Source organism: Peromyscus californicus, unplaced genomic scaffold (genome assembly GCF_007827085.1).
Source record: "Peromyscus californicus insignis strain IS unplaced genomic scaffold, ASM782708v3 Scaffold_24__1_contigs__length_46423439, whole genome shotgun sequence".
NCBI lineage: Eukaryota > Metazoa > Chordata > Mammalia > Rodentia > Cricetidae > Peromyscus > Peromyscus californicus.
Window position 1 is genome coordinate 29,501,353 of NW_026294535.1, and position 288,358 is coordinate 29,789,710.

The 288,358-nt window shown below is 37.9% G+C and overlaps 1 protein-coding gene across 11 annotated transcripts; it reads left to right on the top strand.

Annotated features, from left to right (window-relative positions):
* The first annotated feature begins 13,397 nt into the window (after positions 1 to 13,397).
* Positions 13,398 to 209,285, top strand: Kcnc2 (potassium voltage-gated channel subfamily C member 2). 11 transcript variants are annotated; one of them, XM_052753377.1, is made up of 6 exons: positions 13,398 to 13,824; positions 15,011 to 15,737; positions 198,706 to 199,633; positions 200,022 to 200,125; positions 201,621 to 201,785; positions 207,014 to 209,285. In XM_052753377.1, the coding sequence occupies exons 2-5, from the start codon at positions 15,030 to 15,032 to the stop codon at positions 201,738 to 201,740; spliced, it is 1,860 nt and encodes a 619-aa protein (XP_052609337.1). In that variant the 5' UTR covers positions 13,398 to 13,824; positions 15,011 to 15,029; the 3' UTR covers positions 201,741 to 201,785; positions 207,014 to 209,285. The 11 variants fall into 11 exon arrangements, with proteins under 11 accessions (XP_052609337.1, XP_052609340.1, XP_052609338.1 ...); XM_052753380.1 differs by having other exon boundaries at positions 208,158 to 208,269; XM_052753378.1 differs by lacking the exon at positions 207,014 to 209,285 and adding an exon at positions 206,159 to 206,268.
* Positions 209,286 to 288,358: the final 79,073 nt, after the last annotated feature.

Here is a 288,358-nt window from a genome sequence, read left to right on the forward strand (position 1 = left end):
AGGTCATAATTGGCCTTGAAGTCAACATTGTTCTTCTTCATCCTCCTATGTGCCAGATTACAGCCATACGACATCAAGACTAATTACTATACTTACATTTTTAAGGAGTCACTGTAGTAGCTTTCATAATGACTCTACCAATGTATATTTCATGAAATAATTCTTTCAACACATGATTCAGTAATCAGTGAAGCAACAAAAACACGTAATTTCAGGCAATTTTTGTGCACAGCTTAAAACACATGTTTTCAGCCGGGCGGTGGTGGCGCACGCCTTTAATCCCAGCACTCGGGAGGCAGAGCCAGGCAGATCTCTGTGAGTTTGAGGACAGCCTGGGCTACCAAGTGAGTCCCAGGAAAGGCACAAAGCTGCACAGAGAAACCCTGTCTCGAAAAACCAAACCAAAACAAAACAAAACAAAAACAAAAAACAAAAAAAACCCCCACGTGTTTTCTTGATATGGTTAGGAGGAATGCACATTCCTATAACCACCATGGAAGACAGTGTCTCAATCTTACTTCCAGGTATATATCCAAAGGAAATGAAATCAGCATGTTGAAGACAAATGCACACTTTCATGATTTCTTTCAGCATCATTCGCAATAGCCAACAAATAGAGACAACCAATATAAAGAATATAAGCTTAGGCATTTTAGCTCAGTGGCAATGTACATGCCTCATATCTACAGGTTCATGGGACTGATTCCTAGTAGTTCAGAAACTGAAGAAAAAAGAAAACCGTGATGCATAGATGCCTTGGAAGATATTTGAACCCCGAAATCACAAAATCCTGCCACTTGAAAGATCATGGAATAACTTGTAGATCATTATGTCAAGTGAAATAAGTTGGGTACACACAGAAGGAGCCTTGTGATCTTGGTCATATGTCCATTTTTTTCTGTATTAGTTAAAATGGTGTTAATATTATTTAATAAACAAATCCTTAGAGTTTTCTATATGTGTTTGTACTTATTTAAGTATAATAAAATCACTAACTTTACCATATGTCAGACAATTAAAATACACAAGCACATGTAAAATTCTGTGTTTCCTTATTGTTTTATAGGATTTTTGCTTTATTTCTACATACATGTTAGGTAGTATATATTCATTAAAAAGCCAACTTTTAAATTTTGGATTTAGCTTCTTATATTTACTTTTTATCATGACATTAGCTTTTCTTCATCTGTGATCAATTTTACTTTTGTTTAAAATTTTTCCTTCCTTTCTTCCTTCCTTCCTTTCTTCCTTCCTTCCTTCCTTCCTTCCTTCCTTCCTTCCTTCCTTCCTTCCTTCCTTCCTTCCTTCCTTCCTTTCTCTCTCTCTCTCCCTCTCTCTCTCTCTCTCTCTCTCTCTCTCTCTCTCTCTCTCTCTTTCTTTCTTTCTTTGTTTCAGGTGGATCTCCCATTTACAGGTTTTCTTACATGAGTGTGTGTGTGTGTGTGTGTGTGTGTGTGTGTGTGTGTGTGTGTGTGTGTGTGTAAGCACCTGTGTGGAAATCTTTGCTTCTGAATGATATTTTTTGTTGCATAAGGCCTTTTAGGTTTGCATTTATTTTCTTCTAATACTTTGAAGATGTCATTTTTATTTCCACAGCATCTACTGTTTCTGTTTATAACCCAGCTGCTGGTCTTACCATGACTCACTTGAAAGGAGTGTGTGGGCTTTTGCTACATTTGAATATTTTATCTGCTCATTTTTAGCAGTTTCTCTCTGATGTGCTTAGGTATAGTTATTATTTTATTAATCCTGCTTTGGCTACAGGACTACTTTCTGAATCTGTGACTTGATGTTCTTTTCAATGTCTACCTATTTAAATTATGCTTCCCTCTAATGGTCCTGGTCTTTTCGGTTGGGGGTCTTAGCATTATGTCATTCCATGTGCCATGTTGCATACATCTCATATATTGTTCTATTCATTTTATTCCTTTTCTCTGTGTGTGTTTCAGACTCCATACTTTCTACAGCCTGACAGATCCTCCACTTCATTGATAATTTTATCACCTGTATCTGATGTCCAGTTAAACTGTTGTAATAATTTATTCGACTGTCAGCTGAGACTGATGTGACCAGGAAAGTACAAAGTGAATTTTGGTAACTATTTTTCATTTATAGGATGTCTCATGCTGCCACAGCAGCTATAATAATCAATTCCTGTTGGCTTATCAGTGGATGCTAAACAAATGGAAGATTGGGGGAGAGAATTGTCATGATCTTAAAGAGTAACATTACAACTATACTCCAGTAGATGGTCTTACTCCCAGGTGCATATGAGCTGCACAAATTGAACTCAGTGGATCATTGAAAAGAAAGAAATAGAAGAAAAGAGAAGAGGACATGAAGTTGGGGGTGGGGTGGGGAGGTGAACGTAGATCAACAAGGAGTTAAAGGAATAGGATCAAACACATTGTGTGAAATTCTCACAATATTAATAAAGCATTATAATTAGAAAACTGATGTCATGGATTAACCACAATGATTAAAGTGCAACTTAAAACAGTTTGGTGGACACATAATATTGCCAATAGTAGTTGGCATATGGTTATAGATCTGATGAATCACAAAAGATTGTATCAGTTGTGTAGTATTCCTTTTAAAAATGTTTGATTGATTTTAAAAATGTGGGAATAACAGGGGAAATTTGTAACTTGGGATATACAGTGCAACGGACATTATGAGAAATAAAAGGAGGTTAAGAAATTCCATCTGGAAAGATATCAAGGAGACAAAATGAACATAATTAGTATTGATTAGCTACTCAATTGGAAATAATCATAGTTATCAAAGATATATGTGGCAAACTTCAGAATTCAATGTGCAGCTTTTATCAGACATTACTGAGTTGTTACTTTTGGTAGTTATTATGGCTGTATAGGAGTACGTCTTCATCCATAAGACATACATAGTGAAATACTGATAATTGAATATTTCAAGTCATCTACAACTTATTTTCAACAGATTTGACAGATGTATGCATATGTATATATAAGTGTATATCTAAATATAAATGTAATTATATATGTAAATCACACATACTTAAAATATGCATGGTGATTTATCATCAGTGGTCAAATGAATATAACATAATGAAACAGTAGTATGACATTCTTCTCCTATCATCTCAGTGGAGAAAATAATTATGCTTCTTATAGATGTGTTTTATTTCTTACAGTAAGGCAGAAAATGTGAAAAACATTCTGGGCATAATTCTTTAAAATAACGAAAAATGAATATTTGAAAATAAAAGGATAGTTTTTACATATCTTGAAATTATGAACATTCAGAAAATTATAACTTTTATCATGACTTAATCTAGAATGACTAGACTTGTTGACAGTGTGGGTTTTTATCTTTTTCACAACCAGGCAGCCCAGCCATCATGGACATGTTATTGTATCAGTCAACAAACTATAGGTGTGTTGCCCTTTATGACCAGAATCCTTTCATTTTGCTTTCATCTGAAGTATTTTTGCTCCAGTAAAGTAATTTTTTTCTCCACAGGAAGTGACTGAAGATGTTTATTTTACCAGACTGAGAATAGGGTTTCTGGGTTCTCTCTCTCTCTCTCCCCCTCTCTCTCTTTTTTAATGGGTAGTACAAGTTAGCTTCCTTCCTCTGCTTTTTTAGTCCAGTAATGGCACAGAGATATTTCTGTATCATTTTTTTCACTGTGTAATAGATTCTAGTATGATTCCCATGAGTTAGATTCTATGGAAACATTTCCCTTACTAAGAAAAAAAGTGCATGTAAAATTAAAATGCCTTTTCTAACTCTGGATGGAAGTGATGAGCCTTGATGTTTAATGATATTCTCTTGGAGCACACATTTCTAAGACTGGGGAAAATTACAACTAAGTTTTTTCTTTCCTTTCTCTCTTGAAAGAAGAGGTCATTCTAAGATGATCTAATATTGCTTTCTAATAACTTTTCAGCATCCTTGATTACATCATAATGCACTTAACTTTCATGTAGAACCTTCTACCCAAGTCCAATACAAATTCCTCAACTTCCCTTTGCATTTTGTATTCTGTTGTCTAGGGAGAAACCGTGAGAGTTTAAGAGCTATTTTAAAATGTCTATTCATGTATAAGCATCGGTTTTGTGCTAGACCTTTTCCCACTCTATATTGTTGCTATTTCTCAAGAAATGGGTGTGAAGCATAGTGGGGAAGCAGTTTAGAGGTGATTGACACCCTTGATGAGAGGAGAGTTGGCTTTTAGGACTGGTTATTGTTCATAAGAAGATAAAAAAAAGCATAAGATTAGATTGCAAGCAACTGCCCCTCATAAGACCCCCATTATTCAGGAATGGAAAGAATATACTGGAATGAAATTACACTTACAGTATTTATAGCTGAACACTACCTCCCCAAGAGGGTTCTTGTCTTCCTTCTGACTTCACTGCACACCCTCTGTCTCATTAAGCAGAGTGACATCCCTCCAAGGATTCTGGGTGACTAGTGCAGATATGAGCTGTATGTCAGGACAGTCACTGCATGACATTAAGTCTGAGGAGACTTGAATGATAATCCAGAAAAAGAAACAATGGGAAATGGATCCTAAGGTAGGAACTCATTCATCACATTTAGAACCAGAAATAATGTCACTGGGTCTGAAGCATAAGGCTAGGTTTTAAAGTAACAGGAGGCCAGGATGAACTCTTTGTGCAGTACTGTCCCCAGGTCTCCACTTCATAAATCCACCAGCAACGATGACTCCATGGCTCTTGTTTTAAGCCACAGAGCCTTGGAGCGATTTGTTATGCAACTGTTACCAGAACAGAATTTGAATCTGAAAGTGTGAAGCTACTGTAAGAAAATAAGGCATTTGCTGTTGGCCTTGGGGTCAAGCGGTAGCTAAAGCTGAGAGAACATACTAGAAATGGTTCATAAGAGTTGCAAAGACATTGAGGAAGCATTGCAGAGGTCTTGAGTGAAAGTGAAGAAGATGCTATTGAAGACTGATAAACTAGCACGGCGTTTCACAGTCCTGCAGCCCACAGTGATGTGGGAAACAGGCAAGGACTCTAGTAAACTCATGGATCAGTAGCGGAAAAGGCAGTAAGTGACAAGTGGCTTCTCTTTGGTAGCTGTGATAAAAAATAAGAGAAGAAAAGTAACACCAGAGAAGAGACCACAAAGGCTGTAACAGAATTTCGAGAAATTACATGAGACAGAACCTTCTGAACTGGAAATTGAAACTGTTTCGTTGGTCTCTTCCAGGAAAATGATACTAAAGGAATGAAATCCAAATAGGGCTGTGAGAGCTTCTGTTGGAAGCTAGGAAAGACAGACATTGGTGTCTCAGACCCTTTCAGTCAGACAGAAGCCATCTAAAGAATATAAAGGTATGCTCCATAGACCTTCCCTGCTGAAACACAGTCACAGTTGAGCCTGTGGGGAGGGCAGTCTTAGTGGAGCTTCAAGGTCTATCCACTCTTTAAAGGAGAGATGCATGATATGACTTTTGTTTAATGGAGTAGATTATGACTAGGTAAACCAAGATTTGAAGAGAATTGTATTAGTTTGAACTTCCAGTGACAGGGAAATAAAATAAAATAAAATAAAAAAAAAAACCTTAGAAGGCTTTTGGACTCTAACCTACCTCAGGTAGAAAAGAGATTTCTTGCATGTAGCGAGTGGCTACATGTGCATCTTGCTCCTAGATGCATCTGACTAACGTCACAGTAGACTATTAACTGAAAAAAATGGATGCTGTGATTCCTAGTAGTGTCAGAAGCCACACGACGAAGGCTCTGAAGCATGACTGCATAAATATGAGTTGAACAAGGATAAAGAAAAGAGCAAGAGTCGTGCCACAATAAACAGAGAGAAGCCCACGAGACCTCAGCCCTGGACAAAGAAGAATAGGAAGAAAGGAATGTAGAGAGTGGGGGAGATTGTCTTTCCCAAGGAAGAGCATGCCAACTGGTTATTCAGTACCAGGTAGTCAACATATATGAGTAACATTATCCAGACTGAGCTGTTGTATTTAGGTATATATATATGTGTATATATATATGTTACATACATATATGAATGTAACAATAAGTTAAAAAAGAGGGATGAATTTGAAAGGGAGCAATGAAGGGTGTTTGGGAGGGTTTTGGAGGAGGAAAGAGAAGGGAGAAATGATGTAATTATATTACAATCTCAAAAAGAAAAGAAAAATAATGAAGAAAAAAACAAACCACAACAATAACAGCTAAAAACTTAGCATAAAAGTTAGGAGGACGTTGATATAGAAATACCTAAATGTTTATTGAAAACTATGAGTTTCATACATTTATGGCATATTGAAGGATGTCTAATTTTTGAAGAAGAATTACATTTAGAATTGTGAAGGAACTGAAGTTCAGTTAAAAGCAGGATTGTGTTATGAATGAGCAAGAGTGCAATGTTACAAACATAACAGAGACAGAGTCTGATATGAAAATTCTATTACAGAGACTCAGACTTTTAACAAACCATTCCCTTCACTTGTGAACATTCAGTGGAAATAAATATTGCTAGGAAACACAACAATTTTAAGCAAAACATCTGCATTCAAGTGTTATTTCTTCAAATTACTATGGCTTTGACTTAAGGCAATTTAAATAATCTTTTTATATAAACATGTCTTTACCTACATTATATACGTAATTATCGTCTCTATACCCTCACTCAGACTATTGAGACAGTTAAGTGGAAGAACACAAGTAAATCCTTTATCTCAGTACCTGGAAAATGGTATGTGCACAATAATGGCACCTGTGGTCACATTACGTTATAACCATAGCAGCTCTTTCATCATTTGTACTTTATTTATTTATTTGTTTGTTTTTTTATGGTGTTTTTTTTTTTTTTTTCCAAGACAGGGTTTCTCAGTGTAGTATTGGTGCCTGTCCTGGATCTCACTCTGTAGACCAGGCTGGCCTCGAACTCACAGAGATCCACCTGGCTCTTCCTCCGTGGTGCTGGGATTAAAGGCGTGTACCACCACCGCCTGGTTGTCAATGTGACAATATATTATAATCCAGATGCTAACTTGGATGTTGGGTATATCATTGTGGTTGAGATGTACTTAATTCCAGTACTTACAGTCTAGCATAAGAGACAAGCAATTAAGCAAGTGATTGCAATTTTGACTTCTAACCGTCCTGAGGAAATAAAAGCTGCTATGCGCATATGCATATGCTGAGTACAGAGTGTGCAGCTTGTCTCAGAGCCTTGAGGAAGCCTTGGAGGAGGTGGAGTAGGAGGCCAGCCATTCTTCAAAACCTTTTACAATGGCCCAGATCCAACCTAGGAGGCTTTTCTACTCTCTACCTCCATCATGACTTAAATTGTTTCTTAAATACCCATCTCATAATACTATCACATTAGAAATAAGCTTACAGATCTGAACTTAGCAGGGACAAACTTAGATTGCAATAGCAATGAAAGATATTCTTAAATCTAAGTGGATGTCCACAGTAAAATGATTCAGGTCATTGAGAGAATACTGCACTCTTGTTGGTTATACATCTAAATAAGACATTGAAATCGGTGGTGGTGGTGGTGGTGATGGTGGTGGTGGTGGTGGTGTGTGTGTGAGAGACAGAAATTTGAGAAGTGCATTGTATCTCTTGGAAATAACCCACTGTCTGTCTCCCTGCGTGGCTTAGTGTTTTCTTTGAGGAGTTATTTTGCCATGTTAATTTTTATTGTAGTCTTACATTATTTTCCACTTCCCTTTCCCAAATTGCATAATCATCTGTGCTATCCATAGTCCAATTTGAGAAATAATTGAATAAAATAAAACAGAGAAGCATATTCCCATGGCCTAGCTAAAGGAAAAAGAATTTCAATAATGTTTTCTTAGTCCAGAATCACTTCTTTGCCCTGATGTTATTTTTACTTCCCGCAATTCCACTTGAAAGCTGCAGAAAGTGCCTTTTCCGAAGCCTGACTATCCATCTAGATGTCTTTCTAAATATTGAAACTGCGCTGGTGTGCTATGCTTCGACAAGCTCTCATCTTCTTGTAAGTCTCTTCTAGCTCCTCATCCTGGATCCTTTATTTTTATTTCCCCAGGAAACCAATCTGATTACTCCCAACCTTTGCAGAACAGTATGTGTGACTCATGATTTCTATTCTTCTCCTTGAGTACAAACCAAATCTAAGCAGACTTCTTTTTTTTCCCCCTACGCTCACTTTACTTGCTTATTTTGATGACTGCTTTTATCATATGCTGTTTATGAAACATAAGGAAGAGACAGAATTCCGATTTATTTTGATAATGGTTTTTCAATTCACAAAACAACTGTGTCATATCAAGTAAGATTTGTGGGTTTTTTTTTGTCATATCTATTATCTTCTACTAATTCCTATACATTTCGTGGTTATACATCTAGTCAAACTGTGACTGTATCATTTATTCTCTGACCAGGATATGGACAATGGTGGGCTTGAATGATATCAGTTTTTACTGTGTGAACTTGAGCAAGGTATCTGAAAAATTCAGTCTCAACTTTTCATCCCTAACATGCTAGTAAAATGATTGGTTAATGGTTGAGTTTAACCAAAAGCTTTTGAGATTTTATTTTTCACTGAAATACTTAGGATTAGTTTTGACTGCTATAATTATTAATAATACTTTTCCCTTCATTACCCTGACAATCATTTGTCAAGTAGGAAAATGACTATTTAAGAGGTTAGCTGGTAGACTTACCATAATGCATAATAAAATTATATGTGCACATATGCATATGCACACACACGTAGTACATGTATACAGACAGATTGGTTGGTCAAAGATAGATGATAATATTTGGTATAATTGGTATGCCCTTAATAAAAGTTACTTCTTTTCTTGTCACACTCCTTCCTATTATATACTGCAGACAGAATGTTCAGTTATTGTATTGCCATATTTTCTTTTCTTTTTCTTTTTTCTTTATTTTGGTTTTTCAAGACAGGGTTTCTCTGTGTAGCTTTGCACCTTTCCTGGAACTCACTCTGTAGCCCAGGCTTGTCTCGAACTCACAGAGATCCTCCTGCCTAACTCCCGAGTGCTGGAATTAAAGGCATGCACCACCACTGCCCAGCTCATATTGCCATATTTTCATAAACTTTAGACTCAATCCAACTTCCTCTAGAGAGCATTTCATAAGAATGTAGGATGCTCAGGCCACGGATTTACAAGGTTTTACAGTAAACCAGCCTCAGAAGAATCTCATGGTATAAACTTTTGTATTAAAAATGATTTTCAAAGGATGTAACTAGATCTTTTCCAATAGACTTTAAGGTGTGGTAATGTCCCATGGCTGGGAGATTTTAAAGAAAATGTAGAAAGGGAATCGGTAACAATGCATAGTTGAATAAAGTAAACATATATATGTGAAATGAGAGTAGAAGCCAAGAAAATACTAAAAATAGTTGAATCACAACTTGCCTAACATCCATGACTTAGTCAGGAACAAAATTAATGAGAATCTACTTTACTGATATCTGCCGATAATTTAATCCTTATATAGAGGGCAATCACCTTTAGCATCATGATTTATTGTACCTACATTGTGTGTGTGTGTGTGTGTGTGTGTGTGTGTGTGTGTGTGTGTGTGTGTGTGTGTGTGTGTATAGGACACTAACTGATACCGGGTATCTTCTTCAATGACTTCTTCCCCTTATTTTCTGAGACAGACTCTTTCACTGAACCTGGAGCTCACTGCGTGGCTGTACTGGCTGATGTATGTGTCACAGGGTTGTTCTGTCTCTGCCTGTTTAGCACTGAGATTCCAAGGCATGCCCTGTGGTGTCAGACTTTTTATGTTAGTTATGAGGATTCAATTCAGGTTCTCATGCTTGTGTGGCAAGGCTTTAAGGACTGAGAGTTCTCCACAGTCCACTTTCATCTATTTTAAGTGAATTGCTGGTGTAGAATACAGTGATACAGAATTTTCTATCAAAAGAAGCTACTTTCAACTCTTTTTAAATGCTTATCAGTGAACATCATCCTATGTACATGGACATATTTTCTCTTCCTTCAATCTAAAATGCCTTTCCTCAGAACACTTGCACATTAATTTTTTAAGTAAGCAGTAAGTTAAAATTGACTGAATATCTTTGCTGTGATGGATATTTATGCAGATCCCCGGTCCCCAAGAAAAGCTGTGGCATGTATTACATACAAATGAAACTGCCACATCCTAAAATCATGAATTTATCTTACTGAAGTCTATCTCACCATAATCCACATAAATGACTAGTTTGGGTAGGAATGGAAATGCATTGCATAAATGTTAATGGCCTGATTCTGTGTTCCCAAAGTATATTGAAAAATTTGATCCCACAGTGTTGGAAGGTGAGGTCTTTTTGGATGTGTTTAGGTAATAAGCATGGAATCATGCTGCTATAAAAGGACTGATGGAAAGCGAGTTCTCTCTCCATTCTGCTCTACTTCTGTGTGGGAGCAGAGTAAAAAGGTCCACAAGACAGTCTAGGAACCTCCTTCTGGACTTCTTAGACTCCTGACCTGCAAAAAGACAAAACAAAGCAAAACAAAAACCAGTTTCTATGCATTACAAATTACTCTGTGATTCCCTGTTAAGGTAGCATAGAATGGACTACGTTAACAAAACAGGCCATTAAAAGATGACTAAAAACAAGTGTTTTAACAGAATTTTTTTTTTTTTTTTCGAGACAGGGTTTCTCTGTGTAGCTTTGCGCCTTTTCCTGGAACTCACTTGGTAGCCCAGGCTGGCCTCGAACTCACAGAGATCCGCCTGGCTCTGCCTCCCGAGTGCTGGGATTAAAGGCGTGCGCCACCACCGCCCGGCTCAGAAAATTATTTTTTAAAGTGCACATCTATTATCAGGCTTTGAGAGCTTTACTTTCTCTGTATTCATGCAGACTGCAGTAGCTGAGTAGTTCGGGGGCCCTGCGCAAGAGGCATCTGATGGGAAATGTGGTTATTTTTCATCCACTGGAGTGGAACTCTTTATGAATATGTTACATTGCAAAGATGAGCATTTAAAAAATTGTTGGACTTTAAAAGGTTTTTTTTTTGCTTAAATATTAAACTTTTACAAGTATGTCATTCTGAGTCATAGTGTTTTCATTTCTTTTTGGACAGGATCTCATTCTCTAGCCCAGATCAATATAGTTCTCACTGCGGAGTCAGGCTGGAGCCTTGAACATGAAATTGTCACTGTTCTCTGTCTCTTGGGTGCTGGCATCAGAGGCATGAACCAGTATACCAGGCTCAGCACATATTTTCCTGAGATCCAGAGTTCTGGCGATGATGATGTAATGCTTACTTTCTGTAGCTTTTTCTGATGCTGAGTCCAGAACACAAAGGGAGCCCCATTTCCGTTGCTTCCCTGTGAGCAGTGCTGTCCATACAGCCTTTCAAACCTTTGCTCCACATCAGTCAGAAAGAAAACTAGAGCTGCTGGGTTTTTTTTTTTTATTTTTTTTTCTCCTCAGTTTTGCTCATCATCTTTTAATGCTTTGCTGTCTTTTCACTTTTATCTGAAATTTACAGCAAGATCAGTGGAGAGAGCTGGCTGGAGGGGTTTTCTGTTCTCCTTTCTCTTATATAACGAACCCAGGATGTTTGTATTGGGATGCTCTTCTACTGAGAAGGTAACAAATGCAGCCTTTCCTCCATTGCTTGAGTTCCAGTTCTTTCTCGACACATGCCTCCCATCCTTCGTGTCCCCACAGTTTGTTGTCAGATTTCTCTGCCACATTCTCTAACTTTACATGTATGAATCCTAAGAAAATTCTGACTTCTTCCTCTCGTCACTGTGACCACTCCTGGAGAGCTCATACAAACTTAGACCCGGTCGATGTGCTGGAGTTTACATCTCCATTTCCCTCCCTGCAAATTCTTTTCCTCGCTCTCCCTTTGTTTTTGGTTCTCTCAAATATTTCCCTAGAATACAACTAACATTTTGAAACTGAAGTCTTTCATCAGTGATTCCTGTCACCAATATATAACTTGTCTTTCTATAGTCATACTAATTAGTATAGAATATCAATACTTCTTTTATTAAAAGTAAAAGATGGAATTTATGCAAAAAATTTTGCAGTTATTATGCTCTCAGTAAATATGTCTTACTAGAAATGCTTGGGTTACTATTATTACTATTGTTAATTTACATTTAAGATTACATCTTTTTCTATATTGAATGTATGATGTTAAAGAGACAGGAAGAGACTTATGACAACCCAGGCATGTCAAGTTGACAACTGAAGTTAATTTTGTCACAAAATAATAGCATTGATAGCAATGTTTGTTCTTCAAAGATGCCTTCTTTCACTTACATCCTGGTACTTCCTTGTCGGATATTCATCCTATGTTAAATGAATTGTAGAATGGTACTCTTCTTAAATTCAGGCTCCTCCTCCATCCCACCTACCTCTTCTGCATCATGTACACACAAATACACACAGAGAACATTTTGGTGATGTGACTAGTTTGAGTTGCATCATGCTGTCCTCCAAGATGGTCTATTAGAGTCCTAATGTCCACTACTTAGAGTGTGATGTTATTTGGAGACTGCGTCTTTCTAGAGGTGATCAAGTCAAAATGAGGCCATTAGCATAAGGGTGATGTCTTCAGGAAAAAGGGAGAATTTGGATAGAGAGATAACATGCCCACAGGAAGAGAGTGATGTGAGGAGAGGAAGGGAGAAGACAAGCACCTTCAAGCTGCTGAGAGCTGTACACACTCTATCCTCAGGGCCTACAGAAGGACCCATCCTGAATTCTGGGACTGTGGGGCGTTACTTTTCTTCTGGTTAAGCCCTGCAGTTTATAATGCTTAGTTGCATCAGCACTCGCAATGTAAACAAGGCCCAACAGATAGTTGAGTTTAGCAGGAAGTGGCTGATGAGAGCCTCGGATTTGTTGCTTGGGTATTTCAGACAAAGGCAGCTTGAAGTTGTACTTTTTGGAGCATTATGTTCCTGGGATCAACTTTTAAAACTTGTTTCGGTTTATATAACCGTGATGTGGTGCCTGGAGACCTACATTTGACTGAAGAGAGAAAGTGGAGCCTTGTAGAAGACCCAGGAAACAAGATCCCCTGTCACCTGTAAGCAATCCCCTCCTGCCAGCTGTCATTAAGGAAAAGATGCAATTGGGTTTAGATTCTCTCACTTGTTGGGAGGGGTGGGGCAGTGGAGTGACGGAGCATGAAGACAGGTGCCTAAAGAGTACCAGCAGAAGCTCCAGAGAGGGCGAGGATGGAGCTCTTCCTCCTCGATTTCCCCAGACCACCCACCCACTCTGTAGCTCTGTGCTCAGGCGAGCGGTGCTGAAGGAACAGCTCTAACAGAGGCTGTTTTCGGGCGGGGGTTGGGGGGGGGGGAGGACCAAATCTGTGGCTCCACATCTAAGCTGGGCGCCTTCACTTTCAACTGGGTGAGCCCCTCTTCTCCCCCCCCCGCCGTCGCCCCCGTCCTCCGGGGTCAGCCTCCTCTCCAGGGCAACAGCCAGCCGGGCTGAAGGTCTGCGCGCGGCGGGGTCGGGCTGCGCCCGCTGGACCCGCCCCGAGCTCCATGGTTCGCCCAGCCCCGCGCCATGGGGACTCTGGGCGCGGAGGGTGGCTATGGGAGAGCCCGCAGATCTCAGCAGCGTGAAGGCGGGGAGCGCCGCGGGCGGCGGGCGGGGACTTTCTCCCCGACCTCAGCCCCCAGAGAAAGCGGCTCAACCACCTGAACCCCGAAAACGCCAACAAGTAGTTTCTCCTTTGAGAAGGGCGGCTCAGCTGGCCGCAGAGACTCCGTCGGGCTTCAGGGGAAAACCTCGTCTACTCGGAGACCCAAGCAGATCCACTTTTCTCCCTGTCTCCTTAAGGTATCCGGGGACGAGGAGGGGGAGAAAGGAAGGGCGGTGCAGGCGGGCATCCCCCTGCCTGGCTGTAAGAATGTGGATGCGAAGCCCTAGGGAGAGACTGGATACAGCTGGTCTTCCAGCGCAGGGACCCAGGGGGGTGTGCCTCCTGAGGCTTCTCCTGGGCCTCACCCCTCCTCGAAAGCAACCCCCCCCGGACTCGACTCTCCACCTCCAGATGTTTGTTTTTCTTGGGAATGGGGGGGGGGGAGGGGTGGGATAGATTGCTCACTTTCGTCCTCAAAGATGGATCCTAGTTACTCCGTTTCCTTTCCCAAGTAATAATAACATTAGCAACAACGATAACAGTAAATGGGAAGAGGAAATTGGAGGAGGAAATTAGTCAGAAGTCTCCTTGGTGAAAGGCAGCGAGGCAGCAGGGACGTGTGGTGTTGTGGCTGTTCTGATTTCCGTCTTCAGTTTTCTGCTTGGTAGGTGAGGGAGGGCAGTGAACCGAGACCAGAGAGGGGGCCGGGGGGGGGGGGCAAAGGGTACGTCCCCTAGTGTTGGAGATCAGAGAGCTGTCTAGGCTTGGCCAAGGGTACGCAGACAGCTGGGGCCCCCCGAGGGCCCCCCTGCCCCCCGCTCAACACTGCTAAGTTGCCTTAGCCAACATAAAACTCCCTGATGGGGAATCACACTAAAACCAGGGGAGGGGTTGAAAGAGATGTGGGAGAGTGGGGAAGGGGGTCCGTCTAAAGAGAGGAAGGTCCTGGGGCAAAGGGGGGGTGGTGGAAACAATGGGCTGGGAGAGTGAGCAGTGGAGGGTTAGGGGCAGGAAAGAGGGGCGCTTGGGGACTTAAAGCAGGTTGGATTTGTCAGGGACAGAGGAGAAACACGGTGGAGGGTAAAAGGAAGGGGAGGTCAGAGCCAAGGGTGGACTGTGTGCCGCAAGAGAACAGGTTTCCTGGAAGGTCAAGGAAAACTCAACTGTTCTTGATTCTGTGGGAACCTGGGCCAGGCATGATGCAAGAGGCGGGGACAGGACTGGACACCAAGCTCCTCCTGGGAGGGTCCTTCCCACTTGCCAGCTAGTCATCTTGGCACTCTGGGGTTGAGGTGAGGGTAAGCGGGGGTGGGGTGGGGGTGGGTCATGGTGAGTCTACGACCCACGAGAGGGCTTTAACTCGGTGCCGTGTTCGCCTCCTAGTCATGTCTGAGCCACAGCGATGGGCAAGATCCAGAACAACGAGAGGGTGATCCTCAATGTCGGGGGCACCCGGCACGAAACCTACCGCAGCACTCTCAAGACCCTTCCCGGAACTCGCCTGGCCCTCCTCGCCTCCTCTGAACCTCAGGGCGACTGCCTGACCTCGGCGGGTGACAAGCTGCAGCCGCTGCCCCCTCCGCTCTCACCACCGCCGCGACCGCCTCCCTTGTCCCCCGTCCCCAGCAGCTGCTTCGAGGGCGGCGCGGGCAACTGCAGTTCCCACGGTGGCAACGGCGGCGGCGGCGGCGGCGGCGGCGACCACCACCCTGGGGGAGGCCGCGAATTCTTCTTCGATCGCCACCCCGGGGTCTTCGCCTATGTGCTCAACTACTACCGCACGGGCAAGCTGCACTGCCCCGCCGACGTGTGCGGGCCGCTCTTCGAGGAGGAGCTGGCCTTCTGGGGCATCGACGAGACCGACGTGGAGCCCTGCTGCTGGATGACCTACAGGCAGCACCGTGACGCGGAGGAGGCACTGGACATCTTCGAGACGCCCGACCTCATCGGGGGCGACCCTGGGGACGACGAGGACCTAGCGGCCAAGCGGCTGGGCATTGAGGATGCTGCAGGACTTGGAGGACCCGATGGCAAGTCCGGCCGCTGGAGGAGGCTGCAGCCCCGCATGTGGGCCCTCTTTGAGGACCCCTACTCATCCAGAGCCGCCAGGGTAAGACCCGAATCTTCCACCATTCCCTGTGGCCGCCGCAACTCTTCCAACTCTCCTTCAAACTTTGGTTCTCTCCTCCAACAGCCCCTGAGATGAAGAGGAAGAGGGGAGCTCACTAGAGATGGTTTTCGAGGGTCTTCATGTAGGGTAGGGAAAGCCCAGAGACCCTTGCCTCATCTTTCCACCCTCCCTGACCTCCCAATCAAACAGATTTACTTTAGCAGGTGCGACCCATGTAAGAGTCCCGGGCTGTGTCCTAATGCCTTTGCTATATTCACCTTAGTTTTTGCCTTAACTTTTTTTTTTGTTCCAACTTTTTCCTTTAGCTAGGATGTGTTTCAGAGCCTGCTGTCCATCCTGATGTGACATTTTCAACGGGGCCTGACTCTCAGATCTGACTCACCAGGGCAGTAGCTACAAGAACGGTCTAATGTGAAGACGGAGAAAGGGGAAATGGAACCTGCATCTATGGGACTGGGTGGAGGTAGGGTGTGTAGGGAGGATCATTTTGTGAGGAGGATACTTCTGTCCCTGTCTCTTCCCAAGGGAGAAGACTATATGTTGTTGCAGTTGCTGTTCCTAACGTTCCTGCCTGCACTCTGGATCCTCAGGCTGGGTGTCTTTCTTTTTAGGTGTATCAGCCATTTTTTCAGGTTGATTGTGAATCAGTCACCTCGTTGACCTGTCTTCTGTTCTCTATAACCCAGTGACTCTGACTGTTGAAAACTTTCCCTGACTTTTTAACATTATAATCTTAGCCTCAATGTTTCTTTTTGGTTTCTAATTTAAGTGAGTGATTACATTTACTCCATGCCTTTCCTAGCTAGCTTCCCAGAATCCCATGAAGGGACTAGAGATATTACTAATGATGGTGTCTCCAGTTTAAAGGAAATAGGAGAAATAAAAAAAATAATAATACAGTATCCGAATTGGTCTTAATTATATACGAGGACAGACGCTGAATTTAGTAAGTCTTTGCAACTGCATATGTCTTGTTTTTGCTACCCAGAAAAGACCCTCACCCCTGCAGGATGGTAATTATCCCTCCCTAAGTTTGGCTCCATCCTCTTGACCAGTTTTTTTTTGAAGAAATCTTTGCATCTTAGCTATTGTACTGCTATCTGCCCACTAACTTCCAGGGAGACATGCTTCTGACGCCATCTCAGAAGTGTGCACATCTGTTTGGTTTTCAGGCAGAAGTAGAACACAAAGAGACAAAGTGAAGTAGTGATGATCTCTAGGGCCTGGCCTTTGGAGCCATGCATAAATTTTAGCATGACCCTACATTCCTATATTCAAACATGGAATTACTAATGATAATCCTAAAATTTTGCTTTTAGTATTCCATAGTTGCAAAAAGAGTTTGCATTTTAGAGGTGATTATTGATAGATGGACAAGGTGCTGTATGTCTTCAATCCCAGTACTTGGAAGGCAGAGGCAGGCGGATCCATGAGTTCGAGGCCAGCCTGGTCTACAAGAGCTAGTTCCAGGACAGTCAGACTACATAGAGAATCCCTTTCTTGGAAAAAAAAAAGTACTTATTGATATCAATAAAATCACAGGCTCATGAACGCTACTTTGTATTTTTTTGGTTTTCAGCTGAGTGCCACTGTGCTCTTCCCCCTGGGTAGAGAAAGAGATAACTTGATTTTGTTTTCAGGCTCATCAGATGACCATTTTCTTCAGTCTGTATACAATAAAATGAACAGATGTTTTATTATTTTTCTTCCTGATAACTTAGCATGATATCTTTAGTTTTGTGTTTTATCTTTTTTGTTTTGTATTTCATTGTAAGCCAGGTCCTATAACTAAAATTTTTATGAGGTGACCGACTTTTATCCTTACTATGAAATTTGATTCTATTGCTTATTAGCCAAAGGGTAGTTCATTGACTTGGCAGTCACCGTGAATCATACTTAGATTTTGTTGTAATTATATGGAAGATTTAACTTGTATCTGTTTGAGATGAAGAAAGAATCAAGCGGTTAGTACAAGGTCAAGAGCAGGTGAAAACGAAATCAGCTGACAGTCACCAGCCTGGCCCGAGATCTGTTTTAGAAGTCACCTAGCAAGGACCTTCTCCTTTCTAAATGAGATGAGGAAAATAAAGACTCAGATGTTAAGAAATGGCCAAGGTCATACGTCAAATTGTTAGCTGAACCACAGTCATTCTAGTGGTGTCATGACATCCTCCCAGCCCCTTTCCACAAAAACCCTTGATCATAACTGACTAGACGGTGGCGTCTCTGTATATCCGATTGCTCTTGTGATCCAGTGCTGCCTAAGATATTAATTATGGTTGCCACTTGGAAAGGTCATTTATGACATGTCAAAATACCTACATTCTAGGACTTTGGCTGGCAGAAATTTTACATGGCACCCATCAACAAAGGGATAAAAACATGTGATGATCTTCACTTCTTTCATGAACCCTGTTGGAACTTTCTGTTTGTCATTATCCAGTCAGTGTCCCGTATGTTGCTTCTTTTTGCAGACTTTGAGTTCAGGGAAGCACCTTTTCAAATCACTAAGGGTTGTCTAGATCAGAAGGTAGAGATGAATTAGTAAGTGAGTTAATATTTGAGTTCCAAGGATGGCCTGAAATAATGATATCAGACTATTTCTTCATGTAGAATATTACTGAGGAGGCACCAGGGTAAAACTGTGCTCAAGTGGTGTGATTCTAGGAAACATAAATCAATTATTAAGTGATTTCCATCAGCTCTGCTCTGATCATCACAACTCTCCTTCCTAATACAGTCTTTTTATAAACTTTCTACCTTTCCATTAGCTCATATTTTTTATTGAAATATGTAGAAGAACAATTTTAACTGAACTTCTTTTTCAATTTTCATACTCATTCCTTTATTTGCTTTATGGTTTTCTAATATCAAGGAGATTGCTACAATTTTAAAATAGGTGTGATTTATTTTTACTTTTATGACCTACACTGTCACACTAAAACACTAGTTATAGGAAATGGTAATTGACTTATGACACTGCAATTTTGCCTCCTGTTGGCTGGCATGTCCTTTTTTATCTAGAATTTTAATTTATGATATAAATAGATATTTGAGAGATTTTGGTCAATAAGTTTTTCTGCCATACATATGAGTTCTTTTACTTGATAGGAAATTTATAAAAAATTCCAATTTAAGTTGTCATGGAACTCTCTTGTGGAAAACTGTTCAGGAAAGAGAGAGATGACTCTATTGGCAATATTTACACATAGTGATGAGCAGGGAGGGATGCATTTGTGAAAGTGTTTTGTAGTCTATACTTCCAACTCAACTTCTATGGTTTAGAGCATGAGTTTTTGTTCAAGATCCAGTGCAATAAGAGGATACAGTAGTCAGAAATTTCTTGGTAGAGCTTCTAGATTGTTTTTTGAGTTACTATTATTCTAAGTATAAATTTCCAGGCTTAGAAAACATATCAAAGAATGTGTTTCGATTCTAAAGTGCTGAGGCGGGGATTATGTTGACCTGTGTTCTTTCCATTTTTACTTTGTGGGTGCAGTGACTTCACTTCTGTTTGAGAGTGTGACCCCTTTTTGATGACTTATGCCTGTCTTTAATTACTATGTAGATTTTTCACTTTTCATAGCTATGTTCAAAGAGCATTTTTTTTTCTAATGGTCATATATAGCTCGCTCACAAATGATGGTAGCCAGATGTGAATTTCTTTTAGAAATCTTGTTTCTCCAGGTTGTATTTATTATTTAATTACTCTACACAAAAATCTACATAAAATAAAGGGAAGGCATGTGGAAGATATTGTTCTTTGTTCTCAAAAAGCTAATTATTGTGTTTTGCAAAAAAGGTAGCTTTTCTCCAATTGTTTGATTGTAAAAACTATATTCTAGCTGTTTTATAATACCAATAATGTTACATATTTTTCACCCCAGAGACCATTTGACTTTAGAGCCTCTTCTATCTATCATTTAAATTACTATGACAACTCATGTCTCCAGACTTTAGCCTGTGCCACGGTCTTCATCTTCAACTCATCTTGCGTGTATTTTTGTCACAATGATTTCCCATTGTTAAAAATCTTTAGCTGGTACCATGAATTTCAGAATAAAATTTACACCACTTAATATGATAATTAAGATTTTTATCATCTAGTTGCTACTTCTACGTCTTTTTTAAAGCTTCAACATCTTTCTCTTTGTCTTTAAAAATCTTTATTAGTTAATGGTCAATGGACCAAAAATGGCATACTTGGATAGGTCAGTTAGTATGGTCTTGAAGTTTTAATATGAGGGTTCTTTCAATCTTGGTTTTTTGATTTCAGAATAACCTATAGCCTTTTCCCAGTATAATGAAGGCTGTACTTGTACCAAAAAAGTGAACTATTAGAATGTGGCTAAGTTTCTTCATTTTTTTCTCTATTAATTTTGAATCATGGACAAGTGTAGAACAAAGCAAATCCAAGTTCATGTCCTTGAGAAGATTTTGCTATGATGTCTGATTGTCTTCATTTTCAATCTAAGGACCTTTTGACCTTTTCTAGAACACTAATTATATAATTCATTAATAAATTCAGTTCTAGTTAAGTTGATGCACTGTGATGATTAAACAGGACCAGAGAGTACATAAGTCTCAATATATCAGCAAAGGAACCAAGCCACTTATTGGTTACATTGCATTTTTGGTAGCATATATGATCACACACTAAGAGAGCTGTTTCATTGTTGGGTACCAGGTGTACCAAAGATGAATGCAGTTGGACAGATTAAGTATGATTTTCATGTATACTTTTAACAGCTCGTTTGTAGACTCAAGTTTAAAAATTGAATGAGAGACAAGAAAGTGTTTCTTCCTTGTCAAGAGGTCATTTGCGAAGCAAATAAAAATAAGGAAATGTTCAAGTTTATGTGAAGATGCAGATCAAATTTTCCCATTTGGATATTTAAATCACCACAATATATTTTTACCACCACAAATAAAGTAAATGTATTTTTCAAGTTTTATGTGTTTTGAACTTTTGAGTCATACATCCTTTTTATTATGGCAACCTTTAAGATATGTCTAAATGAAACAGCAAAGGCACTAAAGATAAATACAGCTCTCCAGAAGGAAATATAGAGTGACAAATATTCTAAACAATAACCATGAATATATTACAGAACCATAATTCAATTCTGCTTGAAGTTTTAAGGGCTTTTCTTTTAGAACAGTTCAGACAGTCTTTTGTGATATAATAGCATGGTTTGATGCTTGTTGCACAGGCTGAAGGGTGGCAATTTTAATTCTGTGCAGTCAATATTTTCACAGGGAGTGAGTAAAATGTGGGCTTGGAGGGGAAAAGAAAGCTGAGGTAGAGAATATATATGGAAACAACTGGGGGAAAAATCTGCATTAGGAGCTGTAAGAACCTTGCTCTTAAATTGTTGTCAAAACGGGTTGAGCTCAGTTCATCTTCTTCTGCCTTACTCCAGTAAGCAAATAATAAATAAAAACTGGGGATGACGCATTGGACTAAGATAGTACCGAAACATCTTTTCATCTCTAAGGTTTTGATGTTTGTAGGGTAATTATTGTTAAAGATCCTGGGTAGGAACGGCATGTCTGTACCCATTTTGATTGCACTCTGAGAACTGTCACACCAATAAGGTAAACTAGAATTGATTTTTTTTCATTTGTAACTTTCTACCCTTTTTTTTCTCCCCTCTTACAGCTGTTGGGTAGCTGCTGCTCTGGTTACCATAGAAACAGTTAGCTCCTAGCTTCCTGTTTCCATTGAAAACAGCTTTCTCTTAACCACATATTGATCTCAGGAAATCATTTTGCTGTGGCTTTGTCATAAAAACCATAAAGATGATCTGCTCCATCATTTCCTAGGTCTCAGATTCAGTGCAGGTGTAGATCCATCCACCCACAAGGGTAACTGATTAGATAATCTCAATTTTATTTCCATTTGAAAAGTGCCTTGGCAAAGACACCATCCTTTTCTCTTTCCCATATTTTATACAACAGGGAGAGTCTTATTCATGTGAGGCTTTCAAGATGTGTCTAACACATTTAAATGTTTATAAAACTGTTGAAAACCTTCCAATTTTCATCTCCTTCATAACCTAGACTATCAGAGTGAATGTGGAGAATAGTTTGCTGTCTGGCACACTTGAAAGCTAAGATTTAATGTGTTCATTTATCAGGACTTTCAAAGTGATATATATGTTTATTATATAGGGCTCTGCATTTCTCTTTTGAGAACATAGTCTATTGCAGTATATATGTGTTTACATATAGAAAAAGATGAGAAATACATTGTCAAGGAACAAGTTTATGTAATTTTATATGGAAAGGAGATGGAGATTTGTAGGAATGTGGTTTTCAGTTTCAAGAATACTTTACGTGTTTGGTATATATATTCCAAATACCCAATATATGTATGTATATATCCCAAATAGTTTATACATATATATATATATATCCCAAATAAATATATATGTTGATACACACACATCTCCCATACATAAACTGTTTCCACAGGATTTATGACTGAGAAATGCAATAGACTTTCAGTGTTCATGAGGATTAGATTTGGAAGAAAATTCAGTCGTCTGCCCCAACTTCCTCCTTTTGAAGAGACAAACTGACATGTTCTGGCCATGACTAGTTAATGATAATTGAGGGGCTAGAATTAAGATCATGTGACTTCTGGGTCAGTGTTCTTTCTATTCAAACAAGGTTGCTTAGTCTAGCCCGTGCTTCCCATTGAATGCACACACTTAGTCACCGAGAAGCAGCAAGTATCCTAGGAAGAGTAAGTCCATCTCTGCCTAAAATGATCAATCTCTGTTTATTGAGCAAATATCAGGGAATTGCCACTTCTGTAGGGACCATCAGACTTCGATGTATCTTTCCAGGCTGCCTTCTTCAGTTCCACATTCTATCTTTGTACTGCCTTTAAAGCTACAGAATTAACCTTCTGACACACCAACCTCCTTTTTATCCTCACAGTCTGAAAGCTTGACTCCTTGGTGTCTAAAGATCTTCCCTTGTTCAACTCTTGTAAGATTTATTGTTTTTGATTTTTTAATGCAATCCTGGTTCAACCTATGGGTGACGGATAACATATTTTGTAGAGGGTAGTCTTTTCAAATGTAGTTAACCAAGATTATGTGTTTATGCTGGGATAACTGGTGATGAGGGAAGGTAAAAGGTATTTAAGGCTGGTGGAAATCCACTTGTGAAGTTGGACATTATTGTGAGATCAGTAAATAAAATGCATTTTTCCCTGTACCATTTTATAATGGTCAGTTAGTTGAAGGCATATAGTGTGATTGTAAAGCAATGCTATAATTTTGGCAGTGTCTGAGAGAATGCATTTTATAGGAATCAAAACAGAAAGACTCTGGGCAGAATGATACTTATCATAGGAAGCTAAAACTACTTCAGGACTGCTACTGTAGTTAACAGGGCTCTCCTGAAACTTGACCATGATAAGGACAGTCTTCCAATATAGTCTTTAGAACTCAATGTGTTCAGAAAATCCTCAGGGGTATCTCAATTATTCTTTATGTTCTTGTGTGTGAAGATCTACATTTGTGTGCTATCAAAAAGTACTGACATTCTTCATGCATCTAACTAAATGTTTAGATTTTGTTTATACAGACAAGGCTCAGTTAAGGTGATTTTCTGCTTGTTTACCCACGACATTGTACTGTTGACATCTTTAAAAACTGAAACAAAAGCTGGAGCAGTCTATTGCTGGTGGGGTGGGGTTCTTTGATTTTTTTTTTTTTCGAGACAGCTCATGCTGGTCTTGAATTCATTATGTGGTTGCAGATGACCTTGAACTCCTAATCATCCTGTCTCTACATCCCAAGTACCAGGATTTGAGGGACATGCCACCATACCTGGCCCAAGACAATCTTTTTCAATAGCTACCTAGTGATTTAGTCTCAGGAGTAGCAAGTGCTCCCCATTAAGTTACCTCTCTAGAAAAAGACTTAGGGACAAAAAGCCAACAACACTGGCCACACATATTCTTTTATTTTATATAAATATTTTGTCTAGATTGAAAAATACTTAGGGAATCAAGGGAGAGGAAAATGAAGTAATTACATTTCAATTGAAACATGTTCAGATATTCAGTAAATATAAAATACTTTTTCAATAAGATAAAACCATTTTAAAGATTATCAACACACTCAAACAATATGTTTAATTTTAAGACTACATGGTAATGAATTATGTTCATGCAAAAGGCCTTTGGTCAAATAATTGAGTAGTTGAGTGCTTTGCAGGACGTATATAAAATTCATATCTGAGTTCTTAAGTATACAATGGAAATTGAGACATGAATTGTTTACTTTAGTAGTTTTGAATTTATGGATTTATTATATAATACTGTTTACTTAAAGAGAATATTGTATAGTAATTATATTGGTGGCATAGTAGTGATCATAGGATGAATAAACTGTGTGTTTTTACTGATGTTGTTATATTAATTTTGGATAAGATTAGTAAAATTAGCATTTAAGGAAAAATAACAACACAGTTACTATGGTTTAACTTATTCTTAACTTGTCCATCATTCAGGCATCTTGCAGAGAGAAATGACAGAGCAATTACAAAAGCTGTGAGAATAACTGCAATACAACCACTGTTTTGGGCAGATTAAGTAGAAAATGGGCAGAATATAGCTGTGACCTTTTCTTGTCTATAAAATTGAGTCTGAAATAACAGTAGGCTTTGGTTTGTCCTATACCTATTAGAATTGTATGATGAGATCAGAGTGAATCCATCACAGTCCTGTCATGTGACCAACAGATGCAGCAAAGTTGAACTATTGTATTTATAGTATGAATGATAAATATTGGTGAGCTTATGATTTATCTCTAGTCTCGTAATTGTATATATTGTACCTTGCTATGTAAAGACACAGAATTCAAACAAATTAATGACATAATATTTAATATATTTACTTCAAAGACATTAGAATGATTAGTCTTGATGTAAAAGCAGGCTTAGGTTTGATTAATTTTCTAATTTTTTTAATATATTGCTCACATTTTAGCTGCAATGTACATATTATCAGATTTTCATAGTTTTTAAATTTAGTGTTTTTTTTCAACTTGCTCCTTTAAATTTTTTTGGATATCATTGATTTAATGAATCTTTGATTCATCTGTCTTGTATTGATTTGTAGAACTAAGCATAGTTGACAAGGATCTTCATATATTCCTTCAGCATGGGTTTCTTTGTTGATAGCATTTTGTGTTTTCTCTACCTTGGTCTGAATTTACTGACTGATGAAATAGCATATTGTAAAACATGACGATATTCTCATTTAACTAAGAACCAAGTGAAAAGCAAGAATCAATGATCTTAATGCTTTTAACTTTATGTCTCTCAACTGACCACTGCTTCAACAGTTGGCCAGGACTACGCTGCACAATAATAAGAATTCAAAACAAATTGAGACTTGGCATTTGGCCTTGGGATACATATTTGCAGGAAGAAAAGATCTATACATTAATAGTTATAATATCATGAATTACATACCACACACTTTATTGAAGATAGGGATATAAGGCAAATACGTAGAGTAGGGAGGGAGGTATGCTGTTGTGTAAGGAAGACATTATCTTAATTAACTCCCAGAAGATACACAGACATTTGCAAATGACCAAAGGGAAGGGCAGCAGAGCAGTGAAAAAACATGGATGCTTCATAGCGAGTATTGTATCAAGTAACACTGGATAACAGGGAGGTCAGAGGGCATGGGATATAGAAAGACAGGACAGCACAAGGTCAGAGGACATGGGATATAGAAGACAGGATAGCACAAGGTCAGAGGACATGGGATATAGAAAGACAGGACAGCACAAGGTCAGAGGACATGGGATACAGAGAGACAGGACAGCACAAGGTCAGAGGACACGGGATATAGTAAAGATGGGATATCTTAGCTGGAAGCACTCACTTTGAAACTGCTTATCTTCTTTCAGTTAAAGAGACAGAAACTCCTTTGGCTGCTTCCCACTTGGTTTTGAGGTGAGTGTTTAGGGTTGGACCCAGTCTGCTACATTTTCTTTCTCACAACACGTTAGATTCAGGAGTGATCTTTAGAATTTATTTCTCTTAGTTGCCTTTGGTTCACTGGGCTAGAGAGAAAGTAACAATACCTTATTGAATGGTTGCTGTAAAGATAAACTACAGGCGGTGGTGGCGCACGCCTTTAATCCCACCACTTGGGAGGCAGAGGCAGGTGGATCTCTGTGAGTTCAAGGCCAGCCTGGGCTACAGCGTGAGATCCAGGACAGGCACCAAAACTACACAGAGAAACTCTGTCCTGAAAAAAAAAAAATGAATAAATAAATAAATAAATAAAATAAAGATGAACTAAAGGTATTTGTGTTAAAAATCCCGATCCCATTCTAAAAACATCATTTGTCTTGCTATAATTATTATTAGTGCTTTTGAGGCATTTTGGGAGGTAATGTGGTAGCAACTGTCAATCTTATGGAAATTTCCTTACATTTGGAATGGTTTTGAAGAGGTTATCTCTCCTTGAGAATTTTCTTCTGGATACTTGAATGACTATTGGACTGGAAAATGACCGTTGGTCATTCATGCTTAAATAGAGATTAATTAGAACAACATCCTATACATTTTTGTTATGTATCAGGCATTTTTTCAAGTGGCATAGTGAAGACATATCCTTAGCCCTTAACATGCTAGTAGAGTACTGAAAGAGAACAGAAGGATGGTGGCTTTGCCACATCATGGCATCTTCAGTAGATGTAAGCTGGAGTACTTTGGAGACCAACACAGTCATGTTGGGAATGTCATATCTTTCTGAAGGAGAATGAGGTAGAAGGGAAAGAGAATATGTCCAGATTTTTTTTTTTCAGATACTGGGAAGAGCCTAAATAAAGTTTCAGAAGGAGAGGAGGGTGGGACCTGTTCAAAGTACTGTGGGTAAACGAATACAACTATATTTCTAAGGGAGAGAAGATTCAGCCAGTGGCAGAGCTGAGATTGATTGGCTCAAAAATCCTGGAAAATTTTATTGCAAAAGTATGGTCTCTGTTGGTAATGAGGCTTCTTTCTACCTGATTCCTCTAGTCTCTCTGTATAAGCTTTGGCTGGCCTGACCTTGAACTTGGTATCTTCCTGTCAAAAATCTCTTTCCTACTGTTCTTTTGCACAATAAGGGAGGCTTCATATGTCTTTCCAACTCTGGATTGAATGGTTATGGTTTGGATATTGGCTCATAGTAATGATTCTTTCCTGGGCTTTAGTACTATCATATTTAGAACTATTTCTTATGATTCTTTGCATTTCATATTTCTGTATCAACAACCTAATTTCAAAAAAACATTTTATAGATATTATGACTATTATGTTGTGCACCTCTTAAAATTTTTGATAGGTTTAATTCACACTAAAATAAGACAGGAAGGGATGAGCACTCTTCTCTCCAGGAAATACAGGATTTATGTTGCTACTACTTTGAATTAAGTCCATAATAGAATATCAAAATTTGCGTTTCTATGCCACATAACTGGCTACCCAGTGTAGTCATCCATGTGGAATCCAAAGTCACAAACTTGAAACAGAATTGTATATAGACTCGTAGGTTCGAATATTCCTCAAGACATTGCTTCAAACAAAAGTTTTCTTTAAAAAGGTTCAGAAAGGAGCAAAGATGTCAAGGAAGAAAATAAAACAAAAAAAAAAATCGTAGAGTTAAAGCTAGAAGAAGATGGTGATGTCAGATCCAAGGCCAAGGAATTTTCCTAATGTATATGCACACACTTCCTTGTCCTGGAAACCTTTATTCCTTGTCTTTGGCTACAAACTAAAATCACTGAATTCTATAGCTCTTCAAATGCTGTGACTTCTCAAACTCATCGCCATTGTTTCCAACTTTGCCATAAAAATAGAGCTTAATTCAAGCGATAGTTTCTCTCTTCAGTGAATACAAGAAATGCGTTCTCATCTTTTACTTAGGCACACCATTATTCCCATATCCTGGAATGGCCTGCCTCCCCACCTTGGTTTAATAGAGTGATGCAATCATCTTTTAGCATCCTGCAAGCTTTACTCCTTTTCATCTCCCAAATATTCTTCACAACGTTTGTCCAAGCTTCCATTCCTCTTCATAGACTTGTATTCTAGTACTAGACTGACTGCAGCGATTTCCTAGAACTGCCATAAGAAACCACCACACGCCGGGCATGGTGGTGCATGCCTTTAAACCCAGCACTCGGGAGGGCAGAGCCAGGCGGATCCCTGTGAGTTCGAGGCCAGCCTGGTCTACAGAGTGAGATCCAGGACAGGCACCAAACTACACAGAGAAACCCTGTCTCAAAAAACCAAAAAGAAAACAACAACAGCAAAAAGAAACCACCACACAACTAATGACTTGAAACAGCAGGAACATACCCTCTTGCAGTTGTGGGGTCTGCAATCTGGGAATCAGAAGTCTTAGCTTCTTCTGGAGAGTCTGAAGGGCAGTCTGCTCACTGCTGGCATCTGATGGTTGCTCAGCGGGCCTGGGCTGCCTCTGACCATGGATGCATCCCTCCAGGTGCCTTCTTAATCTCTGCTCACAAGCTCTCTGGGCTGGTTTTATTTCTCTTCTGGTAAAGATCACAAGCAGCGGATTAGAACCTACCCCAATCCAGTGTGTCTCTGTTTTAATTTTACCAGTTATATAGGTAAATATGCTTTTCTTTCAGATAAGGGCATGCTATGATCTTTGTGGTACACATGAATTTGAGCATCATTATTCAACTGTTCTCTCGTTTCCTGTTTTTGTTATACATTTATAGCACTCAAGAAATCTTCTTTTTTCAAAAATTTTCTTTCTTTCCTTTTTTTTTTTTAAATTGAGATAGAGCTCTCACTCTGTAGCACTGGCTAGTCTGGATCTCATTATGTAGTCCAGGCTGACCCTGAACTTGCAACAATCCTCTCGACTCATTCTCCCTAGTGCTGGGGTTACAAAAATGAGCCCTCACATTGAGTGTTTTTCTTATTTTCTTTTGCCCATTTTCCATACTGTAATAGATAAAACGCCTTTGTGATTCTTCTGAAGGTATTAATTTTAGGGAATTTAAAAACTTGTTTTTTATTTCTGGCATTAACACTAGTCTCTTTCTGAACATTCTTTTTCTGTTAACCTTCTTGTATCTTAAGTGATTGATTCTCTCCAAATGTCATTTCCTCTGAAGGGCTGAGGGTGACTGTGGTACAGTGGCTGTGAGTAAACAGACGGTCATGTATATGCATACCTGTAAGGTGGGTGAAGAAGAGCAGATGCATGAACCCGAGGTTCCTGCAACAGTCTAAGAAAGTAATGAGCTTTTGACATGCAAGCATGGAGACCTGAGTTCTGCTTCCATCACTCACGTGAAAAAAATGAAAGTGACTGTGTGGGTGTGCACAACTCAAGCGCTGTGGACTTGCTGTCATCAAGTTCATTGAGAGACACTGACTAAAGAGAATTAGGTGGAGAGAGACAGAGCTGGACGCTCAATGTCCTCTTCTGACTTCTTCTCATACAGGCATGTACACTCTCACACACAGGCACACACACACATGTATACACACACACATACACACACAGAGGCACTCAGACACAGACACATGCACACAGAGACATACAGAAACACACATACGCAGACACACACACAGACATAGATACACATAGAGACACAGATACAGACACATGGACACAGACATGCACACAGACACACACAGACACAGACACAGGAACCCAGATACAGACACAGACACACACACAGACACATACACAGACACACACACACACACACACAGACACAGATACACACAGAGACACAGATACAGACACACTGATACAGACACAGACACAGGAACCCAGATACAGACACATACACATAGACACACACAGTCACACAGACATAGACACACACACACAGAGACACACACACACACATACACACACACACACACACACACACACACACACACACACACACACAGACATATGCAACACTCTCTCCTGTATCTAATATTGAATTGCATTACTCTATTCAAACTGCATCTCCACTCGTTAAATCCTATCTGCTTCATATCTAAATATTTTTATTTAGAACAGAAATTTTTCTAATTGTGATCCTTGTGCTGTTTTTTTGGTCAACAATTTAAATGAGATTTGGATAAGGAGTGAGGCTATTGTACTAGAATTAGATTGTAGTTGTGTCTGTGTCACCTAATGAAGGGAAGAACTGAGGAGTACAGAGTTAAGGGAGTTTATCTTTGTGAGAGTGTTGTAGCGTCAGTTCCACAAATTGGATGGATGGCCTACTAAGCGTCTTAGCAATGGCTGTATCTTTTTTCCCCGGGGTTGTAGATCTGTATAACATTATATGTTGAGCACCATCTCCAACATACTATTAAGCATTAAGTGTTCGTTAAAATGCAATGTAACAGATAAAAATGGTATACTGCAGGGCACTATCTATGTAACTCATGTGTGAATCAGTAGTCACTAAATGTTAGGCCTGGGGCATTACTGTACACTGCTGTAGATTTTATACACTATACTTAGCCTAAACTATATTCATAAAAAGTTCTTTCCATCAGTAATAAACTTACTTTAGTTCACTTTACCTTATTTACTTTATAAATGCTTTAATTTTTTTTAAGCTTTTAACTTTGTAATGAACATGTAGCTTAATGATGCAGATACACTATGGAGCTGTAGAACATCTTTTCTTTTAAACTGACTCTATAAGCCTGTTTCTCTTTTTTAAATTATTTCTTGGTCATTTTTACTTTGTACATGTTTTTGTTAGTGACTAAGACACAAAGGTGTTAATGAGCTTAGGTCCACACAGGGTCTGCATCATAAGTATCTCCATCCTCCTCCTGTGCCTTTGTTCCGCAGGGAAGCCTTACCAGGCAGCCACACACACACATGGAGCTGTCATGTCTGAGGACAAGGTCCTCTGGAATGGAGCTGTTCTACAGTTAACTATGTTTTCATCATAGACGATGTGCATCCTATAAAAATGATAAAAAGTCTAGTATAGCACACACATGACCCAGGAGCATAGCTGTTTGTTATTGTTATCGGGGTTGTGTGAAAACATTATTGTGATTTTTCTACCACTGGTATCACAGTAGACTTTTTTACACCAGTGTTACCACAAATGCATAATGTGTTATGTTGCCACTTTATGATGGCTACCACGTGATGTTATCACTAGGTGACAGGAAGTTTTCAGCCCCTTTCTAATCAGATGGGCACAATATATCTGGTTCTTGTTTGCCCAAACCACATTACTCGCCACGTGATTGTACATGCTCAGAGACTCCCTCTCTTCATTGGTTATGGAGTTATATAGCAGATACTCTTGTATCCTTTGTGTTCCCCATATTTATGAATAGTAGGTGGCAATTTTCCTCATAGGTTTTTTGAAAATAGCAATTATATATGTTTATGGGACATAATGTAATGTTTTGATATATATTTGTAATGTGGAATGATTAAATCAGGCTAATTAACAAACTCAGCATATCATGTACTTATTTTTTGTAGTGAAAGCATTTAAAATCCACTCATTTAGCAATTTTGAAATATAATATGAATTATTTATTGTAACCACCATACTGTGCAGTGGATCACTGAAGCTTATTGCCCTCAGCAGGGTTTCATCACTGTCTGAATAACTTTGTGATTTCCTTTCCTACAAGGCTATATTCCCCTCTGATTCTTTCCCACAAAGGCAGTATATTTCTTCTCTCTTTTGAGCCCACATTTTCCCCCACTTTTTATCTACTCTAGTCTTCGAAAACTCAGTCCAAAATGAGAAGTTTCAAAGCCCACGTACAATGAGTAATTTTAATTCCTGTTAGACTAACATGGAAACATTTTTCTGAAAATTATCCTTTGGACAACAGTAACACTTTATTTTGTCACCTACCTACTGAGAATACATTTGTAAGAGCCATGAACTTTGATCACTCAGCAGATGTTTCTGAGTCTCCGCAGGAATCATGCCCTTAAGTTGAAAGGATGTTTGCATAGTAGTGTGCTTTAATTTTACCAGAGGGGTAATGCCAGTGGGAGCGTATGTCAAGTCCTCATTAGGCAGCCATGTCTCTGCCTAGCAGTGACAGATGACTCTGGTTGTCCTGCTAAGTACATAAATTAAGACCTTCGCTGAAGGATACTGTGTCCTCAGGAAAGGTGTGGGAAGAATAGACATTGAAGCAGCGATGCAATCAGACAAGGAGATCAGAGAAAAAGGAGTCTTATTTAGCACTCTTGTGATTTTGCTTCATTAGCAAATTAGAACGATCCAAAGGTGAATTTTTTCCCCCATATAATCTGGAATAAATTGTATCAGATGAAGGAGGCAAAGACAATTTATATTTAAAACACAATTATGTCCGGATAGCCCAACTGAGCTGGAAACAATATCAGGATTTTTAAAAGGCACTTAAGGAGACACACATTCATCATTGTGGGAATGAGAAAAGTATCTGTATATAAGATCTTACTAAACATAATAGAGATTAAGGATAATGTAATTTTCCCAAGTTCCAGCCCTGAGACAATTCCTCCCAGAGTCCTGGGAAAGACACTACCTAAGGCATAAGGTGTGGGTTATCTGAGGGAAAGGAATCGATGTACACTATGCTCTTTTATCCATTAACTTTATTCCTCTATGACAAAACTCTAGCTATACAGCTCAGTCCCCTCCTGAGTCTTTGCACCTCCATTTTCTGTCCCCTCACAGCCCTGGTAATAACTAAGCCCTTATGCCTTTGGTCTCATCTTCATCCTCTGTTCCTTCATCCTCCCTCTATCCTTCCTGGCTCCTTACCCCTGTCCCTGACAGACTCTACAAGAGATCTGCTTTACCCTCTACAGAATCTCTGTCTTCCTCTCCTCTCTCTGGCCATGAAGCTCTGGGTCTGCCTGTGGAATTCCACTCCAGTCCTTACAGCACCTGGTTATGCAAAAAGCCCTATTGTCCTCAGTCAATTGCTCTGGAATGACACTAGATTTGAAGGCAAGGGATGGTATGAGCTTCATTTGCTTAAGAAGCAAAGCTGTGCATCTACAGCCTGCTTGTGTCCTAGGCTCAGTGGGTGAGTTAGTTCAGCATCTGATAAGCTTAGCTGTTTGCCAAATGGTCTATAGTATTTGAGCATGCAAGAATTTCATAGCAGAAGACAGCTGAAATATTAAGGCTATATAACACCAAATATTCCATGATAAATGGCTTCCCATTTGACGGACCCTTAGCTGGTCAAAGTATAGCTTTAATACACAGCTGAATCTCTATAATATATACTTGTGGCCTGCAAGAAGAGACCAAGGAAAGTCATGGTTTAAAAGAAGTGTGAGATGGCACGGGAAATATAAATGATAACACAATACTCAAGGCAGAATGTTAGAATGATCATGCTGTTTTAAAACTAAAGATATTTGTAGTTTATATTCTTAAACAAAAGTACTATCAAGTCATAAAAGTAAAACTCTCACAAAAAGACATTGAAAAAATATTGGCTAGATGAAGGGGACACATTGATTGCTTTCCTTTCAAAGGCTATTAGAAGCTTATCATATTATTTTCTAAGCTACATAGCCATAAAGTTATACAGAAGATGTCTAGTTTGTGTGTGTGTGTGTGTGTGTGTGTGTGTGTGTGTGTGTGTGTGTGTGTGCGTGCATGTGTTTGTGGGTGCTCATGTATGGGTTCATTGTGATTGCATGTGTATGCACACACATGTAGAGGTCAGGGGTTGACTTTAAGAGTCAATTTTTGGGGGAACATCTGCCTTGTTTGAGAAAGGTATCTCACTAGGATCTTGGGCTCACCAAGTCAGGTAAGTTGGCTGGCCAGAGAGTCCCAGCCATTCCATTGTATCCACACTCTCTCTCCTGAAATTACAATGTGTGCCAACCACTAGCTCTTCATGTGTGTGCTGGCAACCGAACACGGGTCTTCTTGCACTTTACTGACTGAGATATCTATCCAGCACTGTACATTTTGTATCTAACAGTTTTTTGTAGCCAGAAATACTACATCTTTGAATTTTTATCTGGTACGGTTTTTAGATCTCAAAAGGGATTTCATACTTGACTTCATAGGGATTCTCCATGTTTATCATAAACATACTTAAACAATTGTGTTCAATTGTTACTGTGAATAGTATGTTGTTGACTATGATGTTTTATCTAGTAGTGGGGTTATTATAAGTAAGCTATTAATTTTGGTATACTAACCATGTCTATAATATCTTTACTGTGTTCTTTTTTAAAGATTTATTTTTATTATTTTTCAAGTGTGTGTGTGTGTGTGTGTGTGTGTGTGTGTGTGTGCGCCCATGAATGCAGGTGCCCACAGGTCTAGAAGGGAGTATCAGATCCCCAGGCAGTTGTCAGATGCTGTGTGGGTGCTAGGAGCTGAGTCTGGGTTCTCTGTCAAAAGCAGCAACTTCTCTTAACTGTTGCGCCATATATCCATTCCCCATACTGCATTCTTATTGATTCAAATACTTAAGCATATTGTCATAGTTTTTGTGTGCATATCATATACTTTATCCTATATGTTGTCTCCTTTTATTATTGTTATATAAATATAATTTGTCCATTTTGTAGTCATAATATTTGACATATTTTGGTTATGTAATTAACTACCATAATTGTGTTCCTAACATGATTTCTTCGTTTTTGAGTCCATTATAGATCTTTAAATTTATTTTTCAGTTTTAGTGAGTATATTTTTGTGCATCCTTTTAGAGATGAGGGTGTTCTGATTGCATTCAGATATGAGCATTAATTTTCCTTAGTGTAGAAGTCTAGGGCACACAGTTTTGCTTCCTAAAGCCTGACTTTTCTGGATGATACTCTTAAATAAAGAAAAAAAAGATACTAAAATTCCCATGTGTTGTGAAGAAGATGGGAACCCCTATACAAATTCTGGGCCCGGAAATGATGAACAAAGCTTTATACTCACACTAAGATGTAAAAGAAGATGAGACTTCAGCCAGAGGAGGTAAAGAGGCATTTAAGAAACAAGAATTTGTGGGATGGAGGGGAGACAGTGGAAGAGGGAGGAAGAGGGGGAGAGACAGAGGGAGAGAAGGTTAGGGAGGGGGGGAGGGAGGGAGGGAGAGAGAGAGAGAGAGAGAGAGAGAGAGAGAGAGAGAGAGAGAGAGAGAGAGAGAATAGATTTGAAGAACTGACTGTAGCCACAGGTCAAGGGAGCTAAAGGAAGTGCCTATATGCTACTTAGCAGTGAGTCCTGGGAGCTCACATAAAGCTGCTTCTGTTGATAAATTTTTAAAAATATTCTACATATTATTATTGGTCTACTCTACTCCATTGGTCGTCTTTCATCAAATTTGTATCATTACTTCTCATTTTATATTCTTGCAAAAACTCTGGTGTAGTGTTCTACATTTCCGATTTCCTCAAAGCTGTTTTGCATTTTCAAACCTGTTTTTCCCTCTGACAGGTATTTACATTTTCCACCATAGCTTTATGGTTTTTGTATGCTTGATAGTTATGTTGCTTGGTTATTTAGATAAATCTTAGTATTTTCTGAGGGCTTTTCGTAAGGAATTTTAATGTTTCTGGTTCGTTTTTTGTTTTGTTGACTCAAAACTCACGTTTGCCAAAAAGTTAAGGCAAGTCGTCTTAAAGCAAGGCCTTTGTTCTGGACCTTTGTGGAACATTTTGTCTATCTCTTGCTACAGAGCTGCATTTTATTTTCACCTTCACCCTGTATGCTTCTTGCTAAGCAAGACAGAGCATTGTGATGGCTATGAACACAGTTGTTGGCTTGCTGGCATGAGATAGACATGGCATTATACTCACACTGACATATCAACCCTTATGGTATATTGTATGGCCTTGGCTGGCATCCTTCCACTTCATTTTTGTGGTAAAAAGGACTTGAGATGGTGGATATCATGAGTCTTGAATGATGAGAATTAAGTAGCACAATGTATTTAATTTGTATAGCAGGATGCTTTATGGAAGGGAAGCGTTCCATAAACCTGTGTTTTTATTATATGGATCTCAAGTGAACACTGATGCTCTGAATCTTTTGTGTAATAATTGGTGCAATCAACCACAGACTCATTGTGTGTCTAGGACAAGGGAAAGGAGGATTGCTTTTCATTGTTTCGCAGGTGACATCAGATCCAGAAGGTTGTGGAAGGGGTTTTGAAAAGTATTCACATATTTTTTGTCAATAGCTTTTGGCACATAGCAGGTAGCTCTCTATCAATGCCTTGACCACAAATCAATTAGGTATGGTTCCTGTGTAGGAATGAGATGTGACAACAATCTTGATGTCATTGCCACTTCTCTGAATGACCTATAGGGGATGAAGGATCACATGTTAGGAAACATGGAGATAACTTTTGTTTAATGAGTTACTTCCTGGGTTCTGGCCTGTTGTTATTGGCCGAAGTATCTAGGGTTAGTATGGTGTGTTATATATGTTTTTGTGAATGCAAATTGCCTGATAGAATATGATTCCTAGCAAATTTTCAGTTGGAGCTACACAGCAAGTATTTTTCTTGTAAGTATCTATACTAAATTGTGGATTGTAGCACACTAAAACAGCTGGTTATCAGAAATCCACAAATCACTAGAATTTGTTCTCCTGTCTACCGTGTGTGTGTGTGTGTGTGTGTGTGTGTGTGTGTGTGTATGTGGTGTTTGTGTGTATGCATGTATGTGTATAGGGAATTGGAGGTCTTCCTCATTCATGTGTGTGTCTCCTTTTATCACTCTTTACCTTATATTTTTATGGTTTGAGAATTTCATTACATTCATATAATGAGTTTTATTAAAATTCACCCCCCCCATTTCTCTAATTTCTCCACTATCCCTCTCATCATTTTTTCCTGATTTCATGTGTTTTAAAACAACAAAACAAAGCAACAACAAAACCCATGGACACTGCTTAGTGCCAATTGTATGCAATTGTATGTGTATGGGTATAGGACCATTTGGTGGAGCATGTTTAATCTCTCACTAGCCTCATCCTCATCCTGAAGAAAATAGCAGCTATCCATTGCCAATAGTTTCCCAACCATCCTAGGATTATGGCTGGTTTGCTCTTGTGCCAGCCTGGTGCAAGCACTCACGGGTACTGTGAGCTCATGTGTGCAAGGGAGCTGTCCTATCTGGTAAACATTATTTTGTTGCTCTGGCTCTGCCTCTGCCTCTTACAGTCTTTCTGCCCTCTCTTCCTCAATGCCTTAGTGGAAGGGTTGTGGTAGAGATGCTCCATTTTGAGCTGGGAATTCCACAGTGTGTTATTCTCTGCACCTTAACCACTGTTATATTAATTACCATTTACAGTGAAGAAGTTTCTCTGGTTAGGCTTAAGAAATGAACTAAACTATGTGTATAAATATAAATACTGAGGAGATAGTTTATTATTATGTATACTTAGCAGAATAATAATATTAAGCTATTGGGGCCTATGACCTAGGTAGCCATATTTTATTTTCCTGGTTAATGCCACTGGGCATGAGTTCCGTTTTGTGATGCCAGCTTTAAGTTTAATCTTAAAAATTGTTGGTTACTCCCATATATTTGTGCCATTGTTGCACCAGTGGGTGTCTCTTGCTAGGCTAGTCATTTTCGTAGAGTACAGAGTTCATACAACTGAGTAAGACTATCGATAGTACGTTCTAGTATTGTAAAGGCTAGCCAGTAGGGATGAAGCTTTCAGCTTGGTACCATAATGAGTTTTCCATAGTCTATGATTCGGGTATGTGGTGTCTTCAGAGACAGAGGCTTATCATCAAGTTCTGGAGGGTAAGTACTACAGTGAGTAGAGTCTATGAGACCCCACTGGCTAAAACCTAAAAGGAAATAATCCATGCCTGGCACTGAGTTTTGCATTTGACAATCAGTGTCCAGAGGAAGCACTGTCCTTTCACTACAGGGTAAATCCTTCTATGTTACGTATATGTTTTAGGATGCTTCCACAGTAGTAGGTTTCCATATAACATTGCAAAGGTATTTAGTGATGATTATTCTTCCTCATACTCCTTCCTCCACCCTGTCTTACCATACCTCACTCCAGTTCACCCTTCTTGTTCCATTATTTCTTGATTTATTCTTCACAACATCTGATTGCTACCCCTTTTCCCTTGGATCCACTCTCCTCATGGTCTTTTGCTAGCACTCCAATTTAAACACAAGTATGTAAAGATTCAAACCTAGCACACACACATGAGAGTGAACATGTGGCATTTGTAGTTCTGTGTCTGAGTTAACTTCTTCAGAATGATTTTTTTTTCTAGTTCCATCCTTTCCCCTACCAATTTCATTTTTTATTTACAGCTAAGTAATATTCCACTGAGTATAAGTACCACATTGTCATTACCTAACCAATGGATGTCTAGGCTGTTTCCATTTCCTAGCTGTTATGAATAGAACAGCAACAAACATGGATGAGCAAGTATCTTTGTTGGAGGATACAGAGGTGTGAGATAGCTGAATCATATCGCAGGTCTATTTGTAGTTTGAATGGCTAAGATGCAAAGGACACAGGACAATAAAAGCTGGCATGAATGTGGCGAAAGGAGAACACTTATTCATTATTAGAGGGAGGACAAACTGATGAAGCCACTGTGAAAATGGTTGCTCATCTTCTTTTTTGAGACAGGATCTCAAACTGAACCTGGAACCGACTAGTTCAGGGAGGCTAGCTTGCCAGCGAGCCCCAGTGATCCTTTTCTCTCTAAGGTACCAGTGTTGGGATTCCCATCATGCACTCAGCCTTCTGTGGGTGACGGGATCTGAGCTCATGTGTCCCAGCTTTCACAGCACTTCACCAACTAAGTCATTCCTCTCGGCTCCTGTATCTTTATTTTATAGACCTGCTATTTCTAGATTATATATTGTAAAGAGAATTCAGAAGGAAACTTTTTCTGCTCTTGTATTAAAGTGTTCTTTCTTTAAGCACAGTCCATGCACACAAGATTCAGATTTAAGCATATGCACAGTGCAATGCTGTGTCAGCTGGAGCTCAAGATCTAATTTCGGAAGCTCGGTTAGAAATAGGTAACTCCTTTAGCCAATTATTATCATCACTGTAAGAACAAAAACAGGCACGGTTGGGTCCTTGGCAGAGTTGATTGCTGTGGTCCTAGAGCTAGAGACAGGAAGGTTTAATAACATTCTCATGAAAACATTATCGGACCAGAATACTTCAAATAACCCTGTACCATTTTCTGCATTGACTTACTGTTCTGCATCTTCTATTATTCCCAACTGAATAATCTATAAAGCATTGCTGCTGAGAAAAGGGGAGATAATAATAATTTATTATTACTAAATAATTATGTACAAAGGTGATAGTATTTGAATTTGAAGTATTTACTTTTGAGCCACACAGAAATCTATGTCTTTAGGACATGCACATTTAAAAATGTCTAAGTGAATGCATTTTTTTTTTTTTTTGCTTAAGTTCTCATTCTTTTATTCACAGTCTTCAGGTTGCCATGTTGGTGACTATTATTGAGGTGATTTCAGATGGCCCAGAGTCAGATAGCAGTTAGATGTGAATTAAGCAGGTCTCTTTCCTCACGCACTTTGGGTAAGGTAGCCTCTTTCTTTACTTGGATCCTCAGTCACTCCCTCTGGGTTTCAGTGTGCTAGCTGCAAGGTACTGTCCTCTGTAGCAGTGGTGGCTTCTGTCATTATAAGTTCCTCTTGATTCAGTGAGGAGCAAAAAGGTGAAGCAATGCATCCGAGAAAGATTAAGAGAAAGGCGGTGCCAAAGGACACTTTCGAAACCACAAATCGGGTTAGTTTGCTAACTTAGCCTTTGAACTCCCAGATGTTTGAAGCACCAGTGATATCCAGCTGAAGGCATGAGCTCTCCTGGAAGTGTTCTTCACAACACACCCCACTTCGAGGTGTTGCTACCTCCACTTCCGGATTCACAATGCACCTTGTGTGTTAAAGTCATCTTTAACACACAGACATCTTCAAAACACGAAAAGGAAAGTGCTTGTCTTTCTTCTGAACACTCAGAGTCAAGAGAAATCCTTTGCACCTTTCTTTTTTCCTTTTTATCCCCTAGACTGTATTTCCCTATGTATGCAAAGAAGGATGAGTTCATGATCCTTCTGTCTCAGCTTCTTGCAGGGATTGCAAGCATCAGTCACCCCATTTGACTTGTCCTTATGGCGTATTTTAAAGGAGAAATCAATTATTTACCTAGGGTTTGGTTTGATTTGGTGTGTGTGTGTGTGTGTGTGTGTGTGTGTGTGTGTGTGTATGCACATGTCTGTGTAGGCTATAGATTGACATTGGTTGTCTTCCTCAGTCACTCCCCAGTGAATGTTTTGAGATGAAGTTTCTCTCTGAACCTGTAGCTCACGCATTCAGCCAGACTGTTCACCAGTGAGTTCCAGAGACCATCCTATCTCCCTCTATGCAGCACCATGCTATTGTGCCTTACTGTGTTTAGATGGATCCTGAGGATCCGTACTCAGATCCTTGTGCTCGATGATGGACATTCCCGACGGATCCATCTCCCTGGCCCTGATTTTTAAAGGCCCTGGCCCTACAGCCGTATATTGTTCTAAATGTCTTAAGATGTCTAAGATAAACAAAGTGGTGCCCGGGGTTTCCCTTCTCCCAGCTGTAGAACTGGAATAGAGAGATACCAGTTTTATGACTTAGCTCACTGTATTCTTTGAGTTTGGTGAGTCAAGACAACATCTGAAAGTTTTGATTATAGAACTATCACATACTCAGGGATGAACAACTGAAACACAAACCATGAGTATAATATGTCCTCCTCTGAACTAATACCAGCCCTTCTTTCATTAGAGAGCTCAAGTGATGAAGTGTTGTTAGCTGTGTGATTGGCCGAATTACATTTCAATCTGGCATTCTCACTTTTAGGAATTAATGATAAGAAAATATGTCAGATATGAGAAAAAACAATTTCGCATTTAGTGTTCCTTGGAAAGTATATAACAGTAGCAAAGATCTTGAAATAATCACTTTAATTTCAAAACAGAAAGAGGCAATTGTTGCATGTGAATTACAACAGTCCAGCTGTTTGCATCATGTGGTCTCCATCAAGGGAAGATTGGAAATGTTCAGAAAAATAATTGCATCTGTAGCCGAATATCGGAGGACAGCATTTTCCTTTCATTCATCCCCACACAATACAACATTAAAGACATTTACATTTCTCGTATATTGTAGTTGTTATTATGAGTAACGTACAGATGATTTAAAATGTGCAAGAAGGTGTGTGTAGGTTACATGCAAATACAGCTCTGTTCACACAAAACTTGAATATCCATGACTTTTGATGTCCTAGAACAAATCTCTCATGGTTAAGGAGGGAGATTATTCTATTGAGTAAATATAGTAATACAGAAATATATATTCCAAGAATTTTATTATACAAAGTTTATTTTTTTCTCCTGTGACACATCACTAGAGAAGCATATGATAAATACATACTAAGTGCTAGTTTTGTGAGTTATGGTTTATAAAGTTGAATCAAAGACACCAGATGTCACTTCCTTTTGTCCTACAAATTATGTTTTTCTGAATATTTACTAACTTTATAAAGTGCACATAATTTAATAGTTTTGTATTTTTATTTTTATGTACATTGGTGTTTGGTCTGTATGTATGTCTGTGCACTCTATGCATGCCTGGTCCCTGCAGAGGCCAGAAGGGGGCATTGAATTCCCTGAGACTGGAGTTAGAGACAGTTGTGAGTTGCCATGTAGGTGTTGGGAATTGAATCAGAGTCCTCTGGTAGAACAGCCAGTGCTCTTTAATTTTTAAAATTAATTAAATTTATTTATTTTACATCCCGGCTGCAGTTTCCCCTCCCTCCTCTTCTCCCATCCTCTCCTGTCACCATCCTTCTGCTCCACCCCCTGGAATCCACTCTTCCTCTGTTTTCTGTGCAGAAAGGGGCAGGACTCCCATTGGGGTCAACAAAGCATGGCATATCAAGTTGAGATGGGACTAAGTTCCTCTCCTCATATTAAGGCTTGGTAACAACCAGTTCTCTTAACTGCTGAACTGAATCACCCCTCCAGCCCCCGACCCCATGCAGTAATTTTCAAAGACAAAGATACAGACTCATTTGCAAAAGAAGCTCATGGGCCTGAGGATACAACTACTCAGGGAATCCATTGGCTCTCTTCTGATTTAAAGGAGCAGTGGATTTCTGCAGACTCTGACCTCTAATATCCAAGCTCTCATGTTCACCACTGAGAGAAAGCATCCGTGAGAAAAATTAAGCAGCTAAATTGATTTCACTTTTTCAGGAACTTGACATTTATTGAGTTCTGTGTCCATTAAGTGTTATTGTTGCTAGAGATTATTGATGCTGGGTATGAAGAAATAAAAAATCCAGTCGGGTGCGGGGGTAGATGTGAGTGGCTGTAGCAGTCAGGTGAGCAAACTAATATGAATTTCAACTGCATAGGATATTTTAAGGACTCATGGAATAAACATCTATCCCCTACCTAAAAACAATCAAGAGATTTCCTTGAGAAAGTGACCTGAATAGGGTCTTACAAGTTGAATTCCATGTAGGTAGGAGCAGAGTAACAAGAAAGATGACCTCAAGAAAGGGGTCTCATCGGATGTGCCTCGTGTCTAAGCATTCCCCACCAGTCAATACTTTGGGTGGCAGTGTGCAGAGGCATAGGATGTGTGATGGGGGAAGAGCTTATTGCTTTTCTTGAAATGCTGTAGATACTAGAGAGTTCAAGAACTCCAGAAAGAGTTCTCAAAGAAGCCCAAGGGAAACCTCCCAAGGTGTAGGTTTGTAGACTCTTGTGTTTCATAACTCCACTGAAGGCACACCTCAGTTCATTCTTACTTGAATTTGAAGGGCTTGAACAACCAATGTGACACAAGAAGAGAGATAGGGCACTCATTTAGTAGAAGTAATAAGTTATCGGTCTATGGCTGTTTGGCCTGTTTATAACAGAATACTAGAAACTGTGTGACTTGTAAAGAACAACAGCTTTTTAGCCCGTGATTCTTGGTGTTAGGAAGTACAAGATCAAAGTGCCAGCCTCTAGCGAAAGCTTTCTTGCTATGTTTCTCCTAAGAGAAAAGAGAAGAAAGGAGGGAGAGAATAAAGAAGACAGAGAAAGAGGGTTGTTTCTAAAAACTCACTCCTACCGTGATTGATAGGTCCTTAAGAAAAGGCCATTAATCCATTTATCAGAGTGGTTGTCCCCATGACCCACAGGCTTCCTAGGTGTCTCTCCCTCTCAACACCTCAGCATTAGAGATCAAGTTTACAAAACATAAATATTGAGAAAAATATTCAAGGCATAACATTGCAGTAATGTTTATTTTAACACATAGAAATGGAGTAACTATGCAAAGCAGTAATCATAGAACAGCAGCACATTACTATTATTGACACAGTTTGAAGATGTCTTATAATTCCATTGACTGCTACTGTATTAAATATACCTTCTGTTATTGTCCCTACAAAGCGTTGCAACTTAAATCCTTATTAAACCCCTGTGCTGGCTGGGTTTGTGTCAACTTGACACAAGCTAGAGTCATCAGAGAGGAAGGAGCCTCAGTTGAGGAAATGCTTCCAGGAGATCAAGCTGGAAGGCATTTTCTCAATTAGTGATCAATGGGGAAGTGCCCAGCCCATGGTGAGTGGTCCTTGGCTCTACAAGAAAGCAGGCTAAGAAAGCCACGAGGAGCAAGCCAGTCAGCAGCACTCTTCCATTGCTGCTCTGGTCACTCCTGCCTCTAGATTCCTGCCTGGCTTTCTTCAATAATGAATAGCAATAGGGAAGTGTAAGCCAAATAAACCCTTTCCTCTTCAACTTGCTTTTTGGTCATGGTGTTTCATTGCAGCAATAGAAACACTAAGACAACTCCTTTTTCTTCTATGAGATGATATACGATCTTAAATTATTCACAGAGAATTTATTCCTTCCGTTCTTTTTCCCTCTCCCATTCTTGATGTATCCTTCTACTCTAGACTTTAATTCATTTCATATAGAATCTGCATTCGCAGGTCCCTTAAGGATTACTTACATACTAAAAATCTCTCATGAAGTCATTACCTGATACAGTCGTGCTCAACCCTGATTTTGAGCAGAAAGGTCAGATTTGTGAGCATAGTTACTTAGTCTCTATTGTTCTGGTGTCACATATTACTTTATAGATATTATGGAGACATGCCAATGCCCCTTCAACCAATGCATCGTTATAGAACTGAATGAATATTTTGCATATAATAATGTCAGGTACTGTGAGATAACTAAGAGAGATTGTTGTACTTGGTAGCCCCTACCTTTACTTCATTCAGGAGATAAATACTGCATGAGGGTATATTTTGTCAAGCAATGGAATATAGTGAGAAGAGCCTGGGGAAAACTAGACCTGGTTCTTATAGCAGCTTTATCAGTTATGTTTGTGATTTCCAAGAAGCTTCCACTTTCATTGCTGAAAGTGAGGAGCTGTAGTGAGGGTTAAGTATAATAATAATAGTACTAATAGTAACTTACATACATCGCTTTCCTAATGAAACCAGACATCTAGTGGTTGATAATATTGAGGTTAAAGCAGTGTGATTAGCCTAGGATTTTTTTCTAGAGATATTTTTAATATGGTTCCGTGTGGTGCTTAGGGTAGTGGTGCAGCTGCACAGGGAAAACACACACACACACACACACACACACACACAGAGCATGGGTGTGGGCTTCCATAGGAGAGCCTGCAGAAAGCAAGACAACTTAGGAAGTGGACTAGCAATGAAAAGTCACAATTAAATTTTAGCATTAACCATTATGGTAATGCTCATGCTATGTTTTGAAAGACTGCTAATAAACTATTTTCCCATTTCTCTCTTTAAAAAAATTATTTACTCATTTATTTCACATCCTGACTGCATTTTCCCCTCTTTCCTCTCCTCCCTCCCACCCCCACTTTAATCCACTCCTCTGTTTCTCTTCAGAAAGGGTCAGGCCTGACATGGACATCAACAAACATGGCATATCAAGTTTCGGTAAGACTAAGCACCTTCCCGTGTATTAAGGCGAGACAAGGCATCCAGTATGAGGAGTAGGGTCCTAAGAGCCAGCCAAGCACTAGGGACAGCCACTGCTCCCATTGTTAGGAGTCCCACAAGTAGACCAAGCTACACAACTGTCACATATATGTAGAGGGCCTAGATCTGTTCCATACAGGCTCCTTGGTTGTTGGTTCAGACTCTGAGTTCCTATGGGCCAGGTTAGTTGTTTTGTGAGATTTCTTTGTGATGTCCTTGACCCCTCTGGTTCTTACAATCCTTTCTCCCTCTCTTCAGCAGGATTCCCACAAGCTTGGGCTAATGTTTGGCTGTGGATCTCTGCATCTGTTTCCATTAGTTACTGGACGAAGGCTCTCTGACCACAGTTGGGGTAGTCAACAATCTGATCCCAGGAGAGGGCCTAGCCTCGGATTCTTTTTTTTCTCATTTTTCTTTATTAAGAAATTTTCTACTCACTCCACATGCTATCCACAGATCCCCTGTCCTCCCTCCTCCCACCCCCAGCCCTCTTTCCCAAGCTACCCCACATCCCCGCATCCCCCAAATCAAGGTCTCCCATGGGGAGTCAGCAGAGCCCAGCACACTGAGCCTAGGCAGGTCCAAGCCCCTTCCCACTGCACCAAGGCTGTGCGAGGTGTCACACCACACTAGCCTAGGATTCTTTATCTAGCCAACCTATACCTGTGGATTCACTTGTCAACAATATGTATCTGTTCTAGAACAATGCAGAGAAAAATCCAGATCCTACCAAAAAAAAAAAAAAAACCAAAACAAAAAAACAAAAAACAAGACTGTGGTTGCTAAAATTAATTCATTCTTTATGCTTGCAGAAAATGAAACAGTCTGTGTTAGTCAGTAGGGCTATATAAATGAATTAATGATGAGAATGCCATAGAGAACTTTACCTAGAAAAGCTGAATCCATCGTCATGATCAAATATGTGTTATACGAGGATATTTATGGGAGGAACGGAAATAAGTCATGATGATCAGAGAAAATCCACAGCAAGTGAAGTTTGCAGAGATTCTCGAATGGGAAAAGCGTGGCTTAGACTGAAAAAGTGGATGATGGTGGAGATTGTGTGAACCGCAAGATGAAAAGTGTGAGGCAAGTCAGCTGTGATCCTTCGAGTCTCCAGGAAGCCCCCAATGCCGAATAAACACAGAGCTCTGAGACTCCGAGGCATAGGCTGTAAAGAGGGAGAGATGAGACAGTACAGAGATAGGTTGTGGAGGGCTTGGTAAGCCAAGTCAAGAGTTTGAGCGAAGAGAAGTTTGTGACAGGTGATGAGTGGCAGATGTTCAGGTTTAGAAGTACCATTGATTTGACTTTCCTCGAGAGATAGGAGAGAAAGAAGAAGAAGTGGAGCAGTGAGTTAAACAGGCACCATAGGAACTTAAATCCTGCCATTTGAACATGGTCGTACACCTCCCTTGTAGACCTAATTGCCATACAGATTTGACTTCTACAGAACCGTGCACCAAACTTAGCCAATTTGAACAAGTACACGTTACTTCAGAACAAATTTTACTATTGTCCTGGCTGGTTTTGTGTGTCAACTTGACACAAGCTAGAGTCATCAGAGAAAGGAGCCTCTAATGAGATCCAGCTGTAAGGCATTTTCTCATTTAATGGTGGGTGGGTGCCATCCCTGGGCTGGTGGTCCTGGGTTCTGTAAGAAAGCAGGCTGAACAATCCCCAAGGAGCAAGCCAGTAAGCAGCACCCCTCCATGGCCTCTGCATCAGCTCCTGCCTCCAGGATCCTGCCCTGCCTGAGCTCCTGTCCTGACTTCCTTCAGTGATGAACAGCAATGTGGAAGTGAAAGCCAAATAAACCCTTTCTTCCCCAACTTGCTTTTTGGTCATAGTGTTTTGTAGCAGCAGTAGAAAACCCAACTAAGATTAATTGGTAGCAGCCTAGTGGGGTATTGCTGTGACAGACTTGACCATTTTTTTGGGAAGGATTGTAGAAGGACCTTGAAATTTGTGGATAGAAGAACAATGGATTGTTAAGAGCTCATGGGATGTTCTTTAGGAGCTTGGAAGATAAGGATGCTAAGAGTAGTATAGAAGATGGATGCCTGGTTTGTGAATTTTCGTAGGGAAACTGAAAGACTCTGTCAGGGCCATTTGTTATTTTGAATTAAGATCCTGTGGTTCTGGTTAGCTGAGGTTGAAGAATTAACCTGTGATCAACAAGATACCAAAACTACTAAAGCAAAATTTTACTTTTGATGCTGGTTGGCTGAAGCTAAGAAATTAGCAGCGATGAGGAGACCAGCATTACTAAGGTGAAATCTGGGAAATGTTTTCTGAGAGCACAGAGAAGCTGTGTTCTAGAGGTGGCCAAGGTTGTATCTTGTGCTGACAGCTGGACTTGGTAATATGTAAGAGTCACTCAGGTGGTACTGGTTTTGAAGGTATTAAGGGGTCATGGAGAGTAGCTGAGGCTTGTCATTGTGAGAGGCCAGGAAAGGCTATTGGTGAAGGTTCAGCCTCAGTGGCAATTGAAGGCCCAGGATTGAATGGGTCATGTGAAAAGTTGGTGCTTGGCACCACAGAGAGAACCTATGAGAAGCTACTGGTGAAAGTGCAGCCCAGTTGCAGTAGAAGACTCCGGCATTTTGGAGATGCTAGGACCATGGGATGACCACCAAGAACAGCATCAGTGGAGTGGAGCCAAGCCGGAGCCTAGAAGACGAGCTATGTGTGCCTCAGAGAGCAGAGCCAGAGAAGTGACCCAAGTCCTTTGGAGGAATCCAGAAGATTGTGAGTGAATCCCAGATGATTGGACATTGAGTTATTTATACTGTTGGAGTTTGGTTTTGCTTGGTTCAGACTGTGATCGTGCCTGGTTCTTCCCTCTTGAAGAAGATTTTCAATTTTGATTTTTAAAGGGGCCTACAGATGAAAGATTCGAACTTCTAAGAAATTGGATATTTTGAAGAGACTGAAATTTAATATGTTTGAATTTGTAAAGACTGTGGGACTTTTAAAATGATTTATGATTTTAATATGAGACCTTGGGGATGAATAAGGAAGGGTTGTGGCTTAATAGTGATGTGTTTGTGTGTCAAGTTGACAACGGGTCAGTTGTATTGACTGGTTTTATGTGTCAGCTCAACACAAGCTACAGCCATCAGAGGATGGAGCCTTAGTTGAGGAAATGCCTTGATGAGATCCAGCTGTAAGGCATTTTCTCATTTAGTGATCAACAGCGAAGGGCCCAACTGATGATGGGTGGTGCCATCCCTGGACTGGTGGTCCTGCGTTCTATAAGAAGATGGATTGAGCAACCCATAGGAAACAAGGCAGTAAGCAGCACTCCTCCATGGCCTCTACGTCAGCTCCTGCCTCCAGGATCCTTCCCTGTTTGAGTTCCTGTCCTGACTTCCTTCAGTGATGAACAGGAATGTGGAAGGGTAAGCTGAGTAAACCCTTTCCTCCCCGGCTTGCATTTTGATCATGGTGTTTTGATGCAGCAATAGAAACCCTAAGACACTGGACAATTTAGATTTCACTTTTATTTATTAATTTAAAGAAAAATTAACCAAGCTTTCAATTTTCTTTGATCAAGGAAATATTCTGAAGTGAAAAGATTATTCACTTTGATTTTTTGCTCTACGAAAAAGAGATTTCTATTGTTATCATATAAATCATAATCATAGAGAATAGATATTTGAATCATTATTGTGGGAACAAGGAGGAGATAGCACTGAGGTGGATTTGAAAAGAGTCACAGCTGTAGCAGTAAGATTCCTAAAGGATGCTGGCAGTATTTCAAAGGTCAGGAAAACCTTGTGAACGTTCCAAAGGTAATACTGTTTTGTCTCTGGGATTTTGTAATTGCAAAGTCTGTTCATAAATTGTCCAGTTCACACCTGAACATAACATTCTGTGTATGAAGAACAGTGTTGTTTTTTAAAAGTTATTTTCACTTTAGATATTGAAACTGAAACAACTTTTTTTTTATTATGGTAGTTGTCTTCTATGATAGACTATTCACTTTTTTTTTTTAATGAAATTAGTCTGGCTGTGAGGTTGCATATTTGTTTATCAAAAAAGAAAAAGAAATTGTCAAATTTTATTTCAAAGTCTCTGCATGCTTAGTCTGTTTGAAAACATACGTGTTAAGGAGCACTGATGAATCTTCACCATATTACTCTGCTATGATGCCAGAAAATTCTAGTACTGGAACCCGTCCTTTCAGTTAGTATACTGTGGTTTCCAAATGTCTGTTATCATACAAATGTTTCCTGAGAGGGGTCACTGCTCAGTTCTTCTCAGCTATAAATAGGATGACAAAGTAGTAATTGGATTGCTGGCTGCTCCATTAATGAGGGGCTGGGTCAAGTAAGAAGTAGAGACACCTGTCTGTTTAGGGACAGAAGGTTGGGATGATGATGTAGTCATTGTTTTCCCTTGCTGTGAGGTCCAGCTCACGTTTCTTCATTCATTCCCTGTTCCCAGCACCCACTATGATTTAAAAAAAAACAGAAAAGCATTCGATCTCTTCAAATTGCACTCCAAAATCCAAAAAAGTCTGGAAATAGCACTTAAAAAAAAAAAACTGGTTTGCAGCCACTCTTGTCCTGAAATGCGGTGAGGCTATTTATAGTCTTCTTTATTTATCCCACTTAGTGTGAATGTTTTGATTGCTGCAGAAATATTAATGTGCTTGATTATGGGGTACTGCCCCCAACCCTGCTGGAGGCATTACGTAACACATATTAAACATACCACGTTGCTTTTCTGAAATCTAAAATGTTGAAAATTTGGAAATACATCTTGGTCCTACAGGTTTTGAACAAGACACCAAAGACCCTAGAAAATCCATGTGCTCAGTACTTTCCAAGAGCCAGGTGGCTTTCTCATCTAAAAAAGGACAATATAATAGCAGTAGTAATTAAATGATTCAGGATGTGTACTCTGATTCATTCAGTACTATGCTTTCCATGCCAGCCATTCTGGTGATTCTGTAATGTCTTTAAAGGGACCCTGCCTTTAAGGCATGAGAAACTTGAGGATTAGTGAAGTTAAATAATGTACCTGCACTGGTATATCTGGAACTCGTGGAGAAAGACTTGAATCTCTATCTGTGGGAGTCACTATTTTGCCCTTATACTTTACTAGTCTCCTCACAGAAAAAGGTTACCCAAATTATACTAAGAACCAAACCTATTTAGGTTTACACTGAGTTACGATCGGCATGAGCTAACCGCTCTTGCACACGAACCCTACATAAGAGAGGCTTCACTCAGAGATTAATGGCAGCCTCTCACTAAACATTTTGAGGTTCTAGTGCGTTGTAAGAATCTTATTTATACAGAGTTAAAACCGATGTGGTCTTCCCCTGGAACTTATGTGTTAGAGTCAGAAAATGAAGGTGATACTAATGATACAATTAATTGTTTAAAAAGATAAGGTACATGTTCACAAAAATTAGCACACAAACTTTTGAGTAGTTAATATATATTTATTAAGTGCCAGAAGTGAAGAAAACAGCCTTTGGAAGTCTGACTTTAGCTCTGTCTTGAAATGACAAACAACACTGTTGCTTGTGACACTACTGAGTCCCCACACCAATCAACTAAGAGGAACCAGCCATGTCATCTTGCTACTTTCTCTGAAGGAGGGGTCCTTGACACAAATGGGGAAGAGCTTTAATGATGTCAGCTCTAGAATTACATTCTGGAGAGACCAACCTTACATCCCCTAATGCTATTTATCTTATGCTACCTTAGAATTTAAACCATTTTCTATTAGTCTAACCTATAATGAGTCTTTCTCTGTCCTGCCAGCCAGCTCCCAAATAATGACATGGAGACTTCTGATTATGAAAGCTTGGCCTTTAGCTTAGGCTTGTCTCAACTAGCTCTTATAATTTAAATTAACCCAATTAGATTAATCTATATTGTGTCACGGGGCATTATCTCTCTTTCATCTTGCATCTCCTGTTTCCTCTCCATCTGTCTGGTGACTCTACCCTTCTTCCCAGAGTCCTCTCTGTCTCCAGAAGTCCCTCCTAACCTCTTTCTAGCCATTTGATATTCAGCTTTTATTATACCAATCATAGCAATATGTTTTTGCACAGTGTACAAATATCCCACAACACTAACCCTTTGATGTAATAATTTGCAGGTATTATAATTATATATATGAGTAGACCCTACACAAATGGATGAGCCACTGATCTTATATATTTGTGCAGGAGACCCAAGTTTACCTCACCTAATTCCAACCCTAGCTCTATGACTATGCAACACCATCTTACAGTTTGCTTGCTATTGAGATGTCTATTATGGACATGTATTATTTGAAAATTGATGTTACACATCTGCACCCCCTTCATACACTTAGACACATTAATATTCAAGAAGGATGATCAGGTATAATTAATGGCCTAGGATATTCAAGTTTGCTATTGTTTCTATTCCTTGTTTTAATTATAAAGCCAGTTTGAAAAAATGTTGTATTAAACTTAACCATAGTCAAAATTCATGTGAAAGAAATTAAAGTGCTCTTAAATGATTTTTTATTTGGAAGGACAAAAGCCTATCCTAAATATAACACAAGAAACTCAGAAGATAAGGAAATGAAATGTTCTGAAACAGATTGCCATCGTCCCCCTAAATTGTTCCTTCATGCTTAGTGACAAGAAAGTACCAATACAATTTGGCTGCTTAAGAAATTTATATATGAGGATAATATTATGGAACTAAAAGGACATATTTTTAAACACATCTGAGTTTCAGAGCTTTAGAAATAATTAAATATTCAAACAACATGATGAATAGAGCAATAACGGCTTTATGTGAATTTTTGCATGCTCAATTCAAATCTATTTTTACATCTTATGAAACTCTTTCATTGTGATGAACTCTCTTTTGAAAATTCCTTCTAACTCCGTCCCCCAAGTCCTACTTGAAAATGTTTGTGTTTACAAAAGAGTATATAATTATGTAGTATATTTATTAATGAAGAAGACAATGACAGTCTTGGGACCACTATGGGAAGAGAAGTTGGGTCTGTGATAATATGAAAAGCAGACAGTGTGCAAGTGAGGAATGTGATCTACTCTACATTCGTCTTTTCTCTGTCTGCCCGTAAAAGAGGGTGTATCGGGAAGTGGAAAGTATGACTGACAGGTTCAAATATGAAGTAAAAGTGATTCATTTGTAGTTCTCATTATTTTCCATGGAAGTCATAAAATCAATGTATCTGTAAAGTCGCCTTCAGAGGCAGTGAACTGGATATAATTCTTTCATGTCAGACAGAGGCCTGTGGAGTTAAAGAAGGAAGTAGAGTCAAGAATTTCAGAGCTGGAATGGACTTGAAGTTAACAAGATACAGGATGAAAAGATGCTTGACTTTTGTTTGGTGAGGGTACAAATGTAGGTTGCATAGGTAAGTGCAAAAACTTTATGCAAATGTTAAAAGAGATGGTAGCTAATAGAGAATGTGTGATTGGTATACAATGGTATTTAATAGAATTAGGTAGTGTATTATATAAAATATTGAACCTGATTATTAAGTGATCTGTTAGGTCTGGCATCTCAAAGGGTTTATAATGACCAGCTTCACTTTCCCCAGCTATCTCTGAATATGTGACTATAATAATTGTACCATGTCTAAGTCAGCTCCCATCGGGGGGGGGGTAGGAATCCCCAGACTGACAGTTTGGAGACTTGAAAGGAAACAGCAGGCTCACAGGGAGTGGGCTGACATGTGATATTGTAGGAGTGTGTCCTCACAATTGCAGCCTGTCAGAAACGAAGGTTGGACTTGGCTGGGGAATATTGCCTTAACTTATAACCAAAGAGTGTAAAACTCCAGTACATTCTACGTTCCCGGTTCCCAACACCCAGCAGGAAATGTTTTGAGTATTTTAAATTCAAAAGGTTTCCATGTCTATGATGCGATGATATACCAGTAATTTCATAGGGAAGAAGGCGATTTACAAATAGCTTGATGTTCCTTCTCAGTAGCTGGGAGGTAAAGGTGGTTTTCTGTTTTAGCTTTTCTTGGCTACAGAAAACTGAATATCCATAAATTATTTGAATTGAAACCTTGAACAGGTTTAATTCTCCTCACTCACGTATAATATTCATCTCTGTTTTGTGTGAGTGTGAGTGTGAGTGTGTGTGTGTGTGTGTGTGTGTGTGTGTGTGTGTGTGTGTCTGTGCCACAGCACATACACTTGGGGCTACAGGCCAACCTGTGGGAGCATGTTCTCTCCTTCTATCATGTGGGGTGTGGGACATTGACTTCAGGCCGTCAGGCTTGGGGGCAACCCACTGAACCACCTCAACAGCCTGAGACCTAGCATCATTTACAAAAGAATAAATAAAAGGCAATACAGGTATTTCTGTTGCTTATTATTTGTAAGTCTGATTTATAAAATCAAGGCAACATATTTGATAGTGATAAGTACACTATAAAACGAGGGTCCATTCCCAGTAATTGTGTCCACAGAAGCCTGCATGGTCTCTTCCCTGTTAGACTAGCTGAGGTGGGTTAATAGGAATTAATGACAGTTCTGTGACTGGGAAATATTATGTGGCAAAAGTGAAAGGATTTTACAGATGCAATTAAGGCTCCTAATCAGTGGAGCTTATATTAATCAAAAGGGAGTCTATGGAGGGTGGCTGGGAATTAATTAGATGGATCCTCTAAGACAGTCCAGAGGTCAGGCACAGACAAGACCAGGAAATTCTGAATACAGAGAGAGTCTCCTGCTGGTGTTGAAGTAATAAGCTTCATGTAGTGAGAAGGCTGGATGGGTACTATGGAAGAGTGGCCTTTAGGAGTTGAAATGTCCCTAAGCTGACAGCTGGGCAGAAAATGAGTCACATAGTTCTGAATTCTTGAGCAACAGAAACCTCATAAGAGTAAATGAACTTGGGAGAATATTCCATAGCCCAAACAACAGCCTGATATACATGGCCCTGTGAGGTCTAGAGCAACTATGTTGTGCCAAGACTTCTAATTTCAGGAAGTCTGGGATAATGGATAGATGGGGTCCTAAAACATTGCAAAGTCATATATGACTGCTATTGACAAAGGTCACCATAAAAAAAAAAAAAAACTAAAAAAAAAATAGTTCCATCACAGCATACAACTCTCATTGATCTCTACACACATTAGGTAATATCAATACTTCTGGAAGAAAGCCATTTAATAGAATACATCATAGAACATCTTTTTTCTAAGAAATTAAATTCCGACTATTGAGTTTGTTGAAGACATTATAGATTTTCATCCTTCAATACAGTAGTGTGAACCCTGTGACCTACCTGCATCTGCTTCAGAGTCTAATGACTCTTCACACAGAGGAGGGAGCCTGAGCTCTGACGTTTAGAACTGGATGCTCACAGTTCAGGCTGCCTTGTTGCTCTGTATCCACCTGAGAGCATCAGGAGAATGGGGTTTCTGTCTGGGCTGCTGTGCTCTTTCCTGTATGACCTTTTGCACAAGTCACCCAGCCCTTCATTTACACGTGCTTCATTCTGGAGAACGAAGGTACCCATGCTTGCTCAGGCTCCCTCACAAGGCTGCCTAGATCACATATGACACTGGATGGGAAAGAACTCTGTGAAGTCACAGGGCGCAGGTTACTTGGAAGTCACTCTCTGCTTCTTTGCCTTACCCTGTGCTTAGAATTCTAGAGATGTCCGGGAAAGAAGAAAGCCTTTGCAGTTTTAAAACACAATCATCCAAAGCTTGTTTTTCTTTGACTGTAACACAAAAGATGAAAACAGCATTTGAAAAGCGTTCTCTCTCCTCCTGCCTTTCATTCTTAACACTCAGCCTGTCACTCACAGGCACAGAGGACTGCCAGTGATCACAAGAGACCAGACACTTTTATGAAAATTATACTATGAGGTAGATTTTTTTTTAAAAAATGTATCCTTTCTTAGTCTTAAAAGTAAGGAAGGTAACATTTTATATTACATAAAATAAATATATAGAGAGCACTAATTCTGACTTCCACAAGATCTAAATGAAAGTTTCTCTGGAGATCTTTTTTTGTTATCTAATGGTACTTTTGTGTCTCTTTTGATTGAACGGATTTTTTAAACAAGTTGCTTTTATGTATAGAACTGCCCTTCTAACTCATACAGACCATCACTGATATCTTATGAATGTTAATAATTTGGGCTGCCTCACTGACCATTAATTCAACTAGTCACCGAGCTGTTTCAGTCTAACTTTTTGTGATGGTCAATGAGTGACTCATTCATTCATTCATTAATATTTTCTTTGTTGTTTATTGTGAGCCAGCCTCTGGCCTTTGTGTGATCATGAATTTTATCCTAGACAAGAAAGGAAGGAACTCAGACAAAGTCAATCCTAATTAGTTTTAGGTTTAAAAGGACAATTTAGCTATCTCAGTTTACTTATATTTACATTATACACACACACACACACACACACACACACACACATATATATATATATATAGGTTTCAGAAAAAGGCCATGTGTAGTAAATGAGTTGTTTGTTAGAGAGATGCTTTTGACCAATACACACACACACACACATTCTTTCCTTTTCCAGGCCTGTCTCTGGTGAATTTTCATGACTAACACATTGTCTACCTAAGCTTCACAAAGGAAGATATTTTTCTTAATTACCATTTGGATCCTTTTTAAAAAAAATTATTTTCGCCGGGCGGTGGTGGCGCACGCCTTTAATCCCAGCACTCGGGAGGCAGAGCCAGGCGGATCTCTGTGAGTTCGAGGCCAGCCTGGTCTCCAAAGTGAGTTCCAGGAAAGGCTCAAAGCTACACAGAGAAACCCTGTCTCTAAAAACCAAAAAAACAAAAAAACAAAAAACAAAAAACAAAAAAAAAATTATTTTCTTATACATTATATCCCAACTACAGTCTCCCCTCCCTCCACTTTGCCCAGTCCCTTCCATCTCTCCCACCTCCCCTCTCTCCCAGATTCACTCCTCCTCTATTTCCCTTCAGAAAAGAGCAGGTCTTCCAGGGATATCAACTGAACACGGCATAGCAAGTTACAATAAGACTAGGTACAAACCATCATATCAAGACTGGACGAGGCAACACAGGAGGAAAAGAGTCCCAAGAGCAGACAAAAGAGTCAGAGACACCCCTCACTCACACTGTTAGGAGTCTCACAAGAACACCAAGCTGCACAATCATAACATAATATGTAGAGTACTGAGCCCAGATCCCTAGAGGTTCTGTGGTTGTTCCTTCAGTCTCTGAGAGCCTATATGAGTCCTGCTTAGTGGATTCTGTAGGCTGTGTTCTCATGGTGTCCTGGACCCCTCTGGCTTCTACAATCTTTCCTCTCCCTCTTTCTCAGGGTTCCTCCAAGCTCTGCCTAATGTTTGGGTGTGAGTCTCTGCATCTTCTTGCAGGCAGATCTGCACAAGCAGTGACAGCCATGCCCTGATTTGGCAGAGTGAATCTTTTGGTGAAGGGCAGTATAAATTGTGAGACAGAATGTGAATATTCATCTTGGCCAAACTAAATCGCTTGCAATGTGTTCGAATGTCTAGTTGAATTTCACAGACTGACTTATTACTTATTATCACAACTGATCACAAAGGCGATTTGATGCTAAATTCCATGAAGAAATGATTCTCACCTTTGAGTAATTTCCATTGTCCAGTGATGGTTGAAATAGAGACTGTAGTTGTCAAAGTAAAAGAAAATGCATTTTGATTGACTGTGGTTTTCTGTAACAGAAACAGGGAGAAGCAGTTTTCTTCATGGAAGAACACACCGATTAGTTATTCAATACCAAATGGTCAGCCCCAAGAAACATACATATGAATAGCATTATACAGACTGAGCAGGCTGTATTTAGTAATATGCATGTATGTGCATGTACATATATGCATGTAACAACAGTAATTAGTGAAAAAATAGGCCATAAATTTGAAGAAAAAGAGCAAGGAGAGGTATATGGGAGTGTTGGGAAAGGGAGGAAAGGGGAGGGAGAAATTGTATAATATAGTCACAAAGATAAAAGAAAAAGCTGTAAAAAAGATCAAGTAAAACATAAAAGGAAAGGATGATATTTATCATTGTCATTCTCCAAACAACTGAAAATTATCTAATTTTCACTTAAGTGTGTGGAATTTAATTTAATTAATAAATTTATTTGTTTAATTTTTGCTTGGTGTGTGGACACTTGGTGGAGAATAATTGCAGCTTTGTAGTTAAGAGTTCAGCCTAGGGATGGACTTGGACTGCAGCCTGACACTAGCACTTCCCAGCTCCCCTTGAACCATCATTGGTCAGCTTCTGTGACTCAGTTCTCTGTTGTACAAAACAAGTCCGGCACGTATGTTTCATAAAGGACTAAACCTACCTGACAATTACTCCTTCTAGTAGTTTATGGAGTACTATGTGCACCACTATGCTGAATAACTGGGCAATCTAGAAATATTTTCCTCTGTTTCCTGATTGCTCCGCTCAACATAGCCGTGGCTTTCAGTTTTTCTCAAATCACTCATTAAAAAAATATATCAGTTTTCATTTCATCAGTTACGGAAGGATGAATGATGACATTTGGAAGAAATTGGATTTGTAGATAGCAATTCTAAATTGCTTGAGTGTTCAGTTCATTTTGGTTTCCAGAAATCTCATGCCATACATTTATAACAAAAAAATGTCATTCAAATATGGAAGATCAAATGCAGAGATTAAAGAAAACTTGGAAAAGGTTTAGGATAATCCTTCCACCCCAAGACAGGATTCCTTTATGCAGCCCTGGATGTCCAAGAACTTATTCTGTAGATTAGGCTGTCCTTGAACTCACAGAGATGCGCTTTCTTCTGCCTCCAGAGTGCCGGAATTAAGGGCATGAGCCCACCACCGCTTGGCTAAGATAACTTTTTAAGGGTAGCAAGAGGCCAAAAATGTTGACAACACTATAAAGTAGAGGTCATATGAAAACGAAAAGGATTGTTAAATGAAAATAATAAAAGATTTATTGGGCAGAATATACAATTTCATAACTCAATCGTTCTCAGCTAAAGGCATCCGCTATTAAACTACAATGTGTGGATCACAACTCAGACTCGTGGAAGAAAGATTTCCCCATGAAGGCAGCTCTAGCCTTTAGTCAGCTAGTTGTTCTTGAGTCATGGATCTATATATATATTAACTTCTGAGTAACTTCGCTAAGGTTTCTTATCTGTTTCTCTTGTGTTTGCCTTTTTCTTTTCCCTGTGGTCCTAGCATCCTAGGAAGATGCTCTACCACTGAGCTTCATCCTTAGCCCCAATTATAATCATTTCTGAAGAGGAAAACATGTGGTCTGTTTTTGATGTCTCAGAAAAATGGCAGATTTTTAACATTCACTTACTTCTTCTGTGTTGTATTTATCAATAGCATTTTTGTAAAAAAAAATATCTTGAAACCTACTTCCTTTCATATCTGGAGGAGTTGAGGAGATGTATAGCCATAATTAGAATATATTGTATGAAAAAATCCATTTTCAATTAAAAAATAGAAAAAAATGTGAAACATTACAAAAATATTTCTTTTACTTTTTGAGATTATAAAATAATTATATCATTCTGCTTCCCTTTCTTTTCCTTCAAACTCTCCAATACACTCCTCCTTGCTTTCTTTCAAATTCATGGCCTCTTTCTTTCACTAATTACCAGTAGTATTTTTATTTTACAGATAAAAATATTGCACATATACGTATGCTTTTTTTATTAAATATAAGCAAAAGAAGAACACAAAAATACAGGAAACAGGAAAGAATCATTCATAACTCCTTGCATGTAGATACCCAGCATCCTTGACTGATGTACACTGATTTGCACTTTTAAAGGAAAGCTCGCACTGGAGTTTACATGTCATTATTTTCTGAAAATTAAGTCACACTAGAACACAGTCATTTCAGTTTTATTTAAGAAGAGATGGAAAATGACAGTCATGCGCGAAGATAGGCTTACATTGCAATTTTAATAGTTACAGTATTTCATAAGAGATAGTGTTATTGAATCAGTGCCCGCTTTTGAGCGTGAGATGTCTGTGAGTGATGGCAGTGGGCGAACAACTGTTGTGAACATGGCTGCCACAGCGGGATTCCTTGGCTCACGTGTCAGGTCTACTGGTAAGGGATGAGCATTCTTGGGAAAGTTTCTTAATCATTCTGATGTTTGTTTTCCTTGTTGGTAAAAAGAGAAGTTGGAATGGTAATCTCTGCATAGTGTGAGAGTTTGAAGAGTGAATGCAAAGTGTCATAACATTTGTATGATTAGTTTGGGGCTGAAAAGGCAGAATGAAATCTCTAACATTGTTTTACTGCGAAAGTAACAAAGTTCCATTGGCAAGGCCTGAAACAAGCATGCTGGGGGTCTTATTTTTAGATATTAAAATGCAGAGATGCATGGAATTACATAAAACAGAGAGCATCTTTTTTTTTTAAAGCCTAGTTCCCCATTTATCAGCTACTCCCTACTTCAACTTTTGTGCTTTCTTATTGACAGGCAACTTCTTATTGAGATGCAATAATTGTGGCAAGGGGTAGGAGACAGAATGGCAATTATAAAACCAGAGAAGCTTTATACTATACAAAAATATAGGTTATTCATCTAGCTCATGTTTTTTAATTTTCATATCACACAAGAGTATGTGTTTGTTTAGTGTTCAGTTTGCTACTTAGCACTTGTTAACTATAAGTGATTAGTATTAAAACAAGTCATTAATGTGCACAAACTCAAATTCATTTGCTCCATTTGAGAAATGTTCTTTTTCACCATCTGGTCGACTTTCCATTTAGGAATCCTATTTAAATAACAGGTTTCTATCAACTTCTCTGTTTATTCTCCATAAATTTTTTTTTATCTAGGGTAAACCTAATTAATCCATTTTCCTCAAGAATCCCTGATCAAGGGGATATATATATATATATATATATATATATATATATAGGAGATGACAGATAAACAGGAAATAAAATAGCCTAAGTAACAGAAAAGCTGTTCTCTCTACCATCTTCTCACATAGGGCTTCTCTGGGAAGCTGTAGTGCTGGCCTTGGACTCTAGGACAAATAGAGATTGAGGCCAAACTCTCCCATGCTGCATGGCTGCCAAAGAGTCAGGTCTGGCCTTGCAGATGCACTTGTATGGTTGTCAGCCAAGAATATCTTCCTGGTGAGGACAGCTTCTAAGAGGAAAGATCCTCTCACATTTAAGTATGGGAAATCAGAGGAAGTAGGTCATGCCTTTGGACTTTCAAAACTGGTAAAATACATCAACCGTGAAAATGTCCCAAATAGACGCTGCCCAAAGGAGCTGAAAATATTCCCTTTCACTAACCTGAAAGTACATCGGGAGGAGGAGGAACCCAGTAAAAATATGAGGCCAAGAAATTTGAGAGGTTTTCAGAGGATGAGCACAGACATCATTAAGTCTGATTTTTCTTCTTTAAAATCTAAGGCTTCACAGTGTAAACCTCTTGTATATGGTTGTTGCAGACTTGGCTGAAGAATTTGAAATCTGCATATGATTTAAAATACTGTATCACCTTCAAAGGCTTGTCTGATGTTCAAATTCTTGAGACTTGACCTCTGATAGTATGCTAGCAAGACAGAAGAGGAAAAGAATATTTGAAGTAACCCATTTAGTCCAGAGACACACCTTATCAGGTGTCATTTGTGTGGTGGAAACTGGTCTCACTAAAGTGAGTAGATCCTGAACTGATACTCTTAGCATGCCGAAGAGCTCAGTCTTCATTTAGTTTGAAGCCTACCACCCTGGCTATTTAGAACATCAAGGAACAGGTTGTAGAACTCATATAGCCCAAATCTTACAAATAAAGAGACCAATAGGAACTATCTGTCAAAGAAGCTGAGTTGAATTTTATGTGCATTTCAGCAAATTATTCATTCTATGTTTAAAATTTTTAAACAAATATTTTGATTTTGGGAGAGAAAACAGTGTAAAACTCAACGATGTTGAAAGATTCACTGGGGTTGAGAAAGATGGACATGAGAGCAAGAAGAGAAGAGGCAGGGGTAAGGACAGAGGAAGGGAAGAAGGGAGGGTGGGAGAGAGGGAGGGTGGAAGGAAAAAGAAAAGGGAAGGAGGGAGAGGCAGGAATATCTGAAATACAACTTTGCCTATGATCTCTAATGGAAGGTATCCTGGCACTGGAGTGAAGAGCATGTACTGCTCTTGCTGAGAACTCAGGCTCATTTTTAGCACTCACAGGGTAGGTCACAACCATCTATAACCCCAAGTCCAGGGGATTTGATGCCCTCTTCTGACCTGCATGGGCACCGGATGTGCTTCCATACTGACTTAACATTTATACATATAAAAAGTAAAACTAAATAAATATTAAAAAAATAGAAATTCAGTCAATACTATGTCCTAGGGGTAACAAAATTATTTTTAGTTGATTGGTTGGGTGGGATATATGCTTTCTGGGACTATAACAATAGAATTCAGTCTTGATGGAATTTTTGTTTCATTAATAATACTAGCTCCTCTTTTCTGTGTATTTCAGCATACATATTGACTTTTGTATGTTGGTGTCTTTTCTTCCCACTTTGAACCCATAGGTGACCACGGATAAGAGAAAGGCTTTATTTTGCCTTCATAGGAAAATTTAAATTGAAACATATTCCCTAGTTACAAGCAGTGTTGTATGGGCCCAGAGGGTTCAATTCCTGTTCCAGTTGGTGTGAATGTCACTTTCAAGAGCTGGGCAGTTGCTAAGCAGCATGACTGTGTGTGACAACTCTAGTTGTGAAACCTTCTGATGCAGAAAATTTACCAACATGACTTCAGCAATCTTTTCTCTTCCTTTACATTGCTGGGGGAGAAATGAGGGTAAAAGTCTCTACCAAGCAGAAGTTTGCGGTGTTCCAGTTTTGTGTTTATAATACTTGATAGAATGGTATTCTTCAAAGGATCCTGAAATTGGGGTCTTTCCTCATCCAAAAGATTTCTTAGCTCTTTGTGGGACAGAGGGTGTTCATTTGTCCTCCAAATCTGTTTTTGAGTCAGAACTTGAAATAGCTTTCCATGTGGGTTTTGGGGAAAAGTCAGTTCTCACTTGGATAAATGTCATTGCATGTTAAAAGTGTTCCTATAGAAATAAATCTAGAATATTTACAATGTAATTTTAACATTCATAATTATTTTACATCCTACAATGTAAAGTTTGATAATATTTATCATTGATGATTTTATGATTCCTAAAAGAAATTATACTCATAAATGGATACTTTAGGACCTCTAAATTCCATTACTTTTTTACCACATGAGATCTAATGTATATGTGTACCTGCATATAGGTTTGCCACATCACATATCATAGTAATGAGTGGGAATAAAATGTTCTATTTTATTTTTATAAGTTTATTTTATTTTTACCTATGTGTGTCTGTGCATGTGCATGCAAAAGTGCAGGTAACTTTGGAGTCCAGAAGAGGGTTTCAGACCTGGAGTTTGAGATGTTTGTGAGCCACTGAATGTGGATGCTGGAACCATATTTAGATTCTTGCCAAGAACATTATGCTCTCTTAACCACTGAACTACCTCTGTAGTCTCTTATTTTTATTTTTTAAATAGTTTCTGCTTAAGAATCTATTCTGATTGATATGTTTTTGTTTCTTTTTTTTAAAAGAGAGATGTGGAATTTTCAAATCAATAATGTAATTGAAAATTCTATTATCTGTATTTAGAACTATTTCTGTGGTTACTATAGCCCATTGAGTTCAAATACTTATGTTTCTCTTGGCTCTTAATGGAACTCTGAGTATACCTAGGGTTTAGAAAGGTAAGACCCAGCTTAGAAGACATCAATGAACTTATCAAAGGGTATATTGCTTTTAAAAACCATCACCCTTACTATTTTATAGGTTATATCACATCTTAAAGGACAGTTGTAATTATGGATCTATGATTAGAAGGAACACATTCCAGCACTGTGTGGTAGTCATTAAATTTTTTTGAATTGTGGTTGCATATCCTGGTAAACCCATGTTCCAACCTTGGCCTTGGGATGTATAATCTTGGGCAAAGTATTAGTGTCTTGGGTTCATGTTTTTGGTGATTGCTGTAGTTAAGAAATGTAAGTGACTTTTCCCATTTTATAATACAATTTATACCTGTTTTGAGGTTTTTTATATTTTTTTCTAATGTCATTGATTTGCTAAGCTGCTATAACAAAATGGTCCAGGTAGATAAAACAGTGAGATTTAAAGTTATACAATTAGACCCATATAAAGGGGCTGGCTATGTTGGCTTCTCCTGAGGTTCCTTTCTCTGACCACTTTCTTGCTGTAGGCTCACATGTTTTGTTTCTGTGTTAGCCACGGTGGCTCTATTAGGACCTCGCTAATAACTCCATACAGTTTATTTCTTCAAAGCCCCTCTCCACGAACACAGTCATATTCTGAGATACTAGTGAATAGGGCTTAAAGATAGTAAGCTTGGAGAGCACACTTACCCCGTCGTCTTTATATTAACTAATAAGTTTTCCAGCTAGCATCTACTCACATAGAGCTTACTCTGTGATAAGCACTTACTAGGTACAGAAGACTCAAAGATGCTAAACACTCTCTCTGACCTTAATTATGTCATGGTAAAGTCATACTGTTTTCTGAGTTTGGCTGAGCTACAGAATGACTGACTTCAACATCTATAGACTCCGGAGTATAAACAACTCCTCTGGGGTAGGCTTGGGATATGTAGTTATAAAAATGTGCCAGTTTGTCCATTGAATAGAAAATAGATGTTATTTTTCAGATATTTGAGTCATTTTACGTTCACTAACTCGTCTATGTTGGAGATGTCAGTCTGTAAACTCAGAATCTCAAGTGCATTGTCCAAGATTGACGGAGCTGAATTGTGTAATGGAACTGTGCTCTCTGAATGCATTTCTTGCACACTGATAAATTTGCAGTCGTATAGCTAGACATCCTCGCATCCTTTAACCAGGGTGCATAAGGGCTCTGGATACAGCAAGTCAAACCACTGTGTTTTTCTTAACGTTCACCTGAACCAAAGGACCCTGTTTAAAAGTTTGGCTGCCAATATAGTGTTGAGAAGAGTGGGAAGTGCCCGGATGATGGGAGCTCTGACCTACCATTTGATGGTATTGCTGGGAGGGGCTGAATCTAGTTGGAGCAAGTAGAGGGAGGGGCTACATGCCATTGGAGGGTCTGTCTTATCTCTGGCCAATAGATCTCTCTGGTTTGTGGCTTCTAGAAGATGAGCAGCTTTTCCCATTCTGCCTTTTTCTACTCCAGTGTCCTGTCTCACTAAGACCCCAGAAAAAATGGTGCCATCCCACCATGAAACCTCAGAAGCCATGAGCCCAATTAAATCTGTTGACTTTCTGAGGCTGTTTATCCCAGCAACAGAACACTGAAAAATATGGAGCTTTTATTGAATGATAAATCAAAGTCCACGATCTGACCCAGGTTTCTTGCAGCTAGGCTCTTGTGTTGCACAAATCTTGAGTTCTCTCTCCCTTTCTCCTACCTAGGGTGTATTTTCACCATGTCTGGAAGCCTTTTACACAGGAGTGTGTCTTTTCTACTGCCCACTCAGTGTCTGATTAGGACAAGGTCCAAATAAATATTGTAGAGTGTTGTTGACTCTATAACCTGATTATATTCAAAGTTTGGAAGGAATAAAATAAAATCTATGGAAGAATATATATATATATATATATATACATACATACATTATTACATATATTATTATTATTATATTGCATGTATCTGAGGAGGCCTTGGTCTTTTGGTCTTTGAAGTAAAACTATCTAGATCCATTTTCAGACAAGGCTTTTCAGAGAAAAGAAAATGAAAGTAACTTTGCTGGCTGGAGTCTTGCTACCGTCTCTTAAGTTCACAAGCCCCTGTTGCTCGTGCTTTAAAAGCCAGATTGATTTTTTTTTTTTGAGTAAATGTCGTGGGAAATGTCATAACCGTGAAAAGTCCCTGCTTTGGATTTCAAAGTTCCAGCTCCTCTCCAGAGGAGAGGAGGTGGCCTGCTCCTCTGCCTTTTCCTACTCACCAAAATACGTGGCTGCTTCCTCTCTTCTTGAAGCCTATCTAAAAATAGAACTGTCAGTCATCTGTTGAAAGGCTTTAAAATATGTTTGGTTTTACTTTTGTTAAAGTGGTGTGTAGCTAGAGTTTTCCTACCTGTCCCATAGTCAGGACAAATCACTCTTACCCGCCAGTCCCACAGCTGCTCAGACCCAACCAAGTAAACACACAGAGACTTATATTGCTTATAAACTGTATGGCTGTGGCAGTCTTCTTGCTAACTGTTCTTATATCTTAAATTAACCCATTTCTATCAATCTATAAGTTGCCACGTGGCTTGTGGCTTACCAGGATCTTAACATGTTGCTTGTTATGGCGGCAGCTGGCAGCTTCTCTCTGCCTCAGCCTTCCACTTCCCAGAATTCTCCTCTCTCCTTGTCCCACCTATACTTCCTGCCTGGCTACTGGCCAATCAGTGTTTTATTTATTAACCAATCAGAGCAACACATTTGACATACAGAACTTCCCACAGCAGTGGTCAGCAAAATGATGATTACTGCCCCCCCCCCTTCAATTAAAGTCAGAAGTTAGAGTTCATTGTCCTTAACAATTACAACTTCTTTAAAAATTTTGCTAGCTGGGCAGTGGTGGCGCACGCCTTTAATCCCAGGACTCAGGAGGCAGAGCTAGGTGGATCTCTGTGAATTCAAGCCCAGCCTGGTTTACAGAGTGAGATCCAGGACAGGCACCAAACTTACACAGAGAAACCCTGTCTCAAAAAACCAAAAAAAAATTTTTTTTTGCGTAGTAATAGTGTTGACTTTATTTCTGGTTTATTTCATACATAGCCTGTCTTGGTTGGGTAGCAGACATACTCAGATAAATTAGTAAACCAAAAGACTGATAAAATTTATGCACCTATCAAAAAAAAAAACATTGTGGGAAGTGTAAATGTCTACTACTGACCTCTATTGACTTAAATGTCAATTGCATCAATAACGTGACATGAAGATAGTGACAGATATTTGTCGAACACAAAATGCAACTTGAATCCATGGCCTACTTGAGTGAGTCCAATTGAAATGTAGTTGACATCATTGAAACCAAGTGGTGTTCGAGGAATTCTAGGAGAAAATGCTTGTTGGAGACTGTTAAGAGCCAAAGGCTCACTAAGTTTTAATTTTCCACTTAAAATGTCTTTCAGCGATAATTTAATTGCACTTCATACTTGGAGCACACAGCTTACACTTTTGAACCAGAGTTGTTGTCAAGGAAGTGCATCATAGCCGGGTTCTGCAGAGCAGAAAGCCACATTTAAAGCCTGGCATCTCGAACTCTTTTTTTTTTTTCCCCTAAGGAAAATCAATTTATTTCTTCACCTTTTCATATCATCATGGGTGCTATATATGGCTTTATCTCACATGAAAACCTGTTGGTTTTGAATGTTGTAATTGCCCACCTCCAATAGTCCTGCTGCTGTGATGCATGGGGCTGTGGAAATAAGAGTCAGAAAATACATTAAGGGCAGATGTATGAGTTGGAGATTTGGCTGGAAGGCATGAAGAAATTAAGAGACAAGGTATGGGATCTATGTTTAGAATTTATCAGGGCATGTTGGAATAGATAGTTCCCGGTTCAGTATTTTAAGAATGTCAAAGGCTAGGTTTCTGTGATTTTTTTTTTTTATCCTATCTCTCAAATGCACAAAATGATTGCTTTTTCAGCCATTATGTGCATGGTTCAGGGAGAAGGATGGCAGAGACTAAGGATAACAGGGTGATGGGATAATCCAGCCAAACTCCCAAATCTCTCCTACTGATGCTACTTCTTGGTTGGTAATAATTTATTATTGCCCTTTGCTTTCAGACAAAAAGAGAAATGTGGTATTTTTAAAAAATATATTATCTAAGCGCATTGTTGCTCCCAACAAATTTGAAGCTTCAAGAGTGACAAAGAAGAAAAAAATGACTCTCAGTAAGTAGCCATCAGGCTAAGTTTGGGAGAATTAGGGCACTGAGGAATATCTGTAGCTAATGTCATATGGCCTCACTGACACTGTATAGTTAGTGTTAGTTATAACAGCGTCCTGTTCACTAACATTATATAGAAACATTTTAACAAGATGAACTTACTCAGGTGTTGAGATTGAAAATTCTAAGTGAATTTAGAGATTTGAAAACATATCAATGGTTAGCTGTGAAGTCAAATAGGTAGCTTGAGCTATGTCAGTGGAACATTTAGCTACAACTTATTTTTCATGATGTGCAAAGCTAGTCTATCACTTTGTACCAAGTCTTCAGAGAAAACACCATTTGAATATGCAAATTCATCATATGGGTATTTCTTAAAGTCACAGATCTAAGAAAATATCAGGATTTGAATTATAATAGGGTTAACAAACTGTTTCTATAATGTTCTGGTTAGTTAATATTTTAGGCTGCAAGAGTCATATTAAGTTTTGATGTTTATTTTAAAAACAATCATACTTTAAGCTATAGTAGTGTTTCTTTTATGAACTTAGATGCCCTTGTGTTTGGTGCATAGATGTTAATATTTGCAATCTCCTCTTGGTGGATTTTTCCTTTGATGAGTACATAATGTCTTTTCTTATCTCTTCTAGTTAGTTTTGGTTTGAAGTCTATTTTGTCAGTTATTAAAATGGCTTCAACACCTTACTTTGACACTCACACATTGATACTGGGAGACTCAATACTTCATTCTCCCATTAGACAGGTCATCCAGACAAAAACTGAACAGAGAAATGCTAAGTAACATTGTAAACCAAATGTACTTATCAGATATTTACAGAATATTTCACTCAAACATGAAAGAATATACCTTCTTCTCAGCATCTCATGGAACATTTTCCAAAATTGACCACATACTTGAACATAAAGCAAGTCTCAATGGATACAAGAAAATTGAAATAGCACTCTGTATCCTATCTGACCACCATGAACTAAATCTGGATATCAACAACAGAAAAAACAGAAAAATTACCAACTCATGGAAGCTGAACAACTTTCTACTGAATGGAAAACGGGTCAAGACAGAAATTAAGAAAGAATTTAAAGACTTTCTAGAATTGAATGAAAATTAATACACAACATACTTACAGGACACAATGAAGAGGCAAAATCATAGCACTAAATGCTTACATAAACATATTGGGAGATTTCATACCAGTAACTTAATAGCACACCTGATAGCTTTATAACAAAAAGAAGGAATCATAGCCAAAAGGAGTAGATGACAAGAAATAAACAAACTCAGGACTGAAATCAATGAAATAAATAAATAAAAATAACAAAAAATTAAAAATATCAATAAAACAAAGAATTGATTCTTTGACAAAAAGCAGTAAGATTGACAAACCCTCATGCAAATTAATTAAAGGGTAGAGAGATAAGATCCAAATTAACAAAATTAGAAATGAAATAGGGATACAACAACAGATACTGAAGAAATCCAGAGAATCATAAGGACATATTTTAAAAACCTGTGCTCCAACAAATTGGAAAATCTAAATGAAATGGATAATTTTTTCCCTAGATATCACTTACAAAAGTTAAATAAAGACCAGATAAGCAATTTAAACTAACCTATAACCCTTAGTGAAATAGAAGTAGTCATTAAAAGTCTCCCAACCAAAAGAAGCCCAGGGACAGATGGCTTTAGTGCAGAATTCTACGAGACTTTCAAAGAAGAGTTTATACCAATACTCCTCAAATTATTATATAAAGTAGAAACAGACAAAACATTACCTAATTTGTTTGTGAGGCTAGAGTTACCCTGATACCCAAACCACATAAATACAAACAAATGATGAAATTTACAGATCAATTTCCCTTATAATCATTAGTGTAAAAATTCAATAAAATACTTGCAAACTAAATCCAAGAACACACACAAAAAGATCATCTACCATGATCAAGTAGGCTTCATCCCCGAGATGCAGGTATGGTTCAATATATAAAAAATGATAAATGTAATCTAATACAAAGAAACTGAAAGACAAAAAACATGTGTTAATCTCATGAGATTCATAAAAAGTCTTTGAAAAATCCAATATCTCTTCATGATAAAAGTCCTGTAGAGATTAGGAATATAAGGGGCATACTTCAACATAATAAAGATAGTTTACAGTTAGCTCATAGCCAACATCCACTTAAATGGAGAGAAACTCTAGGCATTTCCACTAAAATTAGGAATGAGAGAATGTTTTCTACACCTATTCAATATAGTACTTGAAATCTTAGCTAGATCAATAAGACAACTGAAGGAGATCAAGGGTTTACAAATTGGAAAGGAAGAAGTCAAAGTATCATTATTTTCAGATGATATGGTCGTGTATATAGGTGGACTATAAATATTCTTCCTGGAAACTCCTACAACTGATAAGTACTTTCAGCTAAGTAGCTGGATATAAAATTAACTAAAAAAATTAGTATTTCTTTTATATACAAATGACAAGCAGATGATCAAAGAAATCAGAGAAACAACACCTTTCACAATAGCCCTCAAATAATAGAAAATGTTTTGGGAGTAACTGTAACCAAGCAAGTGAAAGTCATGCATGATAAAACTTTAAGACATTGAAGAAAAATTGAAGAAGATATGAGAATATAGAAAGATCTTCCATGTTCATTAATCAGTAGGATTAGCATGGTAGAAATGGACATACTACTCAAAGGGATGTACAGATTCAATGAAATCCTTATCAAAATCTCAGCATACTTGTTTACAGATCTTGAAAGGATAACTTTCAGCTTTCATATGAAAAAAATAAAAAAACCCAGGATAGCTAAAACAATTCTGAACACTAAACGAACTGTGAGAGATATAACTATCCCCAATTTCAAATTGTGCTGCAGTTGTATAGTAATAAAAACAAGAATATTGACACAAAAATGGACACATTGATCAATGGAATTGATTTGAAGACCCAGACATAAATCCACATACTTATGAAATCTAATCTGATTTTGATGAAGAGGCCAGAAATACACACTGAGGAAAAGACAGAATCTTTAAAATAATGATGTTGACCACACTGAATGTCAGCATGTAAGCATGAAAGCAAATAGATCCATGCTATCACCCTGTGCAGAACTCAAGTCCAAGTGGACCAAAAATCTCAACATAAACTCAGACACACTGAACCTGATAGAACACAAAGTAAGCAATAGCCTTGAACTCATTGGCACGGGGAAAAACTTTCTGAACAGAATACTGCTGGCACAGGCACAAACCTCAACAATTAATAAATGGGAACTCATGAAACTGAGAGGCTTCTGCATAGCAAAGGCAATGTCCTTCAGACACAGTGGCAGCCTATAGAATGGGAAAATATTTTCACCAACTCTACATTCTATAGAGGGATTATATCCAAAATATATAAAGAACTGCAAAAATGAAATAACAAGTAAACAACCCAATTAAAGATAGGGTACAGATCTAAACAGAGAATTCTCAATAGAGAAAACTCAAATAGCTTAGAAACACTTAAAGAAGTATTCAATATCCTTAGCCATTGGGGAAATGCAAATCAAAACTACTTTGAAATTTCATCTTACACCAATCAGAATTGCTAAGGTCAATAAAGAAATGACAGCCCATGCTGGCTCAGATGTGGAATAAGGGGAACACTCATTCATTGCTGATTGGAGTGCAAAGTGTACAGCCACTAAGGAAATCAGGTGGCAGTTAGTCAGGAAGTTGTACCTATCTACCCAAACACCTCAAGATCCAGCTATATAACACTTGGGCCTATACCCTAAGGATGTCCATCCTGTACCACAGAAACACTTGCTCAACCATATTCTTGGCTAGTGTATTCATAAAAGCCAGGAATTGGAAATAACCTAGATTTCCTTTAACAGAAGAATAAAGAAAATGTGGTGAATTTACACAATGGAATGTCACTCAGCCACTATAAAAATAAAATCATGAAATCTAGTGGATGGAACTAGAAAAAAAACATCTCTGGTAAGGTAATTCAGACCCAGAAAAACAAATATAGTATTCATTTCCTCATATGTTGCTATTAGTTAAGTCAATGATAACCAAGCTACAATCCATAGAACCAAAGAAGTTAGCTACTGGCTAATGGGTAAGGGTAGGTAGCTAGATCTTCCTAGGGAAGAGAAATAGATAGTTATGGAAGAATGAGGTGTGGGGGGGCTGGAACAGGAGGATCAAGTGGGAAGGGTGAGGGAGAGGTGGATGAGTGAGAGAATATGGAAGGAGACAGCTAAAATTAAGGGTCATTTGAAGGGCAGTATGGAAACCTAATGCAGTAGAAGCTTCCTAAAATATATACATGTATGAAAATGATGTAAATGAAATTGCTAAATATTGGGGGAGATAGAGCCCTAAATGGCCATCTCTTGTCACCAAATGAAGCTTCCAGTACAGAGACTGAATTACATTGAATTGAGTTGTTGTCCAAAAGAGTCTCATGAAAATCCCTAAACAACTTAAGCCTTTGTCTCTGCCTAGGTGAAGGGAGGAGGGGACTGGACCTGCCTGGACTGAATCTACCAGGCTGAGCTGAATCCCCAGGGGAGTCCTTGCCCTGGAGGAGAAGGGAATGGGGAATGGACTAGAGGGAGGGCAGGGCAGGGGTCGGAAGGAGGAGGACAGAGGAATCCGTGGCTGATATGTAAAATTAAATTAATTATAAAATTAAAAAATAAAAAGATAATAATCAAATGATAGATTACAAAAAAAATGACTGTCGGTTGCTCTCCACCAAATGATGGCAAGGCCCCATTGTAGAAGGCAGCACCCATACAACTCATTGAACATGAAGAAGTGAAGCTGGTGCCTACATAGAGCCTTTACCCCAATGTGCTAGGGTCTTTGGTTCAGGAAGAGACTCTGCATGCTACCAGAAGAGAAATGTAAACATCAACCCAGCCACAAATCCTTTTCTCTACAATGGTGTCTTGCCTGCAAACTATGCTAGTTCAAAGTTGGCACAAATCTTGTGGGAGTAACCAAGGAATATCTGATTTTACTCTAGGCACACTCTGCTAGATGGAACCCATACTTCACATTGTATTGGTGACCACGAACCTGAGACTAGATAGCCTAGGGACTTAGGGTATAACCAAACATTACTGTTCTGTTTAGAACAGCAACAACAACAACAACAATGTAGTAATACAATGACTCCTAATGACGTTGTGCTATCCTAATAGATCAGTGCCTTGCTCTGTCATTATTAGAGAAGTTTCCTCCTGCAGCAGATGGGAACAGATACAGAGACTCTCAACCAGAAATTATCCAGAGTGTCAGATCTTGGGGTACTCTGCTCTACTTGATATATCTCTTTCAAAAAATCCCTCCCCTTAGGGCTCAGGGAACCCTGTGGAAGGGAAGGCAGAAAGAGTATAAGAGCTAGAGGGGGTGGAGGACACCAGGAAATCAAGGTTCTCTAAATTATCATGTTCAAAGCTCCTGTTAACATACAGAAACTGCAGCAGAATGTACAGGGCCTGAGCTGGTCTGCACCCATTTGAGTATATTATCGCTTCCAGTTTAGTGTATTCTATGGGATTCCTGAGTGTGCAGATGAGTGGGTCTCCATTTCTAAAGCCTTTCTTTGGGCTCTTTTCCTTCTGTTTGTTTATTTTTTCAATCTAAATGAGTTAGTTTTTGTTTTATATATTATTATCCCTTAGAAGCCTGTTTGTTTTCTAATGAGAAACAGAAAAATGGTGAATCCAGATGGGTGGGGAGATGGGGCAAATCTGGGAGGAGTAGAGGGAGGGGAAACTGTAATCAGGATATATTAAGTGAGAAAAAGATCCATTTTCAATAGAAGGAAGAAAAACAGTCATAAACACAATGTAAAAGAAGAAACATAGCTGTGTTGTAAAAGAGTATTTATTTGTGAGCTCTGAAATTTTGCTTTCTTATTGTCATGCATTAAAGAGTAATATTTTATATTGATATTTTTCAGCTCTTTAAAATTCTTGTGCACTGTCCCAAAGAAAGGACAAAATGAAAGTTGGCCCACAGGATATTATTTCTGAATTTTGTTCTAATTACTGCTCATCTGGCTTTGGTGCTGTAATCAGTCCCCACAGCTCCATTGTCCAGATGTATGTCTGTGCTCTTTGGGCTGGAACATCTGCACCCTCCGCAGTTCTGAAACACACAACCCTTCCTTCCGTTGACTAGAAATCACACTGATCAAAGACCTCTCTAAACACTGAAATGCTACTTCTCTCTTTATCTTGGGACCACTTGAAGTTTCTTCTTCATGCTTTGTGGTAACATTTCTCTTTTTCTGTTCTGTTTCTTTGTGGGCCGTGTCCTCACCTGTAGGCAACAGCTACCTTGAAGATTTGTGAAGATAAAATAATAAATGCATCTACAGTGTGTTCCAAATCAGAGTTCTTAGTCCAGTGCCTTATATTTTCCTCATCCATTCCCTCCTCATTATTGATCTCTGTTCTGACTCTCTTCAACTTCTTGGACAATGACTGTCATTAATTTTGTCCTCTTCATTAAAAAATAATTTATCTGCAGATGCAGCAAGCTTTCCCATTTTGTGTTATCAGTGGAGAAATATAGCCCATGATCGTATAGATAGAGAGGTATAAGGCTTTGCTTATAGAAAGTCAAATTATCTTCATTTCCTTCTAATCTCTCTGGCACCAACTCTGACTTTAAAGAAAACCCACTTTTATTGGTTGAGATCCCATCTTAGTACAATCATGCTAAGACTGACTTCATTCTCTTGAGTGATTTTGTGTCACTTCTTTGTCATATTTACTTAAAACTTGGATCATTTTTATTTTTAAGTTTGTTTTCCAATGCCTCCAAATGAGCTGTTCAATAATGTGAATGTGAATGAATACATTGAGTTTCTTATACATACAGTAGGAGAGACTTACCTCAGTTTACAAATGAAAAGCTAATGATGCATTCATGGCTGCTATTCCAATATTAAACCAGAAATTTGTGAAGGTATCATAAAGAAGGGAATTTTTATTGTGAGAAAGGGTTGAATCTAGCAATTCTCATTTCCCCTGGATTTGTGTGAGCACCAAACTGTTTAGAGATAGTTATGGAACTCTTTTTGTATGTAGTTGATAACACATATCTAAGGGATGAAGTGTGGGGCTACTTGAAAGACACTATTTAATAGAATCTATTATTAAAGACAGAGGCATTAACAGAAACCAATTTCAGTTTTTCAAAATGCTTAAAATGTGAAGGAAATCCTATGTGGCAAGATTACCACGTTGGAAAAAAAATCAGAAGATTTTTCTATGATTATTTATAATCTATATATTTAGTTTTTATAGCTTAAGTGTCATATGATATTATGAAATGATATAAAATGAAAATAGAATTATGAAGACTTCATGTGATTTTCCTCTTTTACTTGTTTGGGTGAGCGGCTCCCACATTCAATGACTCAAGACACACCTTTGCCAGTCAGGTTTCTTTTTTTAAAACGTGATGGCTTCTATCTAGGCCTCCAGGCACACCAGATGGTATTGGGGGATTTAGTCAGCCTGATTTATTGTAGCTGGGTTTCCACGTGTCACAAATGCCAGCGATGAGGAGTCCTAGGTGCCAAGATGTAAGGGCTGTATGAGATGGGATGTAGTTAACTTCTATGAGGGCATCATGCAGAGAGGCTCAAATTAGACACTGTTGAGCCAGGTGTGCTGGGTTTTGGAAAGAACCCAAGCAAAGAGTCCCAGATCTCAGCTCTCCATTCTATAAAAAGCCAGTTTTACAAATTTGCTTGTTTTAGATGCACTATCACAAGTTTTCACCATCATTTCTCCTGGATCAATACATGTAAAAGGTACTTATCACAACAAATCCTTAAACATTAATGACAAGAAGGATCGCAGAGGAGTCTTCTATTCCCATGTATTCACCCATGTTTGGGCATGTTAGATTTAATCCCAGACCTTAGGGCATGATGGATAAGTACTGTACCTCTGAGTTACAACCATAGCCCTAGCAGATCATCTAAATACATTTCTAAATAATACATAGGCAAATGACATTTTATGGACTTAAAATACATGATAGTATTTTGCTGGATTTGTGTTATGTTGAAATTTGTGTTTATTTAATGTTTTTCCACTTTTTCCTGTACCACTTTGGATAAACTGAGTCTTCAAATTCATCTCTTTTAATTGAAAATTATTTTTTATGTGCATAGGGTTTTGCTGCATGTATGTCTGTGCACCCTGCATATGTCTGATATCCTCAGAGGCTGACATATTCCTTGGAATTGGAGTTACAGATGGTTATGAAATGCCTGGTGGGTGCTGGGAATCAAACTCTGGTCCTCTTGAAGAGTAACTAGTGCTCTTAACCCCTGTGCCATCTCTTTAGTCCCTCTCTTCTAATTTGGAAAGTTATACAGCCCATAACTATTTTTCTAGATGTCCCTTTAGCAGATATATGCCCTGTTCACTTCAGACTTCATAATAACTCTCATGGCTTGGGTCGTGGAACCATAACTAGGGGTAGTGAGGGAATTAAGGAAGAACAGGCATACATATAGTACATCTGGGGTATGTGGGGGATGAGTGCTCAGATGGGGCACCTACTACTGTTGGCCACCCAGAACCTCATCATGTTTATTTGATAGAGCACAGGGGGGAGGGGTTATCTTGTCTCTAGAGAAGGTCTCTGTACATGATCTGTCTCAGCCTATAAACATCCAGGGGGAGGAGGATGGGGGGGGGCAGAGGGGAGGAGGAGGAAGAGGAGGAGTTGCTAGTCTTTGTACACACTGGTCTTTCACTGATGCTTGGACTCCAGAGGGAAGCCTTGTCTGGGTAAGGCTTTGCCATTCCCGTGAGACGGAGGCATTAGAGCCCTGGGCATGGACGTGCTCTTGTCAACAATACACATTCACTCAGGGCTTCACACAATCAGGGTTTCCTCCCCTCCTTACAATGCTTTGGGTTATTTCTCTAGCCATCTGGCTGTGGACCTATCCATATCACCTTTAGATGAGATTTTCTATACAGAGACTCTGAGATTCTATACACTGTATAAATTACCCTTGAGAACCTGTGTGAACACTCACTCTATTGCTGTTTTTCTTTAACAACAGTATGGGTCTAGAGTCATGCTTGTGTGATATACTTTTTCAGACTAGAAGAGTTCATTTCTCTTGTACTTAATCTTTTGTGCAAATTTTTTTATAAGGGTTCAGTAGTTATAGTGGAAGCACCAAGTCTTTTTGCTTTATGCAAAAATTGTCAAGGTAAAAAATATTTTGTGTGCTCATAGAGTTTATGTAGGACATGTAAACTACCATGGCATTTAAAGTAGATATTTTAAGTCTTAACTTAAGAACTATAATATATACTATATTTATATATGTATCTATCTCTCTGTCTCTCTATCTATCTATCATCTATTTACCTATCTATCATCTATCTATAATCTACCTTTCTGTCTATTAAAATTGCATCTGTTCTTTAAATTTGCTGTTGAATTTTGAAGCTTATGTTTCATATACCATCTCCTTATGACAATATGCATTTTAATTTTTGCAACCAAATAACGACAAATAATTAATGAAGTATTATTGACACCTAGAAGGTTATTTACCAAAATGTAAAAGGTATTTTATTCTATATCCAGATTTAAAACTGTTTACAAGGTAGGATCCACATTTGAGGAAGAATATGAGAATTTTTTTTCTTTCTGAGTTTGGGTGACTTTAATATTATACACTCTAAGCTCATTCATTTTTCTGATTTCATATTTCCTTACAGATGAATTAAATTGCATTTTGTATGTGCACCATATTTTATTATCTATTCATATTTTGATATTGAAATTGCTTCTGTTTCTTTACTGCTTAATACAAAGAAACAATACACACAGATGTGCAAAAATCTCTATAGTAGAATATGGGGTTCTCTGAATGTATGCCTGGGAATAGAATAGCTGGGTAGGGTGTGGATATAATATAACATTGAGAAAACTGACAAAGAAAGGGTACTATTAGGTGATGAGGAAGAGCTGTATCATATGAGATGTGAAGGTGTAATGCTAATCTGTCATAGTTGTGGTGAGTGTGTGTGTGTATGTGTGTGTGTGTGTGTGTGTGTGTGTGTGTGTGTGTGTGTGTGTGTGTGTGAATAAGCCTGTAAAAAAGTGTGAAAGCATAAAACTCTAAAGGCAGCTCCATGGCTTCAGCATGGTCATTCTACTGTATGAGTTCACTGAGATGCATAGTTTTGGTCTGTGCAAGTGTGTGTTTGGGTGTTTACCTTAATCTAGTTGTGTGATGAGTTCATTATAATTAAGTTATTTTCAAAAGTAAAATATTAACATTTTATTTATATTAAATATGGCTATATTTATGCTGTCTTTTATTTATAAGGCTATTATAGCATGTGCAGCTATGTATTTAGATGTTCTTAGATGAGAGCTTGCAGTCTAGTAAAGGGAAATCTGCATAACTGAATACCTATGACATAACCTCAAAGAACTATCGAGGAAGATCAGTTCCATCTGCCAATTATATCAAAGACCTCATAGGTGTGATCTTAATGTTGAATGAGTGTGTTCCAAGTGAATAAATTTGGGGTGGTGGAGATAATGTTTCTAACTTGGGGAGTAGAAACTGTAAGGGCTTGGCAGCATATTATATTTTACAGACGTTAAGTATGCTAGTATCGACAGTGGGTGGTACAGTGCAAAGTGGAGTGTAAACTTTTAAGCAAAGGTCAGTAATTCCTTCAGTATTTCTAGGTCACTTTCAGTTCTCAGGATCTAAGATGGATTTTTAGTGATAAATGTCACTGTTTTGTGCTTTCTGAGTAAAGGTTATTTGGGAGTGAATCCTAGTTGTCCCTGGATGGAGATGCATATAATATTAGCATGTTAGAGGTTGTGCAAAGAGGTGGCATGAAGGCCCGAGAAGAAAGGGGACAAAAATCATGGTGAGACATGGGGATGTTTTGAGAACTTTGGGAAATTAAAAACTCTATTATAAAACTAAGAATTTTTTTTTTAAAAACCCAGTCGTTTAAAAGCACTGACTCTATTGTTGCTCAAACTGAAATTCTTCCTGAATTTGCCTCACTAATCTTCTATTGCAAAGCTGAGGAAAAGTGACTTGAGAAAAAAGTGACTGAGAAGGAAGGTGTTGAACATTTCATATCTAAATTTAATAACCATCTCTGTTTAATTTGATTTATTATCCTCCCTTTCACATTACCAGATAATTATATGAGTAATTTTCCTAAGCGGGTAATTAAAGTGCTTTTCAGTTATACTTTAAATTCTGGGATGCTATTCAAAATATAAGTGAAATAAACACTGGCCATTTAGTTTATAAATGTGGAACATTAATGAAGATTGAATATGCCTAATATGAGAATTGAACTAGAATATGCATGGGAAGATACACTACACTTACCGATTGTTGTTTAATTAGAAACCTGGCAAGGAGAACTATGTTCCACAGATAAAATTTCCAGTGAAGGCTGGAATTGTCCAGTTAGAACCGTATATATTTTCTTGACTTGTATCATGCTGCCGGAGGTGCTTTAGAGAGATGGTTAATAAACAATGTTCAGAACACCAAGATACTTTAAATGATGACTAATGAGCAGCGTTGATTTGTGAATACAAGCTGTCGACACTGGATTCTGACTATTGCATTTCAGGACTTCTAATACAAGAAGCAGAGTGAGTTTGGAAACTACAAAACAAATGGTCCACTTGCAGCACACACCTATACACAGGAGAATTCTTCACATTTACTAGACACTACCTGTATGAGTGAGTGGATATGGGCTTTCTTGAAATGCAGGTTAGATTCACTGAGTCACTGGGAAGTGGCTATTTTGTAATTTGTTTTCACATTTTAATTTTCTGGTAGATAGTGGTAAGATGATAATAACCTTCAGTTTTTACCAGGATTTTTTTTTTCACTTTTGTATATTAGTCATCAAAATGTTCATCCTTCTCTGTATTATCAATTTCAGTGTGACATAGACAAATAAGAAATGATGTCATTTTTTAAAAAAGTTTTATTTATTTTTATTTCATGTGCATGGTATTTAGCTTGCATACATGTCTGTGTGAAGGTGCCAGATCCCCTGGAACTGGAGTTACAGACAGTTATAATCTGCCATGTGGGTGCTGGGAATTGAACCTTGGTCTCTGAAAGAACAGCTAATGCTTTTAACCACTGATCCATCTCTCCAGCCTCCACAATGATGCCATCATAAAAATATTTACATTGTGAGAAGACATAATCTTAAACATTTGCGTCAGAAGTTAGTTTAAAATGGAGGAAGGGAGAGCGAAAGACAGACACTGGGAAACTGACCTAGATACGTGTTATCATGCTAGGAAGTATTAATGCAGAAAGAAAATTCAGAAACTTCGAAGCTCTTTGAAGAAACTGGGCTAAATCTTCAGGAGACACTCTAATGCCAGCAATGACTGTCAGTCAACATCATCTTTGTATTAAAAAAAAAGAAAAGAAAAGCACAAAAAACCCAAAAGTGACTTCCCAAATGCAGTATATAACACACATATATCTTTTTCCTTTAACCTCCCATAAGGACATATTGGTGCAACACTCACCAAGTTATATCTTTATTCAAATGACTAAAGCAAAACAAAATAATAAGACACAATATAGCCAAATACTAGCCATCTAGCCCCTTCCAACTAGTCACAGGTTGCCTCTGAACATTTTTAACTTAAAAGCAAATTTAAAAACAAACTAGAGGAAAGTATCTCCTGAGAACTCCACTTTCCACTTAAGTCCTTGGTGTGGAATGTAGATCCTTTAGCATGCCAGGCAAGTGCAGGAGCTCTACACTGACTTTCTGCTGAAGGAGATGTTACTGCAGATACAAAGTTAACTGGAGAAGGTTCTCAACTTTTGCAAATTTGCAGATGTTACTTTGTCAAGGGTAAAACTGAGAATTTGTTAAAGGCACATATGACAGTAAACATTTATGTACTCAATATTCTGTGGGAGGAGAGTATGTGTAGAAGAATGAGCTGCTCTGTGGTCCTTTAGTTGATATTAAGATGCTATAGAGCAGAGGTTCTCAACCTGTGGGTCGTGACCTCTCTAGGGGTAGCATTTCACATACCCTGGATGTCAGCTATTTGCCTTACAGTTCACAACAGTAGCAACATTGCAGTTATGAAGTAGGAACAAAATAACTTTATAGTTGGGGGTCACCACAGCTTGAGGAACTGTGTTAAAGGGTCACAGCATTAGGAATGTAGAGAATCACTGCTATAGAGTCTTTCCCCATTATTTAACACTTAATATTTGTATGTATTTATTGAATATGTTACAGTAATCTGCTACATGTGCCAAATGCTTAAATAAGAGTAATTTGAATTCCTATCTCAAACTTTTGATATTTCTATATGTTATGGTAGAATCTTTGCACTTTTTTACTTATGTTGAAGACATGACAGATTTCTAGTTGGTACTATATTTTTTCACCAAAATTTTACACAAAAATATTTTATTAATTTTTTTATTTTATAACAAAGTTAAAATTCTTAACTCTTTTAACTTTGTTATTAAGTGGAAAAGGCTGTGAGCTTAATGTGTCAGGCTTGTCCCTACTGTTTAAAGAATCAGTAGCTAGTACAAAAATCTATGAAGTCAGGCATTCTTTTCATAATGTTAAAAATCATTGGGTATAGGCATTTCAGATTGCAAATGATAGATGTGCTGAAAACAATATGGAGAAATTTTAAGAAACTCACTCCTCAAATTGTTTCCATAGGTGGGTTCAGGTATGCATTCTATGGAAAGAGTTTGGAGAAATTCCTAAGTTCAGACACAGACGAGGTCTGCAATTTGAAGATAAGTAGGTAGGCACAGAATTGCCTTTGCATATATAACTTGCACGTTAATTTCAGAGCCTTAGCTTTCTGGTTCAGTATTTTTTTTAAAATTCCACTTTAACACCCCAATCTGACAAACGTAAAGCTTTTGTGTTGTGTACAAGCATTTTGTAGCTGACTTCCTTGGAGATGCCCTTTCCCTGACTTTCCCATTAATACCAGTATAAGTAAATACCAGGTTAAGTGGACTGACTTGGTGATGAGCTCTTAGGGCCATTTAGATGATGGACACAGTATCTGTGTCAAAAGGAGGAGACCATTTACTAGAGCCAATTCACAATTTGTGTAACAGATGGAATTCTGCTGGCCCAGACATGTCTACAGTGTATTTGCAAGATAAAAAAAAATTTATAAAGTTGTGTGTATGTGTGTGTGTGTGTGTGTGTGTGTGTGTGTGTGTGTGTGTGTGTGTGTGTTCTATAAGTGTTAAAATGGTAAGGAATTGTGGAATATATTTTTGGTAGGTTATGAAACCTACCAAAAGTTTAGTAGGTCTAATCTAATTGTGTATTCAATTGTTGAATAAATTAGTAAGACATTAATAATCTGGTGGGCAGTGTTCTGCCAGTTCACATATTCTTTTTGATGGCTCATATGATACTAACACATCATGATGCCTCTGCACTACATTTTAAAGATATTTCTGTGTAATATCCGTTTCTTTTACTAACTTGTACTTCAGAACGTTTAATTCCCTGTGGATGCTTTTGACATAATAATTTTAAAAAGAAGATGAAAACTTAGAACATAATTGTTAGAAGTATCAGGCAATATATTCAATGCATTTATCTTTGTACCCTAAAAATTGTATTCTGCTTTTATCTGCTTTCAATGACAAGTGAAACCATTATAATTGCTAGTACAATATCAGCAATACAAAAATGGGTTTTCACTGTGCATTCCAATGTTTTCTTAGGCAATCTTTACTTCCATGTGATAATTCTTTGCCATCTGTATGTCATTTTTATTATCAATTGAAGAGTATTTCCGCACATGTATAAAAATACTGCTGACACTTAAATTAGTTTTAAATGTCTAATTAAAACTTCCATCAAAACATATCATACATGCGAGGAATTTTCAGGCTGGCTTGCAGAAGGTTTTGCTAATATTTTGCCGAGAAAGCAAAAGAAATCAAAGTGAAAACTGTGAGTAGTTAGTGGTTGCTTTTGTAAGGAGTGGCTATGAGAAAGAAAGGTGTGGAGATTTGACATGGAAGCAAAGAAGCAGAAGACAGTGGGGACCTTGTGGCCAGAACTTCACAGATTTCTATTAGACTCATGAGTATGTGCACATGTGTGTATGGCCATGCATGTGTGCCTGTGAACATACGTAGAGTCTGAATGTCAACCTCAGGTATCATTCCTCAGGAGGGTCACTCATTGTGCTGCAGTTTGCTGATTAGACTAGGTTGCATGGCCAACAAGTCTTAGGGATCTGCCTGTTTCTGCCTCCCTGTTGATACCATACCTGGTTTAAAAAAAAATAGATGCTGGGGATCTGAACTCAGATCCCAATGCCTGTATTACAAGTACTTTACCGACAGAGGTTTCTCATTGGCTGGTCTATTGGAATCTATCTGGTCAGGTGAAAAAGAATCAGGAGAGCTGAGGATCAAGAAGAGGTGAACTGTTACTCTAGCAAGAGAGCAACTGAGGATGGGTCTGAGTGATGATGTCAGCCTTCACAAGGGCGAGCAGCTAGGATCATAGCCAGATCAGTTACCAACTCAACACTCACATTTCTAGTCAGCTGCTGCAGTAGAAGGAAGAGACAGAGTTGGTGACAATCTAAGAAGGCAGACTGTCTTCCAAGAGGACAGCAACTGGTACACATGCTTGTTGAGAGACTGGGAAGGGGCACTTGGCTGTGAGGAATGACATATAAGTTTAGGAGAAGAGTTGAGACCTTGAACATTGCCTAGACCCATTCATTCACTTTACAAATGAGGGAACTGAATCTCCCAAAGCCTTAATTGCATAAAAAGTTGGTTAAATCTCTTGGAATCAGACCTTAAATCTGTCTACCTCTGCAGTGGTAGTCTTTAATAACAGCGTCATACCTATAGGCTGCAAAATATTGAGTCATGAATGCTACTGATCTGGTTAATCAGAGCTCTGAGCATCCCGCAGATTCATTCAAGAGTTAAAAATGGGTTGACTGCTGCTGAGATTTGGACCCCCACCCCTAGAAAAGTTAAATTGAAAAAGAAAAATAGGATGTGATTATTTAATCATTTTGCCACCTTTCTCTGGAAAAAGAAGTGCCCTTCTAGGTTCCCTTCCTTTGAGCACAGGCAAGCAAAAGGCCCTAACCCACCCCTACCTGACTCCCAGATGACAATCTGACCCTTTAGTTGCATGAGAGTGCCATCTAGAAAGTGGAGCCTAGAACCCCCATTCAAACATCCAACACCTGCTGCCCTTGAGCAGAAATGACTTTTGTCTCCTTTGAAATTTGTGACCCAAAATGATGACCATTAGTTATTAAGTTTAGGGGGTCAGTTGTCATTTCACACACACACACACACACACACACACACACACACACACACATGCACACACATACACACACACACACACACACACACACACACACACACACACACACACAGAGAGAGAGAGAGAGAGAGCTTATTTACTTGAGTAGTAGTTACCATGAAAGTCATACATTGAAGAAACTGCTTAGTTTATAGGTTTCATTATCATATTTTCTATTCAAAACTAATTTTTAACTTATGAATGACAACCATTGTCTAAATGGTTTAACAAGAAATTCACACTTATAGATTTGTGCTTTGTGGAAAAATAATGATTTTAGCACTCCCCTCGTCACCCCCCCCCATGTCAGATTTTCTTGGTTTTAACTTTCAGATCTACCAGTCATTGTGTGATGCTGAACAAACCTTTCCTACCTTTTCTGCTGTAGGAATTTTTCCAGAGGGTATTCAAGGATGTGTATTTATACACTAGCATTCAGCTTGAGCCCAGCCTAGAATCTGAGTTCAGGCATCAATAGCTCTAGTTATGTCATTCAACCTCTGTGTGGCTGAACCTTCCCAAGTGGTAAGTAGATAGAAACAGAGGCTTCACAAATGTTTGCCTACTGTGGCTTTCTCTCTTAAAATGTGCTGGAGAAGTCATTCAGTGAAGAAAATAGTGACCCAGAACAAGAGCATGCATTAGCTTGACATCACATTATTAAGGTTTCTGAAGCATGCAAGTCCATGAGATCCTCCTGTATGTAACTGTGATGAAGATCACCATAATAACCTTGAAGCAAAATGCAGTCCAAATTGTAGATTTCTGAGTTGATTTATGGGTTTTACTGAGACCTATACATGTTAGGATGGTTTCTTATGAACAACAGGTATTCCTATTGCATATTCCTATCAACCTAACTAGCCACCCTGTGTATTTATGAATGAAACCATTGTCTCCTTACTGTTGGCCCAAGTGTGGAATTGTTCGTAGTTCTCTTCCACTGTGATATTTTAAAAGTTCCTTCAGATGGCTTAGAAGAAAAAGTTCTCATAATTGTCCCAAAATTCTTTAGGATTTTATAAAATATTTTTCATGTAAAATATGAATTATGTATCCAAAGTCAAATGTTGGTCCATTTTACAACTGAAAAGAGCGCTTTTGCATATTTCTGTTAAGCTATCCCTTCAATTCAGGCAAAGTTATAATAGCCACCATCTTAAAATATCTTTTGGGAAAGGGAGAATGAGCCTGATAATAATATTTGTGATATGGAAAAGCAATTAAAATTGAACTGAATTTGTACAAAGATAATTGTGTGTATTACAAAATTTTGGCTTCAAACATCTCTCTTTTAAAGAAAACATTACCTTCTTTCTCCTGATTGCCTGGCTGTTTTCAAAGCAAAACATCACCTGAGTTTTACTGTCTTGTCTTTAACCATAAATCACAGCTGCAATTGAGGATGAGGTAAAGATTTTGGTTCATGTTTTATTCTTTTTCATTATTTTTCCAAGGCATGCCCTTATTATTCTATCTGGGCCAGCTTAGATGCTTAAAAAGAATGCTTTGTTGTCGAGCAGAATGATGTGAAGGGAGCTGGTTATTTTAATCCTGAAGGAGCAGAGGCAGCCATGCTGATCTTAAAGATATAGACAGTAAGTGGTTTGATTTATTAGGTCCCTGAGGTCTCTAGGACGTTAGCCTAGAATGCCTTCATTGCTCCAGCTTTCCTTAGGAGAGTCAACCTGGCAGGTGTCAGGAACCTTTTCTAACTCTTACCCATTTTTTTCTTATTTTATTGAAAATAGTTTTTTTTTCTCACATAATATATCCTGATTATGGTTTTCCTTTTCTCTATTCCTCCCAATCCCTCCTCCCCTTCCCTCCTGTTCAGATCCCCCACCTTTCTATTTCTCATTAGAAAACAAATAGACTTCTAAGGGATAATAATAAAAAAAACTAAGATAAAATAATACACCATAATAGGACAAAACAAACAAACAGAAAGAAAAGAGCCCAGGAAAAGCACAAGAAATTTATATAGATGTATAGACCCACTCATTTGCATACTCAGGAATCTCATTAAAAACACTAAACTGGAAGCCACAGAGAGAGAGAGAGAGAGAGAGAGAGAGAGAGAGAGAGAGAGAGAGAGAGAGAGAGAGAGAGAGAGAGAGAGAGAGAGAGAGAGAACCCATAGGGTAAAATATCTATATAAAGAAAATAAAAATGAAAATAAAAAATAACATAAAATTTTTTTAAAAGCCATGACATGACATTATGAGAAAAGGAACCTCCAATGAATGCTGTTGAGATTTTTTTCCTTTCTTTTTTCCCCGCTGGCCATCTACTGCTGGCCATGCAGCCTACCCTTAAGAGTAATTTGTTTCCCAAGTGAGATTCCCTTGGAGAAAATTAAATTTTCACTTGCAAGTGGTTTTCAGCGGACAATTGCTTCTTGGTTTGGAATGGGGTTGTGTGTCTACTTTTCCTTTTAGCTCTAGAAAGCTATCTGGTGCAGACCCATACAGGCCCTGTGCATGCTGCCTCAGGCTCTGTGAGTTCATATCTGCATTGATCCTGTTGATTTAGAGGGCCTTGTTTCCTTGATGTCCCCCATCCCCTCTGGCTTTTATAGTCTTTTTGCGCCCCCTTCTACAGTTTTCTATGAGCCCTAAGAGGGGGGATTTGATGGAGATATTCCATTTAGGGTTGAATTACCCAAGATCTCTCATTCTCTGTGTGTCTGGCTGTGGGTCTCTGTGTTTGTTTGTTGATCTGCTGAAGGAGGAAGCTTCTCCTGAGCAAGGTGCTGATCTATGAGTATAGCAGAATGTCATTGGGAGTCATTTAATTGTTACTTTTTTTTTTTTTTTTTTTTTTTTTAGGAAAGTGGTATTTGGTTTTACCCTAGGTCTCTGAGCTATCTAGTCTCAGGTTCTTGGTCATCCAAGCAATGTCATTGAGAGGCTCTATCTACTGGAGTGGACCTTAAGTCAGGTCAACCATTGGTTGGTGACTCCCACGTGCTTTGTGCCACTATTTCATGGACATATCATACAGGCAGGACACCATTGAAGATCAAAAGGTTTGTGGCTGGGTAGGTGTGTATATTTCTCCTTTGGTAGTGTATAGAGTACCTTCTGTACTAAAGACACTAGAATGGAGGCCTTGCCATCAGTTCATAGAGAGCAACCTGTGTTCTTGGTGGCAACCTGGGTTGTTTGGGGATTTCCATGGGACCCCTTTGGGCAACAACTCAATTAGCTGTAGCATAATCATGGTACTGGAAACTTCATTTGATAAGAAATGACCAGTGGATGCTCTGTCTCCCCTAGTATTTGGTGATTTCATTTAGATTGCCTTCATATATGTATATATTTTTAGGAAGCTTCTACTAATTGCCCTTAATTTTAGGATCTCTCCTCATAATCCCTTCTTCATCCATTCTTCCTGACCCCTCCCCTCTTGACTTCCCTGTTCCAGTTCCCTCCTCATCCATTCCTAACTATCTATTCTATTTCCTTTTCTTAGAGTGATGTATTTGCTCAACCCTAGTCACTCACTTTATACCTAACCTCTGTGGTTCTATTGGTTGTAGCTTGATTACCATTGAATTAACAGCTAATATCCACATATAAGCAAATATATACCACATTGTCTCTCTGGGTCTGGGTTACCTCACTCAGGATGATATTTTCTAGTTTCATCCATTTACCTGAGAATTTCTTGATTTCATTTTTTTAATGGCCTAGTGATATTCCATTTTGTAAATGTACCGCTTATTCTTTATCCATTTATTGAAGGACATCTAGGTTGTTTCCAATTTCTGGCTATTATGAATAGGGCAGCAATGAACATGGTTGAACAAGTGCTTCTTTGGTAAATGAAGCATTCTTTGTGTATATGCCTAAGAGTGTTATAGCTGGGTCTTGAGATTGATCCATTCCCATCTTCCCAAGGAACTACCACATTGCTTTTCATAGTGGCTGTATGAATTTACACTCTCACCAGCAATGGATGAGTGTTCTACATCCTTGCCAGCAAGAGCTATCATTTCTTTATGGGTTTTAGCCATTCTGAATGGTATAAGATGCAACCTCAGAGTAGTTTTACTTACATTTCCCTGATGGCTAGGGATGTTGAACATTTCTTTTAAGCCATTTGAGTTTCCTCTATTGAGAATTCTCTGTTCAGATCTGTACCCCGTTTTTAATTGAATTGTTTTCTTGATCTCTCATTTTTGAATCCTTTATATATTTTTGATACCAGCCTTCTATCAGTTGTGTGGTTGTTAAAAATCCCCCCATTCTGTAGCCTGCCGCTTTGTCCAACTGATGGTGTTCTTTGACTTATAGAAGTTTTTCAGTTTAATGAAGTCCCATTTATTAATTGATGATCTTAGTGCTTGGGCTAGTGATATTCTGTTTCAGAAAGTCATCACCTGTGTCAATGAGTTCAAAGCTATTCTCCACTTTCTCTTCCATCAGGTTCAGTGTATCTGGCTTATCTTGAGCTCTTTGATCCATTTGGAGCTGAGTTTTGTGCAGGATAAAAAGTATGGATCTATTTGGATTATTTTAAATGTAGCCATCCAGTTTGACCAGCAGCATTTGTGAAGATACTGCCTTTTTTTCTAGTTTGTCTTTCTAACTTCTTTATAAAAAAAAAATCAGGTGTCCATAAGTATGTGATTAATTCAATTCAGTTCAATTCCAGTGATCAATATGTCTTTTTGTGTACAAGTACCATTTTTTAAAATTACTATAGCTATATAGTACAATTTGAGGTCAGAGATGGTGATACCTTCAGCAATTCTTTTATTATTCAGTATTCCTTTGGCTATCCTGGGATTTTTGTGTTTCCATATGAAGTTGAAAATTGCCCATTTTTCTTTAAAAAAAAAAAGCATCTTTGGTAGCATCTTCTATTTTAAATCCCCTTCGGATCCAGCTCAATAACAACAACTAAATAAAAACACTAAAAAACATATCTTTTCCTCAAAATTAATGTGTCTAAGGATCACTTTGGAAATGTATTGAAATATAAACTCTTGGGGCTGCAGAGATGGCTCAACAGTTTAGAGCTTTGGCTGCTCTTCCAGAGGACCCAAGTTCAATTCCCAGCACCCATGTTGAGTGACTCACAACCCCCTGTAACTCTAGGTCCAGGGGATCCAACACTATCTTCTGGCCTCCATGAGTATTCACACATATGTGGCACATACATTTGCATAAACACACACACACACACATAAACTTTTAAAATAACTTTTAAAAATTAGACTCCTGTTCCATCATATACAGTGGATTTCATTTTATCTCCAAGAAATATGTTTTATTTTTAGTAATTTTTCTAAATGAACATTTAGGTGGTTCTGAAACTGGTTCACTGGAACATGCTTTATAAGACCTTCTTATATTGTTTTTCTCTCCTTCCAAGTGGTACTAGTAATCCATGTATATGCATAAAAAGCTATTTTAAGACCAGTGATAAAGACAAAACTGTTACTAGCAGTGCCTTTATGGTCATGTGACAAGCAAATGGCTTGGTTTCCATGTTGAGTTCACTCCCCTTTCTTAGAATCAGGGCACCACCACAACAAAACATTTAGATAGGCTTCCTAATTAGGACAGGAAATGTTTCAGATGCACAGTCCTCAAAAGCAAGCGTTCAGAAAAGTTAACAGGACTCTCTGTTTATGTCAATATCAGTGAGTCAATCAACATCATGACACAGCATGGCACAGCTGATTAATGGCAGCCCACTCCAAGCAGCCACTGCATTCCCTTAGAGGGTTATCAGTAATGCTCATAAATCTTGATTAATTAATTAGGCTTTTCTCTCTAGAAAATAAACTCAATGATTTTTTTTTATCATTGGTGGCTATAATAATAAATATGTACTGCTAGTAGGGACACTTTAGAAAGTACCATAGAAAGTAATGGGTTTCAGTATGCATTTCATAATATTATGTTTTCATTGATTGTCTTCTCACACCCCCTTCCTTTAATCCCTTGCCTGCCCCTGCGTATCCCCTTTCCCTCTTCTGTGGCCCTGTCATATTTGTTTTTCTATTGCCATGACAAATCATTATAACCAAGCCAACTTTTATAAGCAAGAGTCCAACGGGGCTCACAGTCTCAGAGACTGAGAATTTACATCCCGAGACACAACTATAAGGCAGGGAGAGCGCACTGGAAATGGCGTGGGCTTTGGAAACAGGAAGCTGCTCCCCAGTGACACACCCCAAAAGGCCATACTTCCTAATCCTTACTGAACAGTTCTACCAGCTGGGGACCTAGTATTCAAACACGTGAGCCTGTGGGGGCAGTATTCCCATTCAAACCACCACAAGTTCCCTATTTCATTTTTGTGTCATATGCCTTCTGTGAACCCGTTTTGTTCCCTTCTGTCTTCCCTTGGAACATCATTTTTTTCTGTCTCCTGGCCCCTTTCTAGTTTCATGTTTTATATATAAGGATTCAATTGGTGGTTGTTGTACTTATTTTGTTCATGCACAGGTGGAAAAAAATCTAGACTGCTTCATAGTGATAAGCAATGGTCAGTGGGAATGTGAACAGAGGATGGAATTTCAGCTGGCTTTATGTTTGACCTCATCCTTTCCCTGATTGTCTTCAAGATTGCATTGACTGTACAGCTTGTCTCATGCAGCAAAGAAAGATTTCTGCGGAGGCATTCCATCATTAAGACTTATGTGACTGCAGGGAACTATTGTTACTGTTAAGGAACTTGATTGTGCCATTTCTTTAATCTGTCTTAATTTATTCAAACAAAGTTAGCCCATTTTTATCCTTGAATTGGTGAGAACTTTGGTTATGACAGATAAACACATCACATCACAGATGTAGTTGTAGAAGTCTTTAATAATATTGTGGAAACTAGTAGATTATATGAGGTCTCCAGAACTTTTGTGTAGAGTATGAAATATGAAAGAGATGAAGATGTAGTTATTGAGGCATTGGTATAGGACAAAAAAGGAAGAAAAGTAAATGGTAAAGGCTTCAGAAAGATGGTTAATTGGGCAGGATAGGGCTAGGTGAGACTGTATTTTGAGAACCACAGGAAAAAAAAGGAATACCCTAACAGGTTCATTATATTCAATGGGGGAGGGGGAAATCACTGGTAACCATGGCAATGACATTTTTTGAGAAAATGATGCCAGCAACTTGAAGCAATGTTAGGAGAGGATAACGGAAAGCTAGATAGAATACCTATAATTACAAATTTGATGGAGAAGGGAAGAGGGGATAAAATTGAAATAAGATGGGGTGTTTCCATGGAAAATTTCAGAGTAAAACAGACTGTCAAGAATGGGAGAGTCCTGAGTTTTATTGTAGACTGCAGAAAACATGATGGACAGAAGGGGAATAGGTGGAGCTGAGTCTTCGATAACGTAAGAGACTTTGTACTGTGTGTTGAAATAGAAAATCAGTCTAAACATGAATGATACCTTTCCTCTAACATCAGGGAATGGGGCTTGAAGGTTAGTGAGATCTACATAATAAAGAATTCTGAGTCCTTCCTCAATAGATTATAAGCATGTCAAAGAAAGAGTACATTAAATTATCATGTATTATTCTTAGGGAGCATACAAGGTGACATACATAGCTCATCATTAGTGATCAGAAAACCTGAGCTTGAATCTATCATTCTATAAAGCAAAGGTTTATCACCAGTAAGGAATAAGTATGAAGAACATATCCATTGTGATAATCACCAAATCTGTGATGAATACACAGAGGCCCTCTGTCCCTGAATCCATAAAAGATGTTCTTATGTTTTCTTCGTCTGATTTTTCAATAAGCTTCCCCTGATGGTCTCCAGTTACAAGACTATTGCTGTAACATTGCTATTACATATCACTTTGTAAGTTTTGTCTTGTGTTAAAATTATGTATTTTCATAAGTACTGGAAGTCTGGATATTAGCATGTATTTATTTAGCTCTTATTTTTCTAGAAAGAACTCAAGAGAATCATAATTATTAAGAAAGCTGTACATTGAGTCTTCCTGCAGGATATGTTTAAATGTGTGATTAAAATAATGAAGACCAACCCTGCAGCAATAAAGAGGGACACACTAATGTAACCATCATTATCACATCCACACACAGCTGTGAGTGCATTATGGTCAGGGATTCAAGAACATTTTTTTCCCTTACATTTTTGCCAGAAACAAACACCTGGCATGTTGCCTAATGAATTCAGCTAGTCTCCATCTGTTTTGCCCTGAACTTACTCCCATTTGTGATGTAACAGTGGATGGAGAGTTTTAAAAGAACCAGAATTTTCATCCTTAGGGCATAACAGTCAGTGTTATCTTAGTTTGGCCTCTTGAGTGACACGACCTTTGAGATCACAACAGAAAAACATTGTATTTATTTATCAAAAAATTATCTATTAATGGTTATGAATGAATTTCCTGAAAGCCATTCCTTTTTGTGAGAGTAAGTATAAAAATTTATAACCTGGCTAATCACACCAGGGAAAACTTTAGTTTGAATCAGAATTTTGGAATATTTAAGGCAAATGAGACTCTATCATATTCTTTTCTTTATAAGAGGATATTTTAGCCAAACATTAGGTGGAGTTCAGGAATCCTGTGGAGGAGGAGGAAGGATTGTAGGAGCCAGAGCAATCAAGGATACCACAGGAAGGCTCACAATCAACTAACCTGGGCATGAGCTCACAGAGACTGAACCAACAACTAGGGAGCCTGCATGAGACTGACCTAGGCCCTCGGCACATATGTTACAGTTGTGTAGCTTGGTACTCTTGTGGGACTCCTAACAGCAGGACCAGGGGCTGACTCCAACTCTTTTACTGGCTTCTGGGACCCTACTTCTCATACTGGGTCACCTTGTCCAGCCTTAATACATGGAGAGGTGCTCAGTCTTACTGCAACTTAATATGCTGCATTTTGTTGATACTCATAGGAGACCTGCCCTTTTCTGGATGGAGATGGAAGAGGAAGGGATTGAGGGTAGGTGTGGGGGCTGGGGGAGAGGGGCTGCAGCTGGAATGCAAAATAAATAGATGAATAAAAAAAGAGTGCACTTTAGCAAACATTAATATATGTTGAGTATTCATATCAGCTGAGAGACAATCAGCTGATGAAGAAATAAAGACAATACAGTAAATCCATACAATAACATCAGTCCATTATCTGTGGATAGACGCTTCTGGAAAAGGCCAGTAGCTGCTTTAAGATGTTCTAACCTTCTTGTTTGCAAAACTGACATTTGATCACTCTACAAGAAGAGAATAATAGCACACTCTTTTCCTTGCCAACTCTGCTGACACACTGGGACTGGGACTATTATTAGAAATACATGTAATTGTGCGTAAAACTTCTTCCAGCCCTGAGCTTACACATTGAATCACTTCTAAGTCAACCTAAACATAGCCATTCTTATTTTGCTCTAACTGCAGCATCATCTTTTCTACGTTGCCCTGTTTCAGTCTGGTTTCAGCGAGCATAGGTTTGCCTAATGTTTGGACAGAAGCATGTATTTGTGACTCATGTGATTTCCAAGGTTAAGTAGAAAAACAACAGAAGGCCTTTGACTATCAAGACACTTTATTCAACAAGTGTTCATGCAGCATTTGTCATATCCACTTAATTATGTTTTAATTTTACCAAACCAGTTTGCAGTGGCTGGAGACTGACCTGTCAGAGGATTGACAAGTGGCCAAGCCCATTTGCATCAAGTTGATGGCAACTTCTTTTCATTTGTGTGACTTGTCTAATATCAGCGTTTCATAAATATATTATGTGTTTTTTAAAATACAGAATAATTATCCAATAAGACTCCTGATACACACTGTTCATATCTTTTCCTGCCACCTGCTGCTTTTGATAATCCTAATTATGCTGTTCAAAGAAATACTCAAGTATGATTGTTGCATGACTTTTGTTCTTTGCACCCCAGTTCTGGGTGTAAAGTATATGATTTATAACCCTCATTGGGTAAAGAAATCCATACTGTTATTTCTGAATGTTTTATAGAGGAGTAGAAATAATTTTTAAGTTTATCTACAAGCTGAACCAAATCCACTTCTTTTAATTTTGCATCATATTTCTTTTCTTCTCCCCTGGGTCGTTTACATATTGCTCAGCTCTCTGGGAGAGTACTCCAAGTGGAGGTGAGCATAGACATGGAGCTTTGATTGTGAATGACTTCTTATGCAGAAAATAAAAATATATTAGTCATCTCAGCTGAGGAGAAACTAAGGAACTGGGTCAATTTTTGCATTAGAAATAGAAAGGAATGCGAGGAAGGATTTTTCTGGAAGTAGAGACTTGAGCATGAATTTTAGAACTGGTTTGAGAGGATGCTTTTAAGTTCATTTTATAAAAATCAGTATATATTCAGGAAAAGCACAGCTATTATCAATGATTGGGAAGATTTCATTCAGCATCTGAAACCTAACAAATCTTCCATCTGAACATGACTCCATCATTATCAAGTACCTAACATAAGTAAGTGACACATTTTGTAATTTGTACTATATTTGGTCACTGGATATTTTAGATAATTTCAAATGTGAAGTATTACTACTGGAAAAACCTCATTCCTTGTCTATAAAATTTGGATGTAAAATCATGAGGTCTTATTTATCTTTTGTATATAAAATATCAATTTAAAAATGTTTTATTACTGATACAAATTCAATTCATGAATGAATGAAATCTGATCTTGGTAATCTGAAAAAATGATTCATGTTTCTTCTTGGGAAGTAGAGGCTAATCAAACAGAAAAACAAATTCACTTATTGATATTCACAACTCAGGACCGATGGCACATGCCTGTAATCCCAGCACTTGGGAGGTAGAGGCTGGCAGATCTCTGTGAGTTTGAGGTCAGCCTGGTTTACAAAGCAAGTTCCAGGACAGACAGAACTGTGACAGAGAGGATTTCTGTCTCCAGTGGTGGAGTGTGGGGGGGGTGGAGAAAAAGAAATTCTCAGCATGCATTATAAAGGTCACGGTTTGTAAATGGCCGTCTTCATCGGCCTTAGACAGGTCAAAACTCTTAAAAGGATCTTCACAACTTGAAAGGAGCAACCAATTAACCAGGAAAAGATTTCATTACTCTGGTCCACATGATCTGACCAGATGGAAATTGGGCTCACTTTCCCTGACAAAGGACAAAACACAAATGGGGGCAATTTGATTTCTAGTTCTCCTGTGAGACAGAAACAGGTTTAGCAAGTGTTGCCATCAGTTAGGAAACAAAACATATGACTAGTTCTTCTGGACCCCATATTTCCTTATTTCATTTTTTTTCTAGAATTCCCTTAATTTTTTCCCATTCTCAATAAAAAAGAGAGAGAATAATTTCTAAAATTTTATGCTAATTTAACTCTAAGTATATGCTGAGGAAAAAAATCACCATCGTTTTTGTGTGAAGATTTTAATATTCTTTGCAAGCATTCGAACTCTCCTGTTGAAACTTCTCAAATGGACTCAAGGGATGAAGGGAGTAGATCTGTATTGATTCTGATGGCTTCAGAATTGAATTGTGCTGCAGTTTGGACAGGAGGATCAATGCCAGGGATTTTATTGATGAGTGATGATCTAGATAAATTTAGAAAGGAAAATAACATCTTTGCTTTGCCAAATTCCCAATTATTTTCATTATATAAGTGTATAACTGCCTAGTAAATATGTTGTATACACATACCACAGAATAACTGTGTTCGGTCACAGTGCATTTATGTGCATGGCATTTAGAATGATTAACTTGTCCTAATTTGAATTATATAGTTTCTTTCTTCATAAAATGTTCCTCTTCTTTTTCCATCTTTAGTATGAAATAATTGTCATCAAATTTCTTAAACTAACATGGGATTATATCACTACCAACTACCTCCTTTCTGCCATTTTTCAAAAGAAGTGGTATGCTCATCCATGAATCTATTGCTAGATACTTTAAGGTGCAAATCAAACCTCACCGTTCCAACAGTTTCTATCCAGTTCTAAACTTCCAACTTGTCTTCTTTGTAATTGGTTTTTACACAATCGTGTGATGATTTTTCTAATTACAGAACTGATTAGACACCCCACCTCTTAAAAACACCCCTAAAACTAAGAAGAGAATAACCATACATCTCTGTTATATGAAAAGTTGAACTCTATGTAGTATCACTTATCAAAGAACTGTTTTTTATTAATTTTTATACAATATTTATTTACTATATACTTTTGCCTCCTAAACTCCTCCTAGGTCCTCTTCATCTCCCTATCTACTCAACCTTACATTTGTGTTTGCTTTTCTGCCCCCTCTGACTCTGTCTGAAAAAGTAAAGAAAGAAAGAAAATGAAAATAATTTCTTATTATGGTATTTGTGATTCCCGAAACTCAAATCTCATTTTCCAATCATATTTTCAGTTTTGTACAAATGTCCTTGATATTCTCCTCTCTTATCTGCATCCTAGCCATAGAACAGTGAGATGGAAAACAACTGAGATTATCTATCTATTTTATATATTATATAACTGAGATTGTGGGATTAAAATATCTAAAACACTGTGTCTGAAATGGAATGGGCGTTAATGACATGTAAAAACTCACAATTAAACAGCAATAATTAACTGACACATTCATTAATTTTAAAATATTCAAAGGATATGACAACATTTGTCAATAAAGGATATGAGATAACCAATGAGTGTGTGAGAAGATGCTCAACATCATTAGTCATTGAAGATGTACAAATCAAAGCCACCATGAGAGATACGTCACTTCTAATAGGATAACTTTAATAAAAAGAGTAGACAATAAAAAGAGTGGGTGAGGATGTAAATTGGAACTCGTGCATGTTGATGAGAATGTAAAATTTTATAACCAATTTGGAAATGATTTTGACTGTCCACGAACAGCTTAAACATAGAATGAACATGTAACACCCCAACCAACTCTACTTGTAGTTATACGCTAAAGAGAGTTGAAGTCAGTTGGTTATAAATGGACTTTCCTATGAATGTTTATAGCAGCACAAATCACAATAAATCAGAAAGTTAAAAACAACACGATTGTCCATCAGCTGATGAAAAAAGAAATACAATGCAGTAAATCCATACAAGAGACCGTGATTGAGCTATAAAAAGGATGTGGCGTTATATGAGTGCACTATGAAAATATCGTGTTAAGTGACAGAAGACCCATACATAATGGCATTATGTGATTTTGTTTATATGAAGTATCCAGATTAGACACATCTGCAGATACAGAAAGTAGACGAGTGGTTCCTAAGAACTGTGGAGAGGAATGGGTCAGAAGTAATTGTGAATAGGTATGGAATTTCCTCCTGGGTGTTAAAAAAGTTATAAAATCAAGATGGTGGGTAAAGTTATATGTATATATATATATAATCTAATAAATTAAAAGCTAATCAGTGTATACTTTGCAGTGGTGACTTGTAATGACATGCAAATCACCTCAGTGATGCTATTATAAAATATATTGGTAATTTGAATAACCAAAACTTAATAAAGCAATTGAACCTATAATCTAAAATGTTCCTACAAAGAAAATGCCTGGCCTCTGTAGACAAATTTCTAAATGGTCTTATTAAATAAAAACACAGAGCCAAATATAGGGGTGAGAGCCTTAGAGAGATCAGGGAACTAGGGAAAGCCACCAGCCAACCTTACCTCACCAATTCTGCAGCCTCCAAATGCGAGTTATTTCCTGTCTTACCCACACCTTTATTGCCTTGCTGTTCTGCCATCTGATTTGCTCTCTGCCTAGCTACCTCACTTCCTCTTTCTACACAGCTCTGTCACTTAATGTCTGTACAGGTCTCCAGGTCTCTAAGGTTGGTACTGGGATTAAAGGCATGTGTCACCACGCTTGGCTCTGTTCCCTAGTGTGGCCTTGAACACACAGAGATCCTGCCTGCTAAGTGATAGGATTAAGGATATGTGCTACCTGCTGGCTGCCTTCTTTGTTTACTTAAAATGGCTTGCTATTTCCTCTGATCTCCAGGCAAACTTTATTTATTAAAGCACAAATAAAACATCACCACAGGCTTAGATGCCTCTGCTGGTAGATTCTAGTAAAAACTAAAAACTGGGAGAAATAATATCAATTGTCTAAAGACTCTTGCAGAAAGAAGAGGTAAGATGTTTTTTAACTTATTTTGTGTTTTATTCTCTAGTTTTCATTTCTAATATGGAAACAGAGCACGTAGAAAGGATACAAGATGTGAAGCCTACAGATCAACATTGCTTATTAACATGAACTCAAAGTCATTTTACACAGAATCAAATCAAATTTAATAATATATAGGTATCAACTGAGGTTTGCTCCAGAAGTGTAAGTTAGATTTATCATTAACAGATCAATGTAATTTCCCCTTTCAGCACATTAATAAGCCAATAAAGGTAAACAGTGGAACTTTCTCAGCACACTAAGATATTAAGCAATGACTCTTTATAATAAAATTTCCCAGCGAGCTAGGAGTGGAAGGAAGGAAGCGTGCTAAATCAGTTACCACTCGTTAAAACAAACCCCGAAGCTAGCATCACACCTAACAGTAAAAATCTGAATGCTTTCCACTCAAACAATGTATTCCTTTCATCACTTCAGTGTTTTACCTCTGATCCATTTTGCAGGAACACAGGCTCCATTCATTTAATAACAGTAACATTATCTGGCCTCTGTCTGGGCCTGTGGGGAGAAAGGTGTACTCAGTACACTCACAGTACCAGGATTTGATTCACTTTTACCAATTTTTAACCCATTTGTCTCATTTTATTTTACTGTTGTAAGTAAAGCATCCTCTTGGGTGATAGGGAAGGTGTCGGATATTCCTTCTTAGCCTCTCAGACCTCTCCACTCCTCTCTTCCATCCTTTAGTTCAATCTTGTCTTCTGTTGGCTGTGCTCTTTGCTTTCTGTTTTCTATTAATATTCAGCCAGTTGGAGGAACTGACAGAGACCAGACACCCGAGGTGTCTATTTGTTCCTCCATCATCTCTGCTGGCAGAAGTTCAAAGCTCTCTCCCAGATACCTGCAGCTCTGCACAGTTGCTTGGGAATTCCCTTAGCCTTTTCCCAGCTCCTTAACTAAAGGGGTGTCTAGAGTCCACACCCTGTTCTTCTTATATGTTTGCTGTTTGTCCCTAGTGATATTGAAACAGAAAGTAATATTATTTACTTAGTCTGTATTTTTTTCTTTTTACATGCAAAATGACGGCTGACTTGTTCTTAATAGTTCCTGAATCTGAAAAAGGTGGTTCTGATTTTTTTTTTAAATTTCAGGGGTAAACTAACATTTTTACAGCATTAACATTCAGTTCTTGGTACCTAAGCTTATTATGATCAAGGTGAATATAATAGAAGAAGAATTTCCTCAATATTTTATAAATTATAAGATCTAGAATTCTTTGGATTATAATTTATCTTTGTATTTTAGCTGACTATGAGAATGCATATGTTGAAAAATATGGTCTAATGAATAATCAGTCATAATCCCTCTGATATTATTTGCCCCAGCATCTGGGAGAGCTGGAATCTTATCATAGATGGCTTATTAAAATGTTAATTTAATTTTCTCCTTGTATCTTGAATGGAGTACACATGTTTTCCTGATTTACATTAGAACCAAGTCTTCTGAGTGTTATTCTGGGGTATTTAGTAGAATTCTGATGGACATTAATTCAGTATTTATATATCTTCATATTATTTGATTTTTATAGTCTTAGTATTCTCACTTATTCACTGAGTATCACAGTATACAAAATAATGACCATATACATTGAATTTTGTAGTTAGGACACAATTGTTAGAAATACAAACATTTTTTAAGATTTATTATTAGCATTCATTCAGATGCATATGTAGTCTATTTTCTATATTTTTAGATACTAAATTTTAAAAATTGCATTGGACTTAGTTAATTTAAACTTGTTATTTTATCCAATGATAGCACTCATTCATATGAAATACAACTGCTAAGTCACAGAACATTTATGTATATTCTGAACTTGACTGCTTAGGATCATGCTAAGTTACTTACAATATCAGAATCCTTATACCAGGTACCCATAATAAACTTCAATTAAGATTCTGAGTCTGAAGTAGCTATTTTTAAAAAAGAATAATTAAACCCTTTGATTACAAATAAAACAGAGGTACAAAACACATTGAATAAAATACTTAGTCAATTTTTGCAATAATTGTTTCTTCTATAATCTAGATTTTGAATGATTAAATATTCAAGGCAACTTCAAAGGGCAATTAATCAGCTAGAAAATGTGGATTTCAGTATGAGAATTAATGAGATGTGAACACAGGAGGTGATGGACAGCAATGGCATCTAAAGGAGGCTAGGGGGGAATGTGGGTTAGGAAGAAAGCTATCATTAAATTTGTGTTGCATGTATTCATCAGTTTTGTGTGGTCCGTTTAGTTTAGTGAAACCATTTAAAACATGTACCTGTATCTTTGTGAAACTGAAACTATACCAAATAGCATTTTTATTTTGTGTACACAATTTCACTCATATGATTTGATCCCTCCTTTAGTTTGAGCCTCTGAACATCTCAGAGGAACACAGGACTTAGGAGAGGGAGCTTGGGTCGCAACCGAAGTTTACTCCCAAGGCTTGTTATTTTGCTGATAATATCAGATTTACTTCAGTATGGTTTTTGTCATTCCCCAAAGCCTCCTGACATTTGAGAACTTTGTTTTCTTTATAGGTTTTTAAAATAAAAATTGTCAATTATTTCAAATGTTGAAACAATCTTACCTCTTGTGTCCCTACGCCCATCACCTGGTCTACTTTGCAGACCGAATTGTACTTACTTTGTCATGTGACCGCTTATTTATCTAGCCTTCTTTCTATCCATCAATCCATTTATGTTTGGCAGATTTCAGATACAAACATACATCTGATTAAATACATTGACAAATGCATTTGATTACAAGTAGAAATAGCTGGTATTTGTTTATATTTAGTGTCAGTATCATGCAAAACCCTTTGCTAAGCCTGCTACTAGTGGTTTCTTACTGATACCCCAAATGGAGCTGTGAGGAAGTTGCTGGTTTTACTAATTCCATTCTGAAGATAAAAATAAAGAGACTTAAAGCAGAATCACGACTTTCCCAAAGTTATTTTCACCTATAGTGGCCAGCAAACTTGTTTAATATTAGTATCCTTTCTGAGGTTATGGCTCTGAAGTAGGGCTGGGATTTGAACCTGAGAAGTCAGGTGCCAGAGCCCCAGTTTCTATATTTGTCTTCTGTTGCTGCTATAACACATTGCCACAATCTTAGTGCTTGAAAATAACATCATTTACTATCTTACAGTTCTATGGGCCAGAAGTCTATATGGAGTGTGACACAATTAAATCCTTTGCCCAGAGACTTTTAGGTGCCATCAAAGTGCTATCTTGGCTTGGTTCTGTGTCTAGGATGAGTCCACCTCCAAATCTATTGGGATATTGGTCAAATTGATTTATTTTGTAGTTATATGATTGTTTCCACATGAAAATATCAATTGCATTTTGAACATCCCCTTTGATATGTAACATGTCAAGTCTGAAGACATGATTTAGGAGACAGTTACATCTACCATAGTCACCATTAAATGTCATTCCTTTCAGTACTTGTTTATTTGAACAAAATCCTCTAGTTTTGAGTGTGTATTAAACATTGTACAAAACAGTTGAAGGTACCATGTGGAAGAAAGTATAGTAAAGTTCATATTTACTCTTTGATGTTTGAGTTGATGTAGAGGGCCATATTTATTGAGATGTTAAAGCTGTAGTTTCTCAAGGCCTGCTAAATCAGTCGAACAAAGCTCATATAAACTCACGGAAACTTAAGCAGCAATCATGGAGGGGGGGGCAATGGGTCTACACCAGGTCCTCTGTGAATGTATTATAACTTTCAGTTTAGTAATTTCATGGGACTTTGAATGTGTGAATGAGTGGGTCTCTGATCCTTGTGCCTTCTCTTGGGGCTCTTTTCCTTAAGTTGTGTTGCCTTGTCCAACTTCAATATGATAAATTTTGTTTTATCTTTTTTTTTGGTTTTTCGAGACAGGGTTTCTCTGAGTAGCTTTGCGCCTTTCCTGGAACTCACTTGGTAGCCCAGGCTGGCCTCGAACTCACAGAGATCCGCCTGCCTCTGCCTCCCGAGTGCTGGGATTAAAGGCGTGCGCCACCACCGCCCGGCTGTTTTATCTTTTTAATGTGTTATTTTGTTTTGAGAGAATAAAAACTGTAGCTCTCTTTCATGTGAAATATCCATTCTTTATGCAGAGAATCATTGTGACTTTATTGTAGGCATCTTAGCTCAAATTTCCCACCCACATAATCATATAGCCTTGTTTAGTTTGGTGGATAAGTACCTTGGTTGCCTCCAAGCCTTATGCCTTTTCTCAACATATGCTTATTCTAGTAATATCTCGAAGGACATTTTGCACATGAGTGCATCGGTGCTTTCTAATGGCAATCATAGAGGAGCTTTAACAGATGGGATAGATTTGTCTGTGAATGGCAGATGTTGGAGATTCATTCAAGATTGTCAGTGAGCTTATTATACAAGTTAAAGGGTGGGCTGAGTTAGAACTTTAATTTCTTGCCTTTTTGCTTCATTTTACTTGTTTCTGGCTTCCTTTATCTCTGGACATATGCATCATTTTTATTATTAGGAGAAATCTTTTATAAGATATTGCCTCTGTTATTTGATTTAAAAAGATAATCAAGTCAAATACAATGATCTTGTGGCAAATGTAACATGTGCTTTTAACATACATACAGATGAGAATCAGTTAACTTTCCCTTGTTATTTCCATCACCTTCTATGCCAGTGGTTCTCAACCTGTGGGCTGTGACCTCTTTTTGGGGCTGAATGACCCTTTCACAGGGGTCTCATGTCAGATATTTTGTATATCAGATGTTATATTATGATTCATAAGAGTAGCAAAATTACAGTTATGAAGTAGCACCCAAATAATTTTATGATTGGGGTCACCACAACATGAGGAACTCTGTTAAAGCATCTCAGCATTAAAAAGGTTGAGAGCCACTGCTCTGTGCTATAATGATTTCTGCATGCTCATTAAACTATAACTTAGATATGATTCATCTTTAAGCCTTCTCATTTCCTAGATCTGTTACTGGCACAAAGGGAATACTCAATGTTTTTGGGTATTTAACTAATCCCATCATCTATTCATTTATCTTAGATAGAACTATTTCAGGTCTATCTTGTGCTAGTCAAGGTCAGGGCCTGGGACAAGACAGATGAAGATTCCTAAAGATGTTTGTGACCTAGATGAAAAGAACAATGTATAAATAAGTTATTGGTACAAAATTTTAATTGTTATCGTTAAGAGTATTAAGGGAACATGACTGAAGAAAGGTTAGAGACTTGAAATAGAAATGAATAGGTGCATGTTATTACATAATTATATATACATATCATATGTAAAATGTGTTCTTGTTATTAGTGATTTCATATATATATATATATATATATATATATATATATATTATATAGTGTTTAGGATCTGTTTTGTAACGACATTTCAAAACCATTTAGAACAGCTCCATACATTTAAAACTTGACAAGTGTCCCTAAAGGATAAACATACAAAGATGCATCCTGTGATTGAATCAAGGCTAATGCTTGGCTTATCATGGGTACTACAAAGAACCGAGTAGTGTTGTGTAGACCTGCTTGCTGATTTTAGCAAACTGTGTATGAGATTTATTTCTGCTTGTATTTTTATATATTTATCTAACCCAACAAATTCCTAAATTGTTAATCTGCCGTGAATATGCCTTCTGAAATGTTACAGTATGGTGAGACACTAAGCATGATAACATTTTATAAATATCTCACTGGTACAGTGATTATTACGGACATTTGAACTTTTTACCTCTAATAAAATTTTTTCCATTCTTGTTCTCCTACATGATTGTCACACCAAGGCAGAGCATTTTACAAATAATTTTCTGTTACCATCCCCCCCAGTACTTTTTCTGAATTCCTCTCTCACTTTATTCTGTGTCAAATTATATACATGGGGAATTTTGGTATGCCAAATGCCATACAATACACGGGAATAAAATGGATAAAGACACACAGCCCTGACTGTACAAATGTTTAATACTTAGTGCTTGATAAACGGGAGAGTTGGGAAGGGCAAGCTCAGGGTAAGCTGTTTGTCTGTATTTAAACTCACTGCATCTTTGTTGTCTAGGATGATCACTAATCTGGTTGTGGGTAGACAAATCCTTCAAGGCATGTTAGTGCTCTGTCCCCTGTCCCCTGTTCCCCAGCTGTGTAGTATGCTCAAGAAGTCGTCTGCAAATTGTGTGGATGTACTTATTGTTATTGATTTCCGCTGTTTACTCATTTGCCCTTGAGTCTCATGACCTGCACCGATAAGACAGCAGTTTGATGGGCGTGGAGGTGTATAATCATGGGAGATAGTGAGTGTAAGTGGTTCACAAGAGCTGGAAGTCATCGTCCTGCTAAACTCAGTACAAACTGTGTCAGAAATGGCGAGAAAATCTCCTTATCCAAGCTGTAAAGAGGTTGACTTGTAAAAGTGGGTGAAGATTTTTTTTCCTATTTTGTGACAACCTGACCTTAGTTTTATGAATCAATATCAACTGAGATGCTGAGAGGCGTGAAGCCATACATCTGATTAGCAGGTGAGTGGCTAATTGCACCTTCTCCAGAGAAAACACGGAAATAAATAAAGCATAATAGCCTCTCCAGTCATGGTTATCTGATTAAACGCATTTCCTTTTGCCTCATATATAAAATTAATGAGTTTCAAGTTTAACCTCATTTTTAGTAGCATACCCAGGCACTTAGAATCCTTCTGATGCTTGAATATTTATTTTTCCTTCATGTAAGATTTGAAGGACAGAACTCTAGATAAGACTTTTTTTTCCTTCTAACTAACAAAGGAAGTTGAGTATTGCTTTCATGAAGGTGAGAGTCAGCATCTCTGATGTTCTTTTTGGTGACAAATGATGTTTTCTTTGAATCCCTTCCTCTACGGGTACTTATATTCTAAACTACATGTGGCTTTAGTGCTCCAAATATTTGCTTGCTTTTTTTTTGGTTTTTGGAGACAGGGTTTCTCTGTGTAGTTTTGGTGCCTGTCCTGGATCTCGCTCTATAGACCAGTCTGGCCTAGAACTCACGGAGATCTGCCTGCTTCTACCTCTGCTTCCCAAGTGCTGGGAATAAAGGCGTGTGCCACCACCACCTGGCTTTGCTTGCTTATTTTTATTTTTATTTATTTATTTTATTTATTTATTTATTTATTTATTTTTTGGTTTTATCGAGACAGGGTTTCTCTGTGTAGCTTTGCGCCTTTCCTGGAACTCACTTGGTAGCCCAGGCTGGCCTCGAACTCACAGAGATCCGCCTGGCTCTGCCTCCCGAGTGCTGGGATTAAAGGCGTGCGCCACCAACGCCCGGCTTCTTGCTTATTTTTAATTGGGTATTGGAAATCATAGCATTATAAAGACCTTTTAGGGGTTCAAATACAGCAACGCAGCCATCAGCTCCCAGGGCGTGGTTTTAAAGCTACAATAATTTACCACATTTCATTTTCACACTGCTTACAGCATTTTGGGTAATAGACACTAAGCACATGTATGCATACAGTTGGATACTGAATTCATTTCTATTGCTGAATGTGTAGGAAGAGTAGATTTATATTGTGGGCCATGGAGAATTAAATACAGTTTAAGTTATTGTTCAATTTTTTGATTATTATATGGAAGGGTTTTCTTGCTTATCCTCTAGCTTAAAGAAAAAAATCCCCAAGATGTAGATGTTGTCATGTTAAATATTGTAATAAAAGTAGATTTCATTAGTAATAAGAGTGGGAGAAAATAGAGAGTAGAGGTAGTCTTGTAATCTGAATTCCCCCCAACAAAAAAAAAATGTGTTTGAAACTGGAACATCATACTCCAGCACCAGATATTTTCTTACTCAGCCACTTCCATCTCATACTAAACATATATTTATCATTGTGACATTTATTATTATTTTGGTGTATTTTACTATTAGCTTACATAAAAGTACTGGCTTAGATAAAAGAAGTAGCCATATATTTTTAGATTGCTACAAATGTTGGTTGTCTAACTGGGGTATCTGTGGAAGAGTCTTCTTTATTTAAATATGAAAAGGGAATTTCATGAGCAACTCCACAATTAATAATTTATTTGAAGAGTTACATTGGGCTAGTTATTAAAAGTATTCCCTGAGGCTTCTGTGATAGCCTCTACTACTTTTCTCATTGAAATTGTCTTCCAAATAGACAGCCATCTGCATCATTTTTTAAGGCGTTTGATTATTGTCTTTTTCATCTGCCTGCTTGTTTTAGAGCAACACTATCTGATGTCCCCTATTTACTTCTCTACCAGCTCTCCTCTTTATAATTCTCACCAATAAGGACTCATTTCCTCTTTGAAGATTTCTGGTTTGGGAGAGCTATCCCACAGGTTGTGATGATCTGATGGTGACCTGCCTTGTCTCTGTCTCTTGGTTTTCCTCCATGTTTTGCAATTGGAGTGTTCCATTATTAATTCTGAGTGGTCACTAGAACTAGACAAAGCAGGATCACCAAACTGCTGGTTTCTCCACTTTCCACTGAGCCCTTAGGCAATGTTCCTTAAATAACAGGCTCCCTTTTCTCTTGTCAACAGCTGGAGAACTGGCCTTTCCCCCTGAATGTAAGAGAGAGATCCTGTAATTCTCAATATTGTTTGAATTTAATTTGAGCTACATTCCTAACCAATGCTGTCATGTAGCTACTAATTCACACTTTGTTAAAGTGCGGCTTTTGCCAGAACCCATTAAATTGTTACTACCTGCGTTCCATAATTTCCACTGTTGAGGTTCCATTCATAAATCCTTGTGACAAGTTCCAAACCCCAAACACTAACTGAGACAAACAAGGAAGAAAACAGCACATAGGGCATTAACTAATGTAGGGGCTGTTTAACACAGCATGGCTTTAGTGAGCATTATAAAAAAATGTTTTTGAAATGTTTATTATACATGGATTTTTCTTTTTTCTCCTCTTAAGCTGTCAGGGTCATTCTGTGGAAATTACAGGGGGAAATGTTAGCTTTCTACCATCTTATTCTTAAATACAAAGCAACCTTTTACTCCCAAAAGTCAGGTTAGGGCTCTTTTGGTCTTGCTGAATAGAAGTTACAGATTGGCAAAAGGGCAGTTCTCTTAGTATTTAAGGCTGTGAATTCTAGAGGCTCACGAGCTGGGTGTCTAAACCCAGATGCTTTTGCCTTTAACCCAGAGATCTAGAGGTTTGTGTCTCCAAGCATCAAAACTCACATTGTTTTCAGTCTCATTTTTTGTGTTCTGAGCATCATCCAGAGCTCTTTTGAATGATGTTGGCTCACTGATACATCTCATGCTACTTCTATTTGTGCAGCCTTGGGATATCCTGCACCTCTTACGACAACTTCCTCTCTTTACAAAATTAGCTTGTCACATCACACATGACTCTTTTGAAGACTCCTGCCCACCTCCAAATGCTTAGTACCCACAACACTTTATTTTTATTGTTTTTAATAACCTAATAAGTGATATTCATAAAGTACTGGGGATATAGTAATATCTCCTCCAACTTTTATTCTCAGCCCCTTATTCTGTGCTTTGTAAATGGCAGGTATTCCATAAATATTTATTGAGGAAATATGTGACTAGACAAAGCTATTTCAGTATTGGAATTTATTGCCTTGTTCAGGAGAAATAGTTTTCTATCTTTTTATTTATCATTTTGATTCATTTATTTCAAGGACTTGTCTTGCTGCACTAGGGATCAGATCCATGGCCTTGTGTATGCAAGGTAAGACTTCTACCACTGAGTTTCATCCCCAGCCTTTCAGAGTAATCTTTCTAAACAAAGAAACAATGTAAGTGACATGACACATTAACTCATTATTAGTTTTTAATCATCCTCTTTGTAGCACATATTCAATTAAAACCAGTTTACCTAGCAATGAGATAGGCTATACAGATATATTTCTTGCTGGAGTGGTGGTGTAGGCCTTTAATCCTAGAAGTCAAGAGGCAGAAGCAGGTGGATCTCTATGAGTTTGAGAGCAGCTTGGTCTATATACCAAGTTCTAGGTCATCCAAAGCTGTACAGTGAGACCCCACCTCAGACAAAACAAAACAAAATGGAAGATACAATTCTTTACGGTTTTATGTAGTGGTAAGGTGGCAAGATTGAGAAAAAAGGTACTAAGCTTTTAGTACTAGCTCAATAGCCCACTAGAAAGCCATAACATGATCATGCTATTGAGTTATATGAGCAGCAAAGTGATATCATATATATTAAAGTACCTTATAAATCCCAAGGGTAATACTCAAGTAGAATTTTATATTTGAACATTTGATTTCCCAGTGGCTGAGTCTAGAAGAGGAAGAGCCCAGAATTCTGAAGAAGAAAGAAGGAGAGAGATTGATTTCACTGGAAATCAGAGACTGTATAGTTTTTGTAGTGGTGCACATTAAAAGAAATAGTCACCAAGTGGAATTTTGTTGATGAAATGACATGGAAAATTTCCTTCACAATTATTATTAATGACTATGTGTTTAGTCCTGCTAAATATCTTATAATGGTTATACTGAAACCAATGTGATATTATTATGGCTCAGGTAAGAGTTAGTGAAATGTTTCACATTCCATAAAGACTGCAAAATGGAATCAAAGAGATGTACCCGATACCTCATTTCTCTGCTTGATTTGATCTCCTGCAAATCAGCTGAATAGTTCATGCTATGTATCCATTGAAAAGTATCAATTGTTTGAGAGATGGCTCAGTGGTTCAGTACACTTACCAGCTGTACCCAGGACATCTCAAAATACAGTTGCCTTAACAAGACTTCAAACATGACAACACCAATTGCCAAGTCAACATAGGTGGGGGAATTCTCACAGGGCTTCACCCCTGGTATAAAAACTACAGGCAATTGATGCTTACTGGAGAGGGGTAATCTGTCTTCTCCAGGGGCATTCCCCTGACAGGTTGGCCAATCCCAAGAGATCAGCATTAACACACATGAGCAATCATTATCCCATAAGGTTATATTTATGAACTTACACATATATATGTAACAATTGTAATTGGTGAATAAGGAACCCTGAATTTTAAAGGAAGTGGGAGAGACGCAGGAGGAGTTGGAAGAAGGGGGTGAGGAAGAATGATGCCCTTACAGGGCTCACATATTAAAGTCTCAACAAATAAATAATAAATAAGGAAGAAAAATAGTGTTTATTGTTCTACCAGAAGACCCGAGCTCAGCTTCCAGCACCTACATCAGATGGCTCACAGCAGCCTGTAACTCCTCCTGCCTTCTGGTCTTCACAACAACCTCACACACATGAACATGTGCGCACATGTGTACACACACACACACACACACAGCTTTTTATAAGAGGGAAAAGTATCAGGAAGGATAACAGTTTAGCCAAGTGATTCTAAATCCTGGTGCACTGGTCGAGATTAGGTGGACTAATTTCAGCTCAAATTCAAGATTTAGAGTTTATTTTCCAAAACACTGAACTTGGAGTAGTACTTTTTTCCCTTACACCATTGAATACCCACACTCGCAAACCAATTGTTCAAGGAAAATGCCCTCTGCACAAACCTTCCTTCCACTTGGCTGGGTAGCCATTCCAGATTTGGTCTGGAAGTTCCAACCCCCATTGAGGCTTCGGTAACGGTAACAGTAACTATTACGCCTACAAGGCGCGGCCAAGGGAGGGCCCTGAAGACCTGAGATGGGGACACGCTGCGCTCTCTTGTTTCCTGGACCTGGACACTAGAGGTAGTCCAAGGGGAGTTCTCCAGAGAACACCGCCAGACTGCGCTGCGTCTTTTCCAGAACCCGCCACCTACCTATCCCTTCATTTGTACGTTACCCACTAAATACATCTTCCTTATAACTACCTTGAGTGGCCTTAATAATTTCACCAATACTTGGCACAATTGCTCCGCATTGGAGCAGAACATGAACTAATCACCTCATCTTTTTGACATTTTCTGTCATCTTGGTTATCATTTTTGCCCATAATTGTCGATACAATTCTGAGTAAGCTCTGCCCAGTAGGGAGAGTTTTTAAAAAGATGTCAAATATAGCAAATTCCATTAGGGGGTCATAATTTTTGTACAGAATGTTTTACTCACCACTCAGAAAGCAAAATATTTTTGGGAGGAGATAATGAATCATCATAATACATGGAAATTCTATATCTTAATCCTTCATTAGCATATAGAAAGCAAATTTGTCATCCAAGACTCACCTGTGTCACGGTTTGTTTCTGTAGAGTCATGGGACTGTCCAAGCTCATTATCTTATTATGTGATTGAATATTTAAAACCTTCTGAGAAGGTTAATTTCTAATAAGCCCACAAAACATCTTTCTGAAAACAATTTGTATTTACCTATCATATCTCTTTTGCAATTAAATCTCTTATTTTGGCCTTAGTGAAGGCATAAAGCAGTTGGCTACCTGCTATGTAATAAACCTGCATAGAACTGAAGATTATGTTGAAATAAACTTGCAGTCTTTTGACTGAGACAGTAAATAAGAAGAAGGTATTTTGAGGGGTGTATAAATTCCCTGGATATGGTTTGTGATATGGGAATAATCACATCTCTGTTCTTTCTTGAAGCATAAAATTGATCTGTGTAAGACAGATTGCTTTTTCCCCTGGAGTTGTATATGATATAAAAATTGATTTGTGATACAGGTGATCACTTAAGTGTATTAGAACCAATCTATGAACACAGAAGACAAACTGTCATGGAGTAAGAGTTGAGAGCTTTGAGGGTTGTTTTTTTTAATATATGGAAGTTTCCATCATTTTCCTCTTGTCTTCATTGAAATTGCTTGATTAGGTGAATGGAGGCCATATAAGGTCTTAGTAATTCTGGTGTTCACTGAAAAATGGCTCCATTGTGTTAGAAGAATGGTATTATATTTAGTTTGATACAAATAACATTCAGAATTTGCCCAGGTTAGTTTTTTCAATACTCAGTTTCCTGAGTACTACCTGGTTTTGAAGGTGTTCTTGTTTTCTGTGTGAGTCTGAGCAATTCCTGGGATCCCCAAGGTTTCACTGTGATGTGGAGGAATTAAGAGGTTGGTGCATTTCCCCGAGGCACAACTATCCTTAGACTGTGTTGGCTGAAATTCTATTGACCTAGAATCAAGGTCTCCAAACTTGTTTTCAGACACATTAGGATGTTCTCTTAAGAGGAAAAAAAGGAATGCTGTTTTATTGGTTTTCTTGGCAGAATGGGAATGAATGATTAGGAAAAGGAGACTTTAGCAGAACTAAGGGTTACAAATGGCCTGTTCATTCCTAAAGGAGGCCTTTGGGAAAGGTAGATGCTTGGGGTGGTGGGTGGATGCCAAGCTGTTTGTTTTGCTCTTCTCCCTAAGTGTATTCTTAAAACATTTAATTAGAAGAGAAGTATTTCATTATATCTATTTTTATACTATTAAGAATAGAATTGGTTTCAGGCAGTACCCTAGCTAGATTTACATAGCATTGACTTTAAGCCAACCAAAACAAAACAAATATATATAATGAAAACTAAAATAAACCAAATACAGAGGGCTTTGTCATGTATGTCTCTTTTGTACCTATATTTGAGTCTAGATTCTTATGAAACTGCTTTATTTTTACATTAAAGTTATAACTTAATAGCAGATAATGGTATTAGGAAGGCTTTTACTTTTTAGAAATAAGATTTTTTTTCATTCATTTTACACACCAATCAAAGATCTCCTCTTCCTTCCTCCCACCCCTCCCAGCCCACCCCCTACTCCCACCCACAAGAAGGCAAGGCCTCCCATGGAGAGGTCCATTCAGTAGAGGCAAGTCCAAGCTCTCCCCTCTGCCTCAAGGCTGCATGAGGTGTCCCATCATAGGTAGTGGGCTCTACAAAGCCTGTTCATGCACCAGAGATGGATTCTGATCCTACCACCAGAGGGCCTCCCAAGCAGATCAGGCTACACAACTGTCTGGCCATGCAAAGGTCCTAGTCTAGTCCCATGCAGGCTCCACGGCCATTGATCCAACTTTCATGAGCTCCCTCTAGTTTGGTTTGGTTGTCCCTGCATGTTACCCAACCATGATTCTGATGCACTCGCTCATAGAAGCCCTCTTCTCTCTATTTGACTGTGATAGAGAGAGACATCATGGGGATGCAGAGAAACCCAATGCTAGGGAAGTTGCCAGGAATCCCCAAGGATGACCCCAGCCTGGGCTACTAACAAGAGTGGAGAGGGTGCCTGAACTGAACTGGCTTGCCCCAGAGATCAGACTGGTGAATACCCTAACTGTCATCACAGACCTTTTCTTCAGTGACTGATGGAAGCAGATGCAGAGATCCACAGCCAATCACTAGATAGAAATAAGATTTTTGAGAATTTCACATACTGTATTCTGATCATGTGCACGCCACCTCTCCCAGCTCCTGAGATCCACTCCATCTCTCCACCTGTGTCTTTCTTTATCAAGTTCATGTCTGCTTTTATAAAGCCCATTGTGTTCAATTTGTGTTACCAAATATTTTTGAGTGGGGGCTAACTCTTGGAAAATGGTTGTCCTACCAGGGGTCACATCCCCAGAAGCTACCAATTACCAATAGCTCCTCAACTAGGGTCAAGACTTCATGAATACCTGCCCCTCTCCATGTTGGCATTTTGTCTGGCTTGAATTTTCACAGGTCTTGTGCATTCTGTCCCAGCAACTATGTGCTCATTTGTGCATCTGCCAGGTCATGTTTGGAAAACCATTTCTTTCCACTACCCCATCCCCTGGCTCTTAGTCCTTCTGCCCCATCTGTTGGGATGAACTCTGAGCCCCAGGGGAAGGAATGTGGTGTAGACGTCCCATTTGGGATTGCACACTGTGTAGTCTCTTATTCTTTGCAGGTTGACCAGTTGTATATCTCTGTGTTAATCTCCATCTACTTAAAAAAAAACAACAACCTCTCTCATTAGGGTTGATAGATACATTAACACTGAAAACCTTCTGTAGAAGACACGTAGAAACCTAGTACAGGAGTGCCTTCCTAAAAATATATACATATACCCATATAAAAAGATTATAAATGGATTTCCCTGTAACAAAGGGAAAATACCCTTATTAGATACTACGCACTAGCAAATCAAAAGCCCAGTGCCCAGAAGAGCTTAGCACTTTTGGAGTCACTGGCCTGTGGGACCACATAGAACCCCTCCAGACATTATAGGCTATCTCCATTGTCCTTGGCTACACTCTAGAACTTGACAGTAATTCCCTATTGCTGAATACACCTCATACTTGACTCAAAGAATATGGAGAAATCAAGTCGATACTGACATGGCAGCTTGGTCCCTACTGACTAGCTTTCATAGTGCTATGCTAGCGTTATGCATGCTGCTAGAAGAGAAAAGTAATGAGCATTCTTACCTTCCTGTGACCTCTGTGAACTATAACATCTGACCTGAACAGGGCATGCCTACTGGTGCAAACGTGACAGAAATGTTTTGGGAGTGTCCACATACTTTTTAATTGGATTTAAGGCTGATGCGACAACATGGATGCTATACTTGGCACCACTTTGGGGGCCGAGAAACAGTAGCTAAATAGGTCATAGACTCTGGTGGTGAAACTACCGCTGTTAGTCTGCTAAACAGACATAGTAATAAAGATACTTTAATGACTTACTGTTTTACCCACAGATTGGTAAATTTCTCATCGTTTACCTTTTGACAATGCACAAAGCTTTTACGCCGATCTTCAGTTTTGTTCCTTACCAAACTTGCACTGTCTTTTTAAAGGACTATACTTAATGTTATGGAATCCCTTGATTTGCTGGATTTTATAGCTAGAATTTGATAGACTCGAATTAAAAATATTCATACTCAGTGAAATGTTTGTAAATTACCAAGGAAGATTGGTCTAAGAATTGTATTCAAATGGCTTGTGCTTAAAATAAACATGTGTTCCAAAGACTAGATTTTTAAAGGGATATAAGAAAACTATGGCCCACAACACTGCCTGGTATTTTTTTTTCCAGACTTCTGATTTTGACTAGTGTTTTACATATAACCTTCTAAGATGTTAGAGGGTAGTAGCTATTCCATAGATGAACATCAACAACAACAACATGTTTGTATCTTTCTATTTTCTTGTATTGTGCTTTATTATTTTTGGTTGTATTAGTTTTGATTTGTCTAACATCTCTAAGAACGTTCTTTCCTTAGATTTTGTTACCCACTAAAAAAAGAGACTCGGTATGCCTTGCCATGATTTCTTTGGTACCGAAACCATCGGGAGGAGATGACTATTGTTTTCCTTATCTTACATATAGGAGTGCTTATCAGTAGATGGATCCATAACATCATTCAGCCACAAGTGAGAATAGTTAGTTAGAACTTGACTGACATTTTGACCTCTACTATGTGGTTCTTTTATTACATGGACATTCTTAAGTTTCAATTTTTTCGGAGCTACAAAGTGGACTCTTTCTACCACCTAAGTGTCTCTGAGACACAGTTTCTATCTTTCAAACATGGATGACAGTGCCTGCCTATAAGGTCATTGTGAGATTTGGATGTCATTTTGATAGTGTATCTGCTGTTATGACCAGTACAATGCAGGTTAATTTTCCTGCTCCTCCTTCTCTGTACATGAGTTTCATTGCCCATTGATCTATAGAAAGACAAAAATGCCCCAGTTCTTCTAGGAACCAAGGCGGTGATGGCAAATGTTGATGGATCTCTCAGTTTGTCTTCCACCATCCTTCTGAATCCTTGGGTTGGGCTGTTGTGGGATCGAATTCTTGGTTTTGTCTGCAGTGGTCTCTATGTCAGGATTCTCAGAACACTCTCTACCAAGCTGATCAGGAAGGTGGCAATCTGGATCTCTGTGTTGGAGCCTTTTCTCTCCATTTTCTCAGAGATTGTTGAGTGAACTCAACACAAAGAACTCATTGCTGGTTGAAGTAAAGGCAGTCAGTGATCATGCTGAACACCAGAAAGAGGTTGGAGAGTTTTGCTCTGACCTTACAGCTGAGCTGACAAGTGACTAGCACTCTCTTTAATTGGTCACATATGCCCAAGGGGAAGATTGCTCTGTTCTATAGGGAATTCCAAAAGAAACAGGATCCTGCACAGCTGCAGAGAGTGTTTGAATCACATGCTGAATACTAACCAAACTAATACAACATTCTAACCTCAATAGCTAATCAAAAGGCATAATTAAACAAAAGAAGACTGATTATGGTCCTGTGAGACATGCAATCAGTTCGTCGGGGGTGTGGGTGCTTTGCAGACTCCCTCCCACCCCTGTATATTTTTTCCTATCACACATGACAACTTGTATTTTCTAGTTATGTATGTGACTAGTTGCCTAGCATCTGCTCCTTCCCAAGGGCAGAGATCCTGCCTGTTGATCCTGGCTATGATCTTACCACCTCAGGCTATTTGCAGCCCCATCTTCCCTAATTCAGAAATTCAAAAGAGGACTTGCTGACAAATTTTCCGAAATCAGTTGACTTTGGTAGATAATGTGTTTGCTTTTTTCCATGAGACTCAAAAGGAAAAGGTTTGAAGGCAAATCGGATATAATTAATTTGAAATCAAATATACATTAAGAACCAAGTCAGGTGGTCATTAGGACTAGTGATGGATACCTGTAGTGTTAGAACTTACAGGGAGATGGATTAAGACCTGGGGACATTATTAATGAATGGGGAAGGAAAAAAACAGGTCATCAAATGACTCTTAGCATCTCAGACCATGTGAACTAGAGGGAGCTGTAGAAGGCACCTGAACTTCAGAGAGGGCCACTTCAGGGAACTGTCTACATCAATATGTAATGCATAAATGTAGAGAGGCATGGAAAAAGATGTAGTGTAGCATCTATCAGTGTTTTAAAATGTTTAGATTGAGTGTTTTGCAGATTAATGCTCCAAGCTAGTGTTTAAGAGGAAAATATTTTGCCAATCCAAAGGAAATGAAATGTGAACTGCTAAGAATTGTGAGAATAAGTCCAAGACCTTTTGAATAGGTATATGTGGAAACACCTCACTCCACCCCACTCCCCACTTCTGTGGACCAGCTACTGCCTTGCTGGACAGAGTAATTAATAGCCACATGTCAAGGGGTGTTTTGTAAGAATCTCTGCTTTTTGCCAGAGTCTTTCATCAACTTAAGCGCTTGTGTGTCGGGAATGGGACATCCTTTTAAAGGTGCTGGCCTCATTGGTGGCCTTCGCATATGCAGCTTTAGATGTTCCCAGGGGTGCCTGGTCCCTAGGACTTAGAGGGAAGAATCATGTGGATTCATTCCAACGCCATAAACAACTGGCAGCATCAGAAAAAGTGCATTATAAAGAAGAGCTGTTCCGTGCACTCCTGGCTATAAATCTGGCTTGATTGAGAGGACAGTACTATGGGGTGACAGAAGGAGGCAGTTACAGCTTCTGGTGGAAAGCCAGACAGGAGGCAGTCTGCCAACTTGTACTGCCAGTACACCCAGGAAACTGGTCTGTGCTGCGGCATGAATCAATTGTGAGTGTTGACATCACACTGCTGCCGTGTTGTGGCATCTCAGCAACTATTAAAGTGATGGAGTGTTTGGGATAACGGGAGTGAGTTGTTCCGCATACCCCTTAAGTGCATACGACTTGCATTATTAAGCTAAAGCTCTTGAGAGACTTAGCCTTCTGTTTTATTCATTCTGTATTTATTACACTTAAATCCTGTCTTCTATTAATTATAAGTGAGACAGAGAAGATGACTTGGGGATCTCTGAAAACTTTAAGAAGAGTATGCAAACTGTCTGATTCATCTCTTGCCTGATTTGTCTTTCATTTTAACCCCAAAGACAGCCAGAGCATATTCTTCATTCATTTATATGGGTAATCTATTTTTCGAACTAACATCTAGGGAGGTGCCGTGGCTTAAGATGTCATAGGAAACTTTCATACATTGCTTTAATTGCCAACATTAGAAGATATTTCAGAAAGTTTTATATGTGAGAACACTAATACAGAGTTTTACAGAGAAACGGAGAGCTCTCAAGGAGCAGAGTTGGTAAACTGACCTATCTCAAGTCTGTTTGCTCTGACACAGGGCGGTTCCTGGGAAAGAGAGGCTTTACAAGTATAAGAAACCTGGGATGAGAGAACTAATACAATCCAAGACCCAGAAAAGCGGCCTCAAGGTCTGTTCTGTCGTCCCATATGTTTGCTGAGTTTTCTTGGTTAAGCTGGTAACTTCCTGGAACCTGCTTATCTGTTGGGGATAGTCATTAAGGCACTATTACATCATGGTGTTATTTTGAGGAACATATGAGATATTGAATTGAGAAACACTGTACAATAAATAAATAAATAAATAGCAGAATATAGACTTACTCATGTTTAGTGGAAGTCTGTTTCCACCAGGGATGGAGAATATGTATTTTTTTTTCTAGCACTGACCAGGTTCTGTCAGAATGACCTTTTAATGAAGACTTGAAAGATGTGAGCTGGGTCTCCTGGAAGTCTCTTCTGGGGGATGTTGTGTTTATGAAACTATAAGCATCCTCAGGCCTCAGTTTGTATGCTTACCAAGTTGTGTATGATATTCGCCGATTAGATGGGACTATTGAATGAAAAAGAAGTGCCTAAAAGATGTGATAGGAGGCCAATTATATTCCAAGTAACACTTCATTTAATTGATGCAAATTTTATGATTACTGGGTCACTCTAACTTAGGAGAATTCTAACTTAGCCTGTTGATCAAAACTGTTACTATGATCAAGATATGCTGTATGATATTCTCTGAGAATTAACGAAAATATTATAAAAAACTTAAGGTTTCTGAATCATATTTGTTTTGCAGCTAAATTTCCCTTGTGTAATTCTACTGCTTATCAATCATGGATCCTGAAACAAGGAAAGCAATGTTAATCTTAAGCACGTTTTCTATCGTTAGCTCTTCTCTCTTGAGGTGATACAAATACAAATCGGAATCCACTTCCTGCATCATTTCATTGGGCTGATAGGGGCCTTTTCTTCCATCAGATTCTGCAAATTAATTATAGTACTATCAACTTTTAAATTATATCCCTCACAGACCACCCCCTGCTCCCTTCCCTTCCCCCTTACATTTCATTTTTAAGTGTCACATAAGACAAAAAGTACATGTTTATAGGATGCTGTGTGATGTTTCAATACACTGTGCATTGTATGGAGTTGAAGTCGTACTAAACAGGCCTATTGCCTTTAAAATATTTACTGGTTTTATGTGAAAATGTTAAAAAATCTTACCTTTAGCTTTCAAAAACATACATCACACTATCATGATCTCTAACCATGGTGTTGTGCAATTGTTTTCTGCCTTAATATTTTACAATTTATTATTTGTGTGTATGGGCCATACCTGTGTGTGTATACGTGTGTGTGTATGTGTGTGTGTGTGTGTGTGTGTGTGTGTGTGTGTGTGTGTGTGTGTATGTGTGTATATGTACAAGTGACTGCTCTTGTGCTATGGTGAGCATGTGAATGTCAGAGGACAATTTTGTGGAATAGACACTCTTCCAATTCCTGTGGGCTCCAGGTCAACTTCCAATTACTAAGCTTGGGTGGCAAGTGTTTTATCCACTGAGCCATCCTGCAGGCTCTGGTTCCCTTCTAAAAGCCTCCTGAACTTCCAGTGGAACAGAGTGAAGCCTGTTCTTTTGAGCACAGTGCTAACACACAACCTTCCCTGACTTCTTCCTATACTCTGTATTTTTGGTATACTCCAGTCACTCTTGATGTTGGATTGAATGCATTGTTTTTCATTACAATATGGCTACAAGCCTTTAGGGGCCAGGGAGTAGAATGTGGTGGTTTGAAAGAAAATGTCACCCCCACCCCCATAAGCTCATAGGGAGTGCCACTATTAGGAGGTGTGGCTTTTTTTTTTTTTTTTTTTGAGTAGGTATGGCCTTGTTGGAAGAAATGTGTCACTGTAGCTGTGGGCTTTGAGGTCTCATATATGCTCAAGCCACAACCAGTGAGACAGGCCACTTCCTGTTGCCTGTGAGTCAAGAGGTAAGAACTCTCAACTCCTTCTCTAGCATCATGTCTGCCTGAATGCTACCTTACTTCCCCCATGATGGTAATGGACTTAAACTCTGAACTGTAAGGAAATCACCACAATTAAATGTTTTCCTTTATAAGAGTTGCCATGGTCATGGTGTCTCTTCACAGCAAAAGAAACCCTAACTAAGACATCCTGCTTAGAATGTTTTTTCCCTTGGTTTTCACTGTCACCTTCTTTTGTTAAGGAGGGACTTCAGGGTCACCTTTCTATGAAGCTTTCTCTAAACCTGTTCTATTAACTGGCCACAAGCCTTGTTCCACGGGTTAACCAGCCACATCAGCTATATCTGAAGTTATTTTATTTTTTTGTTTGTTTATGTTCTCATTACTCAACTGCTCCCACCAGAACTTGGAAATGCCACAGTAACAAGTAGATGTTGTTCTTAGCTGTGCCTTGGAAGTCTGGCAAATTGTAGGTTATTCAGTAATAGTACTCAGTAAATGACCAATCATCATGCAATGGAAAGGCCTTGATTAAGTCACTTGTCCTCTGGAAACTTGGTTTGTTTGTCTGGTATCTTCTTAATAAAAATCCTGGGGTCCCGTGAAGCTTCCTAAAAGCCTATTTAACTTTTAAAGAATTATACTGGCACAGAAGCACTGGGATGGTGGACAGTTCTCCTTTTGATGAGTGCTTTGTAGTGAAGCAGCCACTTCACAAACACATCTGCCTTTGAATATGTTAATCACTATGCAGGCTCTTTGGAGTGCTCAACTGCAGGGTTGCCATTCACTGGGATGCTCAAGCTCTTTATCTCTAATGTGGAACATGCACTATTATAGAAACACTTTGACATATCAATTCAGGATCTCCATTAAAAAATTGGTAGAAGTCATCTTCCCATTTCCAGTGTTTATAGGTCACTATATGTGTAAAGGACATATCGAAGATATTAATATACATTATGTAGCTTTATTGTCCTTTCAAGTTCATCTCTCCAGGCACAGGAACTCCAATTATTTAGCTTGCTCCCAAGGCTTAGTCATTTCTGTCTTAAAATCAATATCCTAAATGCTGCAACATCACCTTTGTTAAGGAACACCGATGAAACCTGCAACAAACTGATTTGGTTGTAGGAAAATAGCACCAGACTTGAGAAATCATTTGTATTCTGCAGAGTTACCCCAAGCGCCTAACAATGACCGCAAAAAAAGTCAGTGTCCCAGTCTTTTCTGAGGACAAATTGTTATAGTCATTGTTGTTTGGCGGCTGTCATCCAGATCTTCAAAGCAATACAGGGCCAGCCTGTTGACAGTGTAGCTTGTATTTTTCTCCTTTGTATATTCTGAAATGAATAGGCAAATGGATTCAAAAGAAAACCGTGGAGCATCACAAAGCACAAGAAACACAAAGCCTTAGAACCTAGAAGCTTCTCAGTGTGTGAAGACAAATGTATAATTAAATTTGGGAGTTCTTCCTTTCCTTTTTTTGTTTTCTCTTCTGTTAAAAAAAAATTAACAGCGATGCAAAAAAAAAATCGCAATTACTGGCAATTACTGGTGATCATGAGAGTCAGGGAGTAGCTGTGCCCAAAACAAAAGAAAAAAGGCTGTGTGAATGGGATCACAGAAAAAAACAATTGGAAAGGGAAGTGTTGTTCAAAGCTAGCCTGGAAATTAGAGTTAGAATAGATGGTACTCCACTCTTTCAAAGCCACTTAGTTAAGGCAAGCTTTGTCAGGGTGGGATACCATCTATTCTCACTGTAAAGCAGAGAGTAAGTTGTATCAACCACAAGTTGCATGTGTTTGTCTGGTCAGTCAGCACACACTAAGGATGATGGGTTTAGGGTTGCAGGCTGGGAGTGCCAGGGCAGAGGATTAGGGACAAGGTCTTTAGAGAGCTTCACAGTTCCTACATTTACCCTTTTGTTCCATTTTCCAGGTGTCTTTCTGCTATCTAGAGATCTGAATTTCAAGCCAGAATACCATTGCTGTTACTTGCTATACAAAATGCTGCTGTCTTTATCTTAATAATGGCCATCTTTATTCAGTATATACACATCGGTAGTTACTTTAAAATGTTCACTTTATTTGAACCTGATAAAGAAACGGATGTGAAGTAATGAAGAAATAATAGTGATTTCTTGCAGACTGCTTTAATTTTGGAATGTAGTGGTTCCTTTTGTCATTATGTTGTCATTTTTATATTAAGTGATTTCAATCACATCTTTAGGAGGGACCTTTCTTCTGATAATGCCTCTAAAGAGATTCTGAACCTCATTGGCTGCCTTTGGAAAGTTACAGTGTCCTACACTTTGGCTTCTGCAAAATACACACAAGATTTTTATCTAGCCAAATGTAGTTCCATTGGTTTATCCCAGAAATCTATTACTTCTAGTTACCTAAAGCACTGGGTTCTTTGACACAGAGGGTCTCTATACCATGCCAGGCACAGTAGGGAACACAAAAGACAATGCTTTGTACCTGCTGCTTCCGAGGAACATATAATCTCCTTGGGAAGCTTAAAAAAATGTTTCAAATCAAAGAATCCAGGGATAGTTTGTTATATGCATAATATTATACTTATATTCATTGTGTATCTGTGGAGGTTAGCTAGAGTTCTCATTGGGTTTTTAAAGAATTTTACTTAGAAGTGATGAAAAATTCAGACAAGCAGAGAAGTGACCAGGTACCCACCTATATAATTCTGATCCAAGAGGACGATGAGTTCAGAGAAGAAGTGTCAGTGTGACCAGAGCTAGTCAGGACAAATTGTGGCAGCCGGGCCTTGAAGAGTTTTGTAGGCAAAAGAGAAGTAGAATGGAATTCCAGGAAGCAGTCTCAGTCTTGTGTAGAACACGTGGAGCAAAAATGGCTTTCTCTGTGAATAGAAGCACACATTTGTAAATGAATGGAGATGAGGGACATAGTTCAAATTTCAAGACCTTGTGCACGCATAAGGACACGAGTTCAGTTCACCAGAACCCATGTGAAAAGCTGGACATGGTGAGTGCACTTGTAGTCTCAGTGCTGGGGACGAAGCTCTGTCCAGCCAGCCCAGGCTATTCAGTGAAGTCCTGGTCAGCGAGATACCTTTTTTTTACAAAACAAGGTGGGAAACTCCTGTGGAGTAGGTATCTCTTACCTACACACACACACACACACACACACACACACACACACACACACACACACATGTCAGGAGAGAGAGACAGATTGAGAGAGAAAAAAATAAATATATAATAAAGTGAAATATGTGAAATTGAGAAAGTTATGTTAAATATAAATTTTGTATTTGCTCTTTACTCTTAATGTGATCACAATCTTGCAGAGTCAATTCCAGCACCTGAAACATTGAATGCCACCTACTTCCCTAAAAGAATCATGTGTAGGAATCAGAGGGCATGTAGAAGGCTACTGGGTAGGTCTTGGTTCTCACTGGAAGTTGCATAAGCGTCAGTTCTCTTCTCTCTTAGATTCTCGGGATAGTGCTGGTAAGTGTGATCTTCGCTCGTGAAAGGCAGAAGTGGAATGCTGACTGGAGTGTTTGGAGAATGGATTATGGAAAAAGTATTAGGAAGTGCTTGGTTTGCCGAGGAGTTTGAGAATGTTTGAGAAAGATAGCAAGCAAACCAATGTGTAAAGGAAATACAATGGCATGAATAACTTTTAAAACAGGAAAGTACAGGCATAAGGGGAAGCTCAGTCTCTCATGCTGGTCAGGCTATGGTCAGTTGCTCTCCCTTAGGGTTGTTTTTCTGGTGTCAGACATTGTATAGCACTTGTTTTTTTTAATTTTAATTTTTTTTTATTTTGCGTTTCTTGGTAATACTTGCTTGAGCAGTAGAATATCTCAGGGTACAGACTCAGGAGGGCTCACTACCATAATTCTTCTGTTGGATCAGTTCCTGGCACTTAGGACATGACCCATGTGTGTTTGTCGAAAGACATAAAGAATGCCTAAAGGATATGTTGGAAGCTGAGTGTGGTAGTAAGTCAAGGATTGAGAAGGCTGAGGCTGGAAGATCATTGCAAGAACAAGGCCAGCCTGAGCTACATCGAGAATCTTTTTTTTTCTTTTTTTTTTTTGCTATTTCAAAATGCTTTATTTTCACTTGGTCCCAAGACTTGGGAGGGGCTCCAGAGCGGTTAACAAAGCTGCTTTGTCAAAGAAAAAAATAAAGAAGGGGGATGAAGGAAGGGAGGGAGGGAAGTAGGGATGGGAAGAAGAAGGAAGGGAGGAAGAAAAAAGTCAGGCAAAAAATGTATTTGAGTAAAACCTTACTCCATTATTGACAGCTTAGCTATAGGGTATAAAAGGAGGAAAGTGTCCAACCAGACAACTAACTGTCTAGGATGAACTTGACTTTATAACTCTGGAAGTGTTTTATTTAATTATAGCTTTTAGTAAAAACGTGCCTGCCTGTAGTTGGTTTAAATCTCTGAAATGAAAGTGAGGTGCCCTCTCTTTTTTGGTGGAATATTTCACATATTATCCCATCAGTTTGGGGAGTTATTCGATTTCAGATTAACACTGCACCGTGCTGAAGTATAAGTGCAAGTCCTGTTGCTTACGTTTTCTGATTTCAAAATGGGTCTTGAACTGTGGTCTGTGAAGTTAAACTTCTATGAGACAGTTGCATTTGTATTATCTCGGGAAAATCAAGACGGGTTGGTGGGGTAGTTAAGAAGAGGGCTCATTGGGTAAAGGTGCTTTCTTCCAAACCTGATAATTTGAATTTTATCTTCGACATCCTCATGATAGAATGAGAGAACTGACTTCTGCAAGCTTTTCTGTGATCTCCATACACAAATCATGCATGCATGTGCGTGTGCACGCGCGCACGCACACACACACACACACACACACACACACACACACACACACACACACACACACGTACATTCTTAAAAATAAAAACAAAACGTTTTAAATAATAAGTTTTTAAGTAAATGTATTGATTTTAAAAGTTTCTTTCCTAGAAAAACCTTTTAAAATGACTTTAAATGGCCAGAAGTCAATGTCTTCACATCTGCACAGCGTCATGATGCAAACCACAGATGGGACTAAAACTCCGTTCGGGACATGACTGAGACTAAACTTCAGCCCAAACAGAACAGGAGGGAGGACCTTCCCTTCATCCCTGTAGTATTATGTTATAAGTTTGCAAAGATGGGCCTCTGAGATTAAATGACAGTATCCCATTCCTAGTGGGCAGGCAGAGTCCTTAGTGACTATCAACTCTATTTGAGGAGAAGTTGGATGACATTTTGAACAGCTGGTATGGTGGCTGTGTGTGTTAACTATGCAGGCCCCAAGGTGTTGTTGATAAGAATATTTTGACTAATGTCAATTCACTATTTATAAATTGTTTAAATTTGTCAAATGATGGATAGCTTCGTGTGTGTATGTTCATGCTGAACGCTCCAGATGTTCAAAAGTTGGGAAATGTCTTTTCCCCAGAATTTTTCCTTATGTAAAAACATTTTTTAAAACCTTCATACAGAACTGTATTGTACATCAAGTATATCCCTCACTAGCCCCCTTTTCATTTCTCTTCGGTGGGTCCAGGTCCTTCCCTTGGAGACTTCTCCTTCTGCTGTCATGTCATATGTAGGTTTTATTTGTCTATATAAAACATAGGAACCGACAATGAGAGAAAACACACAGGATTTGTCTCTGCAAGACTGGCTAACTAACATGATGATCTCCACTTGAATCTCTTTTTCTCAGATAATATAAACTTGTTTTTCTTTATAGATGAAAAATTCAGTTGTGTGTATTTGGTTACTTACCAATTGAGTACAGATTATCTAATTGTTGAACTATATTGAGTCTGCCTTGTGCCATTTTGAGAATATTCTGTGGGTGTCCAATTTTCTACCAATCTGTAGACAATGTTTATTGTCAAGAAATGATAAATATATGTGTACTGTAGTCATTTATTACTTGTTTTCTCCTACATTTTCAGTTTTAGTTCGGTCATGATGACTCATGGGAATCTGTCCTTTTAGTGATGGCAATGAATTTAAAAGTACTGTACACAAGATTCCTTTATTATCAAGTATAAGGCTCTTATCTATTTTGATCGCTTGTTAATGTATCATGTACTTATGTCAATTTATACCTAGAGAGTCACTTCTTAATGAAGTTGTGGCTTACCTTTGTGATTTCAGGGGCCTTCTGCTCTTGTAGATAAAAGGAGATATTTGTAGGATTTTCCAGTTGATGATCTTAAAAGTAAATATAGGATCAGGAGACCAAAATGGGGAGAAAGTGAGGGTGGGGAGACAAAGAGAGAGAGAAAAGAATTTTTTAGATTTAGATAAAATCGAAAGTGGAGTGAGCAAACGCTCAAATCAAAAAACAGTGGCAATAACACCAGCACCCAACAAAACAGGGTGGCTGTATGCACAGCTAATGCCCAAAGGAGCAAAAACTCCTACTGAATACTTCAAAAATATCCCAGCTCTTAGAAGTCTTACAGAAAGAGATGTACGCTTCAGTGTTGTGGCTAATGAGGACGACATAGCTTCAGATGTCGCTCTCCAACATTGAGTTTCATTAGCATTGTTGTCCTTCTGCCGAGTAGCTGACGGTGCAGGACTACTTTGTGAATAATGAAGTTTCCAAAGCTCAAGCAGAACTGGAGAACTCTTTCTTCCACTTCTTATAACTCTTCTTACGGTTGGATTAAGTAGCCATCTTCCGTACTGGCTACTCTTGATGTAATTTTGACATACTCTGAAGTGATAGGTTATTGTAAATTTTAAGAAGATATAGTGGACCTTCACTATTTTTAGCAGGATATTTCGAACATTTATTTAAAGGTGCAAAATTTCAGCAAAGGGGACTGGAAAAGGACAGGAAAGAGACAGGCAAGGGACAGGGCAGCAATGAAAGTAGAATTACTAAGAAGAGATAGTGATACACATATGTACAAAGATCTCATAAGGAAACCTATTATTTTGTGTGCTAATTAAAAATTTAACCATAAAAATGAAATGAACCTACAACAAACAATATAATTAGAATATAAATTTTAGTGTAAACTTAATAGAATACTCATTTTTTCATGTTTTTCCTCACTTTATGTCTGGAATGCATATATATATGCCTTAATATATATTTTATATATTATATATATTAACAAATAGAGTGTTCAAAACCAATTCAGCTTTCTACGTACCACTCCTGTGATATTTTGCTGAAGGGACATTAAAAATAAAATTATTGTGTCAGCTGTTTATGTACTGTGTGTTTGTGTATATCCTAAGAGCCGTGATTTTAGTTGTTTTAAAGTTTACTTCTAATGCTGTTGATTTAGAGTTTTTATAATACCTTTGTGCTCTGTTAGCTTCTGACTTTTTATTGGCAAGAGCATTTTTCAAGTTTAGATTTCATAATTATTATTTTTTAAAAGGAGCTGGAATATCATTCTTTTGCTTATAAACGAAGACAACATTTTAAAAAATTTACATTCCTCAAAACCCTTATTTTCTTCCTAGCTTCTACATCATGCTCTATTATCTTTATTTTTTTATTTTTTATGAGTAATGGAATAATTATTTTGGTGGAGAAGGTTTCAAGACAAGGTTACTATTGATCTTATCACACGGTTATTAGTAATGACTCTTATGCAGGTCTACAAGGAAAAAGAGCAAATGGGGCATAAAGAAGTACAAAATGTGCCCTTTGAAGAGAAAAAGAACACGTGTGCTGAGATTAAATGATTGAAGGCATGCCTGCACTGCATCAGGATAATGATGGGTGCTCTCAGGGCAAGATCCTGCCCAGCTAAGTTTCCAAGTTATGAAAGAAAAAGGCCTATGTAGTTTTTTGTTCCTAGAAAAACACAACAAACTAAAGACTCTTCAAATGTGATTCAAGGGTGTCAAAGTTCCTCCTAAGTGGGCAGATGAGCCTGGTAATTTTTACATGTGGTTCTGTCTTTAGTGTTGTAAAGGACATGTGAGTATAGGGTTTTGGAATCTTCATCCATGACTAAGGAGAGCCCCTGAGGACAGGTAATGTGTAGCAGGACAGTACCTTCATGAAGGCCATGAAAGGGCAAGAGACCCTGAAAAAACCATTACTTAAAGCTGTAAAAAATAAAGCCTAGGTTGCACTGTAGCCCCCAAAGATAGAGATGCCAGCCCAATGGATATCTGCTAAGGAGAGCTGCATACAGGGAATGCAACCAGACCAAGAGTAAAGGTAGTGAATCTGGAGGGATGGAGCCAGCTAAGCCCTTTGGCATTAGGCAGGAAAACTGAAGCATTTGATGTTTCAGTCTTGCTTTGGCCCAGCATTTCCTTGCTACACCTTCATTCCTTCATTTTGGCATGATAAGGTATAGTCTGTGCAATTGTATGTTGGAAGTATGCAAAAAATAAAATGATTTTACAGGGGTTACAATTAAGAGATTGCCTTGAGTTTCAGAAGAGAGTTTGGCCCCTCCCTAGAGTGTAAGAGCCAAAGGCAATGGAGGACACCATGAGAACAAGGTCCTCTGAAACAACTAAGCAAGGCTCACATGAAATCACATTGACTGAAGCAGCAAGCACGGGCCCTACATGAGTCTACACCATGTTCTTTGCATATATATTATAGCTTTTAGCTTAGTATTTCTATGGGACTCCTGACTATGAGCATGAGTAGGTCTCTGACTCTGGTGCTTGCTCTTGGGACTCCTTTCCTCCTATTGTGTTGCTGTGTCCAACTTCGATATGATAGTTTTTGTTTCATCTTATTATATTTTGTTTTGTCATGTTTGGTTGTTGTCTCTAGGTTGCCTGTTCTTTTCTAGTGAGAGACAGAAAGGGAGTGGATCTGGAGGTGAGATGAGGTAAGGAGGAACTGGGAGGAGTGGAGAGGGGGCTTATAATCAGGATATACTGTATGAGAAAAGGATATATTTTCAATAAACAGAAAGAAATAAAATTAAAGGTGTTACACATTTAAAAAAGACAGAGATATATCTTAAAATTCTTATGAATAAAAAAGAACTAAAAAACGTGTTGAGACTAAAAGACTATGGGGACTTTTGAATTTAGACTAGCTGCATTTTGTATTAGTCTGGTGAACACCACAGTCTCCAACAGGAAATAGATGCACATCTAGAGGTGTCAACCTCTTATTTTCCTGTGTGATAAGTGATTCCTGGATGTGGTTTATATGTAATATGTAATATCTATATCTATCTATCTATCTATCTATCTATCTATCTATCTACTAATATATAGTATATATTGAAATAAGGTTTCACATAGCCCAGGATGGACTCACAACATACACAGGAGAATGACCCTGACCTCTGACCGTCTCTATTTTATCTTCCTAATTCTGAGATTATAGGCATATACCAAAAAAGCTGGTTTCATGTGGTTCTAAGAGTTCATGCATGCTAGCAAGTTCTCTGCTTCAAGGCTACATCCTTAGCCCTGAGTGTTAAGTTCTTAATCACAGTCACCTCTCAGTGGCCTGTGAATATTACTGATACTCTGGCATTGCAGATATTTTTGAACGCTACTCTGGTTCCTTTAAATAATTCACCTCATCTTAGAAATTCAGAATAATTTTCCAGGGTGCGTTTTTTCCTCTCATTAGTCTTTCCTAGGACGGAGAGAACCCTTTCAATCTGCAACTCAAGTGTTTCTTCGGTTCAGAAAACGTTTTGTCTATTGTTGGTTTGATTATTCACTCTCTTCCATCTGTTCATTTCCCTTCATCTGAAATTCTCATTATTTGCATATCAAACCTCCTGCATTTTCCTTCAGAATCAACCTTTATCTTAGTCTTTTATATTCTTATGTATTCTTCCTTGTATCCTGAGATATTCCTGTCCATAGATCTTTCTTTGCAAATTCTTAAAAGCTTTAATCCCATTTTCCATTTTTCTCTAATGCATTTTAAGAATTCAAGTTTTGGGAAAAAAAATCTACAGAAAGTCTTTATATGGTCCTCTTGCTCTTAATTATTTTATGTTATTGTCAGACTTTTCTTAATGAACTATTTGAAACAAAAACCTTCATTTCTATCTGCTGGCTCCTGGGTTCCCTTGTCTGTTAGTAGACATCATGTCAAGTTGTCAGGATTGCATAAAAGCTGACCTACCAGAGAAGGGGATAATCTCAATATCTTTTATACTTTTTGGTCTGAGGAAGACTTGTGATCTGAGAAGGCAACATGAAAAATCTTCTTGTATGTTTGCTTGGATGTAATGGAACCCTGTATAGGTTTAGTTTCAGATCCAGTAGTGATGTAGCCCCGACTATAGCTCTTCTATTCATAGATACTACTAAGTATGACCTCCCCAAAGTAACTCAAAGCCTGCAAAAACCCAGGTAACTCTCAGAGTACCATGGTCTAAATAATAACTCCAGGGACATGGTTTCTTGATACTCACCAGGAGAATGAGTATCTACTTTGCCTTTCCATACTATCTTGAAGAAGAAAGCATGAACGAGGATGGTAGAGACATTAAGATTTAAGGTCCAGACATGCTATCTCTCTATAAACTTCCAAGCTTTTTTATTAGATGATTGCCAGTCATGAATGAAAGACATTTTGCCTTTTATTATGTGAAGATATCAAAACAATAGTAAGAGATAAACTTCCACAGTTGTGTTAATGAATGGATATGATTTTGGTTCCTATTTAGCTAGATTGTGCATTGTCTAGTATGTAACTGCATTAATTCCCAGCTCACCTTGCACTGGATTATAGGAAAATTGTGACAGTTGCTGTCACATTCCTCTTTTCCCTCCCAGACACACATAAAAAATTGAAGTTTCAAAAGATTAAAGTTGAATTGTTAGGTAGTAGTTTAAATCTCACCTGAATGTGTTGTCAAAATATTTAAATATTTTTTAATTTTTCCTTCCCAACGAAACCAGCTGAGCTTTGAAATACAACAGAGATTCATGAAAACATTTTCCTTTTTGTGTTAGAATGGATTAAAGCAAATAAAAACCCATCTATAAGAAGCTTCAGGGGCTTAGGGCAACACATAGTAATCGCTGGGTTTCTGAAATCAGCAGCTGCTCCGGAAGGGACAGTGGCAGTTGACAGCTTAGTTGAGTCCAATCACAGGCTTAACTTTGAATGCGGTTTTCAAATAATCACTTCTAAGATGGATGCTTAAACAACACTGTTAGAGAAATTGATCCACAGACTCTAGTGGGTGAAAAAGAGGAATACAACAAGTCCCCCTTTTGCCCCTCAAAAGAATCTCCAATTCACTCACCATGGAAAGGAGTGATACAGCTAGGAAAGGATAAACATAATTTTTCTGATGCTATAATTAGAACAGAATCATAATCACCAATTCTATCTCCCTCTATTTTCTAACTATAATTTTCTCTTCAAGTCTCCACCATAGGTAATATATTAGGAATTTAAGCTAAACCATGGACACGGATATTTTGGAAGCCATTAATAATTTTGAGGCAGGGAACAAATACATCTTCACGATGAAGGTGACAGTAGTCATGGCAGCAACTGTGTGGTTCTGCCTTGTTTCAGACCCCAGTTAAATGCTTTGTGTGTGGCACCATAGTGTCTTACAGCCAGACAAGATACGTCCTTTCTCTTTAAATCAGAAATTCCATTCAATGCTGTAGATGCAGAAACTAAAGGGTTTCAGAGAGGGTAAGTAGCTTTCTGAAGGTTGCATTAGTGCCTTATATGTTTTTTATTGCAACCTTTATCCTCTCAAGTCAAAAAACCCATGGTGGTAGTTAATTTTCAGTCCATGTTTATCATAAAAGAGTCATGTTAGTGAAGAAGCTAGTAGAAAATGATGTCAAACCTTGTTTCTGTTTCTTCAATTCAATCTGCATTGATGAATTCAACTCATCTTTTTTTGGTTAATGTCGTCTGAAGTGATGTGTCTGCTCCCAAAGTCAAGGAACCCAAGGATGGCTCTGGTGACTTTTGACTTTGAAATCTTACAGTTGTTTTCCTCAATTTTGATTTTAGTCTATCCTTGGTGATGTGAATACAGACTTTAAAGGTGAATTAGGCTTGCACCCAGGATTCTCTTTGCTACTCCCAGGAAACAAAGGAGTCTGGAGAGCCCTTCATTTCAATGTGCACCAGGCAGACTAGCTGTTTTGCAGCTCTTTCTGAATATTTTGGAAAGGGTAAGATTGATGACTCAGGAACTAGTTTGCTCTGTTTGCTCTTTCAGATTACTCAAAAAAAATTATTTATTTTGGGGTTGTCATCACAAATTCCGTGTACTTTTCAGAGTTTTAAACCAAAAAGTTGTAGCTATATTACCTGAAAGTATTTGCAAGAAATATATGCAAATCAATAGATATGTTTCGTGTTTTCCCTCTGGGCTTCAACTGAACCTGTAACTACTACAAAGGTTTGAGACTGAGTGGTCTTATCGTTAAACCGAGATTAATCTTAGAGAACTCTTTCCCTTTCAAACAGAAGTTAGCAAAGTAAACTAGGTATTCCAATCAATGCATAGAATATAAAAGTTACTTACTAATACTTGCTATCATCACTTCTATGATATATAATAAATTATATATCACTTTATATAAATTGACTTTATAATAAATTATAAATTTATAAATCTCTACTTTCAACTGTCATTAATTTTATTTGCTCTTAATCAAATATAAAACAAATCACTTTAAATTTCCTGACAGAGAATGGAGCTGTACTTGAAAATTATTACTCATTTGTGTACACACACACACACACACACACACACACACACACACACACACATTTGATTACTGGTAGGTTTCTCTAAATGGCACAGCAGAATTGAAAAAACGAAATTCATGATTGTGCCGTTGCTGATACTACTTTTCTCATAACAATTTAGGGCTATCTGAAACTTTAAGGGAAGTCAAGACACAATAATTGGGCTCGCAGTGCCTGCTCTATAGTCAGCATGTGGTAGTGGTATTTTGCTGTTGTTCATTTCCTGCTTTTCTGAGGAAATGTTGTCAATCTGAAGGAAACTGGTCTTCTCTTCCGCCTCCACTGTATCTGTTTCTCTTACCCCAGTCATTACTGCCTGGTTCCTCTGAATGAACCTTCCTTCCTGCTGTCTGCTAACAGTCCCTCCTGCTTCAGTCCCATACCTCTTTCTTCCACAACGACGGGACACCCCTCTAACAATTCTGCTTGGTGGTGCTTCCTTTCTCACCTCAGGAATAATTCTCATCAGTGTAGGAACATGCTGTACTTTCTTCTCTCTACCCCCATCTCCTTATTTCTCTGTTCTCTTTTATTGAAAATATCTCTCCCAACAGTTGTCCACCTCTTGCCCTCTACCAGTTCCTATCTTCCTTGCCTGGCCACTCTTGGGCTTTCAGCTCCCAGTTTCACCGAGGGGGCTTTTTTATGCTTTAGTCACCACCATTGGCTGAAGCTGATCTTACACCATCATGCTTCCCCGGCACAGACCTCTGCCAGTGGCCTGTGATACAGTTGGAGATTGCATTCTGCCTGAAATGATTTCCCCCCCCAGCATCTGCTTTTCCTTCTGTCTGCTCCCTTCCCTGTTCATTTGCTGGTCTTTATTCTTCAGCATGCTAATGATTAGTCCAGGAGCTTGGTTTTCAAAGCCCTTCCCTCAACACTACTTCTCCTCTACTCCTTTCCCCAACTCGTATCCCCAACCCCAGGAGCTCGTCATTCCAAGAAGCCTCAATTCCATCTCTGTACACTTGCGATTCCTCTTTCCCCAACTCAGGGTTTGTCTAAAGTCTTTGATGGCTCTTCTCACCCTCCTTGTAGGCACAATTACAGACTGAACACACACTCCAGTGAGCTCCTGCTGGTCTTCTAAAGTTCCTCCATCTCACGATGTGGCACCTCTATCCATGTGTTGTGAGGAGTAAACTTTCTGTTTTTTATTTTTAATTTTTTTTTATTTATTTTACACGTCAACCACAGATCCCCCTCTCATCCCTCCTCCTGCTCTAACCCCTCCTCCTCTCCCCCCCTTCCTCCCCTTCAACAGAGTAAGTTCTCCCATGGGGGGACAGCTAAGCCTGGTACATTCAGTTGAGGCAGGACCAAGCCCCTGACCGCTGCATCAAGGGTGAGCCAAGTATCCGACAATAGGTAATGGTATCCAGAAAGCCAGCTCACGCACTGGGGATAGATCCTGATCACACGGCCAGGGGCCCCTCAAACAGACCCAGCTACACATCTATCTCCCGTATGTAGAGGGTCTAGTCCGGTCCCATGTAGGATCCACAGCTTTCGGTCTAATGTTCATGAGTTCCTATGAGCTTGGTTCAGTTGTCTCTGTAGATTTCCCCATCATGATCTTGATCCCCCTTCCCTCTTCCCTCTCTTTAACTGGATTCCCAGAGCTCAGCCTTGTGCTTGGCTGTGGATTTCTGCATCTGCTTCCATCAGATACTGGATGAAGGCTCTATGATGACAGGGTATTCACCAATCTGCTTACCAGGGTAGACCAGTTCAGGCACCCTCACCACTATTGCTAGTAGTCTAATCTGGGGTCATCCTTGTGGATTCCTGGGAATTTCCCTAACACCAGGTTTCTCCCTTACCCCATAAAGTCTCTCTCTATCAAGATATCTCTCTCATTGCTCTTCCAAATCAAGTTCATTGCTTCTTCTTAGTCAGTATCTAGAGCAGGATGCTTCTCTTTTTCTGCCTCATTGTCAAATGTTGACCAGTAACCATCCCATCTTTATTTGTACAGGGCAGCCTTCTAATGGACCTCAGTGTCTTTAGTTTTTCACTTTTCCCCTTTTAGTTTTTTTTTTTTTTTGAGACAGAGTATCATGTATCCAAGACTGTGCTGAAACTCCCTGTGTATCTGAGCATGACCTTGAACTCTTGTGGTGTGCACTATAATGGCCACTTCATGTGGTACTGGGGACTGATTCTAGGACGGTGAGCATGCTAAGCAAGAGGTCTGCCACTGTACCACATTCCAGCCCCGAAGCTAGTTGTATCTTAGTGTTGAAGAGATGAAAGATTGACTAACTGCTTCACAGTTGTTTCAGGGTAAAAGCCTTTAGAGCTGGGCTCCATCTGCCGACTTCACAGTCTGACTCTACCGCTTGCTTGAAGCATTGCCTTTAGTAACAGCATCTAAACCCCCTTCAGTCTATTCTTATGAAAACAGCCTGCTGCTAAAAATCTAGCAGTTGTTTTCCAAGTAAGAGTTGAAGTCCTTTTGTGTGTGTGTGTGTCCACATCCCCATCTCTCCCTGAGCTCACTCTTTGTGTGCCTGCCCCTTTGTTCCTGCTATGGCCGATACACTGGCCTTCTTGGGGTTATTCATATATTTGAAGCGTTCTGTGGCCTCTTGGCGCCTCCACTTGGTGCACTTTGCTCGAATGTCCTTCTTCAATATTTGCACGTTTACATCCTCATCTTTCATCCCTTTCCCTAAATGCTATCTTTGCAATGAAGATATTTAAAAGAGTAAATTGTCCCTCTTTGTGTACCCAGCCATTCATCTTTTACTTTTTGTTTCTTATTCCCTCAAATGACTGATACCTTGCATATCAGACCAATTAATGTCTTTGGTTTGTTTCTGACTTTACCACTAACACAACTTTCTTCAAGTCAGGAAGCTTTATGCTGTTTAATCCTTTCCTTGTTTAATCGTTCCCTGTCTCAAGCACCCAGATCAGTGTCAGGAGATGTCCAAAAGGTGTTTGCTAACAAAATAGACAGTTGAAATTATTAATGTGGGAGAAAATGATTTGTGTTGCTTATAGAGAATTAGTGCGCCTGTGGTAGCATTTTTGGGGTTTCAAGCAGACTTCAGAGCTTGAATCATGATTCTATTTGGCAAATTACTTAACTTCTCTGTGTTATTCTTCTTATGTGGATCTACTCTAAACATATATTACAAAGGTAAATTGACACTTGGAAATTACTTCAAAGAAACCCAAGGCCTATGAATTCTAAGTAAAAGCTTATGATGATGATGAGTGTATGAACTAGTCAGAGTTCAAAATCATGGGCAGAATGGCAATTCATTGGAAGCTACTGAAGTGCAAAATGCTCATAGTTAATGTTGTTTCTGGAATGAATGTACTGTGCTGATTCTTATATATTATTGTCAGTTTCTTCATGAACATGAAATCTGTTTGTTTTAAATTTTTTTGAGACAGAATTTCTTTGTGTAACAGCTCTGGCTGTCCTAGAACTCACTTTGTAGATAAGGCTGGCCTTGAACTCGCAGAGATCCACATGCCTCTGCCTCCTGAGTGGTGAGACTAAAGGCATGTGCCACCACCATCTGACAGATAAGAAGCTTTGTAATCAATTTGTAATATCAGCTCTGTTTGATGGATAAGTGTAAATTGCTAATACCAAAGTATATTCACTTCACCTTACAATAAGACATCTGCATACCTTTCTATACCATCTGTGGCTAGAGAGTAAGGAAACCAGGCAAGAACAGAATATCCAGAAGAGTCATTGATACTAAATAAGAAAACGGCATCAATAATAATGGCAGTAATAATAAGAATCAATTCTCTAGGACATTTCAATTTTTTTTGCATGTGGTGGTTGATCTTGCTTCCATGTATTATACAAGATTGCTGGTGAATTTTATGCATGTTTTTTTTTTTTTCTTCAGGTTCCAATTTGATGGTTAAGAATCCACCTTGGGGTCTCCTTAACAATGAAATCTATTTGGTGGGGGAGGGAGAAACCCACCCACATTGAGAACCATATTTGCAAATATGTATAGCCTGTGTGCTAAATCTGACTCACAGTGGGACATTTTCAATTATATTCATGGGTTTGTTTGCATTTCATGTGAGATGGATTTTGCCCCTTTAATCATATGTATTTACAGATCCTACAATTTGCCCTTGAAAGTGATTTTACAAGCAACTCAGCACTCTCTTAGGGAAAATTGAAACTTGCTTTCATCTTCCCTAATATCCATCTTGGTATCCTGTTTTTTTTTTCTTCCACATGTACACCCATGAGAATCATCTAACACCATTATCCTTCTTAGTAGACCTATCCTGACCACCATTCAGTAAAACTGTTTTAAATAATATAGATTATTTAATTAAATAATTAAAGAATTCCATCTCGTATATTCCCATATGGAATAAATTGTATGATTATAGTATTGAATGTGTGTTGTTCACTGCATTCTCACCAAGTTAGCGAGCTTTCAGAAGGTCTTGAAAGTGAGACTACCCAGGTGGGTGAGAATGTCCTTTTTCTGACAAGTCTTTAATTAGCTCTATTAAGATACAACTTTTTTTTTCAATTGTAAAATACAAAATCGGTGTGTATGTGGATAGGTAATTAGAAACCTGTGTATTTAACTATATATACATTTATTAGAAATCTGTGTGTGCATTTATACATGCATCCTTACATGTCTTTGGTCACTGGTAGGAAATAAAGAGTGTTCCTGAAACACACATATGTCCAGACATTTGCACTGTTAGCACTCCCTATGAAAACCCGTACCGACTCCCAGCATGTTTCCCTCATGAGCATGTTTGGAGCATGCCACTGACCTCCTCCAAAAATAGTAATAGGGAATGATGCAGATGTCACTGCAGCCATCTAATGTACATCTAATGATTATATTTTAAAAGCTATTCAAGCTGGGCAGTGGTGGTGCACGCCTTTAATCCCAGCACTTGGGAGGCAGAGCCAGGCAGATCTCTGTGAGTTTGAGGCCAACTTGGTCTACAGAGCGAGATCCAGGACAGGCATCAAAACAGCACAGAGAAATCTTGTCTTGAAAAACAACAACAACAAAAGAAGAAGAAGAAGAAGAAGAAGAAGAAGAAGAAGAAGAAGAAGAAGAAGAAGAAGAAGAAGAGGAGAAGAAGAGGAGAAGAAGAGGAGAAGAAGAGGAGAAGAAGAGGAGAAGAAGAGGAGAAGAAGAGGAGAAGAAGAGGAGAAGAAGAGGAGAAGAAGAGGAGAAGAAGAGGAGAAGAGGAGAAGAGGAGAAGAGAAGAAGAGAAGAAGAGAAGAAGAGAAGAAGAGAAGAAGAGAAGAAGAGAAGAAGAGGAAGAAGAAGAGAAGAGGAAGAAGAAAAGAAGGAGGAGGAGGAGGAGGAGGAGGAGGAGGAGGAGGAGAAGAAGAAGAAGAAGAAGAAGAAGAAGAAGAAGAAGAAGAAGAAGAAGAAGAAGAAGAAGCAGCTATTCAAATGATCGACTATTCCTTAGAAGGGGGCAGGGGGAGAAATCTGCTGTACCACTGCATCATCATTCTCTCTTTGTCCTCACATCTGGACAACAGCTCATTTATCTCCTTCTTTGTTTTTCTGCAAACAGAAAAATATGGCTACTTCCGCTATGGGAAACCTGATTTCTTTTCCCCTGGAGAAGAAATTTGCTGGAAATAAAGGTCTGTTGTTGCCTGTGAGCTCCACGCACTCTCTCCATTGATGAAATTGCCCTTTGACAAAACTCAGCGTGAGCCCAATGCATGCCAAGGAATTGTTCTTGACAGATCCCCTGGGCTGTGAGCTTTCCCGTGCTAGGTACCCCATTGAGATGTACCGTTACTGTTTCTCATTTGATTAGACTTGTGTGCGTGCTGTCAGTTTGCATTGCTAGGATAAGTGGTTTGGACTTGACGACTGGGTCATATAAATGCATTCTTTCCTCTTTTTTTTTTTTTTTTTTTTTTTTTTTGGTTTTTTCGAGACAGGGTTTCTCTGTGTAGCTTTGAGCCTTTTCCTGGAACTCACTTGGTAGCCCAGGCTGGCCTCGAACTCACAGAGATCCGCCTGGCTCTGCCTCCCGAGTGCTGGGATTAAAGGCGTGCGCCACCACCGCCCGGCGCATTCTTTCCTCTTAAATGGTATTTCATTTTCTAGCAATTTCAAGGCTTGTTAAATTTGGTCACAGAGGAATACGAATTCAGTCTTGGCTTCATGTTCCTCTTGTTACTTTCATCATTTTTCCCTGGTGCTGAGGGGGAGGAAGAACACCATAGCGTCAGTGTGCTGTACCTGAAGCTCTGGACAGTCTGGGTCGGAATAATATGTAACTCCAGTTCTTGGTCCTTTCATTTTTTCTGATGATGACATATTTGTAAGCTAGGTAGCTCTTTGGAGCTAGAGATGTTAGATGGTGGCCACATTTGTTCCTTTTCAAAGACGTTTATCGTATGGCAATTACGGTTGCTTACACACTAACACCGAAGTCAACAAATTCTTCCTGTTGCCAAGTTCAGTGCCAAGCTGCTCACATTGTGTCTAACCGGCCAAACAGCGAACTCTGAAACAAAACATGGCTTCTTGGTTTCTTGGTAAACCACTTCAGATTTCCCTGAAGGGATTCCCAGAATGGGCTGTAATGTGAAATTGCTTCAGAATGATACAGCATGTCTCTGAACATTGTGTTACTGAAATTCTCATCCATGTGAAAAAAATGTAAGTTAAATGCCCCTTAAAAAAAAGTTAAATTAGTTGCCTTCCTCTACCATGTTATTTTGTTTATTTGTTTCTTTCTTTGGGTTTTTTGTGAGTAGGTGAATGGGTCAGAAATCTCCTGAATTAGAAAGCTTTGTCTTATCAGTCTTTAAAATCATGAGGAAGCTTGCCATTCAGCCCAAGACACCTATAGGTATGTGAGAAAGTCTTATGGCATCCAAAGGGCAAACAAGTCTACCTTAATAAGAAGTCCTTATTGAAGTTCTTTGGCTGAAAACTATCAGTGTTGATATGATAGGTGTGCACAAGCATCTCACTGCTTAAGCATATGTCCCTTCCTTAAAAGTGATTTAATAGATATAATTCAGTGTTGTAATGTATCTTTCAATTACCTCCTCTTTAGAGGCTGATTTCCTTATATGGTCTTAATATTTATAATTCAGTACCATCTTATAACTTTTGGCCAGCTCCTATTTAGAGGATGATTCTCTTAAACACGTAGTGTGATTGTACTTAAATATTTGTCTAAGGTAGTGGTTCTCAACCTGTGAGTTGTGACCACTTGGCGGGGGAAGGGGGTAATCAAACAACTCTTTCATAGGTGTGGCCTAAGACCATTGGAAAACACAGATATTTACTTCATGATTCATAATAGTAGCAAAGTTACAGTTATGAAGTAACAACAAAAACAATTTTATGGTTGGGGGTCACCACATGTGAGAAACTGTATTAAAGGATCACAGTGTTAGGAAGATTGAAAACCACTGGGCTAAGGCATTGATGCCAATGTTATCCAGAAACAGGAAGAATGCCAATTCATACCATATTGACAAAATAAGGAAAAGCATACTCTTATTCCACCAACTAGCATGCTTTCATTTATGTTACAGTGCTGAGTACATGATAAATGTATATTTACTTAGGTACAACATCTAATACAGTTGGAAATACATAAAATAATAATTTTATGGATTATATATAAAATATATGAAGAGAATTTGAAATAGTCAAGGTTTTTAATTTTCCCTCATCTTATTAATGAAATAATAAGTTTATAATAATAATTTATATAATGAATATAAATTCAATATTATAATATAATGGCTCAGGGAGCTACTTTTCTTTCATTTTAATTTGTCATCCAACGGAATTAGATACTTTAAAATTTGAAGTCCTCTTAAAAAGAAATTGAATTTTATTATGGTTAATTGATTTAGTCACATTTAGAGAGGATAAAGAGTTAGATCCCCTGATACCCATTTAGTATTTTTCCATATCATTTTTCGTTTATGACTAGATGCAAGATTGGAAAACCTAAAAATCAGAGGAGGATAGGGACCAGATACAATGAAGTCTGAGCCATCAATTGTTTTAATTAGAAGTGTACAATGTCTAGTATGCAAGTTAAATATAATTTTGAGCTTTGACAGTTGCCATGTAACTATTGATTTTTTTCCAGGTTACACACTAGAAGGATGGATGTGTAGCTCCAGTTGTCTTGATTCCTGTATTCTAAGGTAGTCCCATTTTGCAAGTCCTTTAGTAAGAATATGTTTTCGTACACATTTTCAAATGATCTTAATGACCCAATGCAAATAATTACACATGTATTGTATGTGCCTGAGGTAAACGAAAGTTCCATGTACCTTTTCTCATGTTCTTTTAATCACATGATTAAAATCTTTGTGACTATGCTGCACAGCTTTCTATTTCTAGCTTTTCGAGTAGTTTTATAATAATATTTCATGTTGATTTCATTCATATTCCTCTGTTGAATATGATAGTGAACTCATTTTTATGGACTTTGTACAGCATCTGCTCTTTTCTTTAAGGAAATAAATCCAGAGCTTTTGTCCAATGTTTGCCTGGTCGACTCTCTCACTGCTCAGGTCTGAGTTCCTTGCATATTGTAGGCACAAGTCCTTCACCACTCAGATGTCTTGCCAATGACATCTGAGCTTTTTTGTCTGTTTTGCTCTGTTGCTATGATAAAAACAGAAAACAAGACTTCAGTTTTCTCATGATCTCCAGCTTACAAAGGTTTGGGTTTGTGACTACGGGGTTAATCCATTTTCCACATGGTTATTTTTCCGTTGCTTTCTTTGGGAAGTTGAATAGTGTTAGTGTTTTCGTTTAGTCTTCTGATCCAAATTAGGTTGATGTTTAAATAAACAATGTCTTATTTACTAACTCTGTTACTGTTTTTAATCTCACTGTGTTTCGTGCAGCAGCATATCTCCTGATATCTGAATACTTAAATTTTTAGTTTCGCCTTCATCAGAATCTGAATGAACATAGATCACCATTTATGGGCTAAAAAGATTAAAGACTATCATGATTATGATGTACTTTGTCATGCTTGTATCTGAGACAAAACTTTATTGGAAGCTGTATGCAGTCAAAATTCTGATATAATTCTAGGTCTTGAACAATTATCTACATACTTTACCAAGGCTCTTTAAACTCACAATCACTATTGAAAATGGAAGATCCTGAAGGGGTACTAACAAAATGATTCAGAAAAGAAGGTTAAAGTTGGCTTAATAACATCCCAAGTTATTTGCTCCTGTGTTTTATATAAGCAGTATTTCCACATACTGACAGCAGCAACATACAATTAAAGGGTACTACCAGTATGCAAATTTATATATCTATCCCAATTATATAACATCAGGAAAATAGGTTATTAATCTTTTATACATTTACTTGATGGCCAAATGAATTGGCAGACTGTGTTTTCTCAAAGACAGTGAAAAACATATTTAAGTGCATAATGCTATAATAACACAAGATTAATCAAAGCAGGAGCAAACCTGTGATGTAGTTCTGCCTGAGGAACAGACTGAACATAATTCATCTTACTTTCATCAACTGTTTCTTCGTTAGCTCTGCAATTCCAATGCAAAGGCTGGAGAAATCAACCTATTCTTTAGGATGTACTTTGAAGAGCAATCACTTTCACTAAGCTGAATCTTATTACAATTTAGGAGTAAGGCTGTATACAGTTAGACTAATGAGTAGGAATCCCAAATCCCATCCAGCTGAGTTCTTCTTTTTTCTTTTCTACCACCTTAACCTCCCCTAAAATATAATCCCAGAGCCCAGTTCTATGACACAGTTTTAAAGTCCCCTGGCTTTGGGTATAAATGGCAGCCAACAAGGAGGACAACACACCATCCCAAGGTCAAACCACTGTTTGCTCTCAGAGAAAGCAGACACTGGTTCTACTGTTCCACAGATCCCAGTGGCTCTGCCTCTCTGACAAATGTGGTAAGTTATAAAAATGTGACAGCAATTCTTAAAATATGTTTTGTATGCATATTAATTTTTCTCCTCAGTAGTTACTTGAAATTGGAATGGGAGTAATAGGAATGTAGATTTTTTTTGGAAAAAGCTGAGCTCTTTATCTTCAGATAATTGATCATTTGATGGCTATGTGATGAAGCTGTAAGAACTCAGGATTGAATTGTGATAAGCACCATATGCTTCTATGAGACTATCTGAATGCTATCCCTTTTATAACCCTCGTTTGTATAGAATCAGAAACTTTTTGGTGTGACCTTCAAGTGGAAGAAGTAGAGCCTCCACCCATTTTTAGCATTGAAAGAAAATGGCAGGAGGACAAACCCACTAATAAAGCTGTGGTCAAGAATGACTGATCCACAGCTGGAGGAGCAGCTGGGCTTTTCATGGACAAAACAAAAATGGGAACAAATGAAACTGTATCTGAATGTGAATGAAATTCAACTCCAAGACCCCTGAATGCATTGTACAGTTGACGGTTGGCATGTACGATCATCATTTTCCTCTTTCATCTGAATCTTAGAATTCGAAATTTATTTTATATTGGAACAAATAGTCCCTTACATTTCTGCCAATCCTCTAAAACCTATTCATGTTTTTTTTTTCAAATTAATACACTCTAGCTTTCCATTTGCATTTTATTACATTATTTTGCATAAATAATAGTGATGTTTTGCATTTCTTAACAGCACCCCTTGTGAGGTTTGTCATTAAAAGAGTTTATTAATCCAGAAGTTGCCATTAAAGAAAGTAAGAATATTGACACTTTTTTGCTCATTTGCCACATGTAGTGAAGAGAGTCCTTGAACAAGGTCAAACAATGAATCAGCAGGACACCAGGAGCACATTTCCAAGCTCCCAAGGCAAAGTCCTTCTCTGTATAAGAGCAGATCTCCTGTGTGATGTTTTACTTCAGACCACACTTTGCTTGTGATTTTATTCATCCTTGATATTCTTCCAGTGTGATTGCTGGAAAAAAAATTCCTCTAACCAGACCATGAAAATCTAAGAAGTCTACAGAGAAAAGGGATTTGGGATAGATTTAGAATGTTTGAAAAGCTTCTCTGCAGGTCTCAGTGGAAATGAAACCTGAGTCAGCCAACCAAAGTAATGCGAAATAAATATTTTACAAATAGCAACAGATTGTGTAGCAACACGAGAGCCCAGTAAAACACATGAGCACTTAAAGTGCTGCTTATGTTTCTTATTAAGAAAAATAGAAGAGAACATCTATAAAATGCTGCTAATGTTTAGTAACATAAAATATTCACCAGTATAAATGTGTTTTAAAGTTAATCATATCTAGATAAGATCGGTGTGTACTTACAAAAGGCTCGGGTTGGATACTGAACACTGTAAACTGACCATCTCTTTAAGGTTTGGAAATGAGCAAGACTTTTTAATTAGGCACATTCATATCAGTGTAAACAACCTGCCTGCTCATTACAGAATTCTCAAAGGTGGAAAGTAGTAAATTCACAGTAATGGCTCAGACCGAACTATCTCATTACTTGATACCATTCTTATTTTCACAAGAAGAAATAAAAAGATTATTAGGTTTCTAAACACTTCATATCAAGAACAGCAAATACAGGGAATAGCTACAAATACTATCTCTATTTTATAACTATTTAAACTTAGGTGCTGAGTTAAAATTAAAAATTGTTTGGTCAAAGGTGACATAGTTGTTAGGTAGGAAAGCTTGTTACACTGAGATTATTCACCTGTCCTCAGACTTCACCATCAGAACTAAACTGCGTTGCTTCTAAATATTTTTATTAAGTAGGATTATATTTTTAATAAGGTGGGATGCATTTTTCTTATTATATATTAGGTTTTAAAGAATAGAAGTTGATTTATTTACCTACATAGTGGAAAATGGTGAATCACAGCTTCTTGACATCACAGAACAGACAAAACTCTGGAGGGAGTGAAAGAGGTGGTGAGTACTGGGGGCCGGGAGGAGAGAGGGCACACCCAGTACTCAGCAATATGCATTTAAGGTTATTTCCTGTCCCCTTATGTTTGAGCTGGCTTTTGTGGCTGTGTCTTACCAGTGGGTCTGTTAACCTCTTTGCCATGGAGAGGTTGGCTGTTTCCAAACTCTGGCATTTCTCAATGACATTGATGTGATGTTTTATTTTTATATGTAAAAAAACTTTGGTGCTGGAGGTTAAAGGTGAAAGAGTGTGTGCTTGGTACTCACAGAGCCCTAGCTTTAATTCTCAGCCCTAAGGGGAAAAATAGTTTCAAGAAATTAATTATTCCTCATAATATTATTTTTATTTTATTTATTTATTTTTTTTGGGGGGGGGGTTTCGATACAGGGTTTCTCTGTGTAGCTTTGCACCTTTCCTGGATCTCGTGCTGTAGACCAGGCTGGCCTTGAACTCACAGAGATCTGCCTGCCTCTGCCTCCTGAGTGCTGGGATTAAAGGCGTGCGCCACCACCGCCCGGCTATTCCTCATAATATTAAAGTAGGAATTTATTCAGGGCATAAAGGCAATGTCAATGTTATTTATGCACTAAATATTATGACTAATACCCAACTTTAATCTTTTCTTCATATGTAAATTTCAGTTTTGCTTTTAAACTATTAAGTCTGGGTAAACTTACTTCATAAGTGCATAAAGATGGAAGGCTAATATAAAGATAGATAAATGAATTCTTGCAATTTGTTACTTACTGATATCCAATTCTTTTCTTCAGTAATTGTTGTATGTTACATTTTATGCTCCTTGGAAACTTCTCAGTAAACATCCCCTTTCTCTCCATACAGATTCCTTGAGCAATAAATTGACTGCGTTTTTTCTTATGTTCAACACAAAGCTCCCTTTAGGTACTAAAGCTGTAATGAACTTAGATCATTTTTAGCACAATAATACTTTAAATGAAGTATTATGAAAAAATTTAATGAATGAAGAAGAAAGACGATGATATACTTTGTACAGAAGAGGGTCATTTATACTCTGACAATCTTCTCCGATTTCCTCATTTCCCTGAAGCTGTTCCAAAGTAATTTCAAAAAATATGACTTGAAAATATTCTAGTTTATGCTCCTCAGTATTCTTACATAAACTGAATCCTATAGATGTGGGAAATTGAATTGAGCATTTATTTGTAAATGGAAATTAGTTTGACATGAGTTGCTTTCAATAGACTTGATTGGCTATGGTAATATGTAAATACTAACCGAATTTGTCCATTGTGTTTGTAGAAAATCAAGGAAGTCAACCAAGATGCAGATTGTTTATGTTATAGGAAAGAGTGAAACATAGTCTATATATTCCTTAATAATTTCACCATTTTGCTAAATCCAATATAAATTATATTCTCAAATGAGGTTTCACTTGAACCACCACCATCTCACTTGAAATAGATTCCTCTGGAGGTTGGAATAACAAATAAAGTCCATTTACATTAACTTTCTCCTGAGAGAGGAATGAATTATAATAATTATGGTAGAAGAGTCAGGATTAAGAAAATTGAGCAATTTAATGCTGTTTAGTAGATTAAGGAAACCCATTTAAGAACAGAACAGGGTACATGCATCCATTTCCTTAAATCCCACAGATGCTATCACTTTCCTAAGTAATGGCTTTCCAAACCTTAGATGGGCATCCATAATGTCAACTTAGTTTCCCACTGAAAAATAAGACCAAAGTATAATAATATTAATAGCCTATGGAAAACATGGTTCAGGGTTAAGAGCAAAATGGAACTAGGAATGAATTACACAGATTGATCACCCTATTATAGGACTGAATAGGCCAGAGATTTGGTAAACTATGGCTTTGGTAGCTAATTCAAAAAAAAAATAAAGGAAGAACCATCCACACAATTTAGTGGGAGACCAGACTTTATTTAAGTATAGTTAAGTATATGTGGGTAAATCATGTTAGATATAGATATAAGATGTAGGAAAGAAACTCCTTTTTAATAGTTTTCATGTATTTACTCTGTAGTAAAATAATAACTCCAAATCAATAAAGTGAAACAAGAAGGGAAGTATTCTTGAGGATGGAAGAAAATAAGATATGAAAGATGAAGGAGAAAGGGAGAGTAAGAATGAGTTGTCAAGAATAGGGAGAACTCAAGAAAATGTCAAAATGTGGGCTCTTGCTAAAATTGGTAAGAATGTCAAGAGATTGACAGTGGAGTGTCAAGCTGAGTCCAATCCTTTCTAAGCATGACACTGCTCAACAAAACCACAGATTCTGTCTAATTGACAGAGTATAGAAGCGTGGCCAGCACTGAGGATTAAGATAATAAATTGCAAGTCATGATGGTTGCATAATTTTTGTCTTAATTATCATAAGTCATTCTCTATCCTTGCACTTCTCCATCCTTGTGATTATTTGGTTATATATAAATCAGTAACCAATAAGCAAAGATTCTTCTGCCTTTGGAATGGACAATGTAATGTTAAATCTTTTTTATATCAAGGGAACATTCAATGTTGGTTTCAGATTTTACTTCTTGTTACACTAAAACCATTTAAAAATATGTTCCCAGACTTATTTGTCTGTTCCCAAGTACTATGGGTTATACTCTCTGTAGTATTGTTAGACCCTTTTCTGGGATGTCTTTGCAGTGAGGGTTCGGGTCAGAGAGGCAGGAAAGTCTTCATCACTGCCAATTTCTGTTGACAGACCTTTCATTCTATTATTGTTCCCACATCAGCACTGTCATGAGGACAGATGTAGCTAATTAATCCTTATCACTTCTGATTCAGTTAAAAAATTCCTGGAAACTTTTCAATGTCCGCTTGGATTGTCCTCTGGAAACCTTGATTTTTTTTTTGAAAGGTTAAAACCTTGGTAAAAAGAAACAAGGACTTTACAATTCAGACAGTTTCTTGGGTGAGGGTGGTTATGCTTGTCAAGGGCTTTAGGTAAAAAGACAAATTATTGTTAAATATAACTTTGAAGGAATGGAAAAGAATATTGATGTTGAAGTTTGCATTTTAAGCTAGGAGAATATAACAATAGAATAGATGCAGATGCTTGTAAATATACAGGAGCAAAATAATTTTGCTGTATCTCTTATAATTCTTTAAACAAATCAGGCTATTTTACTGTCTTCTTGAGACTGACAGTCAAGCATCATCTTGGTAGAGAAATATTTTAAGGTGGTTTATTTATTCAATATTAGCACATAGAAAAGGTCACTGATGTAGTGTAAGAGGAAGAGATACTGTTTTGGCTTTATTATGTACTTTGTGTATCTTTTGATTTTTAAAATTAATTGGAAATCTAAAAATTACTTAAAATAAGTGATATAATTTTATGCTTACCATGTAGCTAAACTGTACCCCCATAGATGCTGAATCAGCATGTAAATGCACAGTCCCAAATTTTGTAGCAAAATAATATTATGTTAGCAAAGCTCTTCTTCCTCTTCCTCATCCTCCTCTTCCTCTTCTTCTTGCCAATAGATACATGTTTTGAATTCTAATTAGTAAGGATTCCACACAAGTTTTTCTAAACCTCTTATGGGTAGCTATGAGTTCCAGTAATCACTAGAGATGAAAATTGAAATTAGCTCTAGTAGGTGTAGCCTTTTCCCAGGACCTCCAAATCTAATCATAGTGTCACTGACCAGTCGGCAATGTGGACAACTTTCTTGCCTCTTTAATATGTTTCCATATGCACCTCCAAAACTGTTGCTGTTTTGATTCCATAGTAAACTGGAAGAGGACTTCAAAACCTTGAATATCCCCCTGATTCATGAGTGTCCATGTAATGGTCAATATGTATGATTTCCACAGAGATAAATATGGCATCTGGGAAATGAAGGTTTGTGTGGCCCTTAGCTATTTACAGTGATTGATTTTCCACAAGGGTGTGAAGACAGAAACTCTCTTGGTGGTCTCTCTCTCTCTCTCTCTCTCTCTCTCTCTCTCTCTGTCTCTGTCTGTCTCTGTCTCTGTCTCTCTCTCACATTAAATCAAGCTAGCCTTATAATATATTCAGAGTTGACACTAGCTGGGCCATTGACAAAAAGGAAAACATTCCGAAAGAAGACTTTGCTAAATTTAATTTAATGTATGAATTAGTGCCCCTTCTTAAGAACACACACATTTCTTTTATCTTTATGGCTGCAAGGGGATTATGGTTCTATGAATTCATGAAATGACCCTTTATAAAGGGTCACTTTTAGTTGGTTGACCATTTTGTTCCCAATGTTAATTTCCTTGAGAGTTTTTTTTTTTTTTTTTGGTTTTTCAAGACAGGGTTTCTCTGTGTAGCTTTGCGCCTTTCCTGGAACTCACTTGGCAGTCCAGGCTGGCCTGGAACTCACAGAGATCCACCTGCCTCTGCCTCCCGAGTGCTGGGATTAAAGGCGTGCACCACCACCGCCCGGCCGAGAGTTTTTAATAAAGGAAAAAATACAGAGATATTCAATCAGCTTTAAAAAAAGAAAAGGTCAAACAACAACCCTGAACTAGATTTCACTATCTTTTGATGTTATGACAATGCTTATGATAAAAAATTTTGGTTAACTGATGGAACAATAGATATAAGAATAACTTTTACTGGAATATTATAAGCCTGTATACATATTAGGATTAATATTCATCAAGGCTATTAATATGTTCCTTTTATTCAAATGATGCCTTTGGGGCTGAAATATAGTTTTGATATGTTACTTTCTTTTTTTCAGATTGTGACAGATATTTGAAAGTATGGGGAAAAGGAAATAATAGATAATTATTCACTTATTAATTATGACACTTCCATTTTTGTATATTTTTTAGAGTTCTGTTCCATTACCAGAATCATTGCTTAAAGAAGAGTCTCATTTTCCTGAGATTGCTATGATAGATTTATCCAATTTGCCCAGAAGATATTTATATAAGTTGTCATCAGTGAATTTTAATGACTACTTGAGTCAAAATATACTTGGATACATTCATTAGAGAATGAAAAATAAGCTTGTTTTTTTTTTCTTCTTTCAGGGCAGCACTACACGGATTAAGATATTTTTACAAAAAAACTATTGGCTGTTGTGTTATTTTGAGAATGGCTTCTACAGTCATATGTTTGCTGCTTGGTCCCCAGTTAGGGGAACTGTTAGGTCTAAGGATTAGGAGGTGTGGCCTTTTTGGAGTAGGTATAACCCTGTTGGAGGGGGTCACTAGGGGTGGGCTTCTTTGAGATTTCAGAAGCCCGTGCACGGCTCAATATCTCTCTCTGATTGCAACTTGGGTTATCACATGTGAACTCTTGGCTACTTATCTGCCATTTTCCTGCCTTTCTGCCACCGTGCTCCTCTCCATGATGATAACGGACTAACAACACTCTAAAACTATAAGCAAGCCCCTAATTAAACTCCTTCTTTTTATAAGAGTTGCCTTGCTCATGTCTCTTCACAGCAATAGAGCAATAGAGCCAGTGTATAAGTATTAGCCAATATTACTTTTTAACTCTTAAAATTTTGTCAAGGAAAATTGTAAAGGAGATCTGTCATCTTAAAGTAAAATTGCACAGGCCAACCCAAGCCTACATCTAAAGTGAGAATTTTACTTTTCAGTTAGTGTGAGTTTTGGGAGAAAAATAGAGAACTTTTGTGTTTCTTCTCACGGTCTGTTTTGTGTCTTTGCTGCTCAGTTTCTGTCACTTTAAGTATTATAGTACAATATTTTAAAGTGTTGAGCCCTTAGGTGTCATTTGAAGATACTGCTAAAATGCAGAGAAAACCACACATCCAAAAATTCAGATTATTCTGGGGAGCTACATTCAAACAAACATCTCAGCTAGATATGATGCCCTTGACTCAGGAAATGCATTTTGAGACATTTTGATGCTAATATTTAAAGAAAGCCATGAAGAAATGTAACATGGATATTTTAAGTTAAATCCACTATTATAGTAATTGAGGTATTAAACATTTATCAAATTATGAAGTAACTGATAGATAAGTTCTGACTTAGAACAAAATATGCAATATATGCATGCATATCTTCAAGAACATGATTCTAACTTTGCTTAGAGTCTTTATGGTATTTTGCTTTCTTTGTACCTTTTTTAAAATGTAGCACAGTATAATGAGTCACTTACTTCTAGGTTATTATTATGATTTTATTTATAGTCAGGTTTACACTACCAGGCATGAGTTCTGTCTTTTAGAGCAGTTTTTAAATTCACTCAGAAAGCAGTTGGTTACCCATAATATTCACGCCACTATTTCACCAATGGTTGGCTAAGCCTTACCAGGCCAGTCACTACTATAGCGAAGGTAGCTTACATCTGGTAACACTCCAGACCATTGTTCTCCACCAATAGTCTACAGTTAAATGATGATACATGAACTACAAATGCTAGTCAGTGTAAGAAAGCTTCCTATTCTGTACCAGCTTGATTCCTCTGTGTCATGTAACCAAGTGTGGCATCTTCAGTTTGACAGCCTTGTCACTAAGTTCTGCTGGGCATCCAAGAGCAATGGCAGTAGGCTGACTTTTTCTGGGGTCTTGATCCCAATGATCTATAGCTAGGATATAGATCTAAGAATTTATGAATTTGGGGGAGACCATTATCACTCCATGTAGACAGTGCCATTCAAACATTTTTATTATGTATTGTAGTGAAATTATAAAGTAGCAGGTTCCCATGTACCTTTTTAAGATAAGTATATCTATTTATCTCTTCCTCCTGCTTTCTCGTCTGCCCTACCATGTCATTAGACTATTATTTTTAAGTGCCATAAATACTTTTAGAATAACTTAGAATTCTTTCTGTAGCCAATGTCTAAACATTGTTCAAAAACAAAATAAAACAAAACCTGTTTGCATCATTGAAAGTAGAGGACTTTATGCTAGAGTGACATATTTGAATTTGTCTCTAGTTTCCATGAGGATCAGAGGACTTCCTAGATGGCAAAGTTCTTTTTTAAAACATATTTTATTATTTCTTAGAGCAAACCTGAATATGAGGAAAACTGAAGTTCAAAAAAATTAACAAAAGATTTATTTGTTCACAAAGGAAAATTTTATATTTTCACTAATGTTGAGTTGCCTTTTTTTTTTAAAGACACAGTTAACTGCCTTTATGGGAGACTATCCTTGAACTGTTGCTGTCACAGATCTGAACAAAAGAAACTGAAAAAAAGCAAACTTCAAGTGCAAATAAAAAAATAAAGGTCCAATAATTATTATTTAGTGTCCATGAAATAGCACCATCCTTTGGGTAGTATTGGTATTGTAATGTATCTGAACATCAAGGCATACATAGTACATAAACTACCTTTGTAAAGGGATTGAGTGCTTGATGATCGTGTTCTATCATGGAGAGGATATCTTCACACAAGGCTGCTATTCCTTGATATGATTGGTCATGGCAAGTGGATTGCATATTGTATGATTCATTTTTTTTTCTTTACCAGTGCAACAAAACAATGGAGTTTTTACATGTTTGTCTGTGTGGACAACTTTGAGAATACAAAGGGAGACATGGAAGATTCAATCCAATGAAGCCCACAATCATGATGATGGTGTTGGTGAAATTAACAGTAACAATTTGTTATAGGCTTTCATTTTCATGTTATGGGCTTTTAAGTTATGACTGAAAGAAAATATTGTTTCATAGATGGAGGAATCAACAATCACAAAGGTTAAAGATCTTGAAATAATATTCAAGTATTTTGAAAAGTGTTCATTGAGAATCCTTAATGTCTCAATATTTAAAGGCACGATGAAGGGCACTGGGTGGTAGGTGAAAACTATGATTAGTTTCTTAATTAATCTTATACTAAGCAGTTGATGTCTAGTTTTGTACTCAGATCTACTATCTTATCTGTTCTCAAAGAAGGTTGTTTTGGCTTTGGTTTGAAAAGGACATTATAGTGATAGAATGATAAATAAACTAGAGACAATGAGAGTAGAGATCAGGAAAAGATATGTGTGTGTATGTATGTGTGTGTGTCCTTGTACACCAAATCAATTAAGCATAAAATCATTAAATGTTGCGTCTTCTTTTAGCTGCATATTTCCTGAAATATGGAAATAAAATTGTTTTCAAATATTTCAAAATTTGAAATTGAATTGTTCAACTAATATGCATTGATGATGGTTACTTATTAATCACTGAAGATTTAAAAGACTGGCATTTCTTTTGGACAGTCATGTACTGGGTTGCAATAAACAAGGCCTGGTGGTCACTGAGAAGAGCAAAGAGAGAAGAAGAGGAGATGACAAGTATGCTCTTGAAGTTTATTTTGAAGTGACCTTGGAGATTGTGGCAGCATAGAGAAGGGGGACAGGAGACCGGAAAGTGAGCAGCTTCTTAGAGTAGTGTGCTAGAGAATCTGCAGGGGCATCCAATGGAAGCAGCTCAGGGCTGATGAGCATGACTGGAGCTTCTTGTAAGGCAAACATGAAAAGACTACTTAATTAATGATAATATGTTATTTTTAAAGTAAATGGTTCCAGATTTACAAAAAAGCCTTGAACTGGGTGTTACATTAATTTAAAACAAAATCAAAACTGAAAATAGTGTCCAGTAAAGCTAGCAGAAGGCATCTGATAGAAATTTTGGTGTTTCAAATCTACCTAGTTTAATAAGTGATCAGTATCCATACGTGTTTAATGAATACTTCAACTGTGACTAATGCAGCTGAGGAGATAAATTTTAAATTTTGTTCAACTTTTAACTATTTTAGGATAAATACTATTTATAGCCAGAGGAGTCTATTTGGAATAATTTCACCATATTCATCACTCATAAAGAAAACAAATATACAGCTAGCTAAGTATAAAATTGAAAATATTGCAACATTGTTTTAGCTGCATATTCCCCATAAATGTGAATCAAGCATGCAGATAAAGTTGTTTCAAAAATTTCAAAATTTATAAGGTATATTTTAAACATAACTAGATATTTTGCTTGACTTCACTGCAATTAAGATCACCATTCAAAGAACAGCCAGTTCAATTATTGACAGACTATAAATCTATTTCATGGTAACATCACGCACACAATGTTTTAAGAGAAGATATCCATTTCAGAGGATTAAATAGTGAAAGCCAAGACTGCAATTACACTTTCTTACTTGACATAAAGTTTGATGCATTGGTTGATTGCAGAGTAAACACATTCTACTATTGTGCTACAGCAGGGTTATACAGTCACTTAATGTTTGGTAGACTTTAAATGGAGAAATGTCACAGTATGTTCCTAACTTCATTTTAATTTCTTCCTCAGTAATTAAAACATACAGATGTGCATTTCAGCAGAATGCTTATATATGGGCATAATGATTTATCCTTAATTTTGGGGGGTTTGTTATTACAATCTCAATCTATCTTCTAGAATTAGTTTCTGTTCATTTCAACTTAAGAGCTAAAGCGGACATTGGATTTTTTTCCTGTGGCTTCTGTGTTGTTTCTTCATTATGAGGGGATGGACAATATTAATAGCCACAAAAGGCATTCTGCCTCAGATACACCCTTGTTTGGGATGCATCCCACTTGCTCATTAGATTCATGGACCCAGGCAAACTTCCAAGTTTGTTTGGAGAGCTAAAGTAAGTGATCTTACATCTATCTTCAAATTCTGTGCCTTTATAAACATCACTTGAAAATTTTACTTTAAGTTTCTCTGAGTTACTAAGCAAAAATTTAACTTAGAAAACACTAAGTGAGGAGACTTATACATCTTAATCCCTTTAATGCCACAGCCTGATTTTTTTAAAAGGTTTTCTGTCGTATCCAATGGATACTATGGAAATATTTCTAGGTTATGTAAATTTTTAATCAAGATATGTGTAATTCCATGGCTCTTTTCAAAATATTATTTAACTATTAATAGAATCGTGAAATATCAATAATAGGTAGGTCTGTAAAAGCAAAAACACCAGTAGGAACTGATATGGGAAAACTTGATAAACAAATGTTTGGGCAGTGACAAAGACCTTTATTGTGTACTTGTAGAGTGATGATAAAGCTTATCATCCAACTTAGATACTTGTGAGGTAACTGGAACCATAACTGTGACTTCATTGAATAGACAGACTTTGGCCACTCATACTCTGTCCTTTATCAGCCATGGTGTTCAGGTACTCTATATCGCAGTTCATACAGTGTTTTACAATAGAAGTTTTACTTAATTCTGTTTTTCACTTGGGGATTGAGAGAGCTTCCTTTGTAACTTGGTGTCTACACAGTATACTGAGTTCACACTTATTAAGCTCATATTTCAAGCAGACACCAAGATAAATACATATAATGCAGGAAGTCATTAAATCTCCACAATTTATGAGTTAGGTTAGTTTTATCCCTATTTAATGGATGAAAAATTAATCTTCATTAAGCCCTTAATAAAGGACTTAATCTTCATATAATTTGGCAAATTCTATTTTGCATTAGTCCTGACCCTGTGCTAAACATGTATGGTTCCTCATTTAAACCTAATAATGAATGTATTAGGCCAGTAACTTTAAAAATTCCTGTTTGCAGATTGACTGTAAATATGTTGTTTGAGGCAAGTAGTTGGTAAGTGTCATTAACCAGATGTGAATTGAAGTCTGTCAGATTAATGGCTACTCTTCAATTACTGCTTCCAGAAGCAAATATGCCCAGTATTTGTTATCATGAAACTTAGGACTCTGACACTGGGGCAATGTCCAGATTAAGGAGGAAGACATCATCAGAACTGTTGTTTAAGAGTTTTGTTTAAAGCATGTGAGTATGACCTAGTGATACTCATGTAGATGATGTTTGCAAAGGATTTTGGATCCAGGCTTACACTGTTGGTTCAAGGAACCACTCTCCTCCAGCTTCCTGACCTTTCCTAGCTCTAGCCCTGGTTTTCTGGTTCCACAGTACAGCACATTCTCAATAGGACCTGCAAACTAGTTTACACTGCTAGCCTGAGACTCCCCAAGACAGAGTTGCATGAGATTAATGTAGATGCTGAAAAGAAAAACAAGATGTTAATTCCTCAGGGTAATCAAGCATTTGAGAAACTAACCTGAAAGTGTATCATGTCTTCCTAAGACCATTGGAGATTTTTCAACATTGCTGAAATCATCAAGCAGAGGGAGACCAATATATATAACTCTGACCACCTAAAATAATACATTAATGTCCTGCTTAATATGGGGAATATCATTTCTCATATTTTTAATTAACGTGTTGCATTCATCAATCATCTCAGTGTGAGTGTGCACATGCTCTCCTTCACCACCCTCCACCCACAGTATCTGTAAGCAGAAACTTTCAGAATAGTACTTTGATTCCTTGGAAGAAGTGCCAAGTATTCCGAGGAGTGGCTGAGATGAGGCTCTTCATATTCTTTCTTTTTAGTTAGCTCTGAGGCCTGAGAGAAGCGATTGTACATTCTTGATGCTAATATTAGCCTCATCTCAGCCACATAACAACCTTCTTAGCTCAGAAGGTTGCTGGGAAGGGAAGATAGTTTGACATTTTAAAATGTTCTTGCATTTGTCCGTTTACTCCTTCCGTGGAAGTCTAGTTATTGTTTCATGCGCTTCTCTTCACACTCTAGGTTCTGCAAGGACAATGCCTCACAGGGCCCTGCTTGTTCTTGAATCATCAATATTGAGCAGAGATCTTGGCAGTGGAACATATTTGATGAGTTTTTGTTGTAGAAGGACTATGTCAATGAAGTTTAAGCAGTCAAAAATGCCTTTGAACATAGCAAATATTGTAAAAATATGTATTATAGTGATTCAGTACCAGTCTACTAGTCTATCTAAGTAAGAATATAATGTTGCATTAATGTTCTGCTTAATATGGGAAATGAAAAATGCTCCTATTTTTAGCTTCTTGATTGGTGCCCAAATTATCTATTCCTGTACATGCATACACACACTATATATAAAATATATATTATAAATAAATTGTATTTATATTATATAGTATATATATGTAAAATAATATGCTTTATAAGGAATCAATTCTTATTTGAATTCATTAAATTTGAATTAATTAAACTGTGATGCTTATGTAAACCATAGATTTGTAGATATCAAAATCAGTACTCAAATAGTTTATTAAGACAGGAGAGATTGCTTTTAGTGCAGTTTTACAAATGAAGAATCAGTGCTTGAGGATTTTAGGAAATTTATCTAAGTTCTTTCCCAGCAAATGGCAGAAGCTGTGTTGGACTCTGTCTTCATGACTTTTCCTTTATTGTTCTTATTAGCTTCAATCTCCTGTTGACACGATTAGGCTAAGCTGTATTCTTGACAGGATTAGCAGTTATACTCCCAAAGATTGGTTTTAATACTATCCAACTAACTACCAATACAGTTAATAAATTGCACCTGGAGATGACTCAATGGTATTAGTTTTCTTCTCTCTCTATGCTAAAATGGCTAAGTGAAAAAAGGCGTGGCACTCACTTTGGTAAAATTATGATTCTGTTTACTTTTAAAAAAGTACTGTAATTTTTGGACAATTTTGTAGTAATAGATAAATAAAGCATTTCTAGTCTTCACTAACTACATACAACCATCTCTAAATTTTGATAAAAATGGTTGTCTTATATCTTTGCAGCTGTATATTTTTATTCTCTGCAGATACCTCTACCTTCATCTTTATCTTCAGTTCTAACTGTATAACATGCTTGTCCCCATCTCTCTTACTCAACTGCTATTTCACATCTACATTTATTCATATCTCTCTCTATAAGTATCTATATAGAGATGCATCCATCTTCTTAGATGCACCAATGAAGCATATGCAATTCTTAAACTCAAATAGAATCATCCTCAATATTCTTTGGAAATGTGAGTTGTCATGTCATTAAATATTTTTACACATATCATCTTAATTTGTTACACAGTAAGTCAAGCTGTGAATGCATGAGGATTTATCTGCTATCCTTCATTACATGGGAGTAGAGGTTGCTTAGTCATTTTGTCATTGATGGCAGCACCATAATGTCCATTCTGTAGCTCACTTTGTTTTACACATCTGTGACTGATACATTCATTTTTAGAAGATTTTGTGATGAAACAGAGTTTATGTTTTCAAGATTTTGAAATCATATTAATCTTCTAAAATTTAGCAACAGTTTACTACTAAAATAGGAATAAATATCCCTGAATTTTATCATCAGTGATTTACATGTGCACTTTATTCATACAAGTATTTATAAATTCTTTTTACTTTACGCTTATTTATGTAGTGTGTGTGTGTGTGTGTGTGTGTGTGTGTGTGTGTGTGTGTGTGTATTTGTGTATGTGTGTGCGCCTATACTGCAACACATGTGGAAGCCAGAAGACTAATTATGGGATTCTAGTCTCTGTAGCTAGAGTTTTCCTGCCTGGCCCACAGTCGGGACAAATCTCTCACCTGCCAGCCCCACAGCCTCTCAGACCCGACCAAGTAAACACAGAGACTTATATTGGTTACAAACTGTATGGCCGTGGCAGGCTTCTTGCTAGCTGTTCTTACAGCTTAAATTAATCCATTTCTATTAATCTATACCTTGCCATGTAGCTCGTGGCTTACCGGCATCTTCACATGCTGTTTCTCATCGTGGCGGCTGGCAGTGTCTCTCTGACTCAGCCTTCCACTTCCCAGCTTTATTCTCCTCCTTGTCCCGCCTATACTTCCTGCCTGGCCACTGGCCAATCAGTGATTTATTTACCAACCAATCAGCAACACACTTGACATACAGACCATTCCACAGCAAGTCTCTGCTTTCAAAGTTGTTTGTTTCTGGAGTTGAGCCCAAGTCATTTGTCTTGGTACAATCACCTTTACTCTTTGAACTCTCTCAATGCCTCACAAATATTGTTTTGATTTACTTATTTTTCTAACTAATGAAGCCAAGCATTAAAACATGAATAATAAATGTTTGTGCTTAAGTTCTTACAAATTCATTTCTTGTTTTGTACAACTCATATTGTAGCTTTAAAAATGCATTAATTTATTTTAAACAATATTCTTTATATTTTAAGACTACCAATCCTTATCACAATGTTGTAAATATTATTTTTCCTGATATTATAACAACAACAACAATAGTAATTATTATTATTGTAGTGATGGGAGTTGAACATGGGGTCTTACACATGCTAGGCAAATGCTCTACCACTGAGCTGTGTATTATTTTATTTTTATTTTATTTGGGATATTAAAAGTTTTATTTGTCCTACTGTTCAGCAAAGGCCATGTTGAACTTTAATTATCTACCTACTCATCTGATTCTGTCTTCCCATACATGGGTGATATCCTTTCTCATATGTGGATGTGCCTTTCCTTAGGGATGACCAGTATTTTACTTTTCAGGGGTTTCAAGTCCCATTAAATAAAGATAACTTTTGTTATATTTATGTCAATGAGAAAATAAATATTCATGACATGTTGATGTACAAGAACAAAAATCTTGGATAGAAATCCTAGGAAGTAAGAGTCATTTGACTTGAGTACATTTTTGAACATACCTGAGATGGGATTTTTGAACCCCTGAGTAAATCAAACTTGTGTTCAACTCAAGGATTGTTGTAAAACTAGAATGATATCATTGTATAAGCCTAACTTGTAAAAAATCTGCCATATAGTATAGTGTCTGATCTATAGTGGAGTCTGTAAGTACTTAATATACTTGTCAAGGATGCTATTGATTATATTTTCCAGTAGTTGTGTAAGGAAGACTTAACTTTTAGTACAAGATTGGGGGTGGGAGCAGTTGCAAGATTGAATGTAGAATCTCTTGTCCATTGGGATCCTATAACTTCACATGAAATTGCATCTATTGCCATTATTATAGTTTATTCCTGGGTGTCCATAGACAATTGCAGCACCTTGGGATGCATCTTGAGCTTTTGCAATGAAAAATTTCAGTAACTATGGGCTCTCAAAATTGTAGTACTTCATATTTATATATTACTTTTCAGTCTTTTCTGCAAACAGTACTTTAATTGATCTTCACATTGTGTCTGCGAGGAGGTATTAGTAAGAAATAAGTGTCGGGCATGTTTTTCACGTTCAAAAAGCAAAACCAAAACAGCACAAAGGTCACTTGTTCAAACTTCAACAGAATTAAGTGGTGCTCCAGGATGCATATAGCTAGGAACCTGACGTTCTCTTTAGGTTTTTAAGTACTTGTTTTAAAAACTAGCAGAAACACCCATATAATGCCTGCCGATCAAGGTTTTCTAAACTTAGTAAAAGCATACCATGATTTTCAGTTTATGTGTAATGGAGTCCACTAAAGCATTTACAGTTCTTTTTTTATGAAGTACAAAAAAATGTACTTATCTTCTGCTTATATTTTCAAACTATCATATAAGCATAACTGTTAACTGAGTTGGAAAATTTTATTGCTAACATTTTCCCAGAGAGCTGAAAAAAATTTATTACAAGATGTGAATCAAGCTGTTTGTAGATAAAATATTTAGCAAACTATCCCTTGCAACCAAATTATTATTTTAAGAAAGAGCTGTAAATCTGTAGTACAAAGGTTTTGAGGTTGGTCCCATTATGATGTTTTATTGTGTCTCCCTCAGCCAAAGGGACTTCTAAGGTCAACATGAATGATTAAAAGTAGCAGCAAATACATTGGGTGTGGAGATTGTGCTTCCACTTAACAATATATTGATTAAGAGCATGAAAGAACATGAAAATTGAATATGACAAAATACCTTGATTACTGAAACACACTGATATATCTGTTATATAAAATTTTCTTTAAGATACTTAGACTATAGTTCTAGAAATGAGAGATTGTTTTAAGAAAACTTACAACAAATAAAGAAAAAGTATCTGGGAAGTGGGACGATGACTCTGTAAGTAAGAACACTTGTTGTGCAAGCATGAGGATCTTAGTTCAAATCCCCAGAGCCTATGTAATAAATTGGGCATGGCTGCACAAGTGCCTGTAATCCTAGCATTGTAAGCACGAAGGAGTAGAGACGGGAAAATCAATGGCAGCTGATGGCCAACAGCCTAGCTCCCGGCTCAACCTTGTCTCAAAGGAATATATGGAAAATGATGGAGCAGGCCACTGATGTCCTCTGCTGACTCCTGCAAGTGTGCACACAGACACAGACACACACACACACACCTGCACACATGTATACTTAACATTCATGTCCACACAGTTAAAAATTATAACAGGAAAAAATATAATAGAATGAATGCTGATAATACAGTCAGCACATATATTTATGAGAGGAATATCAACTTAAATTTTAGAAAATAAGACAACATTATGAAAGTCATATCTTTTACTATATGCCAGGATATATTACCATTTTCAGGGGGAATTTGCATTGAGAAGGTAAAGATATCTTTGTCAATACACGTGACTGCTGAACATGCATAGCATTACATATTACTTGGCCAACTCAAGTAGCTGCACCAAAGTTAAATTCTAATATAAGTCAATCACATAACTGAGCACACAGGAGTGTGTGTGTGTGTGTGTGTGTGTGTGTGTGAAGACACTAAATGATTGACACACATCTTGAGGTCATAATGGAGAAGGATTCTATTTGCAAAGGGGGCCATGGATGGCTTCAGAACAGAACTGGCCCTTGAGTTGGTCCTTAACAGATAACCAGAACTTGAAAACAGGTCTGGTTTGCATCATTTGGTAGGATTCTACCCCAGCACAGCATTTACATGATGGAGAAGTCACACACATATGGAAGTTGTGTTGTGGTCTCTGCTGGGAATAAAATCTCTGGTGTTGAATTGACCTGTGAGTTCTCTTCACTTGTGGCTATTTGGTGCTGTGGGATGGTCTGTATGTGAACTGTGTTGCTGATTGGTCAATAAATAAATCACTGATTGGCCAGTGGCCAGGCAGGAAGTATAGGCAGGATAAGGAGGAGAATAAAGCTGGGAAGTGGAAGGCTGAGTCAGAGAGACACTGCCAGCTGCCATGATGACAAACAGCATGTGAAGATGCCGGTAAGCCATGAGCCACATGGCAAGGTATAGATTTATAGAAATGGATTAATTTTAGCTGTAATGTTCTTCCTGCCATGGCCATACAGTTTGTAACCAATATAAGTCTCCTTGTTTACTTGGTTGGGTCTGAGCGACTGTGGGACTGGCAGGTGAGAGAGATTTGTCCTGACTGTGGGCCAGGCAGGAAAACTCTAGCTACAATTTGGTTTATAAGAGATGACCTAGATAGTTTCTCAGAATTCTTTTTTCTTTCAGATTAGTACACTAAGTGAGGTTTACACATAATTGTAAATATATGCTCTCTCTCACACACATATTAAAACCGAGTTTTCAATAATCAGTTTTCATCTAAAAATGTCCCCAAGCAAGGATCATTTGACAATAGCATCTGCTTTATTTTAGCACCTTTTCCACATTTGCAGAAAAATATTGTCAATGAAATTTTTATTCCTCTAGAAAAGTAAATTTTAGGTTCTTTTTTTTTTCCCCAACAGAGGTTATCACGAGGCCATAGAAGTTCAAAGGAAAAACAAAGTCAATGTATCTTGAAGCTAAAAAGAACACTTTGCTGGAAAATCAGACTTGATGAAAGAAGGCTTTGCTGCAGGACCAGGGCAGGCACCGAGCCAGGCTCCTCCAGGGCCATTCTTTATTCTGATCACATGCTCTGTGGAAAGGCCTTAGACAGGAGCAGGGAGGCATTGCCCCTGCACAACTGCATGATGAAATGTTTGTATATCAAGGAGAGAGGCTGAACTTTTCTCTTTCTGTCCCCCAAATGCTCAGCAAAACTCCTCTACGGTTGATGATTGGCTGATTTTACATTAAGACATTGATCCAAAGAACTTCAGATGTTAGCTCACTATTTGAATCCTAAGAAATATCCAAGGCTTCAATCCCTGTGACTGAGTTTTGTTTCATTTTTCACTGAGAAATCTAGTTATATTGACCCCATTTGTATATATGATTTATGCTAAGATTTATGATCATGTGGGAAATTCACATGATCAAACAGTATATAAGTGTTAGCATGTACATATGTCCATAACCTTGCATACTCACATATATAACAAATGATTCCATTTAAAAGTTTCCACCCATCTATCCATTCATTCATTTCTTTTGTCCACAATAATGCCAATTGCAATTAAAATTATGATCTTAGAATCTCAAGATTTTATATTTTTTCATAGCAGAATTTTTTCTTCCAAAACAGAAATTTTACATTTGTGTTTTCAGTCAGTAATGGGGAGACAATGTGCCCAATGAAAGGACCACAGAGAATCTCCAGGCACTCCTATGTTGGTGTTTTATTATAAAGATTTTTGGTTAATGTTACTTCTTGCCTAAAAGTTTTTGGTGGAGGAGGCTTTTGTGCATAAATGTGACTTGACATACTCCCACATTTTTGTATTCACAGCATAAGAAATTTTACCACCTTCTATACAACTTGATAGGCTCTTCTGTAATCTGAATGAAACACAAGCAATTCTATTTTTAATGAGATCCTAATCCAATCTAAACTTCTAATATTAAAATACTGTTTGTGTTTTTAATACTCACCTATGTAATTGAAGTAAGGAAATATACTTTAAAAATTATCAGTGACATTTACTTGAAAATCTCATGTACGTAGAGTTTTTAGAAAATTATCCAGCCATGACCAAAATATTGTCTCACTAACTTGTGGTGATATTCTATTTGTGCTCTAACAAATAAAACTTATCTGGGGATCAGAGGACAGAGCCAGCCACTAGATTAGACATAGAGGCCAGACAGTGGTGGCACACACGCTTTTAATCCTATCACTCAGGAGAAAGATTCATCTAGATCTCTGTGAGTTCAAGGCCACACTGGGAACAGAGCCAGGCATGGTGGCACATGCCTTTAATCCTAGCACTTGAGATCTCATATCTTTGCTTGGGAAGGACACATGCCTTTATTCCCAGGAAGTGATGGCAGGAAGCAGAAAGGTATATAAGGTGTGAGGACCAGGAACTAGAGGATTTGAGCAGTTCAACTGAGACCCTCAGGGGTGAGGACTCAGAGGCTTTCAGTCTGAGGATTCGTGGAAACAGGATTGGCTGAGGCATTGGCGAGGTGAGGTTGGCTGTGGCTTGTTCTGCTTCTCTAATCTTTCAGCTTCCATGCCAATATCTAGATCAGTTTTTTTAATTAATAAGACTTTAGTAATTTGTGTTACACTAACCATTAGTTCATTTAAGAGAAAATGCCTTTTCACAGCAAAATGGCACTTTAAAGAATGGTTCTCAACCTTCCTAATGCTGTAACCCTTTAATACAGTTTCTGATGTGGTAACCCCCCAACCATAAAATTATTTTGCCACTACTTCACAACTGTAATTTCGCAGCTGTTAAGAATCATAATGTAAATATCTCATATGCAGGATATCTGGTATGTGACCCCTGTGAAAAGGTCATTCACCCCCTCCAAAGGGATCACAACTCACAGGTTTAAAACCGCTTCAAAAGAATCATTACAATGCCATAAAGTAATTCCCTTTGCTTAATTCCTTGAGCCATGTAAGAAAGAAGCAGATTAATGAAGTCTAGAAGAGAAGCTGTTGACTGATGAACGATTGAGAGTCAATTTTCTTCAGGGAAATGCCACCTTAAAAAAAAACCCACTGTGAATTCTCTAGTCTTTGTTTAGAATATTTTCTTCTTGCATGTATAGTTTGTGGTGTGATGCTGTTGACCAAATTCTGTAGTGAATATTATATCCACGGTGAATGAAAAGGACCAGGAACTAGAGGCTTTTGAGCAGTTCAACTGAGACCCTCAGGGGTGAGGGTGTATTCTATTTTGTTCAGGTTATCTACACAATTACAAGAGTATACGAACAAGGACTTGAATCAGGATAACAAGTGGCAGAAGTAATGTGGGCAGAGAATGTGATTTGTGAATTGGGAAGGGGATATGATGATAATGGTTGGCTCCCCTGTGAAGCTCAGAGCTTAACTGAGCATATGGCATTCCGACTTTTTCCAGCATTGGTCTTCTTCGGAGACTCCTGTATGCTGTGGTCCTACATGTTCTGCTCTTCTTCCTCCTCATAGCATCACCATGGCAGAAGTAGGAGTCAGTTAATTTTCCCCTGAAAACACATCTTTTGTAATGTACTTTGAAGGCCTTATCCTATTATTACTTAGATATTCTAACAAAGAATGTTACCCATTGAATAGGTCTTAAATTGTCTGAGCCTCCCTTCTAAGATTCTAATGATTACCGTGATTATTTTAAGATGGGTGACAGGTCCATTGTTATAGATTAAGGTGTACTTTGGAATCCTTTTTGAAGAGATGAAATTTTTGTCCCTCAGCGTTACCATGGGCAAAATAATAAAAGAACAAATGAACAATGCCAAGGCGCTGAGTTGTATCAAAAGTCTTACCTTGTTTCTCAGTTACAATTAGTAGGATGTATGGAATAATCCATCAGAAAAAATTACAAATTTGTTCATACTGTGTTATGATATTACTGAAATGACCAAGTATAGGAAGAATTATTATGAGTCATTCAAATCTGTAAAAGCAGGACATGGTTAAGTCTTATGAAAGGGATTGACTTCAGTGTGGCTCACCATACAGAACTGGTTGCATTCTTTAATAATGAAGCTCAAGAAGATTTTTTTCCAGAAAATCATATTGATGTTAGCATCAACTAACAGATACTTTGTGACATTACAAATCTATTACTGAAAGTTGGTCAAACAGAATTTTGAAAATATATACATTTGTATTTATTGATCAGATTAATTTTAAAGCTAATTTCAACCAGAAGTAAAAGCAAATCCAAACTTTGATAGGAGAAAATAAATGACATTTGCACAATGTTAGAGAAGGATATGTTACATTTAACTGGAAAAAATAATTGAAGACCAACCATTAGCAAGTCAATAGATTTTTTTTTTTGCTAAAAGCAGACATAGGTATCAGTTATTGAGAAGGATAATGCTAAGAATCATGTACTGTGGATGTTAGTCATAACTAAAATATTGGTAGTAGCTAATAATAAAAGGAATAATAACAACAGCAGTGTTACTTTTATTGTGCTGAATGGTAAGTTTATGAAAGCTTCTCTATATAAGGAGCACTGCCACTGTTCAAGAATAACCCCTGGCATTGGCTACACATTCTAATATTCATCTTGTGGTTTTTTTAAAGCACATTTTCACTATGTAGTCCAGAAAAACTTGTGACTCACTGTGTAGCCCAGTCTAGCCTTGAAATTATAGCAATTTCCTGCCTTTCCCATGGAGTACTAGGATCCCAAGGCCTTCCCACTTCACATGGCTTAAGTCTTTTAATATTTGTCATTCTGTTTTAGGTAGGTAGGAGAAAAAAATGTTTATATATATATATATATCCCAGCCCTTCTATATGTGTGGCTTTTGTAAGATTATTCTTGGATTTGAGTGTGTGTGTGTGTGTGTGTGTGTGTGTGTGTGGTGACTTCATGATTATAAATACAAAAAAATGAAAAAGTAAGGGTTAGAAGATGAGAAATGTAAAATAAGAAAGTATTAGTAAAATTTCCTTGGATCAGCAGTCTGAGCGCTGAATTATTTGCCAATGTTTTTATAGTTAGAATTGGTCCTTTTCAAAGGCTGAGGAGAAGGATTATTAAGGCAATGTTAGATGTAACTAACCAATTTATTGCTATCCACTCTCCACTATGAAGAAGACATTGTGAAAGGATGTTGGAGAAGATCCTGTTCCATGCTCCTTCCCAGATGTGCTTATTAAGAGCTATCATGAGTATGGCTGTATCAGGCCTCTCACATACATATTTTAGCTAAGATTGCATTCAGGTTCCAAATCTAGAGGGTCAACACTCAGGTCAAGACATTGACCATGATGAGTCTAAATAATGTAACTGTCATTTTTTTTCCTAAAACATCTCCTGCTAATTTTTAAATATAAGATTGGAATCTTTTGAACAATAGACCTAGTTATAATAATGGGAGACTTCTCTGCCTCTCCTTCCCCACGTCCCACTAAGGAATTAAGGAGACTGTTCAGATGTCAAAGTGGTATTTTCTTTGGAGAGATCATGGGAAGAATCACAGCACCTCTTTCCTGGCACAAAATTTAATTGGCTGCTTGATCTCCTTGGATATAGGCAGAGAAAGATGGGTGAAACAAGAATTGAAATGTATAGTCATTCCATATTTTCTTTGAATTCTAAGGGACAGGTTTGATCCTACCAGCCCTGTAGATGTAACCAACCATCTTATTAAATAAGAAACACAGAACCAATGCAAAGAAGAAAGCCAAGAGGTCACAGCTAAGAGCAAAAACCTTACCCTTCCTCCTGTGGTGGTCCTACCTACCTCTCTGAAAGAGAGCTACTTCCTGTGTTAAAGTCTTTATATAGATTTTCTGTTCTGCCTTCTCATTGGTTGTAAACCCAACCACATGACTTCCTCGTCACTGCCTGTCTGTACAGACCTCCAGTCTTCTATGGTTGGTATTGAGATTAAAGGCGAGTGTATCCAATGCTGGCTGTATCCTTGAACACACAGAGACTTACCTAGCTCTGCCTACCAAGTGCTGGGATTACAAGCATACGCCACCACCACCCGGCTTTCCTATGGCTTGCTAATAGCTCTGACCCCCAGGCAACTTTATTTATTAACATCCAAATAGCATTTTAATACAAATAAAATATCACCATACAACCCCTTGCAGTAGACCTTTCATCTTGATGGAAGAGGAAGGTTGGGAGTTTTTTCATTAACATTGACCATCTTTTATTCATTTGTTTTACTTTTGTTTGTTTATGAGTGTAAGTACATGTGTGCATTTGTGCACAAGTGTGGACACGATGATGCATACATGCACGTCAGGGAACATCATGCGGAGGTTGGTACTTTCCTTCCACCATGCGGGTCTGAGGATCGAACACAGCTTGCTGGGTTTGGAAACAAGTGCCTTTACCCACTGTTGCATCTCCCTAATGAGTCTACATTCAGAATCATCAGCAATTCCTTCTAACTTATATTTTTAATTTTTAAATGAAACTTGCAGTCAACAATACATTTTTCTGTTTTTTTTTAAACTATTCCTTTCCCTCTTTCTTTGCCTGGGAAAAGTTTCCTCCTCCCATAATTTGAACCTTGGCAATCCTGTGTTCTTCTCTGAATTAGTCTTGCCTCTTGTTGTTCCTTTTCAGGTAAAGCTCACTCCTTGGTGACACAACACTTACCACTTATTGTGGTACTGAGTCACCTGCCTTCATGAACTAGCATTACAGACTTTGTGAGGACAAAGGCTGTATCACATACAATTCTGTAGCTTCAGTGGCTTCTGTAATGTTTGAAAGACTCTAAATGTTTATTAAATAGATTAGAGATAAGCAATGCTTGGGTTTTATTAAAGACTTACTACTTTAAATTTAGAAAAGATACTCAAGATCATGTCCCAATATTGTTTGTTTTTTTTTTACGAGACAGGATTTCTCAGTGTAGTTTTGGTACCTGTCCTGGATTGTGCTCTGTAGACCAGGCTGGCCTCAAACTCACAGAAATCCACTTGGCTCTGCCTCCTGGGTGCTGAGATTAAAGGCATGTGCCACCACCACCCGGCCCCCAATCTTGAATTATGTATAGGTCCTAATTGATTTCAACGTCAGACCAAGATTGAATTCCAAGTCAGGATAAAAAAAAAATTGTGAGCTGAACAATTTTTGTTTGCCTTGCAGTAACTTGATATATTGCTGAATATTTAGAAAGACAAAGAAGAGTAGAAATGATCAATTGTACAAACTTCATAAAAGTCTGAGTATCAGGATGAACATCTCAGGAAGAGAACTTGGAATCTGATACATCACCATTTTTCCTTCCTCCTCGCACTGTTCCAAATCTGGCTATGGGGTATCTTTGTACTCTCCATCCTGGGAAAAAGCACTGATGAGCTTTAAGGAGTACCAACAGAAATTTTACCTACTGAGAATCTGTAAGTGATAGGTGATTTCCTATATATTTCCCTGGTGACAAGAATTATAGCATAATGTGTGTGCTTTTTATGAAAACAGTTACTGTCATCTTAATTAGCTGTCAATCTAATTCTCTTCTTGGCCTCTTTTCTGGCCAGATCTTTCTCATAATAGTTGAGATTTCAAAAGGCAAGCAATATGCATAGCTATCAAAGAGAAGGATTAACTAATGGTCAATGTCTGCACTGTGTCAAATTGATACAAATCTAAGAACTACTTCATTACAAAGCAAACATTTTTATGAGGTTAAATATATTTAGTTTTACTTAGGTCCATTGAGTTAGGAATATAAATTGTAAGACATAGTAATATTTTAAGCATGATTATTATCTAGACTCTAGACAGAACAAAATTAATATGCTCTGTGGAATATTAAATCTCTTCTATGGCTTATTCAGTAAAGACATTAAAAATCTATCTGTATTTTTAGATTATGATAGTCTTCCTCTTTAAAAAGATATTTTAATTGTACAAATTTGAATGAGTAGTTCACAGCCTCCTAAATTTAGGCAGAGTCTTTCTAAATGTGCAGAATATTTTAAGAAAAAAAATGAAACAAAACATCCTAAATAAGACCATCTATATCTATCTTAAACTCATGTAACATTGCAACCAAGAGAAAATTTTTGTTAAACATGTTGAGACATTTTTCTATTAAGATATTTTGGCTAAGTTAATGCAAATCTCACCTAGCTAAAAACATGAGAATGCACACAAAATTATAAAAAATCTGGGCTCATAAACTGATGTTGAAATATTCACATACTTTTCAAAGCATGAAGTTCAAGGATCAAAATTTCTTTTTAGCAGATTTCAGACAAACAATTATTTATTCACCAATTAAATTTATTTTTTAAGCTTATTTAGAGTCAGTATTTTGTCATCAGTGTGGTAATATTTGTTTGAAGGCAGTTTAGAGAAGTGTACAGACAGTACCTACCCGGGGCAGATAACAGAGGAAAGAACAGCAGCTCCCTAGTGGGGACAGGAGCTTAGGTCACCATTCTTCCTACATCTGCAGAAACTCTCAGCAAGAAAACCCAGTCTCCTAACTTGTCTGCAAGTTATATTCATTTGGCAGTTTTGAAAGATTTGTGTCTGAATACCATGTCAGATCAAAGCCATTTCAAGACCTACCATTCAAAAATCTTGACTGAAATAGTTTTGAAGTTCCGGTTCAAACTGAGAAGGGACAGAGAATTTCAAGTTAAGGTTGTCGTTCCAAGGCACTCTGTGATTTGGCAAGAATATTTCAAGTTCTATAGATGTGTTTCTGAAAAACTAATAATAAATAATCCCCAGTATATAGGATTTACTTGATTTTTTTCCTGTCTGTTTTCCTTTTTAATGCTTTAAATATCTTAGATCTTTTGGTTTTCCTAAACATTCTCTATTTTCAAGACTTCAACAATATATCGAGGTTACAATATCTAAAACACCTGCATTTAAACAACAGCTCTCCTCAAGGGCTGAGATATATGTCTTATTTGTCTTCTATTTAAAGTCACAGAAAAAAATCATATTCTTTCCACTATTTTATCTTATTTCTTTAAAGATTAGTTTATACCACTTACTTTGGATTTAGTAGTAGAGGTTAGTATCTTTTAAAACTTTCTTAACCAAATCAGTTTAGTAGCTGAATCAAATTAGATAGCACAATTATTTTTTTTTACCACAGTGCTCAGTACTGTCATGAGTTCTCTAATTCAATCAAATGCTGTGGATATCGCTCTGTAGGCTGTGAGTGTGTTGCTCTGATTTGGTTGATAAATAAAACGCTGATTGGCCAGTAGCCAGACAGGAAGTAGATAAATAAAATGCTGATTGGCCAGTAGCCAGGCAGGAAGTATAGTATAAGCAGAGAGGAGAATTCTGGGAACAGGAAGGTGGAGTCAGGAGTCACCAGCCAGACACAGAGGAAGCAAGATGTAAAAGTACTGGTAAGCCACAAGCCATGTGGCAACTTATAGATTAATAGAAATGGGTTAATTTAAGATATAAGAACTAGATAGCAAGAACCCTGCTATGGCCATACAATTTATAAGTAATATAAGTCTCTATGTGTTTACTTGGGTCTGAGCAGCTGCAGGAGGCAGGTGGACACAGGAAAACTCCAGCTACAATCAAATGATGTTTGGTCACAGGTAGGGACAGCTACAATGGGCAGCAACAGAACAGCAGAAAGACAAGGATACTATGTAGCTTCACAGCTACTGTTGCTGCATCAACAATGTTATATGTTAATACCAAGCTAGCATTTTGCATCTGCCATTCTATTAGCCAGCCTTTGCTCCCACAGATGTTCAGTTATTACTCATGTTAAAGGATGCAATGGATACAATACTCTTAAGGTATCTGCTGATTCACTGGAGTTTGGTGAGTTCTGTACAGTTTCAGTAGGGAGCATAGCCTGTTGCTACCTTATTCTTTGAAAGTGGACACATCATGCACCACCATGCATGGGATAGTTATCAATGAGAAGGAACTCTGTACATAACCATTTAAGATTATGTAGGTACCCATTTAAGACTACAAAAGAAAGTAAATTGTTTCCTGGATTGTTTACTTTAAAAAGTGCAACCAAAGTAACACAATGTTTTCTAGGCCAGACTTTGTTCATAGAACAGCTAAGGCTAAGAAGAAGAGATGAAACTGTTTATGGAACACCACTTCAATAAGAGTACAAGACTGTGATGTTCCCTTTTTCCCCCCCTTTTTTTTAAGTGCTATCAAGGCATCCTTTGTGTTAGAAGAGACCCTGCCTGGCATTATGCAACACCTTACTTACATCAGGTCATTTTCAGGGTCAAACAGCAGCTATATAAAGGGTTCCATGATCTGTCTCCTTAAAGTGGGACACAAGTCCCCTAAGTAAATGGCCCAGAGTTACACAAATGGACAATATTAAATGAATGACTCAGTCCCAGTCCTGTAAACGTTGCTTTCTTCTATACCGTGAAAATGTATTAAATACATGAGAATCATGCAAATGTGAAATAAAGTTCTGAGCCAAATTGTAAAAGGCGTGTCTATAGCTTAGAAAATTAACTGTTAATTTTACTGCAGGTATGCATATCGACTTGGTGTGGATGTATTCAAGTGTCCCATGAGTATGCTTTAGAATCAAACTGAAAAAAAAAATAGTTTTTTCAAAGAATAGTTGTATTCTACTTATTTCCCATACTGTTTTAATTGTAGTTGTAATTAATAAAGTTATTTTCTTTATACTCAATGAAAACACATCAACTTTGTAACATTTGTATATAAAGTATGTATTCTATGCATTTATGCACATATTATCTTTATTACTGATATTTTAGGATATATATATGGTGACTCTCTCTTGAGAAGTATGGACCCAGTAGAACCAGGACTAACTATCCTTTTCTTATATGTATGCATCTCCTAACACTCATATTTAGTATATATATAAATATTTTTGTAACCAACTCCATATACATTGAAAAAAGAGAATATGTATAGGATTTATTCTTAATCCTATAGTGCATATTTCACCTTGGCAAGAAAAATGAATTAACAATGCATATGTCAGGATGGAGATGTTCTTTCCAACATATTTAATTGTTAAAAGAGTCTGCCTTTTTGATTTTTAGCACCTTACTTAGAGTTTAGAATGACCATGCTGTCAGTAGAAATGTAGTATCAAAATATAACCTTTCCTGGCAAACTCTAGCTATCCAGAATATTCTTATTGTAACATTAATTTCATAGTTTTATTGACATATAACTTAGCAAATGATTATTTTCACATTTCTGTGCACAAATCAATGTATTTCATAGAGATAATCATATTAGTCTCATTTGTTATAATGATGATTATTAATACTCTGTGTGATATGCATGCATGTACAGGATTGTGTGCTTGTGCATGCTGGGCATACACATGAGAAAGTCAGTGTTAGGTGTCTTTCCCTATCACTCTCCACCTTAGTTTTTGAGACAAAGTCTTTAATTGAATCTAGAGTTCAACAGATGGTGGAACTGGCTGGTCAAAGTTCCCCCTGGATTCCTCTGTTCTGTCCTCTCCATGCTGGGTTTATAGGTGTGTAATGCCACATCCAACTTCTTATGTGAGTTCTGGAGATCAAGCCCAGGTCTTTTTGCTTAAACAGCAAACACTTTAACCCCTGAGGCTTCTCCATGACTCTATTATTTTTATTATTGTTGTTGTTATTTTAATGATGTGGGTAGTGAAGTTGACTTTATTGTCTTATAAACTGTCTATGACAGTGAAAGTCATTATACAGGGTCTTCCTAGACTCTGTGCAGTGTGGGTAGTGCACCTAAAGCATGCAGATGACACCTTATTTATTCAAAGATTCATTAATCTCAAAAGTTTATGAACTCTGCCAAAAGCCTGTACTTGAGGCTGAAGGTGTGGGAGACCATGTCTTCTTTTTCTTGATTTAACCAGTGAAAGGATTTCTTTCCTTTGATTGAACATTTTATAATAAATAATGGTTAATTGAGCCTACTTGTGTTTGGATGTGAAGAACTGAAATAAGATTTCTTTAAACTTCCAAAATTTGTCCACAGAAATTATTTCAAGACATTTATTACATATTTTAATTTTATCCTATCAAAAATTTTCAATAGAAGCAATATGCTAAGCCTGGAAGGAAAATCAATTGGATTCCATGAAAATAAAGCCACATTTCAGCTATTGATCTGTTTCAATGGCTTTTTAATTTCCCAAATCTCTTTTTGTTTTTGAGATATTTTCAGAGATGTGTGCTTTCTTTTGTATACCCAAGCTCTTCCATTCCACTGATTTCTTCCTTCGGATGAAAGAGCAAATCCATCAAAGACAAATCCTCCTCCCTTCATTTGTCCCATAAGATTTGGCCTTGACTTCGTTCTTCACACTGCTGAATTTGGGGATGAGTAGTGAGCCATTCACATCATTGTCTGGAGCTATTACAAGTTGCTTCTGGATTTAACCCTCTCACAGAGAGAAATTTTGTCTATAATCAGCATAATAAAAGAATAGTCAATGATGACTTCCCATTGCCAAGTCCAAAGATCCATTTTAAGTTCCCTTCATAGTCTGCCTGGTGTTTATAACTGTTAATCTGAACTATGGTCAAATCTCTTAGTTCCTTTTAATTTTTTGGAAATCAGGCCTTTTAGTCTAAAACCAGCAAGTGGCAGTCCACCAAGGTTTCTGTTTTATGTTCATTTTCTTGAATTCTTGTCTTTACTTTCCTAAATGATGGACTTGGACTTGGAAGTGTAAGCCAAATGAGCCCTTTCTCCCTAGGTTTCTTTTGGTCATGATATTTGTCACAGCAATAGAACACTCCCTGAGCAGTTATCAACTGCCAACAACTCCTTAAGCAGTGCTAGGAATTAATAACTCTCCCTATGTTGCAATATTTACTGGCTTGATCTTGCACAGGTCTTACACAGGCAGTCACGTCTGCCATGAGTTCATGGTTTTTTTGTCAAGGAATCCCATTGTTCCCCCACCCCTCCAAAAGCAACACAAATTATTATTGCCAATGTACTATAACTACATGGCAAAGCCCCTGTACTAAAGATACCACCCACTTTGGCTGCAGGACATGGAGAAATCCATCTGGAACTGACTGGGGAAATTTCCTCCCAGCCAACAAGCTTTCTTAGTGCTGGAATGTGCTGTGTAAGCTGTTGCTGGGGTACATTGTGAGAAATTATCACTGGTCTTAACATGTTATAACATGTTGATCCATTAGGCAAGATGTTCCCATACTGTGCAATGGTTGTGTGGCTTTATGGAGGTTAACAACAACTTTTTGAGGCCTGATGTGGTGGTATTGTGTTCCCCAAAATATTGTGCACCCCAATAAACTTATCTAGGGCCAGAGAACAGAACAGCCACTAGATACAGAGGCTAGAAAATGGTGACACTTATGCCTTTAATCCTAGCATTCCAGAGGCAGAAATCTGTCTGGATCTCTGTGAGTTCAAAGCCACACCGGAAACAGACAGGCATGGTGACTCATGCCTTTAATCCCAGGAAGTGAGCCTTTAATCCCAGGAAGTGATGGCAGAAATCAGAAAGGTATATAAGGAGTGAGGACCAGGAACTAGTCTGGTTAAGCTTTCAGGCTTTCAAGCAGCAGTTCAGCTGAGATTCATTTGGATGAGGACTCAGAAGCTTCCAGTCTGAGGAAACAGGATCAGCTGAGGAATTGGCAAGGTGAGGTGGCTGTGGCTTGTTCTGCGTCTCTGATCTTCCAGCACTCACCCCAATAACTGGCCTTGGGTTTGTTTTTATTAATAAGACCATTTAAGATTCATGCTACAGCCTGATATTGTACATCTGGTTGAAAGCCCATTGCTGGGGTGGTCATAGGGCCTGGGGAGAACCTACTACTATTGTTTACTAAATACTCATGTGACACTGTTTCTAAATATTTATGTTTATGCCCCATATATTAGTGTTGCACTCAGCCTGGGTCAAAGAAGCAGTGGTGAGCAGCAGTTAATGCAGAGAACCATTGACTGATCAAAAAGCTGAGAACAGGAGACTGTGGGGTCCTCAACCCTAAATGGAACATCTGCATCAAACTCCCCGAAGGCTCAGGCAGTAACATGGAAGTGGGAATGGTTCAACCTAAGGTTTTTATAGCCTGCTTTTTTTGTAAAATTATTTTTATTGGTTCAACCAAGGATGTAGGTTTAAAAACGTGAACATAATTCTAACTGATAAGTTCAAGAGGAGCTTGGTATTGTGTGTTATCTTTTAAGTATTACAAAATTACAATTTTAGTGAGGTATAAAACCTCTTGGGTACGTGGGAAACTTTTTAATATGTTCATACAAAACTAACCTGAAATTTAAAAAGTGTCATTAATTTCAAGACTTTCTTAAAAATTAGATAAAATTGGGAATTTAATTTCCTTTCACTGAACACATTCATCAGGTTGTATCTATCTATCTATCTATCTATCTATCTATCTATCATCTATCTATCTATCTTCCTATATGTAACAATAACAATCAATGAAAAGAGACTGAATTTAGAAGAGAGAAAGGGAGGAACATGAGAGGGTTTGGAGGAAGTAAGGAAAGGGAGAATTTTATTGCAATTAAAATTTAAAAATATTAAAAAAATGCAAAAGGACTTCATTAAAAACAAAAGATCCAACCCCAAAACCTAAATAAATTGAATCAGTGCATATTCACCACAGTAATTACTAATCTTTGGATTGTTTGACTCCTCACTGGGGATTCCTTAAGTCTTTATAATTCAGTCTTATTTTACCATTGAAATCCATGTCTTTCAAGATTGATAACCGTATGTCATATTTTCATTTTTGGAGCATCAATGCTACTTAAGAAAAGTAAAGTTATTAAATAGAAATCACTAGATGTTCAAATAACAAAGAAATTTGGTGGTGTTTGCACCTCTTTATTTATTTATTTTTATTTGTTATTTTAATTTTATTTTATTTTACAATATAATTCAGTTCTACATATCAGCCATGGATTCCCTTGTTCTCCCCCCTCCCGCCCCCCTCCTCTCCCTCCCAGTCCACCCCCCATTCCCACCTCCTCCAGGGCAAAGCCTCCCCTGAGGACTGAGATCAACCTGGTAGACTCAGTCCAGGCAGGTCCAGTCCCCTCCTCCCAGGCCGAGGCAAGCGACCCTGCATAAGCCCCAGGTTTCAAACAGCCAACTCATGCAATGAGCACAGGACCTGGTCCCACTGCCTGGATGTCTCCCAAACAGATCAAGCCAATCAACTGTTTCATCCATTCAGAGGGCCTGATCCAGTTGGTGACCCCTCAGCCATTGGTTCATAGTTCATGTGTTTCCATTCGTTTGGCTATTTGTCGCTGTGCTTTATCCAACCTTGGTCTCAACAATTCTCGCTCATATAAACCCTCCTCATTCTCGCTAATTGGACTCCCAGAGATCCACCCAGGGCCTAGTCATGGATCTCTGCATCCAGATCCCTCCGTAGTTGGATGAGCTTTCTAGCACGACCATTAGGGTGTTTGGCCATCCCATCACCAGAGTAGGTCAGCTTTAAGGTTTAAGCTTTAGTAATGTTTCTTTTACATATGTGGGTGCCCTTGTGTTTGGGGCATAAATGTTCAGAATTGAAATTTCATCTTGGTGGATCTTTCCTATGATGAGCATGCAATGCCCTTCTTGATCTCTTTTGATTGATTTTAGTTTGAAGTCTATTTTGTTGGATATCAGGATGGCTACACCCACTTGTTTCTTAATACCATTTGATTGGAATGTCTTTTCTAAGTCTTTTATTCTTAGGTAGTGTCTATCTTTGAATTTGAGATGTGTTTCTTGTATGCAGCAGAAAGATGGGTCCTGCTTTCTTATCCGTTCTGTAAGCCTATGTCTTTTTATAGGTGAATTAAGTCCATTGATATTAAGGGGTATTAATGACCAGTGATTGTTCATTCCTGTTATTTTTTGGTGGTAGTGTGTGTGTACTTCTCTTCTTTGGGGTTTACTGCTGTGGCTTTATCTATTGCCTGTGTTTTCGAGGGTGTATCTGACTTCCTTAGGTTGGAATTTTCCTTCTAGTGCTTTCTGTAGGGCTGGGTTTGTGGATAAGTATTGTTTAAATCTGGCTTTGTCTTTGAATGTCTTGTTAACTCCGTCTATGATGAGTGAAAGTTTTGCTGGGTATATTAGTCTAGGCTGGCATCCATGGTCTCTTAGTTTCTGCATTACATCTGTCCAGGACCTTCTGGCTTTCAAAGTCTCCATTGAGAAATCGGGTGTTATTCTGATAGGTTTGCCTTTATAAGTCACTTGACCTTTTTCTTTTGCTGCCCTTAATATTCTTTCTTTTTTCTGTACATTTAGTTGTTTAATTATTATGTGGCGAGGGGACTTTTTTTGGGGGGTCTAGTCTGTTTGGTGTTCTATAGGCTTCTTGTATCTTCATAGGCATTTCCTTCTTTAAGTTGGGAAAGTTTTCTTCAATGATCTTGTTGAATATATTTTCTGTGCCTTTTAGTTGGTATTCTTCTCCTTCTTCTATCCCTATTATTCATAGGTTTGGTCTTTTCATGGTGTCCTAAATTTCTTGGACATTTTGGTTCATGACTTTGTTGACTTTAGTGTTTTCTTTGACTGATGAATCTATTTCTTCTACCATATCTTCAACGCCAGAGATCCTCTCTTCCATCTCTTGCATTCTGTTGGTTATACTTTCATCTGAAGTTCCCGATCGTTTACTCAGATTTTCTATTTCCAGCATTCCCACTGTTTGTGTCTTCTTCATTTTTTCTATTTCCCTTTTCAGGTCTTGGACTGTTTCCTTCATTTGTTTCATTGCTTTTTCATGATTTTCTTTCAGTGCTTTATTGTTTTCTTCTAGGACTTTATTGTTTTCTTCTACTTTATTTGTCCTTTCCTCTAGTTTTCTTTTATAGCATTCTTCCCATTTTTTGTTTGTCTTTTCCTCTATATAAGCCTCTACCTTCTTCATGATGTTATTCATAAGGCTGTTTTCTTCTGCTAATTCCAGTTTTTGATGTTCAGGTCTAGATGTTGGAGGAGGGCTAGGTTCTGGTGGTGCTGTATTGCTCTTCATTTTGTTGTATGTACTTCTGCCTTGACGTCTGTCCATCTCCTTGTGGTTCATTCTTGGTCTTATCAACGCACTTGGTCCAGACAGAGCTGACAGATTCAGGAAGTCTCTCTCTCTTGTCCAGATGGGAGCTCTCTTGTCCAAATGGGAACTGCGGGGAAGGATGGGAGCTCTTGTCCAGACTGGAAGTCCAGGGAAGGATGGGCGCTCTTGTCCAGAAGGGAAGTCTGGGGCAGGATGGGAGCTCTTGTCTAGAAGGAAAGTCCGGGGCAGGATGGGAGCTGGGGGCCAGTCTCTAAGTCTCAGGAAGTGGCTGGAGTCTCGGGCAGATGGGCATGGAGGCAGGGCGTGGAGATTGCAGGGTCTGCCAGGGGTCTTGGGGAAGGGGAGCCTTCCAGGTAGGGCTAGATAAAGACCTGGGGCCACATTGGGCAGGTCTTCCCCGGAGTGACTGGTGCCCAGGGATGGGATCTAGGCTGAGCCCAGACACTCACCTCTTGTCCAAAAGGGAAGTCTGGGGGCAGGACGGGAGCTGGGGGCTGGACTCTAAGTCTCAGGAAGTGGCTGGGGTCTCGGGAGGATGGGCATGGGGGTAGGGCGTGGAGATTGCAGAGTCTACTGGGGGACTTGGAGAAGGGGAGCCTTCCCGGTAGGGCTAGAAGGGAACCTGCCCGGTGGCCAGAACCTGGGGCCAAGTGGGACAGGTTTTCCTGGAGTGGCTGGTGCCCAGGGATGGGGTCTAGGCTGAGCCCGGGCACTCACCTCTGGTCCAGAAGGGAAGTCCAGGGCAGGATGGGAGCTTGGGGCTGGTCTCTCTTGCACCTCTTTATAAAGTTGGTTTTTGTGTCTTGTAGAAATATACACAATGTTGAAATTTTGTCACTGTTTCCTAGAAATTTCTGTGTGTTGATGCTGTACTATGTATGTATAGTAGACTGTTCATATTCACATTATAAATTTTCCATAATGCATAAAAGCATTTGACTAGATTAAAAATAGTAACTAATATACTTAACAGAGTTAAATCCATAAAATTCAAATATAAACTTTTAAATTGAAAACTTTTAAAAGTATTTATTGGCCATCAATGTTTATTGTTTTGGGCAGTTTCTTCATTTTATTGATTGATTTACTGATGGGCAGTTTTGCTTTGTTGCTGTTTAGTTCTTACATTTCTGCATAGTTAGTTTCTAGATATTAACCTCTGTCTGCAGTAGTTGGTGAAGAATTTCTCCTATTCCATGGGCTGTCTGTTCATTCCACTGATGGTTTACTAAGCTTTTTAATTTTATACAATCCTGGTTATCAATTCTTGGGCCCCCTTTATGTGTTATTAGCTGTTCAGAAAGTTCTTGTCTATGACTATTATGTCAAAATGTGGGAGTGGGAAGAAGTGAGGAAATGTGGGGCCCAGCAACAACAAACTATGTTTGAAATGCCATAGTGAAACTCAGTACTTGATACATTAGTTTAAAATATGTTAAAAACAAAAGCATTTGAGCATTAAAGAAATCTTGATAATGAACACAAATCAGTTTGGTCAGCCAGTTTCCAAAAGGATAATATAACTTGTCACAAGAAATCAACTTCAGAGTCATAATTGAGTGCTATTTTTATTGTCAACTACATTTGAAATTGTCTATTTTTATTGAACAATTGCCACTATTGAAAATAATAGAAGCAAGACGTCTCAATGGGAAGACACTTATATTACCTTTTAATTACAACGAGAACTTCTAATCAGGAAGGCTATTTCTGTATTAGTTCTAAAAGAGTTATGATTTAAAGAAACATTTATTAGAACTTCCTCTGTAGTTACTGGACATTTAATTTTCTAAGAAATATAATCCAGTATAATTCATGCATTTTCCTCAGAAGTGAAAAGATGTCATTACAATTTCAAATAAAATTTGAAATGCTTTATTAAAACAGTCACATTCATGATGTAGTTCTGAAGGATGAAAGGTAAAAGATGAGCTAAGCGATAATGGCATTAGAATCTGTTAAATTCTGACAGAGGGATGTCTTAGTTTGGTTTCTATTACTATGATAAAGATCATGAGCAAAAGCACCTTGGGAAGAAAAGGGGTTATTTGGCATAAATATCGCAAGTCACAATCCATTGGGGAAAGCCGTTGCAGGGACTCAAAGCAGGAACCTGGGTGCTGGAATTGAAGCTGAGGTCATAGAAGAATGCTACTCACTGGCTTGCTCCTCATGGCTGTGCATGAATTTTTAAATAACCCCGGGACACCTTTCCAGTGGTGGAACTGCCATATAGTACTGTATTTTCTCATGTCAATCATTAACCAAAAAATGCCCCCACTGACTTGCCTACAGGCCAATTTGAAGAAGAGAATGCTTTAATTGAGATTCCTCCAAGATATGTCTAGATTTGTGTTAAGTTGACAGAGCCAATCAGCACAGAAGACTGAAACCCTGCTTCAGGGCAGTGTAGCAAAGGAACAGCAGTAGAAAGGTGCTAATAAAATGTTTCAAAATTGAACTCAGTGGAGATTATGCACATATGTATCATCCTTGATTCCTAGGTTTCGTTTTTCTCTCTAGTTATTGAAATCAGATAAAAATTTCCAACCAGATGGACAGTTTTTCATCATATTTTCATTATGGTCACCTATTGTTAAAATCCTTTTTACAATATTGAGGGATTTTGCAATTATCTAGCTTTTGTTGTGATGTTTTAAAATTCATCCAAATCAACAGAATGAATTTGAGAGGGGGGAATAGTAATAGAAAGTGAAAATGAACTCATTGGCAAGTTGAAGAAATGTAGGCATACGTGATCAGTCTTGCCTCACCATCTCATTTTTTCTGCTCTTTCTCATCTGCCTAGACATGTCCAGTATAAATTATGAAGGCATTTGTTTTAGATCTGGCCCATTGGATTGCTGTACTGTCCAAGTGTATAATAAGAATTCTAAGGCTTTCAAACACTTCGTATTGGCTGCCAATGATTGCTTATTGAATGGAAGTTTCAACTGTCTTCAGCCCACAAGTGACAATCGATTGCTTGTCTTCTGTTTTACCCTTCTAGCACTGGCCCATCATCATCTCCAGCCCATTACCACCACGTGCCTGCTGCCCTTACTCTCTATATTAATGGTCATCATTATCCGTGGGGTAATTGCCCTTCTAGAGTCAGACAAAGCAGGCTGTGAGAATGGGAAGTCCTTTTATTTGGCCACAAGAGAAGCTGAGGTATAATACATAAGTTGAATGTTTAATTACATTATCGTTCCTAACCCATATTATTTAACTCAAGCCAGAGTTTTAACTCGATTCTATTGCCTGTGATTTATTATTACTTGCATGCCAACATTTCACCAGCTCTAATGATGCCACATCTGATCCTAACTCCTTGTCCACTCTTTCAGAATCCTTCCTCCATTCTGTGTTCCCATCTCTTTACTCTCTAATACTTTTCTGTTCCTAGAGCAGCCTGAGACATTGTGTTCTCTTATTCTCTCTTAGACCATGGAACCCACCATCTGTTTTGTAGATGAAATATGTCTTACTACAAAATTCAGAGGTTAAAGCCATAAACCATTGTTACTGTATTTGGAGATAGGATCTTTAAGGGCAGAGTTAGATTAATGAGGTCACAGGAAGACTGTCCAAGAAGGCTGGGTCCATACAGGAGGAGGAAGAGGTTATGGAGCACTCATCCACTGAAATAAGGAGACAGGGAGAAAGCAGCTATCTGTAAACCAGGAAGTGACTTCCTCTCTCACCACACCCTCTAGCAGCTTCAGGACCATGAGAACATAAACTTCTGCATTTTGTTTAAGGTAATATTCCATGACGGCATCCTAAACACATTAATAATCTGGTTATAGCTTATTTTCCCTTTTTTTTTTCAGCCTTAGTGCAGAAGTGAAAGGGCTTTCTTGAGATTGTCTTTAGTTGGTATTACTTTCTGTCACCATTTCTGAGAAAGAGACAATTTTTCACTTTCCGGCCTGCTGTTACGTTCATCTCAGCATTTTAAAACTTCCTCATTTTAAGTAATGTTCATTCCTATGGTCAGTGTGTAAATTCAAGGTCCTTCATTATTCAAGAATTTCTCAGTCTCCTTTATTCTTTTTTGTTGACAATAGCCTTTTCCAACTAGGTTTCTTTTAGATTTTATTTTCTTTCATTTTACCCTGTGGTGAGCTCCTATGGTCTTTGAACACAGGCTTCCAATCCTACTGGGTAAGAATTAGGGTAGGGTACAGGACACAAGTTAACCAACAAAGCAGAACACAAAGCATGATTTCAAGTCACTATTCCACAAGGACCCTTTCCATTAAAAGTAACCTAGACAGAATAGTCACGAAGAAGATAAGGATGCCTCTCAAGGTCAGCAGCCACATCAATGTCTGCACAGAGGCAGCTGCAAGCACCCATAGAAGTGTCTGGAAAACCATGAGTCACAAATTGCATCCCATCCACTAGATGAGAGTTATCAGCTAATGAGGTCTGAGTCATGTCAGCAAATCAGATCTCCCATCACTACTACTGCAAGGGGGAAAATGTATGAAATTCCAGGAAAAAGAAGTGAAGAAAGATTTACAGAGGAAGACCTTAAGGTCTTGGTTTTTGCCATGTTAAACTATATTATCTATGAACATGAATCTTAAAATTATTTTTCATATCTTTTTGGTCATAAAAAATTAAGTCCAATTTTTCCTCATACTCTTCAAAGCTTTAAAATTGTTTCACGTATGGTCAAGTTGATATATTTTTAAATTTGTTAATTATTATTGTGTGTATGATGTGTGTGTGGTTGATATATTTTTAAATTTGTTAATTATTATTGTGTGTATGGTGTGTGTGTGTGTGTGTGTGTCTGCATGCCATGGTGTATATAGAGAGGTCAGAAAACAACATTGTGAAGTAATTTCTATGCTTTTGTCTTTAGACTATAGTTAGTAATTATGCTGGTTTAGTAAAGTGGTGGTTGTCAGTTCTTCTCCAAGATCTAGAGAGTTCACTGGTACAACTTCTGCACCAAAGGCTGAGTGATCACTCAGGGAGAGGGACTGACAGGGTGTAAGAGCCAAATGAACAGGAGGTTTAGTATCTCCTAGGAAGTTCAGAAACTACACACATGAAAATATTGCCAACAGGACTGCCTACACAGGAGCTGAACAGGGAGGACACCAAAAGTCATGCTGATGTGGAAGGTAGTGGGAGTTGCTTCAAAGTCCTCAGTTCTACATAAAGATGTGTGATCTCTCTGTGTGTAACATTATATAGACTGGGACGGATGTATTTATATATTTAGAATACTTACATAACACACCAACCCACACAACATACACACACACACACACACACACACACACACACACACACACACACACACACACATCAAGAATTAATGAAAAAGTCCATGAATTTGGAAGAGAGCAAGGATGGTTATAAGGGAGGGCTTGGAGGGAGGAAAGGCAAGGAGGAAATGATGTAAATATAATCTCAGAATATAAAAAGTTATTTCCAAATATGATAGAAAACATCAGAACACACCATCTATCGTAGACCATTTTTTATTGAATTCCTATGTGTAGGAGCTTATATATATGTACATATATATATATACATGTACATATATATAAGTGCTTCTTATGGCTCTTTTTCTTCTGTTTGTTTTGGGTTTATTTTATCGTCATTCCTTAGATGCCTGGTTTCTTTCCTTTCTTTTTCTCTTGTATTGAAAACAGATTTTTTTTTTCATACGATATATCATGATTATGTTTTCTCCTCCCCCAGCGCCTCCCAGTTCCTCCTCACCTCCTTTCCCATCAGGATCTCTATCTTTTCTGTCTGTCATTAGAAAGAAAGACTGACATCTAAGGAATAAAAGTAAGATAAAATAAGCTAAAACCAAGACAAACAAGGCAGACTGGGACAAAACAAACAGAAAAAAAAGAGCCAAAGAAAAAGTACAAGGAACACATGAGACAGAAAAGGTGTGGATTCAGATGGGAGGGGGGTTGGTTAGGATCTCTGGGAGCTGCGGGAGGCCAAACCATAATCAGAATATATAATATGAGAAAAAATACATATTTTCAATAAAACAAAAACCAACCAGTCCAACAAAACCCAAACATTTCAGTGAGAAAAACTGTCAGAACATGAAACTAATGGGATGAAGCTCTAGGAAACTGACTGGTGAGACTCCTACAGATGGGGAAACCTCTAGTTATTTACTGATTTTGGAAGTGTGAACATAAAAGAGCTCCATTCATCCTCTGGCAAAAGCGCTGCAGTGGATAAGCTCAACAGAAGTTGGCTGCTCTGTATGTGGAAGCACGAGTGGAGACTGGGCTAGTCTGACGATTTCTTCAGCATTTTGTCATCCTCATTGGACTTACTTTGCCTACCCATTTAAAGGCATTTGGTTCTCTATTTTCCCCTTCCAAATAGATTATATATTTCTCACACGTGGGGATTCGTCTTGGTCTTCCTAGAACCTTACAGTTGAGAACCTTTACTTGCTTGTTGGAAAATACATATTCATCGAATTGCAGACTTTCACGTGACCTGTGATGATATTTACAATTCCGGCATGGTGGCAGATGTTCGTGGTGCCCTGGCTTCGGGGGTAGGCACAAGAATGATCACAACCTTGAGACTTCTTAGTGAGACCCTGTCTCAAAACATTTCTCTCCAAAATATTATAAAAGAAAATTAGAAGTTTGCTGAACAGAGAAGAAATGTAATCACATGGATTTTTTTTTTTTTTTTTTAAGAATCCCATGAATCCCTTTCTGACCTCTAGGGATGAGGATTATTTTTTTCAGTTCTAATCTTTTCAAAAGTTTATTGCATTTAAAGAAATATTTACATTTGTCAAATCAAAAATGAAAAAAAGATGGTCTGGTATCGTAGTGGGTAGCCATTCCAGCTTTGATCTGGAAGTTCCAACCCCCATTGAGACTTCGGCAACTGTCACGCCTACAAGGCGGGGCCAAGGGAGGTGCCTGGGGACCCGGGATCTGGAATGGGGGTGGGGGGGAGTGCACGCTCGGTTCCGGGACCCTGGATAGTGGAGGTGGACCAAGCAGAGCTCCAGAGAACACCGCTGGACTGTGATACACCTTCCCCAGACCCCGCGACCTACCTATCCCTTAATTTGTAAGTTACGCCATTAAATAAATCTTTTTTTTTTTTTTTTTTTTTTTTTTTTTTTTTTTTGGTTTTTCGAGACAGGGTTTCTCTGTGTAGCTTTGCGCCTCTCCTGGAACTCACTTGGTAGCCCAGGCTGGCCTTGAACTCACAGAGATCCACCTGGCTCTGCCTCCCGAGTGCTGGGATTAAAGGCGTGCGCCACCACCGCCCGGCTAAATAAATCTTTTAACTACGTGGACTGGCCTTAATAATTACACCAATATGGTATGCAATAAATTATTGAATATCTTGCATGACTGATTTGCTTAGTATTCCTAAAATTTATCTTTTTTTTTTCCAAGCAAAGGAAAACAAAAACAAGAAATCAAAATAATATAGCACAAAGCTTAACTAAGATCTGGTCATTGTCAACAGAGCTGAAGTCTGAAAAGAAAGAAATGAATTATTTTGTTTTGTTTTGTTTGTTTTTTAAATGTACAGGAAGCCCTAAAGGACAGATAGTTCACAGTCATTTGCTCTCAGTTAGCCAAGAGCATTTCACATCAATTTTTAAAGAAAACTCTTTGGTATTAAGACTGTAGCCATTCACATTGTGGGAGTCATTTCAGAGAATAAATGGCTGACTCTATGTTTGAGCATCTACATGTGGAAAGAGACTCTGGCTTTCCTTGAGGGTCAGCTCTGAGCAAGCCCAAGAGCATATTAAATGCAGTATTTTCTAGCTTTATTAAATATTCAATAGTTTTCCTTCTGTTACCTCTGTATCAAGGGCAAGGCCTGTAAACCTTGTTCCTGAAGCTCTGAAACGAGCTAAATAATCTATGAAAACATCACTTCTTCCACCAGCAAGAGCATAGAGGTTAGAATGGAAAATATAAAGGGAAAGGAATGATCCAGCTTACACTTGTCCATTCATAGGTTATACAATTTTCCAGTCTTTAGTGCCCAAATATGTACTTTATTTTACCCACACATTAATTTCCTTAGTTGGCTCCACATATGGGAAACAAGCATTTAATTATTATGCATTTACTTTATAAGGACTTTGAAGAATCCATAAGATGGTGAGGAAGAAAAGCTTAGGACTTTCTCATTCTCCCAGTTTTATTATACCTTATCTATCAATAACCAAAGTTTAATATGTGTATCTTTGCATATATGAATAAAGTACTGTTTACACAAATAGTCTAGCATTTATGTTCAGTAGAGTGAAAAATTATTGCTTAAAAAGACACATTTAGAGATAATATAGATGTTATAAAGCAGGCAGCTTTATTCTGCTCTCCAAACCTCAATTTCGTTTTCTGTAAGATGGTATTAAGGCAATTTGCTATGCTCTTTGTCCAGAAGATTTAATGAAATAAAAGTTTATTATTAAGATATATATATACATACACATATATATACATACATATATATACACACACATATATATGTTCTTTGAGTTTTGCCTATTGATACTATTAGTATCACTTTTAGAATTTAAAAACGCATCTTGGTTTTTAACATAATTCCTTTTCTTATATCAAGATAGCATTTCTACTGGCATTGTAAAGTTATTCCTAGCTTCTTTTACATTTTTGGATTGTCTTTACCAGTGGCACATGCCTGAATTTTTAACTTTCCTGATGCTCTTAGTTCAACAGACTGATTTTGCGGAAATTGGTCAAGAGCAATAACAAATAATACATAGATACTATGGTTCTGTGTTAGGTTACATTAAAAAGAGTATTATTTTGACAATTCTAGTCATAGTATTCAGGAGCATTTGACATTCAGAAACAGGATTATTTCCTACTAATGTCTGAAGTTTAAACCCAAAAATGTGATCAAACACTGACATCATCTGTGTAGCTTTTCTGTTAGAATTAACACATTTAGTTCTAGGAAAGACAAAAAAAATGAAATATTGTGGTGACTTGTGATGATCTCTAAGTACTGTTGTGTGCACAGTAATGTGTGTGTATTCATGTACTTGCCACACATACTTCTGAGTACCAAGTAGGTTTTTAATCCTTTGAAATCTGTATTTTATTGTACTTTACAAAAAGAAAAAAAGTGTATTATCTCATTCAGTGAGCCTCTTCATATCTTCTTCCAGACTTTGCATAGTGTGACATTGTGCCTCCTTCTCTCAGGAGGTTAAATGTCCACCCTTCACATCTCTGGCATTGACTTGTCTAGAAACACTGACAATGTCCCATTCTTATTTACTGTGTTCCTACTCTGCTCTCAACAGCTTTTATTTTTCTTCCCATGACTTTGTTTCCTTTATTTCCATGAACCTCCTTAAAAATCTACTTGGAGGAAATGCCTAGCTGTGAAAAAAGGAAGCAAGAATGAATATAGTTTTATGCTTGACATGACTGAAACCTTTAGCATCATTTCTCAGTGCTTATGAGCCTCAATGCTTTTAGCACATAAGCAAATTAAAGTTACTCTGAAAAAGCATAAAAGTTATTAAAGAAGAAAAGATAATATGGCAGAAATGAATGTCGCAGTAGAGAAAGGAATGAAGAGCTGACAAAAAGAGCTTGCTTGTGTCTTTTTGATCAGGGACCTTTTCTATGACCACATGACTTCTGAGTTGAATCTTTAATTCTGTGTTTCTTTACTAGCACACAAAGCAAACAACTGTATTAAAAAGGAAAAAAGAACCATATGTATATGACTGGTACATCGTGGAGATGGTGATATTCACAGTGGGAAGGGTAGATTAAGAAGGTCCATGTGAAGAAATATTTTGAATAATAGGTAAAGGATATTATGGGTTAGCAAGTAATTAGAAGCTATTAAACTATTTTGAACAGATGGACAGAGTCACATTTGTTTCTTTAAAGGGGCGATTATTCCAAGTAATGAAGAAAAGTTAATTAAAGGCAAATTAAAAGCTAAACCCTTGGCTCCAGGAATGGAGAAAAAGGGATCATGATGTCATAGATATTTAGAGTCAGAATTTACAGGATTCAGTGATTCAATAGATGGAGGCGTTGAGGGAAGAAAATGAGTCGTTGTGTCTTTTTGGCTAATTGGAAATAGACTATACAAAACAAGAAGAAGGTATGATGAAAAGCATATAGTGAAAAAGCAGACTTGAACAATACATTAGGAAGTGTGCTTTGATGTTGATCAGAATTTTAGTACAAAAACGTGTGAACACCGTTTTGATTGCCTTCATATTGCAGTGAGTAATGTGAAGGGTGTTATTGATTTGGAAATAAAGATTATGAATCACAAACACAAAGTATCAGCTGGAGAGTGACATTTTAGTTGCTATTGGTACATTGATGGTTGCTGGACTCACAGAAGTAAATGAGATCAATTCATTTCAATAAACCCCAGTATTTGGGCAGTGGGCCAAATTTGTTGTCTATTCAAAATTCCTGTGAGTCTTAGAATTCCTTAGATTAGAGCCCAAATTGTTCATGTTTGTGAAATGTTCTTGGCAAAGTAAGTGCATATTGTTTATAATCTAATAAAGGAGTCATCTGTGTTGCATATGTCCTGGAGACATTGTGAGCCAGAAGAGTTAGTCCTCTTATTAATTTATAAAAGTTCGGGGACTCAGTGGTTTTCCTCAGCTAGAAATTGCCCAGTGATATAAGCATACATATTTTCAATTAAAAACAAAAATCTTAAATAAAATTAAAAATTAAAATCTTAAGAAGAAAACTAATTCTGAAAGAGTAAGAATAAAATGAAGAGAATGGCATTATTGTCTCCTTTTTCAAATATCTTTCTTATTTGGTTTGATACAAGACAATTATTTTAAGATTCTTTTGCCTGATTCTGCAGTCAATCTGTTGAGATACCATATCCCAGAGCACTAAAAACATCCCACTGTAAACTAGTAAGGCAATGAGAGGAAAATTAACTATCATTTCCTAGTATTACTTCAGTACTATTATTTGTGAACCCCAGAAAAGATCTAAGGATCATGAGCAGTCCACATACCACAGTTCCTTATCTGTTGCTCTAGTTAAATTGTGAAGGGAAGCAACACTGAGGCCCATCTCCAGTGCATCTCCATTGCATTGCCAACTGATCCCTTCTGGATTTTAATTAATATGCTTCTTGTAACCAGATTCTAATTTCCACAGCCTATATTACCGCTTTTGTGTCATACCACAAATTTCCCTGTGTCTCCTGGGGAGGATTACCACATATATGAAAAAGTGCGCATGGCTTTCAGTCAGAGCACAAAGTAAGACTGTAGTGTCAGCTAACCCCAGACACAAACTAGCTAACCCCAGACACAAACTAGGATGCCTGCTGGAAGGTAGCAGAATGGACAGGGGGTCCTCACTTGTACTGACTAGCCAAGGGGGCACATGTCTACTACAAAATCCAAAATCCAGGCTTCAAATCCTAGATTGTGATGGAATAGGTGATTTCATCTCAAGACAAACTGAGTCACTTAAAACACAAGTTCACATATTTTATTAAAGACAGAAATTTGGAGAGGCATTTTGCATGACTGAAATTAGAAATGGCAAGTCTGCCTTATGTCATGAATTTATGAAATATAGCTTAAATCATACTTATAAGTGAGAAGTGGCATTTTTTACTTTTGTATAGATAAACAATAAAAATTAATTTCGTAAAATTTGTGTACAGAAAAACATTTTAAGTCTTATCGTGAGATTTAGAAAACTAAAATTGCTCTGTGTAGCGTAACTGATGATTCTCGATGTTGGTTACATGACAGTATTCTGGCATTTATTGCAATAACACTAATAAATCATGCAAACCTCCCTTGCCTGTATCTTCCTAAATTATACTTAGATGTGAACAGACTTCAAACAATTAGGATTCTCTTAAAATTAGTCTGAAATAAAAATATAAAGAGAATGTTGTAGTATATTAATATTGGACAAAAATATTTAAAAAAACAGGGTAAAAAACAGATTATTAGGGCATACATGAATGTTAATGGTCAAGTCAATACCTAACAATATTTTTCTTTTTTGCTTAATGGATATTAAATTATGTCATATTAATTTGGAGGCCTATATTCATAGTATAATAATTTCTTTATATAATCTGTACTTGTATATTATATGTCATGTATAAAAAGGTATATGTATCACATGTCATATACATGCTTATAAATAGATGCCTGAAACTTCATCATCCCCACTGATGTCTGAACCTTATAATCATGTGCAGAGGCTCTACTGATGTGCGATCAGCTTTCCTCACTCTAATATAGTCCTATGAATTCCAAAAACCTGGGGCTCTATTTTTAAATGGGAGTACGGGATGATGCAAGCTTGATGTCTCCAGTCTGAGAAGGAGCTCAAGCCGTTCTCAGTTCTCCATGGGAACAGGAGATTTGATGCCTAGTTACTTCTGTCTGGACGACTCTGAAGGGTAGACTCACTAATGAAGGAGATGTGCTTTGTCGTCTTCTAGGTCATAGCACTGTGAAAAGCACAGTGCTCTTGTTAATTATGGCAAAGCTTGTGCATAAGACTTGAATAGGTACACAACCAAGAGCATCTACTGAGTTTAAGAGGCTGTAGGAGCAAAGAAAAAAAACAAAAACCCTGCTATGTAAGTTTTGACTAATAAAGCCAGAAAAATGTTCAGAGTAATAGGTTTTCAAACACTAAATATAGTATTCTTTTAGTTATTGTCTTATTAAAATTTTATTTTAAAATTAAACATATGATGTGTGATTAAAATTTTTGTATGAAGATGTAAATTCAGACAAGAGTCTCCACTAGCAATACCCAATCCAATGCTATTGCCTTATACCTATATATGTAATATTATACCTATATATAATATTCTACTAGCAATACCCAATCCAATGCTGCTGCCTTATACCTATATATGTAATATTATACCTATATATAATACTCCACTAGCAATACCCAATCCAATGCTACTGCCAAATATATATATATATATATATATATATATATATATATATATATACTGCTACTAAAACATAATATTTCTGTTTATTTGTTTCCTTAGGTGTCCATAGAGAAACAGAGTTAGACTGTATATTATTGTCCCATCTGTTTTTATTTTAACACTCTTATTTGGGACTATTTCATTTTAATACATGTTAACCTATGCCACTATTTAACGCTATATTATGGGTATACCATCAACTCATGCATCTGTGCATCTTTCAAAATACAATTGCCAACTAATTACATCTTCTTATACATTCATTCTTCCTGTGCTTTAATATGGACATTTAGTACAATAGATTTCTGAAAGTGCAAATATTGTATCTGGGTCTTCATGAGCATCTGATACCTTGGTCCTGAATGTTCTTGTTCTTCACCTGTCTTTATGTCATTTATTTAAGAAAGAAAGCAATGAAAATATAGTAGAAGTGTGGTATCCCAATTTGAAAACATATAATGTCCTTAGATCATAAATTAAAAGTGGATTTATTTAACTTGGAATTAGCAAGTGAAAAATTCTGCATTACATATTAAAGTCACAAAGAAACTTCTCCCATAATGTTAATTTTCAAGCATTAACTTGCCTGATTGACTTAATAAAATTGATTTTATCTTCTTCATAACAAGTTTCCCTTTAAGGTTTCTTTCTATGATAGGTCAAGTTTTCTGATCAGGAGTTATTAGGTAAATGAGATGACAGATTCTGCTTTGGGACTAGTGGGACCCTAGCATAGTCCACTAATATATTAAAAAAAAATCTATCCTTTTATTGAGTCAATATCAGAAACTGAATAGTTACTTCATGCTTTTGGCCTGGTGAGGATAGAATGTATAAATTCCTTATTTGGGGAAAATTGCTTTTAAGCGAAATTTAAAAAAATGTGAAGAAATCACATCAATGAACATAGGTTATAGGAACAAAACTAAGAGACACAAATCAACCGGAAAGCTTGATATTTGTGAGTAAGCTATAGAACCCAATTTCATTTACTTTGATACTAATAGGAAAGAGAAAATTATGAAAATAAGAATAGAATCTCTTCTCAAAAATCTCTTTCTAAATATATAATGTGTGTGTGTGTGTGTGTGTGTGTGTGTGACTGTTTGTGTTACATAAATTGATACAGTCCATGCAATGCCCTGACTCTGAGGACTCACTTATCATGACGCTAACAGAAGAAGAAGAAGAAGAAGAAGAAGAAGAAGAAGAAGAAGAAGAAGAAGAAGAAGAAGAAGAAGAAGAAGAAGAAGAAGAAGAAGAACTTTCCACTTCCTGCAGCTAACCATGGACACTAGACTTGAGGATGAAATGTCTATACCCATTAGAGTCACAACTCATTTTTGTTTTTAAAAAGCATAATGTCATTCTGAAACTTCCTGGAATTATGCAGCAATTCTCTGAATTCAGTCCACATGACACACCTTGTCTGAAAGCTTTCGAACCCTTTAATTATTTAACTTGTGTAATTTTATTTCCATTTAATGTCTTGGGAGTCTGTGGTGTGATCATGATGGAAAGGCAAGAGAAATGGCAACGTGATGCCACCCGGTTCCTCTGTCAGACACATTCTATTAACAGGACGGATGGGGGGCACTGCTGGCAATATTTGGGGGAAGAATGGACCTCTTTGGTTGGCTTCTGTTGTAAATTTGACAATTTCCTTCAATTAGTTTATTAATTTCTGTTAATTTTTAATTAGCATTTTTACCCCCAAATAAATATAATTACACCTTATTTTTTTCTCATTTATTTATCCTCTGACAAGTTCTTCCACCTGTATTTTCATCTCTGCTAACCATCTAGGCATCAATGACCATTCCAGGAGTAGGAGATTAGAAAATGGATATGGCCGGGCGGTGGTGGCGCACGCCTTTAATCCCAGCACTCGGGAGGCAGAGGCAGGCGGATCTCTGTGAGTTCGAGGCCAGCCTGGTCTACAGCGCGAGATCCAGGAAAAGCGCAAAGCTACACAGAGAAACCCTGTCTCGAAAAACCAAAAAAAAAAAAAATAAAAAAAAAAGAAAATGGATATGACATAATTCCAGTTCATAATGACTATGCAGCTCAGTGAAGGAGAAAACCAAATTATCTCCTCCCCAATTTCTTTCCTTCTAATTTGTTTTTCTTAATATTCACTCTAACGTCGCATTTGACCATTTCAGCTCTATTCAGTGAGCCAGAAAAGAAGACATTTTCTGTACCAGAAGAGCTTAAAATAAAGTTCAGATAAATCACGTCAAGTTGTTACTAATGCAGCCAATGTTTGCCTCTGGGTGATTGCAATCTTCAAAGCTCCTAGCATCACCCATTCGTTTGATATGTAAACTAAATTGCTAATAAACCAAGCTTGTCTTCATCCCACAGGAGACAGCATACTCATTCCTCTTAAGATTTTCACTGATGTCAAACTTCTGATGACTTCTACCCTCACTGAGTACTCTGCTCTGTGTTTAAACCTCTCTGCTGTCTTGTCTCACAGATGATTTCCACTTTTGGTCTTCACATGGCCCAATGCCTTTATGATATAAAGCAGAATTAATAGATTTTGGCTAGTGGTAAACAGAGGTGGTGTTATCTTATGCCGCGATACTGTCCTTGCCTGTCCAGTGTTCTGCTGGCGAACCTGTGCAGGTAATTGTTTGATTCACACCATCAATTTCTGCTCCTCCTTAGATGTTTTGCCTTTTTCCTCCCTTCTCCAACTTCAGCTTCTACCCTCTTAAGCATCCTCTACTCTCAAGCAGGCAGAAGACAATTTCTAACTACTCTCATGTCATATAGCACACATATTCTTTCTTATAACTCTCGCATTTTAGTTCATGATTGGTCTCTAACTTTGAAACAATTTTAAAAAATTGTTTATCTTTCTGACTTTATATAAACATAACAATTATCTACTTCTGAAATAGATGTCTCTTTTTTAAATGCTAAAAGCCTTAGCTTATTCATTTATTTTTATTTATTTTATTGAAATAGATTCTTCTCTCATGCATTACATCCTGACCATAGTTCCCCCTTCCTCCATGCTTCCAAGCTCTTCCCCACTTCCCCTCTCCCCCAATCCACTCCTCTCTGTTTCCTCTTCAGAAAAGAGCAGACCCCTAGAGACAGCCAAGCAGAAGAAAACAAGACAAGGCGAAAGCACTCATATTGAGGGTGGACAAGGCGACTCAAGAGGAGGAAAAGAGTCCTAAGAGCAGGCAAAAGAGTCAGAGACACACCCACTTCCACTCTTAGGAGCCCCACAAAAAAACAACAAGCTAAAAGACAAAATACATACACAGAGGACCAGTGCTGTGCATATTTGCATGCTGTGAATGTGTTGCTCTGATTGGTTAATAAATAAAGTGCCGATTGGCCAGTAGCCAGGCAGGAAGTATAGGCGGGACAAAGAGAGAGGAGAATTCAGGGAACTGGAGGGCTGAATCAGGAGATGCTGCCACCCGCCACCATGAGAAGCATGATGTAAAGTACCGGTAAGCCATGAGCCAAGTGGCAAGATACAGATTTATAGAAATGGGTTAATTTAAGATATTAGAACTAGATAGCAAGAAGCCTGAGCCATTAGGCCAAACAGTTTAAATAATATAAGCATCTGTGTGTTTATCTGGGTGGCTGTGGGCCCCGGTGGGACTGGAGATAACTCTAGCTACAGACTAGGTACAGACCCAGGCAGGCCCAGTGCTTGCTGCTTCAGTCTCTGTGAGCCCATGTGAGCCCTGCTTAGTTGATTTGGTGGACCATGTTCTCCTGGTGTCCTCCATCCCTTCTGCCTCTTAAAATCTTTCCTCCTTCTCTTCCATGGGGTTCCTTGATCTCTGAAGGGAGGGAGCCAAAGGAGACCTCCAATTCTGATTCTGTTTTCCTGCACAATGTTGGGCTGTGGGTCTGCGCACCAATGACAATGGGACAGGGATTGCTGTGTGAGTACAGCAGACGATCATTAGGAATCATTGTTTTACAATGTTAGTAATACCACTCTCCAGCAGATTTACAAAGTACCTAAAAGTGAAAGCTACACATAGCTATGATACAGCAATAAAATATGATGCAAAATACAAAATTATGGCATGGTCCAGCTGTGGAGTCCTAGGCCCAAGACTCAATACTAAGGACCCCAAAGGAATCACTCCCCCAAAAATCAAATGGGAAAAGAATTTGTGAAAATCAAGATAGGGACTCCAAACAGACTGGCAGTTTTGGGGAGATGAGGAAATTGTCCTGTGTTGGTATTTATGAGCTTTAAGTGTCAGTATCAAGAGGAACAAGCAGTCTTGGTCAAACTGTGACCTGATTGATCATAATCATCTCAGGATTGGTCATGTAGAACTTATTAGGAGCAAAGAAAGTTGATGAAATCTGTATATAGTGATTTCAACTCATCACAAGAGTTTTGTAGTCCACCCCTGTTGTTCCTGGAATCCAAGGTGCCTGAAGAGGAGAATGACTCACATGACAAGAGACATGAAGGCAGTGGTGCTAAACTTCCATCTTGCTTTTAGTTATTACTTGAGCATCTGCAGATGCTTTCGGCAGAAGCATCTTCTGAGTTCCCATTATAGTTGTTTAATGTTTTTTAACCTTTGTGTTTATTCCATGCATAGGGGTGTTTTGGAAGCATATATGTCTCTGCACCTCTAACCGAGGTCCTCTAGAAGAGCATCCAATGCTCTTAACGGCCGAGCCACCTCTGCAGCCCCTTGTTATGGTTCTTAAAATAATGGTGACACAAATATCGATAGCTGCATGCAGCAAAGGCTTGGAGAAATAGCTGCTGGTCTCCAAAGCTTTGTGTTTTAAACTTGTTTGCATTTATAGGTTGTTCAGATGTCTTATTTGCTCAAAAACTATTTTCGAAGAAAAAGAATTACATCAAAGTAGATATAAACATCCAGACATGCTTCTATCGAGCTGGTAAATATTTATTAGTAAGCCCCTAGGGAGTTTTATTTAAGAATATGGATGGATGTTTGTAAGTTGAAAACTCTTCCGACTCATTAGATAATTTGTTTTATCTGTTTTCTGAAAAAAAAACACACAAGAAATTGGTTTTCGATTTTAATATGCATATTAATCACCTAAGAAGCTTGTTAAATGCAGATTTCCTCTTCCGGCAGAACAAAGTCTGATATCTCATGGTGGTGGGGAGTAAAGAATTCATACTTTTGTATATTCTTCTGTGGATTTTGTTGAGTGGAGCTTTGTTCCAACCTCTTCTAGGAGCAGGGTGGCCAACTTAAATTGTTTCCAAATACAACTGCTTCAACGCACATAAAAACAGTATTCTAGAATAGCATTTGAGGTAATAATTGTATTTTAGAGGGTTTACTAAAATACGTCTATGTTTTAAATTCAAAAAAATCATGATAGTATGCTCTTTCTGCTTTTATATCGTCTCAACTTAGTACAGTAGTTTCAAACAAGTAAATCATATAGAATACTGAGCACAAAGTAGCACTATCAGTAATTAAGTGTCTCTAAAGCTATAGTTCTCAACCTTGGGGTTGTGACCTCTCTGGGAGTCAAATGATCTTTTCACAGGGTTTGCCTAAGACCATTGGAAAGCACAGATGTTACAATTCATCACAGTAGCACAATTACAGCTATGAGGTAGCAATGCAAATAATTTTATGGTTGGGGGGTCACCACAGCATGAGGAACTGTGTTAAAGGCTCACGGCATTAGGAAAGTTGAGAACCACTGATCTAAAGTCACTTTATAGCCATGTTTTAATACCACCAAGGTGATACTTCTGCTTAATAATATTTCCTCAGAGAAATAGATTAACCTTTACAAAGACAGTCTGTGTGGTAGATGGGGTTTATAAATAATAGTCTATGCACTGTTGGCAGATTTGGAAAACCTGCAGCTCTGTGGTGTTGCAACCAACCATCATTTGAAAGAGAAAAAAAATTAAAACAACTGGCTTAAGATGTAGCTTGATAGATAGAATTCTTTTCTACCAATCATAAAACCTCGAGTTTGATCTCAACTACTGCAAACCCATACTTGGTGGAGTATGCCTGTAACCCTAGCATTTGGGGGTTGGAAGCAGGAGAACCTGGGGTTCACAGTCATAATCACACACATAGAGAATTCAAGGCTAACCTGAGCTATGATATCCTTTCTCAAAACAAACAGCCATAGAATGATTTTTTTAAATGCTTCTTACATGGTTTTAAAACTCTTGCCTTTCTATACAGTTGACTTCTGCTCATCCCTCATTTATGTCTGTGGACAAAGGTCTCAGGGACCCTTCATCCCATGTACAGTCCACATTTTATCCTTTCAAAATCTCATCTATTTTTGCTTTACTGAATTTATGACAACTACAATTATAGATCTTTTCTGTGATTAATGAATTTTATGTCTGTATCTTTGGTGCCCTGTGAATTCCTCAGTAGATTCTGTTTCATTAACTGCTATTAAATTAAAAACTTGACCTGAGGCCTGGCAAGGAGAAGCATCTAATATGCTCTATGCATGCTTTAATGAATGGTGGTATAATAGAGAAATGCCAAATTATAAAAATATCAGTGATTTTTTTTGACAGGCATCAATGCTTATTATAGAACTGTTTTGTTGTTTGGATATGGCAGGCACACTAGGACTGTCTGAAAGATGAAACTGTTAGAATGTCTCATGTAATGATGACATTTAAGACCACAGAGTCAACTGAAAAAAGTGATTACTGAAGATCAGTGTAAGCAGACCATCAAACTACAGCTTAACTACTAGATCATAGACTTTGCATGCTAAAATATTATGCCTAATCTGAAATGCTGGAGACAGAATGGCCTTGTGGGGACTGTGGGAGAGTGGGTGGGGGAGAAGAGTAGGGCCATAGGCAAGGCTCTAATAACAAAAGGTTTCAAATTTAATCAGAAACAAATACAACTTTCAAATCTTGAGCTAAAATAGGGGTACAATTCTGAATGAATTACCACTTGCAGAAAACTACAGCACATCATCATTTAGTGTATGTAAAATTGTAATGATACTAAGTCTTACAACTGACAGAACAAACTGTGTATTTATTTGAACATGAAATGAAAAATTGAAATGGAAAAAGTTAGTGTCTCAAATGCCCCTGTAAAACTGAACAATTGGAGTATAATCCCCAAACCAAGGGTGCTTGGAAGATGTGCATAGGGGACAGGCCAAAGCTGTAGAAGTCACACTTCTTCGATGTTATAAGATGAATGTGCTCAGACTACATAGGTAACTCTTTAATTTGGGGTGATTATCTAAGGCAGACAGTCACAGTCCTGATTAGTCATTTTGTGATGTCCTCAGAAGCTTATTAAATTAAAAAGAGGGAGGGGCTGTTTTCATGAGACAGAGCTCAGCCCTTCTCAGTGGCATCCATGCTTGAAGAGCAGATGTAAAGAGACAGATTGGATATTGGAAATATTCCCATTATTTCCAACTAAGAGACTCCTGCTTGATTACAATTTCTTTTTTTTTTCTGGTGACTCCACTGTTTATCTAAGGAAGGAACAGCTTGCTCATTCAGCAAGTATGGCTTCTGAGATATTAGAAGAATAGTACAAGTGAACAGTAGAGGTCTCAGCCATTCTGCAATGCCTCCTGTGAAGGACAGCAGTGACCTTCATTCCAACACCTGCATTTCAAATATTCAGATCTGTAGTATTAAGAACTGTGTGGCCCTGGTCTAAGGGAAGGGATTTCAACAATCTGTATTCTTCTTTTTGGAATTTGATAACTTTAAGGCGTGGAAGCTTTGGCTGAATTTGTCAGGTTATTGTCTGCACCTGTCACTTTATATAAACTGACTTAGGAAAAAGGGATGTGAATGCTCCTGACCAATTTCTGAATTGTAAAATGGGGATAGTGGTAGTGTAGCTGGAAGATTTCATGTGTCCTGCTTGGTCCAAGGTGGGTACAGATCTTTCCTACTCCCCCAAGTAAACACACAGAGGCTTATATTAATTAAAACTGCTTGGCCATTAGCTCAGGCTCATTATTTACTAGCTCTTACACTTAAATTAACCCATAATTCCTATTTATGTTTAGCCATGTGGCTTGGTACCTTTTCTCAGTTCTGCCTTCACTTCTTGCTTCCTCAGTGTCTGGCTAACTCTGCTCTTCCTCTTCCCAGCATTCCTTTAGTCTGCTCGCCCAAGCTATACTTTCTGCCTGGCTACTGGCCAATCAGTGTTTTATTAAACCACTGTACAACAGCATTATCCCACAGCAATTGCCTGCACTTGTCACTTTCTATGAACTGACTTAGAAAAAAAGGGATGTGAATGCTCCTGACCAGTTCCTGAATTGTAAAATGGGGATAGTGGTAGTGCTGCTATGCCGATCGATGTGGATCAGTTCAACAGTGTGTGGTCTTAGCTAGAAGTATATAACTGGGAGTTCTTAGGACTAATCTGCATTTGTAGGTGTGTATGCTTTTATATATCATTAACTGAAGAAGTAGAATCATTAATTTTGGAAAAAATAGCTTTATAAGGTATTACTTCAGCATTTTCAAGTTCTTATTTTAAGCATAAGAAGATAATTGTATTTTAATTTGTCTCCCTAACTCAGTTTCTCTCCTTTAATTCTTGCTGGTTGAGTTTGCCCCCTACCCAGATTTATTTAATTGGGCAGTCTCTACCTTCAATGTACCGTTGTACACTGCAAGTATTCTTTTCATGTTCATATTGTGTGATATCCAAAACATTTATAGAAACCGACAGCTACATGTGCCTGGCTCCTAAATCTCCACCATTGTAATCTGACTTATATGTGCAGTTATAAACCTTTTTAAAAAATTTCCACGTCATATGCAATTGTCAAAATTGGAGCTATTGTCATAATTTTGTTTCATTTTTCAGAATGTTGCCATTAAAGATTGTGCTGAAATAATTTTCATGGTTTCTTCACAGTTTTCCCCCTTTCACACAACATAAAGCAAAGCTTTGTCTATATGTGAGCAAAGACAAGAGTTTGGAGAACCTTACAAGCCCAGCCTGGTTAGCGTTTGAGAACCATCCCAAGTGAAATCCTCAACTATCCCATTATCCCTTTGGGTTGGTGGTGATCAGTGTCTTCTGGATTCAGATATAAGTCTATGCAGGTCACTGTATTTCTGTTTCTTTCTTTCTGCAGTTTATTGCTTTTGCTTCTTTATTCTTCATCTTGGTTTCCATCACAACCTTTTGCCTGGAGACACATGAAGCTTTCAATATTGTTAAAAACAAGACAGAGCCAGTCATCAATGGCACAAGTGCTGTCCTCCAGTATGAAATCGAAACGGATCCTGCCTTGACGTATGTAGAAGGAGTGTGTGTGGTGTGGTTTACTTTTGAATTTTTAGTCCGTATTGTTTTTTCACCCAATAAACTTGAATTCATCAAAAATCTCTTGAACATCATTGACTTTGTGGCCATCCTCCCCTTCTACTTAGAGGTGGGACTCAGCGGGCTGTCCTCCAAAGCTGCTAAAGATGTGCTTGGCTTCCTCAGGGTGGTTAGGTTTGTGAGGATCCTGAGAATCTTCAAGCTCACCCGCCATTTCGTAGGTCTGAGGGTGCTTGGACACACTCTTCGTGCAAGTACCAATGAATTTTTGCTGCTGATCATCTTCCTGGCTCTAGGAGTTTTGATATTTGCTACAATGATCTACTATGCTGAGAGAGTAGGAGCCCAGCCTAATGACCCTTCAGCTAGTGAGCACACACAGTTCAAAAACATCCCCATTGGCTTCTGGTGGGCTGTGGTGACCATGACTACCTTAGGCTATGGGGATATGTACCCCCAAACATGGTCAGGGATGCTGGTGGGGGCCTTATGTGCTCTGGCTGGAGTGCTGACAATAGCCATGCCTGTGCCTGTCATTGTCAACAATTTTGGAATGTACTACTCCTTGGCAATGGCGAAGCAGAAACTCCCGAGAAAAAGAAAGAAACACATTCCTCCTGCTCCTCTGGCAAGCTCACCTACATTTTGCAAGACAGAATTAAACATGACTTGCAACAGTACCCAGAGTGACACGTGTCTGGGCAAAGAAAACCGGCTTCTGGAGCATAACAGATCAGGTAAGGCACGATTTCAAATGCGTCCCGTGGAATACTTGGTAGATGAGTGTATCCTATAGGTAGAACGTAGCTGTACTTGTTTTCTGTAAATATACATGAGTTTTCAGTTTTGCCTCCTCGTAAAGCGTGTGTTTGTGTGAGGCTTGTAGGTAGCTAGACGGTAGCATTTCTACATATAGATCTGCAGAGCAGGTCTGTGGGGTTTTCTAACGTTGGTGGGACTGACCTCTGCTGATGGTGCCAATATTCTCTTTTGCCCATTTGTTGCTTCTGTACCAATGTCTCTTCGTTTCTCTGCATGATGTGGTGGTATGATCTTAACCATTTTCCATTCCTCATTCTCAAAATGTTCGCCTCCCTGTCATTTGGCTTGGTGTGTTTGTCTCAGTTTTACCTCTGCCTCATGGTACTCTGCATCTCAACCTCACTCACGAGAAGCAGTTACTTAAGGAGAATGGATGCTTGCACATCAAAGGCCTAGACACTAAAGAGGTGATGTGGAAGACAGATATTTCAATGAGAAAGCTCATTATTAGTAATATGCTAAATTGACCAATTTTTCATTGTTTTAAAATTAGGTGGGATTTCTAAGCCTAATACTTTTCATGATGCAAAGTTACATATAATGCACAAAAAAGCACTCACCATTGTTCAAGGCACAAGTCAACTGTCATGGTAACCAATGACAAAATTCCACCTCTTTCTGACAATCATTTCTTATGGCATTGTGCCTTGGTCTCTACTCTCTTCTAGAACTGGAGTTTGAATATTTTATTGCTTGGCATTTGCTGGAATCCCACTCCCTGTGTGCTAGATGTAATCTACAGCTGAGTGATTCTAGCTTGAGAGTCAGTCTGTCCAAGCCAAGGCAGAGTTCTTGCTTGTCTATTATGTCCTAGTAAGATATAATATATTTTAGATTAACAATTGAAATAGCTTACTTTGAAATTTAAAGTAAATATATACCACTCTTTTAGATCTACTTTAACTATTTCTTATATTAAAAAAAACAGAAAGACTGTTGGTGATCTCGTGTCCCATTTAGTAACAAGGTCCCATCTTAGATGCTTCTGAAAATTTTTATGAGGCAAACAGACGACTCAAAGAAGTGTGATTGGAGATGAACTGCTGTTCAAAATTTTCCTCCTCAGTCCTTATATGCATTTGGAAATTCACCTGCTAATTCCATCAGCACATATCCGACAAGTGTTAAGAATATCTATCTGAAAGAGAGAACTTAGAGAAGGTTGTTACTCATGACATTGCTCTCAGTGTATTTATGCAGAATCCTTAAGAAAGGCATGGGCAAAGAGGACACATCTTCCTCTCTACTCAATATTATAATGTCAAGCTAGTGTGCAGGCTGATATAGGTATAGAGAAAGCCCTTGGCAAGCATGCAGAAGTAAACATCACTTTCACAGACATGGGGGATCTTGCTGAACATTTTGCTCAAAATGATTTTGAGTCTTTAAAGTGACATGGTAGTTCTTATGCTTTGGAATTATGTTAAATAACATTTTTTTTGGGGGGTGGGTGGGAAATAGAGTCTCAGAAAAGTAGGGAAAACATGCCTCTTTAAGAACTGCAAGACCAGTAACTACTTCAGAGATTTTCCTTAAGGATACTACACTCTTAACCATCTCCATTCATAGTATCTGAATAACATGTAACACATTACATGGTAACTCTGTGCTAATTGATCACTGCACTTATTTTGAGTTCATAGCACCCGGGTGAAAGCTAATTTATCCATGAGATAGATTCCAAAAATGAATCAGAACTTTGTAAGGAACCTTTCTCCCTTTTTTGATACATTTCCATTTTACTCCGTGTAATTTTTTTTCTTTATTGTGGTGAATACTGTGATGTGACTACTGTGTTTTGTATACTGAGTGGCTGGACTACAGGCATCTGTTGTAAACTCTCTGTACTGTCTCATTTCCGCATCCATCACTGTCTGTCAATGGGCATGGTGCTGTGACCAGTGTTATCAGGTGACGACAGTACAGGAAGTGAGCCGCCATTATCACCTCCAGAAAGGCTCCCCATCAGACGCTCTAGTACCAGAGACAAAAACAGAAGAGGGGAAACATGTTTCCTGTTGACGACAGGTGATTACACGTGCACATCTGATGGAGGGATCAGGAAAGGTAGGCATTTGCATTTAATCAAATCATACTAGGTAACTTGGCCATTGAGTAAGAGTGATGCAAAATGCTCCTTCATCTCATTTTCCAAGGAACGCTGCATGTGGTGATCTTTGATGCTCTCCATCACATCTTCTCTCATTATAAGCACTTTATAATCACCGTTATGACAGACTATTTTATTGTTGCATTACCCTTTTTTTTCTTTATACTTCCTTCATCCTTTCATTTACCATGTGTCTATGGGTAGAATTTTAACAGAAGAGGTAAATATCATTAGGTCAGTCATTAATTATAATTAATTATAATTATAATTTTAATAGTCTTTAAAAGTTATCTTTTTTGTTAAAACAGTACTCACTAAATGACTCTATGACTTTATTTGTTAAGTAATTGATGACCATTAAACAATGGATAAGGGCATATTCTTTTTCAGATGGAAGAACTAAATACCCTGTAAATAGCTTTCTCAATCCCTACCTAGGCAGCTAACCAGTAACTTCTCTGACTGCCTCAATGGGCAAGATCCTCTGCTCTGCCACGTGCATTTTTTTAAAAAATCACTTGAAAGGTCACTTATATGATTAAAAATACACATTTTTAATAACAAAATAATTATTAAATCCATTAGTATTTTTCAGTAGACACTAAACAGTACTTAACATACAGGAGATGATAAATATTTGTTGACGAAATTAAAATGGTTGAGCAAGTGTCTTTGATAAAGAACAAGTAAAGATCTATAATGATTTATTACCCTCATTGACTAAATCTAAACATAAACTTTCATAGTTTGCTCCACTCTAGTCTGTAATTGAGGTCCACATTTGTTATGCAAAGCAGTTTTTCTAATTCTTTAGTGTTTTAAGATGTCCTCCTTAAAAAGTATCTCATAATTCATACTCTAGTTCTCTTTCATTTCTTCTGAACATTTTGTTTCTTCTCTGCTTCAGTGTCTTTGAGGCATGAAAACAATGACAGTATTTTTTGAAGAGTAATATTTGAAATAATTCTTCATCCCAATTATTTTCATCATTTCCATGTGTTCCTTGAGCTAAAATGTGTTACAGTCCTCTGAATGAGTTTCTTTATTAGTTTTACATTTATATATGTGCTGAAGAGTTTAAATGTTTAAATGATAGCTAAAATCTTATAGTATTTGAGCAAAATATATGTATATACATTAGGTAGTAATATCTTGTGTTCAAAATACTTTACTAAGTGCATATATATCTTAAAAAGCTTTATCTCTGTATATGTACATGGATATATGTGTATATACACATTTACATGTATATGAGATCAAACATATGTATTTTATGCATCTTCCATTAAAGTATTATATGCAGTGCTCATGCAAAGGTAATATGTTTAAAGGTCTTGATATCAGTTTTCTTCCATGTCAAATAATACTTTCTACTTTAAACTGTCAAGAATCGTCTGAGAAAACTTTTGGATACTATAAGATAGCACGTTAATATCAACTTTTACTATAAAATTGCAAAGCTTTGTGAACAAAGCAATTAATAAGATATTTATTTTGCATGGAAAGATACATGTAATTTTATTTCACACATGAAAACTTTACTTTTTAATGAGGACTTTTTTGGGAAACCGAGTAGCTCACATGTGCTTTTTGTGCTTCGTCATTCCTTCCCACACCAACTCTTCCACATTCTTGCTTCTTTATGTCATAGCTGCATGTTCTTTCCATGTGGGTACTGTTTATGGAAACACAGCCATTTTGACTTTGTCTTCTATTGTCACATCTACCAGAAATCCACCCATTGCCCTTCCTCGTTCCTTTATAGAGCTTATAGAGTTCTTTTATTCTACCCCAATATTTACTTCCTATAGGATTTATTCACTTTTCAAGATGATTATTCTATGAATTTTATTTCAAAGTTCAAAAAAATTCTCTGTGTAAGTTAAAAAAATTGGATTCCTATTTGTTATTTCACATATAAATATGAAAACATTCCATAATTCCTTTAGAGAAAGGAAAGATTCATTTAAAGAGTAACCTTCCAAGATTTAAGACCTTTGTGTTTCCTTACAACTGCCTTTGAGTAGTTATCTAAACTAAAGCCTTCATGCACACCATATATATATAAGTGTTGACAATATCCCAATTGAGCACATGCTCCTAGAAGCTGAATAAAATTTGAATTTTGTATTCTGATGTTGGGTCTAAGTAGGTTTACTATTGTTTATTATCATGAGTAACTTAGTAATTAAATCTTCATTGATGTTTTCAGTCACTCCAGGAAAAGCTTAATTAAGCAAAAAAAAAAGTATCAGAATTCCTAATCAGAAATATTTAGAATAGTTAAAACTAAAGATGTATAAAGAACATGTAATTTTACTAATTAAATATGTGTTGCTAAATGGGGAGAGCTTTTTCAAATGATATTAAATTACTGATATTAAAAAGAAAAGGATCTGTAAACAAATAAGAAATGTTTACTTTAAAATCTATAATTTTGAAGAATAATTAACATTTAGAATATCAATCAAGATTCATATATCACTGGGTGTTTAAAATAAAGTTATCTAATAGATCATTATATTTCTGAGAATTGTATAAAGGGCTTGGGGTATAAAGAACCCCTTTAAATGTGTTCATTGCAGTAATTAACATTCATCAATGTTTATAATCTAGTTTACATTTTTAGGTCACATAATCAACTTCTACTGCATAGGAAAAATCATTTTCTCTGTAATCTTCCAAGTTATAGTGTCAGTCATGGCAGAGAAGAGCAGTAATAATGGAGTTACCATGCACCTGGTTTCTATGTAAGGATAAATTATTTTCAATTAAAAATAAAATGAAGGCATTCTTTCATTAACTATCACATCATCTAGTAGCATGGAATGAAAACACACCCTCTTCTATGTTTTATAATAAAGGATGTTAAAAGAACAGAGGCAAGTAAATGTTTATTCAACAGAAAATATATCTCCCAAACCACTATTATAATTAATGGATGGTGAAATATCTATTCACAAAACCATTTAGAAGACATCCAGTCTACTGGAAATCAATGCGTGTGCATGTGGGTAGTGGTCATTATTCTCCTCTCCTGTTCCATCCAGGGTTAGCCTGTTATAAGGTTATTATGGAGTCTGTCTTGATGCTTATTTGTCTTGACCTCTCTATGTCAGATTAATAGAGAAATTATTTCAGTCCCAATTAAAAGAAGTAGAGGTAGTTACAAAGGACTCTTTCTTTTCTCTTCGCCCCACATTCAGCAAGCACACTAGAACCCATGGAGAGTACTACACAGTCTAGAGGAGACACCAGACAAGAAGCTCATTGGAATTGTGTGCATTTACTCAATTTTGGTTGCCCTACAGGAAGTTCATTTCCAGCCCTGTAACTGTTCAGTGGAACTGCCAAAATGTTTATTTCCAAAGCTGTGTGATAGGACTCCATTTTCATTCAAATGTCTTGCTTTCTACTTCATGTCACACTTTATATGAGATGCACCCCAAACTCATTCAACTGCCTATAATAGTCTACTGAAAATGCTTCAACATGTGAATCACTCAAAAGGTCACAGGATGGGGTCACTGGCTGAGTGGTAAAGGAAAACAACCAAGCTAATGTTCCTGAAAAGTTGTTTCATCTAAGTACATGGATATCACTAACAATAGATTAGTTTGAAAATTTTGGACCGAAATAAAATTTGCCTCAATTTCTAGAGGGTGAGGGAAAGAGTTGAAGTCATCCAAGAACATCAAATTCAGATTTATTTCACTGAAATTATGACTCAGTTTACATTTCATTTGCTTCCTTTTTATTTAATTTTATTTTATTACCCAAGGGATTGGTAATATGCTTTCCATCCTGTATCACCCGGATAATGGCACTAAATGCCATTATTATATGAATCACCCTTTTAAACATGTAAAGCTCTAAGAATACATATGTTGGAAACAAGTGTCCTCTTCAAGTTAAGCATGCTTCATTAGCTACTAATATTAAAGTTGAAAAAGAAAAATAGCTCATGTATTTTTAATTTTCAGAAACACATCCTGAACTTTAAAAGTGTTGAGTCTATAATCTTATTAAAATTGCTTTGCCTAAGTCTTAGAAGTTCTTGTAGTCTCTATGGCCAAATTACATCAATGCTAACTATAATCTGGACATAAATATGCTTTGGAATATTGTAGCTATAATTTGTGATAGATGGTTTAATAGTTTCAGGATGCCAAATACAGTGAATTTCGGTTTTTAGAAGTATGAATTGTCCCAATATTGAATTCATTGCAAATGGTTTGAACACAAAAAAAAATAGCACTTTTGATTATTCTTCATGGTATTGTTTGTCTCTGTCTATTTCAACTGATGTCTGTGCATTTTTTCATGAAAGGATATGAAAAATCCCGAAGCTTAAACAACATAGCGGGCATGGCAGGCAATGCTCTGAGGCTCTCTCCAGTAACATCACCCTACAACTCTCCTTGTCCTCTGAGGCGCTCTCGATCTCCCATCCCATCTATCTTGTAAACCAAACTGCATCAACTGACTAAATTATATCAATACAAGTACTGTTTACCCTATAATGGAAATAATTCCATGTAGAGTTTCTCCAGGCTCCATTAATACAGTATAAATCCTGCATGATATTTCTATTTGAAGTCAGAGATGCTACTTGAGTAGCTAAAACATCTTATTCTGGCTTTAAAGATGATCCAAAAGTAGTGCTACTCCTCAGTATGAATTGCCCCAAATTTCCTGTTGCAATACAGTGACCAATAGTGTCAGATTTTGGCCAGTACACTGATATATAACCACATCTTCAGGGAGATATACTTAAATAGTGTGCTTCTAAATGCCAACCACTTCACTGGACCTTCATTTATTGTGACTCCAAACCATTCTGAAGATGTCTGGGATCCTATCTAGATTGCACATGACATGACTTCGGTCAGTTCATTTGCATGGGCCATCTTGTCTGTATCGCCTGAATACAATGTTGTAGAGTCCTGGGACTGGCTGGCTCAGGATATGTGTCCTCGCTTCAAGCCATCCTGCCAACGTGAAAGCACTGGTCGCCTGTTCTGCATGTTGAATTGTGGGGCAGGGAGGGTGCCCTTTTGCTTGGTATTTTCCCCTTATTCTCTGATAGAAATATTTATTTTAAATACCTTAATTTTGTGATTTACTTATCTTCAAAAAATGTTGTATTGGTGTTCTGAATGTTTTTGGTTGTTTGTACACACAGATAACTGCAAAGAGGTTGTCATTACTGGTTACACGCAAGCCGAGGCCAGATCTCTTACTTAATGACTTGGGGAAGGCAGAAAACATGAGAGAAAGGTAACTGCTAGCCAGGCTTGCATTGTTTAGCCAGGAATTTCTGCTTGGTAATAGAGCCATTTCCCCCTACTATAAGTCCTAGAATTTGTCATTATTTTCAGAGGTTAGAGTGCTAAATATTACCCAAAGCTCTCGTGTATTTTCATTTCTGATTTTGTGTGAACATCAAAGGTTACTGATGTTCACTGGAGGGATTTTCGTTTGTTTTGTTTTGTTTTTGACTAGCCTTAAAATTTGCATCAAAGGACTAACCAGACTTTTCAGGCCATGTTTAATCAGGTGCTTCGTCCCGTGTGTTGTTTCGGTCTGTCTGTCTTCGCTCCTTGTCTTAACCGTATATGCTATTTGTCTCCATAGAGGGTAGATGTGCCCTGATAGGCTCTTTAAACTTAGCACTGATTTCCCTACCTCCTACCCCCTGTCTTGTTTGCTACTTGGAGCAGCCTCTCTGCTTTGTACATACGTTAATGATGCTCTGTAGACTACCTAAATTAATAGGCACTGTGAATCTTCTTTGATGAGCAGGACTGAAGCAGCAATTTCACCATAGTACTCGGTTGCCTACTGCACTGTCAATTTCTACTACCTAGTAACCAGCATTCATCACTACATTCCAGCATACATCCCTAGGGAGTCTTTTCAGTCTGGAGGGAAGATAGTCTGTTTACACATCCCTACCAAATGCTACAGCAATAGTGTGTCTGATATTTTTGGGAAAGAAATGCCATAATATAATTGCAATGTTGACAATACTTTTGATGCATTGTTTCTTAAGATTGTTAATGAAGTCCTACTTCTCATGTTTATTTTTGATAGGAAGACAATTGTCACTTTTGTTATTGGCTAAAGACATGTGTTACTCTTCATTCCCAAGCTCTAGAGCATGAGCTGCATGTCAGAGATCTTGTAGAGCAATGCATTTACCCAGGCGTAGCTATCTGAGATTTAGAGATACTGTGATTCTTTTGATAACACCACTCATAGAATGCTATAAGTACTCAGAGGTTTATGGTAAAGAATTAATACGCTGTCTGGTGCTGCTGTTATAGACTGCAGTGTTATGCAGAATTTATCATGGATTTTTGACTGCTGAAAAAAAAGGGACAGTGAGATTTAGCCATACCAAGGACTGTACTGGAAACTTCTGCTACTGAATGTGCCCTGATGTGACCAGTTTGCACTCGGAAGAGGTCCTGCACCTTCGTGAGGCGTTTAAAGCTTTTAAAGGCATGGAGGCTGGAACTGAAATGGTGCTTGCCATGGAAATCTTCTGCTTTTCGACTGACCAGTGTCCAGGAAACAACTGTAAATACCAACGTGTGCATGGGTCAACCCCTCTGACAATCTCATAGCACAGGAAGCCAAAATCATGGTTAATATCTCCAAAGCTTTGAGAAGTGCCCACAAGGCTCGGAATGGCTCCTCTCTGGCTCCTGGTGGTTTTGTTGAGAATTAATGAAGGCAGTGAATCTGATGTAGTATAGTTCTGTTCTCATTTCTCTTATTTGTGCACCGTATGTTGGATCTACAAGCACTGACTGCCTCATTTTCTTGCGAACCACTTACCTATCAGCTTGTCAACTGTGTTGTAGACTTTTAGTGTCTCCATATAAAATCTAACTCGTTTTTAGTCATGTATTCATTCAGTTCTGGAAAAGTGTTACTATCTAAAAGAAATTCACTGACAGTATTCATAGTTTAAGTCTTTTGTCCTTGTTACCTCAATTATAAATATTAAAAATATAAATTCTGGCAATGAGAGTATTTTTTTATTAAATGATCAAGGAAAATGTCAGTATATAGTAGAATATTATCAAATTATATCTTAAAATGTCTATTTTGCATAACAGAGATATTCTTCAATGAATTCTTTTTTTGTGAGCTTTGTGGCTAATGGAGCGTGTATTTGTCTTTAACACTGCTGTAGTTGAAACTGTATAAAAGTTTTTCATCTTGCTTAATCAATATTTACAGAATCTATTAGTTCCCCTGGGATTCTGAATATACTATATAACCGAATTATGAACCCCTGTATCGTGTACCTTTTGTGACCATCTCAAGGTGCATGCCTAACCTTGGTGATAAGCCAATGGACATGTTACTAACTGAAATGAAGAATAAAAGGCAAATGAGCTGGGGATAAACTTGAATCCTATCTGATTAAATTATTCATCTCATTCTCTGGGCTCCTTTCTTTGTGTGCTGCTATTTCAACAGACCTTTACCATTGTTCTGCTTCATGGTTCTACCACACACACTCACATGTTCCAAAGAAGTATGGGAATGAAGGGCTTTTAAACCACTGAAACTCTCATTTTTATTCAAATCTTAGAAATATAGCTGATATTTTCCTGTTCTTTATGTCTTCTTGCTTCCTCTGCTTAAATTCCTCCTTAAAAGAGTATAAAACCATCAATTACAATGGTACTCAATATTTATAGGCAATTTTATCATCAATACTAAAATTTTACTTATATTTCTGATTTGTCACAGTTGTGGGGGCAAATACTTTTGTTTTATTTATTAGCAGTACAGTTAAAGACCTGGAAGGCACAACTGTTCATTTATAATTTTATCACTCTTTTCCCCACAGTAGTTTCCTACATTTTAAATATTGACTGAACTTCTTGGTGCGAATTCTACTTTAAAACATGCCTTCTGTCTTTAGATCTCTGTTTCCTACACATGACGGCCACAGCTGGCTCTCCAGTCCTACTGCAGGACTGTGGATAAATTTGCCATCCACAATTCTGTCATACCAGCTCAGGCTAGGAGAGAAAGGAGAGATAGAAAACACAATTGAGGCAGAAAAGAATGTGGGCAAATCCAAACCTTTTTTATTTTTTTATAGTGTATTCAGCACGTAGTTTTCTGTCTCTAAAGCTGCTTGCTGCTAATGATTAAGAGAATACTTAGAAGCTGAGCCTAGCAAAGAGAGTTTTGCAAATAGACATGCCCGTAAAATGTTATTAACATTTTGTTAATAACCGACAACGTTGTCAGGATGAAAGATTTACTGTGAAAAGGACCACTATGTAAGAAAGAGAAAGCATATATTTATGTAAAAGTAATTACCACCAATTCTTATTGAAAAAACAGGAATAAGTCATCATGACTGAAGAGAAAAGATATTCATCTTATTTTTAAAATAAATCACAAGTGGAGACCTATGAGATGCCTAAGAAGGTAAAGACCTTTGCCACCAGGCCTGGTGATGAGAGTTTAAGCCCTGGGACACACGCAATGGAAGGAGGACTGACTCACTATGTGTTCATTACTCCACACACGCACTGTGGCACACACACGTGTAAATAAAATACAAAAACAAATAACAATGAGTCAGACTGAAGGATAGCTTTCTGGTGAACTTATCTTAGAAAGACTCCAGGGAGGAGTGACTTACAATCTGCATGAGAACATTTATAAGTAAGTGAATGAATTTAAATATTGAAATCCTTAGGAGTTAAATTTGATTAAAATCTGTCCCTTGATGTTTTCCTTACTGAAAAGAATGTTCCCTTTTCTCCCAATTTCCATTGCCAAAATGAAAGTTTTAGCATTTAAATATTATTAAAGGATAGATTTACATTAATTAATCTATTGTGGGTTCAGTGAGCTTAATATTGATATAAAATTCTATCTCATTCTTTCTTAAACTACTTTTGCTTAGAAATATGACATTTCCAGTGTTTTCTAAAACTACATGGTTGAATCATTATTATGACATTCATTTTGTCATTACATTGTCAACTCAAAGTGACTAATGACGGAATATCTGATTGGAACATTGCATTAATATTTTCAGAGTATAGGGGCACCTCCACTCAGAATCCCAGATAACCTAGCAGCGTGCATTATTTTAAAAATAGAATTTTTGTTCTTATACAAGAGAAGGTACAGGGCCCCTCTGGTTCTTTTCCTACATGCACACATGTAATCCAGCACCATGAACAGTCCCTCTGCTTAATTTGGGGAGTCTGGGTCCACACAGTGACATCATCACATAAAGTCCCATGGTTCCAACAAACCAGAGTTCACCATAGCTATCGTGTATTCTATGGAGTCTGAAAAACATGTATTGCTCTGTATGTCCCTTTGTGGTACCACACAGAACCCCTTCACAGCCTAAGGATCCTTTGTTTCGTCAGTTCAGTTTTTAGAAGAAGCGTCTTTCATTTACTAATATACACAAAAAGTCACTTCATATCTTTTCAAGATGTGACATGCTGCTCAGCTTTCTGTTACTGTGACGCAAACTGGAGTCACCTAGAAAGAGGGAACCCCGATTCAGGAAATGTCTCCATCACACTGGACTGTAAGGCACTTCTGTGAGGACACTAGTTTGATTAAGGATTGATGTAAAATGGATGGCCTAGCTCACTGTGGGAGGAACCACCTCTGGGAAGGTGGTCCTGGGTTGTATAAGAGAGCAGGCTGAGCAAGTCAGGGAGAGCAAGCCAGTGAGCAGCATCCACTCACGGTTCCTGCTGTAGCTTCCTTCCATGTGGACTGTGGCTTGGTAGTATTAGGATGAAATGAGCCCTTTCCCCTCCCAATTTGATTTTGGTATTTTATCACAGCGACAGAGAAGAAAACTAGGTTACTTGATAGATAACTCATTTCTTTTTTATCATTTCATTCTTTATATGCACCACAGTTTCCTTACCTATTAGAGGGGATTGCAATAGTCAGCTGTTTCCAGAGAAACAGGACCAACAGAACACACACGTGAAGAGGTTTATTTTAGGACATTGGCTCATGGAACTATGGAGGCTCAGAATTTTCACTGTGGTATTTGCATGCTGGAGGTGGTGGTAGATTTCCATGGTGAGTCAGAAGGCCTGAAAACAGAACTCAGTTGAAGTTCTAGTTTAAGTCAGAAGAATGGCATTCTAGTCTCAATCTAGCCTAAGGCCTCAGAGCTAGTAGTAAGTACTGGTAATAGAAATCCAAGTCCAGGGGCATGAGAAGACACACATGGCAGCTCAAACTGCATGCAGTCAGAAGATCAAGCTCCCCTTTCTCCACTATTTTATTCCATCCAGTCACTCAACAGATTGGATCATGCCCACCCACACTGGGGAGGGCAATCTGCTCTGCTCAGCCTACTGATTCAAATGTTAATCTCTTCCATAAATACCATCAGAGACACATCCAGAAATAATGTTTAGTCAGGATACTGGTCCAGTGAGATGACACATGAAATTTAGAGCTAAAAGTATGCCCCTTGGGCATAGGATCTTCCAGTTCTATAGAACACTTACCCAGAATGTACAGGTCCTTGGGTTTGATCCTCAGCATTTATAAACTAAAGCAGACCAAACAACAACAAAGCCTCAAAATGTTCAATGTATCACTTTGAATCCAGAAGTAAATCTTTAAGTGATACCTAACCTTCAAATAAGGCTATAACAAGATCGTAATTCTGAATTACCTCTTGTTCCACATCTGAAAATTCAACCAACCATGGCTAGAATATATTAAGGGAAATAATTGTTTCATTGCTAAATATGCACACGCTTCCTCTTGCAATGATTTACTAAAGAACATTCCAACAACTACTTACATGGCATTTACATTCTATATGCTACATAAGTAATGTCTAGGTTATTTAATACAGAGGGAAAGATGTGCTCAGATAATGCAGATCCTGTGGCTTTTGGTATAAGAAACTGGAGCATGTGTGCATTTATCTCTGGGAGGTGGTTTTCTGGACCTAATCCCTCATAGATACACTGCAAATTCCGGTGTGACTGACTAAAATATTCCACTTTCATTTGAAAATATACTAAATCATTGTGCAGAAAAGGTAGTAAAATCCTTAAGTCATTATTATTTTTCTCCATAATAGCCAACAACTCAAATACTGTGCTATAAAATTAACAGTACTTAAATGCTGTGCTATAAAATTAATAATGCTTAAATACTATGATCCAAAGTCAGGACACATTATGAATCATAATAGGAAAGGAAAATGAAGAGAAATCAGGTGTGTCTTATATTCACATGTATGAACATGCATAAAAGTGAGGAAAGACTCATGACTAGTAACATAATCAGGGTTGGGCCTTATAACTGCCCTCTTCTATTGCTCTCTGCATTCCTTCATCAATCTGGTTGTGGTTTCTTGTTTTGTAGGATGACACAAACCTTCATTCCTTAAGGAGATAGAGCATTTGCAGTCCTGTAGGATTGAGGAATGGTATTTGCCATTAAAGTTAGTCATCAGAAAGAATAGTAATGAGATGCCCTATGAGGCATTAACACTCTTTGCCTTTCGATGAAGAGGAATGAAGAACTCAAAGGAATTGAACAGTAACTTGGGACTCTGGGGTTTCCATAGACGTATGATGTTTTCTCCTGCAGAACCTAAGGGGAGATAAGAAAACACAAAATTTTTCTACTGGGCTACTAGCAGTGGGAGTGAGTAATGGTATCCACATTTCCTCCCCTTAACTCTTGGATCTATGAATCATGGTCCTAAAAGGACACAAATTTGGTGTAGTTTCAGAGTATATAGAGCCTTCTGAGAAGACCTGCAACTTATTGTCACCCTGACGATGCTACAATTGAGCACTCATAAAGTCATTCACAACTATCAGTTAGGCAGTTGCTTCTGGATGGTTGTGGTCATGGCAAGACCAGTGAATTTTGTGTCACAAGCCCATAGTAATTCTTTCAGTCCACAGATGTAGTTTAGGTAAGAACACTGCATTCAAGAAAGGTAAATCCTTATCTAGAGTTCCCTTATGTTTCAGTAAAAATGAAACATCGCAACAGGGATTATGGGAGTTGTCCAGTGTAGCCAACTTACTACCAGACAGCTGTCTGACCATCCCATCTGAGGAAATGATGCTACATCAGCAATTCAGTGTGGGTCTCCACCGCTGGAAGATTGAGCCTGCAGCAATGGCTGTAGCCAGATCAGTCTTGGTGAGTAGGAATCTACCTTGTTGAACTTGCTGATTTATAACCTAAATCCCTACTACCATAGAAATTTTGTTCTTAATCCCATTAGTCAATGACATTGGTTGCTGGGCAAAATGACTGATATTGACATAACAGGTCATTCTGTGAACTGGCAATAATAGTATTTTCCTTCTGTGGTTACTCCTTGGTGAGCATTCATACAGGCTAAAATTTCCACCTATTGCTCAAAATGTATCACATATACTACTCATAGACATCTGCCAATTTCCTTGCCATCAATTTTCCAAGTGTGTTATTTGTTAGTGAAGTACTGTGAATTCCCAGATTAGTAGCTTGGTGTGTCAACACTTAATTCATACAATTAGGTAAGGTTGCATAATGATGTGGTGGCTGTGTGTTTGTGATTTCATTTGTTACTAGGACAAAATGCCCAACAAAACTCCCTCAGGGAAGAAAGGCTTTATTTTGGCCCATGGTTTGAGAAGATACTGCTCCTTGTGGTAGAGAAGACATGAGGCAGACATGTAGGGTAGCCTGCCAAACCACCTCAGCAGAGAGAGATGAGTGATGGTGCTCCTCTGTCTCTGTCAGTGGACTGTTTATTTAGTGTGGGACCCAAGTACATGGGATGGTATCCTAGTTCACTGGGGTAGAATTAACTTTTGTCATTTTTTTTTTTTCTATTTGCTAACACAAACATGCCTTGCCACATCTAGAGTAGGTCTTCCTTCTTCACTGAAATGTTTCCAGGATTTCCCTCAAGATGTATCTGGAGGTGTGTCTCCTAGGTTATTTCAAATCTGATCAAGTTGATATTGGAAATTAACCATCATTACAGTGGTGTGTGGGTATGTGTTTATATTCTGTATGCTACAAAACAGGCTAAAATCTGTTTCTTAAAATGAGAGCATCTGTATAATATGGCACAAGTTTTACTCCAAAACTCATGAGAGTTTTTGCTATGATTTACCTGTGGTTATGGATAGGCTCTAAATAGCATCCTTAAGGATCACTAACACTTCAAAGCATAATCCAATCTACTCTATTATATAACCTGTTTATCACTGTGGCTGCTATCTGTTCTAGTGCCTTGTCTTTCACTAGGTCCCACACAAAACTAGCAGGTTTGTGTATCATGCAGCAAATGGACACAGATAAGACACCCATATCAGTTATATGCCTCCTTTACAATCCAGAGAGGTTTATTAGGTGCTGTGGCTCATTTTTGTTGGGGGAACAAGATATAACAAGATGTACTTCACCTTGGAAGGAATATCTTGACACGCTCCATACTGCTGAAACTCTAGAATGGAGAACTTTGTTGGATTATTTTCCTATTTGCTGACATTCCAAAACAACTTAGCAATAAGTCTAGAGTAGCTACTTCTTGACTACTAGATCAAATCACAATAATACTGTTGATGTTATGAGCAGAAGTGTTACCTTGCAGAAGAGAAAGGTGATTAAGTTTATGGCAAAATTATGGTAAAAAGCCAGGAGGCTGAAACAGTCCTGAGGTGAAGGCATATTGCTGGCCTTACCAGGTGAAAGCAAACCACTCTTAATGGGAACAAGGGTGGACATTCGTCAAATAATAGCTGAATTCCAGATGTGTTAATTTGCTCAAACAAAACCAAATCTGAGAGAACAGCCTCAATTATAATCCTTACCCGATTAAGTTTATGAGAACTCACTGTCATTTTCCAAGATCCAATTTTCTTTTGCATGGGGTAACATGTGCTAATTGAATAGACATATGGTAAGAATATTCCACATGCTTTTTGGGGTTTTTTTTTTGAGGTTATAATACAATTACAGATTTCCCTCTGCCTTTTCCTCCAAGCTCTCCAACGTATACCCCTTGTTTGCTTTCAAATTCATGCCCTCTTTTTCTTAATTGTTGTTTCATAAATATATGAAATAAGTGATATATTATATTTATAATATACTTTAATAGTATCATATAATATATTTTTTGAATATCACACTAATCAGTGTGTAGAAAACTGAGCACAGCCCCTTGTTTTACTAGCAGTTATAGGGTTTCCACTTGATTTTTCTCACCATAACAGTTCCCATTCTACAAATCATGAAATGAATACAAGAATTCTGTCAGCTGCTGAATGTATCTATCCAAATGACATGAGAGAAACACCCCCAGGGACCATTGGAAGATGGATCTGTGTCAAAACTATCAATTGCCCAAATTCTGTAAACTTCTACACTGACTAGTGAACAGTGTCATTTGGTTTATCCTGGAATAAGGTGATTCCAAGTTTTGAATTACAAGACTATGGTAAGGGTGGATGTATATTTATGCGTGATTTTGTGTGGATATACTTGTCTATTTGGGTAACTACCAAAGCTCAAAATTCCTGGATCATATGCCATGAGTGTGTTCAGTTTACACGTTTTTGGCTGCATGTGTGGTGCCAGAGAATGAACCTGGGGCTTTCTGCATACTAGACACATGTTCTACCATGGACCTGTATCTCCAGGCCACAATATTATTTAAAAAAATTATTCTCTTACCAAGTTAGCACAACTGTAGTGTCATCGTCTCTAGTGGGAGTCATACACAATGAATGTGGGTCAACTTTTTAAAGTAAGCCACTTGGAGTTGAAACTGTAAATATATTAGACTCTTTCTCTTTAAAAATAGTCTTTTTAATCAATACATAGTAAAATGGTAATAGGAATTAATAAGGAAATAACTATAACTTTTATCATTTGCCATTCCAAAAAAATAGGTTTCCCTTCTGTGTGTTTTTTTTTTTTTTTTTTTTTTTTTGGTTTTTCGAGACAGGGTTTCTCTGTGTAGCTTTGCGCCTTTCCTGGATCTCGCTCTGTAGACCAGGCTGGCCTCGAACTCACAAAGATCCGCCTGCCTCTGCCTCCCGAGTGCTGGGATTAAAGGCGTGCGCCACCACCGCCCGGCCTGTGTTTTTTTTTTAACACCAGTACCTTACCCCTGAAAGTTACTCTAAGAATGGAACTATCAGTTAAAGAAATATGAAAATGTCTATAAACATACATACAAGATCTAGTAATGTCAGTATATTTTGTTAGTGATTCATAAAGTTAACTTTACTATGACTACATTTTTAGTTTGATTAGAATTAGAAAAAATTACTCTTTTTGCTTTGAATACTTTTATGTGTGTGACATGGTGCTGTATTGGAGCTGTATACTTAGGCAGCAATGATTGATCAATTATGTCTAGACTTAACATATAGAAATTTGATACCAGAATTGCAATCTTTTCAAGTCCATTTTTGGATGAGATATGTGGGAGGGGTTATACAGAAACAAAGAAAAACTGAATTAAGCAACAGACACTCAACGCTGCCTGAAGCCACATCATTTAGTCAGAAATAAATAAAAAAAAAAACTGAAAGTAGAAAAAACATAGTTTCACAGTTCTGTTGAGTAAACCATCTTAGAATAAATGCAGCATTAAAAGACTAGAGATATTCTTTTCAATGAGAAATGATTTAATATATAACAGGGAGACAGGAGAAAAGGCAATCGTTTCTTTTACATTCCCTACATTGTAAATTTAGATCAATTTCTCCTCAATACTTTGCTATCCTCATTGGTTATTGACAAAGAAACTTATTCTTTGTAGACAAACTTTCTTTACATTTACATGTTACATGCTTTAAAAATCAACACATGACTCTAAATATACAGAGTATAGCTGTTTTCTCTTGTATAAAAATGTTTACACAAATTTAGGTCTCTTTTACTAGAAGAACAAAACATGATGACAGACAGGTTCCTATACGGGGGAAAAAAAAAAGCTGAACTGAGTGTGGATTGTGACATCACAGGAAAATGAAATTTAGTCAGAAACTGACCACTATCTCTAAGTAAACTTTACCAATCTGGAACTGGAATATTTTCTTTTAACCAATCAAATGATTTCTTTTACTTCCATAACATTATATAGAATCTTCCCTGGTGGTCTTTTTTTGGGATCCTTAATACCATGTATTTTGGCTTTGTGTGGTTGATAAATTGCCATCTGTGTAAATCCGCTTTTAAAAAGCTTATTTGTCTAAGTCAATTTTTAGTATTTCTTAGAACAGCTGCTAAGATACTACTAATTTTCCAAAATTACGTGTCCTTAGGTTTACATATATTTGCTTATAATTTAGAACCAATAATCCTGTACACAACACTGAGTGGTGAAATACTGAGTAGAGAAAAAGACTAATTTCTGTGGATGACAGCTTCGCTTAGCACTGAATGTGTGTCTTAGTACTTAGATCTAAGGCTAAGGACTGAGACAGAATCTGTTGTATATGTGTGGAAAGAAGACAGAATTAATTCTGAGCAAGGTCATCCACTGTGATGTGGGACACTCAACTCATCACAATATCCTTCATCTAAACCAGATCAACCATGACACTGTTCCATGATAACAAATGTTAGCAGAGAACACTGGGTTACTAAATGCTGGTCATCATAAAGATGGCCTTACCTTTTTTCTCACCTTGAGAAAATCATGGGCTTCTTCCCAATGTAGCCCTTTAACAGCCTTTTTTTTGTTGTTCATTTACTTTTGCAACTCACAAATATAAATACTTTTACTGCCTTTTAGGAAAAAGAAAAAGAAAAACAAACAAAAAAACAAATGAAAAACCATCTTCTTCCAATGTCTTGCCAGATTTGAAACTCAGGATTCTTTTTTTCTGAGCAGTCCGAGAGTCATTGTTAAATGTTGTCATTTAGAAATTTGGAGCTTAGGTCTACCCATTTCTGTGAGAAGATAGGAGCCAACTTTGGAGAATCAATTATCAAAAACAGATGAGTTACTCACATTGACCAATTCCAAGATTATATTTTTCCACTATCTCGTCCCAGGACCTACATCTCTATTTCACTTTCTAAGAGCCCAATCTTTATCCTGTTGCTATTGTTTGAATTCTATTGAAATAATCTTCAAGAAAGTGTTCCTTGTCTGTTTGACTGATTGGATGCAACTTTTTTTTTGACAGATACTAGCTGTGGAAAATCCTGAATGATCAGCTTTCAGGATCTTCAGAGATTGAACAGGGATGGGGAAGAATTCCAATCAATTTGCAAGCTACTTTAATTTGAAACAGATCTCTAGGAACCTTTAATAATATCATAAAGATCATGTGAAAATCACTAAGAATCAGTTCCTTCCTGTTTTCTAGTATTTCAGCTCCCTCTTCCTAAAACCATTGCTGAGGCTTATCATTTTATTTTGTATTATTTTTTACTTTACTGTAAGGAAACAATACAATGACCTAAGTGGTCACACTTTTTCTCTGGATATTGTCCTCTAGATTCCCCCCAGCAGGAGTTCTCACTCCATCCCCTTGTTTGACAGACATTCTTCCAAGCTCACAGAAGATACTTAATAAATACTTGTTGAAGTGAGCAGTTAGTTACGGAGACTGACTTTTCTGAAATTTATATCTTAATGTGTTGTCCCTAGTTGTTCATCTCTAAACCTCAGAGGAAAAAAAATCTGCAAACTTTTAAAATCTTACCCATCCAAATCATTTGATGATCTGACTTTTACCTGTCTAGGGTCAAGTGTGACTTTGTTCTTGATTTCGTTTTTTCCTCATCATCTCCAGGACTTAATGAACTGTCTGGGATGTTTTAAGGACAGTTTTTACTACCATCCTTCGATCTCTTGATCTCCCTCTTACGTTGGACTGGACTCTCTCACCCATTAATGCCAGTGTGATGTAATTCATTTTGCCACTGGTTCTATAATTACTATTTAAAAAATAAAACTCATATATTTCTTTAACATTTTTTTCTGCAGCAATGTCAGAGTTAATTCCTAGAGCCAGAAATCACATTCCTGGTCACCCTCCTGGGATGACCTCCCCCAGAGTAACTATTCCTTGCTATACCTTGTAGATTTAAAGATGGTGAAGAAAATGGTTTTTTGAGTCCAAGTAAATTTAAAATTTTGCTCCTATCCTTTATTACCTCTGAGGCTTCCGGAAAGCAGTTTGAACTGTAAATTTTATGAAAAAAATTGGTATACTGGTGAAACTAGTAGTACCTTGTAATTTAGTCACGTGATTTAAATAAGATGATATAAGTGATATATTTAGTGCAGTAATGTGCTTAGCAATTCCACTCAACACATGTACTTATGTGATTGCAATTGTTACGTTATCGTTGTTTTTTTCAAACAGTTCTTAAAGCTTAGCAACTTATAATGTTTTTCTTACAATTGATTTTATTTGTAGTGTATGCCATAGAACAATTTAGGATGAGTCTGTAAGCATATCCCCAAATGTCATTAAATATAAGATTATAATAAATCTTATTTTAAATCCATCCTCTTATCAACATGAATATGCATTCAAATATCTTTTTTTTTGTTGGTAGACTGTGTCTCCAGAGGTAGGGATGCTTATATTTTATGAAAATGAATAGAAATTGGTAGAATCTTTTTGTTTGTTTAAAGATTTGATAAGATTTTTTTTTTTATTCCGGAAACATATACAAACATCTCCCATTAAATACCCAGATGGAGGCTTCAGGCAGGAACCTTCAGATTATCGGGAAAATCTATGTTGGGACACATTAACTTTGATATCGTTAGTATACGGAACACCTTTAGAGCCCTCCAGCTGGGCGAGGTCATCGAAGAGGGCAGGGTGTGGATAGGAAAGAGAACAATATAACACTGCTACCTGGGTCACTTCATATTGACAAGGAAGGAGAGATGGTGAGAAGCAGCAAGGAAGTTAAGAACAAAGAGAGCTAGGAAGGGATCCAGTGGAGTGTAGGAGCTGCAATGTGGAATAACTCGAGGTTGTAATATACTGTAAGTTCTGGCAGTTGAATTTAGTAATATTACTTTTACAAGGAATAAATAAGGCAGGATTTATAGTATTTTCACAAATGTGTTTCACTTATTTCTGGACAAAGGAAAAGATGTTTTCAGACCGGTAGTTTTCAACCTGTAGATCACAATCCCTTTGAGAGCTGCATATCAGATATAGTGCATACCAGGTATCTACATTACGATTCACAACAGTAGCAAAGTTACAGTTATGAAGTGGCAACAAAAATAATTTTCTGGTTGGGGGGTCACCACAGCATGAGGAACTGTGTTAAAGTGTCGCAACGTTAGGAAGGTTGAGCACCACTGCTTTGAACTGTACTTTATATGGAAATAGAATAGAGTCTCTGAATTGAGGGAAGCTTCAAGTGGTTTACAAAGAACTGAAATGAGACTTCGCTTTTATTTCTCAGAGAAGTTCTGTTTCCAAACTAAATTTCGGGTTTGCCCATGATTATCTTTTCAAGCAAAGCTTAACATTTGAAATGGGGTGGCGGATTTGTTCTTTCCCATCTTAATCATAAATGCATCAAGTATGTTTGTCATTCAGTTGACTGATAGTAGCTGACACAGACTTCAAAATTTTAAATTTAATTTTTGATTGATAATGAAATATGTATTTCCAGAGAAGTTAGGTTATCATGGTGTAACTTGGCAAGTTAATGTGAAAAACATATCAAGTATCACCATCTCTTTCCTCCCCTCCTTTTCTTTCTCTTCTATATCTTACCCTTAAGAAACATCTCAATTTAGGGTTTGAAGACCATTTTCAGTGAATTTATTTGATCTTTCTAAAGGGATTAAAGGTGAACAAAAATGTTTGAAGAGGAAAGACTGGATCCACCTTCTCTAGGGATGGGCAAAACTTCCTAAAACTGACTGGGAAGGAGTAAGATATTTAACGGATAGTGATAATTATAGGAATCACATCTTATGGTATGAATGTTTGTCCACCACTAAATCTATCTGTTGAAATTTAACACTAATATGAGGGTATTGGGCAGGAATCATTTTCAAAGTTGATTAAATCATAAGTACAAATACTTTACAAACAAGACTTCATAAAAGGCTACAGAGAACTGCCTTTTCTATTCTAGCATGTATAACACAAATCTTAAAAGGTCTTACTAATAAAAACAAACCCAGAGCCAGGTATTGGGGTGAATGCTGAAAGATCAGAGAAGCAGAACAAGCCACAGCTAACCTCACCTTACCAACTTCTCAGCCGATCCTGTTTCCTCATACTGGAAGCCTCATCTGAAGTCCTCATCTGAATGAATCTCAGCTGAACTGCTGCTAAAAGCCTAAAAGTTTAAAAGCCTCTAGTTCCTGGTCCTCATGCTTTATATACCTTTCTGCTTCCTGCCATCACTTCCTGGGATTAAAGGCATGTGCCACCATGCCTGGCTATTACCAATGTGGCCTTGAACTCACAGAGATCTGGATGGACCTCTGCCTCCCAAGTGATAGGATTAAAGGTGTGTGTGTCACCATTTTCTGGCCTCTATGTCTATCTAGTGGCTGTTCTGTTCTCTGACCCCAGATAAGTTTATTAGGGTGCACAATATATTGGGGTGCACAATATCACCACAATCATGTGGTGATATCACTTCAAAGCATCAACGATAAAAATTAGCATTTTGATTCTGGACATCAGTGCATTCAGAACCATGACTAACACATTCCCTTTGTATAGGCAACTACCAACATAACTGAGGAGTTTCATTATAGCAATCAAAACAAACTAATGCAACTCTACCCACTTGATCATGATTATTCAGGAAACATCTAAGGAAAGGGCTGCATGGTGATCACACTACATGAATGTCCTGTCACCAGGCTAGTGTTTCAAATAGAGCTATTTAGATGACATAACTGTAAAGCACTTGCTATGGTTTCATCTGATATGTCTCCCAAGAGCTCCTGTGTTGAAGGTGTGTAGTGTTCAGAGATATAGCAACTTGGTGGCCATTGAATAATGAGGGTATTATCTTAATTACCTTACTTAATCTATCAGTGGCTTCACAGCTTCACAGGCTATAGGGCATTGTTGTAAACTAGGCTTGGAACAAATACACTACTGGTAACATGACTTTGAAGGCTGTATGTTGTCCATGGGTGCTCTCTCTCTGTCTCTCTCCTTTCTTCTTCAATGCCATGAGGTAAAAAGCTTCTCTATACCACATGATTATCATTATGATTATTTTCCTCATCACACTCCAGAAACAACAGTGCCAAGTGATTACATCTGGCCTGAAACTATGAGCCAAAATACATCTTTCATCTCTAAGGTGTTTTTTTCTCTGTTGCTTTGTAACAGTGAAGGAAAACTAACTAACCTAGTATCTTCAACAAAAAGATGCTTATTTTTATGGCTCCATATGCAGTGATTATTTTTTTTCATCGTTTCAGCTATTCAGCAACATTATTAAAGACACAAACTGTTTCTGTCTTTCTATGCTGGCATTGTTAGTAGGTAAGGCTCAATGCATTGCTTTTCATACTGCAGCCTCTCACGGTTGGTCTATGGATCAGAATGGGTAAGCAGCCATGATGAAAAGCAATGCTCTATAGCTCATCACCCAGACTGAGCAAACTCAAGCACCCATAGAAGCAGGTACATTGAGACCCCAGTGTTCATAGTCTCGTGGGTTGGAAGAAGACAAAAATATAATAGAGTTGAAAGTGGAGGATGAGACAGGGAGGCCAGAGCTTCTGTAAATCTTCATGTCTATTTTTTTTCCCACCAGGAAAATGTCAAGTTGAAATACTTGAAAATTTTTAGCCTGCAGTGAGAACCAAAGACCAGGGAACATTCACTTTCTGAACTTGATGAGACCCTGACATCTCCCTAGAATTTCAGGGACAAAACAGAATGATGTGTTTAATAATGACTGTCATTGTTTTTGATTTTTTGTTTTTTTGCAAATCATGTAAAACAAAATACGACTGTAGATTTAATATCGTTGATGCATGTTATGGAAATCAAAACTGCATTTGCCACTCAACTTTATAATACCATTCTAAAACGGTATTCATAACCTACAATTTCAGCCACAAAATATAACCAGTTGCTGGTCCCTGATTGACAGTAAGGAATGAAAGAAATGCTTTCACATTGTTTATTTTTGTATTGACTTTATTGACAATTTTTTAATCTATAAATATTTTCAGATCAACAATATTCCAATGATGAACATTCAGACTTCTGGAATGAAGATGTAGCTCAGGTGTAGAATGTTCACTTATCTTCAGCAAGGTTCTATGTTTGAAACACAGCGGTGTAAAAAGACAAAAGCTATAAGAGCAAAATAAAACCATCAGTTCTATATAATAGTTTATGAAATTGTAGATACAAATGACAATAGTCAGAGAATTACTATCTTTGTTTATGTAACACATTATGTGCCTTAAGAAGTTTACACAGTTTGACATTCCCACTGATTTAGCACTGTTTCACAATTATATAATTTCTTCTATAATATACACTATACATAAAGTCTGTACTGATTCATTCATTAGTAAACAACTACTGAACTCCAGTTATTTTCCTAAGCATAGAGCTTTAACAAACTAAATAAATTCTTTGCTGACTGAAATATGTGCTGTACTGGAGAAAGACATAAAATATATGAATAAATGCTTCTAGAAAATTTTTAGGGGTATAAAGTAAAAACAGAAGGGCTGTGGATGTGACTTTGTTGGTAAGGTGCCTGTCTAGCATGGAGAGACCCCTGAATTCAATACCTAGCATTAAATAAAATAGGTACAGTGGCTCATGTATATAGTCCCAGATCTCTGGAAATAGAGGATCAGGATATGAAATTCAAGACCATCCTTCACTATACAGTGATTTCAAGGCCATCCTAGGCTGTGTGATACCTTGTTTCAGAGACAAACAGAGAGAGAGAGAGAGAGAGAGAGAGAGAGAGAGAGAGAGAGAGAGAGAGAGAAAGAATTGATGTGTGGGTGCTATGCTACATGGAGTGTTCAGAAAATGTCTTACTGTGACACAAATTAGGGAGTTTTTAAATGAAGGGGGATGGAGATATCATAGCTTGACTGGAGTAATGGGAACTATATGAAATGAAGAGGGATGATGTGGGGTCTAGACCAGGTGAGACATTTTAGGTCATCATATGAAAAACAGAAACAACAACAACAATAACAAATCCTTAAAATTGTAACTAGTTATCTAATTAGTTAACCTAATTATTTTCATGTAATATGCAATACATAGCTTAGAGAAAATCAAACTGCTAAAAATGTCTTTAAAATGTCCTGAACAAGGTTGAATTTCCTATTTATGTTATATAGGTAAGTATGCCGACAAATGCGTATATATACCTATGTTTGCAGTGGTCCCCAAAGTGTTGACTCTTGTCTATCTTTGGAGATTGAATTTTTGGCCTCTGAATACCTGTAACTTTAGGTTGGCTACTCACAAAGCATTGTAACCTGTCAGTGGGCGGTGTGGGCAGACTTGCCCACACAGTGTGAATCAGCTTGTCTTAAATCAGAATCCTACCACTCCCACACACACTGTGATTCAAAGACATTTTTTTTTCCCCTACCCTTGCCACAGGGCTGGAAATTACCACACATTCATTCCCGTGGGTTTAAGCATTGTAGATTGCTGATAATTACCTGACTACCCTTCAAGAGGACAGGGAAAATAACCCATCATCCATTACAAAATCCTCTCAAATCCAATTAGCTAGGAAGTCACCCACCATGCACCATGAGTGCAGAACATGAGTAAGGTGTGTTGAGAGTGTGAATGGTAAAATCGTGAACCCGACCCTTCTGAGGAAGTTGTCCTCTGAAGCAATCCCCGAGCATCTGGGAAGCAGAGGAGGGCCCTGAAAATAGAGGGAGGTGTTTAATTGATACACTCACTACCTAAGGCTTGACTCTGCTCAGAGAGTGACTGCACAGATCTTAAGTAATGGGAGCAGAGGATCTGGGTCCTCGGATAAATCACGTCACATATTACAAGGCTGAAGTGTGAGACTGTACAATGGATGTGAAATACTTCCCTAGGGGATGAGTAAAAGCACGTTGTAGTGCTCAGATTACAGGAAGTAACAATCAGCTGTAAGCCACAACAGCGTATAACGATCATCTACTGGGAGTCATAGCATTACAGGGTAGCAGCCATCTCAGTCTCATGAAAGCAGTCCTACTAAAATGTGATTTTCATCCCTGAAATACTCTTCTGAGTATTTCTGTCTAGTCATTATTTTCATCAATATCACTTAAAGACATCCATCACCACTAAAGTACTGAATATTACTAAGTGATACGTGGACCTTAAACACATGCTTAGGACCCAGCCAATGCAATGGTGTTTTTTTATGAGAAATTTGGGGAGGTGCCAACAATTCAAAGCAGAAAAGTAAGTCTGAAAGTTTCTTTACCATCCTCTGAATAGAACGGATGAAGATGAATTAAGACTCAAAGAAGCTAAGTCTAGGCTCTCAGTGTCTTCCTCCTCCTCCTCCTCCTCCTTTGTCTCCCCTTAACCATTTTAGGTTGCTGATAATCATCTGAATTCTTCCTTCTCTCTCTCTTTTTCTTTCTTTCCTTCCATCTCTCTCTCTCTCTCTCTCTCTCTCTCTCTCTCTCTCTCTCTCTCTCTCTCTCTCTCTCCCTCTCTCTTTCTCTTTCTTTCTTTCTTGTCTATGAAGCCCTGACTGGCCTGGAAGTCTTAGAGATTTAGCTGCCTCTACCCTACCCCTAACTCCATCCCAATGCTAGGATTGAAGGCTAAGAACTTGAACCAATATACTCTGTTCTTTCATTCCAATCTTATTATATCATATATATATCATATCATATATCATACAGTAAATATATTCATATACACACACACATCTATGTGATTTACAGAATGAATTTAAATTCAATAGGATGTGTCAGAGTTACAGAAATGGACAGACAGAAATGTTAATGGGGTCTATGTTGATTGGTTGGAACTCAGATCATCCCCTGGGAAGAAGCCATTGCTCTCAGGCTAGGAAAGTCACAGCAGAGATACAAAGCAGAACCCAGTTGAGGCTGTCAGCTCCACCCAGGGGCACAGGCTTCCTTCTGTCTCAAGATGAAGTCAGAAGCTCTTGGTCAAATGAAGCCTCATACAGCCAGGCACAGCCTGAAAACTACTACTGTTTCATACATCATGGAATAACTTAGTACAGGGAGTAGCCTGATTTCAACAAGCAGAACAATCATATCAGAAACTAACTTCTGTGATGAAATGAAGTTCATAGTGAAATGAAGTTAATCAGACCAGAACTACTTAAGAGCCAGTACATCTGAAGATAAAAAAAAGTGTATCACTACTAAGTAAATACTCTTGTGTGAAAGAAAAACGTCAATAGACAAACTAAAGAAATGTTTAAAATTGCATGGTAATGAAACACTACATACTAAAACTTGCGTGAAGACAAAGCTGTGTGGAGATACTTATGCCATGATGTACATTAATCACAGAAGAAAGAGTAAAAAGAAAACTATCAAAGTAAGCATTCATTACCAAAAAACAAAAACGTAGGTGACTACTGACAGAGTGATAAGGCAAATCCAATCAAAATAAGGTAAGGAAGAAATCAACCAAATAATAATAAAGCAGAATATGAGCCAGTGAATCAAAGCACCTAGTCTGTAGGATTATTAATAAACAGACAAGTATCAGGTAACTGATCACAGAAACAGATACAGTTTAGAAGAAAAAGAAATGACTATTAATACTATCTTGATTTTAATATATAAAAGGAAGACTGTTAGTAGCTATGTAAAAACAAGTCTTAGAAATCTAATAGACGTGTTCAAAATTTCAGAAATTTTATATATAAAATATCAAAATTAATGCAGTACAAAATAGAAAAGTTCAACAAGCCATAACTTAATGCTAATGAAATTCAAATGATAATTAGCATGCATCCCAGCTCTGCAAAGGAAAGCCACAGACAAAATGAGTTTGATTAATAAGTTCTTGCAAACAGTCGAGAAACTGGTGCAGAATATAGAAACAGAATGGAAGTTTTCCACTTATTTTCTCTGGAGTTGATGGAATTTTAATTTGAAATGGAAAATGACAGTACAAGTAAAAAATGTAAACAAGTAAAAGAATGATAGGCTCATTTAAACTGTGACATGCAAAAATGGGAAAAGCAAAACTCTTTAAAATAGTTCATCATGCTCAATTGAAGTTGACAATCAGGGATATGATTGTTGTCCTGTATCAGAAAACAGATTATTTTCTAGGCTGGTGTTAGGAAATCAATAACTTCATCATCATATGAAATAGCCAGGATTAAAATTAATACCTGGTTATGATTTACTTTTAAATATAGGAAGCTGTAGGGGAAACTTCTATAGGTCCTAAAAGCTACAATAACAAAGGCAGGGTATTCAGAAATAAACAGCTGGTAGTCTGTGATTCACATGGCCAGGTATGTGCCGTGACCCTGTGACTATTAACATTGTTCCCTACACAGTTCAAAGAAGAAATGAAAGTTTAAGAATTAGAAGAAAAAATTATGTTCTTTTGTTTGCTTTGATAAATCCCAGAAAAATCACCTGAAATATTATTGGATGTTAAAAAAGAAAACAGGTCGCAAAGTATCTAGCTAAATATAAGCTTGGTAGAACTAATAAAACCTCAAAATGAGTTAGGAATTAGTCCAAGGCAATGTAGTAAAACCATAGAAAAGTTAAAACTCTATTAAACACATCAATGAATGCAAATTCCTTCATGCTCAGAATTCAAATCTAGCCTTGGAGAAAATAGCATATTATAAACATGCATATAATGCTACAAAAATTAGTTCATAACTCATATCTGACTGTTGTGAGTTCACCTTGCTAGGAACACAGTGAAACCCTTTTGAATCCTTCCACAATGTCAGAATTTATTAGATAACAATAAATACTCAAATTTCAGTGCTCTCCGTGAGACTGACTTGTCATATAATCTCATCTACCTTGGTTACTTTGCCAAGGTGAATAAAGGTTCTTTTATTGCATCTGAATGAGTAATATTACCTTTCGTGTCACGCAGCACACAGTAAATATACCCACGTGCACATACATAGTTTACAGATGAATACAAATTTCAAACGCTGCAGCAGATTTCAAGAGATTTTGCAAGTGAATCTAGAGGATGTCTGTATAAGATAATGAACTCGACCAGTACCAGGAGCATATGCTGAAGGATCTATATTTGACAATGAAGCTAGCTGTAAGGGCTCAGCTGAGAGGTTAAAAGCTGAAAGAGACTGAGAGTTGGAAAAGGATCCAGAGCAGGAGATGGTGGGTCAGGTCCAGGTGAGTGAACATGTGAATTAGCTGGCAGTTGAGCAGGCTCTGTCAACAGTCGGGGTTTGAGCCAGGCTGATGTCCCAGGAACTGGTGGCCAGTCCTTGGTCCTTGCCCCACAAACAAGGTATCAGATGATAGGTTGGAGTGAGGTCATGCCATCTCGTTGGTATATGTCACATCAGTTTTGGAGGGTCAGGTTACACCCTTTCCTTGGTCTGGTGTGTCTGACAAGTTCTTGGCCTGTTTTCCATGGTGATGTGATTTTAATATGTTCATTAATGGGAACATGCACGGTTGCAATCCATCCAATAAATCTGTAGGGTTACCTACTCCCTTTCTAGGACCAGGAATAATTTATATGATGGATGAAGGACATTTCTCAGGTAGTATAGTTTCTGGCTTCACCCAGAGAAATCGAGTCAAAAGGTGCTTATAAGATGGAGTTTCACAAGGAAAGACACAGCCTGAAAAACAAAACAAACAAACAAACAAATTTTAATACAATATATAATAATTAAGAGTATGGCATAGCCTGATCTCAATAGACATCATAGAAGTTTTTAATAATTTAAATATATGCTAAAATTTGTGTAAAACTGTACTTATCTTTGAATACATCTTAGTCTCTCTGGATTCCTATGGCAGAGTACCATGCACTGGATGGGTTTTGATAGCAGATTTTTGTTTTGCACAGTTCTGGACACACAGAAGTCCAAAATCACAGTGGTGAGGGTCTGTATCTGGTGAAGGCTCACTTCCTGCGTCATAGTCATAGGTAGTCGTTTCTGCCCAGTCCTCATGTAGAAGAAGGGTGGCCTCCGGTAAGGGGTATGAATTTCAGTATTTGAAGGCCTGACTCTTACACAATTCGTACAAGAAAGGATCATGGCACCGAGGTTACTTTTTACTTACCATAAGTGGCTTGCCAATTATGAAAATAAAGAGCAAAACCAGAGACTACAAGAACTATAATATGATCCAAAAGTACAGCGCAATATTTATAGGGAAACAGACAAGACCACAGATTAGAAACTCAAAAACAGACCTGCATTTACAAATAAAAAATGGATGGTTAATAGGGAATGGAATTAGGAAAATTAGTTCAACTCATAAAGAAGATATTATGACCATCATCAAATTCAAATTGAATTTAAGGCAGGCAAAATTTTGGCATAACTTCAAAGGGAAATTTTTGAACAAGTGAAAGAAACTGTTAACAAGCAGTGTGAAAACATATGATGGTATGATTTAAAATGAGAGTCCAGTTTAACAAATGATACATTACCTAAAGTCTACAGGGGGTCATATTTACATTCTAAAACTCAAATTTCAAGGAAATATGAAAATACCCATCTAGGAACCCCTACTGGCTATTAGTCAGAAAAGCATCTTTACAGAAAAACAGATAAGAATGGTTATTAAGCAAATGAAGAGGTTCTCTTGACTTCATTGAAAAGTGTAATTAAAGTGAAGATACAATTCCACATATTTTGGCTAATTGATGAATTTTATGACAGATTCTTTCTGAGCATAGTGTAGAAGAATACATGAATGGAGCTGTTTTTCAACTTTAGCTTGTCTCACTTAATGAAAGGAAATGCTCATGGACTTTGCAACCATGTCCAGCTACAGAATCAAAAGAAAAACACAAAGGTGTATCAAGATTTTCATTGTAATACTTCTTTTGGGGTCAAGGATGGAAGTAATCTAACTTTTCATTTCTCAGTCAATGGAAAAGTAAAATGTGGGATACTGTGAAACAGCAGATCAGAAGTAGAAAGTTAAAGTGTTGTTAAGGGGAAATGCAAGAAAGCATTTTTGTATTGTGTCCACAACACAAATACACACACTTTCTGTACATGCACCATAAACTAGGTTACACATTATATATGTGAGACAGATTTAAAGGTTCAAAGGATAAAAATCCATCAAAAAATAAAATTATATGAAAAACAGATGTTGAACACTTTGGAATGCTCAAGTCAACTTTCTATGACTGTAGCCATAGAAAATAATAATCACTAAAATTGCTTTTTACAGAAAAACTAAACACAACAATGGAGGTGTCCACCACCCCTTCTGGCTCTTCCACTCTTTCCAGCTTCACTTCCATGGGTTTCCCTGAGCCCTGAGTGGAAGGACTTGATGGAGACATTCCATTTAGGGTTGAGTTTTTCAAGGTCTCTCACTCTCTGGATATTGTCTGGCTGTGCGTCTCTGTATTTGTTCCCATCTATGGGGACTTTTGAATTTAGACTAACTTCATTTTGCATTATAATATGGCCACAAGCCTATGGAGGCCAGGGAGTGAAATATAATGGTTTAAATGAGAATGACCCCATCCTCATATGTTTGAATACTTGCCTCCCAGTTGGTGGAACTGTTTGAGAAGGATTGGGTGTTGTGTTGTTAGAGAAGCTGTGTCAACCGGGAACCTGCTTGAGATTTCAAAATACTCCTGCCATTTCCATTATGCTCTCAGCTTACTGTTCATAGATTGAAATGTGACCTCTCAGCTGCTGCTCCAGTTTCATGATGGTAATGGATTCCAACCCTCTTGAACTATAAGTCCCAAATAAACCCTTCCTTCTGTTTCTTACCTTGGTTATGGTATTTTACTACAGCAATAGAAGAGTAACCAAGACAGCACATGGACACATACATACACACTCACACACACATACACATCTGGAAACAACTTTGTTTTGTATTTTTACTTATTTATTTTTCTTTTTATTGAAAATAAGATTTTTTTTCCTCACATGAAGTATTCTTCTGACTAGTTTCTTCTCTCTTTACTCTTCTCAGTTCTTCCCTACCTCTACGTCCATCTGAATCTACTCCCTTTTTTTTTTGTCTCATTAGGAATTGAACAGGCTTCTAAGGGATAATAAAATAAAATAAAATAAAATAAAACAAAAGCTAACGCATCAGAATTAGATAAGACAAACGAGCAGAAGGAGAAGTGCCCTGGAGACGGCACAAGAGTTAGAGACACACCCAGGAATCCCATAAAATCACTAAACTGGAAGCTGTAATATGTACGTGGAGGACAAGGTGAACACCCATGTGGTCCTTGCGCATTGCTGCCTCAGTCTCTGTGAGTTCACATGAGCTTTGATCGTGTGGGTTCAGAGGGCCTCGCTTTCTTGGTGTCCTCCATCCCTCCTGGCTCTTACGTTCTTTCCACCTCCACTTCCATGAGGTTTCCAGAGCTCTGAGGGGAGGGATTTGATGGAGACACCCCATTTAGGGCTGAGTGTTCCAAGGTCCCTCACTCTCTGCATACTGTCTGGCTGTGGGTCTCTATATTTGTTCCCATCTGCTGCAGGAGGAAGCTTCTCTGATGGTGGTTGAACAGTGATCAACAAGGCCCTGATCTATGAGTAGAGCGGAATATCGTTAGGAATATTTTTATCCCTAATCTTTTTCTCATTTTAGACCAGTGTTATTAGGGTTTGCCCTAGGTCCATGGGCTATATAATCTCAGGTTCTTGGTCACCCAAGCAATGTCAGGTGTGGGGTCCATCTCCTGGAGTGGGGCTTAAGTCAGATCGGTTATTGGTTGGTTGTTCCCACCACCATTAGCACCACCATTTCACTAGCATGTCATGCAGGCAGGACACCATTGAACATCAAAGGGTTTGTGGCTGGGTTCCTGTTTAATTTCTCTCTCTCTCTTTTTTTTTTTTGCTTCCCTCTGAAACTTTGTTTTTTTAAAAAATTAGCTTTTATTCTAATTATAATTATTTTCATTCATTTTACATACCAGTCAAAGATGTCCCTCTTCCCTCCTCCTGCCTCCCCAGCCTCCCCCTCCCAACCCACTCCCCCCCACAAGAAGGCAAGGCCTCCCATGAGGAGGCCCATCCAGTAGAGGCAAGTCCAAGCTCTTCCTCCTGCCTCGCATCAGTGAATACCCTAACTGTCATCACAGAGCTTTTCTCCAATGACTGATGGAAGCAGATGCAGAGATCTACAGCCAAATATCAGGTAGAGCTCCAGGAGTCCAGTCAAAGAGAGAGCAGAGGGATTCTATTAACTAGTGCGTCAGGATCAGGATCAGGATGGGGAAACCTGCAGAGACGACCAAACCTAACTAGTGGGAACTCATGAAAGTTGGATCAATGGCTGTGGAGCCTGCATGGGAATGGACTACATTTCTCTTTTGATAGCACTCAGAGTGCCTTCCTGTAACAAAGATACTGGAACAAAAAGGGCGAAGGCTCCATGTAGACACCACCTTTACATCTCCATGTTCAATGAGCTCTGTAGGTGCTGTCTTCAGCAATGGGGACTACTGTCAGTTTATAGAGAGCAACCTATTGTCTTGGCAACAGCCTGGGTTGTTTGGGGATTCACACAGGGTCCAACAAGTCAGTTAAATGTAACTGAAACCCATTACTGGAAGCTTCATTTGGTGACAACAGACAGCCAGTTGAGTATCATCTTCATAATTTGTCAATTTCATTTAGATTGCCTTCATATATGTATATATTGTAGGAGGTTTCTACTATTTAGGTCTCCATACTACCCTCAAATACCCCTTAATTTTAGCTGTCTTTCCAAATATTCCCTCCCACCACCCCCATTCCCTTCCCATCCCCACTTGATCCTCTCATTCTAGATGCCACCCCCCATCTATCTGTAAAAGTCTACCCTATTTCCCTCCCACCATGAGATCTACCTGTTCCCTCTAGTCCCTTACTCTATACCTACCCGAAAAAGTCTCATCACTATCAGAAGATAAGTGACATTTATAGGTAAGGCAAATATTAGAGGAGAAGATTTCTTTTCTTCCTATGCCCTCAAAACATAGTTATCAAAACCTAGATCAAAATAGCTTTTTGGCAATTGTCTGAGCAATGAATAATAACTCCAGCAGTGAAAACCGAACAAAATAGCATGTCAAAATAACTGGCTTTAAAAATAACACACACCTGACCCAATTACTGTATATATACTTCAAATATGGATGCCATCAATATGAGTACTAAGTGTGAATAGTGACCATATTCTACTGTGCAAAGCTCCCCTGCACAGGATAAATCAAGGTTTCAGAGCTGTGACTGAATAAATCTGAACAAACCAAAATTTTTAGCACCTCTCCAGCATATTCATATATTCAAACCAGCAAAAATCATCCAAGTTGATTTTAAAAGCACTTCAATATTGTAAAGACCGAAATAATTGAATTTTGGAGTTTTTCATTCATATTTAACAATGTTTAAAATATGAATGAAACTTCTACAACTAAACTGAAAACAAACCAAATAGTCCACTTAAAAAAAGTGAACTTAACAATTGAATAGACATCTCTCCAAAGAAGATGTTAAAAATGGTCAACAGGTTCTCACCATCACTATCATCTGTAAAGGGAAAGTTAAAACCATGGCTTGATAGTATTTTACTTCTGTTAGGATGGATGGTATTTAAATTTAAAGATGACTGTTGTAGCTATTGAGAAAAGGAGTCTTTTGTGATGATCTGCATTCCTGAAACTAGTATGAATCCCATTTTTGGGTGAAGACAGACAGACAGACAGACAGACACACATTTAAATTGAAATCAGACAGCAAAGAGCTTTCTGCCCTCCTACACTCATTGAAGCATTATAATAGTCAAGCTGTGCACCTAAATGTGTGACAAAAACTGAGAGGCTAAAGAGAAGGTGATATACATGCCCAATGGAATGGTTGAATATTTTCTTTAGGAAGATATGGAAATCCTGAACAAATAAAATAATTTGACGCTGAGCGAAATAATCCAGACAGAGAAGAACAATATTCTATGACGCATTTTATATGATGATTCTAGAACAGTCACAGAGAGTCAGAGTGAAGGGAGGGCTGTCAGCCTGTAAGATATGGGGCCGGAGAAGATGTTAGAACAAGAGGACAAAGCTTGAGGACTACAAGATGAACAATCTAGAGACCCACTGCACAGACAGTGTCTATAGTAAGTGATACCATAGTGTTTGCACACACAGTGTCTATAGTAAGTCACACTATAGTGTTGGTTTAATGTTTAAAAAGAGGGTAGACTGTATACGTTCTTATCACACACACATACACACTTCACATGGTTATATTTGTCTCCGAAACACATCAAGTTTTATGCATCAACTTTATGTTTATAGAAGGGTCAGCCACAATGCAATTTGGGTTGCAATTTAAATACAACGCCTTGTATTTAAAAAGTAATAACCAACCCAGACACAGTGGCTCACGCTTGAGATTCTTTCACTTGGGAGGCAGGCTGAGAGAGAACCATCACTCACAAGTTCGGGGCCAACTTGTTTTTCAGGGCAAATTTCAGTGAACCAGATCTGCATAGAGTGACCTTGAGTCCCAAAGCAGAATGACAGGGTAGCAAGATAACTTTGCAGGTAAAGAACTTGCTGCCAAGTCTCATGGCATAAGTTCCATCCCTGAGACCCATATGGTGGAAAGTGAGAAATAGTCCACACGTATACACACAGACACAAAACAAGCAAATACATGTATTAAAAATTTGAAACAATGAATGAAACAATCCATGCTCCCTCTCTGTGTGGTGGCAGATTATGGTATAAATATTAATATATAAATTTATTGGTTTTGCACAGTGCTACAGTTTGTGCATTAAATACAATAATATAAATACGAATTCCTGGGTACATATTTCTCAAAGGACCTATTTTCAATTTGATATTTTTCACATGTCCCCATATTTTATTTCGAGACAGAACACAACGATAAGCCAGATGCTTCAAGTAAAGTCATTTTGTTTAGAAAAATAATATCCACTAAAAAAAAATTGGCTCTTTCACTCTCCTAGCATGGATGGATTGGTGTATGGGCAGAATGTCAGACATACATCTAAGTGGTTTTTTTTTTTTTCTATTCAAAGTGTGCTAAAGAAAAGTTTAGAGCTATTGCTTTTGTAAATGAAAGTGCCTTAAAGATAAAATATAGAAACACTTGAATATGAATTGGTCTAGGTACTCTAAATATATATTTCAAATACCTGACATACATTGAAAGAGGGAGTTTTAAAACTTCTAGAAACTTTTATGCACACCTTGTATGTATGTGAATGTTTATGTATGTGAGTATTTTGTTTGGTTTTGTTTTTGAGACAAGATCTCACTATGTAGCCCTTGCTGGCCTAGAATTCACTATGTAGATCAACCTGGTTTCAAACTCACAGAGATCCACCTGCTCCATCTTTTAAGTACTGTGACAAAAGGTGTGTACCATGCTGGACTTCAGCTGTTCATTTTAGAAACAGTATTCTGCCACAGTCCAGGCTGACCTCTAATACTGCCTCAAAATTCTGGGAGCTACAGACATGTGCATTACATCTAGCTGTCCTAAAATTACTACACATGTAATTTTAAATCAGTGACACCTTTCATTGACATAGAAGAATATCAAGAATCTACACTAGGACCTGAGTGTTTCAGTGATTTAAAAGACAAAGTACTGTTTTCTGAAAGGTGTATTGAATGTGTGATGTTCTAACTGAGGCATAATGTTTATCCTTCACTCTCTGTTTTACAGGTGCCCCCTTCAAACAGTGCTCAGGCTGTAGTACAAGAAAAAATATAGATTAGAAAGCTGCTTCCTTCACAAGATTGATACTTTTAGATTACTTAACTGTTTTATAATTTCAAAAAGCTAGTGAAAGAAATTCTGTAGTTGGCTTGCTTGAGAAATCAGCAGGGATCTGATCTCCCAGATTGTTGACTTTTGTATTGCAATCAACAGACAAAACCAAAATAGCATCCAAAATTCTTGTTCAGGCAAAGACTAGATTAGATCATAGAGAAGATGTGAGATTCTGGAAGACAGTATTCACTGTTCTTTTCAGACTCACATTGTTGGAGCAAAATTAACTGAAGTAGCAGTTTTTTTTATTTATCACTTAGTGATGGCAATTTAGATTAAAATTATTCTTCATGGTTTTATCATTTCTTAAAATATTTTCTGGCTTAAAGACCATGAAAAATGTATAGAAATGCCAGAAAGCAAATTACCATAACCTTATATTTAAACAAGTAACCCCAGGCAAATTTGCTTCATAGCCCTCTGTGCGATTTATTAGGTGTTGCAAATTTTCTTCAAGTCCATGACCTTTCAAAGATAATTTAATATTCTAGTGATCAAGACTATTTGAATTTCAAGGCTGAGGAGAAAGCTGTGTGGGGAAAGCACATGCCATGGAAACATGAGAACCTGAGTTTGAATTCCCAGAACCCTCCTTAATAACCAGGCTAGGTCGTGCACACTTAGAACCCCGGTGCTCCCAAAGTGACTTGGGAGGCAGAGCAAGGAATCCACTGAAGTTTGCCTCCCAGGTAGTCTGGTGTACGAGGCAGTGAATAACAAAAGACAGACAGCCACCTCAAACACGTTGGAACGTGAAGGCTGACACCCAAGCTTGTTTTCTGATCCCAATATTCACAACATAGCATGCACGTGCACCTCCCCCCACTAAATAACTAAAATAAGATTATTCTAATTTCGCAGATTTGGTGGCCATTCAGTTATGTGAAGAAAAAAATTGGGAAGCTGAATTTTTCACAATGGGTCCCAATAATTTTATTTGCAACTCATATTCCACTAGGGTTCTTTTTTTAAAAAAAAATAAATTTATTTGTTTGTTTATTTTACACCCTGGCCTCAGTTTCCCCTCCCTCTACTCCTCCCAGTCCCCCCTCCCTTACCCCCTTCTGTTCCCACCCATCAATCCACTCCTCCTCTGTTTTTGTTTAGGAAAGGGCAGGTCTCCCATGAGTATCAACAAAACATGGCACATCAAATTGCAATATAATTGTCTGGGAGGAACTTTTTTTCTACAACTTTCTGATTTGACATTATTATAAGGAGCGTTTTCTATCATTGGTGGCAGTAATTAATAAGTGATTATCATTATTGCAATTTCTTTTTTGGTTTGCCTTTCTTAATAATAGTGGGAGATTTTTTTTCCCACAATGGTGAACGTGGGATAGAAAGAGACTGAACTCTTACATGTAGTTGAAGCCTCTTGCCAACTGAGAGTAAATAATTATAGCACAGTTAACATTTGCTATGAAATTTACCTACACAGAGACATTTATTTTATATAAACATGTTTTTAAATAAGAACGTTTAAGTAACAAAGAACTATGCTTAAAGCCTAGCACTATTCTCCTTCCCCGGCTTTCAGTCTGCAATTTTCTTGTAATCTCCCAAGAAACAATATTTACAATGAATAGCATGATGCAAATTACTTATGCAACCCTTGAGATCACAGTTTTATTTCTGGATTATAATTCCATCAATGGCTCCTCCAGGGCCTTCTTATAACTTGAAAGTCAATAAAATGGCTGTTGCTAAAGGAATTAATGTGACTCTTCCTTGAGAAGGCAACATCCATGCTCTCAGGTGTATACTACTTTCTTTTTTTTTAATCCCTGTGCTCAAATTTGTATGCAAATTCTCCTTTTAGAGGATGGAGAGATGGCTCAGTGCTTGAGAGCACTTGTTGCTCTCCCAGAGGACCCAAGTTTTGCTTCTCGTACCCCTATCAGGTGGTTTACAAACACCCGTAATTCTAGCACCAGGGGTCTAAAATATACTCCTTGACTTTTGGGGTACCTACACACATATGTACAGACATATACAGATCATTTTTAAAAATCTCCTTTAATAAAGTCTGTTTCACTTGGACTCATCATTAAATTCTTTTCTACAGTGAAACCTAGGATCCAGCTTTACCTGTGTAGCATTCTCTAAAGGATAAGGGAACCCAAAGACCTCTCTGATCAGTGCTAGACTGTGTCTCTACTTGACTTCTGGGGCCACAACAAATCCTACCCATGTTTTATACTCACAGGCTCTGCTTGAAGATGCTACAAGATTTTACCACAGTAAATTCTACAGCTTTGTACAAAGATGTGAAAAATTCACAATATACCAGAGTTTTTAAAGTCATTAAACAGTCAAGTCACTATTCATTAATTCCCAAAGTACCATCTCTGGGCACAAAACCTTTCAACTTTCTCAGAAATAAATGATAAGACATCTCAGTAATCAACATTCTAGAAGGACACTGAACTGTTTCATCGTTTTCTCACATTTTATTTCTATAACTAAGTAGAAAGAGCAATAGTCTTCTTATTATCTTTGCCCCTTACTTTTAAAAAATACTCTCATATGTGACCAGTGCAAGTTATATTAGTTTGAATGGTTCAAAACTCAACTTCGTATTGTAGAAGCATATTGTAAATCAAATTTTCTCTTCTGCCAGCTTGTGTTATCTTTTTGCCAGGTGAATTACTAATTAAGAAGGCTTTATAAAAATAAATTCAGAGAGTGTTGTTGGCTATTGGTCATGTGTACAGAAGAGTGCTGTTCATTCAGGCATGCTTTTCTAATTATTCAGGGTACACCTTGGAAGAACAGATACTTCATGAATTGTTTTAATTATCAGCAGCAAAAATAAGGCCTATCGCAGCCCTGGCATTTATTATAGCAATAGATGTGAGGCATCAATAAAAGTATAAAGGGGTCTGGCAAACAATGGGAGAAGAATTCCTGTGTGGTGGGGAGCCGCACACAGATGATGCAGCATAGTGGATGTGATGGACCGAAGTGGAAGGAGCTGATTTGTTAAGCGAATCCACAAGAGTCTGTCGAAGGGTATCAAGGATTTATTAACATATAAAATGGGGAGAAATACACTCAGGGATACAGGACAAAGTAAACAGTCCTTGTCATCCTCTGTTCTGCAGGGGAGGTGGGGGGTGAATGGAACCAGCCTTCTGGAAACAGAGAGGGAGGGGGAGAGGGCAGGAGAGGGGGATAGGGAGGAGAGGGGGAGGGGAGAGGGAGAGGGAGGAGAAGGAAGAGAGAAGGAGGGGAGAGGGGAAGGGGGAGAGGGAGGGGAAGCAGGAGAGGGAGAGAGAGAGAGTCCACAACACTGATTCTTCTCTTCAATGTTTCAGCAGACCACCATTATTTCTAATGCAGAACTTTTATTTCTTTGAAGTTATGATATTGCCATGAAGCATTGTGAAACCATAATCACTGCACAGAAGACTCAATGCTGAGGCTTTTTTTAATACTATTCCTCACTGACATGGACAGAGAGTGTGTTGGGGCATGTTGATGCTGAAGATGAGGATCCTGCCACAGAAAGTTGCCCGTGGACCACATTTCAAAGCATGCCCACTGGTGTTCTATTACTGGTGTGATACATTTCAACGAACTTAGCGGCTTCTGTCAATACAGATTGATTTTCTTACCACCCCCCCACCCCCGCCCTGTAGCAAAAGAAAAAAAAAATCTCTGAGAATGCCTTGCTAGTTTAAGGTCAAAATATTGCAAAGCTGTTTTTCTTCTAAGGCATCCAAAAGAGAATCTTTCCTACCTTTTCAGCTTTTCAGCTAGAGGTCCCTTGCATCACTTGCATCACTTAGCTCATAGGCCCCTCTGCCTTCCTCAGAGCAAATCGTGTAGCAACATCTTAACCCTCCCATGCCTCTGTCTTCCACTTTTATGAACTCTTGTGATCATATTGACTCCAATTAATACATCTGGGGCAATATTTCTCTCTTCAGATCATCTGGTTGGGAGATGAATTCTATTTTCAAACTTAATTCTTCTTTGCCAAATAATACACAAGTTCGTAGATTAGGATTGTCAAAGAGATTTTTGCAAGGAGAAGGCCATGATTCTGCCTGCCACACCTTGAAAACCAATGGTGAGAGGAGAATAAACATTTCCCTAATTCTGGGAACGCGAGAGTGCAATGTTAGTTTTCATTGTAACTCTGACTGGGTTTAGAATCGCCATGGAATGCTATCTCTGGCTACATCTATGAGATTGTTTCCAGAAGGCTTAAGTCAGAGGCTCAGCCTTCCTAGAACATGAAGAACACCATGACATGGCTTAGACCACACACTGAATGAAAAGGAAGACAAGCACATAGCAGCAGCATTCAGTTCTGTCTGCTCCCTGATTGCAGAGGCCATGTGACGAGCTGCCTTATGCTTCTGCCATGAAAACTGTTCTGCCACAAGACTGGACTCTCAGCCTTAAGGGTCTATGTCAGATACGTTGTCACAGTAGTTTGAAAACTCAGTATATAATTCAGAGAGTATTTACAAAACACTGGAAGGCATTTTTAGAGATGATCCTGAGAGAAAGACAGTGAAGAAAATGATAAAGCCCTGAAACCAATAATGATAAAGTTGAGGTTACAGACACTTAGGGAGTGAGTAAGAGTTGTACTTTAAAACCGAAAGCCAAAGTAAAGTGGGTAGACAGCATAATATTAGGAAGAAATAGGAGCTGGCATTCAGATACATTAAAACAACATTAAAAGCAAATTATAAGTTAATTAGCAGAATTTTCCAAATTAGAATTTCATTTGTAAATATTTTGCTTTGCATTTAATTTGCAGTTAGATTACTTTAGATTCTAACAATGAGTCATTTTATGGTCACGTGGTACTTATTAGACATTGTTAGCAAGGTCATCTTGTACATCTAAGCAGTGTTTTTCTCCGGGACTTAGAAATCCTGCATTGAACTTTTTATAGGGTAAACCAGGCAACTGGTGCCCTTAAAAAAGTTGATTACATCATTCTTCGCCTGTTCTTTGCCCTGGCCCCCTTAAGTCTTAAAAGCAGTTGACATGGCCGCTCTCGTTCTTTCAAGAGAGTGCCGGCTAGAGGGAAAAGCCCTACTTTCCATTTTAGAGTTGAATCTCAGAGAATGATTCAGGTTTCAAACGAATATCACAACTCATGAAAAAATCACTGGCTGGAAAATAGGATCTGGAAATAGCAACAGCAGTAAAAGTAGATATGCTCTGGAGAATATACGTCACTAAATTATTCAACATCTTAATTACACTTCCTTTCTCTGTCCAAGAGCCTACTAGAAAGCATCCTGCAATTGACTTCTTTGCTCCTTAATGATAAAAAACTGTCAAAATAGATACTTTTCTAGGTTCTCTCCTATATTTGTCAGTGTGTGTGTGTGTGTGTGTGTGTGTGTGTGTGTGTGTGTGTGTGTGTTAGCTGAAGAAATGGAGTAATACCATCTTAAACATGGGATATTCAAAGGCGCTGGGCTCTGATGTATGAATATTCAGTGCTGAGATCCAAAACCTAAAAAATTCAAAGGGCATATTGTGATCATTTCTTTACATCTCCTGGAACAACATATCCCCATGATACATTACTTTTTTTTTGCTTAAGGAAATAGCAAATGAACTGCTTCTCTTCTTTTTTTATGCTATCCTTCATTTTCCTCTTCATTACTGCTTTGAGAACCCATCCGCACACATGCAAACTCATTTCCTTGACCTCGTAGCCCATGAGGTTCCTTTATACCTTGTCACCCTGCTGCCATTGGTACTTATTCTCCTTTTGGTCAGTATTGAAGGCCCATCCCACTCTCAACTCAAACTTGTACTGCAGCTGCTTTTATACCTGACATCATTAACATGATCAATCACTTGGCTATTTCTCCTTTGACTTCAAATATACTCAGATTTAGTGTCCACTGTTTCATATTTCAACACACTTTTGATAATGTGCTCAGTTACTATTCTAGCTACTATTCTATTGCATTGCCATGACCAAGGCAACTCTTACAAAAAGAAAGCTTTTTTTTTTTTGTTTTTTGTTTTTTTGTTTTTCGAGACAGGGTTTCTTTGTGTAGCTTTGCTCCTTTTCTGGAACTCACTTTGTAGACCAGGCTGGCGTCGAACTCACAGAGATCCTTCTGCCTCTGCCTCCTGAGTGCTGGGATTAAAGGTGTGCGCCACCACTGCCCAGCAAAACAAACAAACAAAAAAGCACTTAATTGGGGGTTTGCTTACAGTTTTAGAGGATTAGCCCTCAATCATCACAGTAGGGAGCAGACAGGCCTGCCTGCACTAGAGCAGTTGCTGAGAGCTTTACATCCTGATCTGAAGGTAGCAGGCACAGACAGGGTTTTTTTTTGTTTTGTTTTGTTTTTTAAAGATTTATTATGTATACAGTGCTCTGCCTGCATGTCTGCCTGCATGACAGAAGAGGGCACCAGATCTCATTACAGATGGCTGTGAGCTGCCATGTGGTCGCTGGGAATTGAACTCAGGACCTCTGGAAGAGCAGCCTATGCTCTTATGCTCTTAACCTCTGAGCCATCTCTCCAGCCCTTGCATGGGCTTTTGAAACTTCAGAGCCTGCCCCTAGTGACACACTTCTTCCAACAAGTGGACACCTACAAAGGACACCTAATCTTTCTAATCCTTTACAAACAGATCCATTCCCTGATGATTAATCATTCAAATGGGTGAGTCTATGGGGTACATTCTCATTCAAACCACCAGAGTTACCAAGTTCCTGTTTTTAGTCTGTCACAGTCATCCAGCATAACTCCAACTGTTAGTGATTCTTGCCTTCTTAGTGAATCCACTTACAAAAATATGCTTTTGAGAAAATTCTCAAAATATGACCAAGAATTATCAAGGTAAACTGTGTATGAATGTGCAACAATTCTGTTACTAGATGTGTGCAAGTCACATAAAATTTGTATCTGTAATCTTGGAATTTCTGAAATTCAGAACTTTACCCCAACTAGAGTCTTGACACCTCCATTTGGATGTTTTAAGAACAACCACGAGTCAACATCTCTGAGCTCATCACCACAGCCCCCAACTGATTCTCTTCTAGTGTTTATCACTATCATAGAATGCTTAGTGAGCCAACATGGGGACCCCAGTTCTGATTACCAGGTCCAGGTCCAGTGAGAAACATTGTTCCTAATGAGATACAGTATAGAGTGGTAGATCAGGACATCCCATGTCCTCCTGTGGCTTCTACTCCTCTGGCTTCTATATGTTCACACACACACACACACACACACACACACACACACACACACACACACACACACATACTACACACACAGCACACACATACATACCACAAACATATACATAAACTGCTTATGACATCACAGTCCTATATCACCCTCTATATTTTCATACTGGAATTAATTGTACCTCCTAATTATTTCTCAAGTGGTTCTCCATCACCATTGTCACTGACTTACTCCAGACTGTATAGTCTCTTGCCTGCTGCAATCATACCCAACTAATTCTCCTCATGCCCAAGTTACAACTTTAAATCTCATCTTCCTACTACAGTCCAATGTTTATGAAATGCAAGGTAAGATATGACACCTCTCACCTAAAAACCTACAAAAGTGTCTGCTCATAGGAACAAAACGTTTGATAAAGTCTACAAAGAAGGCCTTTGAAACTGATCCTACTTGCTTTATTTTTTTTTCTTTATTTTATTTTACAATACAATTCAGTTCTACATATCAGCCACGGATTCCCTTGTTCTCCCCCCTCCCGCCCCCCTCACCTTCCTCCCAGCCCACCCCCCATTCCCACTTCTTCCAGGGCAAAGCCTCCCCGGAGGACTGAGATTAACCTGGTAGACTCAGTCCAGACAGGTCCAGTCCCCTCCTCCCAGGCCGAGTCAAGCGACCCTGCATAAGCCCCACGTTTCAAACAGCCAACTCATGCAATGAGCACAGGACCCGGTCCCACTGCCTGGATGCCTCCCAAACAGATCAAGCCAATCAACTGTCTCGCCCATTCAGAGGGCCTGATCCAGTTGGTGACCCCTCAGCCATTGGTTCACAGTTCATGTGTTTCCATTCGTTTGGCTATTTGTCGCTGTGCTTTATCCAACCTTGGTCTCAACAATTCTTGCTCATATAAACCGTCCTCTTTCTCACTAATTGGACTCCCGGAGCTCCACCTGGGGCCTAGCCGTGGATCTCTGCATCCAGATCCCTCAGTCATTGGATGGGGTTTCTAGCATGACATTTAGGGTGTTTGGCCATCCCATCACCAGAGTAGGTCAGTTCGGGCTGTCTCTGGACCATTGCCAGCAGTCTATTTATTCTACCTTCTTGTCCCTTGCATCTAGACTTACTGGCATTCCAGTGAGACGATCCTGTACTTCTGCCTGAGTGCGTCCTCCTAATTTCATCTTCCCTGTCACTTAACTTCTAACTTTCATCATATTTCCATTCAATTATTATTTTTTTTAGGAAAATTTCTCTGGTATACACAAATAACTAAATGCCCGATTTGGAAGATTAATATTGTCACCACCTTTTGGGTATCCAACTATGACAGTTTTAATTTTATAGCCTTGCATACTTCTCACATTAATTTCTCACCTAATGAACAGTAATCTTACTAGTGACAAGGAACACAATGAAAATTAATGAAATTCTTATTACTAACTTTGCATACTAATTTCATCTTTGATCTCATCCTAAAGTCTGCAAGCACAAGCTTGAATTTCGAGAGTTGTGTTTATTAAGGCATTAAAGAGGTTCTTGAGACCATTATTGTGTGATTACATAACCAAATACAAAATTTGCCTTTAGTTTGTCCAACAAAGATTTTGTTTATATTTTTTCAGTCACTAGTGCTTTTAATTTCTGCATCATATTTTCTTAAGAAACACAAAGATACTTCCTGGGGCTAGAGAGATAGATTACCCAGTTGTTTAGGAACATTGCTGCTTGTCTGGAGGACCTGGGTAGAGTATCAAGCATCCACAGTGGATCACTCAACAACCAGGGGTGATTATAATCCAGCTCCAGGGGATCAGATACCTTCTTCTGGCCTCCACAGGTACCTACACACATGTGGAGTACATACATACATATACACAAACACATTTCTACTAAATAAAAGTAGAAACAAGTCTTTAAAAACATTCCTTCTGTGTTTTCTTCTTCATTGATTAACCAACTCTTCTAATGACTAGCCCTTCTTTGGTCCATGTAAGCCTGGGAGCTTGAATGAATGAGTGCAAGCTTCGCGTCTTCTTGATTTGAATGCTGCCAAATGTTCAGTTCTATTGTCATTGGTATATTTCTGTTTGGACAAACTTCCTGAAATTTGGACACTGACTGAATATTCATGTCATAATTAAAGCAGGAGCAATCATATCATTTCATCTTATCTGGTGCTTTCACTGCCAGGAAATTTTGGTTGTGAACTTACTTTTAAACTTTTTTTTTAATATTCACTTTTCAAATATTTAATTTTGCCAGGATTTTTGGTTAGCCAGCATTGGGAATGGTTAGGAACTTGGCTTTCTTTTATGCTTCCTGTCCTATAGATGTCAAAGAATAGATAATGATAAATAGAAGGCTTTAATGATTGTTACTCATTCTTGCTATTTAAACTATGATCATGTCTTGGAATGCTGAGGATCAAACCTTGGGACACTTGAATTCTATAAAAAAAAAAATCCTTGGCAGCTAAGCTACATCCCCAGATCTGTATGAACATTTTTTATGATGCTTAAATGTTTTCAAATATCTTTACCTAAAATAGTTCATCTTTTCAGTTACAGTTAGAAAATGGTATATTATTATTATTATCTCATTATTTGAACCACAAAAACAAACACAAAAGCATTACCAGGTATAACCCAAGTCATATAGATATTACCAACAAGGAAGTAACCAATTTTGATTTTCTGATTTGAAGCCTAATCTTTTTACAATAATCATTGTTTATTGGGAACTCTTTTAATTTATGTATAAAATACCATTACAGGTATATTGTTTTAAAGCACTCAAAATATTTATTTTTATTTATAAATCATTTTGGGAATGTCTGCCTCGCATGTATAGGTACATTAAAGACAATGAAAGGAAAATGAATGTTTAGATTGGCAGGAAAATCCTCACAACATAAAATATGAAAAGAAAATACTTTTTTTTTCTGTGATCAGACATCATGACCAAGACAATATACAGAAGAGTTAACTATGAGGTTAACAGTTTCAGAGGGTTAGAATCTATGACCATTGTGGCAGCAGCAGGAGGTAGTTACAATGTTGGAGCAGCAGCTGAGAATTCATGGATGTCACCTTAAAATCTTACAAATCAATGTAGTACACTGCAGTGTCTTAGGAATTACCTAGATAAGTATACTTGCAACCACTAAAGAGAGTGGTCTTTCTGCTTCCTCCAGTTTTCTTCAAAAGACTTTATTTGCAGGGAAGCTTAAAATATAATTCTACAAAATAGAGACATAGACACAGGAATGTCCATTTATGCTAAAAATCAAGGAGTTATTAAGCATTGCAGGAGATAAGGTGCACAATATGGCTCTGTAGACAGTGCTGTTTTATTAGCTGTTGAGAATTGATTTCTAGCAGAGAACTTTGACACATAAGGTTTTCTGTTTACTTGTTTATTGCAGTCTTTGTGTATTTGCTTTTCAAGGTGAAGGAAACTTATTAGTTTTTTTTATTTGTTTCTGAAAATTACAAGGACCTTTATATATATATATATATATGTTTAATATATATGTTTAAATATATTTAATCATATATAATACATATGTTTCATTTATCTGAGTAAGCTTTGTAAGTATGTATCACTTATTTATCAGCTTATTTCACCAAGATTTCAGTAGGAGAAGGTCTTGAAGCAGGGGAATTTGAGACCTGATTTCTGACTTACAAAAAATTAGGCAATATAGTTTTAAAAAGATGCTGACCTGAAGTAACTAAGAAAATGTTTCCATGCATGGTTCTTTCCCCTAGTGAGTGGTGAAAGCATAAGAAATATTATAGAATTTTAAAAAGGAGCAACCAGCAAGTGCAAAGTGTGGCCTGTTAAGTCTGAGGCAAGTTCACACCTTGGAATGAATTAAGAAAAGCACAGCGTGCTGAATGGCTGAGATATATTTAGAAAAGCTGTAATCTAACAAAGTAAATTCAACAAACACAAATAACAACGTGTGTGTCCCAGAATAGCTTTGAATGCAGCACAATACATTTGTATACTACGTGACATCAACATGTCTAGGGCTGAACAACCTTGGTTGGTCTAGAAGAAAAATAAACAACTGGAGTGGAATTTGAGGGGGGAAAAGTACAAAGTTTGATTTCATTAATGTTGTTCCAAGGGCTTTAAGGAGACCTTGAAATTAGCCTTGAAGCCAAACTGCAACACGAAGTGGTTTTAGGTAATAGAATATTCATTTGGCTAAGGGAAGGTGTACCTATGCATGTGCCTTTGAGACAGGCTCACATACTATGTTTGAATAAACAGGTCAATATATGTCAAAGAAAAACATAAAAAGAAATAACTAGGAGAGGGAAAGGAGGCAGCCAAGATGAGGAGAACATGGACGGAGGGCAGTGGGGGAGGAAATGAATGGGAACAAAGACTATGACATGGATGTGTCCGAGTTATTTGTCTATTGCTGTGATGAGATACTATGACCAAGACAACTTACAAAAGAAATAGTTGGGGGTGGGATTAATATTTTATAGAGTCCATGACCATCCTGGCAGAAAGCATGGTAGCAAGCTCGTAGGCATGATGCTGGAGCAGTATTCGAGAGCTTACATCTGATCCACAAGCATGAAGCAGAGGTGGGTAACTGGAAATGATATGAGCTTTTGAAACCTCACATCCCACTCGCAGTGACACGTCTCCACTAACAAGGCCATACCTTATAATCTATCCCAAATAATTCCACCAGTTTTGGACCAAGTATTCAAACATATGACCCTATGGGGACCATTCTCTTTCAAACTACCAAAGCAAATATAAAGATGCCATATGAAATCCATTACTTTATATGCTAACCTAACATTTTTTGAAGAAAATAAAATAAAAAAAAGAATGTAAGCACATGGCTAATAACAGTGTATTAAAGGTCTTAAAATTCAAATTATACTGACATACAAAATATCTATGAACCACAAGGAGTCAAGTTTACAACATTTGCTAGACCACACATATCTTGAAATTAGGAGACTGTATTTTGTATCTCAGTTTACTATACTGGAGTACATATCTAAAGCATATTTGTGTGGGTAGGTAAATAAATAAATGAATTTCATCTAAAAATGTCCCTTTGTGAGTATGACAAGAAAACAATTCATTCCATATAAAAAATATCTAGCTTTTGCCTATGCAGTTTATTCCTAGATAGTACAGTAGATATCGTTTTCATCATTTTATAACTCCAGGAAATAATTGGAATAGAGATTGCTCTCCACACTTCATAAAAAAAATAAATAAAATGAAGTTCAGAGAAGTTAAGTGAGATGGCCAATGTCATTTGGCTAAGACAAAATACTATTTTTGGCCAAGATGAAATTTACATACCGATGTGAATGCTTGCCAATTTCCTCTGGCAATACACAAATTACGGTTTTTTGTTTGTTTGTTTGTTTGGTTGGTTGGTTATTTTAGTGTATGTAGCTGGAGTTTTCCTGCCTGGCCCACAGTCAGGACAAATCTCTCTCACCCGCCAGTCCCAAGCCGCTCAAACCCGATCAAGTAAACACAGACACTTATATTGGTTTCAAACTGTATGGCTGTAGCAGGCTTCTTGTTAACTGTTCTTACAGCTTAAATTAATCCATTTCTATTAATCTATACCTTGCCACGTGGCTTGTGGCTTACCGGTACTTTACATCTTCCTTGTCCTGATGGCGCCTGGCAGTGTCTCCCTGACTCAGCCTTCCACTTCCCAGCTCTCTTTTCCTCCTTGTCCCGCCTACACTTCCTGCCTGGCCACGGGCCAATCAGTGATTTATTCATTGACCAATTAGCAATACATTTGACATACAGACCATCCCACAGCACTTCCCATTTTCTTTTCTTAAAAAGGAAGGTTTTAACCTTTACACATCTCCAAAGTCAGCTTGGTATATTTGGGAATTTGGGCGTAGCTTTCTTACTACTTTCTGCTGGAGGGGGGCGCTGTATCTTCTGGGGAAACAAAGAAAATTTTAGGATCATGGAGTAGTCCGTGAGGGTGTATTCGTCTGAGCCAGTTGCCTTGAAACGGTTCTGGATGTTGGATCATTTGGGCCATGGTGTCATCCGAGACCTTTCAGGGGGTCTTGGTTGGTCAAATCTGATGTATCTTAATCTGGAACAAATCCATAGCCTCTGGCTTTCGGTACTTTACATCTTCCTTGTCCTGATGGCGCCTGGCAGTGTCTCCCCGACTCAGCCTTCCACTTCCCAGCTCTCTTTTCCTCCTTGTCCCGCCTACACTTCCTGCCTGGCCACGGGCCAATCAGTGATTTATTCATTGACCAATCAGCAACACATTTGACATACAGACCATCCCACAGCAAGTGTATTCTAACCTATATGCTTATTTCAAGCTAAGAGAATTTCAATGACTTATTCATAGTCAATGAGCCCGCACAAAAACAACAAAAACAAAACAAAGCTCACTTTCAAACTTGAATCATCTGATTCTACTGAATACTCTCTTGCTCTTAAAATCACTCTGATCTAAGAAGACAGTCAAGATGGGTCAGGAACTTGGAAACCTACCAAGCTGGAAGGTGAGGTGTTTTTCAGATGAAGCAACCTTTTTTTTTTTTTTTTTGTGCCCCATCTACTGCTAGAGTCATTTGAGGGATTTAGAGCTACCCAATTGCAGATACACTTTGCATTTCTCCTTCAGACTTATGATCTGTGTCCTCCAAGAATTCAAATCAATATGATGAACAAATGACTCATCTTCTGTCTTAGTCACTTGCACCTGTCACTTCAGAAGCAGTTACCTCATCCCCCTCTCACGTTACATAGTTCACGGCACAGACACTGCTCAAAATAACTTTAGCTATTTTAAAATGTATTAGTAGAATCTACAAAAGTCCACCAACTAGATTTTCAAACAGTTTAATCTAGATATCAACAGTCAGAAGGAAGAATGTGAGCAAAACTTTAGGATGTAAAGGAATTTTTTTTTCTGTGAGTGGATGTTTAACTGTTCTCTTTCTCCATTCATTTCTTCCATGTAACAACTATGTGTATATTGTTCTCATGTGTGGGTGCATATATGTATTTGTTTGTATTATTCACAGTGGTTTTCTTCCTTGATCATGCTCCACCTTTACACTGAGGAAATATCTTCTGCTGGACTCAGAGATTCAGCTAGTCTGGCTAGCAAGCTTGTGTGTGGGAAATCCTGTGTCTGCCATCTGGACACTGGGATTACAGGCTGGCTGCTATAACCACCTGGCTTCTGTGCAGGTTTTAAAGATCTTAATTTCAGCCTTCTTATTTATTCTCCATGGGCTCTACCTGCTGAACCATATCCTTGGTCCTCTTTTTAAAGTGGTTTCAATAGCCTCAGACCCACCATGCATCCCAGATGGGTCTCAAACTCATAGCAATCCTCCTGCTTCAGCTCCTCAAGTGTTGGGATGGCAAGTATGAGTCAACATGCTTGACATGCATTTTCTTTTATGGGTTTGAGAAAGTCATTCACTTCTAGGATTTACTTACCAACTGAAATTAAAATTTTTTATGTGATTTTGCTGCAAAAGTTAAGAAATTAGAGAATTTGTGGCAGAGACAAGTTAAATAATGACTTGATCAATAGATTTTAAATAAATTCTAAAATTAAAATAAAAATATTCAGATGGAAACAATATGAGATAAAATTTAGCCAAAATACATATTGTACATTTTATTATAAATTAAAACTTTGTGTATGTATGTGATCTAGGGGTGTTTTTCTCTCTCTCTCTCTTGCTCTCTCTCTCTCTCTCTCTCTCTGTGTGTGTGTGCATGTGATATGTGTTTAGTGAATGCATGTGGAGGCCAAAGGAAAATGCTGGATATTTTTCTCTACTGCTCGTTGGCTTATTTCCATGAGCAGGATTTCTCACTAAACTGGAAGCAACCTCACTGAGCTAACTGTTTTTGTTATACTGGCTGGCCAGCCAGCTCCAGAGACTTGCCATCTTTGTCCCCTGCAATGCTGGGATTATGGGCATGTGCATCCATCCCTGATCTTTTATATAGGTGCTGTGTGTTGGAATTCAGGTCCTCAAACTTGCACAGCAAGTGCTCTTATCATGGATCTATCTCTGTACTCTGCAAATTAAGGCATTTAAAACACTACTGAGAACTTGATAAAAGTATTAGACAGATTATATTCATTACACTGTCTATTTGGAGCAATCATATTTAGTATATAAACATAATGTGACAAATATTTTGAAAAAACTTATCTTCATTATTTTTAAAGAATTGTAAAAATCATTTATAAGTGTTGCTAAGTAAATTTCTGTTTTCTAGCTGAGAGTAGTGAAAAATAACAGAATAAGAAGTCAATAGCAATAATAGTAAACAATTTTGTCATCTACCATTCACTTTCTAACTTCTCTTGGCCAACATTTGGTAGCAACTGTGGTTTTAGTCTTTTGTTCTTAAATACTCACTTCTTAGTTTACTTAGATCAATTCAGGAAGTCTGTTTTTAAAGATTAGTATGAAGCAACAATAAACTGCAGAAGAAACAAACAACCTCACTTGAATTGTGCCACCAAAACTGTAAACTGTTTTCTGATTTGTAGACAGGAAAATGTTTTGAGATGAATCAAGGAACATTAACACTATGCACATTGATTTCATCTGGGGATGATGCCAGATCGAACATCTGCCCTAATATAAAATGAAAAGGGCAGTTGGTAAATGAAATGATACCAATATATCTCAATGATGAGTAGTAGAAGGAGATATCTCTGAGAAACTGCAAAAAAAAAAAAGGTGAAATGGACTCACATTGTAATTATAGATTTAAGGGACTGTCCAATAAAACTAGCTACCTAGAATTTTTCCTGAATCTTTTTTGTCTTCAACTACTAGTGGTTTTGTGTTGAAACTCTTAGTACTGGGAAAAAGCATGGTTGGAATAGAAAATGAAGAACTGAAGGCAAAGATTACTGGAATCATTGTTAGAAGTCTTGCACTAGAGTTGTGATCCAGCCAGATGTTGAGAACCTTATGATCCTTGGAAGCCATGCTGCTTTCCTTGTCTGCATTCATCCACCTCAGCAAACTTAACCTTTAATATGCCATGCTTTCATGGTGTATTTCTGTTAAGAGGTAGAAGTACTGAAGGCTAAGCAAGTATAAACTGTTACAAAATCTAAGGAACTTTGGATACTAATATTTACTAAAATTAAAAATGGTTATTGAATACCTAGTAGACAGTATCATGTAAATAAAAATCTATCATCTATTTAACCCTATCATCTATTATCTATCTATCTATCTATCTATCTATCTATCTATCTATCTATCCATTTTTCTATCTATCTATCATGTATTAATCTAAAAATTCTCAAGTAGCTCAGTGTCCAGAACAGGGAAGTAGCAATATAGCAGGTAATTTCAAATAATGCATAATTCTTACAGGAATTATATATTCACTTGAGAAGGCATGGTGTTAGGGCAGAAAAATATGACTTGATACCATTATAGATATTACTCAAAAAGTGGTTGGCTATTTGTTCCACTATTGCACCAGTGGTCATTTCTTACCAGTCCAGTCATATTTTAGCTGGTAGGGATAATAGATAGGGATAATTGATGACTGATTTTTTTCTTTCTGGTAGCTTTCTTAGCACCTTCCAGTATTATGAAATAAAGCCAATAGGGATGAGGCTCCCAGGTCCATACCAACTTAAATCCACCATGTTCTTTGACTAGCACATGTTGGTTCTTCAGCAACATAGTCTTACCATCAAGTTCTGGAGGGTAACCAACAGCAATAGGAATACTTTGTAATTTTGGGGGGCATCTATAGAAACTGCCAACAACTACAAAATAAGTAGCCAATTCCTGAAACTGGGCTTTCTATGAGGTAGCTCCTGCTCTCTAAGAGGGGCATTGTTGTTTTGGTATAGGGTATCCCCCAACCCCCGTGAGTGTGGGTCTGTGTGTGTGTGTGTGTGTGTGTGTTTATGAAGATTCTCCAGCAGTAGGTTTTTATGTCCTTTTAGAAAGGTCTTTAGTATTATTTAATCCTCCCCATACTCCTCCTCTACACTATCCTCTGCTCCTCCATTCCAGCTTATCATTTCTCTTTCCATTATTTCCCTTTAACCCCCCATAACAATCCATTCTATCTCTGCTCTCTTGAAAGCCTCTCATATCCCCTCAGTAATTTCACAAAAAGTTAATTAGCTTTACTCAACCTTTATATCATTGTAAAAACCAAGATATTTTTATTTACTTTTTTTTTGAGGACACAGTCTCACTACATAGCCTAGGTTAAATTTGAACTTTCTATGTAGCCTAATTGGCTTTGAACTTAGTATCTTCCTGTCAGCCCCTTCATGGAATGTTGGAATTATAGCTGGATGCTACCAAATCTGATATAAAAGCTAAGGTTTTATTTTCTTCACCAAGGCAATCATGTACAATTACTAAGACTGATACAATTATTCATCTGACTTTTCAGGTCAAGCACCACAACATAAAAATGTTTTAAAAATATATTAGTTTGCCGAGCGGTGGTGGCACATGCCTTTAATCCCAGTGCTCGGGAGGCAGAGCCAGGCAGATCTCTGTGAGTTTGAGACCAGCCTGGGCTACAGAGTGGGTTCCAGGAAAGGTGCAAAGCTATATAGAAACCCTGTCTGGAAAAACTAAATGTATATATTAGTTTACTCTAAAGAGGTATATAATATAGTGAGTGAGACAGATAACTGAAATCTGAACTCTCTCTCTCTCTCTCTCTCTCTCTCTCTCTCTCTCTCACACACACACACACACACACACACACACACACACACAGAAAGATGTACATGTGTTTTACACAATGTAATAAACAAATGGAACAACCAAGAATTTCTGAATCTATGGTATGTCTTGCTTTCAACTTTTATAGTTAATTCTTAATGTTCTAAGAATGAGAAGCAAGATCATTCTAACTATTTAGGGGAACAAATTTTATCAATCTCAATCCAGAAATGCTACAGACAGGGCAAAGTTCAATCTATTATGATTAAATATTATTTATCCTAAAAATAACAAAGAAATCTGGATCTTTTCTACATTTTAAAGTGTTTATTTTTCCTGTTAAGTAGCTGAAAATTAAAACAGTATTTAGAAGTTCCAAGAAAACCATTTTTTCTTTCTTTGTTCCTGAGTTGAGAGTGGGAATTTTAATTTTAGTGATGTCAAAGAGTACAGAACATTGTCTTCTGAATCTAACCTTAGAAAATTTACCACAGCCAATGGAACCTGAATGATGAACTCAACACAAACTCAGTCAGCATGTATTTTGCTTTAGCTCATGGGTAGGGTGCTTTTTTTTAATCAAATGAATCATATGATGGTGCAAGAAAATGGAGAACTGTTTTCTGGCAAGGTGATATCCTTACATGAACACCAGAGTCACTTAGAGCATCTCATTATTATGAACATCTTTGGAAGCAGGTTGCTTCCTGTAACCTAGTGTCAAGTGGTTGTTTACTAGTCTGTCTAGTTGAGAGGAACCTCCATTCCCTTCTGGAAGTGTTTCCTATGCTCCTCTTTTCCCATTAGCTTTCAGAAGGCTGTTCTCTTTATACTATTCCCTTTTTTATGGAGAGTCAGATAGGATCCAACATTTAGGGTGTCAACTAAAGCTGATTTTATTTCACATGATGTGAAATATTGATTAAAAAAAGAGGGAACTTTAATGCACAAACAAAAATGTTTCAGGTATGTTTTGAATGATATTTTAATATTTATTCATTCATTTTTCCCAGCTAGGTGCCTACATACCATTTGTATTTCTTCACAGGTAATGAAACTTTTCCAAATGCTGAACAATTACCAAATTCCAGAACTGAGCTAAAAAAAAATTCACTACTTTTTATCCTGGCATTTCCAAAGTACTTCTACTACTACTTATGAGCTAGAGTGAGAGAAAAGACAAGAAATGAGAGACCAGCTTTGTGTTGCATTTTATCCCACAGCACCATAAGTGCCTCAGCTCACCTCTTATCCTTTGAGTAACAGAATGACCCCTCTTACTCACACTCATTTGAGCCTGCTATTTCCTGTTGGCACAGGATCAAATGTTCTTTTAAAAATATTGATGCTGGCTTTAAATCCAGGCTTTCAATCCATAACATCAACAGTGCTCACCTACACATGAATTGCATCCAAGGCTACAACAGCCCTGAAAAGTCATCTCTCATGAAATTTTGAGTGTGGGGGAGCTAAAGCTAGGGCCTGATAGGATCCATTCTTTTCTTTTCTTTTTTTTAATTCTTTTTTAAAATTTTTGTTTCATTTTACATACCAACCCCTGTTCTCTCTCTCTCCCCTTCTCCCACTTCTTCCTCCTCCCCCCAATCCCACTTCCATCCACTCATTATGGGGGTAAGGCTTCCTTTGGGTAGTCAACACAGGTTGGCATACCAAGTTGGGGCCAGACTAAGCCCCTCCCCATTGCTTCATGGCTGAATAAGGCATCACACCATAGGGAATGTGAGTTTGTGATGACAGTTAAGGTATTTACCAGTCTGATTACTGGGGTAGGCCAGCTCAGGCACCCTCTCCACCACTGCTAGTAGTCTAAGCTGGGGTCATCCTTGTGGATTCCTGAGAACTTCCCTAGCACCAGATTTCTCCCTATCCCCATGATGTCTCTCTATATATCTATCAAGATATCTCTTTCATTGCTCCCCCACTCTGTTCCTGTTCCAGCTGGACCATCCTATTCCCTTATGTTCGCATCTCCCCATCCCCCACCCTCCGTTGTCCACCCTCATCCCCAGTTTACTCACCACAGAGATCTTATCTGTTTCCCTTCCCAGGGCAATCTATGCATCCCTCTTTGGGTCTTCTTTGTTAGCTAGCTTCTCTGGAGCTCTGGGTTGTAGTCTGGTTAACGTTTGCTTTACATCTACTGTCCACTTATGAGTGAGTACACACCATGTTTGTGAGTCTGGGTTACCTCACTCAGGATGATATTTTCCAACTGTCATCATAGAGCTTTCATCCAGTAACTGATGGAAGCAGATACAGAGATCCACAGCCAAACACCAGGCTGAGCTCCAGGCATCTAGTGAAAGAGAGGGAAGAGGGATTCTATGAGCAAGGGGCATCAAGATCGTGATGGGGAAACCTACAGAGACAACTGAACCAAGCTAGTGGGATCTCATGAACTTTAGACCAACAGCTGTGGAGCCTCCATGGGACTGGACTAGGTCAGCTGCTTAAGCCACACAGGTGTATAGCTTGATTTGCTTAAGGGGCTCCATGGCAGTAGGATCAGGATCCATCCCTGGTGCATGAGCTGGGCTTTTGGAGCCCACTACCTATGGTGTGACATCTTGCACAGCCTTGATGCAGGAGGAGGGACTTGGACCTGCCTCAACTGAATGTACCAGGCTTTGCTGACTCCCCATAGGAGGCCTTACCTTTCCAGAGGATGGAGTGGGGGGCGAGTTGGAGGGAAGGCTGGGGGGAAAGCGAGAGGGGGGATATGCAGGAGATATGTAAAATGAATAAAAAATATCTTAATAAAGAAAAAATATAAAAAATAAAAAACCAGTTCGTGTACCCGGTATAAATCCTGGTCCCATTGCCAGGGGACCCACAAACATACCAAACCATGCAATTGTTACCAACATTTAGAAGGCCTAGTGTAGTCCCATGAAAGCTCCCCAGCTGTCTATACAAGTCCTAGTGAGTTCATATGGTGTGAGGGACATCGAAATGGCTGAGTCCTGAGACTATAAGAATGAACTGGGCCGGCAGTGGTGGTGCACACCTTTAATCCCAGCCCTCGGGAGACGAAGTCAGGGGGATCTCTGTGAGTTTGAGGCCAGCCTGGTCTACAGAGCGAGATCCAGAACAGGAACCAAAACTACACAGAGAAACCCTGTCTTGAAAAACAAACAAAAAAAGAAAAAGAAAAAAGAATGAACTGAAGAAAGTCTCTGCCCTTCACTGACATCTGCACTGTGCACCTCTGTCTTGGGCTGAAGGTCTTTGCTATTGAATGGCTCTGTTGATGGCGGGATTTTAACATTGGGATGGGAGCACTCCCCTGGCATTGCAATAACAGAGAACAAAACATAGACATTATACAGCTATTCAGACTCTAGACTGAGTTACTGTTTTCATTTGTTTTTCTGGAGCTCATAAAATGTAACTGTGCTTTGCCACAGTGAAGCAGAAAAAGGACAAGCTAACCTGTGTTAAGCTTTCCAGCTCCCTTAGGCGACATATTTAGTACAATGAAGCCAAAGAACAGTCAGCCACTGGGCATCTTGTTAACCATTTACTAATCTTGGTGTCCTTTTATCTTAGAAACTGCCCTTGTATTTAAAAAGCACATACAGATCCTTCCACTGCAAAAGATATTCCTGAAATGTTTCAATGAGTAAGTCACTTCTTTGGCAAATATTTAACACCGATAATTGTGCCAAATGCTATGTCTGTAGATACAGAGGGCAGACAAGATAAAGTCAGGGAGCTCATGCATCAACACATTATGTATATTTGATAAGGGATCCAAATTATATAAGTGAGCATCATTACTAATTATTGAACCTTGAATTTTTATAACTATTTACCTGCATATTCCCATAACAAGTATCAGCTCTATGGTGGATATGAGTAGTTTTCTCAAATGTGTGTGTGTGTGTATGTGTTTATGTTGGTATATACACATATGTGTGATAGTGTGCACACACACGTGTGTGTGTGTGTGTGTGTGTGTGTGTGTGTGTGTGTGTGTGTATGTGTGTGTAGGCAAGATATTGATGTTGGATGTCTTCCTCAATTGTTCTCCACCTTATTTTTTGAGACTAGGTTTCTTACAGAACTGGAAGCTCACTAATTCACCTAGACTGGTTGTTCAGCAAACTTCAATGACTTGTCTATCTCTGCACCCCCAAAACTAGCATTATAGATGCACACTGTCATAACTGACCTTTGACATGGATGCTGAGGATACCAGTTCCGGTCCCCATGTTTGTCTGGCATGCACTTAAAAAGTAGAACCATGTCCCTGGCCCCAGTGCCCTCAGTTATTTTGAAAGGTAATCTCGTTTGTTTATTTCCAAGTTGATTTTGTAGCTGACAATATCAATTAACCAGGTTGCTATCAAATATGCATGTTTAGTAGGGAAACAGTTCATTTGATTACTTCCATTATTCAGTCACTATCATTTTGCATTTGCTATTAGCTGCTTGAAGTTATCTTCCACAGATTATTACCACAATAATTGCAGCCTATTATTGAAGATCATCATTATTTTAAATTTTAATTATTGCTATTATAAGGCATTTTGGAATGTATGTTGAGGAGAAAAACCTTAGGAAATACACTTAGTAAAAATGGCCAAATATCCTACAATTGTGGATAAGTAAGAATATTTATATTTTTTCAGACACTCACTTAAGTGTGTATTTTATAAACTATATGCATCTTTTAGATATTGATTACATGTGCTTTAAAACATAAAATCAATAAATTACGAGATGTGGACATGTTCACATCTCTGAGTTAAAGTGACCAAAATGAAAACAGGAATAGATGCCCAGTTGATTCTTTGAGATAGATGATATTTGTTACATCATATCACAATGTAGATTCAACAGAATAACTTGTTCTTGGTTTAACATTCAAAATTTTTATGCTGTTATGTTACAAGATTTAGGAATATTTGTAATTGGGTTGAGGGAGAAAGAGAGAGAGATTAAAAACTATATACTGCCCATTGAAATAAAGTTCTGCTCTTATTTATTATTAAAAAAAATCACTGTCATTGATTGTTGTTGTTTGTTTTTACTGTTTTGCCTCCAAGGTGGCCCTGTCACCTAGCTTCCTAATAAATCACACACAGAAGCTTATTCTTAATTATAAATGCCACACCTTAGCTTGGCTTGTTTATTGCAAGCTTTCCTTAACTTCAGATTAACCCATCTACCTTTTGTCTCTGGGCTTTCTCTTACTTCTGTAAATCTTACTCTTACTCTGTGGCTTACTGTGTAGCTGGGTGGCTGGGCCCTGGATCCTCTTCATTCTCTGGCTACTTCTTTCTTTTCTCCCAGACCTCTCTTTCTATTATTCCCTCTGCCTGCCAGCCCTGCCTATCCTTTCTCCAACCTTGCTGTTGACTGTTCAGTTCTTTATTAGACCATCAGGTGTTTTAGATGGGCACAGTAACACAGCTTCACAGAGTTAAACAAATGCAACATAAACAGAAGTAACACACTTTAAAATAATATTCCCCAACAATTGACTGATACTGTCTTGTGGTGATATTTTATTTGTATTAAAATGTTATTTGTATGTTGATGGGTAAAGTTGCCCGGGGGTCAGAGCTATTAGCAAGCCATGGGAAAGCAGGGCAGTGGTAGCGTACGCTTGTAATTCCAGCACTTAGTAGGCAGAGCTGGGTAAGTCTCTGTGTGTTCAGGAATACAGCCATTATTGGATACACATGCCTTCAATCTTAATGGAAAACCTGGAGGCCTGTACAGACAGGCCGTGAGGAGGCGGTCATGTGGTTGGGTTTGCAACCAATGAGAAGGCAGGACAGGAACGCTATATAAAGACTTTAACACAGGGGTAGCTCTGTTTCGGAGAGGTAGGACCACCGCAGGAGGAAGGGTAAGTTTTTAGCTCTTAGCTCTGACTTCTTGGCTTTCTTCTTTGCATTGGTTCTGTGTTTCTTATTTAATAAGAAGGCTGGATACATCTACATTTGGCGCCCAACGTGGGGCTCGCCTAGCCCACAGTCAGGATAAATCTCTTTCACCCGCCAGCCCCACAGCCACTCAAACCCGACCAAGTAAACACAGAGATTTATATTGGTTACAAACTGTATGGCCGTGGCAGGTAAACTCTAGTAACACTGTCTAAAATCTCTTGAGGTATCACACACTGACACATTTGGGATCAACTGGGAAATTTTGTGAATCATCAATATACAAATAAAAGATGTCTCATCATTTTATACCCTAAACTATCATTTAATCTCATACATATATAACATACATTAAGGAAATCTATTTGAAATTAATATATTTTCTTGCTCAGAGATTTATAAAATTTATTTGGAAGTTGACAAAACACCTTTTCTATATTAAATGGAATAACCTAAAATACTTATAGTATCTGATTCAAATAGTTACTCCATTCCTGGCTTCTCTAACTCTCTCTTTTCTTTCTTTTAAAAATAACACCTTAGCATTTTACCAGGATAAACTACTCATTACATTTATTATTTTGAACACATTAACCATCTATTATAGTTGAAGAAACAAGCACACAGCTTGAGCTGGCTGTGGTGGCTGCCGCCCAGAATCCTGGTACTTGAATGACAGAAAGATTTCTGTGAGTTTCAGGTCAGCTGGGGATAGATACAGTGAGGGAGTCTCTCTGTCTCTGTCTCTCTCTCTCTCTCCTCACACACATGCAAATACATACATGTGTGCCTTAAAGTCATAGAATAGTGGATTATTTTGGTAAAATTTACATAATCACAGAGAAAAATTGTGGGGTGGATAGTATAGTAGACAAGGTGTCGTCTTTGTAGGTAGGCAACACAAGCTAATATCACATACCTTGAGGGCATCTTATAATGGGTCATGAATGTTCACAGCAAGATATGAAGTTGTGTGTGTGTGCATGTGCGTGTGTGCATGCGTGCGTGTGTGTGTGTGTGTGTGTGTGTGTGTGTGTGTGTGTGTGTGTGTGTGAAAATTAAAAAAAAAAACTTCTGTGGAGGTTTTGGTGGTTTGCATGAGATGTCCTCCATATTCTGGGGCTTCTGAATACTTGATCCCCAGTTGGTGACACTGTGTAGGTTTAGGGTTTGTTATCTTGCTGAAGGAAGTATGTCATTAGGGGGCAGGTTTTGAGATTTCAAAATTAGTGTGCCATTTCCAGGATGCTCTCTCTGCCTCCTGTTTTGTTTCAAGATGTGAGCTTTCAGCTGTTCCTGCTGCCATGACATCCTAGACCCTAATCCTCTATAACCATAGGCCCCAGTAAAGCCTTCCCTCCATACATTTCTTTGGTCATGGTGTTTTATCATTGAAATGGGAAAGTAACTAAGACGGAGGCTGTCACTTTTGAGAAAACCTTCCCATAATGAGTCAGCTTAGGCTAACCAAAATGTGAAACAAAATAAAATAGTAAAGGGTGTGGACCTCATGAGGACTGCGTTGTAGGTGGTACAAGCACTGAGAAATGGTCATGCTTAGGATCAGCTGGAAGGCAGCTGGCTATTGGGACCCAGTAGCATATTGGAAATAGTAGAGGGTGACGTCTACAACTTAGTTTGAGTTTGTACTATGGAGTCACGTGTTTTACATTTTTGGTAAATCTATACGCCTCAATGTTTCCTTTTCTGACCATTCAAAAATATTTCCGATGGAATCCAGGAAGTCAGATTATACTGTAGAAACTGAAATTCTGATGATTCTGAAAAGCAATCTATCTTCAGTTTCTATTTAAGATAAGCTTTTGTAGCAAACACATAGAATAGTAAACGTTTTGCCCTTTACATTTTAAGGAAGAAATGTCTTTAAAAAATAACCTACATGGCTGAGCAAGGTATCCCACCCTAGGAATGTGTTCTAAAAAGCCATTTCATGCACTTGGTATAAGTCCTGGTCCCACTGCCAGGGGCTCCCCAAACAGATTTAGCCACATAACTGTGACCCACATTCACAGGGCCTAGTTCGGCCCCACACATGTTCCCCAGCTGACGGGTCAGAGTCCATGAGCTCCCACCAGCTTGGGCCAACTGTCACTGTGGTTTTTCCCATCATGATCTTGACCTCACTGGCTCCTGTGATCCCCCCTCCCTCTCCTGGGGAAAGGGGCTTGGTCCTGCCTCAACTTAGTATGCCAAATTTTGTTGACTCCCCAAGGGAGGCCTTACCCTCTCTGAGGAGTGGATAGGGGGGAGGTGAGGGGCAGCAGAAGGAGAGGGAGGAGGAACTGGGATTGGTATGCAAAACAAACAAAAACTTTTTTTTTAAAAAAAAAAATAACTTACATGTTTTCTGTTTTAATGCCAATTCCTGTGCATGAATACGATTTTCTGTGTAGGAGCACTTCAGCCAAGAGACTTCCTTTCATGGGTTGGAGAGTGCATCTCAGCCAGTGATCGCCTCACTCAGCTGCTGCTTTTCTGAAAATTAATTCCTTTCAAGTTCTTTTCTTAAAAATATTGTTGCTACACAGGAAATTCTAATTTGGCCGGTTCTTTCCTCCAAGCATTAAAAATTAATCAATTTCTATTGGATTACCTTGTTCCTGAAGTCAATGGAATTGTATCACTGTTCTGAAAATGTGAATATTTTGGGCATTATTTCATAAGTATTTCTTTTCCTATCTTTAATACAGGGATTTCAGGCCGTTGGGATCTGCACATTGCAGAGCTTCTGTTCATATTTTTCTATGAAAATATTTGCATTTGGATGGTCTTATCTAATTTTAGAGTATCTAATCTTATACTAAATCTATCTAATGTACTTTTATTTTTATTGAAAATAGATTTTATTTCATACAATATATTCTGGTTATAGCCTCCCCTTTTCCAACTCTTTAGAGATCTTCCTTGCCTGCCCAAATCCACATCCTTTCTTGTTCTCTCTCATTAGAAAACAAACATTTAAAATAATAATAATAAGATGTTGCACAAATCCTAAATGGTCTTATAATAAAAGCTCAGAGCCAGATATCAGGGTGAAAGCTGAAAGATCAGAGAAACAGAGCAAGCCACAACCACCACCTCTTACCTCCCCAACTCCTCAGCCTGAAAAAGACCCAGTTCCTGTCTTCTCCCACCTTATATTCCTTTCTCTGCCTCGTCATATCACTTCCTGTCTGAACCTTCCTAGTGCTGAGGTTAAAGGTGTGTGATCCCAAGTGCTGAAATTAAAGGTGTGTGCCACCACTGCCCAACTTCTGACTTCTATGTTTAATCTAGTGGCTTGTTCTGTCCTCTGATCTTCAGCCAAATTTTATCTGTTCAAAATATCACAATAATAAAATAAGATAAAATAAAAAACCTGAATTGGACAGAAGAAATGAACAGAAAAACAAAAAACCAAAGAAGAAGCACAGGGAAGGAAACATATATACAGATGCAGGCACACAAACACATATACATGCAGAGAGAGACAGAGAGAGACAGAGAGAGAGAGAGAGAGAGAGAGAGAGAGAGAGAGAGAGAGAGAGAGAGAGAAACTTGCAGAAATCTCCTAAAAACACAAAATTGAAAACCATAATATATAAACAAAAGACCTGTAGGGTAAGAAATAATGCCTAGATAAAGCATTATAACACACACACACACACACACAGACAGACACACACACAAACAGACAAAAACTCTCCAAAATTACCATTGAGTTCATTTTGTGTTGGTCACCTACTGCCTAGCATGGGGCCTGGCCGTAAGAGTGGTTTGTTTGCCCAGTGAGATTTCATTGTAGAAAACTCATTTTCCATTTGACAATAGTTATCAACTGGAGAAAGCTTCCAAGTTAAGAATATGGGTTTGTGTTCACATCCCCTTTCAGCACAGGGACCCCATCTGGCCCAGACCTGTGCAGGCCCTGTGCATGCTGCCACGGTCTCTGTGAGTTCATGTATGTATCTATCCTGCTGTGTTTAGACTTTTTTCCTGGATGACCTCCATCTCTTTGGGTTCTTACAATCTTTCTTTCTCCTAGAGTCCTGAGCTATTTTTTTTTTTGTTTTACCAAATTTATGAAGAACTGTTTCATGTATTTTGTCCAGCTTGCTGGTAATTACTAGAAAGAACACAGATTTCTCATTGTGGCCTGAAGTAAATGACCCTTGTTTTATTTTTCATTATTTATTTTTCCCATATTATTGCCTTTCTGTGTTTTGATGTGAAAGCAAAAGCTATGTGGATGTATTTCTCTTTAGAAGGTTATTGTGTTCATTTGAAACAAATAAAATCAGACTATGTTATTGTTTTGCAATAAAATGTTTCAGGACAAACTTCTAATTGGATCTCTTCAGTATTTATGAGCAAACTTTATACCCACTGAAGTTATTCTGACAAGTATGTCATCTGAGTGATGAAGTTTCTCCCGTGAGGGTACCATTATCCTGAGAATAGGAGTGAAAAAATAAAGAGGGAGGATAATACTGGAATATTAAAACCATATATATTATTTCGTAGTTTCTTCACAGTAAACACTTTATTTATTTATTTTTGCTGAAGATTTTGGGAATTCGATGATTATAAAACCTTTACTTGCTGGAGAAGTCATTCTGTCATGATGAATTTATCTTTTCACTGAAAGTGATCATGTATTATGTGCTGTGAGATGCCTTTCTGTATGCTGCGACTATGTGTTGCTCTGATTGGTTGATAAATAAAGCTGCATTGGCCTATGGCAGGGCAGGATGGAACCAGGCAGGAAAATCCAGGAGAGATAGTGAGAGGAGAAAGGAGAGTAAGGGGAGATGCCAGCTACCACCAGGAGAAGCAAGATGTATAAGGGGAGACGCCAGCTGTCGCCAGGAGAAGCAAGATGTAAAAGTATCAGTAAGCCATGGCCACGTGGCAACTTATAGATTAATAGAAATGGGTTAAGTTATAGGAGCTAGCTAGCAAGAAGCCTGCCATAGGCAACACAGTTGGTAATTAATATAAGCCTCTGGGTGATTATTTTATAAGTGGCTGTGGGTCCTCAGGGCCAGGTGGGACACAGGAAAACTTCCAGCTACAATTGTGTGTATTTCTTGGAAAAAAAAATAGTTTAAAAAGCCCATTAGACTATATAACAAATCTGTGATGCTTGTACAAAAATGAAGAAAATTTTAAGCATATTTAAAACATCTAATAAAATTCAACTGAAGTTTACTTCTTTTTAGTTTTTATAGTTTATACAAATAAATTATGAAGAACTTTTAAATATGAATGTTTTTGATCTCATGGTAAAAGTTTGATTGTAGTCAACTGCACAGGTTGTATTTCTTATTGCTTAATATGAATCTTAAACTTCATTTAAGACTTTTTTCTTAGTTTTAAAATCAAATTCAGACTGATAACTTTACTATTAGTGTAATCAAGCATGTAGGGGGATCATGTTTGGTCTAAACATTTAACACGAACAGTCAACATGCCTTACTGAGTTTATAGTAGATTGCTTGTCCAAATACTGATCTTTTTCCCTGCCCTCTTACAAAATGGAATATAAACAACACAGCTTTGCATCCACAGTTGAAAAATTATCAAATGAACGCTTAGTACTAAATAACAAGCAAAATTATTGTCTTGCCTTTTTCGTTTGAGATATTGTTAATGATTGAATTGTGGCTCGAGAATAAAAGCTTTTAAAGAAAAAATAGCGCAGGATTGTGGAGACAGCTTAGCAGGAAGAGACACTTGCTGCCAAGCCTGAAGGCATAAAGAGAAAAAAGCTAGAGCTGTGGTTTGTCTCTTGACCTCTGCACATACTGTGGCATAAGTGAGTGTACACACACACAAACACACACACACACACACACACACACACACACACACACACACACACACACACACACGTTAGAAAATAAAGAAAAAGGAAAGCATTGCCTAACATGACAGTTTTTTTTCCTTTTAATAGTGACAGATTTAGGTTTGTTAGAAAAAAAAACATACTACAAAGAATCTAGGAATTTTACTGAGTGCTTGGCCCATAATTTTGGAAGAATTGGATTTTGCTTCCTCTCGTTAGGTAACTATCATTTTTATGTTTGCAGAAGCGTTTGGAAAGTGGGCCTGCACTGAGTGCCACTGCTGATGGCTTCAGCCCAGCTATAATTTATATGGTACTTGCCAAGCTCTGGGTCTGTGGCCTGGATCTGTCATAAAACTAGTACATGACAAAACCTGATGACTTCTGACATGTCCAGCATACATTTTAAACAAACAGCCTTACTGAGCTTGCTCTAAATAGGGACCAAACCTTGCTTAAATAATAAAATGGGACATTGGCAATATAAGAGGTAGGATTGGGCAGAAAGATCTGGACTTTGATCCCGGCACATTTAAGATTTGTTTTAGAAGAACTTCTACTATACAAAGGTACCTTGCTATGACCTCTTATTGCCTTCCATATGGTCGCTGTCACCTGGAGTTCAGCATAAAACTCTGCATTACTACTTAACACATATTAAGGCATGGAATTCTTGAAAAAGCAGGAAATGAGAAATTTGTTCTTAGACCAAACTAGGATGATCAAAACCTCGTACATTTTAGAGTAATAAATTGTAGTCAGTCTGTATTCATCCTTAAGCATATATGTCCTGCCTCTTTTGGAGAATAAAGGAAAGGGAATATTCATTTGTTTTATAGTACCCATCTACGTTAGGTAGTTGATTCAATTGTTTTAATAAATGAACAAGACAGTTTAGGGTGATGACTTTGCCACCAGGATGAGAGTCCTGGGATAACAGTGATGCCAATATTAATTAAGACATTATATATGCAGGTATATCCACATATTATATTAGTTACTCTATGAATATAAGCAAATATTTTAGCTTGCAATATACAATGCTGTAATGTATTAATGCCCATGCTGTCATCAACATGCACATTTATATTCAAATTAAATCCTTAGCTTTAAATTCATGCATTAAGCAATTGATTCACATAGTCCATTAGGTAAAATCCATTCCCGTCAACATAACTATCATCTTTATATTTGATCCTTTTATCTACCATCGTCTGTGACACCACAGTCCTGAAGTTATCACAGCACATGAAGATGAGTAGGGAGTTTCATCTGAAGGTGACACAGTTCTCTTTGAAACTCTGATTAAGATGATGAGATCCCAGGCATAAGTTCACTTATACCTTGAGATTTCTCTTCCACCTTCATCTATCCAAACATGTATTAGTTATCTGTTCCCAGGGAAACTTGGAAACTTGTTTTCTACATACCTGTCTTGTCATAGGCACAATGGACATTCTTGTTAGGAATACCTCGAAATTCACCTATACAGTTCTTGGATATTTACCCAGAGGACTCTACATTCATATTACATGAATTGGGAAATTGCTGCTCTATTCATAAAAGACAAGGGAAAAAGCTTAGATACCACTAAACAGAAGAGTGAACAAAAAATGTGTTACATTTATACAAATGAAATATTACTCATCTGTTAAAAAAGATGAAGTCATGAAATTCACAAATAAATGGATAGAGCTAGAACTCAGACCCCAAAAAAGACAAATATGCAATGTTTATATGTGGATGCTATCTGTTAAATCATTGGTAAGCAGGCAGCAATCTGTATAATCATAGAGATCAGGTATAGAGTAAGGGCCTAGGGGGAGGGAAGGATTTCCCTAGGAAGGCAAAATGGAATAGATAGCTGTGGACAGATGGATGGGGACTGGAATGGGAGGATCAAATGGAGATGGGGATGTAAACAGGAGTGAGGGAGGGAATACATGGAGAGACACATAAAATTAAGGGTCATTTGAGAGATTGTATAGAAAGCTACTATAGTGGAAGCTTCTAAAAATATATACATATATAAAAGAGGTCTAAATGAAGTCACCAAATAACAAAGGGAGACAAAGCTCCAACTAGACATCTCTCACTGCCAAATGAAAACTCCAAAACCAGGGATGGGTTACACCTAATTAGTCTTTTGCTATGGAGTCTCACTGGGTATACACACCACACTTAAGCACAGGACCCATGTGCTGTGGAATGTTCTGTATGGCAAATGTGTTGCTAATTAGTTAATAAATAAAACACTGATTGGCCATTGGCTAGGCAGGAAGTGTAGGCGGGACAAGGAGGAGAATAAAGCTGGGAAGTGGAAGGCTGAGTGAGAGAGACACTGCCAGCCGCCACGATGAGAAACAGCATGTGAAGATGCCGGTAAGCCACGAGCCATGTGGCAAGGTATAGATTAATAGAAATGGATTAATTTAAGCTGTAAGAACAGTTAGCAAGAAGCCTGCCACGGCCATACAGTTTGAAACCAATATAAGTCTCTGTGTTTACTTGGTCAGGTCTGAGAGGCTGTGGGACTGGCAGGTGAGAGAGAGTTGTTCTGACTGTGGGCCAGGCAGGAAAACTCAAACTACACCCATGTCCAGAGGTAGATAGCCAACACAATATTAACTCAATGGTATTTTTGGAGGATTTTTTTTCTTGTAATGGTTTATCTGGGCATATTTGTTTATCCTTGAAGGTCTTTTACTTATATATTATGTTTTCTGGTTTTGTGTTTTTAATGGGGTTCTTGTGTGTATAAATGGTTTTTTTCTTATACTTTAATCTATTGATGGACATCTAGGTTGACTCTATTTCCTAGTTAGTACAACTAAAACAACACTGAATATATGCCCAAGAGTGGGACACTTGGGTACATGGCAATTCTATTTATAATTGATAGAGAAATTTCTAGAATTATTTCCAGTGTGGCTACACTAGGTTAAACTCCCATCAACACTATACAAAAATTCCAGTTACCAATTCCATGCTTGTATTTGTTATCAATTGTATTCTTGATGAAGTTTTTAGGCATAGGTATCACATTTATCATTAATTATATTACCTTAACTATACATAATAATTTTACAAAATTATTACTTCTATCTTATTCATAAAAGCCAAGGCATTAATAATGAAATTATTTGTCTTTATGTTCCTCCCATATATAACTTCAATACAGGCAATTTATAATAACTCTTTAACTTCTTGTCCTTTGCAAATTTTGTCATTCTTTAAGACTCAGAGTTCTTGCCTCTGCAATCTTGCAGAATCGTATTATGCTACATTAATCTTTCATTTCTTAAACTCTGAGAAACCTGTGATTTATCAAGGAATTCAGAACTCATGACAAATGTTCTGCATTTTCTAATTGCTTTACGTGCATTGGTCTAGTTTCTGAGGCCAATTAACAAGCATTTTACTTAGTTAGATCCTTTTTACGTCATTCCATTATTGTCTCCCAGTCATAAAGTAATCTGATGACATGATTGAATTTTTTTTTTTTTTTTTTTGGTTTTTCGAGACAGGGTTTCTCTGTGTAGCTTTGCGCCTGTCCTGGGACTCACTTGGTAGCCCAGGCTGGCCTCGAACTCACAGAGATCCGCCTGGCTCTGCCTCCCGAGTGCTGGGATTAAAGGCGTGCGCCACCACCGCCCGGCCGACATGATTGAATTTTAAGAAGAAATAATTCAAAGGATTTCAGCAACCAAGTAGAGAGTGGCCTACAGTTCAGTCATTCTGTTATAGAACTAATCTTAATACTTTCTTTTTTTAGATCCTTGATCTTCCTCATGTTTTTCAGGAATCATTTCCAGACTCATGTCATTTTTTTTTTTCTGGATGTCCAGAAAGGAAGATAGTGAATGGCATTTGTTTAGGATAGCCAGTGAAACCCAGCTGTATGTGATGGGAATGGGAGTAGCTTTAATGGTATCATTAAATGTAATAATCAAAGTGTTATGTGCTACATATCCACTACAGATAATACCTTAGAGGCCTTTCTTTGCCGTATTTGTTGTATTCCAAAGGAGTACATCAATCCCTTCTTTAGGACTATGAATATTTTCCTGTTTGGCAGCATTTGAATACTTTACGTGAAGGTGAGTGAGCAATGGAATGGGGGAACAGTTAAAGGCAAGTATAATTTTCAGGCACAAAAACCAATGATGACAGATTTAACTAAACTAGGTCCCTTTGGACTCTGAGGAGAAGCTAGTGGATACAGCTGACCTGGTTTCTGAACATTTGGATTCAAATAGAAAACATTGCCATAGCATCCTTTGGTTCTGAGGAATTATAATTGTATTTTAGGTCCATAATTTCATTTCTATAATTGGGACATAGCTATTTCAAGCCTCTTAGCAATTTTTCCCTACTTTGCCAGTTTGTTCCTGGGTAAGCCAACCATGTTTTAGTTAAATAAAAGGAACCATAATTTATTTCCGATATTTGTGAGGTGGTGACCCTGTTTAATGTTTCACCTGGTATCCAGAACTAGTACATTGTGTTGTTTCCCCTGGAATCACAGGGCTACTTGTCCAGCAGTGAAAGAGATTCCCATAATATTCCTGATATGTTGTCAAATGACCTCTATTCAGACATACCTAGAATTATCTCTCATATATATATATATATATATATATATATGTAATATTACATATATATGTTAAGGTATGCTAAAATATAAATGTTTACTCTGAGTCCCAATTAGCAAGAAGAACAAACATTCCAATTAACATAATCTAAAACCACAAAGTACCTGAATTGCTATGTGATTGGCATTATTTGCTGTTTTATTGTTATGCTATTATTTATAAAGCATTCATTATGAACAGAGTGCTGAAAATTGCTATAGAATAAAAACGTAGATTTAAACCAATCCCCATCCTTCAGTTGGTGACAATATAGGACAAAATGATTTGTGCTTGTCAATAGCCTAAGCACTACAGTGTAAGGGAGACCTAACATAACAGGAACTAGAACTAGGCATAAGCCAAAGCAGAGTGTCAGGCCTACCACTCTATCTGGGAGCTGTGGTGGTTTAAATGAAAATGGCCCCCATAGGCTCATAGACAGTGTCATTATTTGAAAGTATTAAGGTATGTGGCCTTGTTTGGTTTGGTATTGTCCTTTGGGAGGAAGTGTGTCACTGAGGGTGGACTTTGAAGTTTCAGAAGCTCAAGCCAGGCCCAGTGAATGACTATCTCTTCCTGCTGCCTATAGATCCAGATATGGAACTCTCTGCTCCTTCTTCAGCACCATGTCTGCCTGTGTACCACCATGCTTCCCGCCATGACAATAATGAACTAAACCTGTGAACCTGTAAGCCAACCCAATGAAATGTTTTCCTTTGCAACGGTTGCTGTGTCTCCGCAACAACAGAAACCCTAACTAAGACAAGAGTTTTCTCAAGTAGCTTCTCACATACCCCTGTGAAATGATTAGGGGCTTTTTTTCCTTCACAATGTCCTGAAATAAACCCATCCATCACTACTCTATGCTTCTCAGAAATGGAGCATGAAAAGGTTCTATTTCTGTTATGCTACTGGCATTGACAGAGAGAAATTTTACTTTTTCTTTGTCTCCTCCCCTAACACACACACACACACACACACACACACACACACACACACACACACACACGAACACACACGAACACACACACACACTCACATGCACATGCACGCACACAAAAAGTGCACACAATAATTAACTGTAATTATCTCTAGCCTAGAGAAGAGAAAGTTACTATTTACTATCCGCTGTGTTCTAGGTACTGTGTCAGACAATTTTCTTGTCTTCTTTCATTCAGCTGTCAAAATACACCCACAAGGTATATTTAGTGTAGAAAGTAAAAATGAGCCAGAGCCAAGATGAATTGCTAGATTAAGTAAGTGAGGTCAGGAACTCACCGTGACAGTGAAGCATGCAGAATGGAGTGGGGAGCTGCAGGAGGGAAGGAATGGTGAGATACTGGTCCATGGCTACTTGACAACCCTCTTACTGAGCAGCATGGTCTGGGTTACTCCTCTGACTCTGAGTAGGTTCTTGCTTACCTTGACTATCATGTTACGGTAGAAGGTGGATCTTGATATATTCTGGTGCTGCCCCTTAAGAATCTGTTAAATGTCATTTTCTGTCCTTTGTAATGCTGTCTTTAGGAGAAGGAAGCTATCACACTGAGCTTGATCGCCCTGATATCTTACATTGTGGGGAAATCCAAAGCAGCCATGTAAGGAGGGTTTAAGAGAAAGTAAACCAGACAGCTGCAATGTTGTCCTGGGATTTCTAGTCCCCGCAGATGGTGAAAAGAAGCCAAGTTTAGAGGATAAGGGTTTGGGCTGCACCCTGCCTCTTGAAGTGCCTCAGCTGAAATTGCGTTAGTGTGGTAACCAACTGTCAATCACCAGAACTGTGAGTCTAACAGAATAGGTGTGGCTTGCTGTCACTGAACTGTGGATATTTTGTTAGCGTGCACTACCTAACTGGACCATAGAATTCTAAGGAATAACCCAGTACAAGATTTATTGTATTTTCTACTTCCACCTGGTAGATAATGAGAAATTAACAAATCAGGTATTGTCCACGTAACAACTGAAAAAGTGGTAGAGAAAGACTACCCTATTCTATTTTTATTTGATAGTGAAGGGAGGAAAGGGCTGAATGTTGAGAAATAACATACATATGTTTTAAAGCCTGTGACTGTCTATTACTCAAATTTGATAGGCCAATATGAGAATCTAATCATTGACTTCTTCAATAAGAATTTACAAATAAAAACAACCAAATCACTCCATAGTCACTATTTATTTGTTTATTTATTTATTTAAAGACCTGGTCTCTCTACATAGCCTTGGGTGTCCTGCAACTCATTATGTAGACCAGATTGGCTTTGAACTCCCAGAGATCTGCCTGCGTCTGCTTGATAAATACTGGTATTAAAGGCATGTGCCACCATGCCTGGCCATAAATCATTTTACAGTACAGAATTTCTTTCTAGTCTCTTCTCAAATAGCTCCTTCATCAATATTAAGATACGTGACAGAGAGCTTATCAGTATTTGTTATTTTGCTCTTCTCTTGGCTGTCTACTTAAATGAGACTCCCAGTGAAGACTTTAAAATGCGTAGGGGAAAGATCTTCTCTGTGATGTGCTCACCCAGGATAACTACAATACTGGGTAGATGAAACAGACCCCAGCAGAACTATTTTCTGAAGTGATGCCTAGTAGTTTTAGTTGATAGTCTGGAATCTGATATAGATACATGGCTTTTCTAAACCCATTTAAATTTCGCTGCATGCAGGGGGATCTAGCAAGGGATTTGTTTCCCCTTTTCTTATAAAAGCAAAATCGCATACATACAATTTCACTTAGGATGTATTGCATTGCGTGCCTCTTTCCTACAATTTTTATTAACTTAAGATTTCTTTATTTTTCTTCCATTGTGAAATATTCTTACTAAGGCAGTTTGAGGGATGCTGGCATATGGAAACAGTCTAGCTCATGAAGGTTTGGGTGGAGCACAGCTCCTTGGTAGAGCGCTTGTTTGGAATGTACAAGGCACTGAGTTTGGTCAGCTGTTCTTTGCAGTCTGACCAGTTGTAGCTCTTTGTAAAGAATATCCTTCTGCTGATAAAAGAAGCTTCTTTGGTGAAGGATGAGATCTACTCTTAATTGCAATGATAAGGGCAAGTGTTTAGAATGAAGCTAGGAATTATACTGGGTTAGGAAAGTGGTGGTAGTAGGTGCTTCTCCATGACCTATATATGACTGTAGATGTAACCAACCGTCTTATTCAATAAGAAACACAGAACCAATGCAAAGAAGAAAGCCAAGAGGTCAGAGCTAAGAGCTAAAACCTTACCCTTCCTCCTGCAGTGGTCCTACCTCTCCGAACCAGAGCTACCCCTGTGTTAAAGTCTTTATATAGAGTTCCTGTCCTGCCTTCTCATTGGTTGTAAACCCAACCACATGACCGCCTCCTCATGGCCTGTCTGTATAGGCCTCCAGGTTTTCCATGATTGGTATTAAGATTAAAGGCATGTGTATCCAATAATGGCTATATCCCTGAACACACAGAGACTTACCCAGCTCTGCCTATCAAGTGCTGGGATTGCCACCACTGCCCTGCTTTCCTATGGCTTGCTAATAGCTCTGACCCCCGGGCAACTTTATTTATTAACATACAAATAACATTTTAATACAAATAAAATATCACCATATATGACATTAGCCATGTGTAGTTGTCATGGTTTATAATACCAGGTACACTTTTCCTCCTGTTAAATGGGCCTGTGTCCAAATAGACAGCTGTTGGTTACCACCACCAAGATATAAGTGACACTACAGTACCTTTCAGGGAATTTTGATGTGCTGGTCATTGTTGTGGCTCTTAGGCATCAAAATGGACTGCTGACTGCTTTCCTCCATTAGCAGCTTGCCTATCATCTTCTAGTGGTATAAAAGTTAGAGTGTTAAGGTGGAAGGCTTTCAGTCAATTCCTGCTCAGTTCTTCCACGTCTCATGTCCAAAGTGGAATCTTCAGAGACAGGGATTTATTTTCAGTTTCTGGGAGGCCACCAAAGGCAATAGCAATACTCTGTATTGTCTTGGAAGTCTCTGGGACTCCCCTGACCAACAACTTGAAGACAGATTTCTCTCAGCTTGTACTGGGAATTTTGTTAGATCGTCTATGGATCTTGGGGGAGATATTATCATATCAAATAATGTGACTTCTTTTAAAGAAATATAATATGCCCTTTCCTGGGGAAAACTATGTCTTCTTCTCTCCACATTCCTCAGTTGCCTGTAGTTCTTTGTAGAGAGTTGAGGCTTGGTTAGCTAACCCCAACACATTAGCGTGTCTACTGCTATTGTCCTTGTTCAGTTCATGTTTAGGCAGTCTTGTTGATTATCCAATATCAAATGGTCAGCCCTGAAAGTATACATAGAAACGATATTGAACAGACAATACAGCAGGTTGTATTTTGTATTAAGAACACATACATTGACATGGAAGGCAGGATCAGAGAGCAACCAGAGATAAGGAAGTGAATGCCTTTCACTCATGAACCACAGCTTGGAGATGTGGTTTCAGACAGGTTTTCTTAAACTGACCTGGGGTTAAAACATATACAATGATTACCATATTTAACAAACTTTGAAATTAAAAGACTATTGGTATTGATTTGTTAAGCAGAGTTACAAGTAACTTCTTGTTTTTTGTTTTTTTTTTTTAAAGATTATTTTAGACCAGAAAGATTTTCTTACTCCCTCATGGCTAAGCTAGGGTCACATCACTGATCTGGTGGTTTTGTGATTACTTGGGTGTCTCCCAATACCTGATACGTTAATTTTTCATTATCGGAGGAGGACAGAGAGTATGATAAAGTTAACATTAAACTCCTGATATACATTTATGAAGTCAAAACTAGCATATGCAAGTTTTTAAACTATCAGCAAGAGAACATTGTTTTACTCCCTATGTTCATGAAATAATCCCTCAGGAGATAGGATTATTCTCCTCTGTATATTCCTCATGTTTTCAAACCTCAGCTCAATGCCAGCTACAACCTATAAGAACCACTAAGCCTTATCAATAGGGCACACATCTTTTATTAACTGGACAGAGTGGTTCTAATAAAAGTGGGTATTTTTGTAATGATTAGAGGCAATTAATATTAATTAATTATTAGTATAAATATTAATTTAAATATTAATATTAATTTTTAATAAAAATATTAATTAAAAAATAATATTAACTATTATAAAATATTAATAGTAATTATACACATCTCTCCTGTGTACATTCATACATATATATATATTGTATTTTTCGTAAATGTAAATATTTTATTATCAACTAGTTCTGTCATTTCTCCTAACCAAATACTTGACTGAATAGGTTTCTTCCACTTGGCATGTTTTCCCAAGTTCAAAAATGTTCTAGGGATATTTTAGGCCAATGTTATATTTTGCCAGTGAAAAATTGTCTTTCTCACTGAGCAGGGCTTACTGCCACAGAAGATTAACTCGGGTTGTCAGGATTAAGAAAACATGTCAGACACTCTGTTCTCTTTCTGTCAATGGGTCATTCATTTACTTAGTCATTCACAAGGTTGGTTCAACTTTTAGGAGTACTATAGTCCTCATTTACATTTTATATATTTAAATGAACTAATTAATGAAAGAACAGCCAAAGAACATGAAACACAGCACCGTGTGATAGCAAATGTGGAGGCAGGACATGACAGCTCTTCTCCTTTTAAAGCTGCCTAGGGTTCTTGATATGAACACCCAGAATGCACTAGAAACTTCACTGCTCTCAAAGTCAGAATTTTTTGCTCTTTATGACTCAGGTGTCATCACTGATGGGGCCTCTCTGCTAAGGCTGAAATTTTCAATATGATTAGGGTATTTGTGGATAGACAACTTTGCTGCCGTACTCGGGATTTTCAAAGTGCAGGAAATAAATAAGACCTGCATAAATCACATTTTTATTTTTTGTCTAAAGTCTTGAGAAGAATGTGTTTCCCTGTTGTTGTTGAAGAGTAGTCTTCCTGACAACAGCTAAGTGTTTTTGTCATGGTTAAAATGGGTGCAAACGGAGAGAGCCTTTTTCCACAGGAGTTGGGCCTGCATTCTTAGTCCTCCACTGAGTTGAAACCCAGCTCTGACTTCACTGAACTGGCTTTTACACTCCACAAGAAATAGTCAGAACATAATGTTCCAGGTGTAAGCCACTTTCTTTCAGCTGGTCAATAGCTTGTTTTCACATGCCTTCCTATGTTTTTACATCATAATAACCCAAGTGATTGAATCAATATATCCTTTAAGAATATTGACAAAAATGAACACGCGGGCACACGAGCACACACACATACACACGCACACACACACCCTTGTTACTCAAGGGAGCTTTTCAGAAGGAATGGTCATCCATCTACTCTTTCTTAGCTCTGTCAGCCTTCTCCCACTAAATACCTAGATCATATCATTAGAGGCTTTTCTGAAGAAAACCCAGTGTTAGGAAATACATTTCTTAGGCATGATTAGGGTAGTTAAGAAGGGGTATGTTTTGTCTTGAACTGTATTTCTGGGGCATTCAGAACTCTAAGAAGATGTTACTTGGAATAAAATCAAGTTTTGTAAAAGTGACAATTGAGGTTAAATAAAAATATTTATGGTAAAGAACAGCAAGAAGAACTTCCTTTATGTTCCAGTCAATGCTGTTATGACTTCTTAAAAAAAAAAGACAAAGGAATTGGGCAGTGGATGCCTTTAATACCAACACATTGGAGGCAGAGGCCCGTAGATCTCTGAGTTCGAGGCCAGCCTGGTCTGTTCTGCAGTGCAAGTCCCAAAACAGCCAGGGATATACAGAGAAACCCTGTCTCAAAAAAGCAAAAAAAAGAAAGAAAGGGAAGAAAGGAAGGAAGGAAGGAAGGAAGGAAGGGAGAAAGGAAGGAAGAAAGAAAGCCATAGGATTGCCACTTCTTTTTTTTAATCTTTTTTATTCTTTTATTTTTTTTATTTTTTATAATTTGATTTAATATTACATATCAGTCATGGATTCCCCTGTCCTCCCTCCTCCCGCACCCCCCCTCCCGCTCTCCTCCAGGGCAAGGACTCCCCTGGGGATTCAGCTCAACCTGGTAGATTCAGTTCAGGCAGGAGAGATGGCTCAGCCGTTAAAGGCTAGGCTCACAACCAAAAATATAGGATTGCCACTTCTTGATTGGCATGACATCAATATTCTGGTGCTGTATTTGAATCTTATTAAAAATTATCCATCAAACCCAAAGCAATCTCAAAATTTAGTGAAATTCATATAAAATAGAATTTTTTTCAAACATTGAAAACACAATCATAAAAGTAATAGGGAGCCAGGAAAGATGATGCATAGTGAAAACAATCAGAAAAATAAATCAAAACAGTATGCCACTGTCATCTAAAAATTGTAGTTGGCAATGGACTTCAGAGATATTCGACTGGTGTTGGGCATATGGAATCAAGAACAGAGCATAGAGAAAGAATCGCCTCCTCCATAAGTGACAAACACAGAAACAAAAACAAAACTAAGAAGAAACAAACACAATCCTTTTGGTTCCACATACGTGGAATGTGAGAAAGTGAACTCTCAGCGTCTAAAGGGAGGTGGAGACAACAGTCAATGTCTATCAGAATTCAGTTAAATGGAATCACAAGGGTCTAGAGAGCTACTGCATGGTAACTACTGTCATTAGGAACACACTACATACTTCAAAACTGCCATGAGCAGAATTTAGTCCTAAACACAAAATAAGTTTTCTGGCTTCATTTACTCCTTCTACAGAAAAAGAAAAGAAAAGAATAAATAAATTAAAAAAAAATAAATATAAAAGTGAGCCAGGTAGTGGCGGTGCACGCCTTTAATCCCGCACTTGGGAGGCAAAGGTAGGCAGATCTCTGTGAGTTCGAGGCCAGCCTGGTCTACAGAGTGAGTTCCAAGACAGCCAGGACTGTTTCACAGAGAAACTCTGTCTCGAAAAACCAAGACACATAAATCAATAAATAAAAATCCTTCGACAGTGCATACACATATAAAGAATGCTCCAACTCTCCCTCTATGATTTAATCACGTATTTTGTTTTAGTTGCTTTTTGTATCAGTCAGGAAATCCCTAACAAAAACAACTTAAAGGAAGACAGAAATACTTAGGCTCAGGTTTTAGTCTTTCATAGGAGGAGCCCAAAGCACAGGGAACAGGACCTACCAAGGAGGTCAAGAAGCAGAGGAAGAGAGTGCCTTGTCTAGAGGGCTTTCTCTTCCAATTCCTTGTATTTCACAAGCCCCGCATTCTGTGGGGTGACATCACCCTCCTTCTTTGTCTTTATCTCCCTCCATATCCACAATTAAAACATCCCCTCTTTCCCATTTCCCATTTCAAATAGTTTGTACATGGCTATTCTGTTCTCTATTGTTCCTTTGTGTGTCCCCACAATACCTTTTACTTTCCTGGTTTCTGCAGTTCCTTCAGAGAAACCATGCATTTTGTAGGCCTGAGTTTATATAATCTTTTCTGTTTTGCTTTTTTATTCTAGTTTCTCTCTGTAGAGGTGGATGAAAGCAGTAAGCAAAATCCATGTCCTTTCTGGAATTCTGAACTGTCTTGAAGTTTCCTCTACCCCATTAGTTTCTCTTTTATCTTTCAACTAAGACTCCCAATAAGTTTCAGGGCACAGGCGAAGCACAGATGACTTCTTGACAGAATGTAACATGCACAGTTTCTATACCAGTCCTCAACAGAGTCCGTTTTCCCATCTGGAGCCCCATGAGCAAAGTTTTATCATCATTCTCTCAGCATGCTGATTGTCTCAGTTAGAGGATTTATTGCTATGAAGAGACACCATAACCATAGCAACTCTTACCAAGGAAAGCATTTAAATGGCTTACAGTTAAGAACTTTAATTCATTATCATCATGGTGGAAAGCATTGCAGCCTTCAGGCAGACATGGTGCCATAGAGATAGCTAAGAGTTCTACATCAGGATTGGCAGGCAGCAGGAAGAGTGATACTGGGCCTGACTTGAGCTTCTGAAACCTCAAAGCCCCACCCCCAGTGACACACTTCCTCCAACAAGGCCACACCTGCTCCAATAAGGCCATGCCTCCTAATAGTGCCACTCCCTATGGCCTATGGGGGGGCCATTTTCCTTCAAACCACCCCAGTGGGCCTCTTTTACATTAGCTCAGTAAGTTCTGCTTACAGTATTCTAGGGTTTCTGTAGCTCAGCTCTTGAAACATTTGCAAATTCCCACCACAAACCAATTCCAAAGCACATGAATCCTGCCATCACGTAAAGTTACTGCAAAGACCCTGCCTCTTTGATAACAATTTTCCTTTATTAGTTAGACTCGCCATCATTGTGACAAAGTGCCAGACAGAAACACAGGAGAAGGATTGTTTTCAGAGATTTCAGTCTATCATGGCAGGAGGGCATGGCCGAGTGTTGACATCTTATCTCCCAGTGGTTAGGAAGCAATGAGAAAAGAAATGCCACTGGGCTCTTGCTTTTTTATACCTTTTATTCCAGCAGCTATTGCATTATAGGATGGTGCTACATATTCAGGTCAGGCTTTACTTAATTAGTCAACCCTCTAAAGAAACATAACCATAGACACACCCCAGATATGGCTTTACTAATATTCTGGGAATTTCTTAATCCAATCAAGATTATCTATTACATAGACACACATACATATAATACATATGTATGTAACTCTATAAATTCTTAAAATATTTATTCATTTATTTTATGTGCATGAGCCTGAGTGCATGAATGTGCTCTTTGTGGGTAGAGGAACATTCAGGGGTCAGAAAAGAGCATCAGGTTCCCTGAAACTTGAGTTACCGGGCTGTGAGTTTGAGTCAAGGAACAGAACCTGGGTCCTTTGAAAGAGAAGTAATCTCTCTTAACCATTGAGTCATATCTCCAGTGCCTATCCATATATTATATACATATCACAGTATGCATAAATACATAATGGGCATACATGTCAATACATTGTAAGTATGTATATATGTATATAAAACATTTAAGCACACACACACATACACACATACACACACACACACACACACACACACACACACACACACACACACATATATATATATATATATGTAATGAGATCATATTAACTCCTTCATTTTGTTCAAGAAAATGAACAGGATATTTAGACAGATGTGCTTTTCTTTCCTTTACCACTGTGGCTTGGCATACTATTGTGTCCAAGGCTACATAACCAGTAATTATGCTAGTCAGGATTTAAAAGAAGGGGTATAGTAGTCTTTTTAGGTCCTGCCTGTCTGATGGTAAATATAATCTTTTCTTACAAGAATAGAATTCATTCCCATGACTTTTAATAATTAAGTTAAGAAACCAAGGACTTCATCAGTGTTCATCTACTACTAACTAAATAGCCACAATATCTTTTCAATGGGGAAGTGAAGGGTCCTTGGTTGAAATGTAGTATATTGTGAGTTCTTCCTTCCCTCCTTGGACTATCATTTCCCCAATTTTGTTCATTAAGGACTTCATTTAGGAAAGGGACATATATAGTATTAAAATATTGAAAGTACAATTATTGCCTAGAAACTTTTAATGTTTAATCACAAAATTAATTCTATTCAATTGCAAGTATTAATTTTCAGAAAATGTGATTCTATATAATATCTGAAATGCACAGATGTGTTAAGTTTTTTGTACCCTGATAGGCCTCTCCACCGATGCAGCAATCCAAATCAGACCAAATTAGGAAAAGGCCCGGTTTAATGGGTAAAGCATTCCAGGCCAGCAGAGAGGAGACTGGATGAGAGACCAGAAGAACCACTTGTCTGTTTTCTGGAATGCAGCTTAAACACCCTGTGGGGGTGGTCTTGAGCCTCTCTGGGGGAGGAGCTGTGTTTGGCGGGCTTTGAAGGTGCAGGTTTAGGGAAAGAGATGGGGGAGGAGAGTTGAGGTGGATCTTCCACCAGAACAAGATGCTCATGTCTTAAATAGATATTAGATAACATGTTTTAGCGATATGTGGGGATCAGATGTCATGATTAGTTTACAATGATGCAACCATCTTCTTAAAATATAGCATGGTCATTTGTTTCTTCTGAAATTATACAATATGTATTATTTATATTCTTCAAGTGTCTTTTTCATCTCCTTTGCTTACTTTAATTAACAAAAGTTTACTGTGTTAATATTTTCATGCTTAATAAATAGGTTCTGTTGTTAGCACACCCTGGAAATTAAATATCTCTTTGGCTTAACAAGCCCTGGCATAGAGATTTTTCCCTTTCTGAGTCTCAGTATATTTTGCAATACATACTCAAAGGAGTTTCAAACCAATACAAAATTAGATACATATTTACACATGAAAAATATTTCATTTTCTATTGACTGAACATCTTAGGTATTTCAGCATCATGAGGTTCTAAGAGTTTTTTTTTTTTTAACCTTAATTAAAACTAGGAACACTTTCATATTGAGTGATGACACTGTATGCCATCATCCTGGACTTCTAGGGCTTCTAGGCAGACTGCTCAACACACGCAAACTTTGGAAATAATGTTATAGATACTAAGATTCAGGCATGGTGAGTCTAGTAGTTTATAAGTTTTGAAATACGGTTTAACTGACCGGCCAAGTATGTACTGCTGCATCTCACAGAAGCTTCAGAGACATTATATCCATTTGAATTAATTTTGTATCTCAATGACACTGCTGTTGCTGATAGCCGTACTATCAACGTGCATGGAATAAAAATTTCACATTCTCTTTTTCTGGACAGTAAGACATTTCCCTTAAGTCTTTAATTAGATTGTTTGCTGCTCCACTTAATTTGTGGCAAATTTAAGACCATCAGACTTTAAGATAAGTGTTCTCTTCCTGTAACTAACTCACTGTGTGTACAAGCATCTATAATGGGCCTGATGTCATCCTTTTGGGACTTGGAGGAACACAGGGAAACTGAAGATAAGCACACATCTTCTGTTTCTGCTGTAAGCAGTCAAAAACTTTTGTTTCCCAGGAATACCTTGTATTCTGTCTACAGCCTGTGACATGTAAGCCCTGGCTAAAATTCAGGGTTGATAAATGAAAGAATCAAAAAAGTGTGGTCAAGAACATACATATTCTACTAGTGATCGGAGATTTGGCATTTTTTTTCTTGAGCACAACAAAAACCATGAAGTGGTTGAATTATTAAAGACGAATTGTAAAGAAAATAGGGACTGGGTGTCTGATACCTTTGTTACAGGAAATTATTCTTCCTTAAAAAAATACTTACGTGTCATGTGTAGGTGTTTGCCTGCGTGCTTGTCTGTGCACTAGGTGCAGGCCTGGTAGTAGCTCTCTTGGGAAAAGAGTTACAAAGCCAGCCACTATGTGGGTGCTAGGAATTTAATTCTGCTGTTCTGAAAGAGAGGTCACTGCTCTTATCCACTGAGCTATCTCCCAGCCCTGAAAATTATACATATTGATATTATGTACATGTGAAACATTAAAATAAAAAAGTAAGATTGCCAAACTATGCAGTCAGCACATAGGGTAGGCTCTTAATATTGCCATTTGCGGAGGAGTTCTCCAATTCTTGCTGTCATTCTGCAGTTGAGATTGGATGAGTGAGTACAGCACTTGTAAGGTTGCTCTAAGGTATCTAGACTTGCCGCATCTTTCCTTCACCACATCTGCAGGCATTACCCCCATCTTTCCTTCACCACATCTGCAGGCATTACCCACCTTTTCTACACCACACCTGCTGGTATTACCCATCTATCCTATATCACATCTGCAGACATCACCTGTTTTTCCCACACCACATCTGCAGGCATTACCCCCATCTTTCCTACATCACATCTGCAGGCATTACCAATTTTTCCTACACCACATCTGCAGGCATTACCCACCTTTTCTACACCACACCTGCTGGTATTACCCATCTATCCTATACCACATCTGCAGACATCACCTGTTTTTCCCACACCACATCTGCAGGCATTACCCCCATATTTCCTACACCACATCTGCAGGCATTACCCATCTTTCCTATATCACATCGGCAGACACTACCCATCTTTCCCACACTACATCTGTAGACATTACCCATCTTTCTCACACTACATCTGTAGACATTACCCATCTTTCCCACACTACATCTGTAGACATTACCCATCTTTCCCACACCACATCTGCAGACATTACCCCCATCTTTCTTACACCACATCTGCAGACATTACCCCCATCTTTCTTACACCACATCTGCAGACATTACCCATCTTTCCCACACTACATCTGCAGGCATTACCCATCTTTCCTACACCACATCTACAGACAATACTTCACTCAATAGCTAACTACCAGGTTATTTTCAGGCTTTCTGTCTCTTTGTGGCTTCTCTTCTCTTCTCTTAGTTTTTTTTTTAAAGGATAATTTTTCCAAAATAGGCTTGTGAACCAAGGCATTTCCAAACTATAATAATCTCAAATGTTTTGTGGTCAAGCTTTCTCCCACCTTCCATGCCTGAATGTGTGAATATGAATATATTTATATGCCACACTTAGGGTTTTTTTTCAGCCTGATCTACACAAGGCGTATATATTTGAAAGTCATTCAAATTACTTCACTTTCTGTCTTTTCTAGGAGTCTTGTCATTTTTTTTCTGAATGTAGTCATGGATGTTTCATATGTTTGTGATTTCATTTGTATCATTTTCTTCTCCTGAACTCTAGACTCTTCTGACTCAGCTCCTCTCCAATCCCATTAGTCGCTTTCAGACCCATCCATCACCAGGCTCAGAAAATTCATGATATTGCCCATTAGATAGGTTCTAACTCATCCCCGGACTTTCTGACACCTCCTTGGCATTCTGATCTGATGCGTGAGTACATTTCTCAGACAGGCTTCACTTTAGGGGGCCGTGCCTAGAGGAAAGCACCACACCATCTCTGCTTTCTCTATAGCACATAGACAAGCTTGTATTTCATGACGTTCTGTACTTGTATCAGGAATAAAATGTGAAAGTGAATGTGTACAGAAGTCCATGGGATAACGCCTAAGCATCAGTGATCCCTCTCTGAACTTGCTGCTTCTGACTGGGCTGCCCTACCATAGAACACATCTGAGAGAAGGCTTTTCTATTTTCCAGTCATGCTTGAATGGCTCTGGAGGGGAATCTGCTCTATTTCATAGAACATATAGAACAAAGCCCAATTTGCACAAATGCTGTTACTTGAAATATTTTTAAATAAAAAGGATTTCTCAGGACTAAGAAATAAAATATACATTTTACCAATTCTTATTTCTAAAACAAATTTATTTTGTATTTCTGAAATTCTATTTTATATCTAAGTCTGATTTTTCAATACATTCTTAGTACCAGGTACACAGTGAGAATATTTCAGTATAATTACAAAAAATGTCTAATGAATTTGAGAGGGAGAGTGTGTGCATGGGAAGATTTGGAGAAAGGAAAGGCATGATGAAGAAAATACTGTAACTACAATATTCATATATAAAATTTTTAAAAAAGAAAAAGAAAAAAAGGTCTACTTTGCCTTGCCTATATATTCTACTCAGTGGTAAAATTTCACAAAACTTTCTTAGAAAAATTTGAAATGCACATGACAAGACTTTGTCAAACTTGTGAGTTGAATTATAAAAGGTAATTGCACTGTTCAAAAAATCTATTAAAGTTATGCTAATATTTATGAGTAATATGATTAATTCATAAAATAGTTAAAATGGAATGTCTATCAGATAAAGCTAAGAAGACACATTCTAAGAGGGAAAAAAACTGTGAACATTATGAAAAAAGTACAAGTGAGATATGTGAGTTCACCCACACATAAAATACATCTTTCACAAGTGATACATGTTACACATATGTGAAATAGCTCTGGAATGCAAGAGGCTTTGATTTTTCAACTCAAATGTATTGTTGGGTCTTCTTATCCAGCACCATTTCAGGCAGTTGTGGAGGTCAGGGAACAGAGCTGAGAATGTTTCTGTGCTGTACCCCTGACCTCTAAGGAGTTTTACATAGACAGGCAAATTATCCACTATCATGTTGTGAGAAATTAATTCTAATGTAAAGTGTATAAATTTACAACAGCATCTATATCTATATCTATATAACAGTATATATAATTTATATATAAATGAGATATATCTGGGATAAATTTGACAGAATTTAATTTTCTAAGAAATATTACTTTGACATTGAAAAAACTTCTTATAAATAATAAAACATTGTAGTACCGGAAAAAATAGCTTGCAATCTAATGATCTGATTTGTGTTTTTCCTCATCCCCTTAGGTCTTGAAGTCTATTTATGCTCAAATATCTAAACAAAGCTCATCAACCATAACCATTTTTGTTCCTTTTCACTGCAGTTCTATTTCAAGTGTGACAGAGTCAAATGCAGCATATCCAAAAGGGCAGAAACTAGTGCAGGTAAAGGATTTTAGGACAGTCTCAAAAACTTCGCATCATAAGGAATCTGCTAAGTATTTAGATACGGAGGTTGCTGGCCTGAGAGTTTAATCTTTTCTCACGGAAAAAAATCTGGTATTTACTCTATTTGTACTAGCAATATGATATTTTATTACTACAGCCGTTTTCATTAAGAGTCTGCTTGAAGCAATGAGAATGTAGCCTCACATATCATGCTGAAGAGGAAATTTCATTCTTCTGAATGGTAGCAAATTGCTCTAGGCTCCCCTTGAGTGGAGACTGGAGACTATCCTGTGCCATGGTGGTTGGATCCCAAGGACTGACTCAGGCTGTGAGAATGCACAAAGAACCAGGAAATAAAACTAGACATAAAAGGACTCTTGATGGGCGGTGGTGGTGCACGCCTTTAATCTCAGCACTCAGGAGACAGAGGCAGGCGGATCTCTGTGAGTTCGAGGCCAGCCTGGGCTACAGAGTGAGTTCCAGGAAAGGCTCCAAAGCTACACAGAGAAACCCTGTCTCAAAAAAATAAAAAAAAAGGGACTCTGCATTGTGCCTGACTGCTCACCCATTACTGATGAAATCACATTGGATAACATGTGTAGATTAGTGTGACTTGGTTCTCCTTTCTCTGCCTATGTCTGTGGTGAGGATGAACAGAAATCACAGAATTCAAGTGTCTACCACACACGAAGTGCTTATCAAAGTACTGTCTTGGAGCTGGACATAACGTACCATGCCTATAATCTCAGCAATTCAAAGACTGTGGTAACTTGGCAACATACTAAGCTCCAGGCCAGTCTGGGCTGAAGAGTAAAAACCCTGCCAGTAAATATATAAATAAATACATAAATAAATAAATAAATAAATGCCCAAAATGTCCTAAACTAAAGAAAGTCAAGTTGACATTTATTCAATTCTAGTGAGGTATGACCTAGACTTTGGAACAATATTGTACTTCCAGGTTCAAGTCTGAGTTCCACTATTGTTTGGCTATTTTCTCATCTGTAAAATGGGTAGAATGTCTTCTATAATAATCTCTACTTATTAATGTATTTTTATGAGATATAAATCTGACTATGTGCATACACACATGCACACACACACACACACACACACACACACACACACACACACACACACACACACACACACACACAGGTTAGAACATTCTTGAGATATGGCCAAGTTCACTGTAAATGTCTGTAAAATACGTAGATAAACAAATCAGTCTTGGGACAGGAGACAAAACTAGAAGGGTAGTCTGCAGTGAGCTTTTCATCACTGTAACAAAATACCTGAGAAATTCAACTCAAAAGAAGCAAAGATTTGCATTGGCTCATGGTTTTGCAGGTTTCATGGAGGTTACTTGATCCTGTTGCTGTATGCCTATGGTAAGACAAGCCACAATACAAGGAGAATGTAACAAAACAGAGCTCCACAAGCAATATGATCTCAATGGAAAAAACAATAAAAATAATTCCTTGTGAGGTTGAAAGAGGGTCGCTTAAGTTATTGAATTAATTTTGTTTAAAAAGGAGGACACACTGCAACCTGGCCTTCGATCGTTGTCAACTGGTGGAGATCTATATTGCTTAAGAGGCACCTGTGGTCAACACAATTTACAAAACATAGAAATGCTTCTTAGGGATTTTAGCATCTTAAAATGCCTTTATTTAGCACAGGATCCCTTTGCATAAAGGATTTAGATCTATCTCAGGCTAGGAAGGGGAGAGCTTAATCTGGACTTAATGTTATCAGAGACAAATTCTCTGTGTTCTATAGAATGGTAAAT

Excerpts from the sequence above, each read along its gene's own strand:
- Kcnc2 (XM_052753370.1), top strand. The coding sequence starts at position 15,030 with ATGGGCAAGATCCAGAACAACGAGAGGGTGATCCTCAATGTCGGGGGC. Across the intron at positions 15,738-198,705 it reads ACTCATCCAGAGCCGCCAGG|TTTATTGCTTTTGCTTCTTT; the intron begins GTAAGACCCGAA and ends TTCTTTCTGCAG. Across the intron at positions 201,786-206,158 it reads TGATGGAGGGATCAGGAAAG|GATATGAAAAATCCCGAAGC; the intron begins GTAGGCATTTGC and ends TTTTCATGAAAG.